This window comes from Nyctereutes procyonoides, unplaced genomic scaffold (genome assembly GCF_905146905.1).
Source record: "Nyctereutes procyonoides isolate TBG_1078 unplaced genomic scaffold, NYPRO_anot_genome, whole genome shotgun sequence".
In the NCBI taxonomy this organism is placed as follows: domain Eukaryota; kingdom Metazoa; phylum Chordata; class Mammalia; order Carnivora; family Canidae; genus Nyctereutes; species Nyctereutes procyonoides.
Genome location: NW_026575036.1, coordinates 17,340,299 through 17,628,656, shown reverse-complemented (window position 1 = coordinate 17,628,656; position 288,358 = coordinate 17,340,299). Strand labels below are relative to the sequence as shown.

Below are 288,358 nucleotides of genomic sequence, written 5' to 3'. Positions count from 1 at the left end.
CCAATTTGAATGCCTTTAATGTCTTTTTGTTGTCTGATCGCTGAGGCTAGGACTTCCAGTACTATGTTGAATAGCAGTTATACACCAGTTTTCAGAAGGGCTTAGTTGTAAGGGGCAGCAGAGATCAGGCAGTAGATGGAGGAAATGTGGATACTTTTTTTTTTTTTTATGATGGGAGCTTTTCCAGCATCAATGATGGGACAAATGATATGGTAGGTAAAAACTGATGATAAGATGATAACAGGGGTAAGAGAGGGAAAAACTTCAAGAGCTAAGTCCTTGAATAAGTGTGAATAGATGGAATCTAATTACCAAATGGAAGATTTGGCATTGGATAGGACACAGAGAGTTCATTCATCACCATGGGATAGAAGACAGCATGGGTGTTGGTGGAGCTATGGGCTGATTTATGGGTTTGATAGTGGAAATATGTGGAAATTATTTTTTAATGGTTTCTGTTTTCTTAAGTATGAGGTAATGCTGTCAACTGAGAATAAGGATAGGAAAAAAGAGTTTTGGAAATTTGAGGAGAGAGAATGTGGGAGCAAGAAGAAAGGGAAATTTAGGAAGGAGGTCTGGTAACAGGATTGCCACTTAGCAGTAAGACCTGGTGTAAAGTTAGACCAGTCACCATAGTTTTTGACTTCTCTAGCCAAATCCAGCTGCTTGGGTGCATATAGGAACTGGCAGGAGAGTAGAATTTAACTGAAGTGGGAACTTTGCCAGAGGAATAAAAGAGAATGACAGAAGGGCAAATAAATGAAGAATAATAGAGAATTATTATAATGCTGGATCATGGAATTTGAGCTTGATAAGGAATGAAATAAGGACATGCAGGATGTGAGGTACAGAAAAAAACATGGATAGGGTCAATAGGTCAGAGTTCCCATTGAGCTGGAGGAATTGTTGGAGAGAGAAGGGATTGGGAAGTTGACATTGGAAAAAATTTCTTGAAATTAACTTTATGTGGCTGGCGTCAGATAAATACTGGTCACAAATGTGTTGTGTATGTGTATTTGTGACTTTTTTAAATGTATGATTTAAAAACAACTATAGGCAGTGATTTGATGATGTCTAAAATCTGTGTTTGGATGAGTAAAAAATCCATACAACAAAACTCACTATATATCTATTAGAATGACTAAAATATTCTAAAAACTAGTAATACCAACTACTGATGAGGATGCAGAGCAACAGGAATTCCTATAATCCAGGAATGCAAAAAGTAAAGTCACTTTGGAAGCTAGTTTAGCAATTTCTAGCAAAGCTAAAACGTCGACTTACCACATGACCTGGCGATTATGCCCCCAGGTACTTACTCAAACAGAGTTTTTGTCCACAAAACAAAACAAAACAAAACAAAAACCCTTCATGCATATGTTTATAATAGTTCTATTCATAATTACCAAAAACTAGAAGCAACCAAGAGGTCCTTCAATAAGTGAATATATACAGCCAAGATTTAACTCTTGGTTTTTAAGAGCATACTTCAGTAAAAGGAAGCAGGCATCCTTGAAGGGCTGGGACAAGAAATATACAAGATGAATCTGGAGCATAATGTGGTGCCAGTAAGTAAGGAAGTTTTGGAAAAGAAAAAAAATGATGAGAATATGTCAAAAGAATATGGGAGCCAATTTAAGAGCTCCCAAATTCCAAGACTGGAACAATTTGAGTGACAAAATTAATGATATGGTATTGGATTTTAACCTTAAGTATAAAATAAATATCCATGTGTCTATACTGACATAACTGAATGATTGAATCTTTCAGAGATAATTCAAGATAATTTATGAAGAATTTCCACCTCAACTGTGGGCTCTGCGTACTGACTTTCTTCCAGAGTATGTTAAGAAAAGGAGGGGGGGCAATAACAAAAACTATATAAAGAAGAAACATGACAGTTCCTCAGCCAGGTGATCAAGGTTAATATCATTAGTCATAAGTGATGTTGATAGTATAGTCTTTCGATATGTTGTTTTGAAAATTACACTTTACTGTCTGTGATCCTCCTCCTGGAAACTTGTAATCCAAGTCTAACTTGAGGAAAACATCAGACAAACCCAAATTGAGGGATATTTTACAAAATACCTGACCAGTACTCTTCAAAACTGTCAAGATCATTAAAATAAAGAAAAGTATGAGAAATTATTCAGAAATTATCCAGAAAACCCTAAGGAAACAATGAAGGCAAATGCAATGTAATATGCTGGAACAGAAAAGAAAACCAAAGCTGGAGGCATCACAACTCCAACTTCAAGCAGTATTGCACAGCCATAATCACCAAGTTGGCATGGTACTGGCACAAAAACAGATACATAGATCAATGCAACCAAATAGAAAACCCAGAAATGGACCCTTAATTCTGTGGTCAATTAATCTTAAACAAAGCAGGAAAGAGTATCCAATGGAAAAAAGACAGTCTCTTCAACAAATGGTGTTGGGAGAATCCGGCAGCCATTTGCAGAAGAATTAAACTGGACCATTTCCTTACACCATACACAAAAATAAACTCAAAATTGATGAAAGACCTAAATGTGAGACAGGAATCCATCAAAATCCTAGAGGAGAATACAAGCAGCAACCTTCTTGACTTTGGCCACAGCAACTTCTTGCTAGACATATCTCCAAAGGCAAGGGAAACAAAAGCAAAAATGAACTATTGGGACTTCATCAAGATAAAAAGCTTTTGCACAGCTAAGGAGACAGTCAACAAAACTAAAAGGTAACCTGTGGAATGGGAGAAGATACTTGCAAATGTCTTATTAGATAAAGGGCTAGTATCCCAAATCTATAAAGAACATATCAAATTCAACACCCAAAAAACAACTAATCTGGTCAAGAAATGAGCAGGGCCATGAACGGACATTTCTCCAAAGAAGCCATACAAATGGCTAACAGATACATGAAAAAATACTCAACATTGCTCAGCATCAGGGAAATACAAATCAAAACCACAATGAGATACCACTTCACACTAGTCAGAATGGCTAAAACTAAATCAGGAAACAACAGATGTTGTTGAGGATGTGGAGAAAGGTAACTCTCTTGCACTATTGGTGGGAATGCAAAATGGTGCAGCCACTCTGGGAAACAGTATGGAGGCTCCTCAAAAAGTTGAAAATAGAACTACCCTATAACCTGGCAATTGCACTATTAGATATTTGTCCAAAAGATACAAACATAGTGATTTGTAGGGTCACATGCACACCAATGTTTATAGCAGCAATGTCCACAATTGCCAAAATATGGAAAGAGCCCAGATGTTTGTCAACAGATGAATGGATAAAGAAGATATGAAATATATATAATAATATGCATATATATTATGAAATATTACCCATCCATCAAAAAAGAATAAAATCTTACCATTTGCAATGATATGTGTGGATGGAACTAGAGGGTATGATGCTAAATGAAAAAGTCAGAAAAAGTCAAATATTATATGATTTCACTCATATGTGGAATTTAAGAAACAAAACAGATGAACATAGGGAATGGAAGGAAAATAAGATGAAAACAGGGAGGAAGGCAAATCATAAAAGACTCTCAAGTATCGGGAACAAACAGCGTTACTGGAGGGGAAGAAGGTGGGGGATGGGGTAATTGGGTGATGGGCATTAAGCAGAGCACTTGAAGTAATGGTCACTGGGTGTTATGTGCAACTGATGATTCACTCTAAAACTAAATTTCTACCTCTAAAACTAATAATATATGTTAATTAAATTGAATTTAAATTTTAAAAAACTTAAAAATAAATAAAAAAAGGAAAAAGATTATTAGCAGAAAATTAATGAAATCTGATAAAGCACTGAGTTAGTTAATAACAATGTATCACTGGGGCCTGGGTGGCTCAGTCCATTGAGTGTCTGCCTTCTGCTTAAGTTATGATCCCACTCTCCTGGGATTGAGCCCCACATGGGGATCCCTTCTCTTCAGGGAGCCTGCTTCTCCCTCTCCCTCTGCTGTTCCCCCTGCTTGTGTTCTCTTACTCTCTATCAAATAAATAAATAACATCTTTTTTTAAAATTTTAGAAAATGGTATATCAATATTGGTTAACTAGTTATGACAAATGCGTCATAGTAAGAAAAGATGCTAAGAATAGGAGAAACTGGATACAAAGTATATGGAAACTCTCTGCACTTTCATTAAGACTTTTCTGTAAAGATCTACTTTTATGTGAAGTTATTGTAAAATAATAAAGTTTAGGGACTCTTGACTAGCTCAGTCGGTGGAGAATGTGACTCTCAATTTCAGGGTTGTGAGTTCAAGCCCTACATTGGGTGTGGTGCCAACTTGAAATATAATTTTAAAAAATTCTTTAGAAAATATTTAAAAATAATTTTATTTTATGAAAAAGAAAACATATGGAGCCTCACAAGAATTCACATATTTGCCAGAAATGTGGCATTGTCTTCCCAGCAGGAGTCACTGTAGTCACTGTTAAATTATCTCTTCAGGTCATCACCATTTCAGCTTCCCATTCATTATGACTTCTTCCAGAGTTGCTGTGACACCAATATGGCACTTGTAACAAAGTGGCTGGTTATCTTAAGCTTTTACACAGTGTAAAACAATTATGGAAATATAATGATCATTTTAATGTCAAGAGCTTCCAGCTGTTTACACTATTCTAATAAAACTGTTATTGGAATCCACATTGTTTCAGTATTAAATTCATGTTTGACCCAGCATTAACAGAGATGTAATAAGTATGATGTGCATATACTTAATGATACTCACAGTTTGTGACTCCTTGTATTGTCAGCATGGGATAAATAAACTTTTTTTTTTTTTTATGAGAGCTGTTATCTCTCAGGTCTCTAGTCTAATACAGTTACATTCTCTTTAAGAAGTCTGGACCAGGGGATCCCTGGGTGGCACAGCGGTTTGGCGCCTGCCTTTGGCCCAGGGCGCGATCCTGGAGACCCGGGATCAAGTCCCACGTCGGGCTCCCAGTGCATGGAGCCTACTTCCCCCTCTGCCTGTGTCTCTGCCTCTCTCTCTCTCTCTCTCTGTGTGTGTGTATGACTATCATAAATAAATTTTAAAAAAATTAAAAAAAAAAGTCTGGACCAGTCCACAAGAAAAGAGATGGGATGGGAACTTAAGGCAAACACTGGGCATCTTGCAAAACTCTTTAGGGGTCCCAAATGTTGGCACTGAGTCCAGATACCCAGGCCCAGATGGCCTTGGGACAGCATAAAATTTCCCAAAGCCCCTTATGGGGACTCTTTCAGATGAGGAGAAATGGGGGTTGGGGGGGGGGGCTTGTAAAACTGTGCTCTGAAGACAAGGGAAAAGACACCAAACATTTCTCGATGTTAAAGAACATCTTACCCTGTAAACTGACTCCCAGAGATGTTTGAAATTTCCAGGAGGAACTTGTATAAAGAACTATATAATAAATGTTTCTTTTTAGGAGAGACAGACCGTACTAGATGGTAGTATGCTCCATCCCATCAAAACGTCATATTATGATTGTTTTCTTGAATGAGCCTCTTCTGCTGTAAGGTTCTTTCAAGTGACTCCGTTGAATTCTTAGCTTTTTTTTTAATATTAAAATTCCCTCATATTGCACTTTCCAAAACAATTGTGACTTTATAAAGAGAATGATTTTAAAACATATTGAAATGAATCACTTGACTATCATCTTTAAAATGTTCCTTGAGCTGTTCTGACACTTTCTTGAGCCAACCTCCCTGAATTTTTTAGAACCTGAGAAGTCACAAAATCCTTCATGCAGCATCCATCAATAAAAACCTAATGGTTTCTTTGGCTTTTGGGTTCTACATAGTATATAACACTAGTGTATTTACTTTAATAGAAGTAAAAGTGTTGTTCAACAAAAACAAAGTTCCATGGAAATGTTATGGCTGTTAAGTTTAACCACACCCAGGAAACATGGGATTAATTTATTTTCAAATATTTCAAATATATTCTAAAGGCTAATTACTGCCTATTCCTAACCCACAGAAAATGTGAATTCAGGCAAAGCATATAAAAACGTAATATTACCTAGCTCTCCTTCCTGCCCCAGTATATGTAATGAAGTGAGCAAGATGGAGGCTATATCACAAAATGTATTTCACATATTGATTATGAATCAATTTCCCTTATTTGCAAGCAAAACAAGGCTCTGCTTATTTTCGTCAGTGTATTGATACAGAAAGTGAACTCACTCTGCTTTTCCAAACCAAGGAAAACAAATGATACTGCAATTGGAGGGAAATTAGTGCCAATTAAGACAATTGTGCAGCTGTGAAAGAGGGCATGTTTATACTTAGATTGCTGCCCTTATGGTATGCTTAATAATGGCCAATCTAACAATGTGATGTATAAATCAAGGCTTATAATTTTCAACAAAGTTTTAACTTTTATTTGACAAATTGTGCTATTTTTATTCTGGCTCACAAATTGGAACAGATTTGTGTAAATTATGTAGAATGCATGCTGGGGTGTTCATTGTACCATCACATTTTTCCATTCACGTTCCCCATTCCATCTGTCTTTTTTTCCCTCTGAAAGAATTCTGTATGTGTTAAAATAGATCATTTCTTGAGGTGTTAATTATGTACAAGAGAAAACCCAACTGCGAATGGATTGTTATCATCAAGGGCTTTACTGTTTTACTCTTTAAGTGCTTTTTTATATCTGGTAGTAAAGTGTTCAGAGCTAGGCAGACATAATAATGTCAGTGGCACATCCTACATCCTCAGACATTTTGTAGATGGATTTGTAGACGACTCACAGACTTAAAAGTGGATCCCAAACGTTGAAAAACATCTGTGAAATGAACTGCTTGTATTGCATAGCAGTAGAGTACAGATCATGTTTCTTGGGTAAACATAATGGCATTTATGGGAACTCATGTTAAAATAAGTGGTTTCTCGGGATCCCTGGGTGACTCAGTGGTTTAGCACCTGCCTTCGGCCCAGGGAGTGATCCTGGAGTCCCAGGATTGAGTCCCACATCAGGCTCCCTGCATGGAGCCTGCTTCTCCCTCTGCCTGTGTCTCTGCCTCTCTCTCTCTCTCTCATAAATAAATACATAAATAAAATATCTAAAAAATAAAATAAGTGGCTTCTCTGGGTGATAAAAGATCTTGTACATAAGAAGAATTTCAGAAGGTTTCACATGAAGAAAGAACATGATCTTGTTTTACCTAAGGAAGGAATTTGGATGGGACACGAAGAGGAAAGCAGAATGTACTTCTGAAGTAGAAAATATTGGAAATCTTTCTAGAAGGAGGGAAAGTAGCTTAACAGGGAAATGAAGGATGACTCAGAAATGGTTTTAAGTCAGAGGAAGAGGAAGTTATACATTATAATGAAATCAGACAAATGCTATAACTGACTTAAGAGTTGATGAGTTAAAAAAAAAGTTGATGAGTTACACTTGGTTACAAAACTCACTGTGATGCTGAGCATGATGGAGGATCATGGAGAACCAAAGATGTAGACAGAACCAACACCCCACAAATGAAGACAGTTGAGAGACAAAGGAATTATTGTAGTTAGATATACATCACAATATGGTGCATGTTACCACTCCTGGTTCTGGGATGTAGACGTATGTGTGTATCTTTGTGCATCTTTGGGGGTGTAGAAATATGCACATACACCATCCACTTCCCCTCCACACACAAATGCAGATATTCAGCGATAAATCTTGGGTGGCTGAATAAATATTGCATACTTTCAACTTGTGGATTCTTTAAGAAAGAGAACGTAGGTATGAATACAGAAACAACACACAATGGAAAGTGTTACTGAAAATAGAAATTAAGGAGACACCCAAAGGTGCCCTTTGCTGTGCTCAAAGTGGCATCCTGGTGTTTATTCCCCACTGCCCTTGAATAACTGGAAAAAAAAAAAACAGACAAAATATGTGAAACAACAGTTTTCAAGTAGTAAACACAAAGCAGTGTAGGAGAATGATCCCTGAGACTTAAGAACAAAGGAGGTGAAACATAGGCGTGCTCCAGCTTCCTACCAGGACAGAGCTTCCAGGCCATGGTTCAGAAGGGACTGAGGTCCAGCCCAGCTTACCCCACAGTTAAAACACCCAGTGTGGAGAGGGAGGCAAAGGCAACTAGAATTTATAGATTGGAGGACCAGAGAGGAGAGAGCTGCCCTGTACTCTTCTAAGATCACTAGAGAAAAAAAAAAAAAAAGTATCCTTTTGGAAATTTGGATTAGTAGGAGTTGTAACCTACTAATCTATAAATCCAATCCACTGACCAGTTCTAATCAAATTCTAAAATACTTCTGTCTTTCAATACTATTAAAAGGTACAATTTCTTTTTTAAAAAGGATTTTATTTATTAGGGAGAGAGAGAGAGAGAACACCATGCAGAGGAAGGGGGAGATAGAAGGGAAGAGAAACACAAACAGACTGTCTGCTGAGTGGGAAGCCCAAAGTGGGGCTCGATCCCAGGACTCTGAGATCATGACCTAAGCCCAAGTGAGACACTTAACTGACTGAGCCACCAGGGGTCCCTAAAAGGTATAATTTCTAATCTAGAATAGTACTTCATTAGAACTAATTCTGTCATTCCCTGCAGCTGACCTGGGGTTATAACTTGAATTCTCCTCTCTCTTCAACTCCCAAATCTCTGCAAGAGACAAGAGTGGTCCTGGGCTTTGTTCTGCTCTCCCCTTCTTCTTCTCCCCACAATGCCCAACCCTCTAAATTTCCCCTGCCCGTTTTCCATATTCTCTATTGCAAAAGACCAGTAGCTGGTGTCCCTTACCATTCTCCTTAAGGAAGAGTAGCTGAGTGGGCTGAGACATACTCTTCTAAGCTGCCTTTGTGGAAGAGGAAAGAGTGAGGGCAGGAAACACCTGCATGTGAATGAAGATTGCTCCTTCATGGAAGTATAAACTGTCAATAGACACTTCTCATCACTTTTTTTGCATGGAGTTCAACAACCTCTTCGGTGGGGTGTCCTAAGAGCCAAATGACTGAATTATGGCTGTTACAGAGTGTGCAGTTCAAAATATTAAGTATGGATCAATGTGACCAAACTAGTACTTAATTCAGCTCCAAGTATTCCTATAGTCTTCATTTGGGAAAAACAAATGACTAGAAAAGAATTTTTGACAAATTTCTGGCAAAGCCTAAAAATAATGAATTTATTTGAAGGAAACAAACAAATTTAGAAGCCAGCATATTTTAAGCTTCTCTTGTTTCTTGTGTAACAAGTCATTTATCCTCATCAGATTCTACACATATGCACACAAAGATGCCAAATTTCTCCCACATAGATTTTCTTGGTAAATAGGAAACTTTCCAATGGTTCTTAAAACCAATACCAAGTGGAAAGTACAAAGGTGATGCTGAGCAGATGAAATTCTTAATATAATGATAATAATGCGTGAAAATTTGTTAATCTCTGTTGAAAAATGGATAATCAAATGAGTATTGCACATTCATATACTGTAGTTGCCAAGTTCTGAGTAAAATTCCTTGATTGCAAATTTTGAAGCATGAATTTTGAGTGTTATAACTGAAGATAACTAATCAGAATTTTCTTGAGGAAAGAATATTATTGAAAAAGAAATATAACACCAAATTCATATGTAAATCTTTTGATTTAAATGCTACTAGTCAGAGACAATACATAGAATCAGAATATAAATAAAACCTTTTCCTCCTCAGATCACTGATATTTGTCTTAGCATCAAACACAAATACAACTTTTGCTCCCACCTTTAAGCTTAGATAAACTGTAAAAGCAGTGTCTTATTGCTGAAATAATAAAGGTAATTTATTTACATTTTCTTAGACGTAATTACCAATAGGGCAGAACTACGGCTTGTCCAATGGAAGATGCAAAGATAAAATTGAATGGAAGCCAACAGTTACCTGTAGTCAAGAGCAGGTTATGTCCTGAAAGAGGGCACAGTGGGACCATTCTTTGAATGCAAATTAGGTTGCACTTAGCCTCTTGTTGCAGAACAAGAACAGTGGAATTTCTGGAGAAGGGAAGAAAATGAGGAGAAACAAAGACTTATGGGGTAAGGTTTTAAAAACGTTTGTTTTTGGTTTGTCAGTTTTTTCTCATCATCTTTTTATTGAATAAATCTTCCATTCCCCACTGATTTTTTTTGGCATTACTTTGGTTATATTTTAAATTCTTAGATGAAATAGGTCATCCCATGGGATAGCTGAACGCTCACTTTCCATTGATTTATCTACTCCAGGGAATCTCCACATTACTAAATCTATATACTGGCATCTCTCACTTAATATCAGCAGTCTGTTGCTGAAATTCAGAAGTTTTGTGTGAGAACACTAACCAAGAGCTTATAATCCTTTATTTTAAAGAAGGAAAATTACAGTGCCCTATGCATCATCTCAAATTTCCCAACACATTTCCAGAATGAAACTAAATTCCAGGAAATACATATACAAATAGCATACTGTAATGTTAGGATCTACGATGCTTTAAACATAGCTCCCTGATCACCAGTGATTGCTTTCTAAGAAAACCCACAATGGTTGCTTTTTAAGCAGTAACGTAGAATTTGCAAGAAATATCAAGATAATCACATTGCAATTGCAAAAAAAAAAAAAAACCAGTAATAAATGATTTTGTTATACATAAGGCAGACAAAAAGCAACAATTAAAAACAAGGACGTTTCCTATAATGTCCTTTACTTATTGAATAAAGTGGAGACTTAGAACCTGAAAGTTCTGGGTACAGGAGAGTTTAAATGCACATTTACTTAGTATGGTTTTCAAAATGTATAGCTCATTATTCTGATGATCTATCCAGTCTGCCCAATTGTATACAGAATGTAACTTTTTTACGCACCCCTTTTAAAAGATGTATTGCATTTGTAGGAAATTAATATACTTTTCCATATAAACACTGCCCAATAAAATATAAATTGATAGCAACTTACATTCTTTACATCTGGATATTAAAAACTAAAATCCATGGAAAAAACTAGTGAATATGAATAAGGCTTTTAGTTGAGTTAGTAGTATTATTTGCTATGTACAGCATAAGTTTCCTGGTTTTGACTATTATAACTATTTAAGATACCTTCAGTGGGAGAGGATCCCTGGGTAGCTCAGTGGTTTAGCTCCTGCCTTTGGCCGAGAGCATGATCCTGGAGTCCCGGGATTGAGTCCCACGCTAGGCTCCCTACATGGAGCCTGCTTCTCCCTCTGCCTGTGTCTATTCTTCTCCCTCCCTCTCTCTGTGTATCTCATGAATAAATAAATAAAATCTTTAAAAAAAAAAGATATCATTAGTGGGGGAAGTGGGGCGAAGGTAGTTGAGAACTCTACTATTTTTTCACATCTTATGAGTTTTAAACTATTTCAAAATAAAAAAAAATTTAGAAAGTATTAACTGGGAAGATATTGTGTGGAGGATGTCTGTACTTTGTTGATATTATTGACTTATGAAATTGTGGTTAAATTAGGTTCACATGCTAAAAGAATGTACTAAAGTTTCTTTGTCTTTGAGTTTAGTCAGAATATGTGATTACTGTGATCTGATCACATGCCTAACTTTAGAAACTATATGACTGTTAATTAATCAGGATTGATACAATGAACGGATTAACAGCTTCCAGCTAGCGATATTTCTGTATTTTATACAGTGTGATGAATTCACTCTAGTTTTTTAAAGTCAGAAGAAATACCTCATACTGCAATGAATAAAATTTCTGTATCTATCATTCCTTTTATAAAAGTCTTACCATCACTAACTATGTCAGATTTTGAGGCTGTGGTCTTTCCTGTGAGCAAAGGAAGACTGAGTGAAGAAATTCGTATTTATAGAACATCTACTGTGTATCAAACACTCTGATGGGCACTTCCATTTTCTCATTAAATCTCCCTAAGGACTCTGCAAGTCAAGTATTATTATCCCCACTTGACAGATGGGAAAATTGCCCTTAAGAGATTAACCAATTTTTTTTCAAAGGTATAACAGCTAGTAAGTGTTTAGGATCATGATTTAAACTCAAATCTGCAGCTTTCATTCAGCTCTCACTCTCCACTGATGGTATGGTGACACTGATTTTGATGCTTACTCAGTAATTGCACTTGTCAACAGATGTAATAAACCTTTGGTTTTTCCCTAACCTGAAAAACTATTCTGGATTGATCATTTTGTCTTTCTAATCTTCCTGTACTTACGGGGAATAGTTGTTCATAAATGGACTAATCTCTACTTTAAATATTCCTGAGTACTCATAATTTTCTACTGTGTTCCATACAAGGCTTCCATCAGTTTTGTTTTGTTCAAACACAATTTACTCCCACCACTTCCAAGAGAAAGAATTTATTTAAGAGCTATTGAGTAGGTCACAGAATCTCTTGGTGAAACATAGAAGAAGCCAGAAATAATGTCTAACCGTACTGCAGGAGTGTTTTAGCTAAAACATCGTCCTCTTTGTGGCTTCATTTCTATGATACTCAGAATTGGACATTAGAACTTACAGTATTGGTTCCTCTAACAAACCAGAGCCTGAAGACACCAGCCAGAAAGTCAACTCCCCTAAATATAACTGGCCACATAATGCACAGTTCCAGATCCAAGACATCTACCAATAAGCTTTGTTGGCAGAATCTAGATTTCAATGACTTTATCTCGAATAAGTAAAAGGCCAAATCCATTTAAGGAAGCATCTTTCAATTGTGAGGACAGTAGAGTCTTAGCCTTCATTGAAAAAATTATAGTCATTACCAGAGCACCTGTGTAATGCAGAAGGAATTTCAGATGGACACAATGCAGAAGGATGACAAAGCACTGGCCCTGAACTGACAGAAAGAAATCCCAGAGGACCTAAATTGGCTTCCTGCTACATTAGTCTGTGTGTGGACTGATGGAGACCAGTAGATAATGAAGTTTTGGCTTAAGTTTCTTAGGAGAGGACACCTAGATCTATGAGTATACCCTAGAGTTATTTACCAAGTTCCTGAATTCATAATTGGAATAGATAACTCAGCACTTGCTAAATAACATACTTGCTACTAGCAAAGACCAACACTGAGTATTTGAAATGGCACCATTTTCTACAGAATCATCTAACCACCCTACTTTCCATTATGGAAGAGGTTTGACTTCCCTGAATCAGATACTAAAAATATGAATTTGCTTTCCCTGCCCACAGTATTCTTTTCTTTTTTAAAAAAGATTTTATTTATTTATTTATTTATTTATTTATTTATTTATTTATTTAAGACACAAAGAGAGAGACAGAGACACAGGCAGAGGGAAAGGCAGGCTCTATGCAGGGAACCCAATGTGGGACTCGATCCCGGGACTCCAGGATCATGTCCTGGGCCAAAGTCAGGAGGTAAACCACTGAGCCACCCAGGTGTCCCCCTACCCACAATATTCAAGGCAAAAGACTTTGTGAGTGCTACATACAACATCATGATATTCAATAGCATTAACATTGCTTCTGACCAAAGAACTTATTTTACAGCAAAATGGGTGAAGTTCTTTATTTAGGCTCATATCCATGACAGTAACAAGGCTTACCACATACACTGTCAACAGAAGCAGCTGACATGACAGCACTTTGCAATGATATGATAAAAATGAACTTAGACTATAGATCCAGTAACCAGCTGTAGAAGTATTGATATGGTGTCCCAAAAGATTAACTAGGTACTCTAAACCAGTATCCAGTTTATGGTGCTTTTTCTTCCATACTAAGAATATGTGGATCCAAGGATTAAGGGTGGAAAATACCCTCAGTGCTTCTAAGGCCCTCAAGTCTGAGCTCTATTAGTTTAGAAGTATTCTTTTTAAGCGAGACAAACAAAGAAGGGTGTACTTGTACTGGATAAAGTGACTGATTCCAATTATCAATGAAAGAAGAAGGCTGCTGCTGCACAAGGGGATTAGGAGAAGTGTGGAACCCAGAGGATTTTCTGGGTCATCTCTTAGTATTTCCACAGTGTTAGAAGAGTAGAAGACTACTACATTAACTTGATACAGTTAAGAACACTAATGGTTTGTTTAGATCCTTCAGGAATAAAGTTTTGGATAAACAAAGTTATGACCAATTGAGGAACCAGGTAATAGATATTAGAAGAAAATAGCGAAGGCAACCCAGGTGGCTCAGCGGTTTAGTGCCACCTTCAGCCCAGGGCATGATCCTGGAGACCTGGGATCGAGGCCTGCGTTGGGCTCTCTGCATGGAGCGTGCTTCTCCCTCTGCCGATGTCTCTGCCTCTCTGTGTGTGTGTGTGTCTCTGTCATGAATAAATAAAATCCTAAAAAAAAAAAAAGAAGAAGAAAATAACAAATATAAAAATGGCTTCATGACTGGTTACAGAAATTAAGGGCTGTATTAGCTGTGCATATTTTCTTTCTTATTTTATATGTATTTTCATATATATAAATATTTTCTTCTCCACTCCCCCAATTTTATGTAGGGTGTGTTTCTGATTTTTTAAAAATACTTAAAGCTGAAGTTGATTTTTTAAAAAATATTTATTTATTTTAGAGAGAGAGCAAGCAAGGGGAGGGAGTGGGGGCAGAGGAGGAGAGAGAAGCAGAGTTCCTGCTCAGCACAGAGCTTGACTGGAGTTCCGTCCCAGGACCTGAGATCGTGACCTGAGCTAAAATCAATGTTGACCACTTAACTGACTGAGCCACGCAGGCGTCCCCTGAAGTTGATTTATAGGATATCAAGAGACACTGTGATTGTGCTTTGAAAAAATGACCATTATCCACAGAAGGATATAGTGCCTTATGGGAATTTTTCATTTCCATTGCCTGTAAGGTTCTGTTTAGATTACATGATAAGAGACAATCATAGGAAATTCTCATGGAGAGAAGAAAAAACACTTCCAGTAGCAATTGCATGAATACTCATGGCCATCTATAGACAAAAGTATCAACAGTTACGAAGGACGGAAATTTTTACCCTGCTTCCAGCAAATTATCCTGCTATTGTTTCATAAATGCTGGCAGAAGACATTAGTCTTCTAGGTCAGAGACAAAGACCTTTCTTACTTGTGGCACAGCAAGTAGCACAAGCTTCATGTTCACATACTTTCACTTCCACTTTTATCAAATCCCAAGGGAATGATGTGAATCCACATAGGTAGATGCTGCACACAAAGTAGCTTTGTGTTCCAGGTGAGAAATCCTGAATTTAGAAGACTTCCAATCTTACAAGAAGACAGCTGACTTGTCCAATTTTTGTCAAAGGGAGGACATCTTCATTATCCTGGTCAGGAAACAAATCCACTCTGTGCCCCAGAAAGAGACCCTATCTCTATGTTCCAAGGCTGTCTGCTAAAAATATCCTTGGAAAGATAGTCTAGAACAAGATCTTATCCAAGATATTTAGAAACACAATGGAGAATTGTCTTTTAATAGGCAAGTATGGATGTGCTAAATCTTTTTCTACTCAAATTAGTTCTGTTACCAAACCCTGACAGACACTATTGTTTTTAGAAACTCTAAGCTAGACAATTAAAAACAGATAATACAAAGTGATGGTAAAATTATTATTATTTTCATAACAGTTATATTCCAAAAATATCCTAGAGAATTCTCTGAAAATATTAACATTTCTTGAAATTTATGAAAGTGGTTAGAAAAGTATAATATATGTAAAAATTACTAATTCTCCTATGTGTCAGTAATAACAAGTTGAAAACACCTATTTAAATAACAACTCAAAACTAAGGATAAATTAATCACAAAACATCTAGGAACTAATTTAAATTAAGAAAAAGAACTGCATGACAAAAACTAAGAAAAACTAAGCATTTCTATTACTTGATATGGAAGTATTGAATAAATGAAAAATATAGAGCCTTAGGTGGTATAACTTAATGATATAAATATATAAGTTTTCTCTAGATTAAAGCTTTTAATGTAGTGTTTATCAAAATTCCAACAACATGAACAAAGATGCAGAGCACTGAAAGGTAGAACTATAACTGAGAAGTGAATCATCTGAGCCTTCAGGGAGAGAGGAAACCCTGGTCTGGCTGAATTAAATAGGCATCAGAAAGAGGAGAAAAGAACAGATCCAACAACTCAAAGTGCATTTAGTTCTTTCACTCAAAGTTCATTTATTCTATCATAATAAAAATTTAAATTTTTTAAGGGCACCTGGCTGGCTCAGTTGGTAGAGTGTAGGACTCTTGATCTCAGGATTGTGAGTTTGAGCCCCATATTAGGTAGAGATTATTTAAAAATAAAATCATTAAAAAAAGTTAAATTTTGTATACATTTCCATCACAAAGTAGATTAATGAATACTTTTCTTCACTGGCCAATAGAATTTCTTCAGTTTAATCCCAAATGTTTAATGTAAGGAATTCAAAGGCAGCATATTAAATGTTCTTTTTATTATATAAAATATGGTGTTATTGCTAGATGAAAATTATGTTTGGAAGACTTCCTAATAGCATGTGGTTTTTGTTATTCAGATCGCTCCTTGTGCATTTTTGTAAAAGTACTGCTATTTTCCTTCAGGAACTACCTCTATTCCATTTTTCTATTCTCATTCCATGTATTTTGGTACATTGCCTCTTCTGGACTCCAGGGATGTGCATGAAACTAGGAGAGGGATGTTGGGGTGTTGATAGAGTTGGGGTGTTGATAATGCATAAGAGCATCACATTTCCAGGCCATTGTGATTGGGTCAAGGTTCTGCATGGGTCCCCATCAGACCTAACAAAATACAATGTGATAAATTTCTAACAGGATCACTGAGAGAGTCAAGTTGTTTTCTCCAGTGTGATTTGGTATTCTTAATCATAATGATGTGAGGCTAGCATAGACTAGGAGTATGATAATGAAACCAAAAGAAGGAAAGAGGAGAACCATGTGGACTCCTGAGTCAAACCATGCTTTTAAAATATTATTTATTTATTTTTTAATTTTTTTAAAATTTTTATTTATTTATGATAGTCACAGAGAGAGAAAGAGAGAGAGGCAGAGACACAGGCAGAGGGAGAAGCAGGCTCCATGCACCAGGAGCCCGATGTGGAATTCGATCCCGGGTCTCCAGGATCGCGCCCTGGGCCAAAGGCAGGCGCCAAACCGCTGCGCCACCCAGGGATCCCTAAAATATTATTTAAATATAACACATCTTCTGTACCCATTCATCTGTCAATAGACAACCTGGGCTCTTTTCATATTTTGGCTATTATAGACATTGCTGCTATAAACATTGGGTTATGTTATTACTGAGATTTTTCAGTTCTTTAATAAATTTCTTTCTGTTTAAGCCAAATGATTGAGTGCTCTGCTTCTGGGAGTCAAAAAGAGCCCTAACTGATTTAACCAATTATCTAAAAGTAGGGAGGGTGGGGAGTTCCCAAGATGGTGGAGGTGTAGGATATCTTAGTTTTATCTGGTCCCAGGAATTCAGTTAGATAGCTATCAAATTGTTATGAACACCTGTGAACTCAACCAGAGTTCTAAGAAAAGAGTTACTGCAATTCTACACATAGAAAAGTGGCCATTTTCTGCAGGAGTGACAAGACAGAAAAACTCAACTCAAAAAAGAGAACAAGAAGCAGTACTGACTGCCAGGGACCTAATCAGTATGGATATAAGTAAGATGTTGGAACTAAAGTTCAGAATAGTGATTATAAAGATGCTAGCTGGGCTGGAAAAAAAGCATAGAAGACACTAGAAAATCTCCTTCTGGAGAAATACAAGAACTAAAATCTAATCAAGTTGAAATAAAAAAGCTTTCAATGTGATGCAGTAAAAAAATGAATGTTCTAACTTCTAGGAGAAATGAGGCAGAAGAGAGAATTAGTAATATAGAAGAAAAAATTATGGAGAATAAAAAAGCTGAGAAAATGAGAGATCAACAACTACCAGATCACAAGGGGAGAAATTGAGAGATAAGTGATGCTGTAAAACAAAACAATGTTAGAATAATTGGGATCCCAGAAGAAGAGGAAAGAAAGAGGAGCAGAGGTATATTTGAGAAAATTATAGCTGAGAACTTCCCTAATGTGGGGGAAGGAAACAGACATTCAAGTCCAGGAGGCACAGGGAACACCCCTCAAAATCAATAAAAATAGGTCAACTCCTCAACATAGAACAGTGAAGCTTGAGATTTCAGAAACAAAGAGAAAATCCTGAAAGCAGCTCAGGACAAGAGGTCCTTAACCTATAAGGGTAGAAACATTAGACTGGAGCAGACCTAGCCACAGAGACCTGGCAGGCCAGATAGGACTGGCATGTTATATTCAGGGTGCTAAATGAGAAAAACTATGCACCCAAGAGTACTTTATCCAGCAAGGCTGTCATTCAAAAACAGAAGGAGAGATAAAGAGCCTCCAGGACAAACAAAAACTAAAAGAATTTGTGATCCCTAAAGCAGCACAGCAAGAATTATTAAAGGGGATCCTTTAAGGGAAGAGAGAGCCTAAAAATAACATAGACCAGAAAGAAAAGAGAAAATATACAGAAAATGACTTTACAGGTAATACAATGGCACTAAATTCATATCTTTCAATAGTTACTCTGAATGTAAATGGGCTAACTGTCCCAATCAAAAGACACAGGGTATCAGATTAGATAAAAAAGCAAGACCCATGGATATACTGTTTGAAAGAGACTCAGTTTAGTCCCAAAGACACCTCCAGATTGAAAGTGAAAGGGTGGAAAAACATTTATCGCTCTAATGGACACCAAAGAATGCTGGAGTAGCAATCTTACATCAGACAAATTAGAGTTTAAACCAAAGACTCTAATAAGAGATAAGGAAGGACACTTTATCATAATTAAAGGGTCTATCCAACAAGATCTAACAATTGTAAATATTTATGCCCCTTACATGGGAACAGCTAATTAATTACAATTAACTAATAAAAAAATTAAAGAAACACATTGATAATAATATAATAATAGTAGGGGACTTTAACACCCCACTCATTGCAATGGACAGATGATCTAAGACAATCAACAAGGAAACAAGTCCTTTGAATGACACACTGGACCAGATGGACTTCACAGATTCAGAGCATTCTATTCTTTTTTTTTTTTTTCAGAGCATTCTATTCTAAAACAACAGAATAAACATTCTTCTCAAGTGCACATGGAAAATTCTGCAGAATAGATCACATACTGGGCCACAAATTGGGTCTCAACTGGTTCCAAAAGATTGGGGTCATTCCCTGCATATTTTCAGACCACAGTGCTTTGAACCTTGAATTCAATCCCAAGAGGAAATATGGAAAGAACTCAAACACATGGAGGCTAAAGAGCATCCTACTAAAGAATGAATGGGTCAACCAGGAAATTAAAGAAAAAAATTTAAAATTCATGGAAATGAAAATGAAAACACAACTGCTCAAAACCATTGGGATGCAGCAAAGGCAGACCTAAGAGGGATATATGGCAATACAAGCCTTTCTCAAGAAAAAAAGGTGGACAGCCCGGGTGGCTCAGAGGTTTAGCACTGCCTTCAGCCCAGGGCATGATCCTGGAGACCCGGAATTGAGTCCCATGTCAGGCTCCCTGCATGGAGACTGCTTCTTCCTCTGTCTGTGTCTCTGCCTCTCTCTCTGTGTGTGTCTCTCATGTATAAATAAATAACATCTTTAAAACAAAGAAAGGAAACAAGAAAGGTCCCAAATATACAACCTAACCTTACACCTAAAGGAGCTGGAGAAAGAACAGCAAATAAAGACTAAACTCAGCAAGAGAAGAGAATTAAAAAAGATTAGAGCAGAAATCAATGAAATAGAAGCCAAAAAAAAAAAAAAAAAAAACAGACCCAATCAATGAAACTAAGATCTGGTTCTTTGAAATAATTAATAAGATAAATGCTGGTCCAGACTTATCAAAAAAAAAAAAAAAAGAGAAAGGACCCCAATAAATAAAATCATGAATGAAAGAGGAAAGATCACAGCCAATACTGAAGAAATACAATTATAAGAACATGTTATGAGCAACTACATGCTAACAAATTACAAAATCTGGAAGAAATGATGCATTCCTAGAAACTTATAAACTACCAAATCTGAAACAAGAAGAAATAGAAAATTTGAATAGACCTATAACCAGTAAGGATATTGAAGCAGTAATAAAAAAATCTCCCAAAAAACAAGAGTCCATGTCTGCATGGCTTCCCAGGGAAATCCACCAAAAATTTAAAGAAGAATTAAGACCTATTCTTCTGAAGCTCTTTCAAAAAATAGAAATGGAAGGAAAACTTCCAAACTCTTTCTATGAGGGCATTACCTTGACCCTAAAACCAGACATAGACCCCCACCAAAAAAGAGGATGACAGACCAATGTCAGACCAATGACAGACCCTGATGAACATGGATGCCAAAATTCTCACCAAGATACTATCAATAGATCCAACAATATATTAAAAGGATTAAAAAAATAAAAATAAATAAAAATAAATAAAAAAATAAAAGGATTACTCACCATGACCAAGTGGGATTTATTCCTAGGCTTCAAGGCTGGTTCAGCATCTGCAAATCAATCAGTGAAATACACTACATTAATAAAAGAAAGGATGGGATCCTTGGGTGGCGCAGCGGTTTGGCGCCTGCCTTTGGCCCAGGGCGCGATCCTGGAGACCCGGGATCGAATCCCACGTCGGACTCCCGGTGCATGGAGTCTGCTTCTCCCTCTGCCTGTGTCTCTGCCTCTCTCTCTCTCTCTGTGTGTGTGTGTGTGTGACTATCATAAATAAATAAATAAATAAATAAATAAATAAATAAATAAATAAAAAATTTAAAAAAAAATAAAAAAAATAAAAGAAAGGATAAGAACCATATGATCCTTTTAATCGTTGCAGAAAAAGCATTTGGCAAAGTAAAGCATTCTTTCTTGATTAAAACTCTTCACAGTGAAAGGATAGAGGGAACATATCTCAATATTATAAAAGCCATATATGAGAAGCCCACAATGAATATCATTCTCAATGAGGAAAAACTGAGAGCTTTACCCCTAAGGTCAGGAACATGACAGGGATGTCTACTATCATCATTGTTGTTCAACATAGTACTGAAGTCCTAGCCTCAGCGATCAGACAATAAAAAGAAATAAAAAGCATCTGAATCAGCAAAGAAATCAAACTGTCACTCTTCCCAGATGACATGAAACTCTATGTGGAAAACACAAAAGATTCCACCAAATACTTGCTAGAACTCTTACAGCAATTAGGCAATGTGGCAGGATACAAAATCAATGCACAGATACCAGTTGCACTTCTATACACTATCAATGAGACTGAAGAAAGAGAAATTGGGGAACCAATCCCATTTATAACTGCACCCCAAACCCTAAGATACTTAGGAATAAACCTAACCAAAGAGGTAAAGGATCTATACTCTAGAAACTATAGAATGAACACTCATGAAAGAAATTGAGGAAGACACAAAGAGAAAAACATTCTATGCTCATGGGTTGGAAGAATAAATATGGTGAAAATATGTACCCAGAACAATTTACATATTCAATGCAATCCCTATCAAAATACCATGGTCTTCACAGAGTTGGAACAAATAATTCTAATATTTGTATGGATCCACAAAAGGCCCCAAATAGCCAGAGGAATGTTGAAAAAGAAAACCAAAGCTGGAAGCATCATAATGCCTGTCTTCAAGCTGTATTACAAAGCTGTGAACATCAAGATAGTATGGTACTGGCACAAAAACAGACACATCGATCAATGCAACAGAATAGAGAACCCAGAAATAGACCCTCAACTCTATGGTCAACTCATCTTTGACAAAGCAGGAAAGAATATCCAATGGTAAAAAGACAGTCCCTTCAATAAATGGTGTTGGGAAAATTGGATAGCCACATGCAGAAGAATGAAACTGGACCTTTCTCTTACACCATACACAAAGATAAACTCAAATGGTTGAAAGATCTAAATGTGAGACAAGAATCTATCAAAATCCTAGAGGAGAACACAGGCAACAATCTTTTTGAACTTGGCCACAGCAACTTCTTCCTAGAAGGCAAAGGGAAACAAAGCAATAATGAATTATTGGGCCTTCATCAAGATAAAAAGCTTCTGCACAGCAAAGGAAATAATCAACAAAACTAAAAGACAACCTATAGAATGGGAGAAGATATTTGCAAATGACATATCAGATAAAGGGCTAGTATCCAAGATCTATAAAGAACTTAACTCAACACCCAAGAAACAAACAACCCATCAAGAAATGGGCAGAGATATGAACAGACATTTCTCCAAAGAAGACCTACACATAGCCAACAGGCACATGAAAAATTGTTCCACATTACTTGCCATCAGGGAAAATGCAATTAAAAACCACAATGAGATACCACTTTACACCAATAAGAATGGGCTAAAATTAACAAGACAGGAAAAAACAAATGTTGGCTAGGTTGTGGAGAAAGGGGAACTCTCTTATACTGTTGGTGGGAATGCAAGCTGGTAAAGCCACTCTGGAAAACAGTGTGGAGGTTCCTTAAGAAGTTAAAAATAGAGCTATTCGATGACCCAGCAATTGTTCTACTGGGTATTTACCCCAAAGATACATATGTAGTGAAATGCTGGGACACCTGCACCCCAATGTTCATAGCAACAATATCCACAATAGCCAAACTGTACAAGGAGACGCGATGTCCTTCAACAGAAAAATGAATAAAGAAGATGTGAGATATCTATCATCTATCTATCATCTATCTATCTATCATCTATCTATCTATCTAATCTATTATCTATCTATCTATATCTATTTATATCTATCTATCTGTCTAGCTAGCTATAATCTACCAGAGCAATGGACACACACACAAACACACACACTGGAATATTATCCAGCCATCAGAAAGGATAAATACCTACCATTTACATTGATGTATATGGAACTGGAGTTTTATTATTATTTATTATGAGTGAAATAAGTTAATTGGAGAAAGATGATTATCATATGGTCTCACTCATATGTGAAATAAAATAAATAGTGAAGGAGACCATAGGGGAAGGGGGAAAACTGACTGGGGAAAAATTAGAGAGGAAGACAAACAATGAGACTTCTAACTCTAGGAAACAAAAGGGTTGCCGAAGGGGAGGTGGGTGGGGCATAGGGTAACTGGGTGACTGCCATTAAGGAGGGCACATGATGAGATGAGCAGTGGATGTTATATGTTGGTAAATTGAATTTGTATAAAATGAAAAGTTTTAAAAATAAAAGTAGGTAGAGTGAATACATATTTTAGAAAAGAAGGGGAAGATTTTTATATGTTCCTATAACACATAAAGTATGAATGTAATAGAAGATAACTTCAGTGACAATAACGTTTAAAAGCTTTTAAATTCTCTTCAGGAAATACATATAGCTTTTGTTTTGAGACAAGCAATCCTTTTGAGAGACACTTGCTTTTTTATGCAAATTTCCTTAATAATATTTAAAGTACTCCATATGAAGAGTTCCATTTGAAGCTGCATAATAAATGATACTCAAGATAAATATATATTCATACTTACTAAGTCTGAACAAAAGCCTGAATCACTTGTAGGAGGATAATACAAAATGTGAAAGCTAAAAAATTTAGCTTGATTTCTCTACTAGTGGACCAACAGCATATCTGGATATCAAAATCTTCCCTTCTAAATTGCTGATTTTTATGTACTTCCCTGCCACTCATCGCATACCTGATAATTTTTGTCCATCTTGGGGAGCCTCAACATTCCTGTGGTCACCCACTTGAAACCCGGCTGTTGCATTCCTGATCTTAATTCCTACTTGTGATCATACACAGTGAATATTTATCAAGCTCCTAGTTTTTATTTGTAGTGAACTAAAAATTTTCCACCTTTAAAGTGCTTACATTCCACGGGAAATACTTGAAAATAATATAATGAAATAGCTATTTAATATAATTTCAGGTAAATTGATGTGAAATGAAACATTATAAAGATAGAGAATGCTACTTCAGAAAGAGCAGTTGGGAAAGGATTCTGAGGAGTGACATTTAAGCAGAGATTTCAGTGACCTAAAGGGTTGATCCAACATCTTGGGAAGGAAGTAATCAAACAACAAGAATATTGTGCCTGAGGCCAAGCTTGCTTACGTTTGAGAAAGAGCAAGAAGCCTACTCCTGGAGCAGAGGAAAAGAGTGACAGAACCTGAACTTACAGAGATAGCCAGAAGCCAGAAGCCAGATACAAATGGCCTTTTGATGGAGGCAATTTTATTTTATTTTATTTTATTTTATTTTATTTTATTTTATTTATTTATTTATTTATTTTTTTGGAAGCAATTTTAAATTTAATCATAAAAAAGCCTTTGGAAATTCGAATGAGAGAAGATAGCTGATTTGCATCTGAAAAGGACTGCTCTGACTGAAGGGCAGAAAATAGATTATTCCCTGATAAAAAGAATAAAGAATGATAAGAGTGGAAGCAAGGAGAACAGCTGGAGTATTACTTTAGACCAGGAGAGTAATGGTGGAGCCTTAGATCAGAATAAGAAAATGGAGGAGAACACCACAACCTTGTTATTGTTAAGTCAAGACTTCTACTCTATAATCAAAAGTTCATGACATTCCGACTTGATCAGTTTGTTCAGTTATGATCTTTCTTTGGCATCATCAGGGCCTCTAAGTCATTGGGTTCCTGTGCTCATTCCTGATCCATCAGCCTTCTCTCTTGTTTACTGTCTTCCTTATCCAAATTAGATTTCATGGTTCCTTATTAAGTGACAGTCGTGATAACATCTGTAATGCCATAGTTCTTTAGCATGTTCATTTGGCTAATCTGGCAAAAATGCAAGTCTAAATGATCCCATTGTCAACTTCCTCTGTTTTTATGACAAAACTTTGTACCATCACCCAACACATATTGTAGAAAAACCAGAGTATCATGCTCAAGATCTCCTCTCTCATCTCTGATACTTATTTCCCATATATCATCGAGTTCTCACCATCTAAATACCTCTCAAATGGATCCACTTCTTTATGTGTAAGTGACCACCTTCATCAATCATTTTCAACTCTTGCCTAACCTCGTCATTAACCTCTAACTTGTCCTCCACAACATTGCACCTGTATAACACAATCTCATTGATGAAACCAGAGTGACACTTTACAATCAAACCTGATCATTCTACTTCTTTGGTTAAAATATTGTAATCACTTGTTCCTGAGATTAATTTTGTAGGATGGCCTATAAAGTTAGGGGAAATATACTTTATGTCCAAAATGGGGCCACTTTTGAAAGCAAAAGGGTAACCTATTAATAGATACATTAGAACAACTTACATAAACCTGGAATACTCTACAACCTTGGACATAAAGTCAGACAACATAATGTCGTATTGATTCAGTCACACTAACTCTTTAGTTTCATCTCACATTCCATCCCCATCAAATAAAAATATTCCAACCACAGTTACATTTCCTCTTTGCTGATCTAGAGCTTTCACTCAGTATTTTCACACTAACTGGAGCACACTTTTTCCTGTCCCTTGCCATATAACCTTGGCAACTCATCTTTCATCTCTCAACTCAGACTTCTCTACTCTCTCCTCTCCTTTACAACTGAACATTTGAAAAGAGATGCTTATTTTTCCTTATTTTCTTTTTACTCCAAAATCTGTGCCAGTGTGGCTTCTCTTTCATCCAGAAAGTAGTCTCTGATCTTCCTGTTTAGGTCAAGTTCTCCTATTATATTCCGTTAGAATGTCATATACTTCTTGTAACTTAACCGTTATCTGTGTCTTTATTGGCTTGCTTTACTTTCTAGATTAATTTTGCTTATTTAATATTTAAATTTCCTGGGAAAATATCTACTGCAATAGTAGACACTCAATACATGTTTGTTTGATAAGCAACTGAATAAATAAATAAATGAAAATTTAAAACAGATGAAAAGAGAATAATCACACTTACCACACTCTTCTAATGTATGATAGATTTGAATAAGCATTTTTTTCTGTGTGTTAATTACAAAATGGTTTGGTTGGAAAAGAATGTGATATATTTTTTATTAATATGATCCAAATATTTGGTACTGGTCTTTAGAGAATTTATAACTTTGCCCTGTCCTTTATTGAAGACACATAGACACAGTTGTAGGATATTTTTCTTCCTTTTGTTTTGTCTCGTAAATTTATTGTTGTGACCAACATATATGGCATAAAGGGATATAAGAATAGACACATATGTATGCATAATAGAAATGATCTGTGCATTTTTTTCTACCAGTTTCCTGTTTCCACTGCCCCCACAAACCCCCACCAGGAAATTAGTTTGGGGATGAGATATAAAATTCCTCCAATCTAAAAGAAAAGCAAAAAAAAATTGTTTCTGGAAAAAAAAGTATATGGAAGAATAGAATGGGAATGGGTTAAACAATGTTTCTGGTGTTTTAGTAAGCTGGATGAAGATGTTTGGGTTCATCCTGGTTTATTCTTCTCACATCTGAGTTATAGCTGTTTCTTTAGTAAATTGGAGAGACTAGTACCAAGCCTACCAGCTTGTGAAAGAAAACTTTACAACATAATAGCTCTTTTCAAAATTGTACATCTCTAGTCAGAGTCTAGGCAGTTAAAATTAATGACTATCCAAATCACAAGACAACAACTAGAAACTATGTACCTGATAGCAGCACACAATACATGTATATAGTAGTTTTTCCAAACAATTGAATCTGAGTCTGATCAAGTCAGAAAAATTCAGACTGTGGAAAACTCTACAGAACAATAAATTGCAAGGATGGAGGTTAGTTGGAGGGACTCTACATTAAAATAAAATTTAATAGATATACTAACAAATTGCAATATGTGGAGTTAATTTTGATACTGATTCAAGCAAACAAACATCAAAAAATGTGAAAAACAAAACTATTGGGGGAGTGTGACTACTGACTGTATATTTAATAATAATGAGGAGCTGTGGTTAACTTTTTTGGTGTCATGTTGGTTTTATTATTATATTTTAAACAGGAATTCTTATCTTTTAAAGCTATGTGCTGAAGTATTTGTATATGGAATAATGTGATGTCTGGGATCTGTTTCAGAATAATGCAGAGAAAGGGTGGAAGGGAGTCAGGTATAGATGAAACAAGATTAGTTTTGAGTAGGTAATTTTATAAGCTAGGTCATAGGCATATGGGGTTTTTATATTTTTTATTTTTTTCATATGGGTTTTTTAAACTACTCTTTATACATTTATGTATTTGAAAACTTCTATAGTAAAACACCCAATTTAAAAATAATCCCTGGGGTACCTGAGTGGCTTGGCAGGGTAAGGGTGTCCTTGGTTGCAACTCAGGTCATGATCTCAGGGTTGTGAGATTAAGCCCTAAATCCAGTTGGGCTCTGTGCTCAGTGGGGAGTCTGCTTGAGATTTTTCTCTCCATTTCATCTCTCTCTCATCCCTGTCCCTCGTTTGCATTCACCCTCTCTCTCTCAAATAAGTAAATCTTAAAAAATAATCCCTAAGAGAAAGAAGCAATTCTTTATTTTTTTTCTTCCTCCTCTTCTGCCCCCTGTTCCATTCTTCTTCTTTCTCTCTGCCTTCCTCTCTTCCTCTGTTAATGCAGAAATAGAAGTTAAAAGAGATTAAGTGACCCATCTAAGGCACATTAATCTCCAAACTAACAGTTTCTGGAATGGAGATCTTTAAATTCACATCACTGCAAGAAATATCTGTGCGTGTGTGTGTGTGTGTGTGTGTGTGTGTGTGTGTGTGTGTGTTCCCCTTCTTTTTCCCCCTGGAAATAGATCATTTCTCTTCCTGGACTCTTAAAAGAATCTGATTTGGATGCAAATCTTTTTTGAGAGTAAATATGGATGCAGAATCTGATGAGGACATAAAACTGATATTCTATTCTTTTGCTTTTTAATTTTCATTAAATGATCAGTTTTGTGCAACCAGATAATTTCTTTCTGATTAAGTATAAATGATAAAGTGTATACCTTCTTCTACCTTCAGTCTTGGCCTAATTACAGATGCAAAATAATTAAAAGCTTCATCTCAGAGCAATTTTATCATGAGGAAAACAAGTTTCTTTTTTTCCCTAATTACTTGAGAAATAGATGAATAGTCCTTTTAAACACACACACACTGTACACACACACACACACACACATACATGCAAACCCAAAAAAACACACACCAAAAAGCAAAACTTGGGAAGTGTAAAGAGCTAAAGAGGAAAACTTACTTCTGCACAAAATATTCTTTTGAAAGTATCCACTGTTCACAGTGTAGTGTGTATCTATTAAGACTTTTCTCTGGGTTGAGATCTTTATGTATACTTGCATATACATATGTTTTTTTAAAATGCATAAATGGGAACATTCTATACATTATTTTCCTGTGGCCTGCTTTTTTCCATTAATAATTATTAACATAGGATTCTCTGCAAACTTGTATAGATTTTCTTATTTTCTTTAACCACTTTATTTTAATAAATAGTATGGATGCACTATAATTTAACTGCTCCCTTACTGAGAGATATTTAAGTTGTTTCCAGTGTTTGCATCGCGGTACATATCCTGAATATGTAACTTTGTTGGCATATGAATGTATTTTGTAGGATAAATGCCTATTTCTGTAGAATAAATTCCCAAAAGTGGAATTATTGGATCAATGGTTTTCTTTAAAATTGTATTCAGTACTTCTAAATTGCCCTCCAAAAAGCCATACAAATTATTCTCTCACCAGCAGTGAATTTCAGGGCCCATTTCCCCACATCCATGGTAATAATAGTTATTATCAATCCACTTAATTTAATTCAATTTTATGTAAAAAGTAGTAACTCATATTTTTCTGATTCTAGTCAGTTTGAACGTCATTTACAGATTTATGGACCATTTCTACTTTTGTAAATTTTTCTCTTTATTCTTTCCCTATTAAATTTTTTTTTGTAGACAGCTACAGTAGATATATGTATATTTTCTTTTGATTTCACATGTTCTCTTTCAATTCTTTGCTTTTCTTTGATTGTGATATCCAATGACATAGGAAAGTTTAATTTTTGTGCAATTTTTTAGCGTATGTAGTGCTGTTTCTTGCTAAGAAAGCCCTCCTGAAGATCAAAATGAAAAATATGTATATGTGTACTTTGGTTGCTTAGTGTTTTCTTTTAGTAGTATTATAGACTTGTTTTATATATTTTGACTTATAATCTATTTGACATTTTTTTAATAGGATGTGAGGTAAGAATTTTTTCAACTTGCTATTGTTTTAACATTTATTGAATAAACTATCCTATCCTTTGTTTTTTTTAAGTTTTTATTTTAATGACTTTATTTATTTGAGAGAGAGAAAACATGAGAGGGAGGAAGGGGTAGAGAAAGAGAGGGAAGCAGACTCTCTGTGGAGCAGGGAGCCTGACTCACTGGGTTCCAATCCCAGACCCGGAGATCATGACCTGAGCAGAAGGCAGATGCTTAACAGATTGAGCCACCCAGGCATCCTATCGTTCTATCATTTTGAACTGTCAATTTTATCATAAACTATATTTCCATTAAAACATGTTCTTTTTTTTATTTTTACCACGTCTTTTGGCAAAAGTATTTTTCGTGTTTTAATTAGCATAGTAGCCTTTCATATGTTTAAACATATATTATTGGTATGTATCCAAAATATATAACATGTTATATATTAAAATGATATAAATAATATACATTTTATGAACAATTTTTCAAAGATTTGGCTGTTCACACACATTTCCTGTTTTGTTTTTTTAAACTTTAGAATTCCAAATCCTCATTGGTACTTTACCATAATTGCACTGAGTTTATAGAATAATTTCAGAAGTTTGATTTTACTTTATTGGTAAAAGTAAAATATATCTATTTAATTGAGGTGGTTGTTTTATTCCTGGGGGTATTAGATAGTTTTTATCATGTGTATTCTAGTTCTGGAACAACGAAGTGTATAAGATGAACCTAAAACATCTTTTCATACCACAAAGCATGAAACTATAAAAGACTAATAGTCCTGTTAAAAGGACTTGGAAACCAAGTTGAATAAACTAAAGGTGAGAAACAGAGGTTATCAATATAGGTAGTATTTGTAATGATTTGAAACAAGAATATGTTCAAAATGGCACTAAAAAATCATTTGTTAACTTTAAAGATTGCTAAGGAATTCATTGTTTGGAAAATTGACAAAAAAGAAAAAATCAAATAGTGATCATGCCTTTCCTATATAAGCTGTACCTCAGGGTAACCAAATATTTGATGAGGGGATGTTTTTTTTAATAGAAGCATTCTAGATAACCAAAGAATCACTGCCATTTTGAAACACTTTAATTAAGGGCATCTTGGCATGATAATCAATGATTGCTAACATTTCATAAGGACAAATTGGTATTACCTGCATCCTGAGAGAAACCTACATCACCACGTACACTTGACATGAAAAAAAAGACACTGAATCTAATTAAACCAGTTGATCTAACTACCAATTTCTAAAAAGTACATAGAACAGAAGAACATATTAATAGATAAAGTAGAGATGCTGTCAACAAAACAAAGACTGTGATAAAATGTATGGAACAACAGATAACCCAATTCTTTAAAACACAGCAACACCTCCCCCTAAAAAAAAAAAAAAAAGAAAGAAAGAAAGAAAGAAAGAAGAAAGGCAAGATGACAGGAAGGAGGGCAGGAAGGAGGGAAGGAAGAAAGGAAGGAAGGAAGGAACAGACAGAAAGAAAAGGATAAAGAAAAAGAAAATAAAAGTAAAATATGGAGGGGAGAGCTATAAAATACAAGAGACCTAAGAGACTTATCAAAAAACTAAAATGTATGACGGCTTTGTTTTCTGATCCAATAAACTAAAGAAAACACTGAAGACAATGATTAGGTGTGAACTAACTGGATGGATGATCATACAAGGAAATTATTGTTACTTTTTAAATGGTATAATGAAATTGAAGTTATGTTTAGACCGCCTTTTTGGGAATTCCTTTCTTGCAGCTCAATAATGTCATCTTTAGGCACATTTATATTGCTATTAAGCCCATTTGTTGAATTTTTTCTATTTTAACAGTCATTTTTTGCATTCATTTCTACAAAGTTCTTTCCTAAAAGTCCATTAATGTTTTCTGGATGTCATAGCTTGTTGTCTCTTCTACATTATTTTTATTTCAGTGTGTTTTAATGTAGTACTCTGCTCATCCATTTCTTCCCTCTAAGATGTTAGCTATATTGTTGACCAAATTTAATGATTCTCTTTCAAAATATTATTTTTCTCTAAGTTTTTACACTCTTTTTAAAATATCTTCATATTTTTGCATAAGTGTGATGTCTAAGGTAGCATATGACATATAGAAGAGAATCAGCAAGATAAGATAAGGAGCATAGCAGGAAGAGTGACCAAGTGAGAAAAAAATCCAGGCTAGAATGAAAAGATATATTGTTAATGGCTGAAAGAATTTTTAAACAGGTACGATTATGATAGAGTAGGCCGGAGAATTAACAAAAATAAGCCAGGAAAGGCTTATTTTACGCACAATGCTAAGATATTTTGGACTGTATTCCACAATCAATGGGGAGTAATAATTGTTGCTTGTAAAAATTACTTTGAATAAGTGGTTTTCAAGAAAATATAAAGCATTGCTTTAAGAGAGTAAGCTTTGGAGATATAGGCTTGATTTGATAGCTGGCTTTACGACCTATAAGCAGCAGTTTTAGGGCAAATTGTATTACCACGTCTTCCAAAATTTCAGTGTCTTTCAAAAAATTGTAGCTAATAAAACCCACCTCATGGATTGTGTAAGAATTAAGTTAGTCCTGGGGCACCTGGCTGGCTCAGTCAGTAGAGCATGTGACTCTTGGTCTCAGGGTCATGAGTTCAAGCCCCAAGTTAGGTGCAGAAGTCACTTAAAAAAAAAAAAAGAATTAAGTTAGTCTTGCAGGCACTTACCAGAAAAATGTAGTGAGTGCCCAAGGAATGATAGCTGTCATAATTATTATCATGCTAGAACGTCTTCGTTTGGATATATTGAGCTGGACTTGTAGGATATTATTAAAAACCAAGTAATTGACATTGTAATTTGTGCAAAGACTCTTTTTTTAAAAAAAAGATTTTATTTATTTATGCATGAGAGACAGAGAGAGAGAGAGAGATAGAGAGAGAGAGAGAGAGAGGCAGAGACACAGGCAGAGGGAGAAGCAGGCTCCATGCAGGGAGCCTGATGTGGGACTTGATCCTGGGTCTCCAGGATCATGCCCTGGGCGGAAGGCAGGTGCTAAACCACTGAGCCACACAGGGATTCTCCTATTTTATCTCTCTTGAAGTAAGTTAGGGGTCAAATGATTCCTTCTAGCCAGTGAAACATGACAAGTGATATATAGTCCATATTAAAAATAATTTGTAGGTAATGTTTCATATGGTGTGGCTAAGCTACGGAGGTGGGACACGTGATTTGCATAGGCATATGATATGAAGAAGAAGTAAAACTTTAAGTCACTGAGATTTGGGGACTTATTTGTTGCTGCAGCCTCTTTGACCTTGTTAATGTTCAAATATGGCCAAAATGGTAGATAGTAGAGTGGGGAACCTAGGGAAATTTTCTAATACACTGGCATATAGATAAATTGTTTTAAAGGGAGAGCTTGTGACTTGCCTATAGGTGAAAAAGGAACATTTTTGAACACCAAAGAGAATAACACTTAGAATATAGAGAACGTGTTGAAAGGACAGATTCCGAGGCCCTCCACTATAAATCTTTGAACTCAGTGTTTGTGGGAGTGGCAATCCGAATCTTTTACAAGTTCTCCAAATGATTCTTAATCCTTGGTGTAAAGTTTTAGAAGGGCTGATCTGAAAGAAGGCTTGAAGACATTATCCTAATAACTAAAATACAAAACAAGAAGCATGATAATTATCATGTAAGATGAAAAAGGAGAATGAAGAATTGAGAATATATTCTAGGTTGTGCTTGTGTCTGAGTCTGTAGTAGACCTCTAGGGAAGATATGGAGGAGGTTGCATTTGAGATGGGAGATAAAAGGATAATAAGATTTTGACCTGTGGACATAAGCAGTTTAAGTGAAAGAAATGATACAAGCCGAATGACAGTAGCGATAAATACTGAACTTTCACCAAAGAGTAATCTGATACCTAATATAAAAAGAGTGCTTACAAGCTTTAGGCAGAGGATCTCCCATTTTAATAGTTCTCCTAAATGCCAGTCTTCAGTTTCATCTCTCTCACAGATCCTATTATGAAGAAAAATGTTAGAATTTTTGGTTTCATGTAGATACTCCCATACTTAAATTTACCTACAATACCCTAGAAATACTTTTTGAAAATGGCAATTTCGTGATTAGAGAAGTAACACTTTTCTGCTAATATTGAAGGCTGATTTTGTCATAAATTTATCATGCTTTAATGGCAAGACTTACATTTATTACTTGTTTAGATTTTTTTTTTTCCATAAATGGATGGATTGCTAATCTTTCTTGCCATGATGACTATTGGATTTTCCTAGCCCTTCCACCAAATAATAGCTTTTAGGGCTCTCCTTAGATTCTGAGTCATAAAAGATCTCCAAGATGTGTTAATTAGTGACTTCCAATGGAACCCAAGAAGGAGGTTGTGGGGGAGTGATTGATATTTACATCCTGTGGTACTTGAGTTCAATTATACCATTGAAACCTAGAACAATGCAATGCTTTAAAGACCAACTTCTCATATTCTTAAATGTTCTGTGTCTCCCTGTTCTGGAGAATTGTAGGTTGCTAACAGGCTCTGGGGGGAAAAGGCCTTTGTGTTTTAAGGTAGGTGAGAACTCAGTATTTTGAGTCTATTATTTGTGATGATACCTTGTCATCTACAGCTACCACTATGGCACTTACACAGTGTTTCTCTAAGTCCTGTTTAATGTGTTACTATAGAAACACAGGTTCATGTAAAAATATCCTTTTTGATTTAAAAATTCAGTTCAGCTCAATTCCCTCCTCATTTGTTAAGGTTCCTTGAGTCAAATGCATGGGGTCCTCTGGAGCAAGTGTCATAATATGGAATATAGTAGGAAACATATTTTTCTAAAGACATATTCTCCATATAAACCCTCTGTGTTAACACTTTCCGCCTTCCAAAATAAAGAGAATGTCTTGTGTTATTTCCTGCAATTACTTGGTAGGAACTACATAAAAGGACACAGTGAGTGAAACTTTTTAAAGTCCCCATCTTGTAATAAAAGTAAATCTTGGAATAAGGCTCCTTCTTTCCACGTAATTTTAGGCATAGTTGCACAGTGCTACTGAATACAGAAAACCAAAGTAGGAAGTAAGAAATTGCATTTCATTTTGTAAGGATGATATGAAGTGGGTGGTCTCTGGCTTCAGCATTTATGGGTCATCGGGCCATCATTTCAAAACACTGGACTTGTGATACTAGCTTTTTCTGTCTAGTGGCCTGTGGGGTTATGTTTTCTGGTCTAAATTTCAGATTTGTTATTAATGAGTGACTTAGGAACTAGGGAGAAAGGGAGTCTACTGACTTTGGTTTAATTTTAGAAGTGTTCTTAATTCTAGCCAACAGTTTTCACTGAGTAAAGGTATGTGTGTAAGATAATGGAGTGGGTGGAACAATTCATTACGGTTGCTGTTGTACAATTAACAGAATCATTCTGCTAATGTGTTTCTTCCTTTAGTCATTCATTCTTTAAACACTTTTGAGTATTTATTCTGCGCTAAGGATACTATCAAAGGTGCTAAGAATAAGTAGAAAAGTGAATAAGACTTGGTCCCTTGTCTCCAGAAATAAATACAGTCTAGTGAGAGTTAAATATCATACTTACATACAGGGGGAGATTTTTAATTATTGATCATTTAAATTTGGTGTTTGCAACTGACAAAATATGTAAGTGAGCATGGTAGGGATAATTTTGTCTGTTAAAAGGTATCATATTCTAAACTACTAATTCAAAGAAATTTCTTGTTCTATGAAACTCATGTTCCTCAAAACAATTTTAGATATTCTAGAACTGAACTTTTAGTCTAGGTCTCTATTCTACTCAGTAGTGGACACTTAATTTTGCAAATTTAGTGTAAACTCAATCAATGTATTGTATTCTCTTCCCTTCCTCTCTCTAGGTTACCATTTAATTTTCTTGAGGCTTCCATAGTATTCATAACAACAGGTCCAAGACCCAAACAGTTGAATGTCTGCTGTTACCGTTAAACCTAAGAATCTGTTCATACTTGATTACTGTCCCTGTGTCTCTGGCCTTTATTTCATTATTTAATTTACTGTAAGATAAGTTCCTTGGACAGAGCATGTCTTGGTATTCAATGACAGTGATTAAAGTCTGGATACATTAGCATTCAAGGCAGGAATGTTTTCAATGTTACAGTCAGCACAGTAATGGTCCTTTTGTTGAATTAGATACTGTGACTACAAGCTGTATTGATGTTTTTTATTTGGCTTTTTAAGGCTATTCAATGAGTTAATATTCAAAATACTTATGGTACCATGGGCTGACTTGCATGGGATTTCTTGGGTCTACCCTTTACCTTAGCATTGGGAAACAGTTTGTCTTATAAAACCATAATACACTCAATTACAGTGCAGCTGGGAGACAAATTCTTGCTGAGATTGTTGTACTCACCTAGAAGATGGTTTATATGCTCTGAATTCATCAAAGGTGTGTTTTCTCAAGTCATAGTATTTGCTTCTTATTATACAACTCCATATTCCTCTCATTTAGAGGTTTGACCCATACCCAGGGAAGAATGCTTTCCCTGGAAATACTATAAAAGTTCCATCAAATTGGAAGCTGAGATTGCTGCCTGGCAGTTTTAGGCTCCTTTTGTCACTTAATGAGAGGCAAAAATACTCAATTGGCTTGAATGATTTAGCCTGAGTTTCAAACAGAAACCGATTTGCTGCTACACCATGGGGAGAGAAGGGAGTATAGATAGAGCCCTGGAGATCTTGGTACATGCATGTTCATTAAATGGAATAAAAAGCAATATTATAGCTAGGACTTCCAGGGTTTGGTTTCTTAAAAATGAAGAGTTGGCCAAAAATCTAGGCAAGGAACTCAGCCTGGATTAGGGGGTGGCTGAAGGAAAAGGAAATGAGTATGTAAGATGATTAGTGAGATACAGAAGTCATAAATGCCAGCTCTAGCCTTACAACTAGTTACAACTATAAAGTAGAGTATACCCACATTTTTTTTCTTCCAGGGTCATGTGTGTACACTCACACTACAAACTAATTTTTATTTTCTTTCTTTTCTCTCTCTCTCTCTCTCTCTCTCTCTCTCATAGTATTTTATGTTAGTCCACACTTTTAAAGATAATTGAGATGGGATTTTGTTGAAATGAGAAAGGAATGGGCATCTTCTAGAGATCTTGAAATGGGGTATAGTAACTAAGAAGTCTTCAAGGAAGGAATGAGTATGTATATGATGTGCAAGGCATAGAGTTATGATGCGTTATATGTAATCACACACATAGGCATATGCATACAAATAAATATTTAGAAGATCTCATAAGAGAAGAACATCAAAAAAGAAGAGAACCCCAGCTATTTCTTGGCTGCTCAGTGCCATTATTCCTTTTTATATTTGGATTATTCTCACTTTATGAGTTTTGGTGGGTGACATGGCCCATTTCTCAATATTAATGCTAATAAACTGGATACTAATTTTCTTAGCCTCTCTTGCAAAGAGAGAGGCTCTTTCTTGTAAAGAAAGGACTCTTTCTTTTACTTTTTAAGTAAAAAGGAGTGAATAGCCTCTTTTTTTGCTAGTGATGGCAGTGGTGTAAGCGGTCTAGTTGATAGAAGCAACGGTGAAGATGTGACAGTAGAAGTGGAAGAACTGGTGACAATGGTACAAAGGTGACAGTTTGGGCTACAGTCCAGTGCTGCATGCAGGTCAGTTTTCCAGAGACAATAAAGTGGGACTAGAAGTGGTATTAAGTAGCCTATGTTAGTGATAGACAAAGCAAGGGCAACATCTAATATTCATTGGTAGCAGAATGGTATACTTAATTATACCCAGTGTAAGGTGTGATTTATGGGAATTGTTTCTAACTTCATTGCTTTTGAGACCCATTCTCTTGAGTTCTTAGTGAACCCGGGAGCTACGCAATATACAGTTAATCAATTAATTAATTAATTTTCTGCTTAAATCAATCAAAACCAGCTTTGGTTGCTTACAATTAGATAAGTTGACTGACAGGGCTTGTTGGTTTAAAGCCTTCCTCTGAGAGAGAAAGATATGTGGAGTCAGGGGGAGGTTTTGTTAGTTTTTCTAACAAGGGTTTTTTCATTCTTCTTTGATTGTATTTCTTCCTTTGAATATGAGCCTTGGAATTTCTTTCCCACATCTAGATTAAACCTATGAGGAACCTGTCTCTTATACCATTAAAAAAAAATGTTGTTTAAGGGTACATTACGTTACTTCCCTAAATACTAAATTGGCTTTTTCCCACCGTAAATGTGACTTTTCCTATATGCTATTTTCTGGGGGTTTTCTGTTAGGGGTCTTTTTTGTCCTAAATCTTATTTTTAATCAAGATTTTGGCTCAGTGTGAGAGAGCAAAAAGCAAGAAGACTATTTAAATAAAACTGGGAAAAGGCATTTAATTAAATGCTGTGTGCTTGGAAATTTAGAGATGGCTAAATTTAACATCAGTTTAAAAAGTTAAAACTACTGTACATTTGTTACATGAGGCATCAATGATATCTACCCAAGGTTGAAAAATGTTAAATACTTCATGCTGCTTAAATTAACTTGGTTCTAAAATAAAATAATTTAATGAAAGATTTAAAAAATATATTTTAGGGTGGTACAAGAAATGTGCAAGAGAGTAGAATAGAAAATGTCGGGATCCCTGGGTGGCGCAGCGGTTTGGCGCCTGCCTTTGGCCCAGGGCGTGATCCTGGAGACCCGGGATCGAATCCCACGTCGGGCTCCCAGTGCATGGAGCCTGCTTCTCCCTCTGCCTGTGTCTCTGCCTCTCTCTCTCTCTCTCTCTCTCTCTCTCTCTCTCTGTGACTATCATAAATAAATAAATTTAAAAAAAAAATAAAAAAAAAAAGAAAATGTCTGCCATTTCTGTTTATGTAAGGATTAACCATAATTTAAAGAAAATATGTATACTAGTACATGATTTTTTTAGTTATATTCTCTAGAGAATTCATTAAAAAATTATACATATCCCTAGAGAAAATATTCCTGAAAACAATATTCTGTACATAATTGTATAGGATTCATGGGCCCCTTCAAGTCTATCCATTAAAAAGAGTCTATCCACTCTTTCTTAGAGTCCTTGGCTATCATATTTAAAATCTCTCTTCTGCTCTGAATACCCTACAAAAAGCATTTAGTCAAATTTTCTGCCAATTAACTTGTCAGTTTATATTATTACATCATAGATTTAATCGCTTCTTTAGAATTTAAAATTAATTTGATTCAAATAACTTTGTTACATGGACTACTAGCTTAAGTAAAGTTTGGGGAAACATAATACATTGAAGAATAAATGTCATGATTTTAGGAACAGAATCTTATTTATATTTGACTCAAGTAAGACTTTAAGTAGAATAATGGGAAAAAATCTTTAGGAAAGCAATAGAAATGTAATGTTCTGAATCTGATCAGTTACAGCTATTCACAACAGCAAGAGAAGGCATTGGCAGGTACTGTGGTTACTGATTATTTGTACTCACTTGCAGGTAGGCATGTGCCACCTGCTGGTCAGATAGCTGGAGCAATACATGTTCCCATTATGTTACAAGCATGAGTCAGAGTCTGAAGAGTGGAGACACAATTTTTTTTTAAGCAAAACCTCTCAGAAGTGGTCATATTTTGGTTGTTTGTTTTTATTTAATGCTCTGAAAGGAGGTATTATGTTGTGGCATAAACTTCCAGACTTTCAACTCCTGTTGGTTTAACTTATGAAGCCATAATGTAACATATTTGAACAGTTACATACCTGAACTGACATTCACTTACTGCAAAAACATAAACTCTAGTTTTGATATTGTTTTTCTATTTGCTGAATCTCCCTTTCCATCAAAGCTGGATATAGTATAGAGAAATTTTCAACTGAGTTATAGAAATAATCCTTGGAAGAAGACTCATCTATTTATCCATAATAGTCTGAGGTGGAATACAGACTAAGTATTCAAGGATTTATAGATAACTTCTTGAAATGACCGTGTGTAAGGCCATAAAAGAAGTCTTCAGAAACGCTAAACTGTTATCATATACTCCGTGTTATCTGGTAACATTGCAATTAAGTTAATCAACAATAAAAATGTCAAATAAAATCTCTTTGAAGAAAAAAAGATAGGTTCTTAAATAATCAACTGTTCATAGATATGAAATTTATAAAGTATTTGTTTTTTTTAAATTTTATTTATTTATGATAGGCACACAGTGAGAGAGAGAGGCAGAGACACAGGCAGAGGGAGAAGCAGGCTCCATGCACCGGGAGCCCGACGTGGGATTTGATCCCGGATCACTCCCTGGGCCAAAGGCAGGCGCTAAACCGCTGCGCCACCCAGGGATCCCAGTTTTGGTTTTGAACAACAAAGTACTATATGTCAATACTTGTGAGATGCAGCTAAAGTAGTGCTAGAGGGAAATTTATAGCTTTAAAGAATTTAAATAACAAACTAAGCATTAAATTTATTTTTTTCTAAGCATTAAATTTAATAAGTCAGAGAGATGTAAACAGAGTAAAGGCAAAAGACATACAAGGCCATAATAAAAATAAGAATGGAAATGAATAAGAAATATAACATGACTTACAAAACGTAATTATCAGCAGAGCTAAATTATAATTAGCAATAATAAATGCCATAGAGTTCAGAGGAGGGACAGATTAACTACAAGGGAAGGGAAGATAATGTGCTGCAGTGAAAAGACTCCAACATTTGGAGTTATCTGGCTGAAATTATCTGCCATTTATTCTAGATATGTGATCTAAGTAAGTCACTGTGCCTCTCTAAAGCTAAATTTTCTTACTTTATAAATGGAACAAGTAATACCTATTTTAAATAATACCTACTTCATAAGGTTTTGGTGAGGATTAAATGATGTTAATTGCTTGCATTATTTTATATGCTTTAATTTGAGCTTTCATTGCTGGGGAGTACTCTGATATAGTAAACGTTAAGACTCTGAAATGCTTAACGTGTGTTCCCTAGAATGCCATTCAGTAGCCTGTGATACAGACTGTACAAAGAGAATATAGACTACTGTACAAAGAGAATGTCTTTATGGTTAGAAATCTAGAGTTTGAAAACTCTGGATTTGAAATATCATACTGTCTCCTAGTTACTCTGTCAGGTGTTTTTTTTTTTTTTTCACATTAAAAAAAAAAGATCTACTATTTTGTAACTCATTTAATACATAGTTACTGTAAATACCTGTGGGCCACACCCTGGGCTCAGCAGTCTTGACTCATTCTCAGCTGTTTGATAGACAGACACAGTTTCTTAGAAGCTGGTTAGTAATTTTTTTTGTGGGCCATTTTGTTTTGGGTGAAGTGTTTTGTGTTTGCAGTTGTGGAGGGAAATATGGAGATCAATTTTAATGAAGAGGAAGGTGGCTTATTTAAACTTTTAGATGCTGTAGTTTTTTCTTCCACTGGTTTGACTATGTGTATTGGACTACATGCAATTGTTTGCTTCTTTAAGTAAATCTATTTGGGTGGATCTTTTACATGGTTGTTAATTAACCATCAGAAATGTTAGCTTTTTCTTGTGAATGCTAGAGTCATAGAGCTACAAGTTGAGTGGCAAAAAGTAGGTATATGAAAAGGGATTGACACTGAAGAAATACCTAACGTTGCCATTATTGAGATTACATAATATTCTGCTATTCTGAGCAATAGCCATCATAGGAACAAAAACGTAACAGGATGAAGTTCCTTAAAAAGAATAAGAAAATTGTGTCCTTCCAATCTATAATTCTTTAAATGCTAGTACTTTCTCAAGAAGAAAAACACACCAGAATGTATTTTTTATTTTATAAACCCAATGTAGTTGTCAATCTTAGCAATGAGAACAATTAACTGCCCAGCTCATACAATGGATTATGCTACAAATGCTTCTTAAAATAAACACATACCATGACTACCACCATAAACAAGGAATATAAGATTTAATGGAAAATGTTTTTCATGTCACCCTGATAAAGGTAAGTCATACCATAGTACACACGGAGCCAACTAATATACAAATTAAATGTAATCTTTGTTGAATGTCTGTTGACATTAGGATAAGCGTGAGTTTACTTATACTAATTTAAAACATTTCTAATAGAGATACATAAAGCTTTACAACTCTATAAATACCAGATAGAATGAGTAGGAATCATAGCATTATTACTCTCTACACTATGGAGAACTACTACTACACTCAAAATACAGGCCACTGAAATTCCTGTGGCATAGTGTGGGACCAATAATTTATGATATTCAAACAGAAGGAAGCAGAAGGAAATTCCAAACAGACCAAAATTCCAAAACATTCCCCAAATCCAGAGCACAATTAAAGTAAAAACTACTTGGGAGAAAGGATTTCCATCCTATGAGCAATTTGAAATAAAAACTTTCGAATTTTAAGAATGACACTAGCATAATTTTCTGTAACAAAAATTATTAAAACAGATATGGCAATACAATGAAAGACTATATTATAACTGAAACAGGATAATTATAGAAATACTTGCACGAGAATTGCATATTCAATGGACCGTTGAAAATCATTCTTCTTAGACTGAAAATAAGTCTTATGGATAAGAGAAGAGCTCTTAAGTGAGATCTGAAATGGAAACCAAGGTGTGTTTGTTCATTCCACTTATGTTGACTAGTATTTTATTGTGTGGATATATTATAATTTGTTCATCCATCCATCTTTTGTTTCTGATTTTTGGCTCTTACAGGTGAAACTGGTATGAATTGTCACATATACATCTTTATATTGATACATGCTTTATTTATCCTGGGAAAATACCTACTAGTAAAATATCTGGATCATATAGTCAATGTTTGTTTAACTTTTAAGAAACTGCCAAACTGTTTTCCAAAGTGGCTGCATCATTTACCCCCCAGCAGTATATGAGAGCTCCAGGTGCTCTAGACCTTTGTCAACATTTGTTATGCTCAATCTCTTTAATTTTAGCCATTCTGATAAGTATGTAGTGCTGTTTCACTGTGGTTTTAATCTATACTTTTCTAATAATAAATGATGTGGAACATTTTTTCATGTATTTATTTGCTATTTGTAGATCTTCTTTGGTAAAGGTATTAGTTTCCTTATTGAGTTTTGAGTATTCTTTTTTTTTTTTTTTTTTTTTTCTTTAGAAAGGGATGGGGAGGGCAGCCTGCGTGGCTCAGCGGTTTGGCACCACCTTCAGCCCAGGGTGGGATCTTGGATACCTGGAATGGAATCCCATGTCGAGCTCCCTGCATGGAGCCTGCTTCTCCCTCTACCTGTGTCTCTGCCTCTCTCTCTCTCTCTCTCTGTCTCTCATGCATAAATAAATAAAATCTTTAAAAAAAATAAGAAAGAAAGAAAGAAAGAAAGAAAGAAAGAAAGAAAGAAAGGGAGGGAGGCGGAGAAGGAGGAGCAGGGGAAGAGGGAGAGAAGAGAATCTTAAGCATTCTCCATGCCCAGTTGGAGCCTGATGTGGATTGATCTCACAACCCAAAGATCATGACCTGAGCTGAAATCAAGAGTCAGACAGTTAATTGACAGAGCCACCCAGTTACCCTCTGAGTATTCTTTATATGTGCTGGATACAAGTTACTGGTCAGGTATGTATTTTGCAAAATATTTCCTATAGCAGGTGCTTTGTCTTTTTATTTTCTGCACAATATTTTTTTAAGAAATAGAATTTTAAAATTTTGATGAAGTTCAATGTATCAATTTGTTCTTACCTGAATCATGCTTTTGGTCTCATATGCATGAACTCTTTGCCTAACCCAAGGTCATAAAATTTTTCTCCTATACTTCCTTTTTTTTTTCTCCTATACTTTCTTTGATAAGTTTTATAATTTTAGTTTTTACATTAAGGTTTATACACATTTGGGGTAAATTTTTGTATATAGTTTAAGTTATGGGTTAAACTTCATTTTTGTATATGGTTTGTTTATGGTATAAGATATGGGTGAAACTTGGATATCCAACTAAACTGTTTATAACTTTGATAAATATTACTAGATTGTTCTTTGTAAGGGTATACCATTTTATACTTCTAGCAGCAATGTATGAGGGTGTCTCTTATAAGACTTATCTCATATAACACTTATCTCCTAGGAAAAGTAGTATCTGCATCTACTGCTAAATTACTTTTTAAAATTATAAGTGAGATTGAGCATCATTTCATATACTTTAATTACTTTTATTTTTTAAAGTAATGTCTCCACCCAATGCCAAACTCACAACCCTGAGATCAAGAGTCCCATGCTCTACTGACTGAGCCAGCCAGGTGCCTCCATATCATATATTTTAGAGCTATTTGCACTTCATTTCTATGAACTATTTCCTTTGTTCTTTATTTTCTGTTGGGTTGCTGTCCATTTTTCCTTTTTTGTTTCTGGAAATTAAAGTGTTGAATTTTGACTGCCTTTAAAAACACTTTTTGAGAGTATAACATATGAACACTGAGTTTGTAAAAAATGTTGAATTTTTAACACAATAAAATAGTGTTTTGTTTTTGTTTTCAAATATTTAATTTATTTATTCATGAGAGACACACAGAGAAAGAGGCAGAGACATAGGCAGAGGAAGTAGTAGGCTCCCTGTGGGGAACCTGATGCGGGACTCGATCCCTGGACCCTTGGATCACGTCTTGAGCTGAAGGTAGATGCTCAACCACTGAACCACCAAGATGTCCCTAAAATAGTGTTTTTAAACAAAATCTCATGCTACTTCATTTGAAAACTATTGCTGAGTCAAATATGGAACTTTAAGTCTCCTAATTCACCAAGATAATTTTTAGTAACATACACTGACTAGATCAGCATTTGAAAAGTCCAGAGACATGGTGAGGCCATGTAAATAAGCTGTTTTGACTTAAATAGACCAAATGTTTTATTTTCTTTTACTGTCTATTTTTGCAAAACAAGACCACAAAATACAAAAATTTGGCTTCAGTCAAAAAAACATTCTGTCTTCAACAGAAGAATTTCCTAGAGCAGCTTTCATTGGCAACATCAGTACTATTTAGCAAAAGTATCATATTATGGTGGTTTGGTCCCTCAACATCAACAGGCAGAAATAGGAAGATTTGTGATATTGGAACTTAAAGAAAATTGTTCCTTGGACAGCTATTGGTGGATGTATTTTAACTAAAGGAGAGCTTAATAAATGCTATAAATTGGCCTTTTATTAAAGCAGATACTAAACCTCAACAGATTCTGTTAGAATAAAAAACTGAAGTCCTTTCTTCTAAACCAAAGTTATTTTTCTCGGTGACTGTGAAAACTTTTCCTCAACATCTAAAAACCAGAAAAACAAAAACAATCCCCCACCCCTTTACCCCACTCCCTGCCAAAATTCAGTTTATTTCTATAAACCCAACAACATTCTAAGGGACTCACTTGAGAAACAATGATTTAATTATTTGAGCCTGAATTGAAGATACCCCATCTACTGTGACAAATCATGGTAAATTTAACAGCAATTATCATGGTTATGAAAAACAGTTTCATGAGTTACAGAGTTCTGCCCAAATCTCTTGGACAGTTAGGACCTGATAAATTTCAGCATTTTTGCATTCAAATAGCTATTTTCAAATATACCGAAAGGTTAGGTTATCCCAGAAGAATGTTAATGTTACCAAGTTATTAAATACTCAAGATTTATATTCTTTTCTCTGTGTATGTCTCTCTAGTTTCCAACAAAACTTTTGTTTTTTTGCATGGTTGCACATTTTAATTGTCCAGGCAGGAAAGAAACCAGAGTAGACTCTGACCACATACTAATTAATGCTTATCTACCCTGCCCAAGGAGCGATCTAAATCAGCTTTGGAATGAGGCATTAGTTGCTCATACATCATGGCCATAGAAATGCCAGCAGGGGTTGTTCCTGTGTGAAGAAGCTGCTTTCTGGAGGCCTGTTTTCTGCACTGATGTCTCTTGGAGTAGGGTGAGCTTCAGGCTCAAGGTAGTAAAGTGGGGCTAGGAGTGACGTGCCAGGGACATTTCAGCAGAAGAATCTGAAAGACAGACTTGGAATGATAACTGAAAATCTTCATAGGCTTCTGTAATGTTGGTAATTGTCCAAGAGAGTGACTCAACCCCCGGAGACCACAAAACAAGGCAGTGATGTGGCCTCTGCAGCATCTGCTACAGTGATCCATTGGCCTCTTTCTCCATAAAAACCTCTGCTTTCTTGTCCTTAGTATCCTGGGGCCTTTCTCCCCTATTTGTCCAAGTGGTTCTTCCCTACCAGTTTCTTTAGTGGGACCTTTGTTTTTGTACACCTTTCCACAGGACAAAGACTCATCAGACTTGATCTTATTTTCATTCTCTTTCCTTTTTTCTGGGAGTGTTCACACAAGTGCTTGGCTTCAACTGCTGACTCTAAGCTATTGATTCCAACCTGACAACCCTGTCCCCTCACCAAAGCCCTAACTAAATGCCTGTTGGTTATCCCATCTGAGTGCCTAGCTCTCACCTTAACTCAGTACATCAAAGCAAATGTAGACACTTTTCAATAGTCATGGCCACACAGAACCCACCTTACATAAGTCTGCATGCTGGGTGCAGGAGATACTCATTGGAGAACGTAGATGGGTACTTGTACTTTTGAAGCTCAAAATCTAGCAGCGGAAATAGGTATGGAGCAAGTTGCCACACAATTATTCTAATTGTGATAGTTAAAGGTAAAAGGTTCTATTTCTTAGCCTACTAGGGGCATTTGGAGAAGCTCCTTTAAGAGCAAAACATTTCAGGCTTTATAAGAAAGTTTCCTTCCCTATATTCTTTTGATAAGTTTCAGAATCCTTTAGGGTTGCCCTTCCTGATCCATTCTTACAAATGGATTTCCTCATGTGGCCTTGAAAAATCAAAATCTCTGAATTAGTAGATTTAGTGAAAAGCTTCTTGGAAGAAACTTTAAATTTGGAGGTTGAAACATTTATAAAATGTAAGACCTATGTGTTCAGTAAATATATCCTTGTAAAATTCAAAATTTCCCTTTAACATAAAAGACTTCCTTTAAACATATCTGTAAAAAAATAAAAAATAAATAAACATCTGCATTGCAAAGAGTGTAAGGTTTATTTTATGAGAGTTCTCAATGTTACATGGATATCATTGGATAATCATATTCATATGAACACCTGTAACTCCAGAAGAAATGTAGACTACCAATTTCCTTACTAGGTAAAAGAATCTTAGAATTTCATCTTTGTTCTCTGTGCATAAAGTCCTACTAGAATATATATATGTAAATATATATGTATAAATGTAAATATATACGTATATATGTAAATATATACATATATATACATATATACCTATTTTAAGATTTATTTATTTGAGAGAGAGAAAGAAAGCAGGGCAGAGGGGTGGAGGGAGAGAATCTCTAGGCTGAGTGCAGAGCCCAATGCAGGGCTCCATCTCGTGACCCATGAGATCATGACATGAGCCAAAATCAAGAGTTGATGCTCAACCAATTGAGCCACCCAGTTTCTCCTAGGGTAGTTATTTAAAAGCAATGCAAAGATATTTACAGGATACTTCCATGAGGAAGTGACATTTTAGATAGACCATGAGGGATGAATCAGAGTTTGACCAGGTAAGGATAAAGTTAAGAAGATATAGGTGTATATATAATAAAAATTTCAAGGAGAAGACAAGCATAGTGAGTTAGAATGGTTCAGCAAAGGCCATGTGGGGGATCCCTGGGTGGCTCAGTGGTTTAGCACCTGCCTTCGGCCCAGGACGACTTCAGGACGATCCTGAAGTCCCAGAATCAAGTCCCACTTGATGCAGTCAGGCTTCTGCATGGAACCTGTTTCTCCCTCTGCCTGTGTCTCTGCCTCTCTCTCTCTGTCTCTCATGAATAAATAAATAAAAAATCTTAAAAAAAAAAGGCCATGTGATTGAATTGTATTGAATATGGATCCTGGTTAGTCATATGAGCTATGTAAATACTTTTAAATGATTACTTGACAGATAGGTGGCACTTCTTGGAATGCTGCTCTGGGTAGCTTACAAGAGAAAAATAGAACTAGAGAGCTTAAAATCATCATTACCAAATTATTACCATCACCACAAGCATTATCACTAGTTTCATTTTGAGTGCTAAGCACTACATTAAAAATACCTTACCTTTACCTTTACATTAAATACATTACCATTACCTTTAATACATTATTAAATACATCACCAATCATGTAACATAACTGAAAGTATCATTTTAAAGATAAGAATATGGAGACTCAGAGGTCTTTGAGAAGGCCTGGTGAGGAGGTGGTATCTAACTTGGGACCTTGGGATGGCTAGATGGCTCAGTAGTTGAGCATCTCCCTTTGGCTCAGGTTGTGATCCCAGGGTCTTGGGATGGAGTCCTGCATCTGGCTTCCTGCAGAAGTCTGGTTCTCCCTCTGCCTATGTCTCTGCCCCTCTCTCTGTGTCTCTCATGAATAAATAAATAAAATCTTAAAAAAAAATAACTTGGGACCTTAAGACTAACTGTGAGCTAGGGAAAGAGGCACAGAGAAATATTCCAGTCAAAGAGAATGGCACAAGTGATTTCAGTAGGACTTAAGGACTTAACATTAAGACCAGCTTAATGTTTTATAAAGTGCATTTTAGCATTAGAATGGGACATGACTTGAAACAGGGAGACAAGGTAAGAGAGTGTTGCATTATCCTAGGTAAAAGAGGATAGTAAACTGAACTACTGATAATAGCAGAAGGAAAATGAAAGTTGAGTAGATTTCAGAAATATTAGGAAGTATAACAGGTTGTCAGCACTGTCTGATAGACCTCTAGACTGTGAAGGGAATGTTCTATAATTTGTGCTAACCTATAGGGTAGCCACTAGCTGTATGTGGCCATTGAGCTTTTGAAGTATAACTAATGCAACTGAGGAACTGTATTTTAAATTTTATTTAATATTAGTTAACTTAAATTTAAATAGCCACTTGTAATTTGAGGCTACTCTATTGGACAGGGCAGGATTAGATAACTTTAGCTTCCTATCCTTTATGTATCTTCTAATTACAAGTTCTTTTAAGATAACCTCACTCTATCTAAATCTGCATGCTTCCTTTCTGGTGTGTTGGGTCTTCTCACTACTCTACAAACATATGCAATTTTTATTTATTTTTTTACTTCTAGAGTTGCTTATATTTCTATCCTCACCTATACTGCTCTGTCTTCTTTTCAAGTCCCATTTTTTCAGGGAAGTTTTAATGGTTATTCTTTCTCATTAATATGCCCCCCCCCCCCCGGAGCATCAGTCACATTGGCCTATACCACATGACTTCATAACAAGTCAGTACTTATTTCTTGCTCTTTCATATTTTTTATTGATGTGATGAGTTGATGCTGATCTCACATTAAACATGGATTCTTGAAAGCAGGGAACATATTCTCTACAGTTTCAATATTTCTTCCTCTCTTGTTTAGTGCATAGTTAGCAAAAGCATTTTTTTTTTTCTTTAGAGAGGGAGAGAGAGAGACAGGAAAGGAGCAGAGGGAGAAAGAATTTTAAGCAAGCTCTCTGCCCAGTGTGGAACCTTATGCACAATCCTGGATCTCACAATCCTAAAACCAATCCTGAGATCAAAACCTGAGCTGAAATTAAGAGTTGGATGCTTAACTGACTGAGCCACCCAGGTGTTCCTCAAAGGCATTCTTTTTTTGTTCTTGTTTTGTTTTTGTTTTTAAATATTTATTTATTTATTTATTATTTATTTATTTATTCATGACAGACACAGAGAGAGAGAGAGAGGCAGAGACACAGGCAGAGGGAGAAGCAGGCTCCATGCAGGGAGCCCGACGTGGGACTCGATCTGGGGTCTCCAGGATAACACCCTGGGCCGAAGGCAGCGCTAAACTGCTGGGCCACAGGGGCTGCCCCCTCAAAGGCATTCTTAAAGACAAATCCTTGCTTACTACTGTGATCCTGTTCATCACAAGGTATGTTATGAGATTTTTGGTTCCTTGTATTTATTTTTTTCAAACAAAATAAATTTAAAGTGGTAAAAAAATTAGATCAGTGTTTTGGCTTTTATTTTTTTTTTTTAATGAGAGATCTATGATCATTTAAGCCTTCCCTGTATTGACCATTTTTCGTGGGTAGTCCCCAAAGATGACTGCTGTCTATTCCTTCCTTCCAAATATGTTCATGCTGCTCTACCCTTTACATCACTCAGCTACCTCCCTGACCCTTTGAATCTGGGGTGGCCTTATGACTTGCTTTGGCAAATAGAAACCAGTGCAAGAGACACTGCCAGTTCCAGACCTAGCCTTTTAGAGTTCTGGCAGCTCCCACTTTGGCTGTAGGAAAGCCAGTCACCATGCTGTGCAGTTTGGGCTAGACTACTGAATGAGGAGAAACCACAGAGCATCCACTTTTAGGAAGGGCACTGAGCTGCCAGACGTGGTAATGAAGCCTTCTTGGATTTTCCAGGCCAGCTAGCCTCTAGCTGAATGCAGCCTATGTGCATGACCCAAATTGACACTACATGGAGCAGAACTGCCCGGCTGAGGTTACCCTAATTGCTGACCCACAGAATTATGAAGTCTAGTATAACTGCTGTTGTTTTGAGTTGAGTTTTGGACTGGCTTGTTACACAGCAATAAATAACTGAAATATTATCATTTAATCATAGTAAGATAGCTAACCCCAGTGTGATCACTTTCCTGATCCACCGCTCCCCTCACCCCAAGTTTAGGGCATCTCTTTAAGGAATAGGCAATGTAGGAGTTAAGTTACTTTGTGATAATGGAACACCAAATGTTATTCAAACCAACCTGAGACTTTCGACACAAAAACTTAAATATGTTCCACTGTATGTTTAAATATTAACTGTTAAAAACTGAAATTGAAAGTTTCCTGTATTCTAAATGCTCTCTTGAGTGTAAAATTTATTTATCAAACGTGAGGAAATTATTTGCTTCAGGGGCGCCTGGGTGGCTCAGTTGGTTAAGGATTTATTCCCCTTCAGGGTTCTGGGATTGAGTCCCTCATCCCAGGGAGTCTGCTTCTCTTTCTTCCTTTGCCCCTCCTCCCCTTGTGCATGTTCTCTCTCTCTCTCTCTCTCTCAAATAAATAAATAAATAAATAAATAAATAAATAAAATCTTAAAAAAATTTCTTTTGCTTGAGAATAAGTTTTCCTAAATAATTATCCAAGATCCCTTACAAAGGTGTTACTTGATTGAAATATTGGGCTTAATGTTCCTAGACACTTATTTATGACATATCTTAATTTTGTATTATTTGTAAGATTTTAAAAACTGTTATCTTTCTATGTGCCTTAACCAGCGAAAAAGTGGTATTTATAGGACTGGTGAAATACTGATCTTTAGTCACAGAGGTAACTTCAAACTAAAGGTGGTAATATTGTTTAATGTCTGAAATGATTTGAATTATCTGTAGATTTGAATCATTTTGAATAAATCATCTTCAAATGGTTAGCAAGTCAGAGAAAAGGTAAGTACTCAGAGAACACATTTTGGCCACTCATCATAATGTCTTCCCCGAGCTTCCATTTTTCCATAATTAAACAGTTAGTTGATTCTTTGCTATTATATGTTTAATTTTTAAGTTGTACTTTCATAGAGCAGGTCAAGTGGCCAAAGTGACTATACAGCTATCCAGAAGGGTTAAGTAATGACATAGCTATCTATTTTCTTCAATTTCCCAATGACATTTTGAAAGGGAGTACGTGGTAATGCTGGTATTTTTTTTCTTTTTAAAAGATTTTATTTATTTATTTGAGAGAGTGTGCATAGTGCGGGGAGGAGTAGAAGGAGAAAGACAAGAGCTCTGAGCACAGAGCCCAAAGTGGGACTTGACCCCATGACTCTGAGATCATGATTTGAGCCCAAATCAAAAATCAGATGCTTAACCAACTGAGCCGTTAATGAAATTTACCTTTGGCTTTTAGCAATTCTAAAGTCATTCATATTATTTAAATACACTTCAATAAGTATAAACTTTTTATTAAAAATTCTCCAAAATAAAAGTTTAAGGAAATAGACATGCCATATTTCAGGATGTTAATTAGGTTATTAAAAATACTTTTTAAGTTGCAGTTCTTTAAGTACCGTGCTGACTATATTAACAAAAAGTTTGAATATACTTTAAAAATTGTGTCATTTAAAGCTTGCTTCAATGGGATGAATTTCCAAGTACTGAACTTGAAAAAAATCAGCAAAATTGAAATAATTAGTGTTATAATCATGCATTGGTTTTCTTAGGGCTGCTGTAACAAATTACCACAAGTTGGTTGGGTTAATACAACAGAAATTTATTCTCTCATGGTTTTGGGATCAAGGTGTTGGCAGGACCATGCTCTCCCCAAAGGCTGTAGGGAAGATTCCTTACCCAACTTGTGTAGTCTCTGGTGGTTACCAACAACCCTTGGCATTCTTTGCTTTGTGGAAGCATAATTCCAATCTTTGTCTCTGTCTTTACATGGCTTTCTTCCCTGTGTGGCTGTGTGTCTCCACATCTTTCTCTTTTAAGGACACGAATCCATTACTGATAGACATTAAAGAAAATCTAAATAAATGGACAGATGTATAATGTTCATGGACCAGAAGACTAATTTTCCACTCTTCTTTAAGTGGTCTATAGAAGCCATACAATCCTAATCAAAATCTTGATAATATTTTTTGGGTAGACATTGCTCAGCCGATTCTAAAATTTACGTGGAAATGCAAAGAAACAAAAATGACAAAAGAATTTTTTTAAAAACATTTATTTATTTATGAGAGAAACAGAGAGAGAGGCAGAGACACAGAAGGAGAAGCAGGGTTCTCGCAGGGAGCTTGATGTGGGACTCAATCGCTGGACCCGGAATCATGCCCTGAGCCAAAGGCAGATGCTCAACTGCTGAGCCACCCACGTGTCCCTGACAAAAGAATTTTTAAAAAGATCGAAGTTGGTGAAGTTATACTACCTGATTCCACAAGATATTGTAAAAGCTGCAGTGATTTAGACTGTGGAATTGGTTTAAAAAAACATAAATAGATCAATGGAGTAGGATAGAGTGAAAAAATGGACTCGTTTATGATGAATTGATTTTTATTTTAGTTTTTTAAATTTTTACTTATTTATGATAGTCAGAGAGAGAGAGAGACAGAGACATAGGCAGAGGGAGAGGGAGAAGCTGGCTCCATGCACCGGGAGCCCGACGTGGGATTTGATCCCGGGTCTCCAGGATCGCGCCCTGGGCCAAAGGCAGGCGCTAAACCGCTGCGCCACCCAGGGATCCCGGTGAATTGATTTTTGATAAAAGTACAAAGACTAGTCAATAGAGAAAGATTTGTCTTTTTAACAAAGGTGCCAGAACAATTTGATATTGATGTGCAAAAAAGAGAATTTTGATTAAAAAAAAACCCCTCAAATTAATCATAGGTTTAAATGCAAAACCTGAAAGTTAAAAACTTCTAGAAGAAAACATTTAAGATCATTTTTGTGACCTCAGATTGGGAAAGATTTCTTTGATTCAACACCAACATTATAATCAATAATAGATAAAGTTGAATAACTAGATTCATCAGAATTATAAATTTCTACTCTTTGATAGACTATTAAGAAAATGAAAAGACAAGCCACAGGCTGACAGAATTTATTTTGTAAATTGTATGTCATAAAGGATTTGTATACAGAATATTTAAAGACCTCTCAAAACTCAGGAATAATAAAACTAATAACCCAATAAAAATGGGCAAAAGATTTGAATGGACACTTTACCCAAGAAGATATCCAGGTAGCAAATAAGCACATAAAAATAAGTCATCAATCCACAGAGACCTATAATGACAACATCATTAGTCATTAACCTACTCCAACCCACCTATTTCAATTGGCTAAAATTTCAAAGAGTATCAACAATAAGCATTTTTTTTAAACAACAAGTATTGATAAGGATATGAAGCAACTGAAACTCATATAATGCTGTGGGAATGGAAAATAGTAGAACTATCTTGGAAAACAGTTTAGTAGTTTCTTAAGTTAAACATTCACACTCCTTTTGGCTCAGCTATTCTACTTCTAGGTATTTACCCAAAAGTAATGAAAGCATATGTCCACATAAAGACTTGGGCATAAATGTTCACAGCAGTTTTATTCGTAATTGTTCAAACTGGGAAGAAACTAAAATGTCCACTAACGTGCAGATGGGTTAACAATTTGTGGCACATGTGTACAATGGAATAGTAGTCAACAACGAAAAAGAAATGCACTAGTGATGCACTCCACAATGTGGGGATAAACCTCAAAAGAATTTTGCTTAGTGGAAGACGCCACACAAAAAGGAGTACACGTTATATGATTTCATATAACATTACAGAAAATGCAAACTTATCTATAATGACATAAAGATTTTTAAAGTCCTCAACTTTTATTTCTTCAGTAGGTTTCTATGAAATAAAATCTGGCTACCTTAAAAAAATATATATGTGTAGGCTTAATGCCCCAAAATAATTTTGGGCAGCAGAAGAGAAAAGTCTGGAGTTACTATTTTAAAGTCCTCAACTTTTATTTCTTCAGTAGATTTCTATGAAATAAAATCTGGCTACCTTAAAATATATATTTGTAGGTTTAATCCCCCAAATTAATTTTGGGCAGCAGAAGAGAAAAGTCTGGAGTCACTATTTTACAGTTCTCAACTTTTATTTCTTCAGTAGTTTTCTATGCAATAAAATCTGGCTACCTTGGGATCCCTGGGTGGCGCAGCGGTTTGGCGCCTGCCTTTGGCCCAGGGCGCCATCCTGGAGACCCAGGATCGAATCCCATGTCGGGCTCCCGGTGCATAGAGCCTGCTTCTCGCTCTGCCTATGTCTCTGCCTCTCTCTCTCTCTGTGTGACTATCATAAATAAATAAAAATTAAAAAAAATCTGGCTACCTTAAAATATATATATGTGGGTTTAATCCCCCAAAGTAATTTTGGGCAGCAGAAGAGAAATGTCTGGAGTTTCAGGACATTTCCAAAGAGTAATAAACTACAGGTTCATCAGTGATAGAAAAAGAGAAGCAGAGAACCTCTGGATTTAAGGGATGACAAGGGGGGTGGGCTGGGAGACCTGGAAAGAACACCCAGAGTGACCCGAGGGCAGGATCTCCCGAGAGGCAAGGCAGTTGCCCACCCGTCCTCCCGGGCACCCCCGCGGATGCTCTAGTCAGGTGGCTGCAGGTGGGTTACCAGGTCGGCAGCGGGCGGCAGGTTCTTGGGGGGTAGGGGGTTGGGGGTGGGGGGGACACAGCTCCTGTGTGAGCTGGGCGGGCGGGCGCCTTAGGGAAGGCGCCCCCCCCCCCCCCCCGTCTCCACGCCTCTGCCCCGTTCTCCGTCGCCGCCTGGTGGCAGGTGCCTGGGGACCCACAGGCGCGGGGGGGGGGGGCGGGTGGGTTGCGGGGGCGGGGGGGGGTGCCGCCGGTCGGGACCTCCCCGGGCTTTGGCCGCTCCGGCTCTCCGGCCCCCTCGGGCTCCTGTCTCTGCTTCCGTCCGCCCCGTTTCATTGGGATCTTACCTGCTGGGAGTCGGGGGGCGCGAGCTGCGTTAGATGGCCGTGACCTCCGGGTTTCAGGACCTCCACGCATTTGCAAACGGGGGGGGGCAGAAGAGTCCTGACCGTAGGACGACCGTCCCAGTTAGTTAGACCCCGTGTTTCGAGGAACTGAGGGGGAGGGAAACCAGGTGGCCCTCCTAAATCCGGAAGAGCACCCCCACCCCCCACCCACCCATTAGGGTCCGTCCTGTGCCCGCCTTGTCCCAGATACTGATGTGTCCCTTTACCACCGCGCACACAACCCTGGAGGTCGTCCTGGCGTCCCACGGTCCCAGGGAGAGGGCAGTCGAGGAGAGGAGCCCCCCGCGCCCCCCAGCCCGGCTCACCTGCCCGAGGGCAAGGTGGGAGGGCGCTCCGTGAGCTGCGGTGGGGACCAGCGGGGCGACGAGGGGTGCACCTGCCACGCGGGGCTTAGGAACACGCGGAGGCGCCCACACCTCCAGCTTCCAGCCCGGGCGGGCGAACTGCGTGACATTCCCGTCCACACCTGATTGACAGGAGGAGGGGAGTCGAGGCCCAGGGGGCGGGAGGGGGGTGTAGAGGCGGAGACAACCCCCCCCCCCAAAAAAATACCCCTAGCGGCGCGCAGAGCCGGGCTGTCCTAGACGGTGGGGCCTGGGGCTCGCGCCCCCTGCCCCGCCAGGCGACCCGCTGGCTCCTCGGAGCCCGGCCCCCAGGGCCTGGGAAGCAGCACCAAGTGGCCCCCCCCCGGGGCTGCCGCCCGCCTGGCGGGGGAGGGGGCGGGGGAGGGGGCAGGGAAGCGGGGAGCCCCGCGCGCCACTTCCCCGCAGCCTCGGCCTGGGCCGGCGCTGGCTCGCGGCTCCCCCGCCCTCCCCTCCCGTCCCCTCCCCTCCCCGCGAGCTGCCTCCGCCCTCCTTCCTCCGCCTCCACCCCGAGCCCCAGCCCCGTCTGTCGGGAGCTGGGCTCGGCTCCCTCAGTCGCCCGGGCTGTGGATGTGGGCGCCGGACCGGCCCGCGGCGCCTCCGCCCGAGATGGACAGCCGCTACACCAGCACTGCGGGCATCGGGGACCTGAACCAGCTGAGCGCCGCCATCCCGGCCACGCGGGTGGAGGTGTCCGTGTCCTGCAGGTGAGCGCGCCGCGCTCGCGTCCCTCCTCGCGCTCGCCCGGGCGCCCTGGGGTGGGGGGTGGGGGGTGGGGGGGGCGAACGCTCGGGCGACCCCGGGGCTCTGCCGGCGCGCGAAGTTGCGAGGCGTCCGGGAAGCCGTGAGAGGCGCCCCCAGCTCCGGGGGCACGGAGCGGCTGCTGCGCTACGGAGCCGAGACTTTGCATTTTCTTTCTGGGAAACGCTGTAAAAGTTGTTGGCTGGGCTGTGACTCAGCGGCGGGAACCCCGCCGCCGCCCACTTTGCAAGCCCGTGTTGCGTCCCAAACCCCGAGCTGCGTGGTTGGGCGACGGCGGGAATCCAAGGGGCCAGCGCTGCGCAAGGCGCTGGTGACCGCGGCGCGCGGCGGCCCGGGACTCCCTCCGCCCGGCGCGTGCAAGCCCGGGGTTGCCACCGTCGGCTCGCACCCGCGCAGCCTCCTCCCCAGCCACTTCCTGGAGCCTTCCAGCTGGCCTTCCCTCCTCCCTCTAGCCTTCCGGGCTTCTCGCCTTCCCTCCGATAGGTAGAGCTTTCGGCTCCAGCCCTCTTTGCAGGCGACTGCGTGCCTTACCCCCAAAATCTGGGAAGTCACGACTTTCCTGCCTGCGAGTCGCCCCAGCCTGAGCGCTTATGAGAACTGACAGTCTGCCCGAGGTCTGTAAATTTCAAGCCCTTTGCCTCACGTTGTTTGGGTCAGTTTTCCCGTAAAGAAGGCAGCATAATTGCCATATCGCGGAAGATTTTGAAAAGGAGATGGGCGGACCATACTAAATTGATAAGGGCCACGGGAGAGGGAGAATTTGCATGATGCTGACTCTGAGTCCACTCCCTTGTTTGCATACTTGGATCTGTCCCAGCGGAGAGCTCTGTTCTCTCTTGCTCCAAGATCGCGCTCAGGGCCCTGGATTGCCACCCTCCCCCCATTCCTTTCCTTAGCAAAATGTGCCTTGAAAGAAACGGACCTGGGGAGTCTTGGATGTAAAGAAACCCCGAAACTGACAATGCTGTCGCCCCAGTTGGATTCGATTTTTGCATTTTCAGAAGACGGAGTCTACAGCCTAAGGAATGGAATTTTCTTTTTGTGTGTGTGTGTGTGTGTGGAAATTCAAGCACCAACAACCTCAGCAGAGGTGTTAATTAGGGGACAGCCTTCAGCTATCCCTGAAACCACGTCCTCTGATCGCTTGCTTCCTCTTAAGGCTGACCTCAAACTGTGGAAACAATGCTGATAAGGATTGCTGAGCTCGAGCTCCTGCCTTACCAGTGTTCATTGCCTTAAGGGCTGCCTGAGATTTCTTCCTGTCAATTGAACAGGTGAAGCTATATGGAAAACTCTCTGCAGACATTAATTTCTAGGCCTTTTTCTATTCTCTGAAGCTGCCTTTGGATGCCCAAGGGAGGTCCTTACTATCCACACGTATTGCATGGCCAAAGTCCTACAATAAAAGCATTTTCTAGAGTTCTTCTCCTCTGCTGAACATGCTGCAAAGCTTGAATGCCATGTGGCGTGTTCCTGGAATGAATATAAAAATGTTACAAATTAAATCTGAATTTCCCAAAAGCTCTTTAGGACTGATGGGGATCAATTATGCCTTCCCTGGTCTTTCTACCAATGGGATCCACATTTAACCACTTTTGTGTGTGTGTGTGTGTGTGTGTGTGTGTGTGTGTGTGTGTGCGCACGCGCACACGCGTGCGCCAAGTGTGCTAGGAATCTTGTAGTTAATTGGCTTTAAGCCAGTTGTTTAAACTTGATATCTTGGACTCGGGACATTCCCTTGTTCTAGCCTTTTCTTCATACCATTGATTTGTTGTCTTGTTTTTTGACTTTTAATTTTCCGAATTAAGAAAAATAAAGTCCTGAAATAGAACCCAAGTACTCAGAGTACTTACATTGCTGGGAATTGAATCTTGTAAACATAGATGATGTCCTTTGGGCTTTGGTGTGAGGGACCCAGTTACAGATTCTGGCTCTGTGTTACCTTGGAGTTTGTACTTACGCTGAGCTTCCTCTTCTCCAAAATGAGGAAAATTATGGTATTTATCTCCTATAGAATGATAGCAGAGTTTAATACGAAGATGTCTGAAAAGTGCTCACACAATTGTAGGACACAAAGTGTTAAGAAATGTTAGCTATTGTGATATTGGACATAGTATTTATGGAATAAATGTATTATATATGCTTCAGGTTGGAATTCTGTAAATAGTCCTTCTCTTTTGTACTTTAGTAAGTTGGTAAAGAAGACAGGGACAGAGTCAGCCTTGGGAAGCCTGTTCTCTCTTTCTTCTTTGGGGAGGATAAAGAGTTTATATTCTAGGATGTTTTAGGGAAAATTTCAGTTAGCAACAAGGTTTCATTGTAGGCCCCCCTGTCTAACTGTGGGCAAGCAGAATGAGGAATTCCCTTGCCTTTCTATGTTAGAGACCTCTGATGATTTGCTGACACTTAAAAAGCAACTCAGGAATAGAATCCCTTTTGATAACCTCCTTTCATTGTCCCCAATCTGAGACCTTTAAAAATCTTTATGATGTTTTCATCTTCATTTTGGGAGAGGCGAGAAAATCAACAATTGAAGCTTGAAGCTAAATATAATTCATGGAGATCATTTAGTCTATTCACTCACCAAGTGTTCAATGCCTTTTATATGCCTAGCATTAAGCCATGCTCCATGACAAATGCAAGAGGAGTTCTCTGAAAATGTGAAGTGTGGTTGAGAGATGAGTATTACCTAACACGCGACTATGTAGGACTGAATCCAAAGTTGAGGTTCATGCACTGAGAATCAATGTGCAGTGGGGTGCTTAGAATGTACCACAAAGAGGAGATGGGGCTTGAGGGGAGGCAGGATGGATGGGCATGGTTTGCAATAGAGAAGAGACAGTATGACGTGGAGGTGGCTACAGGCTTGGTGTGTTAGGGTGGCAAGTCCACTTTTCTAGCTGTTTATGTAGAGACAAGCTCTGACTCTACGACTTCCCCTCAACCCATCGTTTCGTTCTCCTAGCATTCATTTTTCTTCATTATGTTAATTCATCGATTTTTTTTTTAAGTTAATTGGGTTACCTAATTAAAATGCCAGTAGCTGAGATGGTACAACTTGAGGAAATAAAATAACATTTACAACATTCTCATTATATTCTGAAGACAAGTTAATTAGAATGAGGTAAGACCAATGGGAAAAATAATATGTAGTAATCACCCATTTCCCTGGAACTTTGGTTTGGGGAACTATTTCTAACACATTACCCTGGTCATTTTCTCTGATTGAGAATGTAGTTTATCCATTGAAAAAAGCTGTGAGAGCATTCTGTATTTCTGGATTTTGTAGGTGAGTCATCACATGTAAATTCTTTCACAGCAGTAATCTTATAAAGGTGGTAAAGGCAACTTTAAACACTCACATTGAAGGAAGAACACACAATGGGAGCTACTTTGTGCTGGACATTCTGTAAAGTCCCGCCTGACCTGGCCATGACTCTTGCCTAATTTACCACCACTCCTCACATGTTCTTATATGCTAAGACTGATGACAGATAAATGTGGCTGCAAAACACAAGTAAGTGGAACAGTCCCAAAGCATGTGTTGTCATCCCAGTGGACTGAATCTTCTTTTCCTGTGGCGCTACACACGTGCCAATCTCTGCCCTGAACCACCCCTTCCTCCCTTCCCCCTTGTCTTTTTTATTAGTTTGTGCTTCTTCTTCAAGACTCAGGTCAAACATTTCTCTTTCTCCCAAAGTGGATTTTGTTTTTCCAAAGCAGCTCGTTTGTACCAGTATTATAGTTAGATTATAATTCTTGGTCTCTGATTTCACCTTGAGGGCAAGTTTTGTTTCTTTCATGTCCATGTTTTCTGAGCCTGGCACAGAATATGTAGTCAACAAATGCTGGATGCTGAATAAATCATCTGGCATGGGGAGGATTGCTTGCCTATTAAAATACACAGACCTCTGTGTCCCCATACTAGATCTGCTCTCAAAATCTCTGGGACTGGGACCTAAGAATCTGGACTTTTAACAAATTTATCATGTGCTGATAATACACATTAAACTGGTTACCTGTTTAATGAGGAAATGACTGACTAGTTACTCCATCTGAACTAGCAATACCTGCCTTCCTCAGGTATTAGGAAATACTTTTCAGGGGTGTGCTGGAGCTGGCCTAAATGAGCTTGAGACTGGAATTTGTGCACTGGTGTTAAATAAAGCAATTATTAAAAATTAAATTATATAAACCTAAATTTAGATACATTACTTTTTAAAACAAAGTTAAAACATACTCAAAAGTTGTCACTTCCTAATTATTTTACTACATTTTACTATTATCTATATTATCTATATTAATATAATAATATTATATTATCTTTATTGTCATCTGTGCTCTGTCTTTTTAATCAGTAAGGTGACAATATTATGCAGTCATGTTCTACTGCTCATCCCTTCAATTCCTGTTCAGTGAAGTCACATTGGTAGATGGAAGTTGGCCGTGGTGGGAATATTTACACCATAGAAACTGGCAAAAAACACTAAAAATCAGGGCTTGTTTTGTTGTCTGCATTTAAGACATTCTGTGGGAATCAATTGGCTCTATGGAATTTACAGTAAAAATATGTACTATTATTATCCAGAAGTTGTGTGCTCAGCTACACATCCTTGATGTCAGTAAAATTTATAACAAATTATACACACATGAACACACACATCTATGCTTTCAGCATTTTTTTGGAGAGCTCATTGTTAAGCATATATTGCTTGCATACATATTACTGTTGGTAGGCTTTTTGTAAAAGATTATACAAAGGAAAAAGCTTGCTCCTGTTGGACTCTCACTATTAGAAATGACAGTGTCAGGGTCAGCACAGTTGTGGTCTTGCTTCTCTTTTTGGAATAAGTGAGACTGTCTGGTTTCATAATCCATGAAAAGTTGTGACAGCTTGTATTGTGAATGAAACAGGAAGATAACTGAAGTTCTATATGCTCTTTGCCTTCTCCTTTTCACGTTTCTTTCCACTTCCTTATTCTCTCTTACCTTGAGGACTTTTTTTTTTTCTGTTTCTCCATCCGCTGGTGGCATATACTTTGCCAGTTTACATGTTACAGTTCCAGTTCCAGACCACCTGGGAAAGCAAATGGGTATTGCAAGAGAGAGAGAGAATCTGCTTGGTCCGGCGGGGATTGGCCCAGTTTGAAGCAGATGCATTCACTGTTCTGATTATCTATGGTGAAAAAATGAAAGCGCTCAAATACAGCAATTGGGGTTTCCACCCCAGTCCCTGATGGTTTATCTCTTAGATGTAATCTACTTTTTAGTTGTTTTTTTTTTAAGATTTTATTTATTTATTCATGAGAGCCACAGAGAGAGGGGCAGAGACATAGGCAGAGGGAGAAGCAGGCTCCCTGTGGGGAGCCTGATAAGGGACTTGATCCCAAGATCCCAGGATCACGCCCTGGGCCAAAGGCAGACACTCAACTACTGAGCCACCCAGCTTCCTCTCTACCCTTCTTTAAAAAAGACAAGAAGTTGGAGTTAGTGTGTAAATAGGTTTCAAATGATGTTGTTAACTGAAAAATTATATTGTTGCTATAAGCTCGGGAAACTAGGATGCCTGTTATCATGTTAATAATAGGTAAACTGAGGACCAAGTGTGGCATGACCTATTGGCCTATTCTGGCTCTGTCATTCCTGAGGTCTTGTGGTTCAAAACTGTAGTGAACCTGCGGTACTTTTTCAGCCATTTGAGTCTGTCTTAGCCCCAGCCTTTCAGGAATATTTGTACTAGGGCACTTCTGGACTTAAAGCTTAAAGTCTCAATCTGAGAGTTGCTCAGGTAAGATGAAAGAAAGCATTACTCATGCTGTTGTTCCACCAATATTGTGGTCTGCTCTGTTTTTTTAGCATTTGAGGCCTGTGTTGTTCTAAAACAGCTCTGGGATATAAAGAATGTGAGTCTAGAAGCAATTCACAAAGCAAGGCCCTGAGAGAGGGTGTAAACGGATGTGCTCTTTTAGGTGATTTTTGTGGCATAACATTAGGCAGAAGCCTGCCTTTCTTATTTGTGTTTACTCAAATAACGAAGAAAAACAGTTCCTCTCAAAGGGGTTTTATTCAGTTGTTACCCTGTTTTATAATAATAATATTTGCTTATTAGAGCCAGTTTTACTTAGTCTTGAAGAGCATGGGTGTGGAACTAGACCAGTTCTACCACTACTAGCAGTGAAGCCTTGGAAAGTCACTTAAACTCTCTGTTCCTCAATTTCCTCATCTGTAAAGTGGGGAGAACAACAGCCCCTATGTCTTGTATTTGTTTTGAGTGTCAAGTAAGTTAATATATCTATAGGAGTGAAAATACTACTTTTCGTTTTAGTTAAGCACTCAGAATTACAAATGAATATACATACAAAATAAAAATCACCCACTGTTCCATTAAACTGTGAATATTTAGTTCATTTCTCTTGTATTTACAAGGTCACATTTATAGTCCTCCCTTTGTCTGTGTGTGTGTGTGTGTGTGTGCGCGCGCGTATACTCACACACATTATATAAAGGAATCATACTATATTTTTTTACAATTTATCTACTGCACTTTTCATTTTTTTTAAAGATTTTATTTATTTATTCATGAGAGACACAGAGAGAGGCAGAGACATAGCTAGAGGGAGAAGCAGGCTCCCTGCAGAGAGCCCAATGTGGGACTCAATCCCTGGACCCTGGGATCGCGCCCTGAGCCAAAGGCAGACCCTCAAACCCCTGAACCACCCAGGCGTCTCTATCTTCTGTACTTTTCTGTTTGTTTTAAATTATGTATATGTAATGTCTTTAGGTTTTGGAAAAATAACCCTCTATGTCTGTGAAGTAGTCTATTTTATGGGCATACTGTATTTATTTAACTTATCTCTTATTTTCCAAAATTTATTTTGAAAAGTTAACTATTCAGATCATGCTAATGAGCCTTCTTATTCACGAACACTTAACAACAGCTATGACTTTTTTTTCCTGGGGATAGTTTTCTAGAGCTGCAGTGATTAATAAGCTATCTTCTCAAGGGGATTGTAATAGCTTATTTTGGTTGTTTTCCTCCTATTCCTCTTTAAATAAGCAGAGTCAAGTCTAAACTCCTGGCTGTGCCTTTCTAAATACTTTTATTCCCATGAGGAAGTCTCACTTAAAGATTAATGAGAATTTGGGGCAGCAGAGTATAGCGGCAAGAAAATGGAATTAGGAGTCAGACAAATGTCTTTAAATCCCATTTTTACCCTTTTTGGAATGTTATTTTGGGTAACTTATTTCAACTTTTGGAATATCATTTCCTAATCAGTAATACAGAAATGACTTAAAAACCAAATTTATAGGATTATTGGAGAAGTAAATGAAATAAAGTTTATGAAGTGCCCAGTATTGTGCCTGTCCCAAGAAAAGCCCGTAATAGCTGTTAGTTTTGTTTCAGTTTTTTTTTTTATAAATATATTACCAGGTGGCATACAAGCTACATAGAAGACAGGATATCTCTATTTTGGACAAATTTATAATTAATTTGGGGAGTCATAGAAACATGAAATCCAAGGTGACATAAAGCCGCATATTCAAGATGTTACGTTATAGTGCAGCCCCTGTACCTACATGTGGAGAAGGTACAGAAGAAGAGTGTGGATTTGGAAATTCATAGGACGTTTCTACAGATTCTACTACATGGCTCCCCCCACCAGCACACCCAATTGGTCACGTGGACCCAATGGGATTTGACAAATAAGTAGCGTTTAACAACAAGGTTTATTTTATTTTATTTTATTTTTTAAAGATTTTATTTATTTGAGAGAGAGTGAGAGAAAGAGCAAGCATGAACAGGGGAGGGGCAGAGGAAGAGGAAGAGGAAGACTCCCTGCTAACTGGCTCTGGGCTCTATTCCAGAACCCTGAGATCATGACCTGAGCTGAATGCAGACGCTCAACTGGCTCAGCCACCCAGGCGCCCCAACAACAAAGTTTTAGAATAAAAACACGTTCTAGCACATTCTTGTATCCACCAATAAAATCAACAAACTGACATCTAGACAGTTCTTTCATGTTGGACATGTGATAAAACATCCAAGTAGATGAGAACACCGGCTGAAGGAGGATGAAGCTTTTATTGCCAGTCATTAAGTAAGATGTATTTTTTTAAAAATATTTTTATTTATTTATTCATGAGAGACACACACACACACACAGAGGGGCAGAGACACAGGCAGAGGGAGAAGCAGGCTCCATGCAGGGAGCCTGATATGGGACTCGATCCTGGGACTCTAGGATCACACCCCAGGCTGAAGGTGACACTAAACTGCTGAGCCACCAGGGCTGCCCTACGTAAGATGTATTTAAAAGGTGCCCTGCCTCAAGGGCACTCAGTGTTCATGACCTGACACCCAATACCTTGATGTTTTCAAATGAATGACAGACATCAATGTTAATGCCTCTTCAGCCAGGGACATTAGCTCATGGGTATTCTTGTTCAAATTATGAGACATTTTGTCTATTGTTTATTGTATAAAGAATAATACTTCAAACATTGAGGGAATTGTCAGTTAACTTTGTGAAAATCTGGGGCACTTGGGTAGCTCAGCGGTTGAGCATCTGCCTTTGGCTCAGGTCGTGATCCCAGTGTTCTGGGCTTGAGACCTGCCAAAGGCTCCCGCCTCTCTGTGCCTCTCATGAATGAATAAATAAAATCTTAAAAAAAAAAAAAAAACCGTGAAACTCTCAAGAAACAAAATATCAGTGACAGTCCCCAGGAAGTATTTCTTTTTTTTTTTTAATTTTTTATTTATTTATGATAGTCACAGAGAGAGAGATGCAGAGACACAGGCAGAGGGAGAAGCAGGCTCCATGCATCGGGAGCCCGACGTGGGATTTGATCCCGGGTCTCCAGGATCGCGCCCTGGGCCAAAGGCAGGCGCCAAACCTCTGCGCCACCCAGGGATCCCCCAGGAAGTATTTCTATTTCTTAGGCTGTACAATGATTCAATCATAAGCTGTACTAATGAAGTCAAGAAACATGAAGGCCCTGGACCTTCGCTCTGTATTTTAATTAAAGTCAAAATCTAAATCTATGTGAGACAACCTGGAAAACACTTAACATGTGCTAATTTACTCAGCCCTCCCAACAGTTCTCTGAAACAGGTGATTTATGTCCTCTATTTTATGGGTGAGGAGATTGAGGTTCAGCCAGAGTTTAAATAATTTGGCCTAAATCCCACATCTAAGGGTGGCAAGGTTGAGTTTGCAATCCATGTATGCCTAATTCTTAGGTATGTACTTCTGTCCACTAGCCATACTCTGGCATCCTACTGTAAGTTATGTCTTTTAGGCTTTAAGGGTGGGATTCTTTTTTATTGGTATCGGTGTATTGGTGACTGAAGAGAAATGGGAAAATCGAGAAACACGATTGGAACAGGTGACATAAATATCATCACAAAGAGGAATACATAATTCTTCTGTGTTTTTTCTATCTCCAGGTGGGGAAAGCTGTGGGTAGAACAGTTCAGATGAGTGGCATAAACCTTAACAATTTGATGTTTAATTTCCAAGTATTGATTCTTACCTCTTTTCTGCCGCTGAGTTACCTAATGAAGCTGTGGGAAATTAAGTAATGAGCGGACTATTTAACCAGGAATCAGCAGGCAGGGCGAGATGAAAGCTAAATGCCGGACAAAGGTGATGGACCAGGTAAATGAAAAGTAGAGGGAGATTAATTGAATTGACTATGTGACATTCATACTTACTGCTGGAATTGAGAACTGACTGCAGGCTCTGTCATTTCAGCCCTCGGCTTTCTTAGTAATGAGGAAGTCACCACTTAACTTGCTGGCTTTTCAATAATAAATTCCAGGGTTCCTTTCGTGACAAACATGCTCTTTAGAATTCCACATAAATAAAATAAGTTATTTAGGTAGTGAAAACGTCAGCATGGTAGTCTCACTGAATTGTGATGTGACTTTGTACAAGTCAGTATTTTCTACTTTGCTAATTAGCTGCACATACTCTATATTTAAATAAAACAAGTGACACATTAATTTTATTAGGAATAATCTCAACTGGCAGAGAGTGCAGTCAACTAGGTATGATTATAATTGTCATACCTGGTTGAAACCAACACATTTCTCAGCCTTAGTAAGTCTAATAGTGGTTTTAGAATCATTTTGAGGATTTTGTTTCTCACTGCTCACAGATCCTCATTATTGTGTCTTCTTGAAGTGTATAATGCTGTGGGCATTCTTACAAATCTTTTTTTTTTTTTTTTTATCTAAATGTACTCCTGTAAAGGGAATATCACATTATTTGTGGTTGTCTAGGTAATTGAAAGCTCAATCATTCTTCTTTAATGTCTTCAATAGGTTTTTGTGTTTCCCAGCTATAAAGCAAAGAATGAGAGAGAGGGAGGGAGAGAGAGAGAGAGAGAGAGAGAGAGAGAGTTTTGAGCATAGCTTATTGTCAGACTTATCTGGATATCTCAACTTTCAAATTAATTGTGGAAGCTGGAATGCTAGAAAGTTCATTGCAATTGATTTTCATGTTAGAGGTTTCACCTAAAAGCTCTTTGTAGGCATTGGGAAAAGGAGGCCTAATCAATATTAAGCTGATAGTGAATGTTTCTCTTAACTGGTAATTTAAATTAGTGAGAATTTAAAATTGTTTTTGGAGAGAAGTTTGAAGTATACTAGCTAAAAGATGATTGATTTTCAACTCAGGGTTTGTCTTACAATGTAAATCAAATGGTTTTCGTTTCTTTGTTTCACTTAGGTCATTTTATCATTTGAATGTCATTTATGTGACTTCTTTCTTCTTTGTGTAATATGTCAGTGAAGCATGGTGGGAATCCCCGAGCTTTCATTCTGCTTCTGACACTGGCTGTGTGACCTTTGACAATTCTGGCAGTTGTCTGGGCATAGCTTCCTATGAAAGGTTGAGTCCCTGATCTAGTTGACCAGGGATGTCACTCAGAGCTTGATAATTTAGTGACATTAGAAGTAGGACCTTGAAATACAATGTAAACATGCTTAGATTTAAGGAAATCTTGTGATTGTCAATGCCTGTTTGAAAACTTAGACTTGAATTTCGGTATCTGAGTTTTTACAGGGATATTAAGATAGACGATTTCTAATGCCAGTCACTTGCTACTTCAAAGTCCTCATTTCACTTCATATTCTCCCAAAGGGATGTCAACTTCTACTATTGCTGTTCTAGTTTTCCCTCTCAATGGAGATCTATAGCTCGCTTTCTTTATCTTGAAAATGAATAATGTTTGATATTAATAGATATCTGTGCCTTTCTTCCAATTCACTTTTGTAATATGTTACCTCCCCCCCCCATCATTTAAATCTTAGCAAATATAGAGCTTCTAGTGGAGATGGCACATGGATTCAATTTTGTGTTTCCTGATTAGTTGTTACTAAGTGCTGGCTGCCTGCAGTAGCACCTGGAAAGGTTTGTAAATTTTGTAGGAAGCATGTTATATTTGACTTTTGAAATAAAGTAACCCAATACCAGGTGACATGTATACTATTCATTTTCTTTCTTTTTTTTTTTTTTTTAAGATCTTATTTATTTATTCATGAGAGAGAGAGAGAGAGAGAGAGAGAGGCAGAGACACAGGCTGAGGGAGAAGCAGGCTCCATGCAGGGAGCCTGATGTGGGACTCGATCCTGGGTCTCCAGGATCACGCCCTGGGCTGAAGGCAGCGCTAAACCGCTTAGCCACCCGGGCTGCCCTACTATACATTTTCTAATGTTACCTCCTTTAGCCTACTTACACGGTCTGATCAGTCACTGAAACTTTACATTTGCCTCGGCTCTCCAGAATGTTTACTGCATCCTTCATCCCTGCTGCCAGCCTTCTTGTTCAGGAAGTTGTACTTTCCCCCAGAATATGAAAATATCCTCTGAACTACTCTTTATGACTCCAGGATCCACGTTTTTGGTCTATTCTTCACATGTTGTGTAGGTAGCTTCCTAAAGACAGGTTGACTTGAGCGATTTTCCTTCATTTTTCTCTTTTCCTCACAAAATCAAATGCAAGCACCTTCACCTGGTGTTCAGGGTCTTCCCTCATCCTGGATGGACATCCCCTGCCAATCACATCTCAGACCTGGGATCTAGCCAAAGTGGAGTACTTGCCAATCTCTAAATCTTTTGTGTAGACTGTGGCATCTCACCATTGTGGATGCTTTCCTTCAGACAGAAAAGGTTCCCCCAACCCCAAACCCCCACCCAACCCACCCAGTTTCTGTGCCTGTCCTTGTCTGTGAACCTATACCTCAGAGATACAGGTTGAGTTTCAGACCACTGCAATAATGGGAATGTTGCATTCAAATGATCATATAGATTTTTTTGGTTTCTCAGTACATAATGAAGTTATGTTTCTATAATCCTGTAGTCGATTCAGTATGCAATAGCATTATGTCTCACAAAATGTACATACCTTAATTAAGAATTTTTTATTGCTAAAAAATGTCACCCATCATCTGAGCTTTCAGCAAGTTGTCATCTCTTTGGTGGTGGAGGGTCTTGGCTTGATGTTGATGGCTGCTGACTGATCATATCAGGGTGGTGGTTGCTGAAGATTGGGGTGGATCTAACAATTTCTTAAAATAAGACAGTGGTGAAGTTTGCCACGTCGGTGAACTCTTGCCTCATTAATGATATCTCTCTAGTCGGTGCTGCTGTTTGATAGCATTTTATCCACAGTAGAACTTCTTTAAAAATTGAAGGCAGTCGTCTCAAACCCTGCCACTGCTTTATCAACTAAATTTATGTAATATTCTAAATCTTTTGTTGTCATTTTAAGAGTCTTCACAGTATCTTTACTAGGAGTAGAAGTCATCTCAAGAAGCAACTTTCTTTGCTCATCCATGACAAGCAACTCCTCATCCATTCAACTTTTATCATAAGATTACTGCAATTCAGTCACATCTTCAGACTCCATTTCTAATTCTAGTTACTATTTACACCACATCTGCAGTTACTTCCACACTGGAGTCTTTAAACCCTCAAAGTCATCCATGAGAGTTGGAATCAACCTCTTCCAAACTCTAGCTAATGCTAATACTTTAACCTCTTTTCATAAATCACAAATGTTTTTAATGGAGGTTAAAGGAGGTTTTCGGTTTCCTCTGCCCAAATCCATCAGAGGAATCACTGTCTATGGCAGCTATCACCTTATGAAAGGTATTTCTTAAATAATAATTATTGAAAGTCAAAATCGCTCTTTGATTTATGGGCTGCAGAGTGGGTGTTGTGTTAGTGGATGTGAAAACCACATTAGTCTCATTGTACCACTTTATCAAAGCTCTTGGATGTCCAGGTGCATTGTTAATAAGCAGTAATATTTTGAAAGAAAGCTTTTTTTAATGATTTTATTTATTCATGAGACACACACACACACACACACACACACACACGCACGCACGCAGAGAGGCAGAGACATAGGCAGAGGGGAGAAGCAGGCTCGCTGTGGGGAGTCTGAATTAAGACTTGATCCCAGGACCTCAGGATCATGACCTGAGCTGAAGGCAGACACTCAACCACTGAGCCACCCAGGCGTCCCAAAAGCTTTTTTTTTCTGAGTAGTAGCTCTCAACGGTGGGCTTAGAGTACAAACAGCCATCCAGGCTTTTCTGTTCCTTACATAGAGCACAGAGTAGATTTAGCATAATTCTTAAGGGCCTTAGGTTTTTGGGAATGGCCCATGAACATGGGGTTCAAGTCACCAGCTGCATTAAAACCCCAATAAGGGAATCTACCCATCCTTTCAAGTTTTAAAGCCGGACAATGGCTTCCCTTCTCTACCAATAGAAGCCCAAATAGCATCTTCTAATAGAAGGCTGCTTCATCTACATCGGAAATCTGTTTTTTAGTGTAACCACCTTCATTAATTATCTTAGTTGGATCTTCTTGGTAACTTGCTACAGCTTCTACGTTAGCTCTTGCTGCTTCACCTTGCACTTGTATGTTATGGAGACAGTTTCTTTCCTCATTAACCAATCTCTGCTAACCTGTAAAGACTTTTCTTCTTCAGCTTCATCATTTCTCTTCACCTTTATAGAATTGAAGAGAGTTGGGGCCTTGTTCTGGATTAGGCTTTGGCTTAAGGAAATGTAGCTGGTTTGATTTTTTTTTATCCAGACCTCTCAAACTTTCCCCATATCAGCAATATAGGTTTTATTGTTTCTTATATTTGTGTGTTCACTGGAGTAGCACTTTTAATTTCCTTCAATAACTTTTTCTTTACAGGGATCCCTGGGTGGCGCAGCGGTTTGGCGCCTGCCTTTGGCCCAGGGCGCGATCCTGGAGACCCAGGATCAAATCCCACGTCGGGCTCCCGGTGCATGGAGCCTGCTTCTCCCTCTGCCTGTGTCTCTGCCTCTCTCTCTCTCTCTCTCTCTCTCTCTGTGTGACTATCGTAGATAAATAAAAAAAAATTAAAAAAAAAAAGAACTTTTTCTTTACATTCACAACTTGGATAACTGGCTTCAGAGGCCTAGCTTTTGGCCTGTCCTGGCTTGACATGCCTTTCTGACCAAGCTTTATCATTTCTAGCTTTTGCCATAAAGTAAGAGATGTACAACTCTTCTTTTCACTTGAACAATAATAAACATTTGCTGCCTTATGGACAGGTTGGAAGAATGAATCTGGATGCACATGAATTTGTGTAGGTCTATACTTTTTAAAATACTGGTTTGGATAGACAGTAAGAGCATTAAAATGACTCATTTTACTAGTACAATTTTATAAAAGCATTTAATTACTCAATCTTAGTTTATGTAAGACATCCAATAAAGTTTTATTTGTGAATAAATGAGAGACAAATGAATAATTTTAAATGAATTGACTTTGCCTCTAAGTAACAAAACTAGTTTTAGAAGGGGACACTTAGGAGCACCTGGGTGGCTCAGTGGTTGAGAATCTGCCTTTGGCTCAGGTTGTGATCCCGGGGTTCTGGGACCAAGTCCCCAATCAGGTTCCCCACAGGGAGCCTGTTTCTCCCTCTGCCTGTGTCTCTCCGTCTCTCTCTCTCTCTCTCTGTCTCTCGTGAATAAATAAATAAAATCTTTAAAAGAAGTGGACACTTAGTACATTTTTAACAGTAGCAGATGACTTGCTTATTTAATCTGGATGAATAATATGCCAAAAAAGAGAAAAATGGTTGAATTTGTATATATGATGATATCCAGTATAACATATCTAAACAAGAAGATGAGTGACCATATCTTTGACCTAAGGAAGAATTTGTTTGAGGAGAGATATTTATAATAAATTACTTGGTGAACTGGTAAGTATAGCAGGACATGATGGTTTTACCTGGGTATAATCTAGGGTAAGAAGAGCTTTTTAGTGGCCTAGCCGCTTCAAGAAGCAATAGGTTTTTTATCTGCTACTGTACTTTCTGTCTGACCATTGTGTTTTTGTTCCACCAATTTTAATTTTGGATCATAAAGTAGTAAAACAAAATTTTAGAAAAATCTAAATTCAGCTAAAAAAAGTGTTAAGAATGGGAAGATGGAACAGGAAACTGTAACTTCTTTTTATGTGTACAAGTAAAAAATGAGCATGTTTACTTAAATCAAGTCAGTGTCCATAAATCATGTTGTTTCTACCCTTGTTGGTTATAAAGTTTTGTTGGATGGGCTAAATAATTTCTGAAGTACTTGTGACACAACTGAACTATGTCAGTGTTCCAACTGATAGTATTTTGCTCAAAATGTTATATCCTGCCTAATTACATTGACTCTTTCCAGAGACACAGACCTCAATAGTGGTTCTTACCTGAAAAAAAAAAAAATTTTTTTTTAGCTACTTTGAGCTACTTTGTTTCAGTGAGGGCCATATGTGGATTGAATTAGTTTAATTCATGGTGGAATGATGATAATTGAGGAACATTTCTAGCATACGTATAAAAAGCTGTGATTAAAAAAAATATTGGGTGGTTGTATCACTTTCCTCTGGGGGGCATGATTTACACCAGCTTTTCTAAACAAGGGTTATCATCATCAGAATTGCTTCAGAGATTTTTCAATCCCTGAGAATTCTAATTTGCTTCCCTTATGGGAATGAGTCCTCCCCACCATTTTCTCTATTCCCCCAAGCCCTGTAGAATTTCTACCAGTTGAACCTCAAGCCTGGATCTACTTCTATGTCTACATCAGCCCTTTAGCATGCCTGACTTCTCTGAGTCTGACTGGGTCCAGGCCTGTCTGACTCCTGTGGACACTGTGGCCAAAATTCTTTGACTCTCCTAACCCCACATCTTGCTCTGGCCACCCTCCTCCTTCTTGCCATTAATCCTGCACATTGGGCTGCTAGAGGCCTTTTCAGAAAGAGCAAATACCATCAGACTCTTATTCTCTTGTTTAAAACACTTAACTACTTGGGCACCTAGGTGGCTCAGTGGTTAAGCATCTCTGCCTTTGGTCGTGATCCCGGGGTCCTGGGATCAAGTCCCACATCAGGGTCCCCACAGGGAGCCTATTTTCTCCCTCTGCCTATGTCTCTGCCTTTCTCTATGTGTCTCTCATGAATAAATAAATACAATCTGTAAAAACAAAAAAAACAAAAACAAACCTTTAACTGCCTTTGAATCAAGTCCCTGAGAACCTTAGAAAACTTGACCTAGCTTTTCAGCCTCATCTCTTTCCCTCCATGTCCCCTTGCCCTTTTCCTCCTCACCACTGGCCTCTGAAAACTCCCTCCTGAACTCTAAGTCTTTTCAGACCATCTGCATTTCTTGAGAGAACTGTGAGGCTCAAGCCTCAGTTCTTGTGGGAATAATTGTGCCTCACTTTGTTGTCTCAGGTTGTAGATCACTGATGGTTCAGGCATGACTCTTACTGTGAAGACTTGCCCTGATCCTTCGAATAGAACTCACTATCCCTCCCTTTCTGTCATCTGTAATGAATTCATTATACACATTCCACATTCTACTGTGCATATTTGTTTACAAATTTGTCCCCTTAATGGAATATAAATAATCTAGCGTCAGGAGCCCATGTGTTCACATCATAGTCTCCAGCACCAAATCTTTTTTTCTGTCACTTAGTAACTTAATGCTTGCCGAATAAACATTTGAAAGAATATCAGACAATTATTAAATTATAAATTCCTGTAGGACAGGAACTTTGTCTTATACACCTTTCTGTCCATTTAGTATCTAGTCCAATGTTTTGCATATAGATAGTGTTTAATAATTATTTTTTCAAGGTATAATTGAAGAAAGGAAGGTAGTGCCTCCCAGATGAATGGGAACCATGACTGGAAGGCATAAATACAGGGAAGAGTGTGACACCAGTTGATCTGAGGGAAAAATCAGTTGTATAAAGGCAGGAACAAGGAGACGTAGCTCAACAATTGCCTATACTTGTTTCATTCTGTTGTTTTTTAGGATTTGTAAAATATTGTAGGTAGCATGGGTTCATAATTGCTAATGAGCTATATTTGTTTATTTACTTATTTTTTTTGGACCATAAACGAGTGTTTTGGAGTCAGGGGCAAATTCCTGGTCTAATCATTAGTGTCAAGGATAACAAATGCATATTAAAAAATTATTTTCAGTCTGCCTATCTCAAAGCTGGTCATTTATGTTTACAAACAAATTTCCTTCCAGAATAATTCCTTCTGTTTAAACTCTGTTATTGATTCTCAGGTTACTCTTAAGGACATTTCAGTGGTTCAGTGATCAGTGATCCAAAGAAATTGCAGAAGATGTTACTTAAAATCTGGAGGACCAATCAAAACAAAATGCTTCCAACCTAGTCTTACATTCATAGGCATGTTATTTTTTTCTCATTGGCACAGCCTGTGCTTTGATTGATAAGTCTTAAAGAGAGCTGACTCAAGACAACCTTGCATATAAAGATTTTTCTTTTTTTGGAATGTTGAGCCTGAAGACACATTACTCTTTCCCTACATAGAAGCAATATGTTGCTCAACAACTAATAGTCAAAGAAATAGAGAGTTAGAAAACCTAGTCATGTGACCAGTATATTTATGAAGTGGTGCAGAGGGCAGCTACCCCTGAGCTGATGTTGACAGAGTAGTGTTAGCCTTCAGCTTTCTACTTAGGAGTGATTTGTGGACCTAACACAGCCACAAGCTCTTGGTGTTTGGACAAGTGATTGTCACCTGCAAACATGCTTCATGCAATGACTCTGGGAGAAGTAATAAACCCTGAAAATTGTTTAAAATATGTGCAAGGTCATTTCCCACCTAGCTGAAAGCTGTTACTGCTTTTAGAGCAGGCAGGAGGAAGGATTGAGGGAAATGATGATACACGGTCTCAAGTGTTGTATCATAATAAGGGAAACGGTGTAATGTATTAGGGAGCAGAGCACAAGCTTAGAGATTGAAATATCTGGATTTAAACTGCAGCTCCGTGTACTGCTAACTAAGTTTAGATAAATTAGTCTCTCTCTCTGCTTTGGTTTATAAATCAAGATAGACGTTCCTTCTCAAATAGTTGCTATCAGGATTGTGTGGTATAAAATCATTAAAGTATGTGGAAAGTTCTTGTCACTTAGCAAGGGACTCTGATTTTTATACTGGCATTCAACAGGAATAGTTAAAAAACAATGGATCACCTCATGAAGATAGTGAAGGCTCTCTAAAAAAAAGTCTAGAATTTTAAGAAGAGTGCTGTATGCTGATGTAAATACACACACACACACACAACCAGACATCATTGGAAATAACAAAGGAAAATGTATAAATCATTCCAGATTCTACCTTGTGATAGAGCATGTCAGCCAGAGCACATCTCTTTGTGCCTTTATTTAGCTATATTTAAGGCATGTTATCTATTAACATCCATATTCTGTTGACTTAGACAAAATGATAGTCCAGTTTTTCCTTGGACTTTCCATTCCAGATATAAATATCTGAACCTGATTTCCTTTCTATAAGCCTGGTACCCCTTGCCTAGAGAGGAACTCAGAGCACACACCTCCAAGTGGATGACCTCAGCTGCTTTTCTTTCTCTGCCCCCTCCACAGAGTCCTCTCTGCTATTGTTAACATTCTGCTGTTGACATGGCCCTGGGAAGTCGCAGCTTGCCCTTTTTTGCTGCAGGGCCTGGCATGTGGTCTTGCTGCCTGTTTGACCCCGGAGTCCTGCTTATTGCCTCATGGTGCTGGTCTCTGTTGATTTGTTAGGACTTTGTGGTTCTGTTCTTCCATAGCGTCAGCTACATTCCTGCCTCTTGGTTCCATAAAACATCTCCATATTTTCATCATAAATTTCCCTCATTTATGACACTTACAACCATATGAGCCTTGATTCGTACAAATATTTATTTATATCACAGGAGAAAAGTATCCTATTTACTTTATTTGCACGTCATTACTCTTGAGTGTGAACTTCATTTAATCCGTTTATGAGTAAATGCCTATTCACTTCTTTAGCCCATTATTGAGAGATTGCTTTGTATATTTATAGCTTTAACATTTTATCCAGCATATATGTAACTTTAATTATTGTATCATTTCTGTCTAGAAGTTGAAAATGCATTCATTGTCAAATAAGTCAGTCTTTTCTCTGAGCTTTGTGTAAAGCTTAGAAAGTATTCTTCTTGCCAACATTTTAAAAATAGTATATTACATTTTCTTCCAGTCTTTTCTAATTGATTCTGGCTGATGTTATATTTTCCATAATTTGCTTTAAAATATTTCAGCAGAGACAGTATCATATAGATGTGTGTGTTAGATTGTAGAGTTAAATCTAAAATATCTTAGTCAGAACTACATACTTTGGATGTGATCCGTTAGTATCTGAAATTAATCAGAAGTCCACACTCCAGAAGTGCCTACTCTGACCTGTTATACTGCTCAACATCAGAGGATTCTATAATTACTGTGTATGTCAGAAATGGCTTTTTTTTTTACTGGAATAATATATGGTGATCAGATTTGATTGGCCACTTTACCACTAGATAATTATAATGAAAAAAGACAGACAGTAATAAGCACAGGAGAGGAAATGGAGAAATTGGAGCCCTCACCCATTGCTTGGTGGGAATGTAAAGTGGTATGGCCATTTTGAAAAATAGTTTGGCAGTTTTCCAAATGTTAAAAATAGAATTACCCTCTGAACTAGAAATGCTGCTCCTCAGTATATAGCCAGGAGAAATGAAATGATGTGCTCACACAAAAACTCATGTACAAATGTTCATGGCAGCATTGTTGTTAAAAGCCAAAAAAGGTAGAAACAGGCCCAAATGTGTATGATCGAATGAGCATATGGTATATCCATACAATAGAATATTATTGGGCATTAAAAAGGAATAAAGCACTGATACTTGCTGCAACATGCATGAATCTTAAAAACATTAGGCTAAGTGAAATAAACTAGTCACAGGAGACCATATGTTATATGATTCTATTTGTATGACATGTCCAGGATAGCCAAACACATGGAAAGTGGATGATGAGTGGTTACCAGAGGCTGTGGAAGGTGGAATAGGGACAGACTGCTATTGGGTAGAGGTTTAATGAGGAGTGTAGGTGTGGGCCATGCCAATGTTTTCACCTTAGATAGTAATGATGATTGCAGAACTCTGTGAAATATACTATAAACCACTGAATTGTGCACATTAAAAGGGTGAACTTCCCAGTTTGGGAATTATATCTGAGTAAAGCTGTTATAAAAGAAAGATATATATGTTAGCTAGAAATATCATACAAGTGAACAGGTCACACATACCTGGCATATCCTGTGATTCTCCCATTTGTAGTAGTGCTCTAGGCCTAAGGACTTTCTTGGTCATGGGCACAGAATGTTTAGATGATTCTCTAGACAGATTTGACCAGAAGGTTAGATGACTCTTGCTACCAGAATATTATCACATATGCCTTATGATTTCAGCTTGGAATGCCTGAAAGCAATGGAGAGCTGGAACTTGCTTAAAGATATAGAGCATATTGTGTGGCTGTTTTGAGTCCTGCTTGGTAACAGATGTTTCTTGGGCAATGATTTGATCTGAGACTTGGTAGCAAGGTTATCCTATAGCAAAAGAATTGCAGAGCCTGCATATTACTTCAGCAACTGAAGGCAACAGTTAACTACCAAAATCTACAATGGATGGGAGAACTATTAACAATTGATGTGTAAGACAATTATTGCCTTTTATGTATTCAACATGCCTCCAATTGAATTGCCTTATTAATTTTACTGAATTACCTTACTAATTTTGAAAGATTTTATTAATTATTTCTCTTGTTTTTTTTTTTCTAGGTACAAAATTAAATCTATGAATAATGATAATTTGCAGTACCATGTCTCATTTTCACTTTGTATCTTATTCCCTAGAGCTTCCAAAGTGATGAATGGTAGTTACTATTCATTTCATTTTATTCTCAGGAATATCAGCAGTCAATAGAACCAATACAAAAATAAAAAATCAAAATCAAAATTATAAAACAATAAAAAAATTTTACAAAAATGTACAGTAAGTGCTTACTATTCTTGTGACTTTAACCAGTTTATTTAACATCTCTAAATTTTGTTATCTCCTCTAGAATATGGAGTCTGATAGTAATTGCTACTTTTTAGGATTATGTTCAGGGTTAAATGAAATGATTTCTTCAAAATGCTCAGCATAAAGACTGGCACCCGGCTCATTAAATAAATAAATAACAGGCACAGAATTGGTGATTCAGGTTCAGGTTGGGTATGATGGAGCACACGGGAGGGAATAATCAGTTTTACTTTGCCAGAGCACAGTAGTGGGAAGAGGCTGAGAAGGAGGAATGAGATTGATGAAGGAATTTTGGGAAAGAGGATGTTGTGGGTAAAATGTGAGTATAGAAACGTGAGGCAGTATTAGTTTAAGGAACTGCAAAAAAATCTGAAATGTCTGGAGCAGAGTCTGTGATATGGAAGATGGATAGAGGTGCAGCTGGAGATAAAGCCATGTTCAGAATGTAACAGGTGTTTAGTACTATGTTAAGGAGTTTGGAGTTTCTGTAGGTAATGGGTTTTTATGCAGTGGGGCCATTTGATTAGGTTTTATGCAAAGAACTTTCTCTTGGAGGCATCTTGAATGAGCTGGGACACAGGGGACAGAAAGACTACTTAAGAGCTCTAACTAAGGTATGGGAAGTAGTTGGGACTTGGAAGCAGAAGCCAAGGTGGAGGGAAGCATTAGGGTAGAGAAGGATAGGAAAAAAGAGGATTGGGGAGGATGACTCTGGAGTCTGGCTTGGAAGAGAGAGAGGTGGTTGGACCATGTTGCTGTGTTAGGATCCCACAGCTGTTATGACAAATGACTACAAACTTGTTGGCTCAAAGCAATGGAAATTTATTCTTTCACAGTTCTGGAGGCCAGAAATGTGAAATCAGTAGCGGAAACCAAGATGCTGGCCAGGCTGCTCTCCTTCTGGGACTGTGAGGGAGAATCTGTTCCTTGCCTTTTCCAACCTCTGGTGGCTGCTGGCATGCCTTGGCTTGTGGCTACATCACTTCGGTCTCCAAGGCTAGAGTCTTCTAATAGCTCTCTGCTTTGTTCACATCATTGTCTCCTGTCTGTGTCAGATCTCCCACTGGCTTCTTATAAGGATATATGTGATTGCATTTAGGGCTCACTCACATAATCCAGGATAATCCGCTCATCTCAGGATCCATAATTTAATCATGTCTGCACAGAATTTAGGTATGTATGTATATATGTATGTGTTTATTTGAGAGAGCAAGAGCAGGAGAATTGAGAGCAAGAGTGGGGGTGAGAGAGAGAGCATGAGCAGAGGGAGGAGTAGAGGAAGAAGGAAAATCCCCCCTGAGCTTGGATCCTGATGCAGAACTTGATCCCAGGACCCTGGGATCATGACCTGAGCCAAAGGCAGACGCTTAACTGACTGAGCCACCCAGGTGTCCCTGCACAGAACATTTTTTCCCCCTCAAATAAGGTCACATTTAGATTCTAGGGATGAGGGCCTGCCTGATATGTTTGGGAGGAGACATTATTTTGCCTTCCATAATTGCGCTACGAAATGGAGCTGCAAGATTGGGGAAAATATGGGATTAGTTTTGTGCATGAGATTTTGGTTTTTAAGAAGCCCCATATCCTGTTCTCGGTGTCTTTTTATCCTGCCATTTTTTGTTAAATGTTACATACCTCTTCTCCACTTGAAAGAAGGGATTGAGTTTTGTACCTTTTTCTGAAAGCTTGTATTACCCCGAGTTAACCTTATATTACTTCAGACCAGTGGGTTCTTCTATTTACCTTAGTTTAGGCAAACCAGAGCTCTGACATGTCACATTCTGAAAACAGTCTGGGTTTTCTTTTAAGTAATTTCCAAAAATATCAATCCTACTGAATGCCTTAAGAGAAACATAGACGTTTTCGCCATTAATTACCTGCCCCTATAATTTCTTTTTAAAATCTAAACTGAGTTCAACTCATGCAAGGTTGAAAATCTATTTACTGACTCTTTGAGCTCAGCAGTACTAATATATAAATACTTTAAGTGACCAATTTTGGCAAAACTGAAAAGCAACTTAAAGTTTATTTTATTTCCAGTTTTTGTGGAGTAATGTGTATCACATATGACAGAGTTCTTGGTTGCTCAGGTTACAAGAGACAGCTGCTGAGCTGAATTTTTAGTTGATTTGCACAACTTCAAACCTGAAAGTCTATTTTTATTTTCTTGAAAGCCAGATAATCTTGTTAAGTACTTTCAATGACCCTATCCTTCAGAATTACTTGGTATCTTAGATTCTAGCTGACTTCGACTTTTTGGTAAGCTTCAGTTTCAAACTACTTCATTTTTTTTCATTTCTAAAAGCTTTACTTCTTGCCTGTGCATAATTTGTTTCCCCTTTGCCATAGAAATTGTAGTTTCAGGAAAAATGTTTTTTTGCCTTAAATTTCTGTGCTAAACTTCCAGTAATGATACTTGTTCAATGGATAATAATAATAAAAAGAGTTGAATAAATGAGTCAAAGATGATTAAATACTATATTCAAATCACTTCAAAGATGGGATAAATTTCCTTTCATTTGCTCAAAAAGGTTTTGATTTCCTTGTCTTTCTATAAAAAAAGTCCTAAAAAAAAAAGTCCTCTGAAAACCATTGTGTGTGTATGTGCATTAAAATACATAAAAGTATATATATGTGTTTTGTGCATTAAAATACATATATATGTGTATATTTATCTATATATACGTGCATAGATGTACATATATTTATATGTATATAGAGGTACATGTATATAGATATATATCTCTATGTATATAGATATATATATGTCTATACAGACCCCCAAGATCTTCCTCATTTTAGTCTATAAGACAATATAATGCCCAAAGGAAGGTACCTGGGCATGGCCTAGTGACATGGAACATGTTTATGATGCCAGTAAAGCAGCCGCTCTCATGTATTTTCAGTTAATGGATTACTTATTAGGGCAAAGGCCCTAAATGCCACCTCTTCTTCTATTCTTTCCATGATAAGATACTCCACCATATGTACAGTGAAAAAAAGCTGATGCTTTTGACTAGATACTAAAACCATTCATTCATTCAGTGGGTGCTGGTTGAGCCTTTACTTGGATGCTTGGTTCTGTGGCTGCCTAAGCAGTAGTTCATAAAGACCTCCCAAGCATTCAGTGATGCCGAGACTACACTGAAAAACAGGTCAGTAAAGGGCTCTGAATAATTTCTTAAATTTTCATGAAACCCAGGATCATTCTGTTTATAGATACAGAACAACTTTTAAGGGGGGAGACTGTATGATGCAGAGATGGAGTTCACTGCCCACATGTGGAAAATTTATACTGGGCTCTGTAAAGTGATTAAGCATTATTGGGCTCTATAGGCTATATTTTTGCTCCTATGGAAAATTAAATAGAACAGTATCTTATTTGGCTCTATTTATAAGTTTCTGTTTTGTTCTTATTTAAAAATTAAACAATTATGATCAGGTCCAGCAGTAGAGCCCCTTTACATGTTTAAGCTTTGTTGACCACAAGTAGCAGTACGTTTTAGAACTCACTTCATATCTTCAATTTGAAGACCTATTTCCTAAAACAATGACAGTGTTTGCTTTGTTAAATTAGCACTTTAAAAGGTCACACGTAATAAAATTGTTTTTTTTTTTCTGTGAAACTATTAACTTTAAAATTCATAATACTTATCAAGTAGATTTTCTTTTCCAAATTACATCTGTGTTAGGATAATGATATTTGTTTGCCTTTGAAAGAATTTTTTATTTTATTTTATAAAACTTTTTTTTTTTTTTAGATTTTATTTATTTACTTATTGAGAGAGAGAGAGGGAGAGAGTGGCTGGGACACAGGCAGAGGGAGAAGCAGGCTCCATGCAGGGAACCTGACGTGGGACTCGATTCTGGATCTCCAGGATCACACTCCAGGCTGCAGGCGGTGCTAAACCGCTGCGCCACCGGGGCTGCCCTGAAAGAATTTTTAAAAAATTCAACATTTACCACACTGTCAAAGAAGGATATTTATTGGTTATTTCATTTACTGAATTGGAAAGAGAGCAGCAAGCCTAGAACCTTTGGGTTAACTCAGATCACTTTTACCTTAATAGTTTATGTTATTGTATGCTCACTATAGACATAAAGAATTAGAAGTTTTAATATTCTATTCATAAATCGTCATTATATATAAATATGGCAGAGAAGGATATTTGAATTTTTTAAAAATAAGATACTTATTTCAAGATATTTGTTTAGTTTTCAATTATAGATACATACCTATAAATTGTTTTTTTCTTTAGTATATTTTCAAAAATAGTTGAGATAAGAGCTAAGCATTGTACTTGATTTTTTTTAAACATTGTATCTTAATCAAATTGACTTTGTTTTTAGGTTACTGTTCTTTCTCTCCATAATAAACTGATATTTTATATATAGTCCAATATTGCTATTTAGTAAGTTAGTTTATTTTTTTGAGGAGAAGGAGACAGAGAGAGAGAAAATCTTAAGCAGGTTCCATGCCCAGCCCAGAGCCCAATGTGGGGCTCAGTCTCACAACCCTGAAATCATGACCTGAGCCTAAATCAAGTTAGAAGTTTAACTAGCTGAGCCACCCAGGCACCTCTGCTACTTAGTTATTTCTGTGAGTTTGTCTACCCAGTACAGTTCAGACTTCTTCAAATAAGAGAACATGTCTTTAATATTTATTCTATCTTTGCTAGTGTTTAATTAGGTCTTGGGCTAGAGTATTTGCTTGAAAAATACTTTAAAAAAATTGCACTGAAGTTTAAAGGGAATTGCTGTTTTCCAGTTAGAGAAAGACACAAGTCTTTAGCTTAGAGGTCATTTTTTAAAAAGATTTTATTTATTCATGAGAGGCACACAGAGAGAGGCAGAAACATAGGCAGAGGGAGAAGTGGGCTCCCTGTAGGGAGCCTAATGTAGGACTTGATCCCAGGACCCTGGGATGACCATCAGAGCTAAAGGCAGATGCTCAACCACTGAGCCACAGAAGTGCCCCAATAAGAGGTCATTTTAAGGGTTTAACCAGCTGTTTAATACGAGTCTTAGAATGACATTTGAGAATAAAAACTATGATGGTCAAGAAAATGGTAATATTCATGACGGCCATTCAGTACAGTTCTGTGCTAATGATGGCATGCGAACTATCTTAAAATCATTTATTTCCAATCACTTGGAAATAAAATGAGAGCAGGCAAGACTATAGGCTGAGCTAACTATTGTCATCAAGGGAGATTAGTTTGATGCATCAGTTTCTGTTATGAGGATTAAATAGTTAAGGGGGGAGTCAGGGAAGCCTTTTTCCTAGATGGTCCTGGAAAGGTGTTACTAAATTCTCGCTTATCTACATTCCTATTTCAGGTTTCTTGTAAAACACACCTCCTCCATCTTCATGTGGATTAGCGTTTAATTGATTGGGCCTCAGCTTTAGTGATGCTATTTCAATTGTATTCTTTTAAATCCAGGAATTTTTTTAAAATATTTTTTTATTTATTCGAGAGAGAGAGAGAGTGAGAGAGAGAGAGTGAGAGAGAGAGGCAGACACAGGCAGAGAGAGAAGCAGGCTCCATGCAGGGAGCCCGATGTGGGACTTCATTCTGGGTCTCCAGGATTACGCCCTGGGCCAAAGTTGGAGCTAAACCACTGAGCCATCCAGGCTGCCCTAAAAACAGGAATTTTAACTGAAATTTGAGGATGAGTGATTACTAGAACAACTCAGGCAATTCACAGATTATAATTTTGATTAGGTTTTTTCTTCCTGTAAATTTTCTTACTCATATACAGTATTTTTCCATAATTTCTTTTCAGGACTGTACTCTCTTCCTTGTTTTGGCTGCAGATTTACAGAATAGAAAGATGCATTCAGGATTTCTAACCTACTGTTGAAGTACAACATCACATTATAAAATTATAGGCATTCTGGCTCAGGCAAATGACAACCCCCTGGAAGGAAGAGTAACTTTCCCACATAAAAGCTAATGAGTGCTGTGTGTGTGTGTGTGTGTGTGTGTGTGTGTGTGTGTGTGTTTACAGTGGTTCATGTAGGAAACAAAGATATTTTTCTGTGAATGTTTACAATTATGTTTGGTCTTCTATTTGTCCTATAGTCAGATTGCTCTTAGTATTGGTCTTTGGATGGGAATTTTTTTTTTTTTTATACTCTAGTGACTTAACCAATAGGTATAATGGGGTGGGAGGAGGCTTTCCATATTTCCAACACTTACAGGAAAATAAGTTGTTTCTTCTGGACTTTTCCAGACAGTGTGGCATTTTGTGAAGAACGAAGAAGTTAGGTTCATAAGGGCTGACTCTACTGGATGAATCTGTACTGGGATGAGCGTGTTCTTACTCATTTATTCGGTCTCTGATTCTCAGCTTAGTTTCTTGTGTATAAAACAGCCTTCAGGGATCCCTGGGTGGCGCAGCGGTTTGGCGCCTGCCTTTGGCCCAGGGCGCGATCCTGGAGACCCGGGATCGAATCCCACGTCGGGCTCCCGGTGCATGGATCCTGCTTCTCCCTCTGCCTGTGTCTCTGCCTCTCTCTTTCTCATTCTGTGTGACTATCATAAATAAATAAAAATAAAAAAAAAACAGCCTTCACAGTAAGACCTGTCTTATTTTACTTAATGTGAATGTGCTGTATTCCTACTAGAATGTTGAAAAAGTAAAAATCTTCATTTCTATCATCAACCCAAACTTTATGATGCATTTTCATAATCACTGGTCTTTGATAGCATATATACTATTAAAGGATGTTTGCCTTTCCAAACTTCGATGTTTGAATTTTATTGATGAATTTGTTGTCAAGCGGCAATGAGGAAGTTTAATTACAAATTTCACGGGCTAATTTATAAAGAGATTATGGAGTTTTATTTTCTGTCATATATAGGATCTAAGGTTTCTTTTTTGTTTATTTTTCACCTTACCATGTATATTATGGGTCACAGTGGTTAGAAGAAACAATGTGACCTGTAGAGTCTATATGGTTAAAAATATTTATCTTTATTGTTGATAAAAATCCATTATTCCATATTTGAGGTTAAAAATTATAGGTCTTTAAAAAAAGATATATAGGCACTGCAATCACATTGTTTTTCTTTTAAATATGTGTATAACAAAATAGTTTTTGAGTCCAACTACATTGCAGTATTTTGCACTGTTATCTCCTCGATTATCATGAACTCTGAGAGAAAGAGCTGAATTACATTTTGTAAGGACACTAATGAGCAAGAGGCTGGGGATATGGGAGCGGTGAAGAACTTCCACTTAAATGTATAACCACCCTTGTAAATATATATTGGAGCAACTTTCCAAATGGAAATGTCTTAATTTACTGCTTGCTAACCATTACTGGAGTCATAGTGTCTGCTTAGGGTACAGAAGGATTATTTTAATTTGATTTCTGACTAGTGGTCTTTGAAGCTGACTTAATTCCAAATATAAATATGTCTGATATTTTCTCTTCTTTTTAGGAATATTTCAAGACAGAATGTCATTTAAAACTTTTTTGGTCTGTGCTGCATTGTTCTGTTGACTATTTTTATTTTCTTACTGTATAGTGATTCCAGGGAATCAGTAACTTTTGAGAACCTGAAGTAAGAAAGGATATCACATTGATATTTAAAAAAGCCTTTCAGGGATGTCTGAGTGGCTCAGTGGTTGAGCACCTGCCTTGGGCTCAGGTCATGATCCTGGGGTCCTGGTATCGAGTCCCCCAGTGGGCTCCCCGTATGGAGTTTATCCCTCTGCCTATGTCTCTATCTCCCTCCTCTGTCTCTCATGAATAAATAAATAAAATCTTTAAAAAGAAAAAAAGGCCTTTCAAATACCATGGGCAGACCAGATAAGTGCACATGAGCAATAGTCCTGGGTGGAGGAATAAGACAGTTTAAACATGAGATTTTTAGTATAAGTATGAAGCATAAAAATGTAATTTGTTCTTACAAGTTATTACTAATTAATAAAGGATGAATAAGGAGGACAAATTTAACTTTCGGAACATTCAAGTCATCATTCTAGGTTGCCAAATTTTTTCATATGAGGGTATAGCCTCAAATTATCACTTTTTAGAAGAAAAATCTGTCTTACATGGAAATTTTTCCAATTGTCTTATTAATCAGGGCATACTGAATTAATTTTTTTGATTACTCAGGGTTATTGTTATGAGCATAAAGCGTAGGACTGCATTACTAGCATTGAAGGTCAACAGGATACCCCAATACCAGAGGAATCCAGACTTTCACAGCTTCTGATTTTCCATTTTTATTCTGGTTTAGATATGGGACTATCTGTAAATGAGAATAAATAGATGCTAATAATGGCCTCGTCTACCTTTTATATTTTTCTTCTGCTGAAAAAATCTTAAATAAAGATATGTAGGTTCATTTTAGATTCCCAAACCACAGTAGCAACATAAAACTCCTCCAAATTGATATCACAGAAATGTCAATAGATATTGGTGCTTCACTGTTGCCTTCTAATTGTGTGGACTAATGTGATCATGGGCTCTGAATCTCAAAGAATTTTGCATCAGCAACAACCCATAATTCAATTCAGGAAACATTTCTGACCATCTGTATACTGATTAATGAAGGAATAAAAGGAAACTTGAAACAGTTAAATCTCTCAGATTTTAATCTTAGAATGTGGAGAGTCTTGTCATCACCCAGCTGCAGCACAAGGCTGAGCAAACAGGCCTTCCTCACCCCGGCTTCCTAAACCTAAGTGATATGTACTTGGAATAAGTATAAGCAGATCTTTAACAAATTTTTATTTAGTCATGTATATATAATATGCATATATAACACATATAATACACAATCCAGACATATATCACAGATATAATATGTACTGTACATATATATTAAATGTATAATACATACAAAGTTGTATATATATTTATGTATTTATAGAAATATTTTGTTCTTTTATTCATCTAACATTTCCCTTTATTCAACAGGAATCTTCTTGACAGAGACACATTCTCTAAATCTGATCCAAGTAGGTATCTATTACTTGCTTTTTGAAGCAGTCTACTTATTTTTCCTACTTGATTTTTGCAAAAATTGTATGAAACTTACAGTCTTTGCCTAAATACGTGTTTTAAAGCACAGGAAGCAAGATGGGATGGTCTCAAGCCCTGCATTCTCATCTACGTGGGCAGTAGTCTAGCTAAGGAGAGGGAATCGCTTAGCACTTTGAGAATAAGATGGAAATGCAAATGTAAGACAGTTCACTTTGAAATTAAAACTTCATGGTATGGCTATCTGATAGAAATTATATTTGAAAGGTGATCACAATAGGCTATAATTTTAAGTGATTTAGCCCCAGTGTTAAACTTTTCCTTCTTTTTTGTAAATAAAGAGTATATAAAGGCATGCATAACTAAGGAAATATATATCATCTTGGATGAACTGAATTTTTTTGATTCCTAATTATGTATATTAAAAAATTGGAGATAACCTGTAAAATAAAAAAGTTTAAATTAGAAGACAGCAGCAATAATGTGTAAATCAACAAGTGTTAGAAATTTATATCCTGCCGCTCTCCATCCCTACAAAGATGTGGGCAGATATGGGATAATTAGAGGGGGAGGTTTTGGGAGATGTTAGCATTCTTGAGGTAGTCACTGGGGAAAAGGCATTACAATTTGTGAGTTTTTAAAATTCCTGGGGCTCACTTGACAAATGAGTGGGACTTTTTTAAATCCATGAATCTTTACCCTAAAGACTTCATTTCTCTTTTTGTGAGTTCCTCTTGTGGTTGACAGGATTTCTTATGTGTTTACAGATATTGAGGGGGGGGGTTGCAAATATTAAATGTAAAGTATGATATACTCCATCCTCCTCCTTGTGATGGCTTTGTGCATTATGGATATCTTAGGAAGAGATTGACTTATGTCTAACAAATATTTCAAACTGTTAAATTATAGTTAAAAGTTTATATATATATCTGTAGCATAATGTAGATGAAGAAATTAGCAAATAATTATCATATGTTTTTGTGCCTAGGTCTATACATGTTAGGCTCTAAAGATCTGATGTAATTTTTTGTTTCTTTACAAATTTTTTAGTTATTTCATGTTTTACTAGTGATTTTCTTATAAGAGTAAGGCTAGGAATTAGGAAATCATTTTGATGTCGCTTTTAGAAGGCTGAAAAATAAATTGTATACATTCATATATTTATAAAAAGATATTCATATATTTACTTTTTGATCTTTTGTAGTTTGTGTCTTATATGTACAAGGAGTTGGAAATAAAGAATGGAGAGAGGTAAGCATTAAAAATTTTTAAAATATCATTGTGCTGGAAAATATGGTATAAGTTACAGTTTGGTCAGGATGGTACTTCCATGATTTTTAGTCTTCTTCAACACAAAGATTGCATTTTTTTAGTTTATGAAAGTACTCTTTGTGTTTGTTTTTAATAACCCTCAATGTTTGTATGATTTATGATCTTCCTTTAGAATATTCTGGCCTTGAAACTTCTATTTTCCTCAGTCTAAAGTAAATTTAATGTGTTGCAATCCTTACAAAATTGAAGTCTAGACTTAGTCTCACTTTTAGAGGTCAACTGCTGATTTTTATGAAATATTGTGCTTTTTTAAGAGATTTTATTTATTATTCATGAGAGACACACAGAGAGAGGCAGAGACACAGGTAGAGGGAGAAGCAGGCTTCATGCAGGGAGCCTGATTTGGGACTTGATCCCGGGACTCTGGGATCACACTCTGAGCTGAAGGTAGAAGCTCAACCACTGAGCCACCCAGGCATCCCAAAATATTGCTTTAAAGGGTTTTAAGTGTGGTACTTGATATCAACTATCACCTGAATTTTGCCAGTTTGTAACTTATTATTTGAAAATAAAGTAGAAACGTAGTTTCCTAATACAAGCATATTTTGTTTAATGAAATAAAAGAAATAAAAGCAAGGAGGCAGAACCGTTATTTCAGTTAATTTATATTCTAGAATATCTCCATGTTCTTCAAATGGAAGGATGATTACCAAAGGGGAGAGGGACATATTAAAATAGGAGGTATTTCTATCTGCTTGTAGTTGCTGGTTATCCCAGGAAGTTAGTACATTGTTTTAATGAGGTTACAGTTTCTGGTGAGATTTCCCCAGTGAGATTTGTGCTATTTGTTGCCATAGATTGCTTTGCAGCCAGCCATCTTACCAGTGTGTCTCAACTGTGACATAGAGGTAAGAATAGGTCATTGTAATTTATTCTCAAAACTGGCAGAGTAAACCAATTCAAAAATTGTCCCTACTGATAATGGGTCAGTGGGATACTGAGTACCAGTTTCCCATATTTAATTGCTTCTAGACATTTCCATATGGTTATTTGAGCTTTATGTCAAATTCGACATATCCAAAAGTAAACTCAGCTCTACCCTATGGCTGTTGCTTCTTTGTTCCACGTATAGCTAATAATATCACCAGCCAAAATACCAAACTGCTACTTTTGCAGCCATCCTTGACTTTTTTCCCTTACCTTCCTTATTGATCAGTTTTCCAGGGGTGTGAATTCTCTTTGGTTAAAGAAAAAAAAATCTCAAATGAGCCACCTCTTTCACCCAGACCTATGTTATCTTTTGTCCTCTCTGTTAGAACATTCTCTTGAGTCCATACTCCTCTCTCTTGTTTCTCTAATTATTCCTCTGATTATTTTTCAAAACAATATGGTGTCTCTTGTCATTTGCTCTAAAATTTCCTTTCTCTGAGCCCTGGGGCAATCCAGTGCAACTCCTGACTGACCATAGGGGTCAGGCTAGCTGGGAATGGACACTTGCTAGAAGTGTTCAGAAAATAACATTACTTGAGGGACCAATAAAGGATCTGAGTTAAATATTCATAAGGTACTGGACCAGGCCTCTGGACCAACACAGATCCCTAGTGATGAGGTTTTCCTATCACCTACACAAGATCTTTGATGATAATAATGACTAACTACTATTCTCAGCCTTTTAGACATATTGACTAATTTCTTGTTTGCACAATAACCTTAAGAGAGGATGCTATTGCAATCCTTATTTTACACTTGAGGAAACTGAAGCACAGAAAGCTTAAGTGACAGGATGAAAGTTACCCAGTTATCACTAACAAAGTGGGAATTTTAACCCCAACCATCTGGCTCCAGAGCTATTGCTGTTAGATCACCTTGCTTTGCAGAATTCTGATCTGATCCCAACATTCACATTCTGGTTTTATTAATGGAAGGAAATTCTGTAAATTGATTTTTGAGCTTTATTCTTACTTATTTAAGCTTGCCTCTGAATGATACAGGAAAGAAGGCCTATTGTGTAGGGAAAACAGCATAATAATAAAACAGAAAACAATATTCTGCTTGTTTATTTATTTTTTCTCCTCGAAGGAGTAAAAAGAGCTAGTAAGGGGGAATAATACTCAAAGAGGGTATAAAAACAAAGTAGAAATTGAGAAAGCGATGAGAAATAGGACCCAGAGTTATATAGTGTGGATAGGAACAGATGGATGAAGATGAAGAGAAACCAGTTAAGAGGCAATTTCAATAGACAGCATTTCAGAAGAATTAAAAGTGTTAAAAACTGGAGCATAGTCTGGAAGAATAGAAAGAAAGTGCCAGATGTAAGAGACAAGCATTTAGGAGCTAAATCCATTGTATTTAGCAGCTAATTGTGCTTGCTGGATGAAGGATAGGTGTGAAAAAAATTAAGCACATTATATGTATTGTTAAATCACCACAAAATCATTTGAGAAAGACAGTTTCCTTAGTTTTCTTTAAAGGCTTTATTTATTTATTCATGAGAGACACACAGAGAGAGGCAGAGACATGGGCAGAGGGAGAAGCAGCCTGCAGGAGCCTGATGCAGGACTCCATCCAGGGACCCCAGGACCATGGTCATCCACTGAGCCACCCAGGTTCCTGACAATTTCCTTATTTTTTAAAAATTTATTTTTATTTAGATTCAGTTTGCCAACACAGAGTGTAACAACCAGTGCTCATCCTATCAAGCCGACAGTTTCCTTATTTTGAGACAAGTTATGTAGTAGTTAAGGGAATGCACTCGACCTCTCAGTGTCTGTTTCCTCATCTGCGGTGTGAGCAATGATATGATTTTAGCTCATATAGTGGTTGTAAAGATCCAGTATGAACCCTCTGATAACAGTGTCTGGCAAACACGAAACATTATATGATTAAGGATAGAATGGGACTCTAAGACATCAAAAAACTTGTACAAGGATAACAAAACTAGTCAGGTAAGTAAATTCCTGCATTATAAAATTCTGTAAAATTCATTGCACAAGCCCAGCAGTTGATGGGAAAATGACCTATGGGATTTACTTGGCCTCAAACCTAATATGAAGCAGTGGTGTTACACAGCTGCTAAAAAGCTAATGCAATCTGAGGATGCATTGATGGATGTGCAGTGCTTACATCAAAGGAGATAATGCTATTATGTTGAACTACATGAAATTGTCATTTTTGTAGGTCAAAAATGGTTGCGTGTTGGCAGTTTCACGTGATTCAATCAAATGCTATTGTATTTTGCTCTGGTGTGAGCAGATCTGCAGTGTGACTTGTTTAGTTCTTGAAGATCATCAAAACGCCAACCGTGTATTTTAGGAGGGCTAGCATCTTGAAGGGGGGGATAGAAGCTATCCCACATGAATAAAGGAATGTTGAATCTAAAAAAATGCAAAGACGCTGACTATTCATAATAAATGTCTTCAAACTCTTAACGGTATTTTCAGTTAGAAACGGGAGTACACTCACTTGATATTGAAACAAAAAAGAAGGAAACAAAGAATGTGGCTGAGAGGATGAAGAGATAAAGAGATGTTGTTTTATCCACTGTGAGGAAGACCTTTGTAACATTTAGCATATTCCACGGTGGAGTGGGTTTCCTGGAATTGTGTGCTGTTCCAGGATGTCCTGTTTCTGAAAGTATCCAAAAAGGAGCAGACTAATTAATCAGGAGTGAAATTGGACTCAATAACTCCTAATTTCCTTACAACCTGCTTTTTTATGAGACTATAGAGTTCAAAAGCGTTTTCCAGTTGTTTTATCAGCTCTTCCAACTATTTTTCAAGTATTGAACATTATTTTACAAGATAACAGCAAAAAACCACTCTGGTAACTATGGTCAGGATATTTGGAATCAGACAAGTAAAACAATATTATTGATACTTTATTAATAGCTTTAAATGTATCCACCCATTTATCAATTTGATATTTTTTTTTGGTGCCTGTTATGTAGCTGCAGTGGTGGAAAATGTTTTAAAACAGTATTCTTCCTCAAGGAGCATCTAATATATTTGGAGAATGTCACCAGCAACTCCTGTGTGTCTACACTATCACTGCACTGATTTAGGTTTCAACACTATGTCAGTAATAGAGTGGTTGGTTGTCTTTGTGTTTGAATTTAGCTGTATTCTGGAAAAGTATGTGGTAACTAGCTATATGATTTTATGTTCTGGGATAAATTACCTTTAGATAGTAAGAAGTAATAAAAAAAGAAAAAAGAACTGAAACTGTATTGAAACAAAGGCTCCAAATGAAGAGGTAGAAAAAAATATTTAAATTGATCTGTTGAAATCTGCAATTTTAAAATTATATCTGACACTGTTAGAATTACCTGCATGTCTTCTATAAATTCTAATGATTGTGAATTATCAAAAGCTCTTGAAGTAATTGATCTTTTAAAACTAAAATTATATTTCAGTGCCTAACAATTTTGGTGCTAAAAATGATACTTAAGTGCCACAGATCATGAAAATATGAAAACCTCTTAGTGGCAAGTGGAAATGGGAAAGTATTATCCCTGAGGATGCACACTTCACTTTGAGAGGTTCTGAAAATGTTGCAATTAACTTATTTGAGTTAAATTTTAGTTGTCCATAGGCACTCTATTTTGTGAATTACTCTTAAACATTGAAAATTATAGAGTTGGTTTTAGATTCTCTAGGTTTTAGATTCTCATCACATCTCTATGTGATGACAAAAAGGAAAGTGAAGTTTATATAATTCACAGCGATCATGGTTTGACGGTAAATCTACTGCCACCTGTTGATTACTATAGTTTGACATTGTCTCTGCTTTTGAGCCATTCCTCTCCATACTGAATCATATATGTATAATATATAAACACACAAACATATTCAGAAAGGATGAGAATATTGTTCACAGTCCAGCTTAAATGGTACCTTACCTCTTAGACTTTTCTGTTTCATGACTAGAACTTCCACCTTGCACCATTAAAATCCTATAATTTCTGTATCTTTCTCATAGTCCTTGTCACTTTCTACTTTATATCATTCAACAAACATCAAGGTCTTTTTTGTGAACTTATTCCCTTAACTTAGTGCTCCGTTAAGGTCAACCTCCTGCACTATAGGTCTTTGTTCTTAGAAGGTGCCAGTTAATATTTGCTGGAAGGATAAATTTGAGGAGACCCTCAAATTTAGGCACACACTTAACTCTCAGGGTTTCAAAATTAGGAGTTGGAAGAAGGTCACGTTTTTCAAATGAGAACATTTGTGTGGTTACTAACTAGTTATGAGAGCCCAGGATTTATTCTGCAGCTCCTTATCATGACTTTTAACTACATATTTTGGAACTTGAATTAAACAGCCTCCATGTAAAATATATACAGTCCTTGAAGCTTAAGGGGCACTGATTTCATTCTCTCCTTTTTTGTCTTATAGGAATACTAGAGTGAACCATCTAAGGTTATTGATACAAGACAGAAAACTCCCCACAATCTTTAGGCAGGCACTGTTGCTAAGCCTCGGAGGAGGGTCCTGTATGACACCCTCTTCCCATATAGGATTCATGATGTAGAGCAAATGAACATGTCTGTTTTGTTTAGTTTGCTTCTCTCTTTTTTAAAAGAAATATCTTAATGACTGAATACTGTGAAACACTCAATCTGCAGGGATTATATTCTTCTCATAGACATTTAAAGGATTCTCACAATATATATCTTGACTTCACTGCAATTCACTGAGGCGATTGTAACAGGCTGGAGCTGGGCTGCAATAGAACACGCCAGTACCAGTGCTGACAAGAGCCCAGCAAGTGCCAACTTACAGAGGATTACGCATTTTGAATTCTAATGAACTGTTTTAACCTTCAGGAAGAATTGTAAAGACCTGTACATAGCACAACATGATCCGGATAATATATATATACATGTACATCCACAAATACACCTTGTACCAAATAATGCTTTCTTGTAGTAGAATAAGAATCGTGTAAATTCTAAAAGATTTTAGCAGGTTTTCTTTCCCTATTCATTGTTTCTTATCAGTTTAAAAAGACTCCTTAAAGCATGTCAGATGAAAAACAATTAGGATTAAAAGTTTCCATTTAATTTCCTTTAAACCATTGAGGCTTCATTAAACTCTTTTCACTTACTAAAAAAAAAAAAAAAGTTTGAAGTTCTCTTACAAGAACACTTGTGTGGCCTGTGGTTGAAAGAATTTTGTAATACCAATATCTTCCGTGATACATGTAGTCAGTCTTAAGGCATTACTATTTTAGCAAAAATATTTTGTGTGCCCCTCAGGAAAATACTCTATACATTTGCGTTCCCAAAGTCAGACATACTAGTTTTGGAAAGAGATCTTTGAGCCTTGAAGTCTCTTTGTTTAGAAAAGGACATGAAGTAGTTTTACAAATATTCCTGGCTACAGATGATTAGAAGCTGTGGCTTAATTTAAGTTGTCCTTTCTTTATATGACTCAGTTAAAGTCTTTTAACTCTATGAATATACTGTGACTAATTGAATGAGAATCATACTTTCAATAGAATTTTGCTGGTTATTACTTGAAAAACAAATCCAGAATAATTTTGGTCTCTTGAATTTTTTTTTCAGGAAAGAAATTATTGAGATATAATTGATGTGTAACATTATATAAGTTTAGAATGTACAATGTAGTAATTAGATATATATATATATATTGCAAAATGATTACTAAAGTGAGTTAACCCATCTATCATCTATCATCTATTTATTATCTATCTATCTATCATCTATCATCTATTATCTATCTATCTATCATCTATCTATCATCTATATATTTGTGTGTGTGTGTGTTGTGGTGAGAACTTTAAAAATCTATTCTCTTAGCAGCTTTCAGATATTTAATATAGTATTATTAACTACAGTCACTATGTTGTACATCACATTTTCAAAACTTACTCATTTTATGACTGGAACTCTGTACCCCTTAGACCACTTTTGTCCATTCCTGCTTCCCCTGGCAACTGCAAATCTGTCCTGTTTCTATGAGTTTAGTTTTTTTAGATTCCACATGTAAATGAGATCACATAGTATTTATCTTTTTCTGACTGACTTAGTTCACTTAGAATAAAGCCCTTAAATTTCATCGATGTTGTTTTGCAAATGGCAGAATTAATTCCCTTTTTATTATGGCTGAATTTCTGTTCTGTTTTTAATATACCTTTTTATTGAAATTAAAACATACCCAAATAAGGGGGAAAATAATACAACACAATAATTTATTAAATGTGAATACATAATGTAACCACCACCTAGATCAATAAATAGAACCTTCTAGCAATCCAGCAATTGATTGTGGCCTTCTCTTCTCCCAAATTAAACCACTATCTTGGTTTCTAACACTATAGAGTAATTTTTTCCATTCTTACGCCTTATATAAATAGAATGACGTAGTATATATTTATTTGTGTCTAGTTTCTTTAACTCACAATTATGCTTTGATAGTCTTTCCATGCATGTGGTAATAAATACTTTGGTTTTATTTTTTGCCGTATGGTTTTCTATGTTATGAATATACCCCAATTCATTTATCCATTCTACTCTGGATAGACATTTGGGTTGTTCCCAGTTGTTGCATATTATGATTAACTGATTAGAACATTCTTGTACTTCTCCCTTTTTTTTTTTTAAAGATGTTTATTTATTTACTCATGGGAGATACATAGAGAGAAGCAGAGACATAGGGGAGCCTGATGTGGGACTCCATCAATCCCTGGAGGCTGGGATCATGCCCTGAGCCAAAGGCAGATGCTCAACCACGGAGCCACCCAGGCATCCCTATTTATATATTTCTTCTTCTTTTTTTTTTTTTAAGATTTTATTTATTTATTCATGAGAGACACAGAGAGAGAGTCAGAGTCAGAGACACAGGCAGAGGGAGAAGAATGCTCCATGCAGGGAGCCTGACGTGGAACTCGATCCTGGGTCTCCAGGATCACACTCTGGGCTGAAGGCGGTGCTAAACCACTGAGCCACCCGGGCTGACCTATATTTATTATTCTTATTGTTTGATATGTAGGAGTAAAATTTCTAAGCCATAGGTTATATATATTTTCATTTTTTAAAAATTTAGATATAATTGACATATAACATTATATTAAAGGTACAGCATAATAATTCTATTTTTATATATATTGTGAAATGATTACCACAATAAATCTCATTAACATCTGTCACCACATATAGCTACAATTTTTTCCCTTGTGATAGGAACTTTTAAGATTTACTCTTAGCAACATTCAAATACACACATTTTTTTGTTACTAACTATAGCCACCATGCTGTGCATTATATCCCATGATCTATTTATTTTGTAACTGAAGTTGATACCTTTTGACCTCCTTCACTCATATTTTTCACACCCCACCCTTGCCTCTGGCAGCAACCACCAATGTGTTCTCTGTACCTATGAGTGTTTTTTAAAAAATTTAATTAATTAATTATTTTTAAAATTTAAGTTTGCCAACATACAGTGTAGCACCCAGTGCTCATCCCATCAAGTGCCCTCCTGAGTGCCCAGTACCCAGTTTACCCCATATCCCCATCCTTCTCCCCTTCCACAACTCTTTGTTTCCTAGAGTTAGAAGTCTCTCATGGTTTGTCTCCCTCTCTATTTTTTCTCACTCAGTTCCCTTCCCTTCCCTTATAATCCCTTTCACTATTTCTTACATTCCACGTATGAGTGAAACCATGTGATGGTTGTCCTCCTCTGATTGACATATTTCACTCAGCATAATACCTATGAGCTTTTAAAGTTTATTTAAAAAATATTCTACATATAAGTGAGATCATACGATATTTGTCTTTGGCTTATTTAACTTAACATAATGCCCTCATGGTCCATTCATGTTGCCACAAATGGCAGGATTTCCTTCTTTTTTATGGCTGAATAACATTCTGATACATATAAATTAGAATATTATATATAGAGAGATATATACTATTATATGTAGAATAGTATAATATATCTATATAGAATATATAGATATATAGAGATGTCACTTCTTCATCCCTTCATTCATTGATGGACACTTACGTTGTTTTCATATCTTGGCTATTGTAAATAATGCTGCAATGAACATATCTTTTTGAGTTAGTATCTTTGTTTTATTTGGGTAAATACCCAGAAATAAAATTGCTGCATCATATGGTAGTTCTGTTTTTAATTTCTTGAGGACCTTACATATTGTATTCCATAGTGACTGCACCAGTTTACAGTCCTACCAACGATGCACAAGGGTTCCCCTCTTATCCACGTCCTCCCCAATACTAGCAATTTCTTAACTTTTTGATAAGACCATTCTGACAGGTGTAAAGTGATACTCGCTGTAGTTTTTATTTGCATCTCCCTGATGGTTAGTGTTGTTGGGTGCCTTTTTTTGCACCTATTGGCCATCTGTGTGTCTTTGGAAAAAGTGTCTGTTTAGATAGATCCTCTGCCTATTTTTAATTGGATTAATTTTTTTCTTTTTTACTATTGAGTTAAATGAGTTCTTTATATGTTTTGGATGCTAGTCACTTATCAGGTATATGATTTGTAAACATTTTCTCCTATTCAGTAGGTTGTCTTTTCGATTTCTTGATGGCTTCCTTTGCTGTGCAGAAACTTTTAAGTTTGATGCATTTCCACTTGTTTATTTTCGATTTTTTGTTTGATTCAAAAAATTATCACCAAGACCTGTGTCAGGTTGCTTACTGCCTCTGTTTTCTTCTAAGAATCTTATGGTTTCAGGTCTTACATTCAAGTCTTTAACTGTTTTTGATTAGTTTTTGCATACGGTATAAGAGTTTCATTCTCTTGCATTTGACAGTCCAGTTTTCCCATGGTTTATTGGAGAGACAATTCTTTCCCCATTGTTTATTCTTGGCTCCTTTGTTGTAAATTAATTGATACACATAGGTTGATTTCTGGGCTCTTTATTCTGATCTATTGGTTTTTGTTTCGATTACTAACTTGGTAATACAGTTTGAAATCAGGGATTGTGATGCTTCCATTGTTGTGCATATTTTCATTTTCAGTACATACCACCAAATCATTTTCCATCTGCCATTCTCATGGCGGAGCATTCTTGTTAATGCTTTCTATTGTTAAGTTTTTTTTTTTTTTAATGTTTCCATTCTGGTTAGTGTGCAAAGGTATCTTGTTTGGATTTTAACTTCCTGCTATCTGACTGAGCATCGTTTGGTAGGCCTAGTGATCATTTGGCTATCTTTTATGTTGGGCATGCTCAGCTGTTTTTCCAATTATTGATTTTTAGGAGTTATTTGTATCTTTAGGATAGGAATTTTTGTTGCTAATATATCTGAAAATGTTTTGTCTCCTTTTGTAGCATTGTTTTTTACTCTCTGAGCTCTGTATTTTGGTGAACAGAAGTTCTTTTTTAAAAAAATATATTTTATTTATTATTCATGAGAGACACACACACACACACACACAGAGAGAGAGAGAGAGAGAGAGAGAGAGAGAGAGAGAGGCAGAGACATGGTCAGAGAGAGACTCAGGCTCCATGCAGGGAGCCTGATGTGACACTTGATCTTGGGATTCCAGGATCACGCCCTGGGCTGAAGGCAGGCAGTCAACCGCTGAGCCACCCAGGCATCCCAGAAGTTCTTAATTTTAATTTAGGTCAACATAGTAGTCTATTCCTTTATGAGCTGTGCTTTTGTTTTGTTTTAGAATACTTTCTTATTTGAAGGCCATGAAGATGTTCCTCAATGTTATATTCTAGAAGTTTTATTGTTTTAACTTTCATATTTAGATTTATACTTCCTCTGAGATTAATTTTTGGATATGGCTTGAAGTAAAATTTACTTTGATTCCATGTGGTATCTAATTGATCCAGGAGCATTTATTAAAGAGATTTCCTTTTCCTACTATGCAATCATATCACCATTATCATAAATGAAATGACTATATGTGAGGGCCCTTTTTGATTTCTATTATGGTATACTTTGTTTTAATAACTAAATCTGGTTGTTGGTGCTTTGTAGTTTTTTTTTTTTTTCAAGATTTTCAATGCCAAGGGTTAGCATTTTTTTTTTTTCTTGTAAAGGACCAGATAAATAAGAGATGCATAAATATTTTAGGCTAGATGGCCCTATGGTCTCTCTAGCCAATGTAGCATGAAAGCAGCCATGGACAATACATGAATGCTTGATTATGGCTATGCTTCAATGAATCTTAATTTATGAAACAGGCAGCAGGCCAGATTTGGCTCAGGGGCTGTAATTTTCTGAACCCTGCTCTAGGATATTCTTAGGTTTTTACCTTTCTACAGAAATTTTGGAATTTTTTTCCTCCTTCATACATACATATGCACATGAGCATGCACACACACAGAGACACACTGAGATCTAAGATTGTTTTGAAACTGTAGATCAAGTTCAGAGAATTGAAATATGTAAAATAGTATGCCTTATGATGTATGAAAATGGATATCCCTCTAATTATTTTTCTTTAGTTTCTTTTAATATGTTATAGTATTTTTATGTGGAGCTCTTGTATATCTTTAGTTGGACTTCATTTTAGTAACTTAATATTTTTGATTTTAATGTAGCAGCATTTTTCATTTTTTTTATTGAGATATATAAAATATAATTTGTTTTTTGGGTAATAACTGAAGTGTCATTGCTCAATTTACTAATGATAATTTGTAGAGTCTTAAAAATTTTCTGCATAAATTATGCTGATCTGCACATTAGAGTTTTATCTTTCCCTATCTAATCATGATATTTATTGCACTATAAGTACTTCTTGTACAGTGTTGAATAAAGGTGGTATTAGGAAGCATCCTTGTTTTATTCCTGATCTTAAGGGTCAAGTTTTCATGTATGCATCTTTTGAGATGCTTATATGATTTTTCTTTATTTTGTCAATGTGGTGAATTACATGTTGGGTTTTCAATTAAAATAAATATTATTTCTGGAGTAAAACCTATTGATTCATAATGTTTTACCTTTTAAATATATTATGTGCTATGGTTTGCTAATATGTATTAGAATTTTGAATTTATGCTATGAGTGATACTGATCTATAAATTTCCTTTCTTGTCATAGACTTCAGATTTTGTTACTTAGGTTAGGTAGGCTTCATTAAATGTGCTTGAAAGTATTTCCACTGTTTCTGTTCTCTGAGAATATATGAAAGGTTAATGTCATCTTAATTAAAATGTTTAGAACATTTTGCTGTTAAAGTATTCTTAGCCTAGATATTTCTTTGTGGGATATTTTAACTTCAGATTTATTTCCTTTCTTACTCAAGATCTCCATTTCCTCTTCTGTCAGTTTTGTATGCTATGTTCTTCCACGAATTCATTAGTCTTACTCAAATTCTCAAATCTATTGGCACAAAGTTTCTTTTTTTTCTTTTTTTTTCAGAGTTTCTTATAATATACTGTTATGTTTAATTTCTGTATGATTTATAATGATGCTCTTTTTATTTTCTGATATTGATAATTTGCATTTTCTCTCTTTTCTCCCTCTTGATTAAGGTTAAGGTTTATCAGTTTTATTAGTCTTCTCAAAGAATCTACATTTGCCTTTATTGATTTTTTTTTTAGTTTTTTTAAAGTTTATTGGTTATTGCAATAATCTTTGTTACTTTTCCCCACATTTTGGGGATTTAATTTGTTGTTCTGTTTCTAAATTCTGTTTCTAAACATTTATTTTTAGTCCTCTGTCTTTTCTATTACATGCATTTTAGGCTACCATTTTTTTGGTATGTTGTACTTTTGTTAACTTTTAGATTCAAACTTTTTTAAATTTTGAAACTATCTTATGTTTATAGAAAGTTGCAAATATAAAATTTTTTTTTCCTTTGGACTATTTGAGAATAAGTTGCCAACATGATGACCCATAGCCCTTGAATACTTTTTTGCACAAAGGATATTCTCCTACATAGCCATAATATAATACTGAGACATAGGGAATTAACATTGACATGTTACTACCATCAAATCATAAGATCAGTTTTCAGCATTTGTCCCAATAATATGTTTTAAAGCAGATGGATTCCATTCAGAATTACATGTTGCAGTAGTTGTCATTTTTTTGGGTTTCTTTTGATCTTGACTACTTCCCTCATCTTTCCTTACCTTTGTTGACCTTGACACTTTTGAAAATGAAATGTCCCCTACATTATAGAATTTCTCTCATTTTGATTTGTGGGATATTTTCTCTCATGTGCAACTTTGGATGAAATATCACAGAGGTGATAACTGTGTGCTCTTCTTGTTGTATCATATCTGGTGGCACAGGATTTTGATATGTCCCAGTTTTGGTTAGGTTAATTTTGCTCACTTGATTAAAGTAATGTCTGCTAGCCTTCTCCACCAAAAAGTTACAGTCCTTTTTTGTAGTTAATATTTTGGGGGAAGACTCTGGGAATTATGTTAGGAAAGTAGTTGATGAGTGTGTGGGGAGATGGGTTTGAGAGTATATAAATATCTCCTTCCTCATTAGACTTTTAATTTATTAATTTATTTTATAAGCATAGACTCACCGTTTATTCTTTTTCAATGGATTTTTATATATTACTGTTTATTTGGGAGCTCAAATTTTCACAAATTTGACAAATTGGAGCACCTTCAAGTGGGCTTCTGTGTGTTTTAAAAAATGCCCCTGTCAAAATACAAATCAAAACCAGTGAGATACCACTTCATATTGGTTAGAATGGCTAAAATGAACAACCCTGGAAACAACAGATGTTGGCGAGGATGTGGAGAAAGGGGAACCTTCTTCCACTGTTGATGGGAATGCAAACTGATGCAGCTACTCAGGGAAACAGTATAGAAATTCCTCTAAAAGTTAGTTAGAAATAGAGCTACCCTACAGTCCAGCAATTGCACTACAATGTATTTATCCAAAGGATACAACCATAGTGATTCAAAGGGGTATGTGCACCTCAGTGTTTGTAGTGGCAATGTTCACAATACCCAAAATATGGAAAGAGTCCAGATGTCCATTGACAGAAGAATGGATAAAGAAAATGTGATATATCAAAAAAGAATGAAATCTTGCCATTTGCAATGACATGAATGGAGCCAGAGTGTATTCTGCTAATTGAAATAAGTCAGTTAGAGAAAGACAAATACCATTGACTTCATGCATATGTTGAATTTAAGAAACAGAACAGATGAACATACAGGAGGGAAGGAAAAATAAAATAAGATGAAAATTGAGAGGGAGGCAAACCATAAGAGATGCTGAACTCTAGGAAAAACTGAGGGTTACTGGAGGGGAGGTTGTAGGGGAGAACAGATAACTGGGTGATGGACACTAAGGAGGGCACTTGACGTAATAATGCACACTGGATGTTATATGCAACTGATGAATCACTACATTATACCTCAGAAACTAATAAAAAAAGATAAAGTCTACTTAATAAAAATAAATAAATAAATAAATAAATAAATAAATAAATAAATAAATAAATAAATAAAAACCCTGTCATTCTTTAGGCAGTTCTTTACTTCCAGAAGCAGGATGTTTAGGACTTTTACTCTTTCTCTGGAACTATTTACCAAATTCTACTTCACATGATATTTGAATAGTTAATCTGGCTTTCTTTTCTTTGTTTGCACAGTTAGTCTTTTTTTCTCCTGGATTTACTTTTTAGTTTTCTTGTGTTTTTGTACTTAAAGTGTGTTTCCAGTAAGCAGCAGACACTTGGGCTTAAAAATAAATCTATACCAATAATATTTATTTTATTGGAAGTGTTAGGTTATTTACAATTAGTGGGATTGCCAATATATTTCAGTTTAAATCTGCCTTTTACTGTTTCTTTTTTACTTTTTAAATTTTATTCATGTCTTAAATTCCTTATCCCTCATTTTTTTTCTTCTTTGGATCTGACAATAATTTTTTAGCATTACTTGTTTTTCCCGATATTAGGCTGTTAGTTTTACGTTCTTTTACTATTTTTAGTAGTTACTCTAAAGATTTCAACATGTGCATAAAAGTTTCTTGATATTTTAGAATCTGATAAGTTAATTTTGTTACAGTTTTCCAGAAAATGCTTAGTCCTAATACATTTTAACTTGCCTCTACTCCCATGTTTGGTATCATTATTGTGAATGTTAATTTTGTATGTGATGTAAACATACAGGATAGTTTATTATTATTTTACATCATCAATATTCTTTTTCTATTTTCCATGTATTGACTGTATGAGGTGCTCTTCATTTCTTTGTGCATTTGTATGTTTCCTTCAATAATCATTTTAATTCTGTATGAAGAACCCTTTAAAATTTATGCTGGTGCAGTTTTGCAGTCATGTTGTCAATAATTGTCTCCGTTTTCTTTACAGGGAGATGCCCTTATTTGGCATTCACTTTTCTCTTTTGTTTATTGGGAACAAATAAAACCATACAAAAAATAAAAACCTTGGTGAATTATTAGAAGGCAAACACCCATCTAACCATTAACAAGGTCAAGAAATAGAACTTTGCCAGCACCCTAGAATTTTTTTTCATCGACCTTCCCAAACAGAGCACTCTGTTTTCAAAGAGTAATGATCCATGTGTGTGTGCATGTGTTTATGGTTTTATTATCCAAGTGTGCATTTTTCAGCGTTATAGTTTAGTCATGCACATTTCAAAAAAAATGGTATGTATTTTCTGTTTCTTTTAGTCTACAGCTTTCCCTTTGTTCCTTTGTTTTTCTTATAACTTTTCTTACAACTTAGAAACTGACCATTTTACCTATAGATTTCCACAGTCAGGGTCTTATTGACTATATACTCTTGGTGCAGTTCATCATGCTTTTGCTATTCTCTATATTTCTATAATTTGACAGTTGTATTAGGAGGTTGATCAGACATAGGTTCAGTTCTTTTAGCAAATGTGTTGGTGATGGTGTGAACTTTCCATAGGAGGCAAATGATGTCTTGTGTTCTCTCTATTTTGGTGTAGTACCCATTGATGCTTAGCACCTGGATCTTTGGTTTTCCACTTCTTAGTTGGAATAATGTTGCATTCTGTCAGCATTATCAGATCACATCAATTATGTTGACATTGTATGCTTTATTTTCTCTCTTTTAGCCACAATGGGGTCTTAGTTCTATAAGTAATGCTCACCACCACTCCATATGTCAATATTTCTGTAGTAATTTTGGTTATCTAAAGCTCAATCTCTAGTAGATTTTTTAGAAGAGCTCATGGGACCAATATTCATGTGGTTTCATTATGTCAACAACAATTTGTGCCCTTTGAATATGAAGAATATACAATTTTTTGATTATATTTCTTTTGTTAGGTATATTAAATGTTATTCATTTTTTGTCATAAAACATTTCTGTCAAAGACTCTGAAGAAAATCTAGTTTTGTCTTTCTTTAAGCCATGTGATGATGAATTGCAGTTTTTAATACTTGTCTGTTCTTTGTTATGATTTTCTTCTTTGTGAACTTCTGTTATTATATGATGGGTCCAGTTTGCCTGTACTCAGTATTTGATACTTTCTCTCCTTTTATTTTCCCATTTATTTTTGGTTCTTAAAAACAAAAAATATTTCTTTACAATTTCTGTTAAGGTTTTATCTCTTGTGATTATTCTTGTGTCCTTACTAGTTTATTTCAGTTCTAAGATGCTGTTTTATTTATTCTACCTTTAGTTCCTCTTTGATTTATTTCACCTCTTTCTCTGTGTTACTAATTCTGATTTATGCAATTGTTTCATGTCAGTATGTTTTTTGGCTCTACTTGAGATACTACAGTTTTAGTTTGGCTTTTGATTGTATCTTTTGGCATTCTTTCATTTCCTGTAGAGAAATTATTCTCCTCTCTAATCTCTCTCTTTTTTAATGGTAATTTTGTATGTAATTGGACCTTGACACCTTTAGTTTCCCTGAAATTTTAGTGAAGTCTGGGTTCAGACAGTTTTTCTTCACTAACTTCACTAAGCTCCTACCTCTGTTCGGTTGTGTAGTCTTCAAAAGTATGGCTCATCGTTGTTGAGATTTTCTGGCTTTGCTTCTCTCTCCATTTTTATATGAAGTTGATTTTTAATTTGTCACTGTTTGTTCAAAGCAAAAGTTGGGGTCACATTAATTAACTTCCCTTCTCTCTAGAATGAATTGGGCTTTTCAGCTCGTGGGTGCCTTTGCATCTCTACAATAATATCAAACATATTTTTGTATTTTATCTACTACCTTCTCTGGTTCTCCACTGGAATGTTGGTCTGTTACAAGTGACTGCATTAGAACTAGAGGCAGAAGTCCTCATGCCTGTTAATAATTGCTGAATATTATGTAAGAAAATTTAGCCATATACTTGAGGCTTTGGATGATTTTATATTTCTCCAGAGTGGGTTTACTTTTGCTTCTGGAGAGATAACTAGGCTAGAAAAAGTTTATCTTAATTCAGTTAAAGATTTGACTCACTCTGAGCTGAGCTTCATTCTTCTTAAGGATTGATCTTCTGATTCATCCAGTGTAGTCTCTTAGGATTTCAACTTAAAATCTTTGCTTTTGTATTTTTTAAATCCCTCAATTAAAAAAAAACCTTAAACATATTGACAAGTGGGAAGAAATATAGTGAACATGCATCTAACTCCTTTGATGATTTTTAAAAACTTCATTGTCTTCCTCAGCTTGATGAGATTGCTGAAATCAGTTTAGTTTGCTTCTTTTTCAAATCCAGGGCCCCCTTTTTGGCTCCTCTTTCCTCCAGGTTTTTGGTTTCCCATCTATAACTTTTTAGCTCTCTGGTAACTCTAAAAAGATTATTTTTAATTTTGTCAGATTTTTCTAGTTGTTCTCAGGGGAAAAGTTGGTCTGAAACAACCTAATTTGCCATTGGCAAAAGCAAAAGTTGGTTCTCATCATTTTTGAGTGAAAATAATTCTCAGTCTTAGCTTTGCAATGTTTCCATTTTCCTTCTAAGCTCTTGAAACAACAACAACAACAACAACAACCCCCAAAAAACCCTAAAGTGAATAAAACTCACAAAAACAAACATTAAGAATTTAAAAATATCAGTGCTAAAATTATATCTAAAGGTCTATCATATAGAATTTTAGGAAGGAGAGAAAGTGTGTTGCAAAATTTTATGAAAGTAATAGAATATAATAATTCCTAAAAAAATCTAGGAATTATTCCTTTGGAGGATTTTTAAGATAATAATCAAAAGTTAGTTTTGAGTATATGAAGTTAATAATTGCCTACTTTCTAACGAATGTGAGTCAAAAGCATTCATCGTGCATCTGTGGTCTAGAACTGCTTTTAAATATTCAGAAATTTCAGGGCTAGTATGATTACATTTTCAAGTTCATTTTCAATTAAATTTAGATAATCTAAATTTAAAAATAGAATTTAAAATAACAAGGTAAATTAAAATAATAATCTGCTCAATTCATTTAATAATATTTTGCATCACATATATGGAAATCTAACTGATATAGGATAAAAATTAACCCATATTCCCCAATAAGGACCTCTTTGATAAACTGACTTCATTTTTTTCTCTTTAGATGATAAAACATGTCATTAATCACAGAATTAATAACAAGCAATGACATGGTTAACAGTTTCTTGAAATATTGTTATTTTTAGATCATATTAAAATGTTTTAACTAAGATTTTAAAATACTATAATTTTAAAAATTGGTGGAGTTTAATCCTTTATTTTATATGTGATCTTTATAGGGATGTGATCAAGGTGTCCTTTTTTTGTTGGTTAATGATTTATGTTCATTCCTTAAGATTGAACACCCTAAAAAAGTGAATAAAAGCAACTTATGTGAAATATCCATTTTAAACAAAGGCTACTAGAAGAAAGTGGCTTTTCTTTCTTTCTGTGTGTATATGTATTTATATTCACATTTACATCTATAGATATATCTCAGTGATGTATAATAATGTAAGACCTAGATAAAGCCGTCAGATTTTCCACTTGTCTTTTTATCATTAAGTGAATTTCAGATCTTTGATCCAAGAAAAAAAAATAATCTTGGATAATAAGGTACATGACCAAACCATATCTCTTTCCCTTGGAGGAAGAGGTCCATGGATTTTTTGGTAATCCAAGTATTTAACTTTCAAGAGGAAATGTGTACAAATAGTGTTGTATGTGCACGTGTGTATGTGTGCACATGCATGCTTGTACTTTGTAAAATATTTATGCAAATTGGGTATGTATAGTGCTAAACTGAGCTTTTTAAGTTGAATTTATCTTAATATTGTTTTTCAATACTCAATTTATTTAGTATTCTTGTCTACTTTCTGGAGACCATGCTCTGTATATCACTACCACTAAGATAGAATTCTAATATGATCAAATTATAAATGTGCACATCTGGACAAGTACACATTGTCCAGATGACATCTTTCTTTATCATTTTGACTTCAGTTGACACATGAATATGACCTGGGTGGCTGTTCTGGGCCTTCACAATAAACTAAACCTTTCTGAACATTTTTATCAAAAACAATTCATCTGGTTGGTGCCATAAATAGATGAATGTTCTACTAGCACTGCTCCTCCAAAGCAGTTTAACAATTAGTTGATTTAGAAATCAGGAATATTTCCATTCTATCATTTTCTGCAGGACTTGTTCCTAAATTGGAAAAGTAGGCATTTATCTGATTAGCTCAAGCATAAAATAGAGGAAAACTTTCAAAGACTTGATTGTGAATTTTTTTTTTTGCCTAAAGTTTTGAAAGAAAGTGTTTTGTGTTCCAATAAAAGTAATGTTTACATACTTTTTTCAAATGACTGAAAACTTTCATACTTGTTGAGTAAAAAAAACTTGCTACATTTTTCCTCACATTTTTCTAATTATGGGATAATAAAACTTAATACAGTATAATTATGTAAAGATGCTTGATTGTCCACATATTTGGATATATTCATTGTGCCAGAGATTATTATAATCAGGTTTGTAGGTGCTTCTGACAATCCAGGATAGTTGATACTCAGAAGAAGACTTTTTAGGATACAAGTAGTTGTTTCTGGGTGTATGCCATGGATAAATGTGATTAATAATTGTCTTTACTTAAAATTTTAATCCTTTCTGATCCACATATAATTATATGCAACTATACATTTCCAAGGAATTAGAAATTTATTTGGTAGTCTAAGGCATTAGCTGAGACAAATTTCATTTCAAGTCAAAAAGATTAATCACTTGGTTGATAGCTAATATATTCCAGCCTCTGGGAAAGAACCAACATATTTCCCATGAGCTTAACTAGTCATAATGTGATTTCTTATTATTGCCAGATTTCACTTTTCATAATAGAATGGATTAAAAAACAGTAACACTGTTTAAAAGTTTTGTTTCTTTTTTTTTTTTTTTAAGATTTTATTTATTTACTTGAAAGAGAGAGACAAAGTGTGCAAACAAGAGGGAGGGGAAGAAAGGGAAAGAGAGCAGGAGGGAGAGAGAATCTCGAGCAGGCTCTGCATGAGCACGGATCCTCATGTGGGGCTTGATCCCATAATCCTGAGATCATGATCCTAGCCAAAACCAAGAGTTAGATGCCCAACCAGCTGAGCCATCTAGGTGCCCCTGTTTCTGATTTTAAAAGTAAAACATACTCATTGTGAGAAATTAGGAAAGTCCAGAAATATATAATAAAAAAAAACAATTAGAAGATAATTTTTACATTCTAGTAGATCTTCCTCTATTTTTATCTCTCTATGTATAAACATATATTTGCATCAAAATTGGTATTATACTATACATGACCTTTGACCTTTGATTCTTTTTTTCTCTGAAAAAATATAGATCTCCTTTAGTTAATCATTTGTTCAGTTTTGTACAGGTGTAGGTTAAAGAGGTATGTATGTCTTGTAATCTTCATGGAGCATACTGTCTAGGGAGAGAAATATAAAACAAATAAATAAAAGTATAATTATAACATGTAAGTTTTATGAAGGAAAAAACAGGTGCTATGAAGGAGAATAATTTTAGGAGTAGGGGGCCAGCATCAGTATGAGTATTTAGCCCCAGAATGCTGACACTTAAATAGGGGCTTAAAAGATGAGAAAAAAATCAGCCATGCCAGAGTGGAGTTATGCACATACTAGAAAGAATAAATAACAGGTGCAAAGGCCATAGGATGGAAAGGATTTGGTGAGTAAAGGGATCTAAAGGAAGGCCAACTGGCTTGGGCGAAGAGGAAGTGTAGATATTGGTCCATGATGAAGTCCAAGATGTAGAAAGGAGCCAGTCCTGCAGGTAAAAGAAAAGGCGTTTTATTTGAAGTATTATGGGAAATCATGAAATACTCTTTGGGAGGTTCAATTGCATGACTGTGTTTATACTTTTTCAAAAGATTATTCTGGATCTTGTATGGAGGAAGAATTGAAGGGTAGTCCAAGAGGTAGAAAGGAGCCAGTCTTGAGGACAAAAGAAGTTTTATTTGAATTATTAAGGGAAGCCATTAAACACTTTTTGGGAGGTGAAATTGCATGAATGTGTTTACACTTTTTCAAAAGATTATTCTGGATCTTATATGAAGGAAGAATTGGAGGGAGACCAAGAGTACACAAAGATATGATTTAGGAGGGCCCTTAGATGGTCCATGAGAAAACTGAAAAGCTTGAATGAAGCTGTGGACAGGAGATACAGAGAGAAGGAGATAGCTGGGAGATGTGTTTGAGGTTGGAATTGCCAGTGTATGAAGTGGTGATGAATAGGAGTTGTGTTAGAAAGAACTCCCATTGATGGCCAAAGGAACCGAGGGGATGATGGTGTCATTTATTGACAAGGGGTAGAATTGGTAAGGACCAGGATTGGGATGCTGGTTGTGGTATAAAATAAATATTTCAAGTTCTATGATAATTCTGAGAGGCCTATTAGACAACCGCATGAATAAGCCAAGAAGGCAGTTGTGTGCATGAGCATACCAGGAGTGTGTCTGGACTGATGGTTGCATTCATCATCATGTGGATAGGATTTAACAGATAAAATAATCTAACAGGAAAGTGAAGCTAGGCAGATGAAGAGGGCCTAGAACTGGCTCTGACAATGAGAAATTGCAAGCCTGAGAATCTAGGACGGGAAGAGAAACAGGAGTGTGGTGTCAAAACCAAGAAAAGACTGCTTCAGAAAGGATAAAATGGATAGTCATGTCCCATGCTGCTGAGCAGTCTAGTGTGAGGGCCAAAGATTTCACAAGGTGAATGTTACTAGTGATGTCAAAAGCAATTTCAGAGCTATGTGTAGGAAGGCATATTGTAATAAATGTTCATAATATATAGATGATTAGCTAAAATTTTAATGACTGCCTATTAATCTTTGGTTGAGATAGCAGAGTATAAGCAGCCACCCATGTTGCTGACAAGCCAACAGTCCCTAAGGAAACAGGCTTGTGGATGTTTTAATGACTCACAGGCCCTAGAAAATTGTTGGATTGCAACTCATGGAGCTCACACTGGGAAATTTCATTCTGTCTTCTCTGAGTGTGGGTTTGGGTTCAAATCCACAAGAGGGTCTTGTGTGCTAGGGAATATAGATCCTGGCTGACTTTCTGTTGGAGAGTGTTGAGCATTTACTGGTTTGGTACTCTCTGCTCTCTGCAAATCAGTGGGGAACTTCCAGGCAGTAGAAAGGCTGGGAGGGCCCAGCTGTGTTTGGTTCAGACTCAAGCTTCTTGACCTCTGAACAGCTCTTTTGGGGTGCATGGGCACTGCCAGCATATGTTTATTTGGGACAGTCCCACCTTTTAAACATTAGAAATCATGGATAAGCTCATTGTTGGATCTTCTCAGGGCCTCACATGTTTTATTCTGAAATAGAGGCGATTCCAAAAAAGAATGTAGATTTTTTAGCCAAAGTGAATGTAGATTTTATAGCCAGAGGTTGTGAATCCTCTGCTTCAATTTCTTCATCTTTATTTATGTATTTTTTTTAAAAATTCTCATCTTTAAAATATGACTAATAATACTTACCTTTCATGGTTATGATTAAGATTTAAAGTAATTAGTGAAAAGCACTTGAAACTAAGTACTTAATAAATGGTGGCTGTAATTATTATTATTCAAAGTAAATGTTGAATATTTTTGAAACTTTGAATTAATTACCTCAGTTGCCTGTATGATTTTGGTCCATGACATAAAGCATTCTAGACACATAAGCCTCTGCAAACTAGTTCTTTTTTGGATAATTAGTTCGCAATAACCGTGGTAAATCCTTTGTCATCAGTATTTTGTACCATAGTTTTATTATCAAAATTTATGTAAGCATGACCTTCACTTTTTAGTGGATTACCACAGTTCTCTTATTCCTATTAAAAAGTAATATTCCCATGAACTTTAATAAAAGTTGTTTCTCTGATAAGATGGTATGCATAATGCTGTTCAGAATCAAAGGTTAAAATTCCCTATTAGAATTCCATAGCAGTAGGAGGGGAAGAATGTAAGCCAAAGACAAAAAAAAGAAAGGAGTTGTAAAATTTATATTTCTGATATGACTTTGGAAGCAGATGCTGGTGGCCTTCCTTCACACTGAACAACTAGAAAATTTTATTTCTTGGTTTCCACTTTCCCTAAGATGGAGAAACTTATTTTTTTAAGCAAAAGTACAATTTACTAGCTTAAAAACTGTACGTATTATAGATCTTATCTTGGCTGTCTAGATACCATGAGAGTTAAAATAAAGCAAAGCAAAACAAAACAAAAACCAAATGATTGAAGTGTGTAACAGATTATGAGAAACTTCTCCCCAAAATATGGCTACTAAACTATTTTACGTAGAGGACTTCTTGATCATGAATGCTTGGACCCCCAGTTGTAAGATTGTACGTTGGCCGAGTTATACACTAGCTTAGGAAAAATATTTGTGATACACTAAAATTTAAGGGAGAAATAACTTCCTTTGACTAGAATGGGATTTGGCTTTTAAGTGGGGCAAAGAGAAAATGTGGCTCAGCTTGTTATAAGAATTTACAGAAGCTGCTTTTCTAATAATTTGAATGAACTCAGTGCTCCTTTTCAGATTTCCCTGAGTGAATAAAGGCAATGATATTGTCTCCAAAAACTTTTCCGCAAGGCTTTATTTTATCAATCATTTAGATATTTAGTGCTTATGTTTTCAAGGAACTATATTAATACTAAGTACAATGCTGTACAATAACTAACCATGGAGAGCCTGATTTTAACCTCTCCCTTTCTTTTTCTCTACAGTTTGGAAGGACTGAAGTGATTGATAATACTTTAAATCCTGATTTTGTACGAAAATTTATTCTGGACTACTTTTTTGAAGAAAGGGAGAACCTTCGTTTTGACTTGTAAGTTCTAGTATAACTTGCACTGTTAAAAAATTGATTTTTAAAGGGAAATTTTTAACATATGGCTGGGTCTGGTTGCACGAATACTAGATTACATTCATAGGAAACCAGACTAATTCTATGGCCTCAGTGGCCTAAGCACTATCCCTAGCACATTTTGCATTTTATAGGTTTTTCACTATATGTTTATTGAAAAAATTAGTGAGCAATTTAACTATGAGGAAATTTGTGGTGGTATATATGGATATTCTTTCAAACCATCTTTGACCTCAGTGGTTTACCATTTACCCATGGCTCATATCCCCAAGATCTTTAAGTTTCTCTCAGCTGTGTCTTTGTGTAGTATATGGATCTCTGCCTAACTATAGCTTCCTTTTATCTCTTGGTGGCCTCATATTTCCAAGACCGAGGAAGCTAGAGCCAGAATTTGTGATATTTTTAATATTCTTGTGATTTTGATGCTGAATTGGGCATATCATAATATTATCATTAAATTCAACTTCTTGTCTGCAGAGAATCTGAAGTCAGTTTGTTTGCAAGATATGACTTGTTATTGATTTTTTGTTTCACAGATGTAAACTCTGGTGATTGTTGAAGTATCGGTATGTTGTTCAAAGGAAATCTGTTGAGAGGGAAAAGTATAACATTATATAAAGTGTGTACTTAATAAATTAAAATGGAGTTTATGAACATTGCAAGTCATTAAACATTGTAAGAACATTAAAAATGTAAATGTGTTTAAATAGCTGGAAACAATAAAATGTGCCAGCCTGTCACAATTTATAAATACTTTTTGATAAAAGCTAATCAATATCTTATTTGAAAAAAATCCTAACTTGCTTCCTAATGTAAAAAGAAAGTTATTTAGCATTAACAGCCATTCTCATTTTCCTCTAAAATGTGTATAATAAAATAACCTGCAGTGTTTTTATTTAAAAAAGGAGAATTTTATACCAGGCCCTTTCCTTCAAGAATTATAGGAGTTCTAAATATTCATTATATTTATCAAGCAAAATTTATTATGCCCTGTTTGTTTTTTATGTCCTTTGAAACTCCTTTTCAAACAATAAAAATGTTTCTTCTGCGAAAAAACCCTGAAGTGGAATATAATGATTCTCTGACCATATTTATCATGGAGATTGCACGTAGTGTTGTTATTTAGAAGTGATATAAATCTTGTTCTTTTTATTTCTCCTTCTCTCTCCCTTTCTTATTCATTTGCATTGTTTTCAACTTAAGAATCCCATATGCTTTTTAAGTTTCTATTTTAATTCCTGTTAGTTAACATATAATGTTATATTAATCTCAGGTGTACAATATAGTGATTGAACACTTCCATACATCACCCGGTGCTCCTTATAATTAGTGCACACCTTAATCCCCATTATCTATTTAACCCATCTTCCTCCCCTCTGGTAACCATCAGTTTGTTTTTTATAATTAAGAGTCTGTTTCTTGATTTATCTCCCTCTCTCTCTTATTTTTTTAACTTAGCTCATTTGTGTTCTTTCTTAAGTTCCACATGTAAGTGAAATTGTATGATGTTTCTCTTACTGACTTATTTCACTTAGCATTATACTCTCTAGCTCCATCCGTGTTCTTGCAGATGGCAAGATTTTCTTTTTCTTGGCTGAATAATATTCTGTTTGATATATATGTATATATCACATCTTCTTTATCCATTCATAAATCCATGGACATTTGGGCTACTTCCATAATTTAGCTATTATAAATAATGCTATATCCCTTTGAATTAGTGTTCTTGTATTCTTGGGTAAATACCCAGTAGTGGGATAACTGGATCATAAGGTAGTTCTATTTTTAACTTTTTCAGGAACCTCCATACTGTTGTCCCCAGTGACTATACCAGTTTGCATTCCCAACAGTGCATGAGGGTTCCTTTTTCTTCACAACCTTTTCAACATCTGTTGCTTCTTATATTATTGATTTTAGCCTCTATGACATGTGTGAAGTGATACCTCAATGTAGTTTTGATTTGCATTTCCCTGGTGGTAGGTGATGGTGAACAATATATTTTCATGTGTCTGTTGGCCATATGGATATCTTCTTTGGAAAAGTGTCTATTCATGTCTCCTGTCCATTTTTAATTGGATTATTTGGGTGTTGAGTTTTATAAGTCTTTAGTTATTTTGCATACCAACCCTTTATTGGATATTGTCATTTGCAAATACCTTCTCCCATTTAATAGGTTGCCTTTTAGTTTTGTTGATTATTTCCTTTGCTGTGCAGAAGTTTTTTATTTTGATGTAGTCCCATTAATTTTTGCTTTTGTTTTCCTTGCTTAGGAGATATATCTAGAAAGAAGTTGCTATGTCAAAGTCTGATGTTAAAGAAGTTACTGCCTGTGTTCTCTTCTAAGTCTTTATGGTATCAGGTCTCACATTTAGGCCTTTAATTAATTTTGAATTTATATCTGTGTATGGTGTAGGAAAACAGTTCAGTTTTATTATTTTGCATGTGACTGTCCAGTTTTCCCAACACCATTTGTTGAAGAGACTGACTTTTTCCCATTGGATATTCTTTCCTGCTTTGTCAAAGATTAATTAACCATGTAATTGTGGACTTATTTCTAGGTTTTCTGTTCTGTTCCATTGACCTATATGTCCATTTTTGTGCCAATTCCATACTGTTTTGATTACTATATCTTTGTAATATAGCTTGAAGTCCAGAAATGTGATACCTCCAGCTTTACTTTTCCTTGTCAAGATTGCTTTGGCTATTTGGGATCTTTTGTGGTTCTATAAAAAATTTAGGACTCTTTGTTCGAGCTTGTGAAAAGTGCTGTATTTTGATAAGGATTGCATTAAATATGTAGATTGCTTTGGGTAGTATAGACATTTTAACAATATTTGTTCTTGCAATCTATACCATGGGATATTGTTGCATTTCTTTGTGTCATCTTCAATTTCTTTCATCAGCTTTTTATAGTTTTCCAGGTGCAGATCTTTCACCTCTTTGGTTAGGTTTATTTGCAGGTATCTTATTATTTTGGGTGCAATTATAAATGGGATTGTTTTCTTAATTTCTTTTTTTGGCTGTTTCATTATTGGTGTCTAGAAATGCAAGATTTCTGCACATGATTTTGTATTCTGCAACTTTACTGAATTCGTTTATCAGTTCTAGCAGTTTTTTGGTAGAGTCTTTTGGATCTTCCATATAGAGAGTATCATGTCATTTGCAAATAGTGAAAGTTTTACTTCTTCCTTACCAATTTGGATGCTTTTTATATCTTCTTTTTCTCTGATTGTGTGGCTAGGACTTCCAATACTATGTTGAATAATAGTGGTAAGAGTGGATATCCTTGTCTTATTTCTGACCTAGGGAAAAGCTCTAAGTTTTCCCCCCTAAAGTATGATATTAGCTGTGGGTTTTTTCATATATGGCCTTTATTATGTTGAGCTTTGTTTCCTGTAATCTTACTTTGTTGAGGGTTTTTTATCATGAATGGATGTTGTATTTTGTCAAATGCTTTTTCTGCATCTATTGAAATGATCATGTGGTTCTTATCCTCTCTTATTGATGTGATATATACATTGGTTGATGTGCAAATATTGAACCATCCTTGCAACCTGGAATAAATTCCACTTGATCATGGTGAATGATTTTTTTTTAGTGTATTGTTGAATTCAATTTCATAGTATTTTGTTGCAAATTTTTGCCGGTATATTCATCAGGGTTTTTGGCCTGTAATTCTCTTTTTTGGTGTGATGTCTATCTGGTTTTGATATCACGGTAATGCTGGCCTCACAGAATGAATTTGTAAGTTTTCTTCCCCTTTCTATCTTTTGGAATAGTTTAAGAAGAATAGGCATTAATTCTTCTTTAGAGTTTTATAGAATTCACCAGTAAAGCCAAGATCCTGTATGATTTGTTCTCTGAACTTGTTGCCTGTATGTTAGCCATGATTTTCAGAACTATTTCTATTTTGTTTTGGTTGCTGTCTGCCAAAAGGCCCCTGCCACCATCACAAGCAGTTGCTACCAGGTGACTATCACTGTCCCTGTTTGGCCCTGGTTTCTTAAGCCTATGTCTTACTCATCCCTTACCACCTATGTCATAACTGTGGCTGTTACAGAATTTCACAAGTGGAATAAAAAGGAGGGTACTTTCATTTTTTTTAAAGAATTTTTTTTTAATTCATTGGAGACAGATACAGGGGAGGGGTGGTGAGACAGAGAAGAGAGAGAGAGAGAGAGAGAGAGAGAGAGAGAGAGAATGAGCAGGGAGGGGGAGAGGCAGAGGCAGAGGCAGAGGGAGAAGCAGGCTACCTGCCAAGCCAGGAGCCTGACATGAGGCTTGATCTCAGGATCTGGAGATCAGGACCTCAGCTGAAGGCAGATGCTTAAACCATCTGAGCCACCCAGGTGCTCCAAAGAAGGGTGCTTTCAAAAGGATGACAGCGATCAAATATTTGATTGATTTAGTCTTCAAATATTATGCCTGTTGGAATAGGTAGCATTTCAAGAATCACTCTGACAAATTAGTGAGTCCAAATGAGAATGTATTCGGTGAGGGAGGCACCTGATACTTATGTCATGTTTGTGAGCTTACTAGGTCTGCTTTGCATGAACAAGGGAACACTTAAAGGGAGGGAGAAGTTAGGGCATTGCTAGAACTTCACATACTTCTCTAGTATTTGATGATAAATCAATAATATTGTTTAATTTCACTGTATGTATTTCAGGCAATTAGAAAAAAGAAAACAAAACTTCAATACATTTGCTGGCAGAAACACAGGAGGAAGGAATGATAAGATGGTTTAATATGTTCATTACTCATATATTGCAGTTACTTACAAAGGAGATAAAATTATTATAGAAGCTTATGGAGTTTGAGAATTAGTACGTTTTGTAAGCACAGACAAAAAGAGGTTATTTTTGTTAGTAATACTACTACTCTTATTCACAGTTTGTTATATACACATTATAACTTGAACCCATCCAACAAGTTTCTGAGGTAGATTTAATCCATTTTTTGTAAATGAGAAAACCAAGGCTCAGAAAATGTAATATGTTCAAAGGATCAGATTTTGCCTAAAATAGTTTCTAGTTAAATGCTACAAATCCCGAATTTCTAAAATTTTATGAAGTTTAAAATATCTAAACTGGAATATTTTTATTTTTGCCTTGGTTATTTAATACAGATGAAAGTATATGTTTAAAGTATTCTGCTGCACATTGAATATAATAATACGTTAGAATATATTTAATCTAAGTAAACAAAAGTAAGACTGTCTAGGAAATTGTTATGTTTGATTGAAATGGGAGCATGTTATATTATTTCAGTGTGACAAGAAGAAATAAAGTGACAGAAATTAGTGCAGGTAAATTGGTGTGATTTAACTTCTTCAGCTTTCTCTTTTCTTCTAAAAATTATAGTAATTTTCTCAGAAATTGTATAATGTTCAAAATGTGAAAGCATATTGCAAAATTGAATTATGTATCATTTTGCCTTTTGAATGCATTTGGTTAATTTCAGCAATTTGATTCAAAGAACTTTATTTCAATAGTAGAACATCTCTGAAGAATTCAAACAATTAGGGCCAGAGAAAGGATACTTGGAGAAGATTACCAAGAAAAGCAACAAGAGTATTCTCTGAGTTCATGTAGTATTTTTGATATCACTTTAACTAATTCCTTTTGATTTACCATGTATCAGAATATCTCGCAAAACACCTTTAACTTGTGAGAGCAGGTTTTCTTTTTCTTCTTTTTTTTTTAACTTTGTGATTTTTCCAGCATATCTACCCAAATAGGTGTGGAAAACAATGTATTTGTTCACTAGTTATGTGTATCTGTTTATTCATTAGCATACCTAATTATATAATTGGTTTTTAAATTTTGTCCTAGCAAAAGCAATGTGTTATTCCTAGGAAAAATATTCATTGTAGGATATTTGGAAAATAAAAAAAGGATCAAGTAGGCAATAAAATCATTCATAACCCCAACCTGCACCTCCCAGAGAACTACAGTAATATTCTAATGCATTTCTGATAACATGTCCCCTGGAGAGAACAACAGTGTTGAAGAATACAGTAGTCTAAATTGGCCAACAGATAGATATAAATGGTTTTCAGAAATGTGTTTTATTTAATCTGTCCATTGATTTATAAAATTCTAAAGAAAAAATTAAGAACAAGCTGTGAAAGTACATGAAATAAAGAATTACCTATTATGGAGGATTTGAAAAATGGTTTTCAGGAGCCTTTTTAATTTAAGTTTCAGTGCTGATAGAAAATTATAATGACAGAGAAAGAGAGGGAGAGACAGAATGAATATGTCTTCCTGTCACAACTTGACCAAATTCCTATAAGTTCTGATTAATCCATAGTAATGATTACTGTTCCTGTAATATGCCTGAGATACATACTTGATTAGTTTACCAACTATGAATTTTAAAATTCTCCTGCCCTTTTGATTTGATGTGTACTTCTTTGTTTAAGAGATATGGTCTCTGTCATCATGCTGTGTATGTATTGCAGATAAAATTCTAAACTCTGGCATTTATTATATTGTTACAATTATCATACTGATAATAGCATAGGTACCTATAAATCACTTTTTTATTCACAGCTGAAAACTATTATTGACAGAACAGCTGCACAAAAATACCTTTGAGCAGGGCAGCCTGGTGGTTCAGCGGCTTAGCGCTGCCTTCAGCCCAGGGCATGATACTGGAGACCCGGGATCGAGTCCCACATCGGGCTCCCTGCGTGGAGCCTGCTTCTCTCTCTGCCTGTGGCTCTGACTCTCTCTTTCTGTGTCTCTCATGAATAAATAAAACCTTTTTAAAAAAATTGCTTTGAGCAAGAGGTGTGGGTAGTCACATCACTAAACAGCATGAGCTGAAGAATAGGAGAAATGAGATACACTTTATTCACTCCTGTTTTTCCACTTAGACTGGAACATCAATAAGATAGTTATGAGTGTAGGTCTAACTTACCTGGCAAATTATTTTCCTTCTTGATAAATCAAATGGTGATAATTGTGGAATGTATAATGTTATTGTATTTTATTTTTGAAGCATCTCAACACTGAGGAAAGTAAGTTTTTAAAAATTTCTTCCCAACATGGTTAATTCTAGTTTTCCCCATTGGTTAAGGACTCCCTTAACAATGTCAAGGTCTAATTTTGAGAGTTTTCAGGCACTTTTGTTTATTAGAAACATTTATTTTGTTTATCAAATGTACTCTTCTCTTTAAAACTTTAATCTCAAACTTCAAAACTTCATCTCCTCTACCCTCAAATCTATTGTCTTAGCTACTTGCCTGGAAGAGGGGAAGGTAGATGAGCGGAAGGGGAACATGTGGATCTCTTATTTTCTGAAAAATCGACACCTTAACGGTCGCACTGATCACTCACTCTGCTTGCTCCTCAGTTCTCAAAAGGCATTTCTGAGGACTGTCACCTGACATTGTCTTTTATTGGTAGCCACAGGCTGTACCTGTAGGCAGGTTCTGTAGCCCAGCAGCATCTTACTGGGAAACCAGATGCTGTCTTCTTCAGGCACTTCAGATTTTGGAACTCCCCTTCACTTGGCTGCCCAAGAGGTAGGAATAGCCTGTCACTTTTATGGGTCAGTTTGTGGGGAAGGATCTGACCCTCATGAGAGTGATCCTTGAGCACCTCTGAGCCAATCATAAGGGATATGTAACATCTTTGGTTTTCAGTTTGGAGTCTTAGTTCCAATTGCAGAGGTATAGGTCAATATCTTTACTTCTAATTGAAAACGTGATCCTTGGGATCCACCCAAATCAGTTACTACCAATTTAGTACTTTGGTAATAATAATATTTCAGTAGTGGGATACCTGGTTGGCTCTGTGGTTGAGCGTCTGCCTTCAGCTCAGGTCTTGGTCCTTGGGTCATGGGATGGAGTTTTGCATCAGGCTGCCTGCAGTGAGCCTGCTTCTCCCTCTGCCTGTGTCCCTGTCTCTCTCTGCATGTCTCTCATGAATAAATGAATAAAATCTTTTTAAAAAATAATATTTCAGTAGCAGCTTCAAGTTTACAAAATTGACATGGGTAAATTTAGGCAGTGAGATGCACCCTCTTAGGGGTAAACTACTTACCTTCCTGCTTTCCACGAAATCTCTCCTCCTTAATGAAAGTATGGCACTTATACACATAGACACACACACACACACACACACACACACTCATTTTAAGTATTTAGAATGTCGTGTTTATGTCTGTCCTCTGAAGGTGAGGACCAGAGTAGTCTTGATACTTTTAGAAAAGTTAGAAGGAAAATTGCATGAAAGGGAAACTCATGGTAATTTCAAATGGATTATAATCAATGCATACCTAAAGCCCTTAGAAGTATGCTGTAAAATTGCACATTTTTGAAATATTAGCATTAAAAAAAAAGCTTTGTTAAAGGCAATGAAAGGGGATTAGATTTGAAGATACTTAAACTTTTTGTGGTGAAAACATCACCTCCTTTTCTTTTGGCTTCTTTTAACAGAACTGAACACACCATGTTATTTTTCCCCGGTCCACAGTAGACTCTTTATAGAAAGCAGTTTCTGATTCTTGAGAAGCCAGCACAGTTATTTTTCACCTTTGATACGCTGTAGTTGCTAATTTCAATCTTACTCTTAAAAAATTGTTGTGAATAAGAAATATTTTTTTGTACTAACATCTGTAGGTTTTCAGTAGATGTTGGCAATTAGCCGATTGAAAATTCTAGGTTACAGCTGTTCAGAATGATCAGAATGCCCTGATGGGAAGGAGAGTATTTTGTAATTCTTTTGAGGCAGGTATTTTTGCATTGGACAATTTTGAAGCCAGTCTGTGGTAAATATACTTTGCTAAGGATTAAGTAAGTGAACTTCTGGCCAGCATTGGTACATTCTATGAACTCTGTCTTTTATTGATTGAGATGCTTTGTTTCTTTGTAAAAGCATTCTTGCTATGTGAGAGTGAAGACTTTAATTAATTAACCTTAAAAAAAGGCAGTGGAATTTTGGTAGGAAGCTATGTACAAGGCGTGTGAAAGGAATATGATTTGGGACAAACACTGAAGCTGGTACAAATATTTCCCTACTTAAGACTTCAGTGATTTGAGGTTGTTTTGGCTGTTAGAGATCTTACTCTTCCTACAAATTCCTTAAAATGAGGAGCTCAAGTGATAGTGAGTGATATTTTCCCAGGATCTTTCTAAGAAATCATTTATTTCCAGTACCAACTGGTCAAAAACAGGATAGAAATAGTCCTACGTGAATGCATTTCTCTTTCTGTAAAAAAAAACAAACATGGCTTCCCTAACTCCAGTGATTGGTGAAAGGTAATGCCTCATTACTTTCGCCAAATTTCAAAGTTAATGGTTGCATTTAAAATACTAAATAAAAATTAGAATATACACAAATGACACTTGCTTATTTTTTAATGGTATTCTGTGGAGAGGAATTGCAGTTGTTGGGGAATTTTGAACAGCACTGGGATACTGCTGATTCACACAAAGGGAAAGCTCTTTTTGTTTATTTTTTATTTTATTTATTTTATTTTATTTTATTTATTTTATTTTATTTTTAATTCTTAAACTTTTTAAATGATGGTACAAAAGAGAAGTTTTAAACTTTCTTTTCAAGTGCAGAATTGATGACTAAAAATATCAGGACCTCTACTTAGGTGTGGAAATAAAAGGACCCAGAGATTGTGAATTCGACCATTGGCATATATGTAACAGATTTTTTTTTATATGTAACAGATTATAAGACACTTCTAAATTTGCTAGTTTTTCATAACTGATTTGATTTATATTGTTTACATTCTTTTGGTGAAATTCTGATATTTTTCTGTAGCTCTATTTTGTGGAAATAATTTGAGTTTTATATTTTAATCTTTTAGGTATGATGTTGATTCAAAGAGCCCCAACTTATCCAAACATGTAAGTTTATATTTTATGTTTTTATGATGATTACATAATATAAATTACAATCTCATGATTCATGATTTATATTTGTGTTGGCAGATTAATATTAAAGGTATATGTCCCTAACTGTTCATGTACTAATCGTCATAGAAAATAAATAACATTTTTAAGGGCTCCTAGAATAACATTTGGAGGAACTTATTAAAGCAAAGATAACCTCAGTATGTGAAAAGGATTAATCTTATTTATTATTTATTTACATACTTTTTAAAAGAAATGCTGTCAGTTCTGCAGTGTTTGGAATTGGATCAGGTTAAGTAAGATGAAATAGTGAGCCCGTGTCATTTGGAGTGGCTTCACTTCTAAGAGACTGAGAAGTGCTTGGGTGTAGGTTGTGTGATTTGCTATTCTGCTGTGGTCCACTTGGTCAACAATATTTTCTATGTACCTCCTCATGCTGGTACCATGTCATTTTGTGAGGGTATAGTATGAGAAATATGGACATATAGAGTCCATCCTCAAGTTCACTTACCGTGTCTTTTTTTTTTCCTTTTGGGTCCTGATCTTCCCGTCATCTATTCAGTGCTCTGAGTAGAATGCTACTTCTAAGGCCACAACTGTTCCCTAGGGACATTTCCAGGTTCAGGAGCAGCATGGGCATCAAAACTAGGCAGATATGGAGGTAGAGGTCTGGAGGGAGAGATGAGAGTGAGATTCTCTGCCCAAGCACCTGTGATCTGATCAGCTTGTTTATTGGATTGTGGGAATGGAATTAGACCAAGCTAGTAGGAAGGGTTGAATGGAGGGTATATAGGGGGAGTGAAAACAACATTCTGAAAGGAGTTTAACTAGGTTCCAAGTGGAATTCTATGTAGATGTAGAATTGGCAGCTGCTGGGGTTGAGAGACTGGATGGAGTCCTAGTCGTGCCCAGAGGGTAAGGGTAGGTAAGATTTTTCACTTCTCCATTTTTTTAAGCCTTTTGACTAGAATAGATGGATATGATTCCAGTGTCATTTGGAGAGCGGTGGTGTCATAATTAAGTGGAGAGGATGCATGGGAGGTTATTTCGAGCTAAGAGGCTGATTTGAGGAAACTAGAAAACTAGTAAAAATGATGGTAAAAATCACAATATACTGTTCTTTTCCTTCATTGTATGGAAGCTATAATATTTATTTCTGTTGTTAAGCATAGAGCAGAATCATTGAAGAAGCAAAGAATAGTTGTTCTAATTGACTTTTCTACAAATTGAAAACAAATAGTGTAATAAGCTCATTACTCTCCATATGTAAATTTCATTTCAGTTGCCATGCCACCTTCTTGCTCTTCGTAAGACTTACAGGATTGTAGTTGTACATTTAAAACTTATTTGCTTAGCTTTGTATTGGAAGTTTTCCAAATTCCACTGGAAGATCAGAGAAAGAATTCCATTTTGTAGTCAAAATTTTGTTGCAAGGAAAGAAAATGCCTTCATTGATCTCACATGTAGGTGGTTAATATTAGAGATTTAGGAGCATCTCATAAATGTGATGTGTAGCTTGCCCTTAGAGGAACTCCAGCTGGAAACAGGCATGTGGATTGGGAGTGAGACAATTATTTTCTCAATTTCCCTCTCTGAAGGGCCCTGAATTTGCATTACGATTCTTCTCTGAGCTTCTGTTTCTCTCCAAAGACCAAGTGTCTGATTATTCATTTTTGTGCACAATTGAACTCCCTAAATCCTGAGTGGACACAGATTTTCAAGTGTTCACTCTCCCTGAATATAATTTCTGTTTCTCAGTTAAAACTACTCTTTAGAGGACATGGTAGTTGGGTAGAGGACTGGGTAGTTCAGGACTTTCCTATCAAGTGGGATATATTGAGAGTAAGTGTGAAGGTGGTAAGATGTGGTCTTTACCATTGTAGTTGCCTTGCATTCAGGACAAAGAGCAGTATATGGGATAGGAAAGTACCCTAAACACGATTAATTATATTTTCCTTTAAAAATCCATAATTATTATTATATACGACTTTATGTACTACAGGAGCCCTGGATGTGTACATATCTTTTAAAATCTTTTTCTTCTGCAGAATAGCTTTTTATAATTTTCCATAAGATATATTTCATGTCTTCCTCCTGATATCTTGACCCTGCTTTATCTCCGTGTTCTCTTCTTTACCAGCTTCTTATCACCACAGTTCTTTTCAGAACAGCCTAAGTTTTTACCATCTTGCTTTACTGGGTTCTATTTTTCATTTGTGCTTGAACTATTCTGTCATAGGTTAGAGAAAAATTTTTGTGGCTTCTCTTCACTTTCTACTTTGACCTCTCTTTTATTTTGGACGAAGTTGACTGCTGTGTTCTTGAAATCCTCTTATCCTCTGACCTCTCCAGAAATGTCTCTCTTGCCAAAATACCTGTGTGGCTCAGTTGGTTGAGCGTCCAACTCTTGATTTGGCCCAGGTCATGATCTCAGGGTCATGAGATTGAACCCCTCATAGGGCTCACAGCTCAGTGAAGAGTCTGTTTTTCTCTCTTGCTCTCTCTCTCTCTCTCTCCCCTCCCACACACACCCCTCCTCCTGTGCACTCTTTCTCTCAAATACATAAGTTAATCTTAAAAAAAAGAAGAAATGTCTCCCTTGCTTCTTTTTCTACCTCTGTGTTTACTCATTATTGATCTTTTTTTTTTTTTTAAGTTTCTCTTCCTCTTCCTGTTCCTTATTATTAGTATTTCTCCTGGTTCTGTTTTCAGTTTTCATCTCATCTCTCTGTATCAGCTCTCCCTGGGAAATCTCAATCATTTCTATGCCTTACCCTGATGACTCCCAAGTGTCTGTCCCTCTGTGTACCTCAGCAAATGCAAGTTTCTGTTTGTTAGATACTGACTGGTAGATGTTCTGCCAAAGCCTAAAACGCAAACATATAAAAAAAAATGTATGGCCTTTTCCATTTCAGTTCTCTGCTTGTATTATCTATTGCAAGAATTATCATCAATATAGTGTACTTAGTTAGAAAACTTGGTTGTATCCTTAACCTCTTTCTGGCTCACATACCACATCTTGTGAATGACCAAATCATGTTCATTCTAATGAAGTATTATTTCTCTTCTGTCTTCTTTCCTTTCTTACTGTTAGTTAATTCAGATTCTCATCACCTTCTCCTAAGGTGTTGCATGGCTTCCTATAGTTCCCATGCTTGTATTTCCTTACATTTTAGTATATTCTTTATATTACTCTGTGTTGTATTTCTTACATATCTTTAGTAAGCAATACAAATTAGTAAGTGCCTGGGTTTATAAATGGATGAGGTATCAGAAGAGGGAGGAAATGTGTTTTTGAATTGTTACAAGAATTGTTAGAGATTACTATCTTGAATTTCTGTTCAAAATGGAAAACAAGAGCCCTTCTTAATTTGAAAGCATCCAAGTATAGATTTTGAGTGGAAGAGCGTATAACTCATTCAACCCAAAAAGAGTTCAGGAGGCATTTAGATCAGAGGAGCCAATAAACAAACTAGGTCTACTCCCTGAGGATACAATTGTTTAAAAGTGTGGTTGTCTACCTGCCAAATTCGGAAAGTGAAATAAAAACTGGAACCTTTTAGGAGAGACTGCTAAGTGCATGGGCTTGCGTGTGGAGAGCAGGCACTTACCTTTCTTTTTTTTTTTTTTTTAATTTTATAAATTAATGTTTATTGGTGTTCAATTTACCAACATACAGAATAACACCCAGTGCTCATCCCGTCAAGTGTACCCCTCAGTGCCCGTCACCCATTCACCCCCACCCCCCGCCCTCCTCCCCCTCCACCACCCCTAGTTCATTTCCCAGAGTTAGGAGTCTTTATGTTCTGTCTCCCTTTCTGATATTTCTCACACATTTCTTCTCCCTTCCCTTATATTCCCTTTCACTATTATTCATATTCCCCAAATGAATGAGAACATACACTGTTTGTCCTTCTCCGGTTACTGTGGCCAAGTTCAAAAAGGGTGTTGCCTGAGTTCTCCTCTGGGATTTTGATGGAATCTTGTCTCACATTTAGATCTTTCATCTATTTTGAGTTTATCTTTGTGTATGGTGCAAGAGAGTGGTCCAGTTTCATTCTTCTGCATGTGGATGTCCAATTTTCCCAGCACCATTTATTGAAGAGAGTGTCTTTCTTCCAGTGGATCGTCTTTCCTCCTTACCTTTCTTAAGGGGATTTAGTAGCAAGAGATTCCTAGAGTCAATAATAAGAAAATCTTTTTTCCCCCATTCTCATTTCTGATAATTTTGCCAGAAACCCCTTTCAGGATGGCTTTATTTGATTTCCAGTACTTAAGGATCTTGGGTCAAATTCTTATATTTTCAGAATGAATAAGAAAATGGAGATATAATACAGAATTTTACCTTAGATTTCTAACATTGCAAATGAATACGAGATGAGTGGATAAAGAATCAGTATGCTTTTAACTGATTTTATTGGTGGTAGAAAAGTTCTCAGTGAAGAAACATGCTCCAGGTGACTTAGGGAATCCAGGGACATTTTCCTTTGCAGGATTTATCCTTTCTACGATTCTCTAAGGAAATTACTGAAATACTATCCCCCTCAAGTGTTAGATCCTATGAACAGAATCTGGCATTTTTAATTCTAGCTTTGTTCCCTAAGTTGCTGTTGAACCCACTAATCTTAATATCATTAGCAGAACTACATAGCATACTTTCATTTGCATAATTTAATTGCACCAGCCAAATCATTAATGAAAAGATTAATAACAGGCCCATAATTAGTGAATCTAGGATTCTGCTTGGTGTTCTGGACCAGATGACATCCAAACTGTACTTTGTGTACTAAATTTTGATACCCACCAGGCAATCCAAAATGCATTTATTCATTTGGTTACTCTCAGAAGGTACCCAGTAAAATCTTTGTTTTAGACATGTTAATGGCTCACTGGATTATTTTGGCCACCTTCAGTGAAGGTGTGTATATTTTTAAATATATTTTCTAAGTATCATCTATATAAGCTTCCACATGTAGTAGATCAGTTGTATTTGAAAATTTCATTTGAAAGATAATTGTTTGTGGGGCAAGATTTTTTTCAATGGAAGAAAAAACAGTTTAATCCATACATAATTGAACTGAATTCTAATGTATTTTTCATAAAATCAGGCAAGCAATAAATGTATTTCAGGTGGTGTTCCAAGTGCCAAGGAATGCAGCAATGGATAAGACAAACTAGGTCCCCGTCCTAAAACAGCTTACACTTTGGAATTGGGGAAGTAGAGTGGGCAAATTTATTTAAAAGAAACAAATACAAAATGATTAAGATAACTTACTTCTTTATACACTTCTAAGCTATTGATACAGAGAGAGAGTGACTAATGAAGACCACTAGTTAGAAGCTTTGGTTTCTTTCATCCAGGATATTCTGTACCAGTTCTCATCCTGGGTATACTTATGAAAGAGAAGGAAGGAACTACTGAAAATCTAGAGGGAGAACATTCTGGGCAAAAAAGAACAGCAGTGCAAGGACTTTGAGTCAAGAAAGAACTTGAAGGGACACCTGGGTGGCTAAGAGGTTGAGCGTCTACATTTGGTTCAGGACGTGATCCTGGAGTTCTGGGATCAAGTCCCACATGGGGCTTCCTGCATGGAGCCTGCTTCTCCCTCTGCCTATGTCTCTGCCTCTCTCTGTGTCTCTCATGAATAAATAAATAAAATCTAAAAAAAAAAAAGAAAGAAAGAATGAACTTGGAATGATGATGCGACTGGAAGATAGCTATCATATAGAGAGCACTGTGAATTATGAGAGTGGAATTAAATAGTTTGAAAAAGTACATAGAATTCAGATGATGTGAACATTTGTAGGCCATGGCTTACAAAGAACATTTTTTAAAAAAATGGATTTTACCGGAGGATGATGATGTAATCTGATTTATATACATTTAAATAACAATTGGCAGCTGAAGTGGAGGATGGGGTTGGGAAGCAAGACTGGAATTAAGGAGACTGTTAGAGGAGGTCATTGAGAAGACACGACTGCGGGTTGACCCATGAGCTGGACCTGATCCCTCCCTCTCCTGACCTTGAAATGTATGTTCTACTAACTGTCCTGTTTCAAGGATATAGCCCTGAAAGGGTCATGTATTGTTGAGAACATCTGGACTGAATAGATGACTGAACCCTATTAAGGCCTCTATAAAAAAGTTTTAAGATTTTGGTAGGCTGGTGTGGAGATCTACTCACCCTGCAGCTACCCAAGATGAGTCTCATAAGCTAGTTCCTTTGTTTATGAAACTTGCTGCTTACTTAGTCTGGAGTGGCCTGACATTTCTTCAGTCTTTCCTTGCTTTCCATGTTTGGAGACCAGTTTCAGATTTCACCTGGGGAACAACCCTGACTATGAATCAAAAGATACCAGTTGTAAGGCTGCTATAATTTAGCTAGATGAACAGTATTTCGTGGGTATAGCTCTTGAAGGGCTAAGAAATAGATTTTGGTGATATGATTACTGATGAATTGGACGTTTGGTGAGAACATAAAGGAAGTTAGAGTGACTCTTAGGTTATTGGCAAGAGCCACTGGGTAAATGGTTTAATTTATTGCAAGGAGCACATGGAGGAGGAAGAAATTGAAGTGATGGAGTGAAGAAAGACAACTCAGTGATCAGGGTGGGATTATGTTGTTTGAGATGCCAATAAGGATCCAATTGGAGATATTGACTAGGCCATGTCTGAAGAATAGAAAGATTGCTATGGGAACCATCATCCTATAAAGTTGGAACTCAGTAAAGTTTCTTAAAAAATTATATATAGGGCAGCCCGGGCAGCTCAGCGGTTTAGCGCCGCCTTCATTCAGCCCAGGGCCTGATCCTGGAGACCCAGGATCGAGTCCCATGTCAGGCTCCCTGCATGGAGCCTGCTTCTCCCTCTGCCTGTGTCTCTGCCTCTCTCTCACTCTCTCTCTGTGTCTAACATGAATAAATAAATAGAATCTTAAAAAATTATATATATATATATAATATGGAGAATCTATAGATAGATTTTAATCTATAGATAGATAAAATCTATAGATAGATTTTAAATTAAAGTATTATCATTGTTTTTTATTAATTTAATTGGGAATATTTTGAAGAATAGAACCAAAGCTAGAAACTTTGGTGAACTGAAGCATTTAGAAATTGGGGGGAAGAACATTAGGCAGAATTAATCATTTTTAGAAGCTGGTCAGGAGATGTCACTTTCCAATTCAAACTTTCCAGTGGGTTCTCTATACTCATGATGGAATTCACAGTGCTTCAGGGGCCCCTGGTTCCCTCCTCTCCTTCTCTTCTCTTCCATGCTCATTCTGCTCCAGCCCCACTGGCCATCTTGCTTTTCCTTGAACACCCCAAGTATATTCTTATCTCAGAGACTTTGTTTTTGTTTTTTCTCCAACCTGGAATTCTTTCATGCCAAATAGTTACATGGTTCTTTTTCTCACATTATTTAGATTTCTACTAAATTATCACCTACTGAAAAGCCTTTTCAATAATAACTTTATTTTTCTATGTAATATACTTTCAGATCCTTAATAGGTGATGAAAACTAGCCATATATGCATATTCAAGCTAAAGTATTTATGATTGATGTTTTATAAATGGATTATGTTTTCATATGCATTTTCAGCAGGGTCTTGTGAATATTAGACTTTAAGACAGAGAGATAGGACAATGCCTGAATTAGATTTGATGGCCATATCTTCAACATTCATTAAGTTATGTTAGGTATGATTGTTTGCATGCAAAACTGGCCCTTATTTGGGATTCAGTATTTAATAGTGATCTTGACTGATAATATTACATTACATTTAATAGTATTATATAATATCTAATTATCTAATAATGCTATGATATACTTTATACTATTTAATAGAATATGTAGTAAATTTTCTTGTTACTTGACCTGTCAGCTATCTCACCATGAGTAATGGCTGTGAGAATATTTAACTTACTTTCTGTAAGCATATTACAGTTCTCATTCCTTTGCTGATGAGAATATTCTACATAAAGTGATGTGCCTCCAAACCTAAATATTTTGCAAACATTTGTTTTACCTTTGAATAGTATAGCTTTATTTTTTAATCTATATAATATGGTTTTCAATTACTAAATATATATGTTGTGGATAATTTAAAATAATTGGTTAATTTAGATCAATGACCATCCACTCATTGTTGGAAGCTTAATTTTCATTTAGTGACTTACTGAACTGCTTTCATTTGGACTCTTAGCATACAAAAGCTATTTTGAAAATCAACATTTGTGCTGGGGGAAAAGAAATGAATACATTCAGCTTTAGAGTATAATTTTGAAATTGTATTTGTTTCTTAACCACTGATGTCTAAGTTTAGGAATTTTATTAATCTCTTGGAGGTAAATTAGCATTTTTGGTGTGTGGATGGATCCATCCATTAAAAAAGAAAAATCCCTGCTTTAAAAGAAGTTGTATTATTATGTTAAAATGTGACAAATTATTTCTACTAAAATATTGAGTCCAGTTGTTTCATTTGAGCTTGCCTTATTTCTTTTTTTTTTTTTTTGAGCTTGCCTTATTTCAAAATAGCATTCAGATGCGTTAACAACCATAAAGAAAGTGGAAATCATTATTGGAGCACAGAGGCACCATGTTTAGTTATTATAAATGATTGGCATATTAGTATATAACGCATAACATAATTAAGTCACACCTTAATCTTTATAGTTGATGTGATTAGATGTGATCAGTATGAATTAATTAAATAAAAGGAAGTCAGCAATATTATCAGAGTGTCAGCAGTAAAATAGATAATTCTGATGATAAAATTTCACAAGTGATATAAGCTTTCCTCACCAATTTTTTTCTACAATGGTCAAAATATTGTAAAAGCAAGACATTTTTTATCACTTAATTTCTCTTGCACTTACTGGTTTAGCATGAATGTACTTAAGATTAGTTAAATGATCACAAATGGGCACAAGCAATAAATAGAGGCAAATCATGAGTCTGTCTTTTCAAGAAATAGGATGATTAAGTACTGAACAGTTGACTGCACTCAATTACTATGCTGTGTTAAAATTAGGTATCAATAAATCTACTTAATGTCTCTTAATCTAAATTATATATTAATTAGAGATATTATAGTTTTAGATACTCCTTGATCACTTCATAAAACAGGAAAGCTGTGTATAGATTATCTTTGTAGAACTTTTAGAAAAAAGATGCCACACTATTGAATACTTATAAAATTGTTTATGATGATGTTAATAATCTACTACAGTTAACTTTGTGACAGTATAGAAATCAAAATGTTCACTTACCATTAATGCCTCCTGATCACTATATCATTGTTTTAATAATGTCATTCTTTTACATATGTATGTTTATTCGTATACTACTTAATATGTTAAGATGAGTGGGATAAAAGATATATTTTATAATGACACATAAAATGAGCATCTGAATCGGCCACGAGTGTAAAGGATACATAAAATATTTTATACAAATAATTACAGTATCTGCAGTTCTGGAATCTAGTGGAAAGGGATAAGTTTTGAGTATAACCCCAAGGAAGTAGGGAGGAGAAGTATATATTTATCCAATGTTTACCATGTTGCAAGCATCTCTTCTAAGTGTTTTGCTTATATTATCTGTATATATTATCTCTTTAAGTGCTTTGCATATATTATCTTGTTTAGTTTTCCCAACAACTTAATATGTAGGCATTATTTATTATGTCTATTTTATAGATCAGGATACTAAGACATAGAGTCACTAATAAGACAGTAAGCAGTGGTCATTAATAGGACTTGAATTAGTAAGTGGTTCAGCCAGAGCATAAACATGAGTAATATAGACACTCATAATTCTCACTCTTAAGGAATATGTTACACTGCTTTGCTGAATAAATAAATAAATAAATAAATAAATAAATAAATAATAAATACATGTATGCAAGTATGTAAAAGGTCTTTGAAAAAAGGTAAATCAGAATTAATACTGGTACCTAGCTAGCAAGCAAATAAACCAACAAACAAAACCACTTCATTTATTGCAAAGCAAACTACCTTTTTAATATGTGTGGGATTATTAAAGTACATAGTATTAATGTAACTTCTATGAATATAGATAAATAGCTAGCTTCAGTATAATATAGAATGTAAATAGAGGAATTGATCAGTAAAAAAAGTAATGAAGAAATAGTGAAGTAATAAATTTGAAAGAATTAGAATACTATGCTCATGCATGCAGTTAAAGAAGACACTCTCCTGAACATTAAAAAGAAAAAGAAAATAAATAACAATTGATCCTTGAACAATATGGGGGTTAGGGGTGCCAACCCCCGTACAGTTGAAAGACTGTGTATAACTTTTGACTCCCCAAAACTCAACTGCTAATAGGCTCCTGTTGACTGGAAGCCTTACCGATAACATAGTCAATTAATAAATATTGTGTATTTTATATACAATATATGTTGTATTTTTACAATAAGGTAAGCTAGAGAAAAGAATATTTTATTAAGAAAATCATGAGGGATCCCTGGGTGGCGCAGTGGTTTGGCGCCTGCCTTTGGCCCAGGGCGTGATCCTGGAGACCCGGGATCGAATCCCACGTCGGGCCCCCAGTGCATGGAGCCTGCTTCTCCCTCTGCCTATGTCTCTGCCTCTCTCTCTCTCTCTCTCTCTGTGACTATCATAAATAAATAAAAAAAAAAATTTAAAAAAAAAAAAAAAAAAAAAGAAAATCATGAGGAAGAGAAAAATAAATTTATAATACTATATTTATTGAAAAAAATCCGTGTAAAACTGGACAGTTTAAACCCATGTTGTTCAAGAGTCAACTGTATATTTGCATAATAATCAGCTAGAATGTGATGGTACTACAGTGCTTCCTTAGATTTTGAGCTACATTATATTAGTAATAAAACTAGATTTAGGTAGTGAATGGGAACAAGCCAGACTCCCTCTGATGTGCTGATAACTTTTTTAAACTACCTATGTATTACACATGCAAAACTCATAACATTGTTATAATGCTTTGTGTGCTGTGCTTTCTGCTTTTTTCTTGTCTCCTTTATTTTGTATTGCTTGGTCTTTCAGATTTAATAACAGCCTACTATATTCAGAGTAATATTTGGATACTTTTTTTTTTTTTTTTAATATAATTTTTTTATTTATTTTTTTTTTTTTTATTTATGACAGTCACAGAGAGAGAGAGAGAGAGAGGCAGAGACACAGGCAGAGGGAGAAGCAGGCTCCATGCACCGGGAGCCTGACGTGGGATTCGATCCCGGGTCTCCGGGATCGCGCCCTGGGCCAAAGGCAGGCGCCAAACCGCTGCGCCACCCAGGGATCCCATATTTGGATACTTTTAAAGAGGGTAGAATGAATCCTATATACTAACAACATGGTTTATGTTCATTTAAATAGATTTCAAAACTAAGTTATATCTGTATCATTTAGATTATAAAATAATTAACTGATTCAGCAAATATTTATTGATCTCTTGGTCATTTTGAGGAAAGCCCAATAGTTAATGTGATTGAATAAAATGAAGCATTTCTCAACTGCCAGACACTATAAACTAGATTTGGTCTTTGTGTGTGCTAAAGCTGTGGAAACATGCCTGGATTTATTACTGGAAGTTCTACTGTGACGTAATTATAATGACTCATCAACTGAAACACAATACCGTAGTAAGAAACAATAAAGCAGTTCGTGTTAAAAGTAATTTTTATTTCTATCTTTAACTACACATCAGAATATCTAAAAATATCCACTAAAGGACATGTATTCTATTACTTTGTTTAAAATGCACAGAAGATGGGAAGCATTGAGAGAACTGAAAAATAGATTCAGTAGAAATTACCAGTGCACGGCATAGTTGACAATCACTGTAAGCTTATTTTTCCACTGTGAGTGGTAAATGTGCTGCTCGATAGGGAATACATAACACAGGTAAAACAACTACATAAATGCTATAAATATTTAGGGGCAGAGTGTGCAATAACTCCAGAGATAATATGTATAGATGTGTACCATATCTTTTTGGTACACATTTTATTGATTTTATTGTTTTAATTTCCTTTTTGTTCAGCAATGATGATATCTGTTTGCTAATATGTCTACCCTAATGTGGATATACTCAATACTTTTGTTTTCTTGTGTAATGACAGCACAGAACAGCTCTTAGCATGCACAGCTACCTCCCATATTTTTTTAAATTATTTATTTATTCACAAGAGACACACAGAAAGAGAGAGAGAGGCAGAGACACAGGTAGAAGCAGAAGCAGACTCTCTGCAGGGAGCCTGATGCTTGACTTGATCCCAGGACCCTGGGATCACAACTTGAGCGGAAGGCAGACAGTCAACCACTGAGCCACGCAGGTGCCCCTACCTTATCAGTACCTTTATTTATTTTATTTATTTTTTTTAAGATTTATTTATTTATGATAGAGAGAGAGAGAGAGAGAGACAGAGAGAGAGAGAGAGACAGAGACACAGGAGGAAGGAAAAGCAGGCTCCATGCAGGGAGCCTGACATGGGACTCGATCCCGGGGCTCCAGGATTGCGCCCTGGGCCAAAGGCAGGAGCTAAACCACTGAGTCACCCAGGGATCCCCCTATCAGTATCTTTAGAAAAGAGTTCTAGAATCCCTCATGTATTTTTCACTGCTTATCTCTTTCCAATAGGCAAGCATCACCTGATGGAAACCAAAACTACCCCTCAAGCTTTAATGACTGCTCTGATAAAGAATTCCAGAGTCCCAGACCACTCAGAAGAACAATTATCTATTCCAAATCTTTAGTATTCAGCACTGACTTTCTGCCATGAGACAGAGAAATTTGTGTTTTTTAACTCATAAACATATCTGTAATATCTGTTTTGAAATTGGGAAAGATATGTTGCTATTAAGGATATTTAATTTAAATGTGTCAAGGTTTACCTAACATACTTTTTACCTACTTGGAAGCACAATTTAAAATAATATGCACTTTTATGAAGATCTCATAACTGAACTAACGTGAGTTTACTCTTTGGTGAGTCACAGATACACCCAAGGGGGGTTGTCACACAAAGGAAAATTTCTTTGCAGCAAATGAGGGGATCACAGGGAGTAAGAGCAAGGGTGGCTGGTTTCCTTCTATTTAGGGTTAGAGTGAATATTTAGAAAAGGGAACCTTGTCATCATATAACCTTTGCCTACATCAAAGAAGTAGGCATAAAGTTTCACATGTACCTTAAGGAACTGTGCTTTAAACATACATCATATAGGGATCCCTGGGTGGCTCAGTGGCTTAGTGCCTGCCTTTGGCCCAGGGCATGATCCTGGAGTCCCAGGATCGAGTCCCACATCGGGCTCCCTGCATGGAGCCCTCTTCTCCCTCTGCCTGTGTCTCTGCCTCTCTCTCTACGTCTCTCATGAATAAATAAATTTTAAAAATCTTTAAAAAAACAACAACAAAAAACCCATACATCATATGTTGTGTTAATGATGTTTGTGCTCCTCCTTGGGCGAAGGTTTTAGCATTATAATGAGGGAGAAGTTACTGTCCTTCACTCCATGGTCCATTTGCACATGTGTGAGTTCAGTGGTTCAGCTTAAACTGGTCTGGATGGTCTGGGCCTCTGGATTTCTTTGCCAGGGCAGTCATTAAAGCTTGAGGGGTAGTTTTGGTTCCTATCAGGTGATGACTGCCTGTTGGGTCTTTTTTGCCTACATTACATAAGAGATAAGCTAGAAAGAACTTAAGGAAAAACGTGGGACAAAGGTTAATGAGTACAAGTAGGTGAGCAGTAAAGGTCAGGTCTTGGGTTTAGCTGGTGACATTTCCTTCTGTAAGCCATCAAGTTTGAGATCTAGAGTTATTTTCTGTTTCTCTCTTCCTGTCTCCACTGTACCCCCCTGCACATTGCCCTATTGACGTAGGAAAAATGTTAGGGTTCGAAGCCGAGGGTCAAGAAAAAATTCTTGAGATGTCTTTGGTGCAAAGAGGTGGTCTTATTTATTAAAGCATGGGGACAGGACCTGTGGGCAGAAAGAGCTGCACTGGGGTCATGAGGAGTGGCCCATTGTATACTTTAAAGGTGAGTGGGGTTAGGGAGAGTGCAAGTCTCTAAGGAATTTTGGAAGAAAGGTTTCCAGGACCTTGAGAGGGCTAGCTATTGTTGGGAAAAGTTCACTTGTACAACCTTAGTCATGAGACCCTTCAGATGTATATCGATGGGCCATATGCTTAGGGGATGGTGGCCAACATGTATCTTGAGGAGTAGAGAGATAAAGGAATTTTTCAAAGGAATTTTTATATGTTAAAGTAGACTTACAGGATCCTGGGGGTTGGGCTAAGATTGCTGTTTGCCCTTAGCAAAGTGTTAACATCCAGGCACCTGAGTCCCAAGGGGAATGTTACTCTGCCTATTTCAAGGATTTGTCAATGGGCTGTAACTAGTAAGGAAATTTGACAATTTTACTTCTGCCTTTCTTTCCCACATCACCACCATGTGCAAGTATAGTTGACACCAAATCCTGTCACTTTTCCCTGCACTATTTTGTGTAACTTGTTATAGCTGTAGTTTGGATCTTAGCACTTGGCTTGTTAACTACTATAGCCTTCTGATTGATCCCCTTCCAGACTTTTCATCTTCCCTCAGTCCATTCTGCACACTGGTACCTGAGTGATCTTCTAGATGAAGCAGGAGAGCGAGGTTCTTGTTTCATGGAGTTGAAGAATGAATCTCATGGACAACGGAGAATGAGCAAAGTGATAGAGTTTTATTAAGCAAGGATACAGAAAAAGTTCTCAGAAGTGAGAGGGGCCCCAATTAGATTGCCAATGAGCCCTTTTCATCTCTGGTCTTTTATTGGGACTTTATCAGGAAACTTGCCAGTGGTTAGGTCAGGGGTCTGGAACTAGACATGATGCTTACACACATCGTGTGAGAGTTTTTGTTTCTGGGGCATCTATGATCTATAAATACGTATTGGTAGGTCTGGTTAATCTTCATAGTGAACTTTTCCTTTGAAGCATGATTAGTTTTTGTGGTTATTTTTATTTTCTGTGCTTAACAATGTAATTATTAAAAAAAACATTTTAACCTTAGTAACTGGAGTAGGAAGGGTCTAAATTTTCCTGATCTCAGTCTTTGTTCTGTCTCAGCATCTGAAGTACGTGAAATACCCTTGGAGCCTGGGTAGGGCCCCTATTCTTTTCCTTACCTAAAGTCCTATCCTTTCACTATTCATGAATGCACTATTCTAATGGTATCCTTGAATTACTAACAGGCTTCCAGTTGCTTCTGATTAGCGAAAGGCAACTTTTTTGTTTATTTGTTTTTGCCCAGCTAACTGGACCTTTCACCCTCCTGAGTCTTCATCTTCAATTCTGCCCTTTACTTGATGCCAGCTCTTTTCTCATTACATTCTTGCCTGATCTATTCTTTAGAACTATGTCAGGGAGGAAAAATAATTCTCCCTCTACCCGTCAAGATTCTTGGCTGACAACCCTCTGTAATGAAAAAGACAGATTAACAGGAGAAAAACAAATGAAAGTTTAATAACATAGTATACTTCTTGTAAAATGCCAGGAACAGCTGAGTAATTCCCTGAAATGGTCCAAATCTTATACCATCTCTACCTAAAGACAAAAGATGTTGGTGGGTGGGAAACCAGTTATGGGAGGTTTTCAGGCAAAGCATATTAGAGAGGGCATGATTTATGCAGATTTAAGTCTCTGCCTTCTCTGCTCAGATGAGTTCCTAGAGATTTGTGACCCCCCCACCCCCACTTCCTAGTACAGTGAGGGAGACACAAATGCAAATTTCTTTTAAATGTAAATATCTCCTACAAAAGGGTAACTTCTAATCTGGTTTTCAGGGCTTCTGCTGTGTCTGCTGCTTCTTCAAAATATAATCCTTCTGCCAAGGAAGCCTATTTTGGGGTAGCCAATTCTGCTTTTTTAACTGAAATTGTAAATGAACTCAAGGGCTTCACTCCTTGGCATTCATTAAATTGAACACAACCCAAGAAAGTGTTGAAAGCAAAGAAATTTCTATTACTTTTTACAGTGAGAAGATGGAGGCAGCTGTCAAAGCCCTGTCTCCCCCTGGTGTGAGTATAGGAACCCTTTATTCAGTGTGTTGGGAGGGGCGGGCAGGGAACTTGCATATGCATTGCATACACATTAAGGAGTTATAGATATTCTATTATTTAGGCACTTTGGTTCAATTGAACATGTCTAGCATGTCAACATGCTAGTGCATGAATCTATGTTCAAAAACTGGCAAAAAAATCCCACCTGTAGGAAGAGATCTGAGTTTTATAATGCGTTGAAGGGGGATCCCTGGGTGGCGCAGCGGTTTGGCGCCTGCCTTTGGCTCAGGGCGCGATCCTGGAGACCCGGGATCGAATCCCATATCGATCTCTGCCCTATGTCTCTGCCTCTCTCTCTCTCTGTGTGACTATCATAAATAAATAAATTTAAAAAATTAAAAAAAAAAGTTATAATGCGTTGAAGGTAACTATAGGAAAAACTTAGGGGGGCTCAGGTCCTCAGCTCCAAAATGGCTCAAACTGGCTCAGACTGGCTCATGTAAGGTGAAAAAAACACCTACTAAGGGGCTAACAGATGAAACTCCTAGCCGATGTGTCTAAATGGGATGTCTCTTGATTGGATTGGGGCCCCCAAATGTGGGCCTATTTTCGGGTGGAAGCTGGTAGTAATGGGGCACTGGAGGTGAAAGAATGGACCTGAGGCAGAACAAAGGAGGTAGACGTTTATTGAAAACACTGCAAGGGAGCAGTGGCCCGATCAAGAGGAGAGGCCGTCTGCCAGGAGGCAGTGGGAAGGAGCTGTTTTTAAAGGGGGAAGATGAGGAGGTATGATGAGGTGTGAAATTCTCCCTTTTTTTTGGCAGCTGTGCCTGTTGTAAGTAGCCCATTGGTCAGTTAGGGCTTATGGATATTTTTAGGGGGGGTCCTCTGATGGGCCTGTCTGTTAAGCCTGGTGGTCTCTGCAAGCCCTTTCTACATTCCATTGCTCAAAGTGGCCTCTTTGGTGGGAATGACTGGTTTTTGCAAAACAAAACACACTCCTTCCTTGCTTTTGTCCTTTACCCCCTTTCCTTCTCCTATCTTTCAGCCCTGGGATCTGAGTAACTTCCCATTGCATCCTAGCCGAAGAATGTCCAACTCTCTTCTCTCCTCTGATCAGATTCCTACTTGACTCTTAAGGCTTACTTCCTTTGGGAAATGTTACCATGACTATCCTAGTCTGCAGTGTGGACTTTTTTTCTTCATGAGAGTTAGAACACTCCTCCTTAATTTTTTTAAAATGGAAGACATAGTTTTTATTTTGTGACTTGTTAGACATTGAAACATTTTATTTATTAAAAACTTTAAACAACATTTTGTTTGCCTTCATTCCTGTCCATCCTTCTTAGGGTTTCTCCTGGGCCAGTTCACTGTTCAATTTAGGGAGATCTTCCACCTTCTCTTTTAGGGGATTGAAATCATATACAAGCTAACCTGGAAGGTGTGTCTGTCTCTGAACTACTCTCAACTACTTCCGTATTTTCTTGATTCACATATCCAAAGATGTCGAAGCTCTGATTTTATGGGCATGTGAAATCGCATTGTATTTACAATGTTTAAATTCTTAGTCAGCATATTATTCTAGAATCAGAACATCTGGGTTAGTCTTGACTGTGCTGCTTACTGACTGCTTTACAACATGAAAAGGTCAACCTCCTATATGATTAGGAGTTTCTTTATATGTGAAATGAAGATTAATAACAGACCTTACATTTTGCAAGGTTATCCTGGGTCTTGGAAATAAGTATACAGTTGTACTCAAAAAAGATTCATCTAATTGTACATTAATGAACTTTATAATCTAATAATACTTTACCTATTTTTAGGTGGTCAGTATATGCTAATATTAACTCATGTGATAACTCCTTCATCCTCAAAACAACTCTGAGGAGGACCAGTACATGTTAGCAATGAGGAAACTGGAGAACTTAATTAATTGCCCCATCCCTGGTAATCAGTGGCAGTAGTGGAATACACAGACACCTGGTAGTGTTGCTTGGGGCCCCACCTGTAGCCACATCTCACAACCTTTCTGTAGGTAGTGCTGCTATTTGTTAACCACCACTGCTCTGTGCTTGCACAGATTGCCTCAGTCCAAAGTTTACTAGGTTCAGAAATATCCAAAATCAAGCCAATTGTGAAATCAAATCCTGGAACTTTCCCCCATTTTTGTTGTATTTTCAAAAAGAAAAAAGAAAAGAAAAGAATGCCTTGCTTACTTGTAAAAAACAAGCCTGCTGTGATAAAAGGACAAAGGGTTTTGCAAACTTGCAGGAAAATCACATGCTAAAATTAATGCATATTGAGCTTATTTTACTTACTATTAGAGGTTAGAGTATTTCAGCAATGAAACCAATGCAAATATGTTGTACAAAATATGTAGTGTAAAGACAGTTTGAGAACTTATGAGCTTTAATCCTCTTATCTATTTTAGGACTTTCTGGGACAAGTGTTTTGTACATTGGGGGAGATTGTTGGTTCTCAGGGAAGTCGCCTGGAAAAGCCAATAGTGTAAGTATTTTTTAATCCAGACAATGAAATGTTAACTCTTCAGTTTTCATTTTGGTAGTTTGGAGTTGATGAATACATGGTTGTAGACCAAAGTGGTTTTAAAAATCTTATTGAAGTTTTTTTCTAACAAAGAGTTTTGACATGTTTGTAAAGAATCATTTCTATTTCAGCTGACATATGCCATGCTGTAAAATGTTCACAAAATGAAATGAGATTTTAAAAAGGAAATGTATTGTTTTCCTTTTTGGTTATAAGCATTAATTCTTAGATTTAAGAGACATTTTGAAAAGAGACTTTCCTACTTTGGGCCAGGGGCTATATATAGTACCATTCTTTATACCATATGCTTTATTATATGCATTTTTAGTGATTGGGATTTTAATAATGATTTTTACTACAATATTGGTTTGTAAAACACAAACGAAGTCTATAAATGTTAAGAGAAGGTCGTATCTCAGAATTTTGTATTCTTACTTCACTTTCAATCACTGGGCTCATGTTCCATTTTCAGATCATTTGCGTAGTGTGATCCTATTTTCTCCAGTTCCAAATGAGATAGAAAACTGACTTTAGATATTTTTTCCCTAAATCTTCCCCCTCACTGTCTTCCTTCTTCTTCCCCTTACCCAATCTCAATTATTTGGATTCAATTAACTGTTCATAAAAATCAAATGATCTAGAGAGAATACTGAGAAGATTGCAGAGCTAACCACAACATCAAAAGGCTTGGGGAATTTTGAAGTGAATATCTTCAACAGTCTTTTAAGAATCTCAAATTCATAAAAGAAATGTGTCAAAACTCTTCAAATCTATTCACCTTTGATATCCAAATACTTGAAATGTCCAAGGCATCATTCTCACATTATCGCTATAAAATTGAACTTCATACTGACTGTGTTCTTGTTACACTAATAAGAAATCTATGAATTCTTACTTCTTTTATTTAACTGGATTTTCTTAGAAAATTATTACTGAGTGCCAATTTGAAGACTTTTGCATATCAATGCCTTTTCAACACTACTTTCACATATAAGTTGTTTTCATATTTTTGTAGTATATATAAGCATATGATTCAAATATGTTTATGCTCACTTTAATATGTCAGTGATAAGTAATCTGTAAGGCAAATGCAAATATTTTCTACATTGTTGAGTCTACTGATTTAGGGCCATGAAAATTCTTGGAAGATCACTAACTCACCCTTTTTGCTAAAACATATCAGTCGTACATTCAATACCTGAATATTGATGCCCTGAATATTCTTTGAGCAAAAACAAAAGCAGTTAAAATATAGAATTTTTATTTCGCATCAACAGTATAGAGATTTTTATGGAACTTGCTCTCATACTTTTAAATCGGTCATTTTACTGGTTATTTTGATCTGGTGTTTTTTTCTCCATAATGGGAAATTCGAGCTCTACTTTCAGAAAACTCTTAAGTTACATAAAATATTTTCCAGTAGAAAATTATTTTTATGTTAGTCTTGAAACATATTAAAAAGTTGATATTATACTGGTTGGAAGGTGTGGTAAATATAGTGTGAGATGTGTTTCTTGTTCAGCTGATTCAATAATTCTCACTAGACCAACAAAAACACATTCAGGCAATGGGTGAAGATGTCTAGAGTAATAATTATGCAGATATTGGGAATATTTTCTGGCAGTTGATTTATGATCATCTCACATAATCAGGAAGATGAAATGCCCTTTATGTTTTTCCTCACTCCTGCTGAGGATGGGATAGCATAAATGAGACAAAACCTTGGAAATCTGTGTAGGCAATAGGAAGCTGTTCTAACTACTCACTTTGCTTCATCTATAGGGTCTTTGGTAATATAGGCAATTTTATTGGAAGTGTTGATATTATATCTCTCTTATTGAAAAAGGTAGAATTCATGCAATTTTTAAAGTATATGTAACTAATGTTTTATTCAACCTTTGACTCTACTGGGAAGTCTTTTCAGGTAAGTAAATATTAAGAAAAGGGTTAAAAGGTGGACTTATTGTTTGAGCAGTGAGAGTTCAAAAAGAATTTTTTTTAAAGTAAATTTAACTAGGCAGGCATGTGTTAATATTAAATGGGCAATGAAATATAGAGCTTGAGTGTAGCAAAGACATTGGCGACAAAAGAAAGAAGCAAAAAATAAAACTGTAAGAATGGCAGTGTGGTGGCCTATTACACGAGGGAAACCCAGTAGATACTTGAGATGAAGAGAAAAACAGAAAGAGGTGAGAGAGGGAAATCAAATAGGAGAGACTAACCAAAAATAAGAGAATAAAAGCAAATATAATTGGCTTGCTGGGGGAATGATATTTTTGATTTATTAATTAAAGCATTCAGTAATATACTCCTGTGCTCTTACCTGAGCAGTTAGTTACTCCATCCCAGGTGAACAATGGGAGGAAAAATGCATTTTTTAAAAAGATTTTATTTATTTATTAATGAGAGACACAGAGAGAGAGAGGCAGAGACACAGGCAGAGGGAGAAGCAGGCTCCATGCAGGGAGCCCGATATGGGACTCAATTCCGGGTCTCCAGTATCATGCCCTGGGCCGAAAGCAGGTCCTAAACTGCTGAGCCACGCAGGGATCCATAAAAAATGCATTTTTATTGTAACCCACCATCTTGTTTGAGAAAATATTATCTTTTATTTAAAACACTAGCTATGAAAAAGTCATGTGTATAGAGAAAGGAGAGCATGTAGATGGAAGGACAGGGTCTTCTGGGCTGAGCATGCCGTCTTGGGCTCTTGGAAGTTGAAGTGCTCTGAGAGAAGATTCATCTTCTGTTCAAATGGCATTTTATTCCCTTACTTCAACCTCAAATGAAAAGCAATGAAAATCATTTATTGTTTTTGTTTAAAAGTGTAGTTTGGTTGTAGAAAAGAATGAAATGTTTGCATGGAAGTTTTATTTGCCCACAACATGGAAGTAGGCCTTCAAATCAGCTGGTCTGCTAGATGGATGCTCTCAGGTTCCACACTCCACCCCTGCTTGCCTCTATTCACTGATATTTTTTTCTACATACTTGATTTTTCAAGCCAACCTAATGGACAGATGGTCGGGGAGAGATGGGAAGGTTGGAAGGGATGAGAGAAAGGTTTTGGAAGAAAGGATAGAGCCAGGGAGAATGTCAGAGATGATACAAGATCAGGGAACTGTTTTCTCATAGGAAACTTGATGATGAACATGACTTCTAAGGGAAGATACCATGTGTTTTATCATAGAATATATAAGTAGAGTGGAATACATGAAATCATGGCAGAAAAAATGAACTTCATGTTGGCAAATGATATGCATTTAACATGTAGCTCTTACATCTGTTCCTCACAGTCCCCTCTGCCACTTCCTGCCCCACCGAGTGAAACTGCTCTGGACTTAGCTATCTAGTTAAAGATAACATTGTAAGATGGTCACTAAACATTGCACTGTTCTGCATGGTTGGTTCCTCATGGCTGGAGATAGAAATAGAATTTGTACTCTCTCCTCTTGCAGCCATTACTTTAGCGAATCTTGTTAAGGAGTTGCAGGGTTTTTCCTATCTGGATGGGTATAGGCTTTGGAATTAGAGCATAGGACACCTCCTGAGGCAGATAATCCATCTTCAGTTAACAAAATTAACTCATCCTGAATTTAAACAATCTCCCTGTGTCCCAGATGTTATTTATCTTAAATAGCATTATCTAAGTGATTTAGGGCTTATTTACCAATTTGTTTTAGATTAGAGATTTATTTTCCAGTTAGTTTTCCATTTAAATTTTAAGTTATTCAGGGATGCTTGGTTGGCTCAGTGGTTTAGTGCCTGCCTTCGGCCCAGGGCATGATCCCAGGATCAAGACCCACATTAGGCTCCCTGCATGGAGCCTGCATCTCCCTCTGCCTATGTCTCTGCCTCTCTCTCTCTCTGTGTCTCTCATGAATAAATAAATAAATAATTTTAAAAATTTTAAGTTCTTCAAAAGATTCCATTGTTTTCTTCCCTTTAAAGGATCTAATTTAGATTATTTTCTGTTAAGGTATTAAGAATAATTTCTTTTAGCTTTTTGATTGCATTTGAGTTATATCTCCTCAGAGGAGGAATTTTAAAAATGACGGTAACTATAAAGTTTGGAGATTTAAATCAGATATACTAGAGCTTTAAATTGTTTATTACTAACCAAGCCCTTAAAACTAAGTTGTATTTATTAACAAAGGAAAAATAGATTTCTAGTACATAGGCTCATGCTCAATTAAATACAGAATTTGGATTTAAAATCAAGTCTTTTTATTTTCTGTGTTTCCGTTATTGTCACTTTAAAAACAGATTTTATTTTATTATGAGAATAAAATTTATCTTTTAATGATTTGTAGGAACTTAGGTGAATTTTTTTGGAACTGATGTTCAAGAATTTTTAATTTACTTTTTAATAGCAGCTTAAGATTTTCACAATTTCCAACAGTCTGTTCTATTGAATTCAAGTTCTGAACAAATTTGGATTCCGGTTTTGAGCAAACACATTTTTCATATCTTAATTCCATCCAACATTTTGGTCTTTTCCCTGAACCCTCCTAAAATGAGTCTTGTGCTACTTAATTTGTCTGCAACATTTACTGTGTCTTCCTATGACTCATCGACTCCTCTCTTTAGATCGTCCCATTATTATTTACCATTATACCCACTCAGCAGTGTGTTTTCTCATGCTGGGAGATTGTATCCAATTTTCTGCATGATGCTGTCAGAGAGTCTTACTTCTTCTATCTTTAGGGAGCTTAGTGATGGATTCAGCAAAGCCTTCCAAAATGCTGGAATCAGCACCAGTTTAAGAAAGATTGCCATTCTCTCCTCTGGGAGGAAAGCATTTATTATGTTCATCAAGTAATAGACCTGTTTGTTCCTGTTTCACTCATCCAGGCATGACTGGTTCCTTTTAAAAGGATGGAGTGAGGAGGCAGGGACTGGTTGTGATTAGAAGGAAGATTCTTACTCCTTAGAGAGGAGGGGGAACTCCATGGGTAACTGAACTGGCAACTGTTTGGGCTAAGGGAAAAGACTATGTTCTTTGTAAGGTGGCTATAGCAGCTTGTGATCTAGGCAATCAGTAGTGGGTAGAGGATGAAGGGGGGAGGGACCCAGGGGAAAAGAGTACAAAGACAGGGACTCAGAGCAGGTGATAAATGGAAGACCAGCTTGCAGTTAGTTGATTGAGGGACACCGGGATCCCAGCTCTGACACAGGGTTCAAGGACGCAGCATACTGGGTGCTGAAGTTCAACAAGAGAAGTATGGGGAGAGGAACAGAGCAGACAGGAAGCTGCAGAATAAGGCAGAAGAAGACGAAGAAGAAGGCTTGTGGGGGACTTGGGGCAGAGCCTTAAAGATCTGATTGAAATGTGGCCTGATTCTGAAAGCTATGCTGTGGCTGTGGGTGCATGTAGATCAATCAGTGAGAGAAGGAACTGGAAGAGGAAGAATAGGAAAGATTAGTCATGAAGGTGAGAAACGTAAACTTGCCATTAAGCAGAGCACGTCTTTATTGTGCAACATTTTGTATATGAAAATATAGTCACCTTTGTGGGCAATTTTGACCTTCAAAGTCATCTTCACTTTATTAAAGATCAGAGTGCAAATTAGAGTGATACTGTTATATGCCCTGATTTATTTTGTTGGAAAGAACACTGGACTGAGAATCAGAATATGATGTTTTTAGTACCATCTCTGCTGCTAATTCTCTAGGTAACATTACAGAATTTGTATATCTGTGTTATACTTTTATATCTGGGGGTTACATTTTTAATATGAACAACATAGCCTAGAGATAAATAAATAGCCACTGTAACAGAGCTGACACTACATGGGCTTTGAGGGCAGTCAAATTTAGGATCATAATTTGTTGGGTATAAAATATGAGCAAATTGCTTTAAATTCCTGAGCTCCAGGTTCCTCATCTGAAACATATGAATAATATACTTTTTAAGAGAGTTTTAAGAAATAGAAATACTTTATATAATAATTTTGTCATGGAGGACACCAGAATTTAATAAACACCCAAATTGTGGTTATTATTAATGTTGTTTTTGGTGTTAAATATAGCCAGCGTCTTTTAGGAAAGACTTTTTAAATGAAATCACTGAACAGTCTCTCCCACCCCTCTCTTTCTCTCTTCATTCCTTTCTTCCTTCCTGTCTTTCTTTTTGTCTTTATTTATTTTCCTTAGAGAGGCATTTAGCTAGGAATTCAGCAAGATTAGATAAAGGACAATTTTGAACCAAACTTAATTACACTTGTTAAATGCAACCAAATATACATATTAAAAATTATTTTGTCTATTCTCAGTTTGGAGCTGAAAAATCAAACTGTGAGGGAGTTAAATTTCTGCTTTTTATTAGTTTGGGTTTTATAAGATGGTGTTATTTTACTGGAAATGTCTTGAATTTTTAGAGCTTTGCCCACATTCATTTGTAATTGCAAAATGTCATCTAGAGTACAGTATCAATTAAAGATTATTTTTCTTCAGTTGCAAAGATTCCATTGAAGTGTATACATAGTAATTTTTATACACTTCTAACACATTAGAAATTGAACAACTGATCACACCTTAGAGAGATGTTGGGTGCTTCATGGATCTGGTGTAAAGCACTTACCAACCTCTGGGAGTCTATATGAAAAATTGTGTGTTCTCTAAAGACCAAAAGTAGAGGCAGTTTTAGGACATTTCCTTACATATCTTGCACAAGATTATGAGTCTTCTATATAACGGAAACTTTAGTAAATGTTCAACTGGCCCACTTTCTTACATTCATTTGTCGATCTGAGCTCATGCTCTGGAAAATCTGCAGAGATAAAATTGTTTAACCTAAAAGAGCAGACTGTATATAGCTGCAAGCTCCCACACTTCTCTGGTCTCTGCAGAAATTCCAGTAGTTATAGGTAAAAGCATATAAATAAAGAACTAATCTGAATAGATAGGCTTGCAAAGAATATAGCCAGTCAGGAGAGATATAGGTAAGATAAATAACATTTTTCTCAAAATAGTCCTGAATATCATCATCAAGAAGCAAGCCCCAGAATGGTTGATGTGTTGTTCTGATTTGGATGTTATATTTTCCTGTTCTTATGAAGCTTATTATATACAAGTAACTTTCAGGCATCCAAATTTAAGAAAGAAAAAAGGCAAATCATTTTATGTTAGTGCTTCCTATATAGGCTATATTTATTGCCTGGATTTGCTTATTTTTCTATCAGACAGAACTTCAGTGTCGTAGAGGTTTTAAGGATTCTTTTTTCTTCTTTTAATTCATTTATTCAATAATCTTTACTGAGAATTCATAATGGGCCAGAACTATTAGGGACTAAGCATACAATTATGAAAACACAGAATTGTTCCTGTCCTCATGGAGTTAATCATCTTTTCATTAAATGAAGAGTCACACAAATAAATATAATTACATATTGATATAAGCCCTTTGAAAATTAGAGTACAGGCTTGGACCAGAATATATAGGTATTTTTAGTATTTGAGTTTTATCATAAATGCAGTGAGAAAAAGCATGGTTTTTGTTCAGAGAGGTTCTTTCACTTCTGTGTGCAGAATAATTGTGGGTAGTTAACAGAAAGATGAGTAAATTAATTGCTGTTGAAATAATCTGGTTCAGAGAAGATGGTAGTTTGGACTAAGAAGATGAAGAGGAGTAAGCTGATTAAAATATGTTTTTAAGATTCATTTCACAAGGATTAATGATAGGCTGATAGTCTTGATTAAAAAGGATTTCAAGGAAGACCTTCAGATCTCTTTTACAAGTAATTGAATGAATGGATGTATCATTTTCTGACAAGGGGAACATCATCCATTTCTGGGCTTTCCATAAGTTAACAATGTTTTAGGAAGAGGTGGGTCATTCTATTTCCATTTGCGAGTATAGATATTTGCAACAATATTTTAATTTATATTTTTCTACCCTCATTGAGTTGGATTGAAAACTAATGGAAAAATCTTAACTGAAGGAAAAAAATGATAAGATACGAGCTGTGTTATTTTGGAAGATGGCTTCTAAATTAAATAGTACCCACCTTTGTTGAATAAACATTCCTAGTTTAATTTAGTATCAGATAATTTTCTAATGGGTTATTTGTATAGACAATGTTTAGAAATTATGTTGAATAAAATCTTTCAGAGAAATTATAGGTTCCTTTACAATGAAATTCATTGTTCCTTTCTTTTTTCTCCCCTCTTAGGTATGGCATAATTTGCTGATTCTGGGACTATAGATGTAGGTTAGGAATATTAGTTCTATAGTTAGGCAAACCATTAGGTGAAGAGAGGCCTTTATGGGCCAACCTTGGAATAAGCATCTTGGTCTGAGCTCTAACCCACTGATGAGATGAGTGTTTGGAACAAACATTTGGACATTGTCTATGTTCCTGTACATATACACAATTGTTTCTTTTCTTCAAAGCAATTGAAAGGGATAAGTGAATTTTTAAAAAAATAATACCAGTGGCTAATTTGATTGAATTCTTATCATGTGTCAGTCACTATAATACCTGCTTTACACCTAATGACTTCTTTAATCTTTATAGCACCATTATGAATTAGATAAGTATTCTAATTATCTCCATTCATCAAAGAAAGGAACTGAGACAAAGATTCTGGAGAAACCGAGCTTCAAATGTGCTTAACTAGAGCATTATATTGCCTTCACAAATGAATATATTTATTTGGCTTTGAAGAAAATTTAATTTTTTAAATTTTATTTCATTTTAGTAATAAAAAACTATTTACTTAAAAGTCAAGAACATCTCTGGATGATAAGAAGAGCTTTCAAGAGCTTGACCCATCTTGACCTAGGTCGTTTCAAGGATGAAGTTCCTTGGCACTATCTCTTACCCACACAACTCTTAATGCAAGCACAGTCCAAGGTAAAATTTTTTTTCCTGAGGTAAATAGGGCTTATCTCCAAAAAAAAGTTTCTGTTTATCTTGCTTTCATCTTGGGCCATGAAGACTTATCTTCTTTGGGACTACACTGGGCTTCTGTAGGGTATGTGGTTAATTCTTCAGTTTCCTATGGATACTAAGAGGAAAACAATAGCCCTGGGAGGGCTAACCAGTCTCCATTCTAGGAGTACTGCTGCCATTCTCTCTGTGGTCAACCAGGATGATAGCACTCTTCTCCAGGGGTAGCATTAAATTTTCTAGAGCCAACACAGTCTATATAGGAAGGCTATTGGAAGGAATTTTAAAAATAAATCCATATCTAGTTTTTGAAAGAGGTAAATAAACACATGAGATTTATTTTCCTGATCTAGAAAATCATCATTCTGAATTCATAGTGTGTTGCCGAGTTAAGAGCACCAGATACTTACCTTTCCTGGTTATTCCATTTGCTAATTCAGGATGACATGCTTCCATTTCTTTCTTTCTTTCTTTCTTTCTTTCTTTCTTTCTTTCTTTCTTTCTTTCTTTCTTTCTTTCTTTCTTTCTCTTTCTTTCTTTCTTTCTTTCTTTCTTTTTCTTTCTTTCTTCTTTCTTCTCTCTTTTTTTAATGCTTCCATTTCTAAAAAACAATGAGCTTTCTGATGCTTTCTTCTCTTCCAAAGTTCAGGGAGGAGAGATTAAACATATTGTTAATTGTGTATTTATTTTAAAAACCTTTGCGAATGGGATGCCTGGGTGGCTCAGGGGTTGAGCATCTGCCTTTGACTCAGGGCGTGATCCCAGGATCTGGGGTCAAGTCCCACATCAGGCTCCTGCAGAGAGCCTGTTCTCTCTCTGCCTATGTCTTTGCCTCTCTGTCTGTCTGTCATGAATGAATAAATAAAATCTTAAAAAAAAAAACCTTTGTAAATAATTAGCCTTGATTGGGCTATGGTGCCATTCTTGCAATACAGAACCTTGCAGTACAGGCTGCTCTGAGAATAAATTCTAGTAAGTGAAAAATCACAGTAATCTTTACAACTCACTGCCTACTTTGATACCAGTATTGATTAGACTCTCCCAATAATCATGTAGATAGAGCAACTGAATCTCAACTCTTTCCCGATTTAACTATGATGAAAGACTCAAAACATAAAGGACAATTTAGTAAACTGACATTTTCAAATACATCTAGATTCCAACATATATTTCTAGTCATTTGAATGAATGTATTCAGTTTTTTTAGTGTAAATATACCACTTCTAGCTAACTGAATTGTTAGCTTCTTCCAACATTTAGTAAAGTTTCTTACCCTGTTCCTTTCATACTATTTTTGTTTAAGTTCCCTATTGTTCTTTCTTAAGCAGGTCCACTTAAAAGATAATCAAAGGAATACACAGTTGATGTCTTGTTCTGTTCTTATTAATTCTTCTGTTCACCATGACATATGTGGTTTCCACAGCATGTTGAAGCAAAGTACCAGAACAGCCTCCCAAAATTCAATCAAGATGCTGAATGCTTTTCCTCCATCTTTTCTTCTTTTAACAATTGTGAAAAGACTTAAAAAGAAACCATTATATCCTGTGTATTGTAGAGACCTGATGTTGGGACTTGTAAATAGTAAGATTCAGTAAATGTTTATTGAACTGAATTTTCCAGAATAATAGTCACATTTATATGTTTTTTTTTCTTTTTTGTTAAGTACACCGTCTCTTCTGCACATTATAACTTTGCACTTCAGGACTTGGAACAGAATTTTTAGATTATAATAGTGTTGTACATCTGTATTTTACTACATTACGGATGAAGAGTGTGTCTTCAGTAATACTAGCAACCTAATATTTCTAATATTTCTGGAGATAGATGGATAGATCTAGTTTATCACAGCCCAAGTAAAGTAATTGTTTAAAATATTTTTTGATGTGGTATTTGAGGTCTAGGTTCAGATCATTTTTGCCAATAATTACTGTTTTAAATTTATTTATTTGTTTATTTATTTATTTATTTATTTATTTATTTATTTATTTATTTATTTGACACAGAGAGGGAGAGCACAAGCAGGGGCAGCTGCCAGCAGAGGTAGAGGGAGAAGCAGGCTCTTAGTAGAACAGGGAGCCCAATGCGGGGATTGGTCCCAGGACCTTGGCATTGTGACCTGAACTAAAGGCAGACACTTAATTGACTGAGACACCCAGGGGCCCCTATAATTACTTTTAAAGAAAATCTTAGGGCAGCCCCGGTGACTTAGCAGTTTAGCGCAGCCTTCAGCCCATGGCGTGATCCTGGAGCCCCGGGATTGAGTCTGATGTCGGGTTCCTTGCATGGAGCCTGCTTCTCCCTCTTCCTGTCTCTGCCTCTCTCTCTCTCTCTCTCTCTCTCTCTCTCTCTCTGTGTGTGTGTGTGTGTGTGTGTGTCTCTCACGAATAAATAAAATAAAATAAAATAAAAACCTTAAAAAAAAAGAATATCTTAGTCTCCAGAGATTATAAGTAGTTTACTCTGTTTTTATTATTGAAAAACTATTTATCAAATAATTGTGTACTCATTATGATTCTGTATCATGATAACTGTCTTGCTTTTGTTTTAATGTCAACATTTATATTCTGACTATAAAACGAGATCATATTTAATTGAATTATAATGTTAACAAATTATAGGGTAGCAGATGGATTTCTTGAGCACAGTCTTTAAGATTTTAAACAAAAGTTGCAGTTTTCTGGCATTTGACATATTTTAACAGTAAAAGTAAAGTAGTATGTTTTTGTGGTAACTGATATAGTAAAATCTTAAAAATGACACCTTGTTTGTATTTTAGAGACAAAGCATATTGCATGGAAAGAATAAATGCATGAGATTTAAATTAAATGAATTATTAGTTTTGAAGACTACCTGCATGGATGTTTTGTTTTAGCCTTTGGAAATGACGTAATTTTCTCCTGTAATCAGATTTCAAAAGAAAGCTGATAAGCTAAAAGTATGTTTCTTTCTACTTGAACATTAGTGTTAAAGTTTTCAATTATTGAGCTATTTATGTGGCTTTGATTTTTCTTTGTATAACAAGAAACATGTGGTATCTTATGTCATCAACCCCAGCTATTTCCCCTTCCTGCATCTACACCCCTGAGGCCTGAGCACCTCAGTGTCAGTACAAAACCAAATGGTCTGCTGACACCGCTGACTCCTGATCTCCAGCCTGGCTTCAGCCTTCAATACTCTGTGACTTTTGAGGCACAATTCTCCTTTCTCCTTAGGAGCTTTATCAAAGGATATAAATACTTCCTTCAGGTCCTCTGTCACATAACCTTTCTTCTCCTCATTCCCAGCCTTTTACAACCTTACCTTTTGACCCTCAGAGAAAACAATACCACAAATTATGGTAGTTGCTATATTTGTTATTTAACACTCTATCAGCCTTTGTGAGGAGCCTTCCATATATTATAACATTTATTCTTTCTTCAACCTAGCAAAATAGGGATTATTAGTCATATTTGTGCAGATGAACAGATAAGGCTTAGATAGGTCAAATACCTTGCCAGGAGCTGAACTGCTTTTTAAAAATCAGATCTGACCCCTTAATCATTTCTGTTTTTGGTTCACTGAAGAAGAGGGGCGAGATATAGTTCACTTCCTCCCCTCTTGGTTTAGTTGAGCATACATTTCTCTTCTCTACCTCAACAACTGCCTCAATTTAAGCCCTGGATTGCACTCCACCTAGAGACCATGCTTGTGTCTTCAGCTTGTCCCACAGGATTGCAACTCCGCCTATACCTTGTGCGATGGCTCTGCCTCAATTCTTCCCATCTTGGCAAATAATCTTCAAAGACTCTTCTTGTACAGCTCCTCAACTACCACTACCTCTTCAACCCAGTCTTCATGATTCTACTGAAATGGCTTGCTTGGGTGGCCCTGGTACCTCCTGTGTGCCCTATCCATAGGTGCTTATAATTTCTATCTTATCTGGCCTCTTTGCGACATTGGGTGCTATTGACCACTTCTGCCTTGAAGCTTCTCTCCCCTTGCTTTCATGACACCATCTCTCTTAGTTCCCCCTTGTGGCTCCCTAGATAGTCCTCTTCACAGGCTCAGGAATGACCTGAAATTATGCACAAAATGCTGGGTGACATTTTTCTCCTGAAAGTGTCTCTGGCTTTTATTAGAGTCCCACATGTGTCTGTGATTCACCCTACAGGGTATGTTACTCTGGATGATGTCTTATATGTCCCTGATTTCAGCTGTCACCTATATACCACTGAGGCTTACATCTTATAGCAATCATATTTCTTTTGTTGGCTCTAGATGCATGTGTACAACTGCTTACCGATAATAGAATGTCTCCAAGAAACCTCTACTTGAATATGCCTCAAAAGCAAGTTTGTTATTTATTCCATCAAAACTCCCCCTTCTGTGTCCTTTCTCTGTGGTAGCACCACTAGGCAGTTTTCTAAGTGAGAGAGTGGGGAGTCCTTTTAGGCTCTTTCTCCCTCTCTCTTTATTTCTCACCAGCCACACTGTCCATCTACTGTCTTGCAGCAACCCTTCTTACTTAAGTGTACATCTCTTCCTGAGTGGCCTTAAGGTCTGTGATTACTGATTGCACCAATCTCATCTGCGCGCAGTAGCTCCTACTGACCTTTTTGGAGTCAGATCTAGCATTCAGCCCTTTTCTCAATTCTTCCCCATAAGCTTTGGGGGAGAAAACTCAACTCTGCAATGACACTCGAGACCCAGCAGTGTACTCGAATATTTCCAAACACACATCATGCTCCAAGCAACTTGAATTATCTACAGTAGACCATTTTCTTACATCACTGTGTCTTCTTTCTTACTTCACTATGCCTGACTCCTGTGTCTGGAAGGCATTTATGCACTTTGCCCCACTTGCCAGTATGCACCCACCTTGTTAGTCACAGTTCCTATCACCTTCTCTGTGAAATTTCCCTGGGCTCTGCAGACTAGGATTGGTACCCATTGTTAGTTGTAGCAGCTGCTTATTTCAGTTATAATATTCACCCCCCTTTATTGTTACTGCATCAGTATCTGTATCAGTATGGCATCTTTATTGTGGTTTTCTTCCTACTGAGCTCCTCTAGGCTAGGGACTATATCTAACTTCAACTGTATCTGTGTCTTGACTACCTAGCACAATGCCTGTAAAAGGGTAAGTACTCAATACATCTTTTTCCAATGATTATATTACAGAACCCGAGAGAATGCTAGTTGCCATGCCGTGCATATAAGTAGATAACGCTACAAATATTTGCTGCATAAATAAGCAAATCAATGATATTCTGTTTGTAATGCAATTCTGTTTTGCAAAATTAAATAAATGATCTATCTATAGTTATTTCGTTCTTTGGACCTATAAATATGAAATACAAAATTTTATTTTCATCAGTATTTCATAGCAAGAGGCCAATTCGACTTAGTATATAAGGTTAAAAAATATCATATGAGTAATTCATTTGGGATTAAAGAAGTATTTATCTATTAATAAGGAAAAAACATAGTTTCGTGTTAGGTTTACTTCCTATGTTAAAACAATGTTGATGAATAACAAATGAATTTTTACATGTTTATTTCTGCATCACATTGTTTTGCATTTCACTGCAGGGACATGTGGCAGTCAATTATTTGTATAGTGCTTCCCCCCCAAGCTTGAAGTCATTTCTCCCTCATGATTCAAGTATAAACAGAACTCTCATATATGAATAAGTGTTGCCAAATTTTAGTGCAATATTACATAAATGCCTCATTGTGCCACTGGGTAGCTTTGAGTATTGCATTAATTTTTTTTAAATTTCATTTTTTAAAAAGAGTTAATTCAGTTTGTTTTGAGTTCTTCTTGCTCCAGTTGCAATAGATTTGCTTAACATGGAGAGAGGTTTTGATATTTATCCTTTATCCAGTTAAGAACTAGCTCTTAATAGAGCCTGTGTCCTTTCTCCAATGCCGTTGAATGTAGGGATTTATTACCACTGAAAGACTAGTCCATACATAGAAAAAAAGAAAAAGTCTAGTTCATATATGAAGTTGGCATATTTGTATTGAGGATTCTCTCTTAATTCCTTGACCTTCACAGTTTAGGTGCCTTACACTGTGTAGTGTGAACTGTTTTTTCTTTTTTTTTTTTTTTAATTTTTTTTAAATTTTATTTTTATTTTATGATAGTCACAGAGAGAGAGAGGCAGAGACACAGGCAGAGGGAGAAGCAGGCTCCATGCACCGGGAGCCCGATGTGGGACTCGATCCCCGGTCTCCAGGATCGCACCCTGGGCCAAGGGCAGGCGCCAAACCGCTGCGCCACCCAGGGATCCCTGAACTGTTTTTTCATAGTTAATCACCTCCTTCCCTCTCCCTACTCTCAATCAGTAAATATATTACATCTTGTTATCTTCTGGCCCACTCATCAAAGAGCTAATATAATGACCAAATCAGTACTAAGTTTGAACAGAAGGCATGCTACCAGTTTAATTTGTTAGTCTTCTTGTACATCCACATTGAGTGTATGTTACTTACCTGAGGGCTTCTGAAGTCACTGTCTTAAATCAAATGCAGTGCAATTCAACAAATGCTTAGAGAACATGAATATCACATGTCTTTAGGTATAGACTTGCAGAGATGGCAGTGTATAATCCCTCCCCTTCTGGAACTCCCTGCTTTTGTGAATAATATACATAAGCACATAATCGTAATTATAATGTATTGAATACTTGCTCTGTGCTATGTTTAAAGACATAGGATATTAAAATGGCATTTATTATCCTGATTTCTCAGAGGAGGAGACTGAGTTTCAAGAAGATTAAACAACTTGTTCAAGGTCACAGTCATTAATTGATGTACCTGGCATATAAACTCAGCTTTGTGGGACTCCCAAACGCTTAGGCCTCATTGAATCACAGCAGGAGTATCTACAAGGTAGAGAGGGAGGAGGAATCAACTCTAGTTATGGGAGTCAGAGAAGCAGCATTTGAGTTGGGCTTTGAAAAAATGTTCACCAGGTAAATAATATAAAGATGAATAAGAGATCCTAAAAATTTTCAACATTGAGAAAGGCTGATAAAGGTGATATCTTAAGGCAGGAAGCATTTTAAATTACTGAAGACATATCTCTTAGTGATATGACTTATTGCTTTCAGTTCAGCATAAGCATATTAATTTTCAGGGAAAATATGAAGCCTGATAGCAGCTCCTTCATAATGTCATTAAATGTGATGTTTCATTTTTCATGTTTTCAACTTATGTAACTGAAATTATACTGTGTATATTTTCCTATGACTTGATATTTTGCTCAGAATTGTTTGTGATAACCCACTATATACTATGTGATGTGTGGATGTGTGAAACCATACTTTCCTCATTTATTTCACTACTGTATCAGTTTTATGAGTTACAAACAGATTTACCTAATGTTATGTCAGTGGGCTTTTTGTAGCTTCTAGGTTTTTTTTTTCTATATAAGCAGTGCTACTGTAAAAATTATTATGTCTCCCAGTTGTATATAAAATATAAAATTATTTGCATATAAAAATGACTGTATGTCTTCTTACTATATGCCTAGGAATGAAGTTCTGAGGTCATAAGGTAGGTAGAGAATAGAAGGAAAATTTAGGGCCCATGACCTTTGCAGTCCAGTGTCACACCAGTGGTCATGTTGCTTATGTGTCAAGAAGAACTTTGCAGATGTAGTTAAAATTACTAATCAGCTGACCTTAAGATACAGAGATTTTCTTTTTTTTTTTAAAGCTTTATTTTTTCTTTAATTTTTATTTATTTATGATAGTCACACACACAGAGAGAGAGAGAGGGGGGCAGAGACACAGGCAGAGGGAGAAGCAGGCTCCATGCACCGGGAGCCCGAAGTGGGATTCGATCCTGGGTCTCCAGGATCGCGCCCTGGGCCAAAGGCAGGCGCTAAACCACTGTGCCACCCAGGGATCCCGATACAGAGATTTTCACAATTATCTCAGTAGGGTTGATGTAATCACATGAGCCTTTAATAGAAGCAACCCCCCCCCCAAAAAAAAAAACAAAAAAACAAAACAAAACAAAAAAACTCCCTTAAAAATGGAGCAAAAATCAAACCAGGAAATGAGAGAGATGCAGGTGATGGGAGTGGGAAGGCCACAGGGTTTCAAAGCATGGAAAAGACCTGGCATACCTTTTCTGGCTGGAAGATGTAGAGGCAACATGAAAATCATGACCATCTGTTCTCTTTCATAGGTCTATTTGTCTGTTTTTGTTCTAGTACACTCTTTGATTACTGTAGCTTTGTAATAGGTTTGAAATCAGGAAATGGGAGTCTTCCAAGGTTGGACTTCTTCAAATTTGTTTCAGCTATTGGGGTTGCTTGAGGTTCATATAAATTTTAGGACAAATTTTTCTACTTATTTCTGCAAAAAAATGACGCCAGGATTTTTATAGGGATTATGTTGAATCTGTGGATTGCTTTGGGTAGTATAGACATACTAACGGTATTGTCTTAAAATTCATGAACATGAATGTCTTTCCATTTATTTGTGTCTTCTTAAATTTCTTCCAGCAATATTTTATAGCTTTCAGTGTGAAAGTCTTTCACTTTCTCAGGTTATTTCTAAGTATTTGACTCTTTTTGATGCTATTATAAGTGCAATTGTTTTCTTAATTTCTTTTTTCATTTTGTTCATTAATATGCAGAAACAAAATTGACTGTTTATGTTGATTTTGTTTCCTGCAACTTTGCTGAATTTATTAGTTCTAACAGTATTTTTTACTGTGAAATCTTTAGAGTTTTCTACATATAAGATTATGCCATCTGCAAAGAGGAATAATTTTACTTCTTCCTTTTCAATTTGAAGTCTTTTATTTCTTTTTATTACCTAATTGCTCCAGCTAGAACTCCCTCTGGTGTTGAATAGAAGTGGCAAGGGTGGACATCTTGTTTTGTTTATGACCTTAGAGGAAAAGCTTTCAGCTTTTTGCCAGTGAGTATGAAGTTAGCTGTTGGCTTTTCAAATATGGCTGTTATTATGTTGAGGTAGTGTCGTTCTATTCCTAGTTTTTTAAGTGTTTTATATTGAAATGGTGTTGAATCTTGTCAAATGCTTTTTTGCATCGAGATGATCACATGGTTTCTGTCCTTCATTCTGTTAATGTGATATATTAAACTGACTTTGATATGTTGAGCCATCCTTGCCTTACAGGAATAAATCCCATTTGGTCAGGTTTATAATCCTTTTAATGTGCTGTTGAAAACAGCTTGCTAGGATTTTCTATGGGATTTTTGCATCCATATTTATTAAGGATACTGGTTTTCTCTTATATTATCTTTGTCTGGCTTTGGTATCAGGGTGATACTGGCCTTGTAGAATGAACTTTAATTACTACCTACTCTTCAGTTTATTGGAAGAGTTTTAGGAAAATTGATGTCAATTCTTCTGTTGGGGAAAATTCTCTAGTGAAGCCATTTGGCCCTGGGCTTTTCTTTGTTAATAGGTGTTTGGTTACTGATTCAATCTTCCTACTAGTTACTAATCTATTTATATTTCTTATTTCTTCCTAGTACAGTTGTTAGATTGTGTTCTTCTTGGAATTTTTCCATTTCTTCTAGGTTATCCAATATGCTGGCCTATAATTTTTTGTGATATTCTTTTAGAATCCTTCTTATGTCTGTGGCATTGGATGTAATGTTCCCTCTTACATTTTTTATTCTTTTATTCTTTTTATTTGAGTATTCTCTCTTTTTTCTTAGTCTGGCTAAAGCTTTGTCAGTTTTGTTGAATTTTTTTTTAAAAAACAACTTTTTGTGTGTGTTGTTTCTCTGTTCTCCATTTTCTTCTTTTTTTTTTTTTTGTCTCTGATCTTTATACTTCCTTACTTCTGCTAGCTTTGAGTTTAGTTTGTTTTTATCTTTCTAGTTTTGTGAGGTATAAAGTTAGGTTGTTCATTTGCAGCCTTTTTTTAAAAAAAATCTATGTTTAAAGTTATAAACTTTGTTCTTAGCATTGCTTTCATTGCATCCAATATGTTTTAGTCTGTTGTGTTTTCATTTTCATTGTTTCAAGGTATTTCCTAATTACCTTTGTGACTCTTTGATGCCTTGGTTGTTAAGAATGTGTTGTTTAATTTCTATATATTTGTATATTTTCTAATTTTCCCTCCACTGTTGATTTCGAATTTCATTCCATTGTCATTAGAAAATATATTTTGTATAATTTCAAGCTGCTTATATTTGTTAAGACTTGTTTTGTGACCTCATATATAGTCTCTCCTGGAGAATGTTCCATGTGCACTTGAGAAATATGTTCTGTTGTTATTGGATGGAGTATGCTCTTTCGGTCCATTAGGTCTAATTGGTCTATAATGTTTCCCAAGTCCTATATTTGTTTATTGATTGTTGGTCTAGTTGTTCTATCCATTGTTGAAAGTGGAGTGTTAGGAAATATTGTTGTTGATGTTGTATTTTCTTTTATTTATACACTGCTGGATTTTTGTTTAATATTATTTTATTTATTTTTTTGCATACAAAATACAAAACTAAGAGAATCCCACAGGTGTTATTTTTATTATTGGGCACTCTCAGTATTCTTTCTTGTCCACTATTCCTTCTTTTAACAATGAGTTTTCAGAAATGTATTAAAAATTACCTTGTGTCAGGACACCTGGATGGCTCAGTGGGTTAAGTATCTGCCTTCAGCTCAGGTCCTGTTCTCAGGGTCCTGGGATCAAGCCTGGCATCAAGATCCCTGCTTAGTGGGGAGTCTGTTTCTCCCTCTTCATCTGCCCCTCTCTCCTACTCATGCACCCTCTATTGCTCTCAAATAAATAAAATCTTTTAAAAAATTACCTTTTGTCATTAATTTATAACTTGATTTTTTTTTTTTTTGGCTGACAAATGTGATATACCTTAGTAAACATTCTATGACATAGTATGTGATCGATTTTAGTAAATGTTCCATAAATTAAAGCAAAATTTGGAGAATGAGTAGAAATCACTGAGATAAAACAGGGGCCTTGAGTGGTTGGAAGGGTAACAGTAGTCCAAGCCAAAGTGTAAAGGTATGAACAAAGGCAGTGCTAGAGGTAATGGAGAAGTAGAAAGGAATATGGAAAAGTGTTAGTTAGGAAAAAAACCAACTGCAACAATCAACAAAATGCAGTATCGAATCAAACAAAAGTAAACCATCTAGTCTCCCAAAAGGCCATTTATTCCTCATGGATCAGTTTTGGAAAGGATTATTCATCTTTAGTAATTCTGTTGAGATGTATCTTCAGCAGTCTTGGTGACGAGTTTTTTTATTCTTATTATATATTGCAAAATTTAGTAGAAGAATATGAGTATGTGAAACTACTTTCAAAACTGACTTTTTTGCGTAACTTTATATTTTGATACAATTTCAGATATACAGAAAAATGACTAGAATAGTACCAGAAACTCATGGATGCCCTTTACCTAAAATTTTACTTGCAACAGATGTTAACTTTGTCCCAATGCTTTATCATTCTCTCCCCCACCTTCTTCCCTCTCATCCCCCTCTTTCATATTCTAGTTCTGAGAGTAAGTTGGAGATACTGTTGGAGACATTGTGTCTCCTTTCCTTTAAATTCTTGAGTGTGTTTTAAGATTTTATTTATTTATTCATGAGAGAGAGTCAGAGACATAGGCAGAGGGAGAGCAGGCTCCCTGCGGGGAGCCTGATGGAGGAATTGATCCTAGTACCCTGGAATCATGCCTTAAGCCAGAGGCAGATGCTCAACCACTGAGCCACCCAGGTGTCCTAAGTGTGTATTTTTAAATGAGGAGTTGATGATCAAAATCAGAAAACTTCACAATGATACAAAGATGTTATCTACTCCATACTCCATATTAAATTTTCTACAGATGTCCCAGTAATATCCATTGTGGCAGTTTTTCCCTAGTCTAAAATTTAGTCAAGAATCATACATTGAATTTAGTTGTCCTGATTTTTGTGTCTTTTAACCTGGAACAGTTCCTCAACCTGTCTTCCTTTCTTTCCTCAGATTGTTTTTAATAATCTTTTTTTATTTTGAAATAGCTTTTGATACACAGAAAAGTTACAAAGACAGTACAGGGAGTTCTTGTACATTCCTCACCCAGTTTCTGCTAATATTAACATCTTATATTACCAGTGTACATTTGTCACAACTAGTAAACCAACATTGATACATTATAGTTAACTAACTCCAGACTTTATTTGAATTTTAGTCCTGTTTTTTCTGCTAGTGTCCTTTTCCTGTTACACAGTTCAGTTCAGGATACCACACTGCATTTAGTCATCTTACCTCCTAGTATCTTCTGTTTTGTGACAATTTCTTAGTCCCTCCATGTTTGGGATGACCTTGGCAGTTTTGGGAAGTATTACAGATATTTCCTAGAATGCTCCTCAATTTGGGATTATTTTTTCTAATGCTTTTCTTATGATGAGATTGGAGTTGTAGATTTGGAGGGAAAGGCCACAAAGGTGAGGTATCCTCATTACATTATATCAGCAGGACATGATATCAACATGACTTAATGCTGGTGATGTTAACCCTAAAAATTGGCCAAGTTAGTGTTTGCTAGGTTAAAATGGTCAATATATGGTACACATATTCTTTAGTAATATGGTGAGTTTTTTATGTTTGGAGCTATAATGTTAGATGCATAGAGTATTGAGATTATTATATCTTCCTAATTAATTGAACCTCTTATTAATGAAATAAGAACTATTTATTTCTAGCAGTCTTTTTAAATTTAAAATCTATATATTTGCTATTAATTGTGGGTCCACTGGCTTTTATTGGGCTTAGTTTTTTCCTCTTAGTATATCTTTGCATTCTTTTCTTCTGAACTTTCTAAATCCTTAAATATTGATGTTTATTGTAAGTACCTCATGGATGAATTTTAATTTTTTTATACAAAGCGACAGTATGATTTTAATCTGGAGCATTTATTTCATTATGATGTGCTTTAATAACTATTCCTCTGGATTTATTTCTTTAATGCTTTTTATCTGCTTCACCCTTTTTTCCTTTAGTTTCTTTTAAGTTGGTTGTATTTTTAAAACACTACTCCACAATTCTCCTTTTCTAAACTCTAGGTTCTAAAATCCTTTAAAAGTTGTAGTGTGATGAAAGTATTTACACATAAATTTATCAAATTCTGTTCACTTAAAAATTTTTAAAAAGATTTTATTTATTTTTTCATGAGAGACACAGAGAGAAAGGCAGAGACATAGGCAGAGGAGGAAGCAGTTTCCCTGCAGGGAGCCTGATTCCAGACTCCATCCCAGCATCCCGGGATCACGCCCTGAGCTGAAGGTAGATGCTCAATCACTGAGCAACCCAGGCATCCCTCTATTCACGTTAAAGCATCTTTTACTTTCTTCTTGGACAAAGAACATCAGAAGATTTGACTTAAATTTTCCCTCTCCTGACTAATGCTATCATTTATATTTGCTATTCAGTTTTTAACATTTGCATTCTTATAATCAATATTTATTAAGATTTCTATTTTACCACCTCCTTTATTGTTCTGCTTTTATCGCAGACTTCCCATCTGTAATCATTCTCCTTCAGTTTGAAGTCCTTTAGAAATGCCTCAAACAAGCATGCTTGGCTGTACATTCACTCAGTTCTTACTTGTTTAAAAATATTTGTGGTTCATGATTGCTCTTAAAAGAGATGTACACTGTATATATTCCTAGAGTGGCAGTTACTTTCTTTTAAACCTCTGAAGATATTTTCACTTGTCTTTCAGCCTCAATGTTCCTTCTGAGTAGTCAGCCCCCATTTGATATTCCTTTTTTTTTTTAAAGATTTTATTTATTTATTCATGAGAGAGAGAGAGAGAGAGAGAGAGAGAGAGGCAGAGACACAGGCAGAGGGAGAAGCAGGCTCTATGCAGGGAGCCTGACGTGGGACTTGATCCCAGGTCTCCAGGATCAGGCCCTGGGTGGAAGGCGGTGCTAAACTGCTGAGCCACCCGGGCTGACCTGATATTCCTTTTCTTGTAGGTCATCTGCCTTTTCTCTCTGGCCCATTTGAACATAGGCCCTTCATTTCTGGTGTTTTGCTATGTCTGTCTCATGGGTATAGGTATAAACTTTTATTTTATTATATTTTTATTTATGCTGCTTGGGATTCATTGGACATTTGAATCTGGAAATCGATTTTTTAAATCAGTTCTGAGGTTTCCCAGCCACTCTCTCTTCAAATATTCTATCTTCTCTGTTCAATCTTTCTTCTCCTTCTAGACTTCTGATTAGATGAGTATTAAAACTTTTTTCTTTGTTCTCCAGGTCTGTAAACCTCTTTATAATAGTTTCCATGTCTGCCTCTCTTTGCTGCATTATGGATAATTTATTTACAGCCATTTTTCAGCTTTACAGATCTTGCAGCCCACTAATTCTGCTGTGTTTAATCTCTGTTTCAATCCATTCACTGCGTTTTCTATTTCTATTACTGCTATTTCCAGAATTTCCAAATTTTTTATCCAAGTATTCTTGATTATTTTTATAATCTTTTGCTACCTACTCATATTTCCTTCCTTCTCTTTAAATTTTAGGTATCTTATACATGTTTACATTTCATATATTATACATAATATTTCCAGTATTCTGTGTATGATTTCATAGCCTCCTGTTTCTGGAGACTAATACCTGGGGCACTTTTCCTTCAGTGTTTTATGCCACTTTGAGATGAACTCATATGTATTTTTAAACTTTTAATGTGAGGATATTCTGAGATGTCATTTGAAGGCAAATTCTTCAGAGAGATTTTACATTTACCAGATACCTATGATCACTTTAATTAAACTGAATTCTTGGTTTGAAGTTATTTATAACTACCCAGGACATTAAAATTAAGGCAGCAAGAATGGTTGAATTTGAAATGATTAAGAGATTTTTTTTTCTCTTTTATTCATCATCAAGTTTTAAGGCAGGGATTTACTTTGTAGGTCCCTCCAAAGCAGATGTTTTTATCTAATTATGCTATTATTAGGCAGCATAGTCATTGTGATATAAGCTTTATGTTGTGTATTAGTCATTTATTGAATTGTCCACCTTGTGAGTCCCCCCCCCACCTTTTTTAATCTCTCATTTTTATGTCCCAAGGAACCATAGAAAACAAACCCAAGATCAAATTCTATAGGGTCATCTCTGCTTGTCTTTCTGCTTTTCCGTCTTCAACTTCAAGTTGGTCCTTACTTTTTTGCCAGGTTATTAGAACATTTAAAAGATTTTTTAGCAAATTTTATTCAGCATTTTAAAGTATTTTCAGGTACATGTTCAGGCAGGGTGTTTAGTTTGTCATAACATTGAATATGTAAATCTTGAGATTCACAATTAGAAGAAAAAATGGTCTGGCTAGGTTAGAAAAATTAACTGATTACTGGAAGGATGCTAAAAATAATGTATGTAATATTTAAGAAAAAATGTACGTGGATAAATTACTTGATCTTTTAGTCATAAAGACCTGGAGAAAATGGAAAATCCTGACATGTACAGTTACCCTAATAGGGAACAAAGATAGAGGGAATACAAAACTTTGTGGTAGGCAGTTTCCACATAAACTATGAGATGGCATTCTTAGGTTGAGACCACATGATGCTCTCTTGAAGAAAATATTAGAATAGAAAGAAAGAAGGAATAGAGGAGTTTTACAATAAGTATAATTTTACATTAATACATTTACAGCTCAGATATTTTAACTTTTCATTCTTTTACTTTTTTCCCAGCCAAGATACTAAAGAGTCCAGTTCCTTTACACATGGAGAACAGGGGATTATGTATTTGATGCATACATACTGGCATAGATTATCAGAGATGAGTTATATTCTTGAGGGCAAACATACTTTTTGGGTTCTAATTCCATAACTTGTTCCCAGGATGAACTGAAGAGTCTGAGCTATGATTTGTGACGAGACAAAAGAAGTATGAATTATATCATGAGAGTCTTAGGATTATTCTTTGGAGGATTCTCATGGACTTGTCTCTGTATTTCCTCATGTGAAGTAGGGAACCATTTACACACCTTTCATTTTCCTGGTGGGCTTTGCTCTTGGTGTCAGTTGAAAGCTATATGAGCATAAATATACCAGCGTTTGGGAGTTTTACTTTAGTTATTTTTTTGCTTATGTGTTATATATTCTTGTTATATTTGGAGCACCTGCTATGTCTAGACATTTAACACTGTTGGCTCACAAGAGGTCTATATCATGAATTTTACTTGAAAAAAGAAAGAGAAAAAATATGTGATTGTAAAAGTTAGGGATAGTTACATGCTAAATTTGTAGTACTGACTTTAAGTGGCATAGGAATGCAGAGAAGGCTGAACTTTGTATGAGATTGACCAGGATGAAGTTTTGTGGAACAAATGGAACTTTATCTGAGCATATGGAAGGTTTGAGGTGAAATAGGGAACAGTTAGTGTGCTGAGGTATATTAGGGCGTGGGAATGGCCTCAAAGAAGAAATAAGCACAAATAAGTAACCGTGTTGATGACAGGAGAAAGAAATATTGTAAACCAAGATGATGAATAGGTTTTAATCACATAATGGAAATCTTAGAACCCCTGGGAGAAACTTTTATTATAGATATTATTATATTAATTACATATGGTAAGCAATGAGAGGCTATTGACTATTCTTGAGCAGAGCTTTGACATGTTGAAAGTGATCAAAGTTTAGCTTTACTAGGAAATGTGGATCTATAGGATATACTTAAGATTGAAACTAGGAATATATTTTATTAGGAAAGCACCCATCAATTAGTAGCATGCTATTTATTCAGTTCCATAAAAATGAAATACATAATATTAATTTATGTTATAAATATTAATATATATTATTAATGTATATAAATATTTTTGTTATTTTAGAGGAATTCCAGGGAGGAAGTGTGGTACAATCATACTTACTGCAGAGGAATTAAACTGTTGCAGGGTAAGTAAATATTTCTTTGGTTTAAAAAGTATTTCCAGGGCACCTGGGTGGCTCAGTGGTTGAACATCTGCCTTTGGCTCAGGTCATGATCCCAGGATCCTGGGATTGAGTCCTGCATCAGGCTCCTCACAGAAAGCCAGCTTTTCCCTCTGTCTTGTCTCAGCCTCTCTTTCTCTCTCTGTGTCTCTCATAAAGAAATAAAATCTTTAAGAAAAAATTAAAAAAAATAAAAATTATTTCCAAAACTTATTTGAAAAGCTATTTGTGAAACTATATACTTAAGTGATTAATTCTTGAGTAATTTTAGCAAAAAAAAAAATTAAGACTATATTATATAATTCTGTAATCTTTAAAACATCATCTTAGATAGTTAGAGAGACTACATTTATAGTCCAAAAGGGATATTGGTTATTTTAACAGTCTTTTTAAGGAATAGAAATTATTAAAATAAAATAATGTCAGTATTATTGAGGGGGCATTAATATTAGGAATTATCAGTTGTACTAATCAGTTCAGTTCTTGCAAAAATTTTCAAGATTTACATGTAATTTTCTAGGAAATTTCTAGTCACTTGACTTTAGTTTTTTTGCATAACATACTTTTTTTTTCATAATTCTAATTGAATTAATTCAGGATTTATACAAGCTCCCATCTTTTATTAGCTTGGGAAGCTCATGTTTGAAGAAAGGACCAACTACCACTCCAATGAAGAATATGATAACATAGCGTAGCTCAGTATTTTTAGAAAATTGCTATTTTTAGTTGTGATTTGCTGATATAGCTATTGACTCATGTTCAGTGGTTTTACTATTGTCCAGAAATGAGGTGATGGCTATGACACTCCACACTGGAGGTAAAGATAGCTCTCTGAATCTGAAGTCAGTATTGTCTATTCATTGTGGCTCAGTGGATCCCTGGGAATTGTTATTTCTAGGGTGGGAAAAGAAGTTTGCCCTGATTAAATCTCTAGGGCTCTTTATTTTCAACTTCTGCTGCAGGATTTTAGAAACAGAAGTTCCCAAAGAATACTACAAAAACTTAATACTTTGACATTATAGTTTTCATGTAGAAAACTATTATTTATTTATCTGAATATGTAACTTGAACTTCTAGAGTTCTTTTCTTTAAAGATAATTACTATGGATTTCTATACATAATAAATATCTGAGGCAATATGGTCAGAAATCTGTATGATACTACTTGCTAGCTAGTGATGGAAGCTGGATTTAGGCAGGTTAGGGCTGTTTGTCGAGATCACAAAAGTAAAGTATACTAATAGTGTTGTGGAGATGATTAAACAAAAATACTAGGATTTAAGTAGCTAAAATGCATCTAAATTGAGGCACTCTTCTTCCTCCACCATCTATGTGCCCATGGATGGGTCCAGCCACCTCAGTCTGTTTTCTGAGATGCCCATAACCTACTCACAGTATAAGGGCATTAAAGACCATCAGACTGAGTTGAGTTCTGATTTTGCTCTGACTTTGTACTTTGTTTTATCAAATCACTCGACTGTTTTACCTTCCATATTTGCAGGGGGAAAGAAGTCAGACATGTGAACCAGTCACTAGAATATTAAAAATTGTTAATTGACTCCTGTAACATTAAATCTGAAAATATAACGTATACGAAAACATTTTACATATACTAAGAATACATTACAAAAAGTACAACACAGTACAGAAATATTATCTACTGTTTTATTTTTTGGTAAATTAGCACAACGATTTCTTATAATTCTATCATCTAACCATCTTTTATGCTTCTTGTCTCTAAATTTATGTATGTGCATATAATATGTGTTTTGTATAGCGAGGGAGAGAAGAGAAAAAAAGTTCAAGCTCAATGAGATACATGTTTTTTGTGTTGACATTAATGTGCTATTTTGTAAAAAATCTTGACATTTAGATGATTGTGTGTAAAAATGCCAATGAACACATTATTTTTAGTTGTATTTCAAAATAGAACCAAGAAACCAAGGGCATAGATTGAGTATGGCCAGGTTGCATCTTAAGTATCTTCCACTTTAAATTCTGTTGTTTTGCTTGGAAGAATAGGAAGAACAGGAATGTTTCAATGCAAATGACGTAGAATCTGTTACTTACTGATCTGGAAGCATTTTTACCGCTCTTTCTGCTACTAAAGGTTTTAGAATATCTGGAATTATCTTTTATTATTTTTAATAAGTAAACATGTATTTATTATACTTTATAACTATAGATCTAATATTTAAAAAATACTGCTTAAATCTTGATCTAACTTAACTTACATATAGTATGTTCTGATTCTTAGCTACAACCTTATTGATAATCAGCATCATTAAGATGTATAAACCATGAAATAATATTATTATGCTAGTACAGTAGAATAAATATACTCAAAGCAATGCTTATAGTTACTTCAGAAGAGAGAGTGCCTTTTAAATGAACATTTAAGGGTACCTTAAAAATATCAGGCATTATCCCTTAGAATCTTGAATCCAATAATTTTATTTCACATTTGACATCATATAAGTTGATTTTTTTCCCCCCCTTGAAAACACATTAACCTGAGCACAAGCTTTGGAATTAGGACAGTTAAATTTCAGTCTTGTCTCTTTCAGTTGTCAGCTGAGTGAGGTTATAGTCTTGGAGCTTTAATTTCTGCATTTATAAAATGCTAGAAGTCTTAATATCTCCCCCAGATCATTACTTTTCAGAATAAAAAAAGGGCAGTACTGGAGAGATGCGTAAATTATAAATTTATGCAAATGTTTTTTTTTGGTGTGATAATTTTAATTTCAACCTTATATTACAGTTTATTTAAAATGCAACTTTTGTAATATATCTAGTCAAATACCAGTGTAATTAATTAATGTAATTTTGATTATTTGTTTACTCAGTATCTTAAAAGTAGCTTGAAATTATCCACAAATAATATTTTCCATTATGATTAATTGATTGATTGATTGAGTCCGTAATATTCACAAAATATGTGCTCATCCTTAGATGAGCTTGATGCTTGGAATACAATGGTGAAGGAAAGCAACAAACAACCTTGGTCCTTGTCTTTAATGTACAAGTAGTTTGTGGGAAAGACAGACATTAATCAGATGACCATGCAGGTAAATATGTCATGATATATACTAAGTGATCCAATATGAGAGAGTACAGTGGAGAGTCTAATTTTTATTGGGGAGGGGGTCACTGCAAACCTCTTTTAGAAAATAAGTTTTAAGCTTAGCCTTAAGAAATGGTTTGCCAGTCAAATGAGAGAATTCCAGTGGAATGCACTGGAACTAGCTTGTTAAGGTTGTGAGGAGGGAAAGGAGTGTGTCTGGTGTGTGGTGGCAAAACGCTAGGACTGAGGGATAATTGAGACAAAACCTTGCCGAATGAAGGTGGAAAAGGCTACTCAGACCTCATTTGATGCTGAGCTTTGTAGACCATCTGAACAATTCTGTGAACGATTCTGAGTTTATCCTAAATCCGAGAGGAAACCTTGGAGCATTTAAAATTATGAACAAGATTATTTCTTTTAGAGTTTGAGAAAATTGTGATCTCTGCTGAATGGAAAATGGGTTGGATGGTTGCAGGAGTAGAAGGGGAAGAAAGAATTATGCTATTGCACATGGCCCAGGGAGAGAGGAGTTTGGCTTAGACTACAGTAATGCCAGGGTAGCCAGAGTGAGGACTTGAGGAATGTTTTAGAAGGGGAATGATGTGACTTGGCTTGATAAAGGGTCAAGAAAAGAAAGGAGTCAAGGACAGCTTCTTGGAACACTTTGGGTGGATGATGAATCGTTAATTGAGCTGGCAAAATTTCAAGATATGCAAGTTAAATTTGAATTAGTTAGAAGTGCCTGTGAAGCATTTGAATGGATCTCTACCCTAGGAAGTTTGTTATACTGGTGTGGAGTATTGAAGAAAAACCTTAAAAATTTTTCCGGTGGCATGAAGCACAAGAGAAAAGAATAAAATAAATTTGCAGTGATGCTTATATATTTCTAAAAGTATGTAAATGCTTGTCTTCCCTCTGCCCCCCCTACAAAATTAGATTTCATTTGTATTAGGTACAGATAGAATCCCCAAGTTACTCACTTGGATAATTGAAAAAAAATTTCCCCTAGGTTTATTTAGTACATAAAGCAATAATTTTTTTTATTCTTAAATTTTTGCATTTATTTATTTATTTATTTATTTATTTATTTATTTATTTATTAGATACAGAGAGAGAGAGAGAGAGAGAGAGGCAGAGACATAGGCAGAGGGAGTAAAGGCTCCCTGCAGGCAACCTGATGTGGGACTCCAACCCAGGACCCCCGGGATCATGACTTGAGCCAAAAGGCCGACGCTCAACCACTGAGCCACGCAGGCTATTTTTTATTTTTAATCAATTATTTGTTTTGCAAATCTTAAGGAATATAATTTGAAAAATTACAACTTGGTATCATGTTTACTAGTGATGAAAACTTGTTTTAATGATATTTAATCTCTGTGAGGATTTATTCACAATCATTTAAAAATGTGTACAATTCGGTAACCTATTACGCATTTTGAGTATATCAGAATGTTTTTTGGTAGTTTGTGTTTTGTTCCAGGTGCTTTGGGAGAATGTCTCACAGGAGGGATTTTTTTTTTTCCTCTGTTGCAAAAACAATGCCCTTGTCCTGTGTTCTTAGAAAACCATTCTCTCCCAAGGGCATTTTAATATATGTGAAGGTGAAAGGGCATTCAAACCAGACCAAAACAAAACAAAATCCAAAACCAGTCCTCCTCTTTCACTTTTGCTCTGATTTTATAGTTTGTCAGGGTGCTTTTCTTACTGCTTCCTTAAAGAAGTAAGTAATTCAATCTTTCAACCTCAAATTTGAAAATGAACAGGGGTGAGACGTTTGAGGTAATAGAGGTGTTCATATTTTTCTTGCCTCTGTTCTTTTAATTTTCTTTAAAATGTATATTGGTTGCTATGCCTGTTCAGAAGTGAACTCTATAGAGGCACCTGGGTGGCTCAGTGGTTGAGCATCTGCCTTTGCTCAGGCTGTGATCCTAGGGTCCTGGTATTGGGTCCCTGCATAGGGCTCCCTGCAGGGAGCCTGCTTCTGTCTCTGCCTGTGTCTCTGCCTCTTTCTCTCTCTGTGTCTGTCATGAATAAATAAATTAAATCTCAAAAAAAAAAAAAAAGAAGTGAACTCTATAATGAGTGTTCCTCCTGCAGAAGTTACCACATCTGTGCTAAATACCAAAGTAAAATGACACTGTACCAGTGCTTTGAAAACCAGAAATCTAGAGCTGTGAACTTTTCCAAAGGCAAAGATACCTTCTTCATCTGTCTAGTCCCAGATTCTAGCCTGGTTATTGCTTCAGAAATGTTTGCTAAGTAAGTATATGAATGAATGAATGAATGAATGAATGAATGAATGAATGAATGAATGAAAAAGAGGGATAGTGTTCTCTTGTGTAGTGTCCCAGAAATGCTAAAAGGAAATAATGAAAATTTTAGGTTGGATGTTTAATAAGTAATGCTGGACTCTGTGAAATTTAAGGAAAAAAAAGTGCTGAATAAGAGAGTCCCTTTTATTTTATTTTATTTATTTATTTTTATTTTTTATTTTTTTAGAGAGTGCCTTTTAGTCGACACTTCCACTAAATAGTATTTAAAACTGCAACCTCTTGATTGAATCTGAATTACTTTGACCCTCCATCTCTTTCTAAAATTGTTAGCATCTCCTTTCAGTTAAAAAAAACAAACAAATCCAAGATACTGATTTTAATTGTTAAATTACCATATATTTTCTATCTCTTAAAGGTGCTCATCCTATGTAATTGAACAGTTTTAACTTCCTCAATTTATGATACTACAACTTGTTTACTTATAAGCTAAACTGTGTAGTTTATGAGTGCTTAAATATTTACACCAATAAAAATTTTGTGATGTGTTTGGCATAAAAATTAACATCCAAAGTCATAAACTACAGATAAGCATGGAAGTGCTTTACTTCCCTTGAAATCCAATATAATAGGAATTATCATTTAAGACTTTGTGGTGGACTTGTGTATAATTTAAAAGGAACCTTTTTTTTCTGTGTGTGTCTTTCAGGAATAAAATAAATAAAATCTTTAAAAAAAATAAATAAAAGGATCCCTCCCCCACCCCCCACCCCCAGATTGCAAACTTTGTGGTCAGTCTCTATCTGTCTTGCACTTCATTTAATGAGCAAAGATATATTAACATCTAATACATGGTAGATATGTAATTGATGCTTAGTAATTATTTCCAGAGAAATTAAAAAATACTTATGTTTTAAAAGTGTGTACTTGAATAATTGGAGATGGAATGAAGATCTTGTATTGCAATATTGGATACCTATATTATCTACTTAGTATCACTTTTCCAGGGAGAAATGTTAGAGGTTTTTAAAAAGTAATAGTTCTCTGACAAGAACAAAACTTCCAGAGTCAATTTTTTAGTCTCACAATCCTTTAAAAAGTAATTTTATGTTGTCTGAGATTCTTGCACACTTGGCCATTTGCATTAAAGTGGTGAATTTGTTTTCTTGTCAAGTCTTGCTTGTGATCTGCAGTTTCTAGTTATTTATAACCCAGGTTTTGAGATATTTTATTAATTTTGTCTGTAGGATGCTGTTCTGATGCAATTTTGTGCGAACAAATTGGACAAGAAGGACTTTTTTGGAAAATCAGATCCTTTTCTTGTATTTTATCGAAGTAATGAAGATGGCAGGTAGATTTATCTTTTATGTATTTTTACTGTCTAGTAAAAATGATACTTGAACTATTATTTTTTTCTCACAGAAGCTCAGTAAATTGATAAACAGTAAAATATTTTGGTATTTTAAAAATTGATTTGACTTTGCATCTAAATAACAATGTGTAATTTTACAAGCATTTTATATGTTTTGTATATTTAAAATGAATGATTGTCAGCTTCAAAGAAACCTCTCCTCTGTATTTTCCCTAAAATTATAATATTGCCTTAATAGTATCGAAGAATTATATTTTTGTGGAAATCTCAAACACTAAAACTAATGTGTTTAGTTATAAAATTGAAGTCTTAAACCATTTTCTTGGAGAAGGATTAGGATTTTATGGGTTGCTTTTTATACTGCAGGTTTTGGGAGGTTTTTTTCCAATAATATTTGTCTAGCATGCAATAACATTTTTCATTACATTTTAGTAATTTGAGTATTTTTATTTATTTAATTATTTTTTTTATTGGAGTTCAATTTGCCAACATATAGCATAACACCTGGTGCTCATCCTGCCAAGTGCCTCCCTCAGTGCCCATCACCCAGTCACCCCAACCCCCTGCCCACCTCCCTTACACTACCCCTTGTTCATCTCCCAGAGTTAGGTGTCTCTCATGTTTTGTCACCCTCACTGATATTTTCTAATTTGAGTATTTTTAGTCGTCAAGATTAACTGGTTTCTGTGTGATTTGAGATTGTATCCATGAGTTATAAAGTATAATATAATATGTACAATTCTACCATTAAATATGTTTTATTATTTCTGTGATTCATGCTGTACTGTCAGTATCTGTGGGAAAGGTTAGTGGTAAAATTATGGGCCAAGGTTCTATCACTTAGATTTCAATCATGACTGTGCTACTTAATAGCTATGAAACCATAGGCAAGTTTTTTAACCCATATGTGACTCAGTTTCCTCATCTGTAAAATGGGCTAATAATCATAGCTACTTCACAGTATTGTTGACAGTGAGTTACTGCACGAAAAAACAGAAGCATTCTTAGTACCTAAAATGTAATTGTTAGCTGTTATTATTATTAATCTTAATGTATAAGTTTTCCTTAACTGTATGTAATAAAATATTAGCTAAAAGGGAAAATGTTATTTTAAGGTTAAAAATGAAGGGAAGAGAGTAAAAAAAAAAAAACCTGTCACTACTGCTACACTTACAAATGAAATTATACATGTTAATATTATGTAATAAGTATATAAAATGTCACATAAAAGTAGAAAGTTTGCTATTTAGAGTGAATACACTGGGCAGGATAAAATGATGCTTTACTTATTGTGAGATTGTTGATGCAAACTACTGTTCACACAGAAACTGTTGGTTATTATTGCACTTTTCCTACTTCTGTTCTATCTTTGTGGTAAAAATGTCAGAGTAGTATTTGCATCTGAACACTACTTTTACCCATGTGGAAAATATTGGACAATAAAGAAATTAATCATTTCCATAATTAATCATAAACCAGTCATTTAGAAACCAGTCTCTATTAATGAGTGGTTCAGGATTTTCTAGTCACAGTGCTGTCTTTTCCTGTCTGAACTACTTGTTTTCTTGTTTTCTCAATTTTCTGTTTTTATTCTTATTAGTTTTGTTTATAAATATTTGTACAATTATAGAATTTCAGTTTCTCACACATATAATATTACTGGTGAGGTTTATATTATGAAAATTTATTATACTTATTATGCTTATTAAAGTGGAAGTAATTTACTCATTAAATGAAATGTAAATGTTAAAAAAGTATAATTAAAAAAAATCACAAGTCATTTAAAAACAACTGTTGCTAAAATTTTGTGGCTCTCATTTCAGAAAACTTTCCACTTATATTTATACACAGAAAACTAGGTCACCATCTTTATCCAAATATATATTTTAAAGCATATATATGAGTGCATTTATGTATATTTATGTTTTGTTTACATGAGTTTTGAATGAGTAAAAGTGCTTTTACTCCTTTTTATGTGTAAGTCTGTTTTTAGCTGCAAAGATTTTAGTTTTGTTTCTAATATTTATTTGAATATGAAGCTGTTTCAAAAATTGGCCATTGCCTTGTTTGAAGCTTGTTTTATAAGATAGAGAAAAACTTAGTTTTTCCTAGGAGCATTACTAAAAATATTTAACAATACATGATTATAAATTTATTTTCTTGCTGTCACATTTATTTAGCAAGTTAAACTGTATTTATAATTAGGTAATAATTTTCCCTTGAAATACCTGTTTTTTGGCAAATCGTTTCATTTAAACTATTTTAATGAGGCTATTTAATACAAATATTTTTCTTATACTACTATTTGTAATATATATGCAGTTATATTTATGGAGCAATAAATAAATAACTTGCCAAGGTGAGTCACTTAAGAGCAAAAGTTTCAAGTGTTAAAGTATTTAATTATTATGGCTGGTGATATGAAGAATATAATAGAAGTTTTGATTTAACCATGAATAAAAGGGCCAAAAAGTCAATAGATTTTTTTGTTGAACATGTTCATTTGAAGATGGACAGTTGGTTGTTCTATTATCTACTCCCTAAGGGGAGCCTGCTTCTCTCTCTCTCCCTCTCTCTCTGTGTCTGTCTCATGAATGAATAAATAAAGTCTTAAAAAAAATAGTACTGTTGACCTTGTACAAAATGGGTTTAAACTTCACAGGTCCACTTACACTTCGATTTTTTTAAGATTGTTTAAAATAACATTTTCTTTTCTCTAGCTTACTTTATTGCAAGAATACAGTATATAATACATATAACATACAAAATATGTGTCAATTGACTGTTCATGTTACCAGTAAGGCTTCTGGTCACAGTCAGCTATTAAGAGTCCAGTTTGGGGAGAGTGAAAACTTAAATGCAGATTTTTGACTGTGTGGTAGACCCATGCCCCCAACCCCTGCATTGTTCAAAGGTCAACTATATATGTAGTTTTGTCCCTATGAATTTTTTTAAAATATTTTTGTGTACTATCTTTTCTCATTTGACTCCTTCTGTTTGTTCCCTGTCTACTCCTCTTTTATTTCCATTGTTTTTCTTCTGATTTATTTATTTATTTATTTATTTATTTATTTATTTATTTATTTATTGTTTTTCTTCTGTTTTAGAAACTATATGATAACCCTTTCTGAGTCTGCTCTGTCTGTTCTCAATCTTTCTTTTCATGCCTTTTGCCCCTAAATTGTTTTGGGCGAGTCAACCCTGAGAGCTTTGACCACAGATACATTCTCTTGAGCTCTGTCCATTTAGCAGCAAGAGTTTGTTGTAATTGGACAAGGATACTATCAGGGAAGAGGATGGCACTCATGACATAAATCTTTAATGAATAGTGGATCTTTTTTATCTTTCTGTTTGATCTCTTAATAGAAATAGACTCTTCTTGCTTGAGAGGAGGAAAATGGACTCGGAGTCTTTTCAAAATGAGAGTATTTTCTTGTGGGTGTTAGGTACAGTATGGTCATTATGGTCCTTATGTAATATCCTCATGTTCATGATTGTTATAGGTGTCCCAGTGTTAGGAAAACATTACTAAGGTCTTAGTGAGGACTGGGTTTGCATATCATTCTGACCAAAATCATTTTGTAGCTCGTGAACTGCCACATGTATTTACATTAGGCCAGAACATTTTCAGGAGCTGATCCATGTATGGAGATTTAATGGTTTGGTAGAAACAATACTGAAATTTGAATCAGAGAACCAACTTTACCACTACATGGATTTTTTTCTCATTGTGTATTCTTTAGATCTATAGAGCCAACAGTTTAGATAAAGAAAGAACCGTAAACTTAGTTTCTCACTATAAATTCATGATGTTTATCTTAAATGAAGCCCTTGGGCCTCTCCAGGAATCCTACTTTTTTGCTTAATCCATCAACTTTTCCTCTCTCTGAGCTACTTCACCACTTCTGCCCACTTCCTTTACTGAGGATCATGCTTCTCATTTCATAAGAAAATCGAAGAAAAAAAAATCGAAGCAATTGGAGAACTTTCTCATGATCCCATCATAGCGTCTCCCATATACTCTGCCTTCTTGAAGGTTCCCAAGGTTGACTTCTATGCCCTGGATCTCAAACACTTTCCTCTACTTAAGGACATTGCCCCAGGCTTTCTTCTCTTTCTCTTATGTGTCATAAATTGTTTCCTATCTTTTCTAGCAAATAGTCTTGCTATTTTTTCTTCAATATTGGAGTGAAGAATTTAAAACAAAACCACAAATCTTTCTATGGATTAATCTACCCCTGAAGCTATCTGCACTTTCTCTTTATAGCTAAATTTCTCAAATTTATTCTTTACACACTTTGTCTCTGTTTCTCTTCTCTGTCTTAAATCCATCCCAACCAAATTTTTGTCCCCAACTCTACAACAAGGTAATTTTGTTGAGGTTGCCAATGACCTCTTAGCCAGAGATATTTTTCACTATTGTAATATGTCATCACAATTTTTATAGAGATCATTTATAAAGCAGCTTTAGAATTTATTGAATCTGTAAAAGATTATTTTTCATAAACTTATTGCAAAATCTCATTGGTTTATATTGTAGTGAGCTTATCGTTAAAGTTTTAAAACCACAAGTCTATTTTTACTATTTTATACCAGCCACAGGGAGACTCACAACATTCGTTCTACACAAAAAAGCAAGAGAAAGGGATCCCTGGGTGGCGCAGCGGTTTGGCGCCTGCCTTTGGCCCAGGGCGCGATCCTGGAGACCCGGGATCGAATCCCACGTCGGGCTCCCGGTGCATGGAGCCTGCTTCTCCCTCTGCCTATGTCTCTGCCTCTCTCTCTTCGTGACTATCATAAATAAATAAATTTAAAAAAAAAAAGCAAGAGAAAAATGACTACTAAAGCAATATATCATAATCGAATTATGAAAATAACTGAATACCCTTTTTTGTTTGTTTTTACAGTTTTACAATTTGTCATAAAACAGAAGTTGTCAAAAATACTCTAAATCCTGTATGGCAAGCATTCAAGATCTCGGTCAGAGCATTATGTAATGGTGATTATGACAGGTAAAATAAATGACAACTTTTTGGAGAATTTTGGATATTTACTGTAGAATTTGTATCTAAGAATCTAAACTTTTAAAAAATTAAGGTGGCTTCTTTACCTATGTGAATGTGTATTTTAGCTTGGCATAGATGATTTATTCAGAATTTTTTTGAATAACTTTTTTCTTAATCCATGATGATTTGGGGAAGAGGGAAAATTTGACTAAAGTTTGGTGAACTGATTGATTTTCCAAGACTAAAATATGCAAAATGCTAAAAATAGATTAAATATTAGTTTCTTTTAATATATTATTCAAAAATTACTCTAGAATTTTAATTGCCTCAATGCTTGCATTTGGTATTATCTTTCTAGGGTGGAATAAGTAAATATACAAGAGACACCCTGAAAGAAAAGAAAATAAATTGAAAGTAAAAATCCAATCTCTTTATTATTTTATTTATCATGTTACCTGAATATTAGAAAAATGCAAATTTATTCTATTAACTAATATCATAGAAGCAACTGTTGATTAGCATGTCATTAAATTTAATTTAAAACTTAAGTTGGCTGTCATTTTATTCATTTAAAGAGATCATAACTTTATTTAACTAAATTGTTTCTTTAACAAAGTGGTTCTTGTAATGTGGTTCATGATTAGCATTACCTGGTTAACTTTGTAGAAATTCAAATTCTTAGGCCCCAACCCAAGCCTACTGAATCAGGAACTCTGGGCATGAAGTCCAACAATTCACTTTTTGTGAAGCCCTCTATGTGATGGGGATCCATGCTAACTAAGACTGAGAAATCCTGCAGGATTTCAATAGGATTTGAAAAGATATTTTAAGATATAAATCAAAATATAGTAATAAAATCAACAAAGTCAACATTAAACTATTTTGTAAAAACTAAAAACATATATTTCATCTAAGAAAATCTATGACTTATTTTTTAATTATCAATGATGTTTTTTAATCTTACTAAGTAACTTTATGGGTATGTTTTCCCTCTGGACAGAACAATCAAAGTAGAGGTTTATGACTGGGATCGAGATGGGAGGTAAGACAATGTCTTTTCTTTTATTCTTGCTTTTGAAACTTACTATGCTTGAAGAGGTTACTGAAATGAGCACATTTTTTAACTTTAATCTTAAGATTGCAGATTTTGTCTATTTTTCCAAATGTTACTGAAAGCTCTTACATGAATTAGTGTAATTTTTCAACTCAGAGAATAAAATAGTGGTCTTCCTCATTTCTATAATATAATACAGATTTGCAACTAGGACTTGATGATTTTTCATTGTATACCTTACAGATGTCTTGTAGTATATATTCATAGTAGTGATTCTGAAATGTCTATGTCTCATCATCTCTCTGAAGATTCCTCTAAGTTTTTATACCATGTCACTCATGAGAGCCTGAATGGGTACCTGAGTATCTGTCCCCCCTAAAAAAAGACACATACCTCACAAACAAACAAACAAAAAAAAAAGCGAAACTCTCCACTCTGGAACTATGTCTGGTGATTGCCAATACAAATAAATATTCAGAGCTCCAAAATCATGGTTTCCCTCTGCATGTCACAGTGATGTTAAATATTAAAAGAGAGTGGACTCACTACTTTTTCTTTAGTTTTCCACTATTTCCACTGTTTTTTTTTTTTTTTTTCAAATGGTGTTAAGCCAAGGGAGCCAGAAATGCTCACATCTCATCTTGCCCTATATAGCTGCCTCTGCAGGTCATTCTTAAAGAGACAGAATGTACAGATGCCAGGGGAGCATGAATGACAAGTGGAAAAGTAACGCACACTTAATTTAGCTTGGCTAATGCCCTGTACTCCAAAATCTTCTGAAAAAATGGAGTTGAAGTGTGAGGTTGAAGCTCAAGATCTGAGCAAGGCCTTTTTCAGTGCATTTTATATAAGTCAGAAGCCTAGCCCAAAGAGTTAGGGTTTCTGAATACCTGAGTACTCTTGTTTAATATAGGAACAAGTTTCCCTGAGATGTCTGGACTGTCCTGAGGGGGACATCCGTTCTGCTACATAGGTAGGAAAATGACTAATTCGAGAGCCACACCAAAGTATGTATGTGACATTTGACCTGTATTCGTTTGCACACAGAGTTCAATATGTGCCTTGGAATTTGGCCCAACTAGTATTTTCTCCTTTTCATGGATGATAAGGGAGAATGGAGAGAGGAATGAGGATACCATCTTACACTTCAGCTCTACCAAATAATTGAGTTCTATCTTTGTATGATACCCCAAGAATGACTGTACTAAAGCATCTTAACCCTGTGGGAAGTTACTCTGAAAGACAATCCGTGTTCCACCACAGATATTTATATTTCTGTAAGATTAATTAATTAATTAATTAATTATATAGGGTTCCTTTACAAGAATTCTATATGCATTCTGGAGAAATCTCAGTAGAAAACATTATATTTTCTCATAGGAGAAAGCAATCCTATAGGACATATTCCACTGTTTCATTAAATTTTATGCACTGAGAAACGGAGTTTTGCACCTCAGAAATAATAGAAAAAGAAATAGTACCAATCCGAGTAAAATAGGACTTTGTGGTTTATATCACCTTCCCTGTTTTAAATTTTAATTGAGAATGAGCAGAATTACTAGCCTTTCCCTAGTAATTTTGGGAAATTAAGGAAATGGTTTTGATTTGAACAGTATGAAGTGAATGGTATAAATTCAGATTTCATTTGCATCTATGACCTTTAATGCTAAATTTGCAGACATTGTAGGTATTTTATTGCCCTGTTTTGAAAAGTGAAATTTTATCACTCTCCTTGTGTCTCCAGTCTACATCTGAGCCACAAAAATTTTAGTTTTGGAGGTCAGAATTATCTTGGAATTTTTCATGTTTTTTGTTTTGTAATTTTCATGATAAGAAATAGGTACTATATTAATACCATTTTAGAGATAGAGAAATCAAGGCAACAAAGTAAGGTACCTAAGGTCACACAGCTAATAAATGGTGGAGCCAGGACTTGAACTCTAGCACTATACTTCCAACAATTCACTCATGACTAATATACTATATTTCCATAACATAATTGTAAATTCTGGAAGTTAAATAAAAGGCTTCCCTTGGACATTGGTATTATTTGGACATTGGTCTTACTCTAGGAGGCTTTGGTAGCTGATAATGTAATTAAGAAGAATGCAAGAACTATTTAGGAAACCTTTTAACATAAGTATGTCATTACATAACATTTTCTTTTACCTAGAGATGTGGAGGACACATTTCCAGGTAGCAAGTCTTGCGTAACGGGAAGTTAGGTAGAGAGAAATGAGTGTTACAGATTTTGAAAGAATCCTGATAGCTATTTAAAGAGCCAGTGAATTGTAGAAAAGAGCTGTCTTAGATTATGAAAATAAGAGGTAGAGTGAGAATAAGAGCAAGAGAGAGAAAGAAATAAAAAAATGGGGGAATTACGAAATGTAGTTACAAGAAGTGAAGGGTAAACTGGAAAAAAGAAGTGAAGGTTTGAGCCATTAGATTGGGGAATTTTTTTTTTCAATATACGATGATTTATCTTTGAGAATATGAACTTAGATGGAAAGAAAATATTTAGATATTGAGATTTTATAAAGTCTTGTCATTAAATCTTTAACTATTTGGGGAGAAGATTGGTGATGGTACATCCTATGTTGATTTATTTTTGAATTTTACTTTAATATACCATCAGTGACAGCATGTTCAAAAGCAGATCTGGGGAGTTCAAGACTATCTGACAATAAAAGAGGATGAAGATGGGAGGGGAAGGATTGTTAGGGGGAACTTTAAATATTCCTCGGAGATGGATTATATGATTAGCAGAATAATTGAGGCAATGCATTGTAATTTTATAAAACTGATTTAATAATTTTTTAATGTTGGGGTACAATGCTTCTTAATCTAGGATATAGGCCCATATTTTAATGTAAGAAATTTCAGTTTTATATAATCTGTGTGCACTAATTAGCCTTTTCAGTGGTAGCATAATCATGTTAGAGAAAGACATAAAAAAGCAAAATTAAAATCATGATTAAATAATTTTTGATAGACGTTTTACTAAATAATATAATTTATGAAACTGAAAAGGCACACTGATCTCTAATCACAATGATGCATAAATGCCATAAAATCAGATATTAATTTTATAATGCAATAATATTAGTCACTATGTGGATTGTTACACAAGTTGGTATTCCAGCTTGTGGTCACATGTGCTTATAATAATATACAGTTATTATACTTTTACGTGTATTTTTGTTTATTTGACATGATTTCCCAATGTAGATATTCTTTCCTTAAATCACAGTGAATATGATTTGATGTTCATTATATTTCATGATATGATGTCATTATCAGCAGCTGTTTTCTATTCTTTGTCTTCCTGTCATCTTTAGTGCCTGTCATAAATCTTGTACATGTATCAATTTTTAAATTCTCTGTCTAGATTGAGAATTTTTGTTTCCTCTATTTAGAAAAGTTGATTTACTCGGTGGATTCCTTCCGCCTTTTTTTTGACAGCTATACCAGCATTGTCTAGTATAAATATAATACAAATCACATATATAATTAAAATTTTTCTAGTAGCAACATTAAAAAATAAAAATAAACCAATGTAACTGATGTAATAATATATTTTTATATATGCAAAATATTATTTTAATATGGAACCAATATAAAGTTATTAATGAGACATTTTACATTTTTTATACTAAATCTTTGAAACCTGGTGTGTACTTTATGCTTGCAACATACTGCATTCAGGGTAGCTCTATTTCAAATGCCCTATTGCAACATCTCTTTGGCAACTGCTGTACTGGGTAGCATCATATAGAGCTTAATAAATCTATACAAAATATATATCATAAGTAACTTTATCAATTATTTGTTTTAATTTTAAATCAGTTTTGTCTGTATTTCATAGAAGTTTAGAGGTGTCCCCTTATAAAGTGGGGAAAAACTGGTCAGATATCTATATTATTTTGTGTATCAATTTTTTTTTATTTTTTTATTTATTCATTAGAAACACACACACACAGAGAGAGAGAGAGAGAGATTGAGAGAGAGAGAGAGAAGCAGAGACACAGGCAGAGGGAGAAGCAGGCTCCATGCAGAGACTGACATGAGATTCAGTCCGGGTCTCCAGGATCACGCCCTGGGCCAAAGGCGGCGCTAAACCACTGAGCCACCCGGGCTGCCCTTGTGTATCAATTTGAACATAGGAAACCAATAAAGTAATCTGATCTTTCGATTAGAGAGAATATTTCAGTCAAAAATTTAAGTAAACAATGCTTGACAGTGTTTACTTGCTTACAATCACATTTTGTTTTACTAGCTAGGGCACTTCAGATAATTGAGGTGATAATTACATTCATAGATTAGGAACTTCAGGAAGTGGTGTGATCTTGGGTCAGAAATCTAAAGGTATGTTTAACTCAGTTCATCAACTTGAAATTAATTCTTTAACAAACATCTTGTGCATCTGTGAAGCATACAAAAATTTGGCAATGCTGTTGAGCAAGTAACCAGTTGACACTAAAATGGGTATCCTGAGCTAATTTGGAACAGAGGAAATACAGTTATTTGTCTTTTTTTTTTTTTTAAACACATTGGCAGTGGTCTGAGAGTGCAGAGACATTGCTTGACCTTGGTATGAATAATCAGTGTAAATGTACCAATTTTCAACAAGTTAAACCACTTTACTAAAATCATCTCCATAATTCCCACCATTTCGTCAAGGGATGTGAAGAAAGACTATTTAAACCTCATTTTAACAATTGGAAAGCTGAAGTGCTGAGAAACTGACTTGTCTGGGTTACAAAGCAATCAGTGGTGGTATCTTTGAAAAGCTTCAATTGCTTGAAGTAGCTTCAGCTGACTTTGTAGCTTAATTTAAAATTCAGGGAGCATTAACAGAACAGCTCTGCATTAAAACCATGTGGCTTTAATGTGGGTCTGATTGTAAATGGGCCACCGAGTAGATCGCTGTCTCCCGGAAGATGATTTGATAAAAAGGCTGAACTAGTGAACTGCCAATCATAAAATTTGACTGTTGAAGTAGGATGAGAAAGGAGACTAAAAGTTTCATTATTAGCACTTGGCATTGTATCTCATGGAGTCATTTTAAACGGTGACACTTATTACAAGAAAGTGCAGACTTCATTTATCTGTGAAATGCCAGATAAATACCTTTGAAGATATTTGATAAACACACTTGGTGTTTTATTTCTGCAATTATGCATCATCATGGTGTGAAATAACAGTGATTCTTGATCCAGTGCTTCACTCAAGAACTTACTTGTAAGTAGTCTAAAACATTTAGAACTCATTTAGGAGGAGCATGTATAAACCTTTAATATTTGTCTTATTTATTTTAAATTTCCTCACTTATTCTAATTAATCTTTCCCTAAAAGAAAGATTTAGCCCTCTCCTTGCTTGCAGTAACCTGAAGGTCCTAAATGTGTATTCAATAGACAAGATTCAGCCTGTTTTCTTGTTCCCGTAACCACCACTTCTTTGAGACTTTTTAAAAAAGATTTTATTTATTTATTCATGAAAGACACAAGAGAGGCAGAGACACAGGCAGAGGGAGGAGAAGCAGGCTCCATGCAAGGAGCCTGATGTGGGACTTGATCCCGGGAATCCGGGATCACACCCTGAGCCAAAAGGCAGATGCTCAACCACTGAGCCATCCAGGTGTCCCTTCTTTGAGACTTTTCAAAAATGTTGATAAATGGAATTTCATAATCCACATGTTAATTACTGACATGCTACTTTTACTCCCCATCTCCAACAAATTTAGATAGTTCGTGGATGGGTTTTGTCCTCTCTTGTCCCTTTTCCCTTCAGTATACAATTCTTAACCTTCATTAAAGACTCATTTAATTATTTATATATATTGATACCTAATGTGGGAATCAAAATTTTATTTTTGTATGTCTCTATATTCTAATAGTAACTTCATTAATTAATTCTGGAAGAAATGGTTATTGAGCATTTCTGATGTGCTAAACAGTTTGCCAGGTTAGTGAAAATGCACATCTCTAATCTTTACACAAATATATTTTAGTGTTCTTTAATACATTTTGTATATCCTTCCACTTCTGTGTTAATTTTTGCTTGTTGGCTTTCTGTTCAGGCCCATTTTAAGATTTTATTTATTCATGAAAGACACAGAGAGAGGCAGAGACATAGGCAGGCTTCTCTGGGAGCCAGATGAGGGACTCGATCCCAGGACCCCAGGATCACACCATGGGCCAAAGGCAGATGCTCAACCACTAAGCCACTAGGCATCTCTGTTCAGGTTCAGTATAAATGCTATCAATTGTCTGAAAGCTTTCCCTATACCTCTAAACTCATTTAATCCCTCTGTTTTGTGTGTTTGGCATTTAGGAATGCTTATTACCCTGTCTAGAATATTATGACTTATGCTGAAATTTTGTTTCTGCCTTGTCTATCATCTTAAATTGTAAACTCTCTGAGGTCAAGGACTTTGTTTTGTCTTACTATTTCTTACAATGGAAGTTATAGTATTATAATGTAGTTGAATGTATTAGCTTCTTACTATGTTATTTCAATATTATGGAAGAGGGTATTTGAAATAACTCTGTTGTCTTTCTGGTGAACACACAGTCCTCCATCAATGTTAGTTATTTATCCTTTCATTTCCACTCTTTACTTGAAATTATGAAATTGTCTTGAATATTGGTGATGATATTTCTGTAGTGAAACTTCAGTCAGTGAATAATTAATTCGGCTGTCATTTTCTCTCTCTTTTTTTACCATTTCCTGACATCTTAGATTTTATATTCACATATCTATGATCTTCTCATCACACAGATTAATTATTTTTTCTGCTTTATTCAGTGTTCAAGGACTGATGATTTTCACTGACTAAACAGCACAATTATCAAATTCAAATCAACAAATACACTTTACAGTGTAAATTTTGATTTATGATCACCTTACTATTTTATTTGCCTCTATTAGAAAGTAAAGTCAAATTTGGAATGTAAGTCTATTTCTAGTTTTTATAATACAATGTAATATTAGAGTCCCTAGGGCTCTTAGACTTAACTCTTTATTTTACAAAGAAGAGACCAAACCTATTTATGACCTACTTGAATTAATCATTAATTTCATCACTGCATCTGCCTTTCCTCTCATAGGTTTTATTCCATCATGAGATTACCAGAGGAGATATTCAAAATGTTTATCCACCATCAAAATAGATGAGAGCTGTATAATAGAAGTAGGGTCCCAGAAACCCTTTTCTTTGCTAGGGTCAGCCTTTCATTGTTGGATTACAGGGTGGCCTGGAGAGCCCTGGGGAATGTCCTTGGAAACTGGGGTAATAGGAAGCACACAAGAGACTCAAGAGTGAAGAGTATACAATAGGTTTAGAGTAGACTCACCGTATTCACTGGGTGAGTAGACATATGTTTTTGTATTTTTACATTTACTTTGACTCTACTGGATTTTACACCCTTGAATATTATCTCCAGGCATTATCATAATCCCAGGTTTGACTCTACTGGATTTAGAACCCTTGAGTATTATCTCCAGGCATTACTATAATCCCAGGTTTACAGACTTGAAAGATCATAATTATATTGACCCTTCCTTTGCTCTCAGCTACCATATACAGTCAGTTTCCAACTCCAGCATCTCTAAAGAATAAATGAAATCATGCCATTATTGTCACTGGTGTGAATTCATTAGTATAGAATTAACTTTTATAAAGTTAATAATTTTGTACCTCCGGTGCCATCATTGGTAAATTAGGATTAACATTTTGGTATTGTTGGGAAGGAAAATTTTTCTCTACCCTTAAAGGTTCTTTTGGCTGGTCTATGAATTAAATTGACATGAGACAGATTCATGAGAGAAAAGTATTTTATTTTTTAAAGATTTTATTTATTTATTCATGAGAGACACAAAGAAAGAGGCAGAGACACAGACAGAGGGAGAAGCACGCTCCTCGAAGGAAGCCTGGTGTGGGACTCAATCCTGGGACTCTGGGACCATATCCTGAGATGAAGGCAGATGCTTGACCACTGAGCCACGCAAGTGTCCTTCACAAGAGAAAAATAAATGTAACTACATACATGTGGGAGCTCCATAAGACTATGAGATCCATAGGCAGCCAGGCAATTGAGGCTTATATGCCTTTCAGAGAAGTAAGTGGGTAGAGGTCTGGGACTTCAAAGGGAAGGAGACTAATTCACAGGAATAGAAAAAGAATAAATTTGTGGTAAGACATGTTTGCTCGCCCTACAGAAGCAATTGAGACACAGGATGAAGTTTAACAAACAGACTTTGCTAAAAGTTCCTCCCTATTTACCATACCTAGTTCGTATTATAATAATCTCTGGTGACAATTCCCTTCCTAGAGCAGGTCCTCTATCTAAATTCTCTTAGGCAATTAGGTGGAAGGTCAGAGGTTCTTCCTGAGAATTCTGTTCCTTGAAAATAATCTCTCTAGAAGCGCATCTGGTGGTAGAAGAACTATGTAGGTTCCTAAGAGGCCAAGCGGAGGCTGTGTCCCACAAACTCTGGCATCATGAACATATTTGATCGGAAGATCAACTTTGATGCACTCTTAAAATTTTCCATAACCCCTTCAGGTACACAGCAGTACCTGAAGAAGGTCTATGCCAGTTTTGCCCTCTGTATGTTTGTGGTGGCTGCAGGGGTCTATGTCCATGTGGTCACTCATTTTCTTCAGGCTGGCCTGCTCTCTGCCTTGGGCTCCCTGGGGTCGATGATTTGCCTAATGGCAACACCTCATAGCCATGAAACTGAGCAAGAAGACTGGGACTTCTTGCTGGTTTTGCTTTCCTTACAGGAGTTGGCCTGAGCCCTGCTCTGGAGCTGTGCATTGCCATCAACCCCAGCATTCTTCCCACCGCCTTCATGGGCACAGCAGTGATCTTTACCTGATTCACCCTGATTGCCCTCTATGCCAGGTGCCAGAGCTACCTCTTTCTGGGAGGTGTCTTGATGTCAGCCATGAGTCTGATGCTCTTATCTTCCCTGGGGAACCTTTTCTTCGGATCCATTTGGCTTTTCCAGGCAAACCTGTATGTGGGGCTGGTGGTCATGTGTGGCTTTGTCCTTTTTCGTACTCAACTCATTATTGAAAAGGCTGAAAATGTAGATAAGGATTGTATCTGGCACTGCGTTGACCTCTTCATAGATTTCATTACCCTCTTCAGAAAACTCATGATGATCCTGGCTATGAACGAGAAGGACAAGATGAAAGAGAAGAAGTGAAATTGCCCATCCAGCCTCTTTCCCATTTTGACCTCTCCTTCTACCCCTCATTTCTTCTTTGCACACATTGCAGGTGGTGTGTTCTGTGATAATGAAAAGCATCAGAAAAAAAAAGAAAAAGAAAAAGAAAAGAATCAGTCTAAAATAATCTACATGCTAAAGAGACACATTTTGGAGTGGCAAAAGTTGCTCCCCTCTAGCACAGAAAAAGAACTCCAATTACCTGAAAATGTTACTTTTTAATTTGGTCTGTAGACATGATTTAGTATTAAAATCTGTAACTATCAGAACCCAGTATTCTGCAGTAATTCAGGTAGAGATCTGCTAGGAAAGAAAGCTGTTTTTTTTTTAAGGCCAACTAAGTTTTAACTTAGAATGAGAATAGGAATAATCATACATTGGATAAAAACCAATCGAGCCTTTTATATGATTTGAAATTATGTATAAGATTTAAATTTACTGAAGAGTTAATCAAAACGTATATTATTGACCAAAACATTTCCATATTAACAGAAAGAATAAAACACAAAGAGAAAAAAAATAAAAGACTATGAAATAATCTCTGGGGGCAACCCCGGTGGCACAGCGGTTTAGCGACGCCTGCAGCCCGGGGTGTGATCCTGGAGACCCGGGATTGAGTCCCACGTTGGGATCCCTGCATGGAGCCTGCTTCTCCCTCTGCCTGTGTCTCTGCCTCTCTCTCTCTCTGAATAAATAAATAAATAAATCTTAAAAAAAAAAAAAAGAAACAATCTCTGAATTTGGAAGTTCTTTCCAAATATAATAAGAGATGGAGCAAAGAGGGTCCTTTTTAAAGATAAGCTTTTTAAGTCAATATGAATGTAATATAGAAAAGTGCACAAATCATAAATATGCAGCTCAATGAATTTTCACAAATGAAATATACCATGTATATTCAGCACCCACATCAAGAAATGGTTTTACTAGCATTGCAGAAGCCTTCTTCTTCCTTCTTCCATTTATTATGGCACCCCTACCAAGTAACCATTTTCCTGACCTTTTTTTTTAAATGCCTTAGTGTTGACTGTTTTTGAACTTTATATAAATGGAATTGCATAGTAGGTACTCTTTTGTGTCTGGCTTTCCTTAACATTAAGTTGTGAAATTTGTTCATGTTACATGTGATTTGTTCATTCCAATACTGAGAGACCTTTTTTTTTTTATTTTTAAAGATTTTACTTATTTATTCATGAGAAACACAGAGAGAGGGACAGAGATACAGGCAGAGGGAGAAGCAGGCTCCATACAGGGAGCCCGACGTGGGACTCAATCCCAGGTCTCCAGGATCAGGCCCTGGGCTGAAGGCGGCACCAAATTGCTGAACCACCCGGGGTGCCCCTGAGAGACATTTTTTCAGTTATTATTATGATTAGTGCTTCATGAACATATTTGTGTATACCCCTAGATTATACATGGTGAAAATCAAACCAGTAGAATATATACCTAGAAAAGCATCATATGGTGTAGTGTGAATGAAGTGGCAAAAGTTAAACTGGCTCACAGATTGCCCATTTATTCCAAGTTTCCAATTAATTTTTATAGAAACCACATTTTAATTTTTTTCTCATTCATTGAACTAATATATATTACACTCTCGTCTTACTAGTTGCAGAGACAAATACATCCAAATCATATGCAAATTCAATCTGTATTTTCCATATGTAGGATTCTAGATCCTATTTCAACATTGAGCAATAAGAAAAAGGAAACTTTTAATTGCACTTATTCTCCAAAAAAATTAAGGTACCACTTTCTTTACTGCTGGTGGTTTTGATTCAAGTTCCTATTAACATCTTCATAGGTCCTTAGTTTCTGTCCCTAAAATTAAAACATCTCTGTTTCTATTATATGCAGAACATTCAAGAATAATTCCTTATAAAGATGCTGTTCGCTAAAGAACAGTCTCCTAAAGAAAGGAAGCAGTTTTAAATACCATTTTGAGAGCTGTATGTAGATAAGATATTTAGTAATTCAACCCTGAAGCAACACAACATTATTTTTTTTTGTCATTTTTATTATCATCTCATGCCATCCTTCAGACTATTTCACAGTTTGTAATTTTAGTCTGAAAAAAAAAAACCAGCTTATGTCTATTATAACATACATGAGAAATGTGTATTTTCAAGAGAAATAATAAGGCTTACCTCTTTCCCCATTCATGGTAATTATTTTTAACCACTAAGTTACCGGATAAAATGTTGCCTTTATTAACATATTTGTGACTACAGGTAGTTTTATCAATTGTATCCCAAAAGGTTTTTGATTCATGTTCAAAAGAGTTTTCCCTTTGCTTATGTTGAAGAATATTTTGTACATCTCTAGAATGATTTTAAATGTCACTTCCATTCTATGAAATAGAAAAAACCTTGATCTTTTCCTGTAATCAAGAATAAAATGTATTTTTCACTTATTGCCAGAAACACTATGGACCATTTACAGCAGTGGTTCTCAGCTCGAGTGTCCTGAGAAACACTTGGGGGCCCTTTTCTTACTGTGATACTTCCCTAGATACTGCTTCAATAGGCTTGGGATACAGTCTAAATATGAATTGCTTGAAAAAATTCCCTAGTTCATCCTAATACAGATTTGGGTTGAGAACCATTGTAAGATAACTCACTGTATAATGGAAAATAAAAAATCTTAGTTGATGAAACCATTAATTTTTTTTTCTGAGATTAGGAACTGAAGATCAATACAATTAAACTGAACCAATGTTTTTTGAGCATCTATTAAGTGCAAATCGCTATGCTAATAATTGCAAGGTAATTAAAAAATGATTGACAATCCAGGTCATGGATTGAAGAACCGTACAGTACTTACAGAGTGTACGTATAGTTCCCAGGAGCAAAATAGTAGCCAGAGCATGTTTCTTGAGAAGGGTATAATTGTTAAATTTCCAAGAAAGGTAAGTTCATATTCAAGTGGAAGTATCCAGATGTCCTTATGACAAAGTATGATAGGTGATTCATCTGAAAGGAGAGTGGGAATTTTTTTTTTTTATATTTTATTTTTTTTTATTTTTATTTATTTATGATAGGCACACAGTGAGAGAGAGAGAGGCAGAGACACAGGCAGAGGGAGAAGCAGGCTCCATGCACCGGGAGCCCGACGTGGGATTTGATCCCGGGTCTCCAGGATCGCGCCCTGGGCCAAAGGCAGGCGCCAAACCGCTGCGCCACCCAGGGATCCCCGAGAGTGGGAATTTTAAAAGCTGATTTTGTGAACCCAGAAAATGAAGGGTTTTGTTTTGGGCTTTTGGTTGGGAGTAAGTAATAATGTATTAGAAGGAATTAATAGGAAATAGAGATGTACAAAGGCAGGTCAAGACCATATGATGGAAGGCCTCTGATAGACAAGAGTATGTAGTGAATTCTCTCAGAACTTTGGAGTCATTAAGAGATTTTGTTCCTGTATCATGAACCAAGGACAGTCTAGCATGATCAGAGCTAGGGGAAAATATCTGTAGGATGACTTGGATTCAGGGAGAGACGTAAATGCAAAAACTTGTTAGGAGGTCAGGGAAGTTGTTGAGTTAGTAATGAGACCTCTATTAGGTTGTAGTAAAGGCAATAAAAAAAATAATAAAACCCTTGTCATGAGAAACAACTAAATTACATTTTTAATATGCACAGAGCTTTGCAGTTTACAAAATACTTTCACACAGTTTCTCATTTGATCCTCACAAGAATCCTGTAGGCATTAATTACTTATTATCTTCTTGATCTTGCTGATAAATGAATTGGGGTTAAGTTTCTTGCTCCAGATTGTCTGCATGGTTTGAGAGCTTTTCAGTGCTTTACACCAAATGAGGCTAGATACTAGGGCCAGTGGTAAGGAATGGAATCTATGTTTTTAACAGCTGGATAATCACAGTTGGATACTGAAGTAAAACACAATTCTCAGATTCTGAATGTAGTTGACAATGAAAAATGTGGGTCATTAAGAGAAATAGGGAAATTGGGGATTGCTAACTCATCAGTTTGTGGGGAAAGAGGTGAACATTATGGGTCTGGTTTTGGACTTGGTGAATCTAAACTTTTAGTAGGTTTTTCCTTAAAATTTTTGTTCAGATTCCAGTTGGTGAGCATATAGTGTAATATTAGTCAAGTGTACAATATTGTGATTCAGACTTCCATATACCACTTGGTGCTCATCACAAAACGTGCATTCCTTCATCCCCCTTGCCTATTTAACTCATCCTACCCACTCACCTCCCTTCTTTTTTTAAAAAGAAATTATTTATTTATTCATTCATGAGATACACATACACACACACAGAGAGAGAGAGAGAGAGAGAGAGGCAGAAACACAGGCAGAGGGAGAGGCAGGCTCCATGCAGGGAGCCTAACGTGGGACTTGATCCCAGGTCTCCAGGATCAGGCCCTGGGCCGAAGTCAGGGGCTAAACCACTGAGCCACCTGAGCTACCCCACTCACCTCCCTTCTTAACAGCAGTTTGTTCTCTATAGTTAAAATTCTGTTTCTTGGTTTACCTTTCTCTCTTTGTTTTCACCTTTGCTCATTTGTTTTGTTTCTTAAATTCGCAGATGAATGAAATCATAAGGTATTTGTTTTTCTCTGACTGACTTATTTCACTTCACATTATACTCTCTAGTTCTATCCATATCATTGCAAACAGCAAGATTTGCTTCTTTTTATGGCTGAGTAATATTCTATTGTATATATACACCACATCTTCCTTATCCATTCATTAGTTGATGACACTTGGGCTGTTTCCATAATTTGGCTATTCTGGATAATGCTGCTATAAACACCTGGTGCCTTTATCCTTTTGAATTGGTATTTTTATATTCTTTGGGTGAATACCTGCTACCACAATTGCTGGGTCATAGGTAGTCCTATTCTTATCTTTTTGAGGAAACTCCATACTGTTTTCCAAAGTGGCTATACCCATTTGCATTCCGACCAAAGGCACGAGAGGGTTCCCTTTCTACATATCCTCAGCAATACCTGTTGTTTCTTATGTTGTTGATTTTAGCTATTCTGACAGATGTGAGGTGATATCTCATTGTGGTTTTGATTTGCATTTCCCTGATGATTGATATTGAGCATCGTTTCATGTGTCTCTTGACCATCTGTATGTCTTCTCTGGAGAAAAATCTATTCATGTTGTCTGCTCATTTTTTAATTAGATTATTCATTTTTTGGGTATTGAGTTTTATAAGTTCCTTATATATTTTGGATACTAACACTTTATCAGATGTGCCATTTGGAAATATCTTCTCCCATTCCACAGATTGTCTTTTGCTTTTTTTTTTTTTTTTTTTTTTTTATCTTTTGCTTTTGTTGATTGTTTCCTTCGCTGTGTAGAAGCTTTTTATTCTGATGAAGCTTTTGGTTAGTTTTGATGAGAAACTCCCAAATGTAAACCTAGTGGATGGTCTCAATCAGACAATATTAGAACTCATGATAACCTCATGTCAGAGGAACGAAAACATTTCAGATCACATCACCCTAAGTTTGTTGTGCTTTCTTCTACAAAACACAGCTCTCTCTCTCTTTCTAACAGATAAAGATGTTTTCAAGACCTGGATAGGTTTTACCTTGCTTCTCTTTATCTCCCCCAGGATTACTTTTGTGCTTCACTGAATTTTTCTTTCACCTCCAATTCCTCTTTTTAAAGTTATATATCACAGTGGAGCATGTGTATCAGGCTATTAGAAATATGAAGTTCAGGAATTAGAGAGATGCTGAAGTTTAAATCAAAGGCATAGATTGAGAATCTTCTACTGAAAAGATCATTCGATACAAAAAAAGTATATGTGATCACTCACTGAGAATTTTTGGGGAAAATTCTACATACAAGTCATCCAGTTAAATGAAACTTCTAGATGTGAGTGATGAAGACTTTCTGGTAGTAAAGATGCTAATCACTTATGCAAAAGGATGTTTAGATATGCAATCATCACCCATTATTTTCTCTGTGATTCTAAACACCAAGACAATTTGAGATTTTTGTGTTACCTGTATATGCTATATAGTTGTATAGTGTTTGTTAATCACCCAAGAGTATTCCAAACACACATAAAACTAAGCTAGTGACAACTAAGTCCTGGGAAAAACAGTTTATTAAAATTTAGCAAGTGAGAAGTTAACTATAGACGTGAATTTGCCAAATACCTTTACTTTGTAACAATTTTAATATTTCATTGAAATTGGTCAGAAAGAGAGCGAAAATGAATAAGAAAGATACAATGTGGTGGGTGTGCAGTCTTTTTGTTATATAAATTGCATTTTGGAAAGCTTGGGAATCCAATTTCAAGATCGTTCATTATAAGAGCTTTAAATTTAATTAGATGTCCCAAGCAATTTTACATATTTCCTCTCAATTCTCAAAAAATAAAGCCCAATAGGAAATATTATTATTGTTCTTTTCCAGACATGAAAATTAAGATTCAAAATGTGGAAATGATTTGTCCATTTTACATGACTCTTAAGTAGTAATTGGTCTTCAAACCAAACTACTGCTTATTCCTCTAATTATCTTTCTAAACACTGTCTTTATTTACCATTATCTTTTGATTCTTAGTATAGGAAAAATGGAACATGGTATTCAGAATTCCAGATCTTTTCTTTGAAACATAAGTTCTTACCTTTAGCATTTGAGATGACTATTGTAGACATAACCTGAGAGAATTGAAATAAGACAAAAATATATTGTAGCCATTTATTCATTCAATTCACATTTATAAAGGAAAATTTTATAGTTGCTGATCTGGAGAAAAATTAAGACAAGTAGAATAATATCACTACCAATAACAATTTAGGTTTGGTAAATATTGGTATATATTTAAGTGCTTGGTGTTATTTACTTATTTTTCAAACATTTTTGACTAAATTACTGACTGGTCTGGATAAAAACTGAGTTCCCTAAATGATACAGATGATATTTTATGTCCAAAAGTTTGCTTTGCTGTTCCCCATCAAGCATTTCTATTCTAATTTTGATATTTAAGCTCTAATGTTCAGCTATCACATTCTTAGTTCCAGCTTCCTTGGGAACAAGCTTTGGTACTCATAATTTCTAACTTGTGTCTGTACATAGAAGTTGAAAAGGAAAAACAAAATCTTAAAAATAGTTTTATATGAAATAATCATATTTTGAATTGTCTAAACAATTGCCTTGATTGTCCACTTCATTAGAAATAGAAGACTTTCTTTTGTGTGTACATTTTATAGTACTTGGAGTAATTTTTGCATTGTAGTTTAAACCAGATAATATAGTTTATTACAACTTAAGTTACTAAAAATCAGTAACATTTTATATTAAGCTGATCTCATCTAAAATTTACATTTTTGGCATTGCACTGAATTTGACACCATCAAAGGATATCTGAGAATAAACCATTCTTTTTCATTTTTCTAAGCTGTTCTATGTGCATATTTAAACAAATTAAATATAATTATTTGGCATTGAGGTTCAGTTAGGGGAAGTACTGAGTAACTGTTTTAAATAAGGTCCTTAAAAATAACTAGATAAATTTTTGGTATCACAAATTTTCCTATGATTAGTATTTCTTATATAAAGTACCTAACGATGTCAAAATCTGTGGTTTTGGATTTTTAGGTTGATTATATACATATAGTTGTAATACATATGGCATGTATTCATTTCAATTGTTTATACCAAGCTATGGGGTGTTACAAAGTTATTGGCAACGTTTTCAGAAACCAAATTTTCTAAATACCCAGATTGATATATACAGGAAAACATATGAAAATATATGAATATTCATAGATTATGCTACTTTACTTGTTTGGTTTACTAGCACTATTCTACAGTTATAACTCTAGAATAGAGAAAAAACTTATTAACACTTTTTTTGGCCTCAATTTGTGATTTTGTACATAGATAAACATACAAACAAGAGAAAAAACTTACGATGTGTCATTTTCCTATGATTTATGCTTAAAGTGAATGAACAATTGAAAGGTTTATTTAGATTTATAGAAAAATAACCTTACATTTGAATCTTCACATTGCCTGTCTAAAGACATTGTTATCTACATAGTTCTTTAGTGTATTTTTTCCTAAAAATATAGAATAAAATATTTAATAATGTGGAAAAAGTCAATTGTACATGTCCTTTAGATTACATGTTAATACATTTGTATATATTAGAGAATAGTGAACAAGGCAATGGGTTGTATGTATTATAAACAAATTTTGACCTCTAAATTTAATTTTAACATATATGGAGATTAGAGCTGCATTTATGGCCATTTTCAAAGATAGTATTTTTCTTCAAAGACTCCAAAACAAGTTTGTGGTGTTCTGTTCAGAACAACTTCAGTTAGTTAACTCAACTTTTTTGGGGAAGTGAATAAGAAAATGTATTTATAGTTTTGAGAGGTGAAAAAAATTTTGCTAGAAAGCCTAATGATTTACCCAAAGTCAGTATTCCAAAGGTAAAACTTACAGGCAGACATATTTATTGTGTTGCATAGATATTTCTTTATTTTCTACTAGAAAATTCTGTTTTCTGAATTTTCATATTAGTTATATTGTATGTATTTTAAGGACAAGATTTCTACTATTCTTATTTTTGAAAAGGAAGAGTTTCTACACATAAGTATTATCCCATCTAAGCAACCCAAACACCAATTCACTAAGTACTTTTAATTCTTTGATTAATCCCTTAGATTTGTATCTCTTGGGAACTCAATGTTTCTGAAATTCTGCTTGATAGTCTCCTGGAATCTCATTTGGTTAAAAATATATTAATTTATTCAAGGTACTAATACAAAAAATAACTTTTATGAGGTGGTTTATTCTATTTCTGTATTTTAATATTTTGAAGATAATCATATTGTTAAAACCATTATCATAAAAGTAACATGCCTCAAAAACACATAAAGAATTATAAAAGCCTCTCAAAATACCTAAAAATTTTTTCCTCCATAAATAATATAAGAAAATAATTTTCATTTCAAAAGTATAAAGGGTAATAATATAGGAATTCAAAGAAAAATTTTAAATCTTGAATGGCAATAAGTAGCTAATCACTTTTGTATTAATATAAAAATAAGCACACAGTCGTCAGTGGTGAAATTCTTTCAAATCTGAGAGATTTGAGCTGCCAAATGAGATTGAAGTCTGGGTTTACAGTAAATTCTATCAGTTCTAAATGTGAAATTTCACCAAAATGGGTGATTATTGTTAAAAATTTATAACGTTTTTTACTAACAATGCTTGGTCTACATGGCATAAAATAATTTTTTTAATTACTTGGTTTTATTTGAGATAAATAATTTAGTCAATTTGGTGGGAGCTGCTTTTTGGACTTGAATGATCCCAATTGTCTGTACATGCTAATTAAAAATTACAATGGCAATATTTTACATAACTTTGTACTGGATACACACTTGTTTTTCCTAGTAAGTATATTAAATCTAAAACTTTGAGACTGACAGAAGAAAGCTCTCTATTTGAACTATAGGTTTGAAAGAATTTCAGTAGCAAATGTAGTTTAATTTCCTCCTACTGGTGGCTCACTCTTAGCCATTGATCGGTGTTGCCCTTTTGGTGTCCCTCAGTCTGTCAGGAGGATAAAGGACAGTATGGAGACTGGTGGCCAGGGAGAGTATGTAAAGTAGTAGCCAGCTTTACAAGCAAGGTTGGCAAGAGAGCTAGAACATTTATGATGTCTCTTGGCAACTCTGGCATAACTGTGGGAAGTGGTGGACAGGATCTGCCAGAGGCAAAGAAGGGATTGTTTGCCAACACCCATTGTGGACAGGATCTGCCAGAGGCAAAGAAGGGATTGTTTGCCAATGAAAAGACCGTAACTTTGGGTAGCAGTGCATAGTAGTGTACAGCTTGCAAACTTTTACTGCTTTGGACTGAGAGGTTTTTGTGTGTGTGTGTGTGTGTGTGTGTGTATGAGAGAGACAGACAGTGGTATGTGTGTGGGAGAGAGACAGACAAGCAGACAGGCAGTGGTGTGTGTATGTGTGTGTATAACTCCTATCATAATTTTTTCCTTGTGCCTTTTATTAAAAAATGAACTTGGTAGAGAAGTGATAGAATCACTGTGTTCCAGTCTTCATCATTGTGAAAAAGCAAGACAAGATGATATTATTACCTCTTAATAATATACAATGGTAGTCAAGGCTTACAGAGATTATACAAAGCTAGCAATATAATATGAAATCTACAAAGATAATCAGATAGATTTATCTATGAACTGTGGCAACTTTGAGTGGAAATGTAAAATATAAACAAGTACTAACCTCTCTTCAGTGGGTAACCCAGAAATATATAAATGAATAATTTATAAATGCATCTGATGCATAGCTAAAATAAAAATTTTTAGAACTGTGAATTTAATTTATCTCCTTATAACTTAGCATATATATTTTAGAATTCTTGAATGAAGGTATCTGTTATTAATATGCTGGAAGAGAGGTAATTACTTTGAGTTGTATTTATGTAACTACAGACCAATGACAGCAAAAGAATGAAAAAGTACAAGAATAGAGATTTAATATCTCATTTTTTAAAACTTTGATCTTTTGAAAAAAAAAATTTTAAAAATAAAAAAGTGTAAAACTGATCTTTTGGCCTTTATTTTATGCTAATCCTGCTTCTGATATGTTGTTTTGCTTAGTATAATAATGCTAATTATTATTATTCTCATTAGTCTGAAAAAATAACACTTATGGCTGATAGTTTAAATTTCAGAAACAGGTTAGTGTATCACACAGACCTACCTTTCTAGAGATTAATATTCAAGGTAAAAACTAGAATTCAGTCACTTTGAAATTAGAGAGGAAAAAGTATGTGACATGGATGACATAAATATTTAAAAGTTCATGAAATTGGAGGATATTTTAACCTCAGACATTATCTCTGTTAACTTTTTAAAAAAATATTTTATTTATTAGAGAGAGAGTGAGAGAGCACTAGCAGGGAGATGGGTAGGGGGAGAAGGAGGAGCAGGCTCTCCACTGAACAGGAACCCGGACTTGGGGCTGGATCCCAGGACCCCAAAATCACAACCTGAGCCCAAGGCAGGTACCCCTCTCAGTTAACGTTTTAATTAATATAATCTTAGAAAAATATTCAAAGGTCCTGGCTAGCTAAAGAAACTTCATCCTACCTTTCAATGGATTAAATTGCATTTGTGAAACTGTTGCTAGATAAAAGTGATTTTATATTAAATAATTTTTGGCTATTTACAATTCACTTCCTCTTTAGGCAAATTTTAATTTGAATGAGAAATTTTTTCTTGATGATATTTTGGTGCATTAAGCTTGTTAGAGAAAATGGAAATAATTAAAGGTAATTATGTAAAAAAGTTAGACTTTATGTGTAGTTAAAATTGACATTATATCTAATACATACACATGGAATTTAAATAATGTAACATTTATATGCATACTTTAAAAATATGTCTATACGTTGTATTAAAAAAATTGGAGTACTCCTGTAGGCATATAGTTTGGGCATAAATATGGTAAATCATTATATAAAACATTTTCTTTATAATATTATATATCATATTCTGTACCAATATAAACCACATTAAAAATATTGTCTTTGTCTTGGGGCACCTAAGTGGCTCAGTCAGTTAAGCGTCTGACTTTGGCTCAGGTCATGTTCCCAGGGTCCGGGGATTGAGGCCCTTTAGGGACTCCCTGATCAGCAGGGAGTCTCCTTCTCCCTCTCCATTTGCCCTTCCCTACTGTTCATGCCCTCTCTCCCTCTCAAATAAATAAATAAAATCTTTTTTAAAAAAAGGTATTGTCTTTGTCTTAGAAAGTGTTGTTTGTCTCAAGTCTTTGTATAGATGTAATAAATAAGTGGAAATAAAATTAATAAATGAAATATTAAATAACAAAACATATTAAAATGTGTGATTATGTAGACATATTATATGTTACTATATGATGTTTTATATATATTTATACCCCAAATGACAATAGGGCTTACGTTACACATATATATTATTTATATCTTTTAAAATTTCTATCTGTATTAGAAATGGATCAAGGAGCTGGTGTGGCTAAGACATAAAACTAGCCAATTTTCCTTCTGAATTATTAATATTGAGAGTGATTATATTTGCTTTCCTTTGAAGGTCCAGAAATATTATAATCTATGGAGGGAACAAAAATAATGCAAATCTCTTGAAATTATTTAAAATTATAACAAAGCTAGAGATAAATGATCATTTCTACAATGAATACATTCAGATAAATCTTGTATATAATAATTTCTACTGGTAAAAACATAAACTAGTACTTTCCAATGAAAAACTACTTTTGTAAAGCTTTGTTTATAATCTGTGTTTACTAGCACAATTAAGAATCATAATAGTTCTGCAAATTTACATAGAGAGAAGCTCATAATGTAGGAATACTTAAAGGTCATATTTCTAGATTTTCCAAAGTAAACTAAATTCTCCATCAGGATTAGAGGGGAAAAGAAAGATGAATCTGTTGAGATTTTGAAATAGAACTACTTCCTATTATATTAAATCAGTGGACGTTAGGGGCATCTGGGTGGCTTAGTTGCTTAAGCTTCTGACATCAGGTCTGGTCATGATCTCAGGGTCCTGGGATTGAGCCCTGTGTTGGGCTCCCTGCTCAGAGGGAGGTCTGCTTTTCCCTCTCCCTCTGCTCCTCCCCGTGCTCATGCTCATTTTCTCTCTCAAATAAGTAAGTAAATAAATAAATAAGTAATCAGTGGAAGGTAGTATTTTCTTGTTTAAAAAAACAAAAACAAAAAACAAAACATTTTTAGATGCTGAAAAGTCTTGTCAAAATCAAAGGCTTTGAGTAGAATAAAAGCAAAGAAAATTGGCAAAATCAGAGACAGCTGATACATACTTATCTGGACTCATAAAGATGACTTTTGTGTTGATCATGGGAAATCACAAATCCTTTGGCATATTTTACTTGTTTTGGAGTTAGTAGTTTAGTTTTAATCAGCTCTAAAAAACACTGCTGCCCTTCTACAAATACAGGTTTAAACAGTAAGAATGTTTGCAACCTATAACTTGAATTAGGGTCACCATAACTGCACTTCATTTAAAAGTGTCTCTCATTGCTGTGACTGTTTAACCTCTAGTTATTTTTAAAAAATATTGCTATGCTTGGTAGGCCTGGCCCAGATTAGTCAAGTTAGAGGAACACAGGAAATCAGTATGTTGCAGTACAAATGGAGGAGTCAGTACTATTCGGCACTGTTGTTTCAAGAAGGGAGCCCAATGTGGGACTAGATCCCAGGACCCAAGGATTACCGAGTCGAAGGCAGATGCTTTGCCACTTAGCCACCCAGGCATCATGGCAGCTTTTGAGCTGAAATCTTTTCAACATTCTAAAGCAATTGTCTTTTATATGCAATTTGCTTAAAAATCCTTATTTGAGAGATCCTTTAGCACACACCTGAAACATGGCACACTGTGGATAAATCCAAAGGAGAGGAATGGCACTTGAATGGTAAAAGCCACAGATGTGTGTGTAACTCCAAAATAACACAACATATATCAATCCATAAGCCTATTACATCCACAACTTATTTTGGTAAAACTTTCTTAAAATTATATGTTTTATATATATATGTGTGTGTGTGTGTGTGTGTGTGTGTGTGTGTGTGTGTGTGTGTGTCTAGAATCGTAGTCTTAATAGTTGGAAAAATGTAGTTTAGGAGTGTCTTTTCCAAGGAGTTAAACACCTTTCGCAGAAAGAATCAAATGAATTCTCTGAGTTTATTTTCAAAACAGTAAGTAGGCATTGCCTCCAATTCTTAAGGGAAGACATAAAGATTCTAAAGTTGACTGACTTACTCCAGACCACATGGTGATAAAGGACTGAAATGGGTTCAGTACATACTTATCACTTGTATATATTATACATGAAAAACGAGTTTAATGACCGTCAAGAATGTAAGAATCATCTGTTCTTCCCAAGGCAGGGTGGCCTTCAGGAAGATCATCAGAGATGCCAGCAAAAGGCAAGATTGCCTGCCTCCCTTTCCTGGGCCCTAGGTGTGATTGTGTGGGTGTACTTCTGTGGGGGAAAGAACAGTTGTTTGCATTACTCTCGGAGTTGTTTTAAGGAAGTGGGGAGGATAACAGTGGTTAACGTGAATGGCACTTGTGCCATTCTTTTAGGCTGAATAAAATTTGAGGCAAATTTGTTAAAATTACTGTTAAAATTTCCAGCTTTCTGGAAATTTTACCGTGCACACAGTGCCCATTGTGTACGGCCATGAGGTAGACGCCAAAAACATGGAGATGAGTCTATCACCATTCTTACCTTCAACTATGTTGAAGGCTGAGAAGGGGAACCAAGTAAACAGCAGGTATAATACAATATAGGATTTGTGATGGTAGGGAGATAGTGGCTTTCTTTAAGAGCATGAAGCAGGAAAGGCTTCCTGGAGGACATAATAGCTAGGCTATAAGAGAGAGGTGATGGTGGTAAAGAAGGTTCCAGAAATGGGGGGAGGTAGAATAGACACATTTGTTTTTTTTTGTTTTTCTTCCTCATGAGAGACACAGAGAGAGGCAGAGACACAGGCAGAGGGAGAAGCAGCCTCCCTGCAGGGAATCCTGATGCACAAGTTGATCCCAGGACCCCAGAATCACAACCTGAGCCAAAGGCAGACACTCAACCACTGAGCCACCCAGGCGTCCCCAACACATTTTTAAGTAAGGACCGTCCTACAGTTTTCAAATATAAGTGTGAATATGCATAATATGTTTTTCCATTATTCATAGAGCATAGAAATTATTGTAATATACAGATTTTTATTTGACAATTTAATCACTTTGCTCAAACAAGGCTTTTAGAGCCAGACTACTAGCTTTAAATATCTTTTTAATTTTTTCCCTCAGATTCTAAGTAGCATATATCCATTATAAAAAAATATGTAGAACAAATTAGAGATGTAAACAGACACAAATCAGATAAACAGCCCTGGAGTAGACTTTATTTTGTAAATGCAGTCAGAGAGACATAACATAGAATAATTATTTTAGTTGCAATTAAATTAACAGGAAATAGCAAAGCAGTATTATTGAATCACAAGGAAATTGTTGGTTGTGATTTATTATGAAAGTCTTTCCATCCTATCTCTCTGTATAGTGATAATTGTTTCAATATTACAGTATTGAAAATCAGGGACAGACAAAAATATTAAAACAAATTAAATTTTCCTTCTTTTAACCTTGGTAAAATCTAGGAATAGGTGATGATAGGGGGGAAGATAATTATAAGTCAGTGAAAATTACATATAATACTTTCTTTTAAGTATTTCTCTGTGGCTTACTAAGCAGTTTTTGAAGCAGGACAAGTTACAAAGAAATCTATCAAAATTTCCATGTATTCACAGAGATCTATGACAAAATTGATCTGGGAATCAATCCACTTATCCACCCAAATTCTTCAGATTGATTCTGGAGACAAAGCACCTTTTTTTTTAGGATTGACAAGTTTACTGCCACTTCCTCTTACCTGCCTTATGTTGATGACCTTTTGACAAATCCTCATTTCTTGATCATCTGTTTCTCTGGCTCTGAATAGATACAATGATGTATTTTCTTTATCTCACAGAAATGTTGTCTTGGAGGCTGAAATGCAATTTATGACTCATTACATTTCCTCCTCTACAGCACAGGATAGCATTGCATTTATATGACATGCAAATTCAGTATTTTATTCAAAATCATAATCTTGAACAAGATTCAGAAAGGGAGGAGCAAATATTTTATTCATCCTTTCTTTTATTTGTATCCTACCTTATTCTGAAAAGGATCCATGGTAATTTATAGAAATGCATGCATTAAGACATGATGAACTATAAACTGGGTGAGGAAATTGAAGGAAAGGAGAAATAAGAGTATGAAATTTGAAAAGTCTGCAGAGGACAGTGTGTCATGAAGACATATCCTGTAAGAAATGGGCCATAGATTTGACCATAAGCTCTCTATAAAACCTAACTCAGAGGAAGAACAAAAAAAATCTCTATTTCCTGATAGAGTTCTTTCAGAATAGGAAATACCAGTGAGAAGCACAGAAGTGCAGATTCATACATTTGAGACCAGAGAGAATTGTACTTCATTGTTCATCACTCAGTTCTACAGAGAGTAACACATTTACCAAAACAAAACAGGACAAAATATCACAGAATTGCTTCTTAGAAAGTTTCACAGTGACTTCAACAGGGGCACATCAATGTGCTGTATTATAAACCTGATCATTGCCATTGGATTCCAGATTTGCCACTCTGTTGGACTTATATTATCCGGGTGGGTATTACATGTTCTTGAGACTTGATTGCATAGTTGTATTTACTTGTGGCAAATAATACTGCTTTTTTCTACCAACTTTTTGATTAGTGTTGAATGTTGGAAATTTTAATGTTAATGGTATGCTAGAACGTTTTCTTTCCATGGCTACAGCTTAAGATATTTGAAATATGCACAGAAATGGAGGATAGATTCCTCCATAAACATAAACTCCATAACTCAGGTTTTAAGATTGCAGTGAAAGATATCATGATTATGAGTTTGCGCTTCTGAAGGCCAAAGAAAATTATTTCACTTATTGGAAATATGTAGTGCTAAAGTACTATTTTATAATTTTCCCCATGTCATTTCAATGTGTGAGGCCTAGGCGATTGGGTTCATAAATACAAATATATTTACGACTGTTTTCAGTCCCCTTTCCTTTCACATTTTCATGAGTGTAGATCTGCTTCTGAAAGTTAAATCTGGAAGAAGTCAAGGTGTTGATACTGGTGTAAACAGGACTGTCACATTTAGAATACTATGATGTATGTACAAGATCTTTGAGACCGTGGAAAACTGGGAGGCTGGAAATCCAAATGAGCTATGTTTTAAATAATGTTATAACAGCATCATATTGCAAAATTTCTGCTAAATTTAACGGTAGCTCATTTTTTCTTCCAAATCTTGTCTTTAGAAATCAATATTTTGGTTGGCTAGATAGCAGTTTGTTTATTGGTTGTCACTGGTCATCAGGTCTTCACAAGCAAGCATTAAATCTACCTGGTGGGTGGGGAAATATATATATATTTAATGGTAATGAACACCTTGCATTTGCAAAGTGAATGGGCCAAGCTGAAATTCTATGATATACATAGCAGTGATATCCCTTATGGTGTGTTTACCATTTTAGTTCCTACAGTCTTTATCTTTTTTATCATCTTCGTCTCTAAGATTCCTTTGCTAAGCTTCAGTAATCACATTGACAGGATTTTATAGTGAGAACTAATACATGCTTACTCAATCCTTATCTGTCCCCATCTAAACTAGAAGTCACCTGTAGAGGTCTGCTTCCTGAGAAGTCAGTGATGATTGCTTTAAGGTGAAGAAACTCAGAATAACCATGTTGGTATTAATAATATACTTTAGAGCTTTTATTATTGAAAATAAAGCTTCGTGACTATTATCCATGTTAACATGGGATACTCTTGAAAAATAATGTCCTATTACATCCTGGTCATAAGAAAGTTTGAAGAGTTTTATATATTGTGACTATTGATATAAATAACCTTTTGAGTGTCATAAATGTTCATTCTAATATGTTATTAATCATTTTGCTAGTATAGACAATGAAATGTTTTTGAGAAATGAGTTATTAAACTAAAATACCTATTTGAAATATTAATATTGGTTGGATAAATTATATATTTGAATATTAACAAAATGTAATTTTTGAGTGAACATAATTTGGGGTTGAAGAACAATGAAGTTATGTATGAATCTCTTAAAATATAAGTTATTAAGTTATGTTCATAGTAATATTAAGCATTTTTCCATGATTAAACTATACTTTGTAAAAAGCTTTAAAGTATAGCTGACAAATGTATGAAAGCTAATACTACATATTTTTCTCCTTAAATTTAGTCACGATTTCATTGGAGAATTTACCACAAGCTATAGGGAACTTTCTAGAGGACAATCGCAATTCAATGTATATGAGGTAAGAAGAATTTTATTTTATTATTATTTTCCTCTGGAATAAGTAAATTTATGCTTTAAAAATATAGATTTTGCAAAGGGTAATTGGCAAAAGTTAACCAACTACCAATATATGTAAGAATCTTTAAATTTATCGAACAGACTTGTTTCTGAGACTTGAATGATAGTATTTCTTTTCAATCCCATGGTCTTTTTTTTTTTTTTTTTTAGCTGGTATAGTTATTTTATTTTATTTTATTTTATTTTTTTTTATAAATTAATTTTTATTGGTGTTCAATTTACCAACATACAGAATAACACCCAGTGCTCATCCCGTCAAGTGTACCCCCCAGTGCCCGTCACCCATTCACCCCCACCCCCCACCCTCCTCCCCCTCCACCACCCCTAGTTCATTTCCCAGAGTTAGAAGTCTTTATGTTCTGTCTCCCTTTCTGATATTTCTCACACATTTCTTCTCCCTTCCCTTATATTCCCTTTCGCTATTATTCATATTCCCCAAATGAATGAGAACATACACCGTTTGTCCTTCTCCGGTTACTGTGGCCAAGTTCAAAAAGGGTGTTGCCTGAGTTCTCCTCTGGGATTTTGATGGAATCTTGTCTCACATTTAGATCTTTCATCTATTTTGAGTTTATCTTTGTGTATGGTGCAAGAGAGTGGTCCAGTTTCATTCTTCTGCATGTGGATGTCCAATTTTCCCAGCACCATTTATTGAAGAGACTGTCTTTCTTCTAGTGGATCGTCTTTCCTCCTTTATCGCATATTAGTTGAGCATAAAGTTCAGGGTCCACTTCTGGGTTCTCTGTTCTGTTCCATTGATCTATATGTCTGTTTTTGTGCCAGTACCACACTGCCTTGATGAACACAGCTTTGTAGTACAACCTGAAATCTGGCATTGCGATGCCCCCAGATATGGTTTTCTTTTTTTAAAATTCCCCTGGCTGTTTGGGGTCTTTTCTGATTCCACACAAATCTTAAAATAATTTGTTCTAAGTCTCTGAAGAAAGTCCATGGTATTTTGATAGGGATTGCATTATACGTGTAAATTGCCCTGGGTAACATTGACATTTTCACAATATTAATTCTGCCAATCCATGAGCATGGAATATTTTTCCATCTCTTTGTGTCTTCCTCAATTTCTTTCAGAAGTGTTCTGTAGTTTTTAGGGTATATTTTGAGAACCATTTGAATGGTAAATGGTTCTCCAACCTTTTATTTTCAGGTTGTAGGTGTCCTTCTGTCTAAAATGAGTCTCTTGTAGACAGCAAATAGATGGGTCCTGTTTTTTTATCCAGTCTGAAACTCTGCGCCTTTTGATGGGGTCATTAAGCCCATTCACGTTCAGAGTTACTTGAACTTCTTCTTAAAGGGGAGTTTTAAGAGTCCCCCTTAAAATTTCTTGCAGAGCTGGTTTGGAGGTCACATATTCTTTCAGTTCCTGCCTGTCTTGGAAGCTCTTTATCTCTCCTTCCATTTTGAATGAGAGCCTTGCTGGATAAAGTATTCTTGGTTGCATGTTCTTCTCATTTAGGACCCTGAATATATCCTGCCAGCCCTTTCTGGCCTGCCAGGTCTCTGTGGAGAGGTCTGCTGTTACCCTAATATTCCTCCCCATGAAAGTCAGGGACTTCTTGTCTCTTGCTGCTTTAAGGATCTTCTCTTTATCTTTGGAATTTGCAAGCTTCACTATTAGATGTCGAGGTGTTGAACGGTTTTTATTGATTTTAGGGGGGGATCTCTCTATTTCCTGGATCTGAATGCCTGTTTCCCTTCCCAGATTGGGAAAGTTTTCAGCTAGGATTTGTTCAAATACATATTCTGGCCCTCTGTCCCTTTCGGCGCCCTCGGGAACCCCAATTAAACGTAGGTTTTTCTGCCTCAGGCTGTCGTTTATTTGCCTTAATCTGTCTTCATGGTCCTTCAATTGTTTATCTCTTTTTTCCTCAGTTTCCCTCTTTGCCATTAACTTGTCTTCTATGTCACTCACTCGTTCTTCCACCTCGTTAACCCTCGTCGTTAGGACTTCTAGTTTGGATTGCATCTCATTCAATTGATTTTTAATTTCTGCCTGATTGGATCTAAATTCTGCAGTCATGAAGTCTCGTGAGGCCTTAATGCTTTTTTCTAGAGCCACCAGTAGCTGTAGAATAGTGCTTCTGAATTGGCTTTCTGACATTGAAGTGTAATCCAGATTTTGTAACTCTGTGGGAGAGAGGGCTGTTTCTGATTCTTTCTTTTGAGTTGAGGTTTTCCTTCTAGTCATTTTGCTCAGTGCAGAGTGGCCAGAAACAAGTTGTATTGGAACACGGGGGAGTATCACTGGCCCCTCTAGCTGGTCTTCTGGGGGAGGGGCCTGTTGCGTTGATTCTCAGGTGTTAGCACTTGGGGGAGCTGCTCTGCCCCTGCCTGCTGCAGGGCTCAGCGGGGGTTGTTTACCCCGCCAGGCCCCAGGAGGAACAGTCGCAGTTGCTATGGCAACTCTGGAAGCCTGGATTCAGCCTCCGCAGGAACTATGGGGCTCGGGGCTCTCGGCTCTCCGTCCGCAGGGCCTGGAGGCTCCGGGGCGGGGCCGCTGATCTGCTCAGCTCGGGGCAGGAGCGTCCTCGCTGTCCTGGGCCCTCCCGGCCTCTGCCTGTCCCGGGGGAGGCCGGATCCTGGGCTGTGTCCCGGCGCCCTGTGCTCCGGGGCCTGCGCTGGTGGATTCGCGCTCCCGCCCCGCAGCCCCCTCCCTGGAGCCGCTCCCGAGCCCCTCCGAGCTGCTCCGGTCGGTCCCGCCGTGCGCGCTGCAGCCCTTAGGGAGCTCGGAGCACTCTCCCGGGGCGCAGGTGTCTGTTAGTGTCCCCAGGAGCCCGAGGGCATCCCCGCCCTCCTGGGTCCTGCTCCACCTCCCTGCGAGCCCCTTTCCGCCCGCCCGGGAAGGTTGGTGCAGCTCCTGCTCCTCCGGGACGGGGCTCTCCTGTCCTGGGGACACTCGCCCCGGCCTCAGCCCGGCTCCTCGCGGGGCCCCTCCCCCTCGGAGGCCTTTTGTTCCTTTATTTCTTTTTCCCCGTCTTCCTACCTTGATGGAAGCGTGAACTCCTCTCACTGTAGCATTCCAGCTGGTCTCTCTTTAAATCTCAGGCCGAATTCGTAGATTTTCAGGATGATTTGAAGGTTATCTAGGTAATTTGGTGGGGACAGGTGATTTGGGGACTCTGCTCTTCCGCCATCTTGCCCCTCCCCCCCCCATGGTCTTTTAACTCAATCTGAGAAATTTAAAAATTCTTGCCTATGAAACTTTTGATTATTTAAAAAAATTCAATATGGACGCAAGTTCACTTTTCCATAAACTTCACCCTTTATGTTTTGCCTTCCTACCAACCTCCTCCCCAACACCTTTTTAATAAAAGAAAAATATGCATGCTCATTATGTCAGTATGGTGTTATAAAATGAACTGTGGTCTGCTTAGTATGTTTGAGCACTTTCACCGTTATTTAGGTGAAGACTAAAGCTAATGACAAAGTAGGATTCAGTCATTAAAGAAATTCAAGTTATTAAAGCAGGCAAAATCTTTCTTAAGTTCTTTCTGCCTTAAACCTAGCTTGCCAGTTAACTGGCACATGTATTGAGCACATGGTATAATTTGGCATTGTTAATACTTGAGCTAAGTTACCTGTACATTCTCTATAATTCTTTTATTTTACAAAAATGAATAACAAAGGAGAATATCTCAGTACTAGTCAATAAAGGTAACTCTTTCCCTGCCAGGTTGATAACTCTTTCCCCACCAGGTTGATACTAAAATTGACATCTTTTAAGTTAGGAATGGAATGCTATCCTTCTTTTGCCATCTTCTTACTAAGTTAAAGCAATAGCATTCCATTCATTCACTCATTCATTCACCTATAAATAAGATATTTGTTACAAGGCTTTTATATTACACATCCTCTGTTAAGGCCGTCGGGGTACAGAGGTGATTAAACATTTCAGTGTCTAGGGGCACCTCAGTGGCTCAGTTGGTTAAGCATCTGACTCTTGATTTTAGCTCAGGTCATGATCTCAGGGTTGTGAGGTTGAGCCCTATGTTAGGCTCTGGTCTTGGTCTCTCTCTCTCTCAAAAAAATTCCATGTCTAATGGGAGACAAACACATGATATATGTTTAGTGCGTCTTGATAACAGCTACTTAGTAGAGTATGAGATATTAAAGGTCAAACTTCTCAGGCAAGGTGAAAGATGGAGTAATGGATCAATTTTTCTATCTAGGTCTTCCAAGGAAGGAATATTAAGGCTCTAAACAGGCAATGAAAGTAATATAAAACAGGTGGTACTTATATAGATGCCTGTTTTCTCTGCTTGCCATTGTGTTTCTAGATCTCCTGCAATGTACTTGAGCTTTTATAAAGTCCCTCTAGCTTTACAGACTAGTTTTGGTAGATAAAGACCTTCTCTTGTCAGTTCCTGAGCTGATAGGATTTTCTCCAAAACTGCAGTCATGCTAGATTTGAGCTGCTTTTGAAGCTGTTAGGTCTGTAGTAGCATCCATGGTTGGGGATGGTTGTTAGCAGAAGCTCAAGTGGGCATGGATTTTGTTTGGACCCTGGGTGAATGAGGCTGGCTGTACTTTATTCAGTAGAGGGGCACTGAACCAGGATTTCTTTTCAGGGTGTACAAGTCCTTAGTCAGATGACCTATTACTAAGTGCAAAGATGTGTTTGACTCCTGCCAGTTCCCTTGGAGGACTCCCATCTGATCACTGGATGATCCTTAAGTAGGCAGGACTGGCTCTGCACCATACCTAAGAGGGTCAGCCACTGAATCGCATGGCTGTTTCAGGTACCATGGTCAAGACTTTGGTCTGTAGACCTGGCACTGGAGGCACAGATGGGCATGTCTCCCACTAGGCCTCTGGGTGGGCTAGGTTGCTTCCTTACCAAGGCCAGAGGGGCTGGGGCCAAATAAATATAAATAAATATAAGGGTATTTCGTGATCTCCTGAGGTAAGATATGAGTGCATCTTGGTGGGTCCTTGTGCCAGCGGAATGTCTCACAAACTATACCTGGAAGGAGCTGGAACTAAGTATTGGTCCCTTTCAGGATCTAAATGATTGCAGACAGGATTGTTTCCTACTGGGGCCCTGGACCCATAGGACTATTAGTGGACTGTGATTATGAGGGGGCTGGAGCAGAGAATAGGGCCCTTTGAGATCTCTAAGGTTGCAAACAGCTTTCAGGGTCTCTAGGTATGGAGATAGGAGTGTCTCCTGCTGGCTCCACATACCTGTGGGTCTTCAGGTTTGTTTCAATAATATGTATTTGCCCTCTGCTCCAACCACCTTGAGCCAATTACTTTTTCCTCTTTCTAGAATGTTATGTCTATCTCTTTTTATTGTTGCCTTAGTTTAAATTAATAAAGTTTAAATAATACTTATCATAAATTCTTTTAACTTTCTTTGCCTGTCAAAATGCTTCCTAGTGTATTTCGGATTGGGATGCACTGAAGGATTTTATTTTAAGGCACTTATGTGATTTGCTTATCCTATTAGATTGACAGGTCTTACTCATCTTTACGTTCCCTGTATTCTTCAATTTCTTGTACAATAATATTTCCTCATGGAATAAGTGGCCAAAAGTTAAATCTTAGGTCCACAAACCAGGCCTTTACCAATTATTACATAGCCTCGGTATCTGGCGGAAATTAATATCCCTGACAGCAATAGAGTAAAAGAGCTCTTATGTATGCACATATCTGGGTGATTTGCTTATGTTAGTGTTTTTAGCCTAATAACAAAAGTTATGTTTCTTGACTATACTTTTCTTTAGCTATTTACACAGTTTACTTCAAAGCAGTCATTATTATTTAGGACCTAAATGTTAAAAGTCTCTTCTCACATCAAGAAGATACAGATGGATTAGGGTAATCAATGCATAAAGTGATTGAGAAGAATATTACTGATAAAAAAATACATTTTTAAAAAAGATGAGCACACACACAAAGAAAATGGTCACTAGTAAATTTGGAAAGAAGTTTTGGCCGAAGGACTGTCCAGGAGTCATACTAAAGGCATTTGTAAATGTATAAATGTATCTAAAGTGAAAGCAGCAGTTTGAACTACATATTCTGTGAAAATGTGAAAATTTCAGTATAAAACTAACACATAATAATTGTTTTATCTTCTTTTCAAGGTGGTGAATCCCAAAAAGAAAGGAAAAAAGAAAAAATACACTAATTCAGGAACAGTAAGTCAGATTTTATGTTATTCATCAAGGAGTCAAATAAATGAATAAAAAAATGTATAATATTATATAGACTGGAACTAAAGACTAAGCTCTTTCACTTAAGATTTTAATATAAAGGTGCATAATAGAAAACTGAACTTGCTGTGGGGATGGTTGTAATGGAGAATACCTTATAAAAAGTAGTGACCCAGCTTCCTGCAGGTTGTCCTCGGGATTGTATGGCCTCTGAGGGAAGCTGAAGTTTTGTTATGAAATCTTCATTCAGTGGAATCACACTAGAGAGAATCAAGTAGGTATGAAAAAGTTTAAGTGCTAGTAAGAAATACTACACTCTTTACAGGCTACACTTAACTGTTAAAAATCATGGCATGAGAAAGTACTTGTTAATATGGCATTAAAATTTACAACCTTGTTGGAAGTGGGACGAAATCAATACAGGAGGGGGATCCCTGGGTGGCTCAATGGTTTTTAACACCTGCCTTTGGCCCAAGGCATGATCCAGTCCCACATCAGGCTCCTTGCATGGAGCCTGCTTCTCCCTCTGACTGTGTCTCTGCCTCTTTTTCTGTGTCTCTCATGAATAAATAAATAAAATCTTTAAAAAATAAATAAAAAATAAATTGATACAGGAAGGTGCAAAGATGAAAGTATCTTTAAAATTGAAAAATCATCCTATTCTTTTTTTTTTTGAGAATTCTGATGTGCTTTTTTTTTTTTATTGGAGCGTAGCTAATACACAATGTCATAGTTTCGAGTATAGAACATACTGATTTAACAATCCTGTACGTCATTCTGTGTTCACCACCATAAGTACAGTCACCAGATGTCACCACACAATGTTATTACAATATTACATTGTAATATTGTGTTACCCATACTCTACTTTTCTTCTCTGGTGACATTTCTTCTATAATATACTGAAGATTTTATTGTATGATTAAATTTTCTTAGGAGAAGGAATATCTAAGTTCTCCTCAAATTTCCTTTTGAAGATTTCTGTACTGCAAGACATTTGAAATATTCAAGAGCCTCATTACAGGACGATGACAAAAACATGCAGTAACACAGTGTCCTTGTAGACAATTTTTTGCTATTCTTCAAAGGAAATAAACTGGTCGTAGGAAGGAGTTATTTAATTTTTTGGCTCCTTTCATTCTTATAATTTTATACGTTAAAACAGTCCTGGCAGATTTTAATAAAGAATTATATTGTTATTGATTTTCAAAATGTGATATTCCTCTCTAATATGAATATGAGTTTGTCTCTAATACTTAAAGTCCATTTGGGGTTGCAGTTAGTACTGGCAGGTAATTTTGCCTTGTTTTTCTTTTCTTTTTCAGGTAACTTTACTCTCCTTTCTGGTAGAAACAGAAGTTTCATTCCTTGATTATATTAAAGGAGGGTAAGTCATTGTCTGAAATTGTTTCATTGCTTAAACATTTCTTTTAGTGTATCTAGCAAGTGCTACCACTAAGTAATAGGCAGCTGAAATGATAAACTTTATTATACTTTGAGGGCAGAACTTTTGCACTTTTGTTACAGACAGGGAGATAAACTTAAACACAATGAGCTATTACTTTGGGGGAAAGTTGCAACTTTTCTTTGACGAAGAGAAGACTCTATTGTGTTAATAATAGTTGCAGATAAAGCTATTATATGTACTTCCAGAGAATATTTTCAGTTGCCTAACATATGGGACTTTTTATATGCACTTTTCATTATTTTTGAAGTAGAAGAAAAGCTTGAGGGCTTGTTGTAAATGTATATTTGAGCTCCAGAATATTAAAGAATGTATCTTGTCGTAAAATCATAATGCAGAAATGGATGGTGAGTAGTCATTTTGTTGCTCCTTATGCTTCTGGGCAGGAATATATTTCAGAAAAAAATTGGTTGTTTTAACCATTCTTGAAATTTTCCAGAGTCCAGACAGAGCCTGTCTTGGTAATATATTGTGGATTCCTATACCCTAGTAAATAGGAAGGATTTTTTTCAATTTTGTTCCTATTTTTAACTGAGTTGCCCCTATCTTTTCAAATCCAAGCATCCCCAGAGATTCATTAATATGCAGTCTAAAATGTCCACATATTCTAATTTATGTGCTATAACCTGTATTAGAATATACACAAATGGTGAGAGGTAAATTTGAATGTGGTTAGTAACTTCATGACAAAAAATAGCAGCCAGAGACAACACTCATGTAAATCTTTTCCTAACTATGATTTAAGATTTTTTTTTAAAGATTTTATTTATTTGTTCATGAGAGACAGAGAGAGAGAGAGAGATAGGGAGAGACACAGGCAGAGGGAAAAGCAGGCTCCTCACAGGGAACCTGATATGGGACTCCATCCCGGGTCTCCAGGATCACGCCCTGAGCCAAAGGCAGATGCTCAACCATTGAGCCACCCAGGTGCCCCTAGAATTTTTTTTTTTTCAATACTAGTTCACTGGTAGAATGTCATGAGGTAGAAGAAAGGGATAAAAGAATGAAGAGGCTAGAGGAACAAAGACAGTTTACCAAAACACAGGGAGCTTGACCCTTTTGCTCTTAGTTAAGGAAACAAAAACAAACCCCAAAATGATAATTTGCTTAAATGCAGAATCAATGCTATATATGGACATCTTGCAACCTGCCACTTGGCTACACAGACACAGAAGCTACTGTGGCTCTTTCAATAAAGTTAAAGGGAAAGGTACTAAAGTCCAGAAAAATGCTGTTAAAGAAAAACTTCAGGAATGAGCCTATGAGTGAGGAAATAGGAGACAAATCTTTATTTAGGTTTATAAATAAGGGACAACCCAACTCAGTGACATTGTGCTTGACCAAAAAGGATGAGAGGAGGTGGTGTTTTTAAAACTTGAAACCACAGCGAGGAAGAAATTTCAGTTGGTGTGGTTTGCTCAGAGATTATTTGACCTCTTTTGCTCAGTATTGTGGGTTGGGGGAAAATTTTCCAGGTGTCTAAACCTCAAGATGATTATCATGATTCCAGGAAGTGGTGATTCTTCTCTGAACTACGCAAAAATGGTGGCAGTTGAGAGATGGACTCAGAATTGTTAACTTTCCTTTGCTCCTTTTCCTCTTCACTTCTTCTTTTTGATCATTGGTGTATAAAAGATTACCATGATCAGTTGTATGGTAGAGTCCTTTGTGGCCCAAGTGCTTGGGTACTTCTTGGGGTCCATCCAATCCATTGTAAGGGGCATAAGGGCATGGAGTTGGAACAGTATACACAGAAGCTTCAGTCATCATCATTAGCTTGGGAGCGGAAGAGAAGAAAGTGAGACACTTCTGAAACAAGCAGAAGGTATTTTATATGGCAACAAGATGCTTAATCCCCAAGTTAATCGTATCATCCAGTATTGTAGTCCAGATGGAAGGATGTTTTCTGTTTTGTCAGGTGACCAACTAAAGAGATTGGGTGATGGTAGATAACTTTTAATGTAATTCCAAATTTCATTGAAGGTGGGATTGTTGATATGGTGAAGCCAAGAGGCCTGTGTGAAAATTTTTTTTTAATTTCTAATTCTACTTTGGAGGATGTAGTTATCCAGGTGCAACAAGAGATATTAGCAAGAATACAGACACCCCCTTATTCAACCGGCCGGTAGGCCAGTGCTGTTTGATTGCCTAGGACTACTGAAGCAAGAGAATCTAAGGATAATTGTAAGTTTTGTAGGGCTGGAGCAGTATTGTGGGGTAATTCCTCTAGAACATTTGTTGGATTACACAGCGTGGCTTTATGATAAGCAAATCTTCCCCAAGGGGCCAGCATGCCTATGGCCAGATCACTTAGTTGAGTTTGGATTATGCCATTAGTGTGTTCAACTAATTTTGAGGATTAAGGATGATAGGTGCAATGAAAATGTTAAAAGATGGATTAGATTTTGCAGATCTCTTGGACAATTTAAACAGTAAAATGGATTCCTTGGTTACTGTGTAGCTTTTGAGAATATTCCAACTGGGGTGATTTTTTTCTAATAGGTTTTTGACCACTGTTTTAGCAGTTGGCTTGCCTGCAAGGAAATGTCTTGACCCAGTGAAAAAACATACAGATCACTATCAATACACATTTCTATTTGGTAAATGGAGGAAGCTGGATGAAATCAATTTGCCAGATGTCAGAAGGCCTGATGGGAAGAGGAAATTGACCTAAGGCAGTGCAATATCGTTTTGTAGGATTGCACAAAATATTTGTTGGGCAACAGTTGGAGATGGCATTTAATAGAACTGTGTGTCCATTGGACCATTTGATTTGTGCTCCAAGGTGTCGTGTCATAGATACATTTAAAAAGAGTTCCTGGGCTCTTTTTGGTAGCACAGGTTTGTTATTTGGTCCCACCCAAACGTTGTCTTGGAGAAATCCTTCTAGGAACCTTGTTTCATCCATTTCCTCCTTCAGTGATGTTTTGAGGGTTGTGTGTGTGTGTGTGTGTGTGTGTGTGTGTTGTGTTTTGTTTTGTTTTAAGTAACAGGGTTAAGGGAATGAAAGTCATATAGGGAGATGTTTGTGAGTTGGAGGTTTGAAATGCCACATTTTTGGCAGCGTGGTCAGCATGATTGCCCTTGGCTTCAGGGATATCAAATTTGGAATGAGCTTGAATTTTTATAATAGCTAAGCTGAGGGGAAAGAGAAGGTGTCAAGTAGTTTTAATATAGAAGTTTTGTTTTTATGGACTGTCAGAGAATATTAGAAACCCTGTTTCCAGAGCATACCAAAATCCTGGGCAACCTCAGAAGCATATATGCTATCTATAGACAGGGAGAGCTTTATTTATTAACAATTAGCATACACTTGTTAGAGAATGTAATTCAGCTTATTGGGCCTAACGAGCCTAGGGAAAGGAGCCTGCTTTGAAAATTTGTTCAGTGGATCCTATAGAGTGTCCTGCACTGTATTTTCCTTGTTCATTTTTATGTAACATCCATCGATAAACCAAGTAAAATGGGGACTTGGGTGGGGGGAGATTTATGAAGGCTTAATTGGGGTAAATAATGAATCAGTGACAAGGATGTAGTTGTGTTAGTTGAATCTTTGAGGGGTAAGAAAAGTATGACAGCAATTTGAGAGGAGGACAACAAGAGAGTGAAATGGCTAGAAAGATAGGTGGACTGGCAGAAGGATGTTCTGTGTGGTGGGAATCTAAGAGAGTTTTAACTGTATTTGGAACGAATACCTATAGGGGAGAGTCTAGTGCTATTTTTTTGGTGGCAGTAAGGAGTGTAAAGGCTGCTGTTAGGGCATGGAGCCAGGGAGGAAAACCTTTGGCCACAGGGTCTAGTTGAAGATTATAATATCCTGCAGGGCATTCTTGGCCTCCATATGCCAACAATTGATCAGGATTTGGGTCAGGATTCCCAAAGTGCTACTGGAAAGTTCATGAGCAAAAAGGAAGAAGGGCAGTTGGTAATGAGGGTGTCCTAGAGTTGGAAAAGAGACAAACTTTTTTTTTTTTTTTTAAAGAATAAAACCTTCTTGGGTCTCTTTGAGGCCTTGGAATAGGGTCTGGAATGGTTCCAGTAGAGAGGTTTAAGGATTGAGGTATGAGGGAATAATTGGTAATCCAAAGGTGTCAGGATTCAGTAAGGCCCAGGAAACTCATTATTGTCATTTAGTCTAGGATTGACAGAACAGGGTGGTGGTAGTCATTCTGTCTGGTTCTATTTTTAGCCCATCTGATGTTAAAAGGTGACCTGGGAATTTGACAGAGGCAGAACAGAATTGAAATTTATCTTTCCATTATGTCATTTGTTGGCTAATTGATGAAGACGATGTTTAGTGTCTATGTAAGAGGCCTTTAGGGTGGGGAAATATAAAAAAAAAAGTTAAGATTTTATTTATTAATTTGACAGAGAGAGAGAGAGAGAGCACAAGTAGGCAGAGCACCAGGCAGAGGGAGAGAGAGAAGCAGACTCCCCACTGAACAGGGAGCCCAATGCAGGGCTCGACCCGAGGGCCCTGGGATTATGACCTGAACTGAAGGCAGATGCTTAACTGACTGAGCCACTCAGACACCCCGTAAAGATTGCTTATATATTGTAATAGTATAGATTTCCCAGGGAAATTGAAATCTTTCAGGTCACCATGGAGGGTTTGAGAGAAATAGAGTTTTTGGTATATCCCTTTGGTACGGCTGTTGAAGTGTCTTTGTGATTGTTCTTTGTAAAAGCAAAAGGTATTGACTTTGGGGGCCAAAGAAAATGCTGCAAAAGGCACTGTATCGGTCCATGACAGAAAAAGTAGTTGTTTCAGTGGACATATTAGAAAGGAGGATGTACTGTCAAGATGTAGGGTGATTGGGTATGAATATAGTGTTGATTGCCCTAAGGTCTTGACCAAAATGCAGTCCTCTGTAATGGGCTTTTTATTTGGCATGATGAGGGTATTGCAAGGTCTTGTAGTGGGGATGATCAATCTTCAGTTGGTAAAATTTTTTTTTTTTAAATCTTGAATAATAAGAGTTATTTATTCCTTTAATGTCCATAGGGCTTGAAGTATACTGCTTAATACTGGTTAAGGGCTTTGATGGATCAATTTGAACAGTTGTTGGGGAAATTGAAATCATATGTCTTCTATTGGTAGAGGAAGTTGCCTGTAATTGATCAGAGAGTATATTTAGGAATGGGAGGGCAGCAGGCTGATTGGAGTAGAATTGGACAGATAGGTAGAATTAGGAATTCTGAAGGTTGAGAAGACAAATCTAAAAACATTTCTTTTCCTTTTTCTTTTTTGTGACTGATTACCATTAGATGGTAAATGCCTTTCTACTCCAAGGCAGGAGATTGGAAAACCGAAAGGGGTTGAGGACTGAATAAGTTATTGCAGTGTCTATAAGAGTGAAATCGTCCTTATTTTGAATTTTTATAGAAATGTCTTTTGCAGTGTTTGCTCGGAGAATGGGTAAAATCCCCCTTTTGTTCTCAAAGCGTCCCTAATCTGTTAAGGGAATTGTGTCTGAGATTTATGGATGCTTTTGGAGCCATCTTTCATATTTCAGACATTCCTTTTTGAAATGTCTAGGCTTTTTGCAAAAAAAAAAAAAACAGGTTTTATTGAGTTGCGCTGAATGTTTTAACTTGTGACATGGATTTGGCTAACCTTTTAGCGGTGGTGGCAAGGGCAAAAGGAGTTTTGGTCTGTCGGTCGGGATCATATTGTTTGACCAGAGTTGAGAGTGAATCAAGGAGGCCCTCTAGAAACATTGAATTAATTGATTATGGAGATTGATCAGGATATTTACTTCATAGAATACCTGATGGGTTCTGATTATAAGAAAGGAAGAGTAGAGATTCATGTTCCTATCTTTCTTAAAAATCCCTAGTTGCGTGAAAATAACAAATTATAACAGTTTGAAAGGAGAACACAAATATGAAAACCAGGTGAAAGTGTAGGTACGAATGTCTAATCCAAATATTTCAATACATTATTTTTATTTTTTCTGATAGATTTTGTCAATTTTTTTCCTACCTGTTTAGACATTGTAACACTTTGAGCTTTCTGTCCTTGCTATTAAGAAATCTCAACCTCCAAGTAGATAAATGCACTACAATGATGGAAAATCATATAAAAAGCAGATACGTAATTACACAAAATTTCTGAATAATAGCAAAATAGAACATAATGAGCTGCACTCATTTCAAATTAGGATTAATTGTAATAAATGACAAATTAATTATGTATAGTTTCAGTAAATGGCTACTGACTTTTTTGAACAACATCAATCAGAATTCCTATCTCTTACAATTTAAAAAATTCTGAAAACTGTTACACTAGTTATATTTGATATTCTTCATTGTTACTTTTTTCAAAAATAATAAAATACTTTTACTTAATTTTATTAGTGTTTTATATTCATCTTTCTAGGAAAGAAGTGTTATATCTCCCACACTTTTTAAAGTTTTATTTATTTATTCATGAGCGAGAGGTAGAGACCTAGGCAGAGAGAGAAGCAGGCTCCCCCTGAGGAGCCTGATGCGAAACTCGATCCCAGGACCTCCGGGATCACAACCTGAGCCAAAGGTAGATGCTCAATCACTGAGCTACCCAGATGCCCCATCTCTCACATTTTAATCATAAAAATCTTTATTTGTGTTTCACATTATAAACATAAAATGTGAAATAGTAAAACGAAAAGTTAGGCAAAGTGAATGAACATAATTTAGTATGAAGCTAGATCCTCTGTAATCATACCTTCTAGAGATAACATAGTTACATATTTGTTTATTGCAGAATGCATAATTATTTTTTGTAATATTGGTATAACACTGTGTACAATATTCTATAATGTATATTTTGTTCATTAAATATATTGTGTATATATATTTCCACATCAGTACTTACGTATCTACCTTATTTTAATGGTCTTCCATCATATGAAAGTATATAATTTGGTTTAAAATTTTTTGTGGGATACACGCTTTAGTTGTATCTATTTTATTTTATTTTCTTATTGTAAACCAGGCTCAATGGTAAAACCCTGGTGCATACTTTTTATGCATGTCATTAAGCATGTGTAAGGGGTCATTTCCTAGAAATAGTGTTGTTGGATAAAATGGTATGTGTATTTTATAATTTGTTAGAGATTTCTAAGTTGTGTTGCTGAAAGAGTAGTAATAATTTACACTCCTAACACTTTCATTTGTATATGAAAGTTTATTGTATCTTTACCTAAGTAAATAGTGGAACTCCTTTTTTATCTTTGCTAACTTCATAGATGATATATATGCCATTGTCAGTTTTCATCTGTGAAACCTCTGTTCGTTAGCCACTACGGTGTCTTGTGAAAAAGCTCATGTCTTTGGAAACCTAGGTTTCAGAAACTTTTTTTTTTTTTTTTTTTTTTTTGCTTTTCTTCTGCTCCTTCTTCCTCTGGTTCCACCTAAAAGAATTGAGTATTTTTAACTGAGGATAGAAGATAGAAAGATAGCTGGCAGCTACATCTTTTAAGTGTAGTCAACACTTCAGCTAAACTCCAGTATTCACATTTCAGTCTTTGATAGAACTCCTCTTCAGCACACATCTAATGAGACTCTTCTTAATTTAGCCATCTGGTCTTGCCTTTTATCCTATGATTACACTGAAGAAGAACAATGAAATAACCTGACATTTAGGGCTGCAATCAACCAAACATCTCAAAGTAGTATTATGGAGGTCTTATTTGAAGATTTGTGGGTTTATCAAGAGTAGGTTTTTGAAGAGTTGCTCTACCATATTTCCGAATAAGTAGGTTATTTCAAAAGTGATTGGAACAAAGTGTTCAATTCCATTTTGTTTCTGTAATATATTGGAGTAACTACTCACTTTTAACCTAAAATACTAAGATATCAGTATTTGTGACCAGTGTTTGTGGATTGTTTTTGTTGCTAACTTGGGTTAGCATCACTACTGCTAATTTGGGTGGCATCAGTTCAGGAACGTATTCACCATGCTCTTTTTTTTTTAAGATTTTATTTAGTTATTTGAGAGAGAAGTAAGCAAGGGCAAGAGAGAGCATGAGTAGAGAGAAGGGCAGAGGGAGACAGGAAAGCAGACTCCCCGCTGAGGAGAGAGCCCCATGTGGGGCTCCATCCCAGACCCTGAGATCATCACCTGAACCAAAGGCAGACGCTCAAGTGACTGAACCACCCAGGTGCCCCTACTGTATCCTTTCTAATCTAGGAGAAATTACTGTTAACTTATGATCATGCTGAACCCTAGCCAACAAAGGTAGAGATCTTCAAAAAAAAAAAGGTCAAACAATCATCGTATAAAATATGAGTAAAAATTGGTACTCTGGGCTTTCCAAAACAGTTGAGATTTTCCTGCATTCATTTTGTGCTCTGCACTAATTTGGAGAACATTGCCCTAACCCTCAGTTGTATGAGGAGCATGAGAAAAGGGAAAGAGGACAAACAGATGACTGATACGGCATATGGCATATGTAGGACTAACTGCTTATGTTGAAACTCGTAGAAAGCAATCCTTAAATTGCCCTTTAAAATTTCATCTATCTTCTTGTTTCATCTCACACAAAAAAAATTCAATAGAAAATTGTAAAAATGTTCTTTGTTTTCTCATGAATCCAAGTAGAAATTATGCAGAGTTAGGAATGAACACATTTAAATACTACACAGAATTATTTTCAAAGTCCTTTAATATCTTCTCGTTTGAAGGAACGTTGTAGACCTAATTTTTAGTATTGGATATTCTAGGTTTCCATTATTTTAGTTGTTACTGATGTAGATATTTACATGAAAATATAACCCTGATTGTTTGTGAAACCATATTGTTAGTTTGTTACATTTCATTCACAGTCTCAGTTCCTCAAACACTCTGTTTAGCTGCAATTATCAGGCTTACAATTCAGGTATACCGTGAGCAGATGAGAGAGATGCATTCTAAATCAGCCAATTTTTATGCAAATATTATTTGAAACAAAAATCTGATTTTTAGGACTTTTTTTGGTTAAGCAGGACGGGGCTTTTCCTGGAGCATAAGATATATTTTATAACTTCAGGTCAGAAAGAGTTTTATTTTCTAAATAGAAGAGTGATATCTACAAAGGAGGTCTCTCTGTAGATAGTAAAAACTGATTGTCTCTTTTGGATTGTTGACCCTAGGGCCATTTTTTATAAAAATTACACTCTTCTATATTTATCCCAGGGTCATGTATTTGTTTGCTTCTTTTTTTTTTTGTAATATTTCTGTTGGCTTCTTAAGAAATAATTTTGAATATTAAAAGTCTGATATAATTGGGAACTAAAGATATTTATTCAGTAATCTTTAATCTATGGCATTGAGTATCTGATAACTAGTAATAAGGATAGTGTCAGATTCATACAAAGTCATACTGTTCTGAAATCTAAGATTCTGCTTTAGATTATCATGATTATGATTATTAATATCTGTAAAATGGGCTTATTGACTTCTAAATATTTGTAAAATACATATTTCTATATTTCCAATGGCTTACACTATAAGTATCTCAGCACAGAATCATAAATACCATTTGGCTAAGTCCTCTGTATATCTTAAATCCTCATAAAACTCTTCACTCCACCACTAACATGATCAAGAACAAATATTTATAGTTTTATACATCTCTTTGACTGGCAGGTGAAGGGGGAAACAGATCACAAGTTCTGCATACTGAGTCCCTCTAAGTTACCAGAATTTTATGTCAACATGGAACCCTAGTCCATTATTTTTATCAGACTATTGAATATATTAGAAACTTACAGAACTATAAACTGTCTTTTCCTTCCTTTGAAGAAAGCTCAAACTTTCATCCAGCTGATTCCAATGAGCTGCAAAAGTCCCCACCACTTAGTGGTTGCTAGTTTTTTGGTGTCATTTTAATTTGTCCGTTTGTGACTTGTTTTCTCAAAGAGACTGGCAATTTTAAGATATTTTTGGACAACTGAACACCAAATACACTAAATAAATCCAGATGGATGAGAAAACTATTTTAAGGGATCCCTGGGTGGCTCAGTGTCAGCCCAGGGTGTGATCCTGGAGTCCCGGGATCGAGTCCTGCGTTGGGCTCCTTGCAGGGAGCCTGCTTCTCCCTCTGCCTGTGTCTCTGCCTCTCTCTCTCTCTCTCTCTCTCTCTCTGCATCTCTCATAAATAAATAAATAAATAAATAAATAAATAAATAAATAAATAAAATATTATAAATAAAATCTTTTTTTTTTAAAAAAAAGAGAAAGCCATTTTAAACCTGACTTTCCTACCCTTTCCCCCAAATCTCTAAGTTTAATGAAACATTATAAACAAATAGGATTTTTAAATGGAGTATGCCAATTCAGTGAACTAGATTATAAACCTGTTTCCTTGACTTTATCATTTGTGACCTTCCTCTTTCCACAATGCATACCACAATCATCAAATAAAACAGACAAACCAGGTTTTCTGGGATAAGAAAATGCCTTTATGTTGCCTCTGCCAGAAATTATTTCCATTTAACTCATATCTGGGTTTGTAGTGACTTGGAGGAAAAGATGAGATCAAGATTAGAAGCATGGGACTGCTTGTTTCCCTCACATCTTACCAGACCATGAAAGAGGGTAATAGGTTAGATGCTCAGTGGACAAGTTCTGGGAAATTAATAGTTAAGTATTTGGCCAAAATCAAGTCAATTGCAAAGATGTGGTTGCTGATAACTGAGGCAGTGCATAGTCATGACCAAGAATTCGGGTTCTGATATGAACTGCGTAGTTCAAATCCTAGATCTGCCTCTTTTTAGCATACACTGTTTCCATTTACATTAAATAGGAATAAAAAGAATAGAGTATATCATGGAGTAGCTATGTGGATTAAATGGCAGAGAGTTAACCCTCAGTAAATGCTAGCTACTATTTTTCTCAATAATTTGAATTTGTTTAAAGTTCCAATGTGTCTTATCGTATTTGATCTTCATAATATCGTTGGTGGTAATTGTCCCAGTTATCAGAGATGTGGAGAGAAAAAAGATATATTCAAGCTTACAAAATTTATCAATAACAGTAATTTTTTGTAGTTCACTTCTCTTTGGAGGAATACCAAAACATTCCTTCCATTCATTCCAATGTCAACCCAAACTCTTGATTCTGATTCTAAAACTTGTCTGAAATTGTAAATAAAAGGTTTATATTCCACTTAAAAGAAGTAAGAAGTCTTAGAGGAGAAAATAAAAGAGTTACCTCCCTATTTTAAGCTAATTTTAAAGACTGGAATGGGCTTTTTGATACTGCTTATTTTAAGGGTGAATTGAATATCCGTAAGTTCTGTTATCAGCAATCTCCATAAGGATTTCTTACCTTAAAAATACTTGAAGCAAGTGCAATGATATTGTAAAATATTTGCCTTAGTTTTATAAAGTTGGTGGCATTATTTTGGATAGGTGGCCTCAGGGAGCACATCTTGCCAGAACATGCAATACTGCAAGGTTTTTGAGGTTTTTTTTTTTTTCCTAATCCAATTTCTTTTTGAAAACTGAATATACAAGTTAGGATATTTTATAGTGTTTCTTGTTGTGGCACCCAAGTGTTTTGCATTCATCAAATCAGTGGAGAGCTAAACCCTGCAGCGCCAAATAGGGGTAAATCTAATAAAAACAAAACCATTCTCCCTTCTATAAATACATTCACATCGAGTATTATCATATGTAAACTAAACTCATCTAAACTAAGATTTAGAAAAGAAACTTTTACAAATATTAAGACTCAGAAACTTTGTTTTAGTTAATGCATGATTTTCATTTTTATACATGTTTAAATGCATGCTTGAAAAGGCCAGACAGGTCCAGTTAAGTGTGGTTTCATTGACAGCTTATGTTATTTTTCAGATTATTTTCTTCAGAGCCATTTATTTCAAAGTCCAAGAAAACTGCATGTATGCTTCACGATCAGAACTAGCACTCATTTAGCCCAAATATTGACGAGATGTTTTGTATCAGGCTGTTTCTTAGTTATGTTTTATGATCAGAGGGTGCATTTCCAGCCACGCTATCTTTAGAATAGTTTCTCTCTGGTGTACAGATTGTAGTAGAGCAGGAGAGTTTTATCACTTCTATTGCTTAGAATTGCTGGTTTGTGGTTACAGTAAAATGTAGACTGAAGATTGGAAGATTGCATTATTGTTTTTAAGTTATCTAGAGACAACGCACTTCTACTACCTATACTGGTTGGGAGTTTATTTATTACCTCATCCTTAATAGGTCACTGACCAACACTCTGGGAAGGATTAGTGAAAAAGAAATATGTGTTAATGTTAAGAGAGAACTGTCTCTGCTGACCCAACAGAGGAAAAGATTAGTATGAACCAGGAGAGGATGACATGGATTGCTCAGGAGATTTGTCCTCGAGCACATAGAATATTTGTTATTAGCAGGTTCTTTGGGGATTTATTTTTATTAATTAGAGGACTTCTTCAGCATAGTTATTACCTCTTTATCATTTGAGAAAACTGGGTCTTAGAGATTAGGCAATTTTGCCGAGGACTCACAAGTAGCTAGCTAGTTGTGATTCTGGGTTTCAAGCTCCAATCTATGATTCAAAAGTTCATAGTCTTTCTACTAGGGATGATTACCTCTTCAATGTCTACCTCACTTTAAATTGTGGAGAGTGCTTGCATTTTTTTTTGTTTGTTTAGGGTGATGTTTTATTTGTTTATTTTGATTATGTCACCTATAAGATATTTCCTAAAGAGTTGAAAACAGGTTGGCCATCTTGCATATCTTTGTTGAGAAGAAGCTCTTGAACTGCAAGACCTTGTGAAGTTGCACTTTGGAACACTGTGTTAAAAACAAAAACCAATTGAAATCAAGCTTCAAAGTCCAATGAAAACACAAAGGTTTGGTAATGGATGAAAACTAGATTTAGTAAGGACCAGTATTAGTGTAAATAGTTTAAGAACCACATCATTTGTCTCATTGCTTTTTATTCTTTTGCCATTTCACTGAGCTATCAGAAATCCAGTCTGTTTGGAAGGATAGAAAAGAAAATTTAAGGCAGGAGTCAAAGCTTACAGTTACTTCATACCAAGAGATTTTGTTGGAGGAAGTACTCAGATAATACCTCCTAACAAGGTTAGATCATTCATGCTGCAGTTTTGGGTTGGGCAGGTTAAGACCTTAATAGCTGGTAGGAAAGGAAATCTGACATGGGAGGGTCAGGTTCTCAGAAATAACCTGAAACTCTGGTAGGTCCAGAAATTTGATAAGCCCTGCACACTCCAGTTTTCAAAGAAGTATGCTAACTCAGATCCCAAAAAGGTAACATAGATAATTGTGATAACAAGGAAGCGTAACAACTGCTTATTGACTACATACTAAAGGACAGGTACTTGTCCTCAAAACAATCCAGAGAAGGCTTTATTAAGATTTACTTATTATAAATGAGCTGCAGGGTGCTTCAATAGCTTTTCCAAGATCATGTGGCAAGTAAGTGGAAGTGAATTTTGCATTTGTGTATTTCAAAGTTTGCCATCATTCTAGATCTAACTTGCTGTGGGCACTTAATCCTGTGAGTAGTTTCTGGGAATAGGAAGAAGGAATTTTTAAGATGCAGCAAAATTTTGAATCAGGCAATTATTGTTTCATTTAGGTAATCGAACTGCCTTTGAGAAAAAAGGAAACAATTTAAGATTTAGCCCATGGTGACTTAAGGCTAGAAAGGATTGGCAGGATGATGGTGCCTGGAGCGGGTAAACCAGGGATGCAGAGTAGATTCCAGAACTGAAGTCAGAATGAGAGTGCATGTCAGTATATCAAGGCAGAAGCGTAGTCTTGGTGCTGGAGTGGCAAGAATAAGAGGGATCTTAGAGCCAAGTGGGCATCTCAGTTTTATTTAAAAGTTCTAAATTCCAGCAGCTGGTGGATCTGAACCTGAGTTTGTCAAGATTAATTTAAAGAAGGATGGTGGGGCAGCCCGGATGGCTCAGCGGTTTAGCACCGCCTTCAGCCCAGGGTGTGATTCTGGAGACCCGGGATCAAGTCCCACATCGGGATTCCTGCATGGAGCCTGCTTCTCCCTCTGCCTGTGTCTCTGCCTCTCTCTCTCTCCCTCTGTGTCTCTCAGGAATAAATAAATAAAATCTTAAAAAAAATAAAGAAGGATGGTGACAGTTCTTCTTTCATATTGATAATGTTCAGTTTGTGCAGCTGAACAGAATTTGAAATTGGGAAGAAAGTAAAACAGTCCTTCTGCACACACCCATCAAAGTTGTTAGTTCTCAATAATTAATTCGTAATGACACCCACAGAAAAGTTGTCTAAGAGGCTATTACTGTGTGTGTGCATGTGCGCAGGTGCATGCTGGCATATGTGTGGTTTTCTTTGACATACATATAGATACTCGTTTTTTATGGATCTTTGCTGTGCTAGTTAAATCTTCCAACTTGACATCTGATTTGTCATTTACAGCTTTTGGAAAGGTGGCAGAGAAAAATAAGGACATTTTCCAAGTATGCATTTAGCAATACTAGGATATATGCATTGGGAAGTCTCATGAGATGTTACTACTAACTCATGAAATTTGGCAGGCATGCCTTTTTTATGCTCTGGAATGTAATACTCCTGTCTAGATTTCTTGAAATTCTGCTCCTTGTCAGCTTCTAAAATGCAAAATGACAGCTAAAGTAACGCTTCCTGAGCAAAATATTTCAAGGATTTATATGTGATAATTTTATGAACATTTTGCCAGGAGTCATCTTGTATGAATTCAGATTTCTTACTTTGATGCGTGATTAATTTTTTCCCTCTAACATTAGGCTTCATGCAATATTAAAGAATGAGAAAGGGTAACAGGATTACCAATGAAGATGTTTTGTTTGGTTTACTTTTATGATACATCATTTATCAAAGTCTACAAGAAATCTGTCTCATAGCCTAAAGTCATAGTATTGTTAGCAACTTTCTTTAAAACTTTTATTAGTGGGGTGCCAGGATGGCTCAGTCGGTGAAGCATCAACTCTTGACTTCTGCTCAGGTCATGGTTTCAGGGTTGTGAGATCAAGCCCCATGTGGGGCTCTGTGCAGAGCATTGAGGCTGCTTAATATTCTGCTCTGCCCCATCTACTCCTGCCTCCACTTGTCCGCGAGGACACGTGCACGCTTTCTTTCTCAGAAAAACCTTTGTTCATTAATACTTTCAAAATAGCATAGCATGTGACTCCTGGTATGGCAAGTATACATTATAATACGAATGGGAACTTGGGAACCGTGGGAATGAATAAGCTGAAATCCACAGTAAATGCACAGTTGAGTTTTAGGTTATGCTATTGATTATGAATTCAATGATAACTGCTGTGCTATTTTTGCCACTGCTTTTAATGGTAGAAAGCTGGAATCATAAGCTCTAGGAGATCAGCATTGTTTTTGGTTTGCTCCTATTTTCTTAACACAGTGCTTGGCAATCAAGATGCTCAAAAAATGTTGAATTACAGTTTTTTAAATGGAAAACCCAAATAGTGTAATAAGAGGCTCCCCTCACTCTCTTTCTTTCTTCTTTCTTTTCTTCCTTCTTTCTTTCCTTTTTAAACATTTTCTTTTTTTTTTAAGACTTTTTTTGGGTACCTAACTGCTTGGTTTTGTAATTTAGTTTATTTAGCTAGCTAGACATTTTGTTAGCTAGAGGTTTCAGTAAAGCAGTTTAATAATAAATATCTCCTTTTTAAAAATTCTTATGTACAATATAGTTCTTTAATTGGTAGCCATGCTTTTCCTTATAGTTTTGCTAGGCACAATTTTGGCTTTGAAAGGACCATTGTATCTCCAATTATCAAAACTTTTTCTCTGCAACTAATGCTTCTAAGAAGTTGGTAGTTATGTTACACATCTTGGGCTATCTTGGAGACTTAGTAGAAACCATCATAAAATGAATGCATTCATTCACCCAACAAATACAGTGAGGTTCCAACATTGGCAAAGCATTGTGCAGACACTATTCCAAGAGACAATTGAATCAAGACAAGGTGTCTATCCCTGCAGCGTAAGGAAGATTAAACCAAAGACTCAACATCTAAACTGACCTCTATAATTAGCTAAAACATATGTTTTTGAAGCTCAGAGTTATTGTTCATTTCTGAAGAGGTATCATTTGGAAAAAAAAATAACATGAAAAGGCATTTGTACTGATAATTTTGTGATTTGTATATTGAACAACATACTTGATAGAAGGGCTAATTTGCCCAACCACAAGAATGTACCCTGGCATTCTTACCACTGAAGGAAATTTGTATAGTATCATTTTTATGTTTGTAACATAATAATCACTCTCTTTTATTATGTTATTATAGTCAAGCAGTTTATAAATATTTAATTATAGAAATAGAGTAGTATGGAGTTTATGAATATGGTCTTTGAGGGTAGATGTGAATTCAGATTTCAATACTGGCATTTATCACTGGTGTCAAAGTTATTAAGCTTTGTGAGCATAGATTTCCTTGCCTGTAAAAGGAGAATAATAGTATTTTTTTTAATTTATTTATTTATGATAGTCACACACACACACAGAGAGAGAGAGAGAGGCAGAGACACAGGCAGAGGGAGAAGCAGGCTCCATGCACCGGGAGCCCGACGTGGGATTTGATCCGGGTCTCCAGGATCGCGCCCTGGGCCAAAGGCAGGCGCCAAACCGCTGCACCACCCAGGGATCCCGTATTTTTTAAAAAATCATTATAAAGTTAATTGATATACACTAAGTAAAAACATTTTATATGCTTATGATATATGATATTTGTAAAATGTGTATTACAAATAAATATATAGAGAAAGATATATTTCATTTAATTTGTCTGTCAGGTCTTGCTATTATTATGTGCCGGGCACTTACCTCTGAGAATTTTGAAACTTGGCTAACGTCGGCAACTGGTTTGCTGGAATTCAAACCCTGTTCTTTCAGACTTAAAAGCTTTACCTTTTCTGATACACCTGTAATACCCTTTATTACAATCACTTCTTTCCCTGGCAGCAGAATTACGAAGCAATATACTGATGGTGGCTCTTCTTTTCAATTCCTCAAAGGGATTCATTATCTCAAAGTGTTCTCCCAAAAGTCTCACTATATTCATTTTCTAAAATTTTTTACTCCTTTTGGTTCATACTTGTTAGTGTTATGCTCCAAATTAGCCTATATTCTTAGCCTATAAACCTAATTTCTACTGAGAAAAAAATTACCTATAACTATAAAGAGACTCTATATTAGTTTTTATTAAATGTAAAGCACAAAAGGTTGTTCATTCCTTAGGGAAAAAATGTGTGAATTTGTTTCAATACCTGAATAGTATTAAGGATTTTGAAGCTGAATTTTTAGAAAAACAAGGAAATGTCACTATAAATTTTACTAAGAGAACTACAAGGGATCCTGTACTGTAGTACCCATTATCATCATCATCATCATCATCATCATTAGTGACAGTTTAAATAGCAGTTCCAAACTTTGAAGTGTTAAATAAGTTGTGCAATATGCCCGAAGTAATTTGTTTCTAAAAATAAGATGATTTATAGTACCATGTTTTCAAATGATTTACTTTTTAAATTATAAATGATTGTAGGTGATCCCAGTAATCCTACCATGTTGCTTATTTGTGTTTTTTTTCCCTTCATTGGTAAGAGGTGGAGTTACATATGCAAAGAGTATTTAGGTGTATACAAAAGTGAGGTTTTATACATAAATGCCACCTCTTTGGTTTCTATCAGGAAAAAAAAGCAGGAACTAACCTATTTCATTGATATAAATGAAAGTTTATATTATATATAGCCAACATTATCTATATAAATATTTATCTATGTCTATAAATTCATGCATCCAGGAATGCTATGAGTACTGAGGGTAGACCTTTATCTGAAATACTTCATTTCAGAAGAATGCAGAAGAAAATCCTGTGTGTTCAGGGTTGTGAAAAGAATTAGTTTAAGAAAGATATTATTAGAGATGATTTTTGCTGTGTCACATTTTTAAGGGTATAATGATTCAACAATGACTACAGAATGGTTTTAAAAGCAAGTTGATAGTAAATGCTGGTGTTGGAGACTGGCAAATCATTATTTGCATTTTGACTTCTTTATTATGAATCCCTCACTTAGTTATTATTACCAAAAGGAGTTATTTTTATTCCTGAAACTTTATTTCTTATTTTAGAGTTGTATGGTTATAAAAGTATTTTGCTCAGTTTTTACCTTTTAAAACTGCCTATCCTGATGCTATCCAGCGGGTACTGTAATTTCCCTGCTATCATACATATAGGAAACTAAATGATGTTAAAAAATTTGATAACACAAATGTAAAACAAACATTTTTCTATGAGATTTATTATTAATGATTCTTATTTACTTATATTCTAGAACGCAAATCAATTTCACAGTGGCTATTGATTTTACAGCATCAAATGGTGAGTATTATAACTATCACTAGTAAAAAATTTCAGCAATTAATTGAGAAATAAATATTTCTTTTCATGAGGTTAGATATTTTATTCCTATATTTACATACTTCTGAAGTGTGTCATGTAAAATTCAGGTCAGTTTCCCTTCCTCTTTACTATTATGAAATAGGTATACAAATGACTAGAAGAAACTTTAAAAATGCCAATAGTCCCATTCAAATTTATTAAATATTAAGTTTTTAATTTTTGCTTCACATATTTTTAAAAAGAAAATTTGAAACCTAGTTAAGCCCATTGTGTACTTCAGCCTATTTCTTCTATTCTCCCTTCATCTTCATACATAACCTTAATACTGAAGTGTGTTGAATTATCTTCATTTTCTAGTATTTTTATATGTATTAATATATGTAAATGTAATTCAAATACATGTACTTTATGCAACTCAATTCATCTTTCCTTGACTATTTTTAAGAATTACTCATTTTAGCACATTTATATTTAATTCAGGGAAATTGTCATATAACACCCATGTACAGATATTCATAATTTGTTTATCAAACATTTCAAGAAAGGAAAAATAGTCAACTTTTAAAATTTTATTTTGAAGTAACTTTGAAACAGAACAATCATTTGACGTGAATTATTATGTATCATAAGAACAGGAAAAGGAAGAAAATTATAAACCCTGAGGAAGTAATATTCCAGGAATGCAAGGTTGGCTTAATATTAAAAAATCAAATACCTTACCATGTCAATAGAAGCAAATGTAGAAATCATGTTGTCCTGTCAATTGATGCAGAAAAAAGCATTTGGCAATGTCTAACACATTTTCAGAATAAAAACACTTAACAAACTAGGAATAGAAGTTGACTTATTAACTTTATGAAGGGAGAATATGAAAAACTCATACCTAACATAGCTTAATGCATTCCCCCTAAAATGAGAACTAGGGCAAGGATGTCTGCTTTTGCCGCTTCTATTCCACGTTGTACTGGCAGTTGTCATTATAGCAATTAGTCAAGAAAAAGAAAAAATATCCAGATTGGAAAGGAAGAATTAAAATGATTTCTATTTGCAGATTAACATAATCTTATATGTAAAAAATCCAAATGAATTCACTAAAAATCTATTAAAACTAATAAATAAGCATAGCAAGATTGAAGGATAAAATATCAATATATAAAAATCAGGTCTTTTTCTATATAGTTCCAGTTAACAATCTGAAAGTGAAGTTAAGAAAATTCCATTTACAGTAGTATCAAGAGGAATATAATACAGAGGAATAAGCTTAACAAAGTAAGTATAAAATTCACACTCAAAAACTATATTCTGAAAAAAATCTTGAAAGAAATGAAAGATCTAAGTAAGTGGAAAAATATGCCATTTTCATGGATTAGAAAACTCAACTGTTGAGAGAAGAACATTTCTCAAAGCAGTGAACAGGATCAATGCAATCTCATTCAAAACCTGAAAGACCTCTTTTGCATAAATGATGACCCAGAAACTCATATGGAATTTTAAGGGATCCAGAAGAGCCAAAGCAGACTTGAAAACAAAGAACAAAGTGAGAATATTCATATTTCCCATTTTGGAAACTTACTACAAAGCAACAGTAACCACGAAAGCATAGTGCTGGTGTAAAGATAGATGTATAGATCCATGAACTAGAATAGAGATTCCAGAGACTAAAGTTAACTGATTTACGAAAGGTACCAAGACGATTCAGTAGGGAAATAATAGCTTTTTCAGCAAATAATGCTGGGATGACAGGATAGCCACCTACAAATGACTGAAATTGGACCTTTTCCGCATATCAAAAACAAAATTCACGCAAAATAGATCAAAGACCTAAATATTAGGACTAAAATTATAAACTATTAGATGGAAACAGAGGGATACACCTTTATGACCTTGAATTTGGCATTGATTGTTAAATATGACACTAGAACATAAGCAAAAATTAATTAATTAATTAATTGATTAAACTATCAGTCAAAACCTTTTTATGCTTCACAGAACACTGTTAACTAAGTGAAAAGACAAACCTCAGAATATGAGAAAATATTAGCAAATCATATATCTCATAGAGAACTTGTATCCTAGAATGTATAAAGAACTCTAATAATTCAATATAAAGACCAATAACCCCATTTTAAAAATGGGTAAAGGATCTGAATAGATATTTTTCCACAGAAGATGTACAAATGATCACTCAATAAGCAAAGGAAAAGATATTTGGCAAACTTAGACATCAGGAAATGCAAATTGAAACCATAACAATACTGTGTCACACCCACTAGAATGGCTATAATCCAAAGATAACATGTGTTGGCGAGGATGTGGAGAAATTGGAAGGCTCATGCACTGAATGTGAGAATGTAAAATGGTATAGTCATCTGAGAGAATACATTGGCAGTTCTTCAAGTTGTTAAACATAGAGTAACCATAGGGCCCAGCAATTCCACCCCTAGATGTATACACAAGAAAGATGGAAACATATGTCTATACAAAAACTTATACAGAAAAGACTATAGCAGTGTAATAGCCATTTTGTGGAAACAGTCCAAATATTCATCAATAAATGGATTTTTAAATATGATATATTCATACAGGAGAATACTATTCAGCAAATATGAAGTACTGATAGGTGCCATGACATAAATGAACCTTGAAATCATTATGCTAAGTGAAAGAGGCTAGTCACAGAAGGCCACATATTATGTGAATCCATGTATATGTAATTTCCAGAAGAAGCAAATTAGTAGAGACAAAGATTCATCATTTCTTAGAGCTGAGCTGGATTGAGTGATAAGGGAGCGATAGTGAATAGGCAGCACAAGTTTTCTTTTTGAGGTGATAAAAATGTTGTCAATTGGGGTGACCGTTGTACTTATCTGTCAATATATTAAAAATCACTGAATTGTACATTTTAAATGGTTGAATTGTAAGTTATGTGAATTATACCTGAATAAAGCATTTTTAAAAAAAGAGTGTAGTCAAGTGTGATTTTTTTATAAAGGCACAATGTACCTCTAAAACAAAATCAGATATGTTTGTTTGATAGTATCCAGAGTTTAAAATATTACAAAATCCTTAAGTATAAAGTACTAGCTATGAATAAGGACTATGGAATCTGACTGCCTAGATTTACATTCTAGTTTTATCAACTTTTACTGTGTGATTCGGGCAAGTTTATTTAACCTGAAAAATGGATATAATAAAAAAGTACCTATGTCATAGACTTGTTGAAAGGTTAAAAAAAATATGAAGTAAGATATTCAATGCATGTTAGATTTCATGCTATTATAATTATCATGGATATTAGTTGGATCCCAGTGTTATCAACTTACCACAAGCTCATTCTTCATATGCATTGATGCAGATACAGAGGTGGCACAAACATGGTCCAGATCAAGGAATGGGCAGTCAATGTAGCAAATGTTTAATTGCCAAATTTTGTGGTGCAGAACACAAGAGTCCTAGAGGTAGAAGAGGAAAGACAATAAGGGTTGGAATAAGCAAGGAAGCCTGTCTGGTGCAAATAAAACATAAGCTGGAGTGGAGTCAAGTGACTTCTAGGACAGGGTGGCAACTTGAGAGATAAAAATAGGAACGAACATATCTTTAGTGATACAAAGAAGAGATAGTCGGATGAAGATGCTGGAAAGAGACAGGCAAATCTTTGCATGAGTGGGATCCAGCCCTGCTATTCAGGATAGGTGAAGATGTTTAGACATGCTGGAGTATGAGTGATATTTGTATTTTAATTTTGAGTTACAGTTATCTTAATAAAATAGACCTAGTTGCCATCAGCCACTGGGTAACAATTCTTATTATATTTGAGAGTTAAATGACCACTCAGTAATGATATTACTCCACTGTGGCTCCAGTGGCTTTTGATCAAGTACAAAATTCTAACTATAGAAGAAGGTGTCTTTGAAAAATTGCACCAGATAATTTAAACAGACCAGGAAGACTTTATTTAGGACTGTTGCCATAGAGGTCAAGATTACTGGGATGTAAGGGAAAATTTGAACTCAGTGCCTCCAAAACAAAAGGTGAGAGGGGTTTGAAGTGTTGTCTTGATCTAATGGAAAAGTAATGAGGGACATTAGAGGGGACATCAGTCTGTTTGCTAATTAGAATTTATTAAAGTTAGGCTCCCACCTTTACAAAGAGACTAGGGGTAGGAGTACTATCTTTCTACATGATTACATTTCAACGGGATGGCTCCAGGTCCTGGAGAAAGATAGTCCTGGGTTGTAGAAGATTTATATCTCAAAGGTACAGAGAAAGAATTTACAACTGCAAGTTTTCTAAAGCAAATGCTCTAAGAAAAGGAGGGTCAGGAACCTATAGTTATGAAGAATCCTTTCCAAAGTTTAGTCAAATTGAAGGGGATGATGTTAAGGCCACTTTGTCAGGAGATCCTTTTTCAGAAATTTCGTCATGTAGAACCAGCCCTTGAATGCCAGTAACCCTTTGGAAATATAAATGTATTTATGCAATGTATTATTTTTAGACCAGAAATGTTCTGTGTATAATTATATGTATTATAAACCAAGGGGAGATCACTCCTTAATTTTGTTTCTCTCTGGATCTCAAGCGCTTATTATTATTATTTTTTTTATCAGAAAAGGACTGTGCCCTAAGGCTTTCCTCCTTCAGGCAATGTTTTAATGTAGAATTGAGCTTTATGTGCTATTACAAGTCTCATTTAACTTTCTATTTTCACTTAAGAGACTAAATGGACTTTCAAGCAGCCTTTGTGCTGGTAATTAGGGCAACTCAATGTGAATCTCAATATGTTTGAGTGGTAGAACTTATATTACTTTCTCTTTCAAATTCATCTCTTATTGAAGTGCAACATCCTACATAAGTATATTGAAATTTCAGAACCTTGTGGCTGACCCAGACAGTAATAACAGTAGCAGTTAAACCTTCTATTTCTATGGTGCTTTATTATTTTTAATCACTTTCACACACATAATTCCTTTTGTCCTTCCAGTAAACACTGGGGTAGGATTTATTGCAGACATTTTATGGGTATTGTCTTGAAAATTGCAAGACTGGACTTTGAGCCTTCTGGCTCCTCATTTAATGTCTAGTTAGAAACTCCAAATCATTTTTCAGAGAGAGATATTTAATTGGCTTGAATTTTAAAATCCCTATGCTTTCCTCTTTAAAATGATTAAATTGAGATATTTTTCAAATATTCAATTTATGTTTGTAATAGAACTTTAGAAGGCTTCATAGTCCTCTAATTATAGGCATGAGGGTTCAGCTAAAGGTACATGATTTTTTTTTAAATAAAGATGACTATAAAATCAGTTTAACAAAAGTACTTTAATACTTCTTCTGCAACTGAGATTCAAGAGTAGCCTGTAGTATTGACAAAGAGGAATAATTTCTGAAAAAAAATCTGCATATGCCTTGGCATATCTTTGGAAAACCTTCCAGATGTCTGATATAATGTAATGAATATTTTTATGTTAATATCCATCCAAAAAGAAATTATTTGACACAGTATGGTTATAGGCAGAAAACATAATTTTAAGTATTTCATTCCAAAATAGGCATCAAGAAAAATGTCCAAAAAAATGACATCTTTGGCCGGATCAGTCATGATTGAAATATTTTTTCTGTCATCAGGCAACCCCGCCCAGCCCACATCTCTCCATTACATGAATCCTTACCAACTGAATGCCTATGGAATGGCACTGAAAGCAGTGGGAGAAATCGTTCAAGATTATGACAGTGATAAAATGTTCCCAGCTCTAGGTTTTGGTGCAAAACTGCCTCCGGATGGAAGGATATCTCATGAATTTGCTTTGGTAAGAATACGTCATAAGGACTTGATCTTTTGAAGAAAATAATATGTTGGTTCTTTTAATATTGATTCACCACTTACGCTTTAGTCAATCACGTAGCAATCTTTTGTGACTGTAAACTCAGCTTAATTTTGCTAAATGATTAATTTAGGAGTGAGGTGTTAATGGGAAAAAAAGACAGTTAAGAATATTAGTAATAAGTATATCTAAAATGTATCTCGTTTTAGATGTGGCCAAGCAAGTTACTAAAGCCAGCCCAGTTTTCAAACAACCATCACCTCTCAGTGGGAGGCTATCTCAAAGAATATGTGGCTATCTTAATCTACCATCTAATAAAATGGCATTTCTTTTCAAATTTAAAGGAATAGTTATGGCTAGAATTAAATTTTTAAATGTGGGGCAGCCCCGGTGGCTCAGAGGTTTAGCGCAGCCTTTGGGCCTGAACCTGGAAACCCAGGATCAAGTCCCGTGTCGGGCTCCCTGCATGGAGCCTGCTTCTCCCTTTGCCTGTTTCTCTCTCTCTCTCTCTCTCTCTCTCTCTCTCTCTCTCTCTCTTTCTCTCTGTCTCTAATAAATAAATAAAAAATCTTTAAAAATTTTTTTTAATGTGAAGCAATGATTACAGCTATAGCTAATTATGATTTCAATATAATGGAGTAGATATGACTGAAATAAATATTTATCTAGTTAATATTTACTCTACATAGATCTAGCCCATATTGTGTGATTTTTAGAGAAGCAATGTACTGCACTCTACCTTCAAAATAAACTTCACACAGATAATGCCTAGAGATGCAATCAGCCTTACTCTCACTGCACTTTGTGGTAAAATAATGAGAAAATCAAAATAGGAATGGTTGGCTATCATTTTGAAAAGTTTTAGCTTTTCCTATAGAAGTGCCTTCCTACCCTCTATACATTTCAGAAGTAACCTCTTCCATCCCCATTGTTTTTATAGGACTTTGTTTTTATTCTTGTTACAAAAGCAATGCATAATCATAGAGATTTTTTTAAGTTCTCAAGCAAAGTAGACAAAAATAATAAACTACTATTTATTGAGTAATTACTAAATATCAAGCCAAATGCTTTACAATAATATTCTTACATAATTTTCATAAGATTTCTATGTGGTAGGTATATCATGACTATCACATAGTACTACTCTTGCAAGTGCTACTCCTATCGAATGAATAATATAGTGAAATAGTGCCCAAGTGTTGTATAATTCAGCTCAGAGTAACAGGAATTAACCAGGTTCCAGAGGACAGGACTTGAACCCAGATCAGTCTTGTTTTAGAATACATGCTCTTTAACTGCTACTAAAGCACATTGTATAACAGTACCTACAATCAATCCTACCTCTGGGATGTGTGCTTTATTAACACCATAGTGTGATATTGATCATGATACACACACACATACATCCAGAGCTTTTATATGATTAAATTTAAACTTCCTTAATTATCTTTTAAAGCAGTATTTTCAGGTTTTTATTTCTATATCTTTCCTTGCTTTTCTGTTCCATTGCCCACGCAATTGCCGAAAAGGTTGCTGGAGGCTTTAATTCTTTCTTCCATGAATTAGCCTGCATGCCACATTCCCAGCGTCATATAAAAATGACTATTGGGATTTTGTTGTGTCTTAGAGAATTAAAATCTCCCAGAAACTTATAAAACCATGAAAATCACTCATGTGACGCTAAGCCTTAAGTGCCTCAGGAAAAAGGTCATGAGCTATTTTAAAGCTTAAGAAAATGAATAATTATGTTAAACTAAATGAGGTTTATTAATTTTTCCTGCCATATACTTCTTCTCACCCTTGCTTATGATTTTTTTTCCTTTTATCTTTCTGATCCTCTCTTTTTCTGCATTTCCTACCTCTAAATTCATTCCTTATAACAAAACCTAAGCAAATAATGCTATTGTTAAGGAAGGATTTTTTTTTTTATTATTTGCATCTTAAAAAGTTCTTTGAACCCAGTTCAAATACTTAAAGGATAGAGATCATACCTCTTTTAGGTTATGAAGAATAGTCTCCCAAATTGAAGATGGAAACAACCATGATGATGCTAATGAGTGAACTTTAACATCACTGATCAATTAATTTTTTTCAAACCACTTTTGTTTTCTTGGGTAAATAAAGGCAGAATTAAGTAGGCCTTCAGTATTAGTATTTGATTTGATTTTTTGGTACAGTGTTCTGTTAACCTCATCCTAAATAACTGCAATATATATCTATAGGTGCTGAAATGGCAAATAGGAAAACCAGGCCCATGTCAATCTGGCAATTAGTATAGTCTGTAATCCTAAACCCTCATATTTTCATGGTAATTTATGATACATTTTCATAAATTTTATCATACCAAGTTCAAATAATCTTTCAGATATCAAGGAAGGCCTTCTAAAAATTAAATAATCCCTAGTGGATGAGTTTATGGCTAGCAGAAAAATGTAATTTTTAATGTTTTCTTTGCTGTTAATCAAAAGGTCTCAGATAAACCCCAGTCTTCATATAAATATGAATAAGAATATACATATATTCCATAGTGGAAAAAGAACAGGGAATAGAAAAGGAAAGGAAGAATGTCCTAGTACCACCGTGTTAGCACAAAGGTTGTAAAAGGGAATCATTACTCTCCTCCTGTTATGATTCTGATGACTCCTTAAGTTGTTACAACAAAATATAATAGTGTAGACCTTTAGAGGAGGTATTTGTAATGGTCATATGGCCAGTGACCCTTTAAAGAAAGGCTCCTGCAATGATCAATCTTGAAATGCTTACATCTGTCCAAGTGATTTCTCACTAGAGCTATAAAAGTGCTGGCCTACTTTTCCCTTATTTTGACATTTATAGAAATCTGCACAATTTAATATTTATATGTCTGTCTTTTCTTCCATCTAGATGTTAACAATTTAACAGCCTAGGGTCTTAACACTGTATGCATAAAATTGAAGCTCAACAGATGTTTATTGAATAAAAAGAAGACTTCTTGTTGATCTTCCCCACATAAGCAATCGCTGGGCCGCAATGGATACATTTCAAAGAGTAAAGCAACAACTCCTTAGAGCTTTTCTTCAGCATTTTGTCAGCTTGTTAGCCTTGCTGAAAAATGTTCTAGGCTCTAGGCAGCAACAGAGACTACATGGCCTTCTGTCTTGGAACTGAATCTAAATCCTCAATACAATGCTTCCTGAAGCCCAATGGAGGGAAAAACAGATGAGAGCCGGACATCCCTCCCCACTTAAGTCTGCGTGGTGGGATTAGTGCTCATTTTGAATTCTGTTCTTTATGTTCTACGCATTCTACAAATTAACATTCATTATTTTATAAATGGGAAAGGTAGTTAATTAAAATGGAAATATAAAATAGGGCATCCCCTGCACTCTTCATTAATAAACAACAAAATTGAATGCACTTATATTCAAAAATATCCTGTGCTTTTCTTTTGTGCTAGATCTACACATACGCTTATTTTAATCTGTTTTAACAAGTAAAATCTAATTGCTTGTTAGTAATTAGTAACTAACACACATAATTATTTTGTGAAATGAGTTTTTAAACAGACTTTAAAAGTCTTTTTATAACTCATTACAACTTTGTCATTAAGAGGAAAATCTCGTTTTAATAGCTGTAAATTATTTTAAATAATCCTGATATAATACAAAGCATATATAAAAAAGAATGTATAATTTTGTGTCCTAAGTATTCTTGTCATCCAAAGCATATGAGGAATTCTTAGAGCAATTTATTACAGAATTAGGATTAATGCAGAAATCAGTGCTTTAAATATTCCATAATGATGAATAGGACATCCAATGATTATCTTTCAACGGAGAAATGAAATGGTGAGAAAGATGGTGACCTTGTTGTAATTTCAGTTCCACAGGAAGAGAGAAAATGTATTATTTTCTGGAAATATAAACCCTTAATTAAAATGTTAAAATGATGATGAGAAAGTAGCTCAGAACCTTCCTGGTTTATATTTCTTCCTCTAAGGCAGATATAGAATGCATTTTTATATGTTCAAAATCAATAATGAGTTTTAATTTTAATTAGCTTCATATCTTATCAAGGGAAAAGAATACTGTAATATTTTATTTAAAGGTAGGTTAGTTAGGTCAGCTCAGATTAATATCAAAAGCAATCATTAACTGCTTTGCACTAAATATTAAACTTAAAATTTCAATCGATTAATGTAAACAAATTTTATAATATAAAACTATAAAGAGGTCTTTATTATTATAAATTATAAGAGGTCTTGTATTATTTTTATGTTTTTCAAAATTTACATGATGGTCAATTAAAAATTATGAAGAAAATACAAAATTAAAAGGAAAAAGTTGGTATATATCCCTCTCTCCCAAATGACAAAATTGAAGTAGTTGATAACATCTGCCCTAGTTCCCTAAGATCTCCTGTCTTTCAAAATGCTTAGAATTTTAAAACATGGTGGCATGGTGGTGTTTAAGTGATTGGTCTCTGAAATTAAACTGTGTAGGTTCAAATACTGGCCCTCTCATTTGTTTTGTTTTTGTTTTTTTTTTTTAGATTTTTTTTTTTATTTTTATTTATGATAGTCGCACAGAGAGAGAGAGAGAGAGGCAGAGACACAGGCAGAGGGAGAAGCAGGCTCCATGCACCGGGAGCCTGACGTAGGATTCGATCCCAGGTCTCCAGGACCACGCCCTGGGCCAAAGGCAGGCGCTAAACCGCTGCGCCACCCAGGGATCCCCTGGCCCTCTCATTTGTTTTGTGTAATTTGGGGGCATACTAAACTCTCTGTGCCTTAGTTTTTTTCATTTGTAAAGTGAGGAAAATGACAATATTTTATCTACTCTTTCTAGGGTTGCTATAAAAAAAAACTACCTAAATATGTAAATATTTTAATGTTAAGCTTGGTGTATAGAATTCAACAAATTTTAGTTACCAACTACCAGTCACTTGTGATTGTTCAGATAAAAATATGTATGCTGAAATTATTGTTAGCTATGTTTAAATGTAAATATTGCCTCTAGTGTTTTAAATATATCTTTTTTTTTTTTTTTTTTTACTTTCAGAGATGGAGTCTAATTCCCTTTCCCTTGAGCATGGGCTATACTTAGTGATACATTTCTAGCAAATAGATTGAAGTAGAAGTATTGGTATGCATCTTTTGAGACTAGCTTATAAAAGGTTTTGGGGCTTCCTTTTTGCTGTTTTTCTTGGATTAATCATTCTAAGGAAGTTAGCTGCTATGATGTAAGAACACTAAGCAGTCCTATAGAGAGACCATGTTGACCTCCTGCCAGCAGCTATATAAGTGAGCCTTCCTGGAAGCAGATCCTGCAGCTCTGGTCAAGCTCGGAAATGCACAGGTTGGCATATTGATTGCCAACCCATGAGAAATGCTCAGTGAGAACCACCTGCTAAGCTGCTGCTGACACCCAAAAAATGTTTGTGATAATAGTCTTTGTTTTAATCCACTAACTTTTGGGATAATCTGCTACAAGAGCAATAGATAACTAATATTTGTGTTATTTGCCTTATTTATGTTATTTGCAAAATCTGGACTAGGAGAATTAAACCTAATAGCAAAGCATTCAAGGTTTGAAAAAGCTAGTCTAGGTCTCTAGGTATGAAGTGGCTTTTAGGTGCCATTTTCAAAATGAGAACGTGGTGACAAGCTCTATTTCCCTTGAACAACATGAATGTTTCTTTGACTCTTTTCCTTTTAACTTTTCTTGATATTTTCCACACCAAATTACATTCCCCAAGAACCCTTCTCTCCTTGAGGTTATCAATTGTGACCTAAAAATGCACATGTGGCAGATATTTTGTATTTTTCCTTCTATAAGGTTAAACTGAATGGATAGCGATTTTTTTTCTTGATTTTAATATATGTCACTGCAGAAAACTTGGGAAATATTGAATAGTTTAAAGAATGAAATAAAAGTAACCAACTATATGTAATCACCCCGAGTTATCCACTGTTAATATTTTATTTACTTCTCATGATTTTTATATATTCATCTCTACAAATACACAGACATGTATATAATGAAGACATTAATTATAGAATGTTACGATATTCAGCTTCTCAAGATTATTTAGAATATCCTATGGTTCTTTTGAAGAGTATCAGTTTTAATTATATATTAGATTCATCATATCACGATTTATACAATATATTGTAAACTATTGTTGACTACTTAATGTGTTATTTTTGCTCTTATATAAATGATTGTTATTCTAAAATATCTTTGAGTGTCAACCTATCTTTCTTCTTTTCCAATTGATCTCTACAGACACTACTAATTTCTACTCCTTTTTGCCTGTAAATTCCACAGAATGGGAACCCTCAAAACCCCTACTGTGATGGCATTGAGGGGGTCATGGAGGCTTATTATAGGAGTCTGAAATCTGTACAACTGTATGGGCCAACGAACTTTGCTCCTGTAATTAATCATGTAGCAAGGTAAGTGGAAGTAGACAAGATATTTATTCCAGTATACTAGACTGCAGTGAAATTATAATATTAGTTACCATGATTCTACAAATGAAAGGTGTTTTCTTCTAACATACCTCCAAGAAAGTGAGGAAAAAGATACAATGGAAAGAGTCTCCATTGAGCTATCATAATACATTGCTAAGAACTTTACATCAAAGTCTCAATCAGGACCTGTATTTGTTCAATCAAGCAAAGTGTTTTAGTCTTTGAAAAGACAGCCACGAGAGCAATAACATGATCAATTATGATCTCAACAATGTAAATCATTCAGTCTAAAATCACATTCCTTAGTAACATAGAAGTAATAAGAGAACATGAAGACAACTAAAGCCTTTGAGTAATATATAGGACACATTATTTTAACCTCTCTGAAATTAATATAATAGCTAATTTTAAAAATTCCCAGAGCGCTACCTGTATATAGTACATAGTATTGAGATCAGAATATAATTGCTTATGATTCCAATTACATGTTCTGGAAAAAGTTTCTAAATGTAAAAATCTATACACATTTACTTATTTTTTTCGTGAGTGTATAAATAAGTAAATTAGACACCACTTTTAAAATCCTTAAAATGTTTGACCCAGTTGCAGATCCTATGAAGCATTGCCTTATTTTTAGAAAATTTAAAAAAAGTGTAGCTTTTGTATCCTTCCCAGTATATTGTCAGAACATGAAAATATGCTGCATTGGGATAAGTTGATCATTGCGTAAAATGATAAGAAATCTCAATTCTCTTTTTAAAGGTTCTGGTACTGTATCATCTCTATACTGGACATCATGAGTAACTTAAATGTGTTCTACTTTCCATTATCTGGGACATAGACAAGATACTAAAATACCCCTGTACCCAGGGCTGACCCCAGTAGAACACTCCTGTGGAAGTCCAACTCAGGTTGACAGTGATACATTGATGACCATTCTCTGAGTGTGACCCTTTAAGCTTAGGCTTTTGAAACATTTTCATCCATGGTCTGTTTTAACTTAAGAATTTCACGTCCCAACACACACAATTTAAAAAAAAATAGGATTATTTATGAAATAATACCTATCCTTTTCTTATATTTCCTCTTTATGTCTATGATGTCCTGTTCTTTTCTGTTATTCTTTTGTGTCTTGACCCACAAAATTGATTTCAGAATCCACTAATGGGTCATTACCTGTAATTTGAAAAACATATCCTAGGTAATTATATTAGCCTATATGATTAGCATTATCTGTACTCTATTTCCTAATTTTTTTGGTGGTTGTCAAAGCAGTATTAAAAAATAATATTATCACAAAATAAATTATAGTTGACTCTCATTCTCTTTCACACACTACCGTAGAGAATACTGATGTCTTTTTTTTGTATATTTTTTTATTGGAGTTTGATTTGCCAAGATATAACGCCCAGTGCTCATCCCATCAAGTGCCCCCACTCAGTGCCCATCACCCAGTCAACCCATCCACCCGCCCACCTCCTCTCCCACTACCCACTGATGTCTTTTATAAAAAGATACAAGAAAAATGATAAATGATCTCAGGGTCTTTAGATCGAACCCCATGACAACATGAGGCCTGCTTACGATTTTCGTTCTCTCTCTGTTTCTGCATCCCACTTGCATGCTTTCTCTCTCTCTCCTCTCTCTCTCTCACAAATATAAAATAAAATAAGTTTATAATAGAAACTAAAGAAACTATTAATGGTAATGCTTAGTCAATTTTAGTGGCCTGTAGAAAATGTGATTGTGATTGATACCTACTGTATCAATCAGGGTCCTCAGGAGAAACATAACTAATGATAGATAAATATAGATGTATAGATAAATTTATTTTAAAGAATTGGCTCATGCAGTGGCAGGCACTGGCAAATCATAAATTTGGAGGGCAATCTGATAAGATGGAAACTCAGGCAGGATATTATATCCTTGCAGTCTTAAGTCAGAATTCCTTTTTCTTTGGAAACCAATTGGTAAAGGCCTTCAACTGTTTGGAATGAGGCCCACCCAGATTTTTGAGGATAATCCCGTTTATTTAAAGTCATCCACTTGTAGATATTAACTATATCTTCAAAATACCTTCACAAGAGGCACCTGGGTGACTCAGTCAACTAAGTGTCTGCCTTCAGCTCAGGCCATGATCCCAGAGTCGCAGGATCGAGCCTGGCATCAGGCTCCCTACTCAGCGGGGAGTCTGCTTATCCATCTGCCCTGCACCCTGCTTGTGCCCTCTCTCAAATAAATAAAATCTTAAACAAACAAAAACAAAATACCTTCACAGGAATAACTTAATTAGTATTTGACTAAATAACCTGCCACCATAGCTGAACCAAGTTGACACATAAGACTATCGTACCTACCAAAAGATATGCATTACCATTATGTTGTACATTTAAAACAAATTTAAAATCAGAGAAATCCTTTCCATATATAAATTTATTAAGAGACCTAATGTCTATAACACTATGTTTAAATCTCCTTAGTAGTTAAAGAAGAAACATATTAAGGAAGTCATGTGTTTATAGACACGTGGTAATAATAAAGTGGGGTTTACTTATCCCCTTACTAACTCAATGCCCTCTCAGATATGGCAATTACTCTGTTTACATTCCTGTTTAGATCATTTTTTTCAAAGGTTTCTCTTCATCTAGAATTCTACCTCAATAACTTCAAGATATTTGAAATATATTTTGTTGGTATATTTTACCAGCTTATTACTTCAAAATAATCTAATATAACAATGAAAATATCGATTATCTTTTCAGGCTATTGTGAAAATTTTACTACTTTCTTCAGTTGACTTAATAATGCATTTTTTCCTAACTACGAGTCATTTGTTTCTTCTGCCTAACCAATTGCTTGTTTTGGGGCTGTCACATTTCAGTTTTTAAGAGGGATCTATCCATTTCTAACTATTGACTAGATTTTTGTATCTAAATCTAGATCCAGATAACCAACTAAAATTAAGTTTCATTTTTGAGCCCATAATGTATCTCAGGCAATGTGTTCAGTGCTAATTTCTTTAAATCTTCACAACAACTCTAAGAGGTGTCAGTAGTGTTATTATTTCTATTTTGCTGATGACAAAATGAACATATAAGAGTGGCCATTTGTGGTGGAGCTGAAATTCCAAACAGAATAATCTTTTTCCAAATACCTATGTTATGATGCCTTACATACTTAAACCCTTTTATCTCAGTTCCAGAGGTAAACATACATAAATAAGAAAGTGCAACAAAACTACATATGATTGTGGACATGGTGGGTCACTTCATTATACTGCCAAAAATAGTTTGGGTAACAACTTAATAACATATAAATTACTGTGTTACTTTGTGTTGGAATAATTTAAATGTATCCCTTTATTTAGTATTAAGATTTAATTCATTGTGTATATCAAAATTAAACTACTTAAATACAACATTTCTGAGTCGGTTTCTTATCTTGTGTTGTGCTCCCGATTCCTATGAACTAATAATAAGCTAAGAGAATATTCCACAAATCTGAGCCAACCATTTATGAATTTTATAAACACAATCCCATAAAGTTGCTTGACAAAGACTCTAGGGGAATGCGTTTGAATTCCAAAACTCTGACAAAATTAACCTCTCTCTCAGATTTACCATAGTAATATTAAAATATAAATTATAGATTGCCTATATTTGAACAAAGACATTTAGCAGGCTTTTAATGATAAGGGTTTTAATTATGCAATTTACAAAAGAATTCATCATCAGGTTCCTTTAAGCAGCAAGCTTCTTTAATACATTTAAAACATAATTTGAATCCTAAGGCTATATATCAGTGTTACCTCCTGGAAGACAGATTGAGATGTGATCAGCTTCTACTTTCTACTTAACACGTTTCTGTAGCATTTTAATTATCTTATTACAGATATATAATACATCAAAATAGACTAAATGAGAAGAAATGGTAGCAGAAAATATTATTTTGTTTGATACTTAGATTTATGTGCAAAGTGCAACAATATGCCAATGAATACTGCAAAAATCCCATAAAATGAAAAGTTTTAAAAGATTAATTCATGGTGCTTATGATGATAAAGACTAAAATGAAATTTATTTTCAAATTAGTGTATCTAGAGGTAGTGAGAGCCACACATTAAATTCATATTTCTTTCTGTAGCATTCAAAGTTAAGAAACATATAGCATTAACACAAGCACATATTTTTTATAAAATAAAATGTAAAGTTCCTATGAATTTTTAAGGTAAAACAGCAAACTTCAGAGAAATTCCAAGTTTTCCATATCTGCTTCAGATTCTATTCCTAACTCTTTTGGTGGTATGAATATATTCTCCCCTTCTCTTAGGTATACTTTCTGGTGAATCAAAAGAAAACCAAAATGTAAATGTATTAAGCTCAGCAGTCAAAAGACACGGAATGGCTGAATGGCTAAAAAAAACAAGACCAAACTATATGTTGTCTGAAAGAGACTCAACTTAGGTTTAAGGACATACATAGACCAAAAATGACAGGATGAAAAAAGATATATTCCATGCACGTGATAACCAAAATAGAGCAGGCAGGGGTGTCTATGATTATACCAGAGAAGATAGACTTTAAATAAAAACTGACACAAGAGACAAAGAAGGTTATTACATAATAAAAGGGTCATTTTATATGATATATTGATTGATATGTACAGGTATTCTTCACTTTCAAAAGTTCACATTACACTTACATTAGGATCTGTTTTCACTAACCAAAAGAAATCCAAAGATTTTTTGCTTTTATAGATTTCAGTGTTTGTTTTACAACAAGCTGTCATAAAAGTAGCCTGAATCACAAGCAGCCAGAGTCATGTCACTAAGCTCTTTCCTTAGGAACTGCATTCAGCATCTAAATGTCAAGGTGCCTTAGCTTTGAACTCTATCTGTGAGCATCTGTGCTTTATCTCCACTATGCATCTGTTAGCAAGATGTCTCCTAAGGTATCAGAAAAGCCTAAGATAAGATAGGTTATTTTTTAGGTCTGGGAATACTCAAAAAACTTTCCATATAAATTAATGGTAATTACTTTTTCATTTTATACCATTTCTGCTTATGGGGGCTTTCATAAGAATGCTCTGTTTTCTGATAGTGGGAGAAACTTTCATATATATGAAGTATTATTCAGCCTTTAAAAAGGAGAGTCTACCGTTTGTAACAAAATGGATGAACTAGACACAGAAAGAAAGAAGAAACTTCATGATCTCACTTATATGTGGAATTTTAAAAAGCCAATACATAGAAGCAGAGAATAGGGTGGTGGTATCCAAGGGAGGGGAGGCAGGGTAAATAGGGAGATATTGGTCAAAGGGTACAGAGTTGCATTGTGCAGGACAAATTAAGTCTAGATTTCTAATATGTTATGTGATTACTATAGTTAAATACCATATTGAATACTGGAAATTTGCTAACAAAGTAATATGGGAACTATGTAAGGAGATGATATGATGATATGTTAATTAGCTTGACTGTAATAATCATTTCACTATATATATCGAATCATTATTTTGTATGTCTTAAATTGAACTTTTATTAAGAATTAAATTTTTCTTAAAAAGTGTCAATTCAACAGGAAGATATAATCATTTTAAATATGTATGTGCCCAATATCAAAGCACCTAAATACATAAAGCAAAAGTTGACATATCTGAGGAACAAATAGTGTAATACAATAATATTAGAAAACTTTGGTACCCCACTTTTAATAATAGATAGGCCATCCATATCAATAAAGAAAGAGCAAACTTGAGCACCACTCTAGACCAAATGGACCCTAACAGACATACAGAACATTTCACTCAATAGCCCCAGGATGCATATTATTTTCAAGTACTAATGAAACATTCCCTAGGATAGATTACATTATAGGACACAAGTCTAGTCTTAATAAATTTAATGATTAAAATCATTCCAAGTCTCTCTTCTGAACACAGTAGGAAAAAAAGAAGAAATCAGAAAAAGTCACAATGAGTGGAAATCAACATTCTCTCGAATATTCACTGTCAAAGAAAAAAATCAAAAAGGAGTTGGGAAATATCTTGAGATAAATGAAAACACAATATACCAAAATTTATGGAATACCACAAAGACACTATTAAGAGGCAAGTCTATAATGATAAACACCACATGTTAATAAAGGAGAAAAATCTTAAATGACATAACTTATTATATCTCAAGGAACTAAAAGAAGAAAAAGCACAGGTTGGCAAAAGGAAGGACATAGGAATAATTAGAGCAAAAATAAATAGAGAATAAAAAATCAATAGAAAAAATTGACAAAGGCTAGAGTTCGTTTTTTGAAAAGGTAAACAAAATTGACCAGCCCTTAGGTAGACTAAGAAAAAAAGAGAAAGGGCTCAAATAAATGAAATAAAAAATGAAAGAGAAGACATTGTAAGTGATGTCACAGAAACAAAAAATATCATAAAAGACTATTATGAAAAATTGTACTCTAACAAATTGAGCAACTTAAAAGAAATGGATAAATTCCTAGAAACATATGGTGTACCAAGAATAAATCAAGAGAAATAGAAAGACTGCACAGACCAATAACAAATAAGGAGATTGAATCCGTTACCAAAAATCTTCCAACATAAAAAAGCTCAGGGCCAGATGGCTACATTGGTGAATCTTACCAATGATTTAAAGAATTAATACCAATTCTTCCTAAACTGTTACACAAAATAGGAGAGGGAATACTTCCAACATATGAAACCATACGATCATCTCAAGAAATAGAGAAAAAGCACTTGACAAAATTCAATACTTTTTCATGATAGAAACTATCAACAAACTAGGTACAGAGGAATTTGTCAACACAATAAAGGCCACAGCTAACATCATACTTAATGATAAAACACTAAAAGTTTTCCTCTAACATATACAACAAGGCAAGGATACCCACTCTCCCACTTCTATTTAACATAGTTCTAGACGTCCTAGGGAGAGCAATTAGATAACAAGAAATAAAAGCCATCAAAATTGTAAAGGAAGAAAGAAAGTTATCTCTTTTTGCAGAGAACATGGTCTTATATGTAGAAACCCTAAAGACTGAAGAAAACAAAACAAAGCCAGATAGAATAAAACAAAAAGAAACCATATTAGAACTGATAAATGAACTCAGTAAAGTTGCTGGACAACCTATAAAAAAGTTGCATTTCCAAAAACTAACAATAAACTATCTGAAAAGGAAATTAAATAATCCTGTTTTGGGACACCTGGGTGGCTCAGTGGGTGAGCATCTGCCTTTGACTCAGGGCATGATCCCAGGGTCCCAGGATGGAGTCCCACATTGAGCTCCTCACAGGAGCCTGCTTCTCCCTCTGACTATGTCTCTGCCTCTCTCTCTGTATCTCTTATGAATAAATAAATAAAATATTAAAAAATAATTCTATTTACAATAGCACTAAAAAATAAAATACTTAGGAATAAACTTGAAGTGAAAGGCCTTTGTAATGAAAATTATGAAACATCAATGAAAGAAATTAAAGCAGACACAGATAGATGGAAAGACATCCTGTGTTTATGGATTGGAAAAATTAATATTGTTTAAAAAAGGATAATTTCTTTAAAGGTGTTGGGAAAACTGGATATACACATGAAAAAGAATGAAATTGGATCCTTATATTACCACTCACAAAAGTTAAAATTGATTAAATATAAGATCCAAAATGATAAAACTCCTAGAATAAAACATAGAGAAAAACCTTGATATTGATCTTGGCAATTATTTCTTGGGAATGACCCCAAAAACACAAGCAGCAAAAGCAAAAATAAATGGGTGGGACTACATCGAAACAAAGTTTCTACACAGCAAAAAAAAAGTCAACAAAATGAAAAGGCAACCTTGGAGTATAAGAAAATATTTGCAAACTATATATTTGATAAGGGATTAATTTCCAAAATATATAGGGAACTCCTAAAACTCAATAGCAAAAATACAACTAATCTGATTTTTAAAACGGGCACAGGACTGGCATAACCTTTCTTCAAAGAAGGCATACAAATGGCCGACAGGTATATACAAAATGTTCAACGTTACTAATCATCAGGGAAATGCAAATCAAAACCACAATGAACTATCATTATCACTTCACACTTGTTAGCATGACTATAATCAAAAAGTCAAAACGATAACAAGTGTTGGCAAGGATATGAAGAAATTGGAACCCTTGTGCACGGTTGGTGGGAATTTTAAATTGGTGCAGCTGCTATGAAAAAAACAGCATAGACATTCCTCAAAAAATAAAAACAGAGCTACCAGAAATCCCACTTCTGAGTATACATCCACAAAAATTAAAAATCAGGATCGCAAAGAGATTTCTGCAGCATTACACACAAGAGCCAAGATATACTCATTGGATAACAATAAGATATTGGCACTTAAAAATTTGTCAAGAAGTTTGATTTCATGTCAGTTGTTTGTTTTTTTACCATGTGCACACATATAAGGGACACAAAGAAGATTTAGAAATGGTATATTTATTTTCTTGATGGTTTTGACAGTAACATGAATTTATGTTACATATGTCCAAACTCATCAAACCATATACCTTAATTATGTAGAGTTTTTTGTATACCAATTATACCTCAATAAAAGTGGAAAAAAATATGTAACAACTGAGACTTTCCTTATGGATGATCAGAAGTGTTGAAAGAAAATAAAAATAAATACGCTCCCCCTCCCAAAATCAGTTAAGCCACTTGAAGTAATATTTATAGAAATGCATAATGTTTAACTTTCTGTATTGTTTTTAAATCTGGTAAGATTTTGCCAGTTAAGAGCATCATTTGGTAAGGAAAGCAGAAAAGCCATACTCTTGTACTCGTAGAAGCTTTTTTTACTACAATTTATGGCCTTTCATTAATCACATGAAATATAAAACCCTACGTTTCTGAAGCATAGTAAGAAATGCTTTTTAAAAAATAATGGGTACTTAAAAGTTAAAAAAAAATGAATACCTGAGGGAGATTATCTGAGTTCCTTAATTAAGAAAAAAGTTAATCATGAAATAGGAAATAGTCTCAGATCTGGTTGGGATTGTTTTTCATTGACTGTGTTACCATCACATTTATAAATTCTTTAATGTTGAAGGTCAGTTCAATATTGTGGGAGTATTTTTGGCTTGTACATTGTGGAACCAGTTCAACACCATCTTCATAGGATGTGAACATGCCACTAACTGTAGCCTCTTGATCTGTCTATAAAATTACCATTTTGTTAGCTGCATGAACAATTACTAGTTTCTCTAGTCTATGGCAAAGTTGTATTTTTTTTTTGTCCATATGGTTGTTAATTTTGCTCTCCAAGAAATGTTTTCCCTGTCATATTATGCTATTGGTCTGTCCTTGACCTGTTCAAACTTGATCCCTTTGGGTACTTCAAATTATGAAGGAGTTTTATGGTAATCAATGGACATGTTCTTGAACCCAGTTTTTCTGTGATGCTTTTTTTCTATGATTCTATAATACATAAATACTCAATGATTTTTTTTTTACAGAAGTAGACCAAAGTCTTCTTGTTTATTATCTCCTAAGAGTACTATAATGTTTACTTATTACTAGACATGACCTGAATATTAATGATATACTAAAAATCATAAAGGTTATTATTGTTGAGAATATAATCTAGATACCCAGAATGTAGATCACAATGGAAAAAAGAGATATAATAAAATAAAACATTCATAAAATTCTCCTGTAAATTACTATTATTTGGTGAGAACTCTGATAAACTTTAAGTACTAGAATATGTTCTTATTATATATCTAATTTTTGTCTTTGTTTGGTATCTTTTCCCCTTGTTTCAGCAGTTTAACAAATATTAAGAACTTGAACTCTGGAGATGTGAAAAAGTGTTTCTTCCTTTGAATTTTTTTTATTCAGATGAAATTCACATAACAATAACAGTTGTGTGGCATTCAGGACATTCACCATGATGTGCAACCATCACCTGCATCTATTTTAAAACAAAAAACATTTATGATTATTGCTACAATTTCTAAAACTGTATTATATATTGAGTAGCATGCATGCAATTTCTTTATTAGCAATGCAGTGGTATGTAATCTTGATTTTAAAGGCAAAGAAACAAAGTTTAGATAGCTTAAGTAATTTACTGAAGATCATACACATAATGTGTTGCTTAGCTAGGATATCTGTTTGTGAAAGCTATATCCATTCTATTCTACATATCCACATCCAGCTCACCTATTATTAGTGAATGAATTTCCAAGGCAGATAGGCATGTCTGTGTGCTGGCTTGCAGCAGTATGGCTGTTAGTCTAGTGTGCTATTTCAGAAAAATGTATTATTTGAGAGCTTGCATAATATAGACTCCTAGCATATGCTTAAATATTTCCTTGAGATTAAAAGTTTTCGACTATCACAATTATATTTAGCAACCATCACATACAGAAGAACTGTTTTATTTTCCATGGTATTCTTTATCTTTTCATTGCTTTAGATATGCCTCTTCTGTAAAAGATGGTTCCCAGTATTTTGTGCTCCTGATTGTGACAGATGGTGTTATCTCGGATATGGCTCAAACCAAGGAGTCCATAGTCAATGTGAGTAGGGGTCATTCAGTCTTGGGGGTGGCTAAATGACAGCTTGGTGCTACTTAGGTTGAATAAGCAGGGTTTACTTAATACTGAAACAAAATGCCCATGCCTTTGCAGTTGATTGCATTCTTAACTTTATCCAGGCAACTCAAATGCATAAGTACTATTCATTAATCCTTAAGGACTAACCTGAGCGGTGTGGATAACTGAGTTGTAACAAATTTATGTCCCTCTCCAAAAAAGATAAATAAGATAATAGCATCACTTTCATGTCCATGAGTGTATTTACCTCTACTAGTTGAATGTACTTGTACACAATGTTACAGTTGTACAGAGTATTTCTTGTCTTAAAAATTCAAATTGAATTAATTAGCATATACTGTATTGTTTTCAGAAGTAGAGGTCAATGATTCATCAGTCTTCTGTACTTATCATTTGTATTCACTCATTTACTATGAAAATTGCTTTTGTATCCATTGGGTGTTAATAAGGTAGAGTAGGGTATTACTGTTTCACAAATAGAGTACCTTTTTCTCCCATTTAGCAACTGAATGATTTTTGAGAAGAGAGAGAACACGAATAAAATGACCAAAGATACCCAAGTCAGCTTAGGAAGATATTGGCTGAGAATAGCAAGTGAAAGCAGATGGGAAATACTTTTTATTTTTTATATTGTCCAAGGCTGGTCATTCCTGAAGAATGTCTCACTGAATAAGTGTGTGTACAGAGTTCAAAAAGAATGAGTAAAATCAAGCATATTATTCTGTGTTAACTTCAAATATGTCCAAGACTATTTTAGTGAACATCTTGAAAAAATAGCAAAGCAGTATATTATTTTCTTCTTAAACTTCATTTTCTTAAGAACTCAATTTCTTAATTGTGAACTAATTGTGTATTTTCTTTGAAGGCTTCAAAACTTCCAATGTCGATAATTATAGTAGGTGTTGGACCAGCAGAATTTGATGGTGAGTAATAAAATTTCAGTACTATTCCATGGGAATTTATTTACTCTGATTCATTGTGCTCTAAGAATTCTATCACTGTTTTTTGTATATAAGAATGTGAATATGAATGTGGATCTGTATATAATGTCCATGTACATATACACATAAAGATGGATATCTCATGATGAAATCTATGTTTAGTTGAGCAATGAAAAGATCGTCTTCTTACTAGAGCATTATCTCTTTTGTGTAGATTAATTCAACACGTAGCTTTCTATTCCATTAGTGATAGTTTGTACCTCAAGATAATATTTTTTTATGACTGACAGAGTGATAAATTGAATTGTTGTTCCTTGGGCAAATTACACTGTGGGTTCACTAAAACCTTTGAGGATGAACCCTAAATTAATAAACCATTAGGTTGCGAAGAGAGATGTTAACACAAGCATAATATGCTATTTTAATGGATTTTCAGACACTGGCTAGTTGACAGACATATATAAGTTCTGTCGTATGAAAGAGCAAAGTAAAATGAAAATGGAACTGACCATCTGAGAATTAATGACACTTTATAAAATTATGCTAATTTGAGTGACTGGGTAATTCTCTGTTTGGGTTCAGGACTTGTTTAAATGACAATTTAAGTGACAGGTGTTTGTGTAACTAGTGATCTGGGTAAACTTCTTTAAGGATGATCTGTTCCCAGTCATCTGGTGAGTTCTTTCAGAGAGAACTCTATGCTGGATGGCAACTGCATGATCACATAGCATTCACCTGGTTCAAGTGTTTTGACAATGTAAACAATGATGGTTTATTTAGCTTGGGGCTGTGGAAATGAGAATAATTTTAGAATATTTGGAACAATCTTTGGTAATAACGGGTTAAGTTAGGCACATACGTGGTTAATTATACTGTGATCATCACCGGGATGATTTTCGTTTAACCACCAGAACCACCTCCATGAGGATAGTATATAGATCTGCCAGTCTCAGGGAAAGCACCACAGGCAAAGTTGTTATATTGCTGACCCTGGAAATCCTTTTCTTCGATTCAATGCTTGATTGGTCATGCTTTGCATTATTAGAATCTTCCAATGTCTAAAACAAAAGTCATTTAGCTCTGACTGCTGCTGCTTCTGCTAATATCTTCTCGGTCTCTGAATATTCACATCTGTGTGCATTGTGCTTCAGGCATGAATTTGCGACAACCTCTCTGGAGTCAAGAAAACTAAGAGAGACCTTTCTTGTTAATGCTTCATGTACTTGATCATCTGCATTAATCAGTGATAGACTGTGACTCAAGAACTTCACTGATGGCTAGGGTAAAATAACTCCTGCCTTCTTTCATTACTGACTTGCTTTTGCCTCAAGGATGCACCTCTCATTGAGTAGATCCCAGGTCTTTCTGGCTCCTGTGGAAGTCTGTGGTTAGGTGTATGACCTAACCTTAGTTCACTTGTTCCTCAAGAGCTGCACACATCATGTGTGACTACAGAACCACTGACCCTTCCTGGTGTATATTTCTGGTCATATATTTCTCTTCAGAGCAGCAAGCAGGCACAGCTCTTTGGGTACTACCCTCATCTAGCTGCCATAGCTATTTATTTTCTTCATTTGTTTTGTTCCCAATGAATTATTTATGAGGGTTCTGAGGTATGATAATTTATCATTTCCTTCTCTGACTTCCCAAACTGAAAAAAAAAAATGTGTAGGAATCATTCAGACAGAGACCACAATATAAGGTTTTTATTACTAACAAGGCAGATTTGGAGGATTTGGGTTAACCTCTGCACAGAATAAGACTTGTCACTATTTTTCTGCCAAGGTTAAATGACCTCCGCCTTATCTCCTGGCCTCCTCTCTACAGCGGCAGAGCCTGGCCTATTAATCACGGCACAGGGAGAAATTACATTCAAACTGAGGATAGGCTGCTCCTAATGAGAGGGATTTCAAAATCCATCCCTTCTCTTCATTTTAGTAATCCCACGAATCAGTCAGTCCTCTTTCCATTTGGAAAAAGGGAGTGAGGATTATAGGCAAAGAGGAAAGTTGCCTTCCCAGTAGAATTCCTTCCTGGGAATTAGAGTGACACTTTCCTCTAGCAAACATGGGGATGAGGAGTCTGGGTCCTGGGACACATGACTATAGCTTTCACCATGACAACAAGTTTTTAATAGGAAGGAAACTCTTCCAGGCCAGTACTAGGAAAGTGGACTATTTCACTAGGAAACATAGATGCTTCTCTATTTTTTTTCTTTCCTCTCAAAGTACCTCTCTTCTCTCTGGGGCTATTAAGAAAAGGGCTGATACTCATGTATCATATAGAAAATCTTTGACTTGCATTCAGATTGTGTTGTCCTGTTAAGAAGAGCCCTTCTCTCTGCACTTCCAAATCTACCGTAGAGTACGTTTATATATCATATCACAAACACAAACTGACATAGGACAAGACAGATAAAACTTGAACAAGTTACCAGTTAACCACCTAAATCAACATCTATACATGTTTAATAAGAAAGACATTATTTGCCTGGGCAAGAAAGGCAATATCTTGTCATCTGTTCTTTGAGGTAGAGGAATTCAGAATAAACTATTAGATTAGTGAGTATTCAAAGGTCTCACTTCTGTATTTTAATAAGAACAATTTCAAACTTTCTGTGATTTTTCACTCCTCCATTAAGCACTTTTATTGAAAAGAAGGGTTTCTCAAGGCAGGATTTCTTTATCCTTAAAAGGCAAAAAAGTCAAATTAAAGCAGCGTTGGGCTACCAGCTTTGATCTGAGTTAGTAGAAGGGGAAAAATAGAAATAGAAGGGGTTCAGGTAGGAATGTGAACTGGTAAAGCCATTCTGGAGAACTGCGTGGCGGTTCCTCAAAGAGTTAAAAATAGAACTGCCCTACGACCCAGCAGTTGCACTGCTGGGGATTTACCCCAAAGATACTGATGCAGTGAAACACCGGGACACCTGCACCCCGATGTTTATAGCAGCAATGTTCACAGTAGCCAAACTGTAGAAGGAGCCTCGGTGTCCATCAAAAGATGAATGGATAAAGAAGCTGTGGTGTGTGTGTGTGTGTATATATAGATATACACACACACACACACACACAATGGAATATTACCCATTAGAAACGACAAATACCCACCATTTCCTTCAACATGGATGGAACTGGAGGGTATTATGCTGAGTGAAGCAAGTCAGTTGGAGAAGGGCAAACATTATATGGTCTTATTCATTTGGGGATTATAAAAAATAGTGAAAGGGATTAAAGGGGAAAGAAGAGAAAATGAGTGGGAAATATCAGAGAGGGAGACAGAACATGAGAGACTCCTAACTCTGGGGAATGAACAAGGGGTAGTGGAAGGGAAGGTGGGTGGGGGATGGGGTGACTGAGTGACAGGCACTGAGGGGGGCACTTGAAAGGATGAGCAGTGGGTGTTATACTGTATGTTGGCAAATTGAACTCCAATAAAAAATATACAAAAAAAAAGAAATAGAAGGGGTTCAGATTTCATTATGTCTCCCACCCACAGAAAGAGGTATAATTCTCTCTCTTATAAACGTTTTTTTTTTCCAAAGACAAGTACTTGTGGGGAGCTGGGGCTCACAGTCTCAGGCTCCCTGTGGAGCAGGTGAAAACCTGAAGGGTCAATAGGACCCTTCCACTGCTTCTATCCTGTGTCTTTTCTCCTTGTTCTCAAAGCATAGCCTCTAGTTCTTGCTTCCTGCAGCATTTTAACTCAAAGGACATGCTGAAAAGTAGGAGATAGTTTAGAGGTTCCCATTCTAATACATGGTTTCCTGAATAACTGTCATCTGCCTTCTTTGGAATGAAACGTTCACAAAGGCTGATGGAAATTGTAGGGGATTGTGGAAGGTGAGACACAGATGATCATCAAATTCTTGTTTTCTATTTGAGTGAAGAACTTCCTTCAATTGCTGGCTTTTCATGATCCCTGTGCATTTATATCTCAGTCATATGAAAAATTTGAAAGCAAAACAAAACCAAAGAAAGGAATTAACTATTGGAAGTATTTGAGCATGATTTCTCCTATTCACATTTCTAATAAGTATGGAAGAAAAATAGATCTTCTGTAAAAAGATTTTTCTTCTTTTTCTCCTTCTTCTTCCCTTCTCTTTCTCCTTCTTGTTCTTCTTCTTCCTCTACTTCCTCTTCATCTTCTTCTTTTTTTTCTTTTTAATTCCAGTTAGTTAACATACAGTGTAATATTAGTTTCAGTTGCACAGTGTAGTGATTCAGCACTTCCGTATTACAACCTGGTCCTCAGCATGATAGGTGCACTCCTTAATCCACATGTTCCTCCCCTTTTTAACTATCAGATTATTCTCTTTATTTTTTTTTTTAGATTATTCTCTTTAATTAAGAGTCTGTTTCTTGCCTTGTCTCTCTCTTATTTTTTCTCTTTGCTTGTTTTGTAGATCTTTTGTATTTTCAATAAGTTAATTTCTTTACTATTGATAATATATATTTATTAAATTATGACATATATTGTATATCTAAGCAAATCACCGAGTAGTGGCTCTATCAGTTATGTGCACTAGCAATGTTTCAGCTCAGAAATTGACTCGACTATGTGTAGAAAAGTAAAATTTAAAACAATGTTTTTAACCCAGATGCATTATCCAAACACTTAAGACAGTAAAGAAAATTTGAGAATTATATTCTGACCAGTGGCCCTCTGGACTCTGGTGAATGTCATGTGTATACAAAATGAATTATCAGTAATAGAATTATACTTTAAACACAAATTAGCATTCTTCGTGTAATTAATTATGTGGAGAATTCTCACTGAAAACTTAATAAACCCTGGAAAATGCTCTTAATTGTAGCATAACATTACTTTATTACCAGCTGTCCATTTATATCACAATATTCACAAATACCAGCTGATCTGTGTGATGTTGAGATTATTTAACTAAGAAAAAAATCACACTTCAGAAAATCATACTTAATCTAAACATGTAGGGCAGAGCAAATACCTCTTTGTTTTAAAATCCATTAAATACAGTCAAAGTTGGGCAATATGGATAGACAGCTTTGTTGTAGTTTCAATGAGAATAAAGTTCAAATTGTTATTGGAAATTCTGAGGTTAGTGCCACCTTTCTTAAATTGGAAAGACAACAAAAGTTGTGGAATGGATTAGCATCACTTGCCCAGTCACGTAAGTATACAATCCAGAATTGAGAAGCTCTGAGATGGGGAGATACATCTATACTACAGTGGCTCATCCATCTTTCAAAGGATCACATGAGGTCTGGGCTAGCTTTCTTCATTTGTAAAATTTTCACTCAGTCAAGTTTTGTGGCAGAATGACTGAGGAGGTGAAGGGATCAACAAGCTTTCTGCCTTGACATGGGACGCATTGCTACTTCATGCATCTTGATTTCCTATCACCTACATTGTTAGAGTATATGGATGAAATGCACTGAATAAATGGTCTTATTTTATTTTCAAGCAATGGTTGAATTGGATGGAGATGATGTAAGAGTTTCTTCCAGGGGAAAATATGCTGAAAGGGATATTGTACAGGTAAGAAATTTAATGGAAATTATTATGCTTATTGTGAGGAACATGTCAGCTCTGATTTGTAAATAAACAAATTACATTGAAAGCAGGACTCTTAGGTTTTATTTATTTTAGTTGGTTGATTCTCTATGAAATTCATGGCAAGTAGGGCCTGAAATAAAGTGCCCAGTGACTCTCTTGTATTTCAGGTTCACCATTTATAAAATAGTATATGTCTTTTCCTACTTTCATATTACCAGAAAATATCATTGAGATCTTTAGTAAAATTAGAGGCTAGAAACATAACAGACTTTTTAATACTGCTTATCTATTCATTGTTCAGTCTTCAAAAAAGATTAAGTATATTTTAAGACAGCTGATTATATTTCAGTGTAAATAAATTTAGTGGTAACAAACTAAAACTTTAGATATTGTTATATTCCTCCCTAGATTACAGTTAGAAAAGTGGAGAAATAGATCTTATAATTATATGTAAATATAGAAATTTATATTAAAATATAAATTATATATAATTTTGAATAATATGTAGATGGTATATGATATATAATCATATATGATATAATATAACATAATAATTGATATAGCATATATAACTTACAGTTGTTAAAATCAAGAAAAATTACATAACTAAAGCCTATTCAGGGAGTGAATAGAAGGAAAAAATCAGCAACCAATCAATATAGTTCAAATTTATTATTGAAAGCAAGCAGTTAATTCAACTAAATGGCTACATATTAGGTTTCCATATCCTTTAGGTTTCTACACGAGAAAAAAAGCTGTGAAGTGCACTTTTTAAAGTAGGAAAGCAAAGGTCTGAACACATGCTATAAAAATTTTGAAGGAGCAAATAATGGACTTTAATATTATCCTCTTAATAAAAACCTATATATTCACCCAAAAAAACAGTCATTAAGAGAATCCCATGGAATTTGGAACATTGCAGAATTTGGCTCAAATCCCGAACTATCCACCGTGATGACTTGAATGAGTTTTCTAAATTTCAGTGTTCTGGCATTGTTGTAAAGATTAAGTAAGATCATGTATATAAAAACATTTCTGAAATAGAACTCAGTAAAAGACCACCAAAAATGGTTAAAATAATTTGAGGAAGAAATATAAAATAATCTATAAATATGTTAATATAAAGATTAATGTTGATAAAGATTTTAAAAAGCATTGTACTTTATTAGGCAGCAAAATTAAATTTTATAATAGAAACATCTGTATAACAGTTTTTTAAAAGAAAATAAATATGATTTAAACTTTTTAACTTAATGTTCTTGGTAGAGTAAAACACACACACACATGAATGATTAGGTTAAAAGCAGCTGAGAAAAGGAACATGATGATGTGGCCATTTATTTTAGTATCCCATGGTGTTTTGTTTTCATAATTAGACACATGATTGTTCACCTTAACCTTATTAGCATAATTATAGGTCTAAGTAATTACACTTTATCTAAAAGCTCTTCATAATGCCTGACTCATAGTTTCCAAAAAATCAAATTACTGAAGGGAAGTATGAATTTGAAGTTCTTTGGAATGTGTTATGTTGCTACTGTAATGCATTTTTACAAAATCGGTAGAAGCAGCCGTATGTCTCATAGCATCACCATGATTCTAAAGGGAAACTTATTACTATTTTTTTCTGGAAGAGGTAATTACAATTGCCTGCATTGTTAAGATTTCCTTTGAGAGGGATGATCTGTTTTGCTAGTGACAAGCAACAGCCATGCCTATTAGCATTTATAAAATAAAAACATCCTTGATCATGAAAGTATTTAGTCTCTCAACAGATATACTACATTGGGCCGAATATTGAGATTGGACCCAGATCTCTGAAATTACAATATTGTTACACTGATCTTGAACAAGTCTGTAAATCTCTTTGAGACTTCATTTCATTATCTCTAGACTTTAAATTCTTTCATCTCTGCTCTTTTCATGATGTTGTGAATCTCAGAGGAAGTAGCACATGAAAATGCTTAATTACCTATCAGTATAAGGTATATATTCATATAATCATGTTTCTTCTTGAAAGAAGAGACGAGTGTCTCTTGAGACCAGTGTTCCACCTTACAGTAACACTGAGATCCCCAAATATCCTGAAGACTCCTGGGGATATAACTAAATACTCAAGGGATTTTACTACATAAAGTTGAACTGAGAGAGTCATTAGATCTTATAGATACTGAATAGGAAATTAAAATGTCCCCAGAGAATTAGTAGCCTCCTGAATGACTGTGACATCTTGACTTACATGCCTACATTTAGTTAAGGGAATTTGATAGACCCTGGTCTAATTTCACGGAGATGTTCCTAAATGGGGATTGGTCTTTTAACAATAGTAAGCAGGGTAACCATTTACATATTATATTGTGTTGAAGAATTAGCATTCTCTCTCACCTGAAGTAAGGTTTATATATATATATATATATATATAATTTTTATTTATTTATGATAGTCACAGAGAGAGAGAGAGAGAGGCAGAGACACAGGCAGAGGGAGAAGCAGGCTCCATGCACCGGGAGCCCGATGTGGGATTCGATCCCGGGTCTCCAGGATCGCGCCCTGGGCCAAAGGCAGGCGCCAAACCGCTGCGCCGCCCAGGGATCCCTGAAGTAAGGTTTTAAAAGCATTCTTGCATCCCAAGGATATGTGGTTGGCTTCAGTCTGTTAAGCAGGTTAAACATCTGACTCTTGATTTTGGCTCAGGTCACGATCTCAGGGTTGTGAGACTGAGCCCCACATTGGGCTCAGCACTGGGTATGGAACCTGCTTAGGATTCCCTTTCTCTCTGCCCCTCCCCCCATCTAAAAGAAATAAAAAACATTCCACCATCACAGTTTTCCAAGTTCCACCATCCACTAAAATGTTCTTTAAATGACTTATTTTCAAGAATAGAAATACTCTAGAATATTTGGAATAGTGATTTATAAGGGCACACCAAGGACAATACTGCTGGTTAAAATATCACCAGAAAATAGGGTCTGTTTAAGCTCTTTTAAACTTTTCATTACTTCCAATTTCTTATATGTTGAAGCAAATCGAGTTAATGCACTGGAAATGGAACCCAGTTTTTTTAAGTGGGCAAACAAAAGCCTAAGGCTGCAAATAATAACAAAGGCCAAAAGTAGCTGAGATTCTGCAGAAAGTTGAGGGTATTGGATGGAGTTCTCATTATGTCAAACCTTAAGTGGCTTCCGACTTCCTCATATAATAATAATATTGAGTCGTTTATTAGTTCTTTTTATGCTTGGCAGGCTAAGAGCTATAGTATCACTTCATTCAATCCTTACTTGACCTTATGCAGGTACTTTGACTACTACATTTTACAAAAAAAGAAAAAAAAGAAGAAAGAAAGAAAGAAAGAAGAAAGAAAGAAAGAAAGAAAGAAAGAAAGAGAAAGAAATGAGGTTCAGTTTTTCTTGTCCGTTGTCATGTAGCTAATAAGAAATAGAGTCAAGATTTAACTTTAAAATGTCTGATTATAAAATTCTTGACAAAAAGTATGTATAATTTTATTCTAAAACCTAAACACATAAGATTTTCCATGACCAGACCCTAATCTTCCTCTTTACCTAATATCACACACACACACACACACACACACACACACACTTGTCTAGATAATCAGGACTACCAACTGTCTTTGCATCACACATTTCCATTGTTCTTATTTTTATTTTTTCTTATTATTTCACCTGGAATATGCTTCTTCCTTCTCCATGCTGATTGAAATCCTACATTTTGAAAGTTCCCACTATAAAGCCTTGCACAAAGTGCTCTCCGCACCCCTGAACTAATTTCCCTTCTTTGTCAGTTTATTCACAAACCACTTTATATCTTCCTCAAAATACTGGTCACTTTTTGTCTTGTAATAATTAATGAATAAGGAAACTTATAACAACTTGTGCAAAATTATTTAAGTCATAAATTGGTAGATCCAAATTTCTAACAGTTCCAATTCCAAAAGCAGCAATCTTTCTGTTATAACACATCTTGTCTCATAAAAGCCAATATTCTAATGCAGATTGTTAAAATCTATTTCCCTTTTCATATTACTATAATGGTTCATGTATCAGGGTTAGGTCAATTTAGGTTCAAATAGTGAATGATATTGGTAAGTATCTGATCTAAATTAATTAAACTCTCTTAAGTTTCAGTTTCCTCTTCTTTAAATTGAAAATATGGGTAACATGCCTATAAAAATTTAATGAGATATTGTATAAGTCTTTTAGCAGAAGGCCTGTTACCTACCAGTTGCTCAATAAATGCATAATGCCAATATTAGTTATTATTATTAGATAGTATGTTGGCATAGTCCAGTGCAAAGGCATTTTTATGTCAATATTTCATAGTAGCTGTACCTTGACATGGGACACTGTAGTCAGCCTTATGTGTGATTATATTCATTGCCTCAAGATTGACTCTCATGACTATAGTATAAACAGTAAGCAAGATGAGTATAAACAGTAAGCTATGGTTGTTATTCTAAAACTTAAATGAGTTATTTTCTTAGATCAATATATGTAAAGACTTTCTATTTGTTTGTTTGTGCTATGAATTGGCCATTGTGTATAATGCAGTGTCATTTCTTCTGGCTACATGCAGCTGATGGCTAGCCTATCATTTTCTTACAAATTATATTTAAATCATATTTTCCATTAAAAGGAGAATAATAACCTTGAAGGCTGAGACTTGAAAATCACTAATGGAGTTCTGCACAGTAGGAACAATCAAGTAAAATTGAGCAGAACAGCAACTAAAAGTCCATTTGCCCAAACTGACTCAAAACTTGTTTTCACAAATAGGCAACGCTAGCCATTAGAGCAGCCATGTAGAACATTTTCCTTGTATTAGATGGATGCTAAAATAATAATAATAATGATGATAATAAAAAATGTAGAGTATCAAAGATATAGTGTATTTCTACAGAACAGAATGCATTTATTGGCATTCTTCAGATGAATGTATTAAATCAGTGCAAAATAAAAACTGATTTATCCCTTTAGATTGAACATTTTAAGGGTCCAAGTTAATTTGTGGGGACAGTCAATGAACAACACTTACCCACAAATATGTGAGCATTATTTTGAACCCCAGTACAGTGATCAGAAATGAATGATAAAAAAAAAGACAATAATCAGAGTGGTCTGAGAAGTTGAATGGAAAATGATCGTGGAAGGATATGAGCGATAATGTTATAGAGGGCATATTTTGTCCTGACAGCTGTAAGATTTGACATTAAAAAGAGGTAAAGGAAATGAAGTCACTTGTCATTTTCATCTCTCACTTAGGAAAAGTTCCTTGTGAAATGATTGAAAAGCTGAATGTCCTGTGGGAAAGGTTTAGATAATTTAGGTTACTGAGTAGAAAGTTCTTAACACTTTTTGTCCACTTCCAGCACACAGGTCGGATGAGGTATACGCCTGTTAATAACAGGAACTCGCTGTGGCAGTGATTCTCACCATGGGGGCAAGGTCCCCCAGTATTCAAGAGGAAGGCAGATTTTGTGGCCCCACTGAACAAATCTAAGTTAAATGTGGTGTATACTTTCCTCTTCAGCTGAAAACTAAGATTTCTTTCTTGCTCATTATTTATAAACATGTTTTAAATATGAGTAGAACTGCATGTATTATGAGAAGGGTGGTTGTGAATCTGAGTTTTCACATCCCAGAGCATCACATTCTTAAATATAAATTTTAATTTACTTCAATAAAAAAAATTAGCACATCTCATAGCATTTGCTGGGGAGTTGAAGCATTGGGTGTTTTAAAATAACAAAAAGGCCAGGAATTACTTAGAAGACAACTGATATTGTACTTAAATTTGATAGGGCTAAATGGAGAAGGATAGTCCTTGTATTTAATGTTTGATGTGAATGTAAATAGAAAACTATTAAGAATATAGTTTCATATTTATATTGAATATATACATGTATAGGTTAATGAATAGTAACAGTGATGATTACAACTATCACATATAGTATATATTATGAGTTGAACACTGTTTTGAGCACTTTACATGTTAATTTATTTAATGTAGCAACCTGATGAAGTATTATTCTTATTATCCTCATTTTTAGAAGAGGAAATGGAGGCAAAAAGTGGAAAACCATTTGTCTAAGATCGCACAGCTAATAAGTCGGAGAACCAGGCCCTGAACCTGGGCAGTCTAATTCCAGGGCTTGGGAGTATAGAGGGTAAAAAGATAAATGAGTTTAATGTCCATAGTGTGTAAGTAAAGGTAAAGAGTCAAAGAAAAATATAAGAGCAAAATTGAGGGGCGCATCGGTGGCTCAGTTGGTTAAGCATCTGCCTTTGGCTAGGGTTGGGTGATTCAGGGTCCTGGGATCAAGCCCCAGGTCAGGCTTCCTGCTTAGCAGGGAGTCTGTTTCTCCTTATTCCTCTGCTCCCCACCTGCTTGTGCTCACTTGCACTCTGTCAAATAAATAAAATCTTTTAAAAAATAAAAGAGCAAAGTCAGAGTAAACCTATAAACCAGTGAGATCAACTGTTTGCTGGAGGTACCATTCTTTTCCTCCAATGTATGTAATAGCTACTGATTTCTGAAAAACTGAACTCTTAAAAAGAAAGTTTAAGGGATAATTACTATATACTAAGCCTACTAAATGCTTATTTTTTAAATCAATGCCTTTTACAAGAAGAATGAAGTAAGCTATAGCAATTAGATATCTTTTTCTCATTAATCCTCAATCTTGTTGATTCCTATATTCTCACTTTTCTAATTATAGTTTCAGAGGAAAAAAAAAAAAACTCTAACCTTTTTTTGCACCTCTTTGATTTTTTGTTAAAAATGTCAAGTCTTGTCCAAAGTTAGATAATTTGACTTCACACAAGCTCACATCCCCTTCAGTTCTCTTCTCAGTTGAAGATTATATTCGCTCTGTTAGTTTCTCTTACCCTCACTTAGCTATCTTCAGGTGTAAGAGAAAGCTTTGTCACCTTTCTACTACACTTTTCTAAAAGCCGGGTTGAGTTTTCCTCCTGGTTTAGCAAGACAAGGTAAAATTATAGTCACATAGGTTGCTTCTGCCTACGGTATGTCTTATTTAAAAAGAAAAGAGTAATTTTGTACTCTACCTTAAAAGAGACTGTGTTCACTGCATAAAAGGTATTATACTTGCTATTATTTGATTTCTCAACATTTTAATTTGGTTTTTCTGTAACAACCTGACCATTTTAAAGCCTGCTTACCCATAATAGTTTTTTTTTTCTGAAAGCACATCTTGAGTAGCTACTTAAATCAAATGCAATTTTTTCAAAATAAATTTAACATAGCTATGGTATAGTATGAGATGGGAGCGTGCTTTCTCTAGAGGAGAAAAAAACGATTTAATTCAACTGTTAAATATTACACTCAGATATTATTCAACATTCTCAAATGTGTTCACTGTGCCTTTTTCTCTAAGACCTAAAATTACTGGTTTCACAACATTAATGGTTCCAAACATTTCCAAGTTGCTTCAAGACTCATCATGTCTCTGAAGGGAAATTGAACTAATGCCCTCAAGCAGCACATATTTATTAACTTAAGTAACCATTGTAAATGAAGATAGAATCAAGCAATTTATTGCCAGAGTATTTAATGTTGAGCTGATAGTGACCCTCACATAATTGCTTAGGTAAAGATAGGGCAGTTATTTTTATATGATATAAAAACAAGAATGATGATATTTCAATAACAGGTATACCAACTCTCATGCTGAATTCTTTTTATTTTCCTTTCCAAATAATAGATTTTTCAAAAGCCTCATCTGGGACATGTGACTTGACATTTTAGTAATAATTAAAAATACTGCACATGTGTTTTAGGATTCTTTAACAATATACACTTTCTTTTTTTACCCTCCCCTGGATACTGTTTCTACACTGTAAGTTGAATTAGGCATGTACTAACTCCATTTGCAGGAAACTGAGCCCTGAAGAAGTAAATACTCTATCCCACTGGCTGCCAGGTGAGGTATAGAACTCAGAACTGCAGAACACATGTAGCAGCATGATGGCCCTGTCAGAACCAGGAGACATGAGTTATTGGTAGGAAAAAAAGAGAAAAAAACAATTATCTCTTCTTTTTTTAAAAAGATTTTATTTATTTGTTCACGAGAGACAGAGAGAGAGAGAGAGAGGCAGAGACACAGGCAGAGGGAGAAGCAGGCTCCTCATAGGGAGCCCGATGCGGGACGCAATCCTAGAACCCCGGGATCATACCCTGAGCCAAAGACAGATTGTTCAACCGCTAGGCATCCCCAATAACATCTCTTTTTAGATAAAGGATATACATTAGAAACGTTTGGTCATTGTAGTAGCTAGCTGTGGGCAATGAATCAAATCTCTTTGTGACACCTGGGTGGCTCAGTAGTTGAGCATCTGCCTTCAGCTCAGCGCGTGATCCCAGGGTCTTGAAATCGAGTCCTCCATCAGGGTCCCCTTGAGGCGTCTGCTTCTCCCTCTGCCTCTCTCTGCCTATCTCTGTGTTTCTCTCTTGAATAAATAAATAAAATATTTTTTAAAAAAATCTCTTGAAAATGCATAGTAATTACTATCCATCTAACCACTCCTCCCGGCTTCTCTGAATCTCAGTTAAATGTGTACATGTTTCGATTTTTGTGTCTATTAAATAGCGTGCTAAAGTCTCTGAAATCACTTTTCTTTCACCTCTATTTTAGTTTGTGCCATTCAGAGATTATATTGACAGAAGCGGAAACCACATCCTGAGCATGGCTAGATTGGCTAAAGATGTCCTCGCTGAGATCCCTGAGCAGTTTCTCTCCTACATGAGGGCCCGTGGGATCAAGCCATCACCTGCGCCCCCACCATACACCCCACCTACACATGTGTTACAGACTCAGATATGACTGTGCTCTGAATTGCTCAGTTAACTACACTTCATTTAGAACTGCTGAGTCAACGCTTTGCTCCTGGTGCTCTGTAAGGAACCAGGGAATGAGATCCTTTTCTCAGTTTGGTTTCAGCAGTACTGGTTAATATGCTTTCTCGGATCCAAAATTAATTCTCTTTCTAAACCAAAACTGTAAATATAGTTGTTGCATGAGCAACAGAAAAATTGTTTAAATGCTTGAAGCAAAATATGGATGTCTTCTCTGAATCTTTCTCTCTCTCTCTCTCTCTTTTTTTTTTTTTTTTTGGACAGAAGGAGCTAATTTCCAATGTATTGTTGGGAAAAAGCACAATATGTTTTTAACTCAAATATTGTCCTCGACTGCTGTGTGTATAGGAAAGCAGTCTCTCTGTATCAATGTTTACATGTTACAACTTTTTAAATTTCAATACTTTTATAACTGTTCTTAAGAATAAGAGTTTTGAAAATTGAATCCTTTGTCTTCTAAATTGCAATAGCTATAATCACAAGAGCAATATCTCTTTGAATGACTGTCTGGACAAATGCAATTGCAAATAAGGGAAGGAAGAGATGCTTTCATATTTCTCAGTAAGTGAATTGTCTTATGAAGCCACATCTGCTGAGTAATGAGTTCCTCTGCGTTGTTTGCCAAGTTTGGGAGTTTAAGCTTAGCAGATGTGTATCCTGTAAGAACATGCATTTTTCATGGAGTTTGGGTTCTAAATTTAGACTGCAGTCAGTTTCTGTTCTGTAATTCTCAGTAGAAATAATAAAAAGTCAAACATCGTGAACTGTAAAATGCACAGAAAATACTTTGTGTACAAAGTAGCATCTTTATATTATAATGCTATTTAGAAAGACTAAAACCCAGAATATTTAACTGTGAACCATGTAGCAGAAGTTTTAAACTTTTTATTCCATTATACCTTGTCTAGATATTTTAATTCAAAGGGATACTGGCTCTCCTGATTTGGATTCCTTGTTATCACCTTTTCATGTTGCCCTGCAGGGTGCACAGGCTGGAAGTTTTTTTGTGAAATTCCCAGTTAAATATACACAACCATGTGACTTAGTGCACAACACATTTGTGAAATAACCTACTCCTACATACTGAACTGCCTGTCCACAATTAATTGTAAAGAGTTTTTGCATGTACAGTTTTTACAAGAATAACAGTTTTGTGATGTGTCTAAATTAAAGCATTTCTTTAGAACAAATGGCCTTAAATTCTCACAAAATTCCTGGAAATGATTGTGAATTGCCTTCAAATAATAGAAAAGTGTATTTTTTTTTCTTTTGTGTCAACAATGTAACTGCTTTATAATATTTTTCCTTACTTATAGCCTATTTATTACTTGGTTTATTTCTACTGTATGTTGTTCTCTCTGTCCCAAGTTGACTTAGGGTGACTTTTATAAGCATGAAACTATTTTATTGAAAAGAAAACTATATACACCCACATATCTAACATTATCAATTATATAATTATGTAATAATAAATTGTCCATTTTTAAGTATGTATTAAAATCTTTAAAGGGATAACTATTTGTTCTGGAAATTTTATGTGTGAGTGATGTGGAATGTGATGATTTCCCTTACTGCTCATAAATATTTTTACTGGTATCGTTTATTAACCTACCATTTTTTTTTTAATTTGCCTTCATTGTTTGGTCCAAAGAAACAAAGATGAATAAGGTTAGTATTCTTTCTTTCCTTGGCAAACAGTTATTTTACTTTGAACTAATCAGAGAAAGTGAAGGATGCTTTCTTATCTAAGTAATAGTGTGCTCAAACTTAGTGGGGGCAGATGGCTAAGAAACAATCTTTAGTTACAAGCCTTGCCTTTTGTATGGCAGAGAGTGGTCACCAAAATGCTTGTGATGGGAGATTGATTGATCTATCATCTATCTATCTATCTATCTATCATCTATCTATCATCTATCTATCTATCTATCTATGAGCGTGTGAGCAGGAGGAAGCAGAGGAAGAGGGAAAGAATCTCAAGCTGACTGCTGAGCATGTACCACAACACGGGGCTCGATCTCACAACCCTGAGATCATGACCTGAGCCCAAATCAAGAGCCAGACAGTTATAAATAAAATCTTTTTTAAAAAGGGAGGGGGGGCGCCTGGGTGGCTCAGTGGTTAAGCCTCTCCTTTGGCTAAGGTCATGATCCCAGGGTCCTGAGATCAAGTCCCACATCGGGCTCCCTGCATGGAGTCTGCTTCTCCCTCTGCCTTTGTCTCTGCCTCTCTCTGTGTGTCTCTCATGAATAAATGAATAAAACCTTAAAAAAAAAAAAACGAGTCAGACACTTAACCGACTGATCCATATAGGTGCCCTGATGTTAGTTCTATATTTTATGTTTTAAAATACCCAGTCTTACCTCATCTCTGTGTAAAGAAACCAAATCTGAAGGGTTTGAGTGATTTATCCAAGTCCATGTAACCAAAGCAGAGCTGGTTATTACTGCAAAAATAACTACTTAAATCTTCTGCGGGATCCCTGGGCAGCTCAGTGGTTTAGCGTCTGCCTTCGGCTTAAGGTGTGATCCTGGAGTCCCGGGATTGAGTCCTTTGTCGGGTTCCCTGCGAGGAGCCTGCCTCTGCCTATGTCTCTGCCTCTTTCTCTGTGTCTCTCATGAATAAATAAATAAAAATCTTAAAAAAAAAAAAAAAACTCTTGAACTGCCATTAGGGGCTTTGTAATGAGAAATCCCAGGAATAAGATCCATAAATGCAAATGCACATCAATGGTTGCACATACAAACTAGGTGTGAGGGATATGTGAACATTAGGTAATAGACAAGAAAGGTATGTGTTGGGAAAAGAGTGATAGCTCTAAGTCATTAACCTCGCTGCAGAAAGCAGACTGTGACCAAAGGATGTTGGTCCTGGATGTTATCCTCTCTAATCCTGTTCCTTTCCTGTCTGATGAGAATCATTTTAATTCCAGGATGAGCCATTGGATGTCTACTCAAGCATCTCTGTCACTGGTCTCACCCAGTTATATATTCCCATTGATTCCCAAATAAATATTAAAATCATCCAGGCTTGTCTCATCACTTTTCCCAAACAATCTGAGTTCTTCTGAGGTCTCAGGCATAGCTCCTACTCTTTCCTTCCATCAGGCTCTCCGTAGGCCTCCACCTAAAATACCCTTTGCATCTTCTAGCCCAAGCCCCAATCTTCTTTTTTTTTCCAAGCCCTAATCTTCTTAATCATGTTTTTTTTTTTTCTTAAAAACTTCAGCTAACAGTGATCAGTAACTTCTGTGAATTCAAACATGCACTGCATGTTAGCATATCCATAGCCTCATTATTTATAAACTATTTTACTTTGGGGCATCTTGATATCTCCCCAGCACCAGAGAATATGATTTAATGGTACCTGGATAAAGGTAAATTCTAAAAGCTTCCCAGTTTACTGTATTGAGTAACAAGGTTGTGAAACTGTTGCAATTAGAGGATATCAGATGGCTCAATCACTACTTTTAAAATCCTCTCCTCCAGCATGTAATATGGGGCTAAAAGTGGGTATGACTTTGAATGGTAGTATGTGTGGGGGAGAGAGTGGCAGTGGAATAGGGTTGGAAGACAGGCTGTTCTGTTGTTCAGATTTAGTGAAGATAATTAAGTAGACCCATGTACCTTTTATTGTTATTATGGTAGTTTATCACCTGCTTAGGATATAAAGACATTTCTCTCACAAGATGAGATTGATGTGGTTGTTTCTTAGAGGACCAGCCACTGCCAAAGATCTTACTGAAGAGCATGCTTTTTCCTTTCAACTTGTGTTTATTTCAACTATTTTATATCTTTGTGTTACTCAGATCTGTAATTGACACAAAATGGCAAGATACTCAATAAAAACTCACTTGAAGACTAATTTCTATCATTAGCACAAATCAGATACACTTCCCAATAAAGAAACAGAGCTGAGGATCAAATTGATTTCTTTTGAGTGCATGTGGTATCATTTAATAAAGATCAAAAGGATGGAAATCTACTTGTAAAAAGCTAATACTGTGCAGAGCTTTCCTATCAGTGAGTCACAAATAGCTTTCAGGTATATGCCATGCAGATGGGCTACAGGTGTATACCTTGCTGATGAGCTGTGGGGTATACAGCTTGGGATAACTGGGACTCTCAGGCTCCAGCATCCTTATTGGCTAACCTCAGGATATCTTACAAATACTTTTTTTTTTGTTAAAAAAATATGTGTATCTTGACAGAAATGCTCTGCATTATAGAGATTATTTCTCAAATAAGTTATGAGTGCCCTTATGAGAATCTCAAGTTTACATTAATCATGTACCTCATTTTACATTGAATTACAGAATTTCTGAGAAACCTTTCTTGCCTTGTCAATCATCTTGTTCATAAACATTCCACTACACCCAGAAAGAGTGGGTTCCTTAATCTATGTATTACTATAGGACTCAAAAGGCTTCAAAGCATAATAAAATCAAAAGAATTCAACACTTGTTTTTTTCTCTTAGAATAAACAATTCTAGATGCTCCCCCTCCTCCTCACCATTGCTGTGTTCCTCACCCCAACTTCCCACCAAATATTCTTCTGTTTGCTCTGATGATCCCTGAAAGTCATTGAACACTAGGAAATCCTTTTATTCCCCCAAATATAGGAAAGTATTGAGATGAAAGACAAGGAGGTTTTGAGAATTAATAAATGCATTTTATAAGTGTACTGACCTAAGTGCACCATGATTTGTTTTCTAAAGCCTTCGTCAGATTCCACATGATTTTGATGAAGGACGCTTTGGTATATCATGAGCATACAATTGCTGAAAGGGTTTCCTTGAAGATGTGAAAGGGGAAACGAGAGAACCCACAAACACAAGCCTAAGCTATGTTTATCACTCCTTCACACCAATGATTATGTTTGCAACATTCACAGCTCAGATTTCAAGCTTCACGACCAGAGTAAGAAGCCACCAAATAGAAATATTTGCCCAATAGATAAATGCCCCATAATAAAATCATTTTTTTTAAAGTTAATGTGACCCCAACCACTATTTTAACTGTATGGAAATATTTACTTGTAATAAACACAATATACTAACATAATACACAGATGTCTCCAAACATAGTGATTGTACTAAGATTATTCCTTGATGGCAGACTAGTTCTGATTCCTAACAGACTTCTGAACAGTTTTAGAGGAACCATCTTTAAACCTCATAAGGCAGAGTTGTTGCTTATTTAATATTTCAACAAACCACCCCTGGCCCCATCATCTCCCATTGTTCTTACTGCCTGGACCTTGGAGATGCTCTTAAGGTGCATCTAAGAGAAAGATGACCACTGAGCTGTTACCATGGAAAGAGCAAAAGCAAACTGTTTTCAAGATTTGCTCCTTTAGTTTTAAAGCAGCAATGGCCATGACCTTGAGATTTTCTCATCATAAAGTTATTCATTCATTTAATTTCCATGAAACAGGACTGCTGGACATTCCTAATATATTTAGATAAGCTGATTTCATACAGATAGGCTTTCGTATTAGTCAAAGAGGTGGATATCATTGACCTTACAAATTAGGAGAAAGGACGAAGGAAGGAATATGCTCAGGGCCTGCTTAAAAATAGCTCCCCAGGGGCACCTGGGTAGCTCAGTGGTTGAGTGTCTGCCTTTGGCTCAGGTTATGATCCCAGGGTCCTGGGATTGAGTCCTACATCGGGGTCCCTGGAGGGAGCCTGCTTCTCCCTCTCCCTGTGTCTCTACCTCTCTCTCTTCTGTCTCCCATGTATAAACAAGTAATTTTTTTTAAAAAAAAAAGCTCCTCTTTCAGAGATCGTCCTCACCTTACAAAAGAAGTTAATAGAAATTAAAAAAAAAAACTGGCTTAGTAATTTTGACAGTGAACAACCAGTTTGATAACTCCTACAATATCCACAAGATAATTCTGACAAGAAACACTAAATAAGGCGTGGATCAAATCTTTGAGAAATATATTTAAATCTGAATCTACCTAAAAATAACAAAATTTTACTGTTTCACTTTCAAAAAATAACAAAAGGGATATCCTATAATTAAGAGATGGGCAATTTGCAATGCACTAATTCTCCATCATAAGACTTAAAAGAAAATGCAGGAACCCTGAGAAATCAAGTAGCAATTACTAGGTACCCCTTTGGGTTCATCAAGAACAAACTTTTAAGTCCCTAAAATTATATGGACCTAACAACAACAACAACAAAAATCTATAATACTTTTTTTTCAAATTAGGTCATCAGATGGCAGTCTAAGAAGGTAGTTTTAATTTTTCATTTATTTTCTGAGGATGCATGGTAGTTTTAAATCCATGATTTGAAATCTAAATCCAAAAAAATTATATATGTGCTTGGCCTCCTCTATGGGCTTGTTATAAAATTACTAGAAGCTTCACCAGAAAGAGTATAACTCATTCTGACACCATATATTAGAGCCAAAAGATCTGAGTTTATCTCAGCTATTTGATTTTTTAAAAATATCACTTAAATATCCAATTTTAATTTTTATCATTAATGTAATGGGGTGCTATTTGCAAGGGTCCAAGGATAGTGCTTACTATCCTGTGGTTCCATCAATGACAGAAATGATTTTAACTGGAGCACACTCTGAAACTTGACCCTTTAAGAACCTGATGGGAGGATTTTATTGAATGAACCTGATATATAATAAGCTACCAAGGGACCTTCTGAGAGATTGACCAGAAAGAAAGAAAGTTCAGCTTCCTATTTAGAGTGGCAGCTTATTAGCTTAGCTATTAATCTAAGTCAGTCTTATTTTCATCATTCCCTTTGTCTGAGAATCTGGAGTATATAGGAAAGATGAGAGAAAAAGCCCAAGTCCCCTTGCTCTGTCAATGCCTTTCATCTTATGTGCATGTGCCCTCATGTCTGTGTCCCTGCTTTCACCCTCCTCATAGATCACATTTTCAATTACTTGTGTGTATTCAATTACTTGTCTGTATTGTTTCAATTACTTTGTCTGTATTTCAGGTTTGTCTATGAGCTCCATGATAGCAGAAAGCAGGGCAGTCTTGTTCACTCTTCTCTCACAGATAACACAGGACCTAACTCTTAGTAGGACATCAATTGAATTAGTGAAGGGAGTTCAGTCAAATGAATGATCGCTAATAATGTTACATTAGTAACTTGGTGTTTTAAGATAAAACTGAATCACAGTATATCCAGACAGAGAGAAATCAGCAAAAATCTTAAAACAGCATCCAACCTCACTTTTCCCATATTTATTTATCCTTTCCTCTAAATCTGAACTGTGAAAGGGAATAAATAGAGATTAACAGCTTCCCTCTCTCCACCTGCTCTCAGGCTTAATTAGCAGGGAAATGGTCAAAAGGCAGGCAGCAGGAGGGAAGAGATAAATGAAGCTTTGACACAATCTGATAGCCACAGGTCCTGACTCTGGATAGTCTGGGGAGAAAGTCATAAAATGCCAGATCCTATATAATTTCTGCTCTGACCAGGCATGATAAATAAGCCAAAACAAAACAAAAGGATTTTAAGCCTGCATCTTACCTTTAAAATGAAAATGGCAAGAATTTGTATTTTATATGTTGGGAAACTATACTGTAGCCTTTCACATATTATCTGTGCTTTGCATATTTCCAAGTGGATTATGCATGCTTGTGTGTGGGGTGGTGGTGAACATAAACCTTCACTCATGCATGTACCTGCATTTATGCGTAGGCAACAGTAAATGTGAGGGCCCTAAACGAGGGTGTTTATTATAGAAAAAAAATGACATTGCTTTACAAGCATTTACTGCCTTTCCTGGGGCTGATTATCTATCCTGGGGGAAGTATTCCCAGCCTGTACAAAATGTGGACAAGAACACAGAAGGTTAGAACTTTGCAGCTGCATTCATAATAGGACAGGTTGACTTGCAAATCCTACTGTGCTAATATTTATGATTTGTAATGTATTCTTGCATCTTCTGCTTAGCAACAAGGGAAAGGGGTTTAATGAATATGAATTTGGCTGTGGGGAAGGAACGTGGAGGACTATAGTTATTTCATATTGGCATCTTAGCTCAGAATTTCACCCACCATTCAATCTAAGATTGAATTCTACTTAACTTTCTAAGAAGAAATGAATAAATACTCAAAATCCTACCTGCATCCTCCGTTAGGTCATCTATCTCCTGTAACTATTTCCTAAACCATGGTAATGAATTTGGTTTAGCATTTAATCACTTGCACAGCACTATCTCATATGCAATCTGTCTACACCTGTCAAAACTCTTTTCGCCCACAGAGATTCAGCCCAAATGCTGCTTTTCACCGATGCTGTTCTGCATTCCCTAGATTACTGGGAATCAATGCCTCCTTTTCGCCAGCCTGCATGTATATAGATAGTCTGCTCCGCATCTTTAGGGGCAGGCTATTTTGCAGTGGGGAGGTCTTACTGCCCTAACCCTGTAGGGGGTCAATCTAAATCTGAGGTTCCGTAAGAGGAAGCCCATCTGCCTAAAGATGTGAGTCAGATTCTCCGATATGATCTCTGTCAAAGATAAAGGTAATCTTTACCTCCCATTCACTTTACTTTTTTGTCCTATTTCTCACTGCTTCAGAGAAGAAGGGGGTGATTTATCCAGTCTCTCAAAGACTCCAACAGTCTCCTGGGGAGTTCCTGGCCAGCATTGTTCCTCAATCTCCTTCATGGGTCTGCACAGCCACCCTTGACTGGGGTTCCCCCTACCCTGCAGGATAGAATCCACAATCCTTAGTTTGTGTTTTCTCCTAAGGCAGAAACCCAGCCAAAGTCTTGGGGTGCATGCAGCTTATTAGGGAGCTAATCTCCTGGAGTGGGATTTGGGAAAGAGACAGAAAGAGGAAATCCAATATAAGGGTGTTATCAAAGTCACTGAAGGCAGCAGGGCTCCTTCCTGCCTCCAAACCCTTAAGCATCATACAGAAAACTCAGAAATCACCCACCTTAGGACTGACCAGGAGAACCATTGATCTGTAAGCCTCTGTCTCCTACTGGATGGAGCAGCCTGCACTTCTGGGCTGCTCACACGTGCTTGAGAAATGTGTACTCTGGCATCTATGGCACGGGAGCCTTTCCAGGGTGAAAAGTCAAAAACATGCAGTACAGGGTTAAGGTCAGACATCATCTGCACGACGTGGGGTGAAGGCTGCATCAAGCCAGCCAGGGCTAAAATTAGAAGGGAGGCTAGGAGAGTGAGTGGGGTCATCGGAGGTATATGAAGCACTGGGCCCTCGAGATTCAACCTTGAAGCAGGCATTACCTATATTTGCAGCTTCAAATCCTGCTGCTTCTCGTTGGCGCAGGAAAGGCGGCTTGTATTCAGGTGCCTGCAGTTCTCCAAACACACCATTCCACTGTGTATTCTCTGCTTTTCCAGGCGCACTTCCTCATCCTCATTCGTGCTTGTCTCCCAAAGCCCTGCTTAGGTATTTCTACAGGAGTTCAGCTTTCTTTCCTTTATATTATTTCACTACACTGCGGTTATACATGTTATTTAATAGCACATTAAGTACCATGTTTATTTAAGGTCACTATTTGATTGAAGTGTAGTATGGCGATAAGAAATGCAAAAATTCTAAGCACATTGCTTAATGAGATTTCCCAAGATGAACACATCTACGTAACCACCACGTAGATTAAAAATATAGTATTACCAGCAGCCCTCCCTGGGCCCCATTAAAGACACAAACTCCTCCTCAAAGTAACCACTATCTTGACTTTTATCATATTAGGTTATTTTTATCTTTTTTTCCTCCAAATTTTATATAATTGGAATAATACAATTTACATTCTTTTGTCTAATTTATTTCATCCAATAACCTCTTCATGAGATTTATCCAAGTACTTGTGCATAGCAATTTTTTTCAATCTCCTATAGTATTCCATTGTGTTAATATATCACATTTTGGATTTCTTTATTAATGGGGTTTGAGGTTATTTTAAGTTTTAGAATAATACGAAAAAAGCTTTATGATTACAATCATACGTGGCTTTTGATACAAATGTGCCTCTATTTCTATTGGGTATATACCTAGAAATGCTCCTTGCCTTTAAGTCTACATGGGTTGAAATTAGTATAACTAAGCTGCTTTTGCTTAGTACTCTTCCGGTGTATGCTTTGTGTTTTTTGTTTTTATTTTGCAACATATTACTTTCAATCTTTTTTTTCTTGTGTTTAAGATTTCTCTTTTGGTAGCAGCATTTACTTGGGTATGTATTTCTGTGTCTCCATGAAGAGGCTTTGAATTTTCAGTGGATAGGTTTCCCTGAGGTAGTGCTCGTAGATGGCTAAATCTGTCTAATTCTGAGGCTGCATATTGGGAAGTCCTTCTTCCAGAAGTCACATTCTTCAGCACAGGACTGAAGACTCTGTTAGTGCTAACAGTATAGCTAGTGTTTCTAGATATATACTTCATATTCAGTTAAATTTAAATTTAAGATAAACTGGGCAGCCTGGGTGGCTCAGCGGTTTAGCGCCTGCCTTCGGCCTAGGGCGTGATCCGGGAGTCCCAGGCTCCCTACGTGGAGCCTGCTTCTCCCTCTGCCTGTGTCTCTGCCTCTCTCTGTGTGTCTATCATGAATAAATAAATAAAATCTTTTAAAAAATAAATTTAAGATAAACAATGAATACTGTTTCAGTGTAGGTGTATTCTAAATAGTGTATGGTACATACTTATACTAACGCATTTTTCATTGTTTATCTGAAATTCAAATTTCAGTGGGTATCCTGTATATTCACTTGCTAAATCTGGCAAACTTTGGTACATTCATTCTGATAATCAAATATGAGTATTTTGTCCATTAGCAGTTGGTGTAATTATCGATACATTTAGGTAAATATCAGGCATCTTACTATTATGTTTCTTTTTTTCTTCTTGTTTTTTATTAACCAAGAGTTTATTTCATACTAAGAATACCAATCTGTTAGCCCCTTAGTTACATATTCTTTTACTATTCTTTCAGTGTTACTAGAGATTATATAGTATGTCCTGACTTATTAAATTCTAGGGAAATTAATACTTATACCATATCCCAGAATGCCAGAATTATAAACTCTTTAACTCTGAAATTTTGTAATTTTGTTGAAGTGTATCTTAATTCTACATGTATGTTAAACTTTTTAAGATACCATGACTAAGTTTGTTAATTTATACTTACCCATATATTTTTTTTCCATTTTTCTTCATTTCTTCTTCATTTTCTTCATTTTTCTTCCATTTCTTCCATCCATGGAAGAATCTTCCATCTGAGATAATTTTCCTTTTGCCTTAAAAATTCTCTTTATTTTCTCTTTGTTTAGGAGTCTACGGATGGCAAATTCTCTCAATTTTTTTTTTTGGAAGAATAGATTGTCCTGTATTCACTTTTGAAAGATATTTTCTCTGTGCAAGAGTTTTAGGCTGACATTTACTTTTTTGTTTTACACCTTAAAGTTATAATTCCCTTATCTTCTCCTGTCCATTGTTAAGAAATGAACCCATAGGACTCACAGTTTATCCTTAAGGGTAATGTGCATTTCCCCAGAAAAAGGTATTTGTTGCTTTTGGTATTCAGCAATTTTACTATGACATACTTTTCCTTGTTTTTGTTTTTATTAGAGCTTCTTGAAATTGTGAATCGATTTTTTTTTATAATTTTGAAAAATTATCACTGATTATCCTTTTAAATATTGCTTCTGAATTATTATTTTGTTCTTCCCTTCTGGAATTTTGGTTTCAGGCCCTATAAATTATTATACACTTTCAAACTATATCCCATCTGTCTTTCTCTATGTGCTTCAGCTGGATATTTTCCATTAATTTATTTTCTATTTGATTAATCTTCTCGAGTCCAATCTCCTGTTAAACTCATCTATTAAATTCTCAGTTTCAATTATTGTGTTCCCTATTTCCACTTGATTAATTTTATACATTTCAGTTCTTTAGTGAAAATTGCCATCATCTTTTCTACTTTTTCAGCATATTAACCACAGTTATTCCATTTTATTTTTTAAAGGTGTATTTATTCATTTTAGAGACATTGAGCATGGGGGTAGGGGCAGAGGGAGAGTAACAGAGAGAATCTTAAGCAGACTCTGCCCTGAGCACAGAGCCCAATGCAGGGCTCTATCTCATAACCCTGAGATCATGACCAGAGCTGAAAACAAGAGTCAGACACTTAACCAACTGTGCCACCCAGGTGCCCCTTCACTACAGTTATTTTAAAGTTTGTGTTCTGATAGCCAATATCTGGCATGTTGGTGGATCTATTTATATTTTTGTTTAGTCTCTTGTCTTATTTCTTGGTTTGTCTGTTAGTTTTTATTTAGTACCTGAAACATGTAGGAAAAAATTATAGAATTTCTAGAAAATTTGTTCATTTGTTCTTCATACATTTCTCTATGTCCAGTGTCCAGTGCTCAATATTCCTCCTATCCAACACTGGAATGTCCAGTGCTCAGTTCTCCTCCTATTCAACACTGGAGTTTTGACACCCATATTTTCTCATTTACAGATTTCTTTGCCAAACTGTGAGATTCTTGGGGACAGGGATTGTATCTTTGCGCAGAGCCTGGTGCATATTCAGTACTTAAATAATACACATTAAACTAAATTGAATGACCAGTGGGTTGAAACTATAAAAATAGTTGATTTGATGTGCATGAAATTTAACTTGAAGGGAAATTTTTAATATTTCAACTATCTATGAATTTTCCCAGATTTTCATATGGTTCTAACCCTTTTTGATATAATTAGTATAGCAAATAGCCTCACAAATTATTTATTTTCCCCTGCTATATAATGGGAACCATTCCTCTAATCCCATTGGAAAGTGGCAAGCCAATACAAAGGTACTATTTTTGGGGCACAAAATATTGTTACAGATTAAAGAAAAATAACTGAAAACCTCAAGCTGTTTTTAATGGTTGATGTTTCTTCACCCTCTGCTTAAAATAAACTACAAGATGAACACCTTAGTCTACCAGTGACCAGTCAACCCCATCTTCTTGAGCTTGCATCTGTGCTGCCTTTTCCCCATTTCCATGGCAGCAAAATGAAGGACCAACATACCATTGTAGTGACTTCAGTAAATTCTTGTTTGCTTTTTTGTCTGATAGTGTCATTACTTTGGTTACTGTTTCCTAGATATTTTAATAAACTCTCAAAACAACCATCTCTTCAGAACACTATGGTGTTCTCATTCCTGTTCAAAGATTGAATTTGTAATAACTTACGTTCCATCAAATACTGGAAAAAAACTAATATGTAAACATGGTATGTAGATTGATTTTATATAGCTTCAAAGGGAACAAAGTAGAATTAGTGGTAAAGTTACAACAAAGCATATTTCATATAAATATGAGGAATTTTTTTTAAAAATTATAATCTTCCAACTACAGAGTAGCTGGAACAATAAGATAAAAAGTCTTCTCTAAGTCTATTTAACAGCAGAGCTGGATAACCTCTTGAAGCTGTCATAGGAAATTCTTCAATAAGTTTTTATTAGATAACCTTAAAGTTTTAATCCAAATAAAGTTGCTTCATTATTATATCCCTCAAGTCATCCTTCTTCTAACAAAATGCTTATAATGTATATTATATATATAATATATGATATTATTGTATACTAGGTGCAAAGAAGAAAATAAACTAAGTGATATGATAGAAAACATTTGAGTGTTAATTTTAGATTGAGTAGTCAGGGGGTCAACTGAAATCTGATGGTAAAGAATCAGCTGTAAGATCTGGGAGAAAAAAGAGGAAACAGGTAACAACAAGGCTCTGAGGAGGAAACAGTTTGTTATGGTAGAAAATTAGAAAGAGAAGGGCCTGGGTGACTCAGTTGGTTAAGTGTCTGCCTTCAGCTCAGGTTATGATCCTGGGGTCCCGGGATGGAGCCCCACATCAAGTTCCTTGCTCAGCGGGGAGTCTGCTTCTCCCATTCCCTCTGCTCCTGCTCACTCTCTCTCAAATCAATAAATAAAATCTTAAAAAAAAAAGTATATTGAGATAAGTGAGTTAGATTGTTGCTTGGTCCACAGTGAACATCCTTGGTGACTATTTTTCCTGTATTAATATCTTAGCTTCACAGAATTTGAGTTCTTTGTAATTCTTTATTACTTTTCATTTGTTTCTTAAACAACTTCAGTGTATCCCTTTATTTTTAAATAAGAAACAGTGAAATAAAGAAAAATAAAATAATAAAGGAAAAATTAGAAGATATGGGGTTTGTAGTTTTTTCATGTATTTTCTTCTTTGTTCTAATTCCCTGTCAGCCAACTTTTCCTGCTATAGTTGTTTGAGAATATTTCCATAAAATATTAAATTTTATCACTTGCTTGAGTAAATGTATGCAATTACTAAAGAACATTGTTTGAATAAGCATATAACCTATAATGAAGGTGATTAGCATCATCTCAATATACAAGTTCCTCCATGATTACTAAAGAGTCATTATCTCTTGGCTAAATAGGATATGAAACTGAGACCTCACCACTTAAGGTATTTCTGTTATAAAACAGCCATAGTAGAAAATAATCATGCCTGGAAGTGTTCCACACTGGCAATTAAATTGGAATGACCCTGTAAAACATCAGTACACTTTTAGTAATTTTTTTTTTCCTCAGTGTCTAGAATGAATATGACCACAGGGCATTTGCTGGGGATTAAAGTCTAATAGTAGTTTCCAAACTATTCACTTCAGCTACTTATTACACCCTGTAGGATACAGTCCAAAGACTGTTTGAGACATATATATATATATATATATATATATATATATATATATATTTTAATTTTTTGTCTTCACATTGCTAGCAGTCTTCTTTATTTTTTAGAGTAGAGATCTGCTCCATCGCCAGAATGAGTCTACTAGTGCTTTATATACTCTTCGCTTTAGTCAAGGTTTATCATTCATTAAATGTGACCCCCACATATTATTTGGTAGATCTTTGTAAGCAAAATTCTTCAACTTCTCAAAACTGGCTGTTGGGAGTTCATGTCTGATCACCGGCTTTCGTAATATATTTAATGGCAATTGGATTGTGTCACTTCTCTGCTTAAAATCCTTCAACAATTCCCTGTAGCCTTCAGGACAATATCCAAAACCCCCTTTGCCTGGCATACGAAACTCTTAATAACTTGTCTGATTCCTGTCCTGCTACTCCAGGCTCATTGCCCACCGGTATCCCCACACAACCTTTGTTTCTGTTATATGGAACTTTCTGTAGTTCCCACAGTCATCATGCTTAAGAGCCCGCAGTTTTCTCACTTAGAATTTTCATTCTTCCCATTCTCCCCTTCTTCATCTAATGATTGCTAAAGTATAGACTTCTTTTTCTGCCATTCTTCTGTACGTTCTTGATTGTAGTACTTATGACATAGTGCTGTCATTGTGAAGTTAATGGCTGTTCTCGTCAAAGAAAACTTCTGTTTTCTTGAGAAAAGATGCCAAGTATGACCTATCTTTAAACCCTAGATTCTAGCAATGTTTGTTCATATTGAGTATTCAATGGATGTTTGTCAAATAATGAATGAATGAATGAATGAATGAGGAATATTTGTACTTGACACAATAAATCAAATGAATACAGTTTATCAGCCATTTTGTGAGATCAAAATCTTGACAATAATTCCAAAGTCTTAGAAAATAATTCTAATGGCATCAACTAAATCTGCATTTTGCATGTGCTTTTATAGCTCTAGCCATTCTCTCCCCAATTACAATAGCTCAAATCTCCTTCCTCTTACCTGTCCTCCTTTCTTATCAGTCTGTAGAAAACTTTTGTCTTAGTTTTAAACCCAATATCCAAACTGTAGAATCTTCAAGTGAACTAAGCGCTGTTAAATAGTTATATGCCAAGCCAATACTTCATTTTATTATTTATTGAAGTACTGAGACAGAGTATGCTGAAGCATCAGTACATACAAAATTAAGTCAGTTTTATCTGTGTTTCAGTGTCTGATGCATATAAATTTCTTTTAATGGACTCCCCAGAGACATTTTTAGTTTGAAATTAGTTTGAATGAAGCTATTTATAAAACCATTTTCACCAAAATTTTCTTTGTTCTTCTTTGTTTTTTTTAAAGATTTATTTTTATTTTAGAGAGAGAGAGAGAGTATGAAAGCGGGGGGGGGGGGCTAAGGGAGAGGGAGAGAGAAGCAGACAGCCCACTGAGCAGGGTGCCCCATATGGGACTCAATCCCACAGACCTCAGAGAATGACCTAAGCCAAAACCAGGAGTCAAATACTTAACTAACTGAGCCACACAGGTGTTCCATGTTCTTCTTTGATTTTTAACTATCTTAGTCATCCCCACATCTTTGTACATCTCTTACGTCACATTGACTTTTTTTCAAAATACAGATTGTCATACCCTAGCACTCTTATGAACTACTGTCTATCCAGGAATTATTATTTAATAAAAGAGGCAAGGGCATATTCTGAAACTGCTCTTCTTGTGTGTGTTTTTCCTGTGGATAAGACCTAGCTATGACTTTGTCAGTTCTTGCTACTGCCAAAATCAAGAAAATAATTACTAGCTAGCTCTGTAAACAGTGACACTCATATTCAATCCAGAAACCCAGAAATCACTTTCAACCTTTTTTTCCTCCATCCATCCATCTTGTCTGCATTATATCTTAAATAGCTCTTAAATACACCAATTTTGTCATTTTCTGCTGCTTCCATCCTATATGAATCCACCATAATCTTTGACTTGAATGAGTATGACAGCCACCTAACTTGCTCACCTTCCTTCCCTATCAATTGTTGCAAGACTTTATCCACACTGCAGCCTGGGTTCTTCACCAATCTGATGACATTGCTCCCCTTCATTAAATCTATCAAGACTTCTCTTGCTGTTAGAGGAAAGTCTGCAGTTATTATCATGGCCTATAGATTTCAATTGATATGTCCAGCTTGACACCTTTCATACCCTTCCTCTCTTCCCTAATTCCTTTTCAAACACACATATGTATGCATACACACACACACACACACACACACACACACACACCATTCAACCCTTCAATTCTTTGATTGTGACACAGCTTTATCTCTTCTTCCTTTGCCTGGCTATTCTTTTTCAGATATCATTTGTTTTTGGGAAATCTTCCTGGACCCACACACTCTGTTAGATGCTCCCAAACTACCCTGCTACATTGTAATGTAATAAACAACTTTCTTTCTTTCTTTCTTTCTTTCTTCTTTCTTTCTTTCTTTCTTTCTTCTTTCTTTCTTTATTTATTTCTTCTTTTCTTTCTTCTTTCTTTTCCTTTTAACTGAAGTACTGAGCCCAATGCAGGGCCTGACTCAGGTACTCAGCAAGCTATTATGGAATTTTTAAAAAGAACAATTCTATTCAAGGTTCAGAATCCATACAGGTTGGATGACTTGTCAGAATGAGACATACTTTATACAGTGCCCTGAATCTAATAGAACAATTAAATTTATCTCTTCTATAGCCACATGACACTGTTTAATCTGCACATCTAGAGAACTTACTCCTAAATTACTATGGAGGAAGAAATCAACAAGAGCCTCCATTAACATTTGATATCCATCACTTATGAAAAAGTTCTGCTTTAAATATTTTTAGTTTAAAATTCAATTTGCTATCAGACTTTTCAAACTTATCATGCAGTCTGCTTTGGAGGTTTTCCAATGAAGATCTATCTAAATACTGTTCTGATCACAGAAGTCAACAATGTATAAAGTTCTGGAATGACCTCAGAAGGTCCTGCATCATCTTAATATACCAAAGTCCTAATAGAAAGAAAAAAAAATAAGAAACATTTTCATTTTAAGGGAAGGAGGGTGATCCAACAACATGAACCAAAAACCCCCTTGAAGGGACTGGTAGAGGATAATTTTTGATGTTTTCCCCTCACCCAGGACTCTGCTTCATGCATGGTAGTTATTTAGCAAAGACCTACTAAATTGGAGGCTATAGTACATTGGAAAATGAACACTTTTTCTCACAAACTATT

The 288,358-nt window shown here is 35.6% G+C and overlaps 1 protein-coding gene and 1 pseudogene across 1 annotated transcript; both read left to right on the top strand.

Annotated features, from left to right (window-relative positions):
- Positions 1 to 55,566: 55,566 nt before the first annotated feature.
- Positions 55,567 to 271,914, top strand: CPNE8 (copine 8). Its single transcript, XM_055318917.1, has 20 exons — positions 55,567 to 55,757; positions 86,203 to 86,243; positions 87,470 to 87,516; positions 111,656 to 111,759; positions 121,630 to 121,669; positions 140,157 to 140,233; positions 165,981 to 166,044; positions 172,661 to 172,764; positions 177,693 to 177,797; positions 178,792 to 178,833; positions 205,986 to 206,061; positions 212,225 to 212,278; positions 213,619 to 213,680; positions 232,080 to 232,126; positions 237,773 to 237,954; positions 244,278 to 244,405; positions 254,896 to 254,998; positions 255,900 to 255,957; positions 261,416 to 261,489; positions 270,179 to 271,914. The coding sequence occupies exons 1-20, from the start codon at positions 55,621 to 55,623 to the stop codon at positions 270,365 to 270,367; spliced, it is 1,734 nt and encodes a 577-aa protein (XP_055174892.1). The 5' UTR covers positions 55,567 to 55,620; the 3' UTR covers positions 270,368 to 271,914.
- On the top strand, positions 187,313 to 188,171 carry LOC129505679 (bax inhibitor 1-like; annotated as a pseudogene).
- Positions 271,915 to 288,358: the final 16,444 nt, after the last annotated feature.

Bases quoted from the DNA above. Each gene is read 5' to 3' on its own strand.
- CPNE8 (XM_055318917.1), top strand. From the start codon at position 55,621: ATGTGGGCGCCGGACCGGCCCGCGGCGCCTCCGCCCGAGATGGACAGC. The intron at 244,406-254,895 runs GTAAGTGGAAGT...TCATTGCTTTAG, and splicing joins GTAATTAATCATGTAGCAAG to ATATGCCTCTTCTGTAAAAG. The intron at 255,958-261,415 runs GTGAGTAATAAA...TTTATTTTCAAG, and splicing joins TGGACCAGCAGAATTTGATG to CAATGGTTGAATTGGATGGA.